This window comes from Maniola hyperantus, chromosome 7 (assembly GCF_902806685.2).
Source record: "Maniola hyperantus chromosome 7, iAphHyp1.2, whole genome shotgun sequence".
Lineage (NCBI taxonomy): Eukaryota > Metazoa > Arthropoda > Insecta > Lepidoptera > Nymphalidae > Maniola > Maniola hyperantus.
In genome coordinates, this window is record NC_048542.1 from 1,780,296 (window position 1) to 2,008,848 (window position 228,553).

Sequence of the window (228,553 nt, forward strand, 5' to 3'; positions counted from 1 at the left end):
ACTGACAGGAGTGCGGACACCGAACTTCGTTGGAACATCATCATAATCACCATCATCAACCAATAGACGCCCACTGCTGGACATAGGTCTCTTGTAGGGACTTCCACACGCCACGGTCTTGCGCCGCCTGGATCCAGCGGCTCCCTGCGACTCGTCTGATGTCGTCCATCCACCTAGTGGGGGGTCTTCCAACGCTGCGTCTTCCGGTGCGAGGTCGCCATTCCAGCACCTTGATAATCCTCATAAGAAAGCTCAGAGTCACTCAGCGGGCGATGGAGAGAGCTATGCTCTACGTAATCAAATCAGAAATGAGGAGATCCGTAGGAGAACTAGAGTAACCGACATAGCTCAACGGGTTGCGAAGCTGAAGTGGCAATGGGCAGGGCACATAGTTCGTACAACCGATAGACGTTGAGGTCCCAAGGTGCTGGAATGGCGCTGGAACATGTTGTTACTAAAACGCCGCGCATCTAGTGACACATTTATTTTATATCGCTGCTTTGTAACAAAATAGATCGTCTTACTTGCACTTTTGTGCGCTCGCTCCATTACTCGGCGGTATATAAAACTTCGGCCCGACCATTCGTCTCAATTAGACTATAGTATCTTTGTTAGGGAGTTTTGTAGAAGAGTAAACCATTGACTTATATATATTACTTCGTTTGGACAGGGCTATTGAACAAACAAAATGGCACCGACTCATTGGTGCTATAGCACCAATGCAACCTCAGTGACATCTGGATTTCAAACGGGTCGTTCATTAGTATCTAAGAGGTGGCGCTGCGATTTATTTGGTTCCTAAAAACCGTGAAAATTTTTGTTCGCTTGGGCATATCTTGTCATTTATATCGATGGAGCAAACGCGATTTCTTTGCGGTTTCATTCTTGTACTAGGTGATGTCCGCGACTTCGTCCGCGTGGATTTAGGTTATTAAAAATCCCGTGGGAACTCTTTGCTATTCAGGGATAAAAAGATGCCTATGTCAATATCGGGGACGTAAGTTACCTCTTACCTTACCTCTAAGAATCCCGTGGGAACTCTTTGATTTTCCGGGATAAAAAGTATCTATGGGCATAGGCTAGGTACTTTTATCCCGGATAGGGTTGAAATTATAGCACGCAGACAGCTTTTTGAAGGTTTGAAAATTTAGTCCACGTGGACCAATTTGCGGGCATAAGCTAGTCTAAATATATAAAAGGAATAGGTGACTGACTGACTGATCTATCAATGCACAGCTCAAACTACTGGACTGATCGGGCTGAAAGTTGGTATGCAGATAGCTATTATGACGTAGGTATCCGCTAAGAAAGGATCTTTGAAAATTCAACTGAATTTGAAATAGGGGTTTGAAATTTGTGTAGTCCACGCGGACGAAGTCGCGAGCGTAAGCTAGTTCCCAATAAAACGTAAACACACCATGAAAAAAAGATGTCCAATCTGAACCGACATGTTCTATTGAACGAAACATTTGGAATTCATTAGAGCTTTTAATTTAAAAAGCCGATGTCGCCGTCCCCTTGCGGCTTTCCTCTCGGGTTATACTGAAATTGAACTTTTTTCACGCTTGACCCTTTTCTTGGTGTTAGGTTCCGTGGTGGGCGGGGTGGGGAATGGGAAAAAAGGGAAAGGACAAGGAATTTATCACTGACGTTATCATTGAAAGGCATGAGGAGATCCGTAGGAGAACCAGAATAACCAACATAGCTCAACGGGTTACGAAGCTAAAATGGTGGACAGGGCGGGCGCATAGTTCGAAAAACCTATAGACGTTGGGATCCTAAGGTGCTAGAATGGCTACCTCGCAATGGAAAGCGCAACGTTGGAAGACCTTCCACTGGGTGGGCAGAGGACATCAAATGAGTCGCAGGGAGCCCCTGGATTCAGGCGAAGCTAGACCGTGGCATTTTGAATTCCCTGTCTTGCAGTGGACGTCTATCGGTTGATGATGATGATGATGATGATGATGTCGCTGGCCCCTTGCGGCTTTCCTCTCGGGTTATACTGAAATTGAACTTTTTTCACGCTTGACCCTTTTATTGGTGTTAGGTTCCGTGGTGGGCGGGGTGGGGAATGGGAAAAAAGGGAAAGGACAAGGAATTGATTCCTGACCATAGAGCAGAAACAAAGAGGAGTTGGCCTAAGCAACTGTGCACTGTGATTTTCAACTAGGTCCTGACGTCATCACTGTGGGCGGGGCCTTAGTTAGTATGCTGTCTGCGTTCGTCAGGTTCACATATATTGAGACTCGTATTATCGGTGTGTTTTCGCGTTTTTAAGAACAAAAGGATGAAGTGTTGTGTTTTATCGTGTCAAAGTTATTCAGACAGACGTTCTGATGCTATGAATGGTATCACATTTCATTTGTAAGTAATTTTATACGTAATTTCTACACTTATTGACATCTAGTGTGAGATAGCTGAACTATGTAGTGACATCAATATATCGATGTTAGGTCGCTAAGCGAGTAGTTTTGCTACTAACCCGCAGATGGAAAATTGAGAAGTGGGCGGCGTTCCACAACCCCTCACCCCGCAAAATGTCACTCGATATTTCATAGGGAAATCTTAATACAACATCTCCTCTTTGTTTCTGCTCTATGTTCCTGACGTTGTATTGTTGGTAGATAAGATACACAGTAAAGTTGATCATAATATTATTATGATTATAGCTATGGTGGGATGAGTTGCCTATTTGTGAGTGTTGTGAAATCGTTGTCACAGCTATAGTAGGTACGCGACAGGTCGAGATGGCAATCAAGGTATGAGAGGGGGGGGGGGGGGGTGCCCGCACACCCGCACGGCACCCGCACTCGCCCGTTAGCGCGGAGGCTGTGTGGGCGTGCGGGGCGTTACCGCCTGTGTTTGTTTCAGGTTGGTTTATTGGTTTGTCCTTCAATTACCTACGTCGCAACTCGCAACGGAGCCACCACCATGAGCCATGGGGTTATTCAAGGGGCGGACCAACAAATTCCTAAAAGGCCGGCAACGCATCGGCGGCTCCTCTGGTGCTGCAAATGTTCATGGGCGGCGGTAATCACTTAACATCAGGTGACCCGCCTGCTCGCTTGCTCGCTATATCTATTTAAAAAAAAAAAAAAAAAAACCACGGGTCGACGTAATTTTTTGCATGGGTGTAGTTAAAAACCTGGAGAGTGACATTTTAATCTACTTTTTAATCCCGGAAAATCCGAAAACAGTTTCCACGGAAATTGAAAACCTAAATCCACGCGGGTGAAATCGCGGGCGTCAGATAGTCTTTATATAAATTGATTCAATAAGTAGGTATTATGTACTAATCTTCAATCCAATAGCTATAATTGGACTCATAGAATACTTAATTGGAAAAGAGGATTAGGAAGGGACAGTTATAAAAGATCCAGGGCCCAAGTGTCCTTTTAAAGGGACGCGTCATAATATGAACATTGATATAGAGAGGAATTTTTCATTAATATGATTATCTAAGTACTTACAGATCTTATTAATTTTAAAATGCATTGGCGATTCTTTTGGTGTTGCAAATGTTCATGGGCGGCGGTAGTGACCACAGTGATTCACATATTTCACCAGAGACCCCTAAAAGTAGCCGTTCAAACAAATTGAAATTATGCAAACATGTAGCCTGTCTGGTTGGTGTAAAGCGTTGTTTTGCCGAATGTATAGAATTTCGCAATTTACGGCTGTTCCCCAATGATTTTGTCTTTGTTCAATTATTTTGGGACAAATCCAAAATTTATTTATTTCATTACCTTTTTTTCTAGAAATACCTACTCGTAGGTAGGTATACAACCGGGGTGCCAGCCAGGTAACCTCTCAGTGTGCCTGGATGCTGCTGGTCCCTTTTGGATACGTCCTAGGGGACGCGCAGTATGCGGGCCGGGCGGTGCACCCCGGTAACAGCAGTACCCTTATTATAAATGCGAAAGTGAGTTTGTTGGTTGGTTTTTGGTTTATTGATTTGTCCTTCAATCACGTCGCAACGGTGTAACGGATTGACGTGATTTTTTGCATGGATATAGACAGTGGCGTGCAGTTCATAGAGGCATAAAAGTACTGCTTACCCTAGTTGAAATGACCAGTGCCCATTTTTCTTTATGACCTGCCATTCAGTAGGTCTATATAAGGTGTATCTAAGGCCGATCTTACTAATGCTTACCCTGGTTTCAAACTCTGTGCACGCCACTGGATATAGATAAAGACCCGGAGAGTGACATAGGCTACTTTTTATCCCGGAAAATCAAAGAGTTCCCACGGGATTTTTTACAAACCTAATTCCACGCGGACTAAGCTAGCACGGGCATCAGCAAGTGGCTAATATTTTCTCTTCGGGGATATTGTTAGCCATGGCTAATAACCTGGCAGGGGGGGGGAGGTTTCTCCGCGTGTCCCTCTGACTAGCAGGACGTCTGGCGAAGGACCTCGTGAGTGGGTCCCCGGTGGAGGGTCCGCCTCTGTGGACGTCGCTGGCTGGGTCACGGTTGATTGCTTCGGTGTTCCCGTGACCCAGTCGCCAGGCGACGCGCAGCAGTGCCCATAGATAATATACTAATAGCGCTGCTGGGTTTTAGTGGGTATTCGCCTCTCGGCCGGTGAGTCCAACATACAGTGGCGTGCAATTCATAGAGGCATAAAAGTACTGCTTACCCTAGTTGAAACGACATTTTTCTTTATGACCTGCCATTCCATAGGTCTACATAAGGTGTATCTAAGGCCTATCTTACTAATGCTTACCCTTGCTTCGGACTCTGTGCACGCCACTGCCAACATACCAGGTAGGTACGAGTACTTATTAAAATTAGGATATTAGAGAAAAAATCAATTTTAAGTGTCATCGAGTAGATAAAAATAAAACTACTTAATAATATTATTTAAATTAATTTTTTATTCTATTAAAATTACAATCACAGAATTCAATGCATTTCATTTAAGGCACATTGCCCAATAAAATTTTATTTTAAGTGCATACCTATTACCTATACGCTTATTAAGATTACTTACTTAAAAAATGAACTAAAACTAATTACTGGCTCGATTTTCTCTCTAGGTGGCTCGAATACTAGATTTTAAAAAAATCCAGCTGTAGGGTGTAACCAGAACGCCAGCAAAACTTAGCGTTATTGTTATACTACCTAAACACAATCCAATACCAATAACCATTTGTCTCATTTTGTAGTTTTAGTGATTTAGTATTTTTCTAACCCGCAATGTATAGCTTGCAAAACTCGGGTCAATGCCCCGCCTACGACGCGGCATGTGGCATTGACTTCAAGTGGCTTACTAACGCAACTTTCGTTGACCTCTTGCGTCAGTCAGATATTTTACAGCCGCACTCAGAGTCGCTTAATCGTTACTTAAGGCATTACTATACTAATTAATGCCTAAGTAACGATTAAGCGACTCTGAGTGCGGCAGTTTTGTGCAATATATTATAAAATTGTACCTGCCTATGAGTACTACACTAAATTGTTACACTCCTTATAATTAACTAGGTAATGCCCGTGTTATATTACGATAAAATTGGATACATAATTATAATGCTAAAATTCATCTAATCATAAACTTGGGAGTCTGAAGTAAATGTTTGTTGTGATGTTTAAAAAAGAATCGTTATTCCGTTTCCGGATACAATGTCAATGTTCCTAGTTTCTTACTGTCATCATACAATACAATAGTGTAAAACTATTATTGTTTATTCTTGTTTAATTTGGTATCTAGGAATATGAAAATATGAAAAATAATATTATATAAATTATCAATACATGTCACTAATTATTCATTGTAAATTAAATATTGTCAATATACTAAGAGTGACATTATATTAAGCTATTGTCAACATACAGTTGGCAATAGTTATTATGTGAAATAATAATGTTGTGTAAACTGACAATTTAAGTCGCTTATTATTATTGTAAATTATTAATACGTAGACCATCAATGTCACTGATTTTATTATTGTAAATTGGGTGTGGCAACATACCTTTTGTCAACAAACCTAAAATAAATAATGATTAATATTAAGATCATGTGATAGTCGATATCCGCCTTGTTTGCGATGGCAGTGTTATAAAAGTACCCTACCTCGACAGAGAGGGGACAGTCTTGTATCGACAGCCCAGAGCAAACACAGCGGACCTTACTGAAGTTAAGTATTCTTATATTGTATTATAATGTAATGTAATCATTTGCCTTTTGTAGGTTACCTGTTGTAACTGTGTACCAAATATGTACCTACTACTTTACTCAACGTTCTAATGTTTTAAAAGATGTGTGTTATGGAGTTTCTTTGCCCTTTCTTCTCCATGACTAAACACCTTAGCGAAATGGGTGGTAGATTCATTTTAATATAAATAGATCAATGCTGAACAAATACAATTCAGTTATTATTCGACTTGGTTGGTTTTACTTCTGTATTTATCACCTACCCTCTTGTGCTATTTATTTTATACATTGAGATAAAAGTAAACACTAGGTTGTTAGCTTCTAATTATTATAGAAGCCTGTTTAGATGATTAGGATTCTTACTTTGAAATAATACAGCAGATGCTTTGCTTGATTTTTAATTACTTAGTATTTGGCCTTACCTGACAAATAATTGATAAATGATAACTTTCATTAGTAATCATTGGATTTAATTTATCATCACTATTAAAGCCCACTGTCTTAACTTCTCTTCTTTTACTAAATTTGACACCCGCGACTTCGTCCGCGTGGAATTAAGTTTTAAAAATCCCGTGGGAACTCTTTGATTTTCAGGGATAAAAAGTAGCCTATGTCACTCTCCAGGTCTTTATCTATATCATGCAATACGTAGGGTGCAGATGTGTGGGGAATGTGAAGGGTACTGATGAAACTTGAAACATATTTGTGACGAATTACTTACTTAAACGTAGGTACGTACGTAACATACAAATATTTTTTATTATTTACTAGGTGATGCCCGCGACTTAGTCCGCGTGGATTTAGGTTTAAAAAGATCCTGTGGGAACTCTTTGATTTTCCGGGATAAAAAATGGCCTATGTCCTTCCACGTGATGCAAGCTATCGCTGTACCAAATTTCGCCAAAATTGATTGAACGGATGGGCCGTGAAAGGCTAGCAGACGGAGACAGACAGACAGACACACTTTCGCATTTATAATATTAAGACATGGATAATAAGGGCAAATTTATCAATCGTTCGTTATATATACCTATACGTCCAGTAGTTTGAGCTGTGCGTTGATGGATCAGTCAGTCAGTTTTTCCTTTTATATATTTAGATTCTGTGGTTAGTATTAAGTATTCTATCTGGTATTACCAACTTCGGTGTTACATATTCATAATACATAAGTAACAATGCACATTTGTTTACCAACTTGGAATTAGAATGATATAGGTAGGTTTACACTAAAAGCTATTCTCTCACAAACTATGCTGAATAGTTGGAAGCTATTTGTGAAATTGTTGGACAGATTTGTATAGAATAGAATCGAATAGAATAGAATAGAATGTTTTTTATTCATGTAAACTTTTTACAAGTGTTTATGAATAGTCAGGTAGTTTCAATTTACCACTGGTTCGGATCACTTAAAACTTTATTAAGAGCAGTGTACTCGTAGTGAACTCCATATTAACGTGTTTTGATTTTCATTCTAATACTAGATTAGGTTTTTAAAAATCCCATGCGAACTCTTTGATTTTCCGATATAAAAACTGTGTAAATAGAAAAAAATAGAATATGTTCTTCACCGGGATGTAGGCTAACTCTGTACCAAATTTCATCAAAATCGGTTAAACTGTTGGGCCGTGAAAAGCTAGCAGACAGACAAACAGACAGACACACTTTCGCATTTATAATAAGTATTAGCTGTGCTTCCCGGTGCGAGGTCACCTTGGGACCCCAACGTCTATCGGTTTCTCGTACTATGTGCCCTGTCGATTACCACTTCGCAACCCGTTGTGCTATGTCGGTTACTCTAGTTCTCCTACGGATCTCCTCATTTCTGATTTGATCATCTAGAGATACTTAGGTAGGTTGATTTGATTACGTAGACCTTTCTTATGAGGCCTTCTATTTACATACAATAATTAATCTAGCGTAATTTTAAAACTACTTGGGTATATATTAGCCTAAGTAACTTTAAATCTAAATCCATACTTCCATACTAATATTATAAATGCGAAAGTGTGCCCGTCCCTCTGTCTGTCAGTCTACTAGCCTTTCACGGCTAATCCATTCAACCGATTTTGACAAAATTTGGTACAGCGATAGTTTGCATCTCGGGGAAGGACATAGGCTTATCGTATCTTTATCCCGGAAAATCAAAGAGTTCCCACGGGATTTTAAAAAACCTAAATCCACGCGGACGAAGTCACGGGCATTATCTAGTAGTATTATATAAACTATAAAAAAAGGAAAAGGTGACTGACTGACTGACTGACTGATCTATCAACGCACAGCTCAATCTACTGGACGGATCGGGCTGAAATTTGGCATACAGATAGCTACTATGACGTAGGCATCCGCTAAGAAAGGATTTTTGAAAATTCAATCCCTAAGGGGGTGAAATAGGGATTTGAAATTTGTGTAGTCCACGCGGACGAAGTCGCGAGCATTAGCTAGTAAACTATAAAGACTATACCTAAGTCACGCATATCAGCTAACTAGACGTCTACAATAATTATATTTTGCATCAATCGTGTTAATCTAACAACATTTAAAATTAAAGTGATTAATGACGGTAGGTACTATTAAAGTTAAATCAGTTTAAGGCTACTTCAATTGAACATTATCCATGACCGTCTACTTGAACGTATATACTACAATTAATATGTTAATATGGTAATCGTTGTCTAGGTTTTTTTTATTCACATACCTACAAGTGAGCCCTTGACTGCAATCTCAATAAGTGACGATGCAGTCTAACCTGGAAGGGGTATGGCAGATTTGGTTTCTACACGGCATTGTACCGGAACGCTAAATCACTTGGCGGCACGGTTTTGCCGGTAGGGTGGTAACTAGCCACGGCCGAGACCTCCCACCAGACCAGACCAGTAATTAAGAAATTATAAAATTCGAAATCCCTGCCAGGAATCGAACCCGGGACCTCCCACTAATAAGACCACAGCGCTTACCACTGCGCCAGGGAGGTCTTCAAAATATCGTATAGTCCGCGACAGGTTGAGATGGCAATCGGGGTACGTCACCTGCGCTCGCCCTCACCTGATAAGCGCGGGGGCTGTGCGGGTGTGCGGGGTGTTCCCTCCCGGATTGTCATTTCAACCTGTTGCGTACCATACATGCACGATTTCCTTCATTTTCTTGTCAATTCAAAATGGTGTTCTGCTCTAGTTTCTAAAATGCCAATAAAATTTCAAAGGTCAAAAATCGTTAATTATCATTTTTGATTATTTTCTATAACCTGACTAGGGAATATAAAAAACTTGCTCTGGGTAGCCACTAGTCAATAAGTAGGTATATGGTCTTGTATAAATTACATTAATTAATATTTTTAGGGTTCCGTACCTCAAAAGGAAAAACGGAACCCTTATAAGATCACTTTGTTGTCTGTCTGTCTGTCCGTCTGTCTGTCGAGAAACTTACAGGGTATTTCCCGTTGACCTAGAATCATGAAATTTGGCAGGTAGGTACTAGGTAGGTCTTATAGCTGGCATTAGGAGAAAAATCTGAAAACCGTGAAATTGTGGTTACATCACACAAAAAAATTAAATTGTGGTCATGAACTAATTATTAGTATTTTCAATTTTCGAAGTAAGATAACTATATCAAGTGGGTATCATAATATGAAAGGTCTTCACCTTTGCATTCTAAAATTGATTTTTATTTATTTTTATGCATCATAGTTTTTGAGTTATCATGCAAAATGTTGAAAAAATACGACTGAATTACAGAACCCTCGTTGCGCGAGCCTGACTCGCACTTGGCCGGTTTTTAATACAGTATCAAATCATATTTTATTTATTTATTCAGATACAAGTTAGCCCTTGACTGCAATCTCACCTGATGGTAAGTGATGATGCAGTCTACGATGATAGCGGGCTAACCTGGAAGGGGTATGGCAGTTTTTATTAAACCCATACCCCTTTGGTTTCTACACGGCATCGTACCGGAACGCTAAATCGCTTGGCGGCACGGCGTTGCCGGTAGGGTGGTAACTAGCCACGGCCGAAGCCTCCCACCAGACAAAAATTGCGTAAATTGCATAATTTGCGTAAATTTTATAATCAAAACTCAATCTATTGTATTTTATGTAATAAACTAGCTTCTGCTCGCGGCTTCGCCCGCGTGGTCTATAGGAAACAAATGGCGTTTCATCCCTGTGGGGCGGGGGGATTTTCTCATAGTAGATTGTTAGCTGACACCTAACCTCAAGAAAAAACCTACTTTACAAATTTCAAGTTACTAACTAACTTTCATCCCCTATTTTCCACCCTATATGGGCCAATTTTCTAAAAATCCTGAAACACGTATTTCTTTATTTGTGACCGAAAACCCAAATACCAATTTTCATGCAAATAACTCGAAAACAGACTTTCATACAAACTTCCATCCTCCATTTAACCCACTTAGGGGTGGAATTTCGAAAAATCCTTTCTTAGTGGACCTACTCTTTACAAAGAATAGACCCTCCAAATTTCATGTCTTTAGGACCAGCGGTTTAGGCTGTGCGTTGATATATATGTCAGTCAGTCAGGACTTTGAATTTTATATATATAGATTACAATAGCTCTGCATCCTGATTAAAAATCCCATTGATTTTAGAATTTATTACATCACGATAAAAAAAGAACGTAAAAAAATTTTTCTTATGTCGATACAAGGCTATTATAATTTATAATTTATTATAATAATACAATTTTATTGTCCTTGTCTCGATGGTAAAAACCTAGTTGAATTAATTCTTTTTGACTTTGACAATGGGACCTTAAAGCTATATGGATTTAATAATGTGCTTAGCATAATTATTTTATTATCTCTCAGTTATATACCTACCTAACTGACGAATATCACAATTAGGTAAGTACTTAACAATCATCAGAATTACAAGTTATAATATAAAGACTAGATTAATTCCTTCGTTATATTTACTAAAATTACAACGAGGACTATCTCCATTAATCGATTAAATTGTAAGCTCACAGTAGATATATTTATGTAATTATATATGTAATATCATAGAGACATACCTGCTACTTATGAATAAAATACTTATTTTATTACTATTGCCCCATTTTTCAGTTAAAAAAAAAAAACTAGTTTGTATTGTACTTAATTTTAATTTACTGTATTACTAGCAAATACGTAAGTATTTACTGATTTTTTTGGCCTCCTAATAATGTTAAAACTTCTACTTGGCCAAATCAAAATATATATAAGAAGAAATGGTATCTTTCTCAATTTTATATAATTAGAAAGGCGTGTGCTTTTATTACTTTCAAAAGCTTCTCTATATGCTTCTATAGATGCTATACCCACCTATTCATTATTTATTACTATTTTCTTCTACAGTTGGGCCGTTATGAACGTGCGAACGGAGTCATAAAATCATTACAATCATAGGGCTGTGAGAATCCCATAGATGTCGTTATCGATATATCGATCCTGTTCGGACGCAGGTATCTGGTAGCTAATTTTGAATTGTTTCCCCTCGCTCTTTTTATCGACTATCGACAAATCCTTTTTTTACTGCTACACAAAACACCAGAGCAACATTTTTCAGTTCCATAAGATCTGAAAGTGCGAGCGAGAAGTCTGATTTTATTTATGAGCCAGTTCGCACATTTGTAATGGCTCAACTATAAATTACATCATAACATGAATTTATAATGTTGTCAACCTCTATATTTTGACTCCCGGATTCATACAGAAGTCACACCAACTTTATTCAATTTTAACACATTTTTTTCTATTCCTACAAACTGTCTATACTTGAAAATTATCATCAGAATTAAGTTTCCTAATAAAAGATAAGTAAACCTCATTCTCTTCTTTCAAACCTTCCTTCCCTTTGAAATACGGAAATTCATTATGCGTCTGCAGATAATATATACCAGGCTTATTGAAATCAGCTGCTAACCCTACATAATTTAATTTAGTATTATTATAACACTTAGCAAGCCTAGCTTCTTGTATGGAATGGCACTGAACACCAATAAATTTCTTAGGATGTTCAATAGCTTGCCACCAATATAGGATCGCTCGAATATGACTGCACACAACTAGGCAAGGTATATATGGGATATCACTTGGTTGAAATTCCCCTCCGTTCACGTAAAAATCTATGTGTCCTAGCCTTTCTGCTATACCGAATCCGTCAATATTAGTATGGATTATATCTACTTTAGTTGCATCGGTAATGGCTAGTCTTTCTGTAGGTGGTAATGATCTATAGCAAGGACCAGCTGGATCTAGACCGGTTATTCTAGATGGTTTCTTTCCTGTGGCTGCGTAGAAATGTTTAGCTGCATGGCCAACTACGTGAGCACCAAGGCTGGCTCCTACTAGTTCTAACTCTTCAGCTTTGAGTCCGTACTCCGTCAGTTTGACTAGAAACTCACCGATTTTCTTGCCGATGTATCTTGTTAGACGTACTGATCTGGAATTAGACATTATATTCTGATTACTTCATCAGTACCCTTATTATAAATGCGAAAGTGTGTTTGTTTGTTGGTTTGTTGGTTTATCCTTCAATCACGTCGCAACGGTGCAACGGATTGACGTGATTTTTTGCATGGGTATAGATGAAGACCTGGAGAGTGACATAGGCTACTTTTTATCCCGGAAAATCAAAGAGTTCCCACGGGATTTTTAAAAAACCTAATTCCACGCGGACGAAGTCGCGGGCATCAGCTAGTATTATATAATTAAACTTTTTTACTCAGACTTTGTATGTGTGGTTGAATCTTTATAATTCATTCAAGCTTTGTAATGTTTGGTCGTTGAACATGGAACATAACACATCTAGATGTTTGCAATTTGATCATTTATGTGGTGATATATAAAAGGAAAAGCTGACTGATCTATCAACGCACAGCTCAAACTACTGGACGGATCGGGCTGAAATTTGGCATGCAGATAGCTATTATGATGTAGACATCCGCTAAGAAAGGATTTTCGAAAATTCTACCCCTAAGGTAGCCCCTTAGCTATTATTATTAGTATCTGTCCCTATGTTACCATGCCCCTTTTGGTTTCTATACGGCATCGTACCGGAACTCTAAATCGCTTGGCGGCACGGCTTTGCCAGTAGGATGGTAACTAACCACGGCCGAAGCATCCACTAGACCAGACCAGAAATTTAGAAATTATAAAATTCCAAACCCCTGCCTGGAATCGAACCCGGTCCCTCCCACTAATAATTAAGACCACAGTGGTTACCACTGCGCCACGGAGGTCGTCAAAATCGTAGTTTTAATCAGTCAGTGCATAAAATAATCACAGTACCTATATTCATTGCAAATGGAATGCATTGTATCATTGTTATAATGGAAATCTTTTGTAGTCGATGCATTTCAGATTAGATTACTTATTATAATTTAAATTACTGAATTGTAAGTAGATGAATCTATATAACAAAAAACCAGCCAAGTGCGAGTCAGGCTCGAGCAAAGAGGGTTCCGTACTACAGTCGTATTTTTTCGACATTTTGAACGATAATTCAAAAACTATAATGCATAAAAATCTGTTTTAGAATGCACAGATGAAGCTCTTTCATATGATAATTCTTTTGATATAGTTATCTTACTTCGAAAATTGAAAATACTAATTATTATTAATTCATGACCACAATTTAATTTTTTTTTGTATGATGTAACCACAAATTCCCGGTTTTCAGATTATTCCCCTAATGTCTGCTATAAGACCTACCTACCTGCCAAATTTCATGATTCTGGGTCAACGGGAAATACCCTGTAGGTTTCTTGACAGACCAACAGACAGACAGACAACAAAGTGATCCTATAAGGGTTCCGTTTTTCCTTTTGAGGTACGGAACCCTAAAAAAATTATTAATAACGTTATTTTTCTACTACCTATACAGATTTCAGTTAAATCTTGATATTATGTTTAATTTAATTGGTTTATTTACTAATTTTGCTTCGTCTCATAAAACACTAAGGTCAGACAGTATATGGAAATAATTTCGGTGATTTTTTTTCTTTACTTTGGCTCAGATCTCAGCTATTTTGGTTTCATAATCCGCACAAATGGTCCAGTATCTACATTACTAGTAAATATATTATACTAGCTGCCCCGGCGAACTTTGTACCGCCTAGCAGTCGATTCTTTTTTAGGATTTAAAAAAAAAACTCTCCGTAAGAACCATCCCTGTACTTCAAGAAATATTATGAAAAAGAATTAGCGAAATCGGTTCAGCAGTTCTCGAGATTTGCGATAAGCAACACATTCAGCGATTCATTTTTATATATAGTTAGATTTACCAACGAATAAAGAAGAAATTTATTGGTGCTGGGGTTCTTTTTTTTTTTTTTTTTTATTCAGATACAAAAGTTAGCCCTTGACTGCAATCTCACCTGGTGGTAAGTGCAAAGTGATGATGCAGTCTAAGATGATAGCGGGCTAACCTGGAAGCGGTATGGCAGTTTTTATTAAACCCATACCCCTTTGGTTTCTACACGGCATCGTACCGGAACGCTAAATCGCTTGGCGGCACGGCTTTGCCGGTAGGGTGGTAACTAGCCACGGCCGAAGCCTCCCACCAGACCGAGGTTCTGTAAAAATGTGCCAGCATGCATAAGAAGTATTGCACTGGATACCAGCGTCTACCAAGTAGGGGGTCTATTGCGCTTGCAGAGCCCCCAGATAGCAGACAGTAGATACCATCTGAAACCACCAAACGTAAAAAAAGTTTTAGCCAAACATAAAGAAATAAGAACTTACTTGGGATAAATATAGGTGAGAAAATCAAATGTTTCAGTGATGAGTACGTTGTACCCGCGCTTAGAATAGGCGGTGCCAATGGCCTGGCTTTGAGGAAACACTGAGCTATCCAAAAAGCCGACGGCGTAGAGCACCGTCTTCTTGTTTTTGAAATCTGAAAATACAAACACAACAGTCAATTTTTTTTATTTTTTTTTAAGAATATTAGCCATGTTAAATGACTAATATTCTCTTTACCTCTCCAACTAAGCGTCAAGCTTGTGGTAGGAGTAGGTACGGCAATAGTGCAACGGGCGGGGTTTGAACCGTCGACCTTTCGGTTTTCAGTCCACTCCTTTACCGGTTGAGCTATTGAGGCTCAAATTATGTGGTAGGATTTTGAGAATAAATCACTTTATTTACGCATTTAAATGATCTGTGAAGAAAAATGCCTGTGATTTTGTCTATCCGTCCATCATGGCTATTATTTTTATTTCAGTAACTACTAATCCCAAACTATTAGCAAGCTGAAGTGGCAGTGGGCAGCTCATGTCTGTCGTAGAGGCGATGGCCGTTGGAGCCGGAAAGTCCTTGAGTGGAGACCGCGTTTAAGCAAGCGTAGTGTGGGACGCCCTCCAGCACGATGGACCGACGATATAAAGAGGCTTGGAAGTGGCTTGATGAGGAAGGCTGAGGACCGGGTGTGGTGGCGCTCTTTAGGGAAGGCATATGCCCAACAGTGGACGTCCACAGGCTGATGATGATGATGAACTACTAATGCTATTGACTTGAAATTTGGTACCTTCAAAAGAAGAGTGAATCGGCACTTTCTGGGCAGGCCCGCTCCAACTTACGCTACATCATCTCCTGTTGGATGTAATTAGAAAAAGCATAATGATAGCTTTTTTTTTTCAGATACAAGTTAGCCCTTGACTGCAATCTCACCTGGTGGTAAGTGACGATGCAGTCTAAGATGGAAGCGGGCTAACCTGGAAGGGGTATGGCAGTTTTTAATAAACCCATGCCCCTCTGGTTTCTACACGGCATCGTACCGGAACGCTAAATTGCTTGGCGGCACGGCTTTGCTGGTAGGGTGGTAACTAGCCACGGCCGAAGCTTCCCACCAGACCAGACCAGAAATTTAGAAATAATAAAATTCCAAATCCCTGCTAGGAATCGAGCCCGGGACCTCCCACTAATAGGACCACAGCGCTTACCACTCCGCCAGAGAGCTTTTTTTTTTAAGAATATTAGCCATGTTAAATGACTAATATTCCTCTTTCCTCTTCAACTAAGCGTTAAACTTGTGCTAAGAGTAGGTACGACAATAGTGCAACGGGCGGGGTTTGAACCGTCAACCTTTCGGTTTTCAGTCCACTCCTTTACCCGTTGAGCTATTGAGGCTGTAAAGCTACGAATGAATGGATATCTTATATCTCACCTATGGTCTTCTCCTTAGCAATGGACCTGTGCGCGGTCAGGATCGGGAACGGTTTCCTCAACACCTGGCCCTTCTCCGACTTCCGGTGAACGATGATCTGCAGCATTTTCATCGTCACCGGGGTTATGCTCGCGTTCTTCGTTACTCCTGGACCTGGAATCACAAGAATTGTCCTCTTTAAAATCTAAATATATAAAAGGAAAAGGTGACTGACTAACTGACTGACTGATCTATCAACGCACAGATTGCACGCTCAAACTACTGGACGGATCGGGCTGAAATTTGGCATGCAGATAGCTATTATGACGTAGGCATCCGCTAAGAAAGGATTTTTGTAAATTCGACTCCTAAGGGGGTGAAATAGGGGTTTGAAATTTGTGTAGTCCACGCGGACGAAGTCGCGAGCATAAGCTAGTCTAAATATATAAAAGGAAAAGGTGACTGACTAACTGATGACTGATTTATCAACGCACAGCTCAATCTACTGGATGGATCGGGCTGAAATTTAGTATGCAGATAGCTATTATGACGTAGGCATCCGCTAAGAAAGGTTTTCTGAAAATTCAACCCCTAAGGGGGTGAAATAGGGGTTTGAAATCTATGAAGTCCACGCGGACGAAGTCGCGAGCATAAGCTAGTCAATCAATAAATCTATGACAGATCAGAGATGGTGTACCCATAGGTACGGTACTTCCGATAAGCAGTTATAAGTTATAACTATAATTTTATGTTGTTGGTAAAGGAGCTCTGTGGTAGCCTATTTCGGCATGTCTATCCTCAAAAGGGTTCTTGCCATCATATATTAATATATATGATGGCAAGAATTGAACTGCGCCCATTGAGCCGGCTGAGATTAGTCGGGATGGTGACAAGAGACCTGATGGCTGTATGCCTCTTTTGTCGAGAGTTTTATTTCGTTTGCCGAGGAGATCATGGAGTCTTAGTGGTAAAAAATTACGAGACATTTCACCGCGGTTCATCTGGTGTCCGAAGGGCTGGCTGATTTTTTCCGTAAAGGATCAGCCTGGCTGTCTAACGCGGAAATGCAGCCAGCATTCTTGGCACCATTCCACTTGGGCATGTATGCATAAATATTTTGTAATTAGATAAGGCTAGCTTTGAATTTCATTGTATTATTTTCAAATAGGTGAACGTGGCGTGTGGAAGTCCCTACCTAGACCTATGTCCAGCAGTGGACGTCTATCGGTTGATGATGATGATGATGGCTATAAATCGGTTATCGGTTGAGGTTTAATGTCCTGATTGTTTTTGTTGATGTTATTTGGAGGAGAAGGTAATCTCACATAAGTAGGCATACACTACATGACTAGGTCATGTAAATCAGGTCTTAAGGCTTGGGCAGGCATGACGCGTAATGGACTCCAAGAAGCTGCAAAATAAGGAACTGTTCAAAGCCGTTGACACTACTTTACACTGCATAGTGTATTATTATACCCACTAGGCGCAGTAAGCTTACTATGAGATTTTACATCTCACTAACCTTTGATGGAATTAACCTTAACAGACTTGTTTTAAAGTTCAAGTGTGTCCATATTATAGTCAGTGCTCCAAGTTTACTTTGCGAAATAAATATGTCACACTAGATGACGGCTGTGACTTCGTTCGCGTGGATTTAGGTTTTTAAAAATCCCACGGGAACTCTTTGATTTGCCGGGATAAAAAGTAGCCTTTGTCCTACCCCGGAATATAAGCTAACTCTGTACCAAATTTCGTCAAAATTGATTAAACTGTTGGGCTGTGAAAAGCTAGCAGGCAGACAGACAGACAGACACACTTTCGCATAATTATAATATTAGTTTGGATGGTATGGATATGGATTTTTAAATCTTTGCTTCCATTAATGCTCAATTACTTAATATTTGGCAGGTGTCCATTCAGGATCAAACCGAGAGCTCACTCATTCTAGATCACTCTGCAGCTACCGTGATTCTGTCGTCCCGCGTTCTGTTTTTCCAAGCTCAATTTTTTTTTTAACTAAACCAGTTCTACTAGTTACTTATTCCTTTAAGGTTTACAAAGGTCAGCGTAAAAATAAGTGGCTTACTGGTTTATCAAACAGTTTTTTAATTTTACTTATTTACTTAGTTTCACTTTCGTACATCTGTCCAAATCTTACGATGGATTTTCAATTTTTAGGGTTCCGTACCAAAATAGGAAAAAAGATACCCTTATAGGATCACTTCGTTGTCTGTCTGTCAGTCTGTCTGTCACGAAAACCTATAGGGTACTTCCCGTTGACATAGAATCATGAAATTTCGGCGGTATTCCCATTAGATTACGGCATGGGGTTATTCAAGGGGCGGACCAACAAATTCCTGAAAGGCCGGCAATGCATTGGTGGTTCCTCTGATACTGCAAAATATGTTCATGGGCGGCGGTAATCACTTAACATCAGGGGACTCGCCAGCTCGTTTGCTCGCCATTTTCATTAAAAAAAAATAGAAAATACATACATTCTGGTATTAGTCCGGCTGGATAACCAATCTCTGGGTGTGGCTCAAACCCACAGCTGGGCGACGGTCCCAGAAATAACAGGAATATTGAGATGAATAGAGCAGTCTCTACCGCGCCTTGCATCTTTCTGTAAAGAAGATAAAATAGACACTTCAATTTTTGCTTTGTAGGGTTCGGTACCTCAAAAGGAAAAAAACCGGTACTAGTCGTATTTTTTCGAAATTTTGCAGGATAATTCAAAAACTGTGACACATAAAAACAATTAAACATCTGTTTTAGAATGCACAGGTGACGACCTTTCATATTATGATACCCCACTTGATATTAGTTCATGACCACAATTTAAATTTTTTTGTGTGATGTAACCACAATGTCACGGTTTTCAGAATTTTCCCCGAATATCTGCTATAAGACCTACCTACCTGCTAAATTTCATGATTCTAGGTCAACGGGAAGTACCCTGTAGGTTTCTTGACAGACCGACAGACCGACAGACAGACAACATAGTGATCCTATAAGGGTTCCGTTTTTCACTTCGTTGTCTGTCTGTCCGTCTATCTGTCGTATCTGTCACGAAAACCTCTAGTGTACTTCCCATTGACCTAGAATCATGATAGCATTTGGCAGGTAGGTAGGTCTAATAGCACACGTAAGGGGAAAATCCGAAAACCGTGAATTTGTGGTAACATCACAAAAAAAAATTAAAATGTGTTCATGAACAAATCAATTTTCAAAGTAAGTAAGACAACTTTAGCAAGTGGTATCATATGAAAGGGCTTTACCTGTACAACAGATTTATGTGCATTCTAGTTTTTGATTGTTCGTGCAAAATGTCGAAAAAAATATAAAAATCTAAATATATAAAAGGAAAAGGTGACTGACTGACTGACTGATCTATCAACGCACAGCTCAAACTACTGGACGGATCGGGCTGAAATTTGGCATGCAGATAGCTATTATGACATATGCATCCGCTAAAAAAGGATTTTTGAAAATTCAACCCCTAAGAGGATGAAATAGGGGTTTGAAATTTGTGTAGTGCACGCGGACGAAGTCACGAGCATAAGCTAGTACCTAATAAAAAAAAACCCGAGGCTGAAATCAGACATGCTTGAACTACAATAGTTACTTACTTGTCACGCAAAGCTGCAAAGTTGTTATTTTGTCGCGAGAGTTTGTATTGAATTCCGAGAAAGCGAAAGACTCTAAGGTGAAAATAGAGTCCTGAGCGCAGCGAGGAATTCAAAGGCTCGAGCGCAAATGAATTTGCAGCCGTGCGAAACACACAACTTTTCATCTCATTACAGCGAGGAAAATGCAAATACCTAATCACTAACTCTAACTTCGTTCAAACTAAAATTATTTATCTCATAAAAATGTTTCATCAGGCAGAGATTAAAATCAGCCATTAAATAAATAATCATCATACATGTTCGAATTTAAAGAATCGTTTAGATTACATCTGAACTTGAACATTTATGTTATTATTGTGTTTAAAAGAATATTGTAACACAATTACATACTTGTATTACAATCCTTCCGCTGTAATAAAGTGGCTGCTTCCGGTTTTATAATACACTAGCTTATGCCCGCGAATTCGTCCGCGTGGACTACACAAATTTCAAACCCCTTTTTAACCCCCTTAGACTGGGGGCACACGATGCGTTGCGGCGCCGCAACGCAAAGATTTCACCGTTTCAGCGGGCACACGAGTGGTGCGGCAACGCATCGTGTGCTCCCAGTCTTAGGGGTTGAATTTTCAAAAATCCTTTCTTATGTAGCAAATGCCTACGTCATAATAGCTATCTGCATGCCAAATTTCAGCCTGATCCGTCCAGTAGTTTGAGCTGTGCGTTGATAGATCAGTCAGTCAGTCAGCTTTTCCTTTTATATAATACTAGCTTATGCTCGCGACTTCGTCCGCGTGGACTACGCAAATATCAAAGCCCTGTTTTACCCCGTTAGGGGTTGAATTTTTAATTCTTTCTTAGCGGATGTCTACGTCATAATAGCTATCTGCATGCCGAATTTCAGCCCAGTCGTTTCAGCTGTGCTTTCATAGATCAGTCAGTCAGTCAGTTACCTTTTCCTTTTTAGGGTTCCGTAGTAAACAAGGAACCCTTATAGTTTCGCCATGTCCGTCCGTCCTCGGTTAATCTCAGAGACTATTAGTGCTAGAAATCTGAAATTTGACATGGGTATAAATATTAATCACGCCGACAAAGTGGTGAAATAAAATTTTGATAAATATTTTTTTTTAGGGTAGCTCCCCTTCATGTATAGTGGGGACGATGTTATTTTCTCGTCTACCCCATAGCGTGGGGTATCGTTGAATAGGTCTTCTAAAAATACTGTGGGTGTGGAAACATCATTTTTCGATTTCTAGATGCGTTTGTAAAATATGATGTTTTAAAGTGCTAATTTTTATTAGAGTCAAGTGTCCCCCCCTTCATCAGCCAAATGGTAGGATATAGGAACGTGAAAAATTCACAGCAGTAGCATATATAATCAATTTTAAAGGAAAACTATCATGAGGAGTTGTATCTGTTTTTCGAGAATTGTGATTACGGAACGCTACACTGCGCTTGGCCCGCCACGCACTTGGCTGGTTTTTTTTATACATTTGATATAGATTACTAATCTGGAAATCGGTTACGGTAAAATTATTATTGCTGTCAAGAGCTCGTCTTGTCATTGAATTTAAAAAGTTCCGTTATAATTGCGGTTAAGTACCTACCTTAGCTTAATAATATTATGTGCGAGTCGGACTTGCCCACCACGGGATCCGTAGCTTGACAAGAAATAATACATGATACATTATAAAAGGAAAAGGTGACTGACTCACTGACTGATTTATTAACGCACAGCTCAAACTACTGGACTGGATCTGGCTAAAATTTGGCATGCAGATAGCTATTATGACGTAGGCATCCGCTAAGAAAGGATTTTTGAAAATTCAACCTCCAAGCGGGTGAAATGGGGGTTTGAAATTTGTGTAGTCCACGAGGACGAAGTCGCGAGCGTAAGCTAGTAATACATAATAAGGTACCTTATTATGTATGTAAGCTGTGATGGCCTATAAGTGGTTAGGACGTCCGCCTTCTAATCGAAGGTCGGAGGTTCGATCCCGGGCTCTAACTTTTCAACTTTTCGGAGTTATGTGCGTTTCGTGAGGAAACCTGCATGCCTGAGAGTTCTCCATAATGTTCTCAAAGGTGTGTGAAGTCTACCAATCCGCACATGGCCAGCGTGCTAGACTATGGCCAAAGACCTTCTCACTCTGAGAGGAGACCCGTGCTCTGTACCGTTCTGTAGTGAGCCGGTGATGGGATGATCATGACCCATTTATTAATTACCTACTTATTAATCCATACTTAATATTATACATGCGAAAGTGTGTCTGTCTGTCTCTGTCTGTCTGTCTGTCTGCTAGCTTTTCACGGTCCAATATTTCAACTGATTTTGATGAAATTTGGTACAGAGTTAGCTTACATCCTAGGAAAGGACATAGGCTACTTTTTATCCCCGAAAATTAAAGAGTTCAAACGGGATTTTTAAAAAACCTGAATCCACGCGGACGAAGTCGCGGGCATCATCTAGTCAAGTATATTTTGAAGGTTTATTGCTGATTTCTAAGAAACTGTGGTAGTAGTAAGAGACTTTTTTCAGTTAGGTAATCGTTGGCCTAACTTCTTACTATTTTTGCATTGTTAGTTACCTAAATAAATAGGCAGTGACGGACAGAAGGACTTACTCGCATCATAAGAGTTCAGTTTTTACCATTTTAGTACGGAACCCTAAAAAGGTATTTTCGTACTTAGTATTTTTGATTCGAGCTTGGGCGGGACCTGGGCCCCGGGTTAACGAACGATTCGGTAACATTGCGAGGTACGTGAGGTCATTGGTCTCTGTTTTAGAATACCTATTAGGGAGAGAGCCAGCGAGTGCCAGACCTTCGTTTAAATAATATATGAAAGGAAAATGTGACTGACAGACTGACTGACTGACTGACTGAATGACTGATCTATAAACGCACAGCTCAAACTACTGGACGGATCGGGTTGAAATTTGGCATGCAGATAACTATTATGACGTAGGCATCCGCTAAGAAAGGATTTTTGGAAATTCAACTCCTAAGGGGGTGAAATAGGGGTTTGAAATTGGTGTAGTCCACGCGGACGAAGTCGCGAGCATAAGCTAGTTATTTTATAAAAGCTGAAAGTTTCTCTGGGTATTGTCCCCAACACTGGGAAGAACGTTTTTGTTTAGATCATGGTGGCTTTGGGAGATAACTGTAAAAAAAATCTTACGTCAAAGTATGAAGTCTAATTTTTTTAATGTTTCTCCCGAAATCACGTCATGCATTGCCAGACACTTTGCATTGCATTGCTAGGCATTGCCAGACTTATTTTAAGGGTGTCTGGCAGAAAGTTGCCATGACACATGTCTGGCAATGCATGACGTGATTTCTAATAGGTACTATTCTGAAGAAAACATAAAAAAATTAGACTTCATACTTTGACGTAAGATATTTTGCATCTTTATTAGCTGTTATCTCCCATGATCCAAGCAATAAATCCAAACATACGTTCCTCCTAGTGTTGGGGACAATACGCAGAGAAACTTTCAGTTTTTATAAAATAACGAAGGTCTGGCACGTGCTGGCTCTTAGTAAATATGTAATATCCTAAAATAACTGCTAAAGATTTTATGTAAATAGCATTCTGAGCATTTTATAGTAAGTAGTAGGTACCTACTTAAATACCTAATTAAATTTACATTTTTCGGATTATAATTTAGTTTTTCGGATAAGTTTGAAAATAATTCGAAATTATCCTAAAATAATAATTTATTTTGTCGGTTGGTTGAACTTGCGAGTTTTGGAATGATTTAAGTATTTACAAGTAAGAACTTTTATTATTACTTAGGTGTTCATATAAGAGTTTGTGTTAGAGCCTCAATAGCTCAACCGGTATAGGAGTGGACTGAAAACCGAAAGGTCGACGGTTCAAATCCCGCCCGTTGCACTATTGTCGTACCTACTCCTAGCACAAGCCTGACGCTTAGTTGGAGAGGAAAGGGGAGTATTAGTCATTTAACATGGCTAATATGCTTATTAAAAACAAAAAAGAAAAAAAAAAGTATGGTCGTCTGTTTGTAAACAATGCATTCGCACATCCTTCACCCGACTAAGACCTAAGTTAAGTTTGAGCTTGGATGAATTTATGTAAGTAGTTATGTAGACCTTACCACCTGTTATGAGTATATACATAGTCTGTGTCAATAGTGTCAGCTTTAAGTTTTTATTGTAATATTTTCGTAGGTATATATGTTTCTTTTTTCTATTTCTATTGCATTCCGGCATTCTGAACCAGTGGTAAATTAAAACTACCTGACTATTCATAAGCACTTGTAAAAAGTTTACATGAATAAAAAAACATTCTATTCTATTCTATCCTATCCTATCCTATCCTATCCTATCCTATCCTATCCTATCCTATCCTATCCTATCCTATCCTATCCTATCCTATCCTATCCTATCCTATCCTATCCTATCCTATCCTATCCTATCCTATCCTTTCCTATCCTATCCTATCCTATCCTATCCTATCCTATCCTATCCTATCCTATCCTATCCTATCCTATCCTATCCTATCCTATCCTATCCTATCCTATCCTATCCTATCCTATCCTATCCTATTCTAAGTACCCATTGTTTTTATGTATATGTCGCAAGTATAATATTGTCAAATCAGTGATATTATAATTTCACTAGTGATGTTATAATTAAACGGTAGATCGTCAATCAACTTCATTTCTCACTATTTAACGGTCTCGTTTTAGTGTCATTGTAATGTCACCGGGACACTATAGTGATATGAAGGCAATGATATTTTGAACATTTCACTGCTCGTTAGATTATGAGGCCGTCTCTGATTGGTCCGTTTCCAAAATAGATGAAAGAAGTAAGCTTATCCTAAGCCTTACGTAAGTCTTACTTCTGTAATTTGTGGTTTCCAATGTCAATTTTGCAATCATAAAGTTATAATTAAAAAATCACAAACTATTGTAATAATATCACAGAAAGTAATAAGTCATAGTGTGACACTTTTCTGGAGGAGGACTTTTTTGACCAATCAGAACGCTCGACGTCTCCTACAGCCAACTTCACAGATAATATTCCCCTTCCAGGTTAGCCCGCTATCATCTTAGACTGCATCATCACTTACCACCAGGGTGAGATTGCAGTCAAGGGCTAACTTGTATCTGAATAAAAAAAAATAAAAAAAATATATACCTACACTTATTATAATGTCACTGTAATGAGTCCGTGACATTACAATATAACTAAAACCAGGACGTTAATTTGTAAGAAATAAAGTCGATTGACAATCTATCGTTTAATTATAATACTTATCACTAGTTGTTTATTCGAATAAGACAACTTGTACAAAAAAGTTACGTATATTCCAAAGCTTATTCTAGATTTATAAAAAGGTTTAGGTTTTTAGGTTTATAATATTTGACAAATCACACAAAAATAAAAGTGAGACCACAGGCCACAGACTCTCAAACATTTTTTTTTTTTTACTTGATGAAACCGTACAACCGAAGACTCTGAGTTCAAGCTTTTTAATTTAGCACAGACTTAAATATCATTCATCTAGATCATAGAAATTTAGATAACAATTGGTTTATTTATCAGTTAAACCACCGAAAGTTAGTAAAATAGTCTTCTAAAAGCTCACACCCGAACACTAGTGAAATTATAATATCACGGCTTTGCAAATATACCTGCGACATATATATACCTACTTACTGCACATAATAAAATAATTATACCTAGTACCTTTACGTTTTACCATAGAATAAAAAAAATATGTGGCATTATTTTAATAGGTCAGGCCGTAATTTTAAACTAGTTGTGTTAAATTAAAAATCCTGCTGCATAATATAATGTCGCTAGTACACTTTAAGCCTTAAATGCCTATTAAGAACTTTTAATGGCAATAATTGATAATTAGGGTAGCCATTAGGGTAAAGGCGGGATAGATGCCCCACTTTTTGAAAAAGCAATCTAATTTAAAAAATAATAGAATAATTTGAATGATTCCTGGGGCATCTATCACGACTTTACCCTATTATATCAGTAGCTTTTGCCTGCGACTTCGTCGTAGATTTTCAGGAGTCCCGAGAAAGCACTTTTGTGCCCTAAATTTTTTTTAAATAACTATAGTCTATTTTTTAATCGAACTCGGATATTTTTAATACGCACTAATCCGATCTCTGATCCGAATCCAAGCTATTCAGTGGACATCTTTGACATAATAATTATGAGCCTCAATAGCTCAACCGGTATAGGAGTGGACTGAAAACCGAAAGGTCGACGGTTCAAACCCCGCCCGTTGCACTATTGTCGTACCTACTCCTAGCACAAGCCTGATGCTTAATTGGTGAGGAAAGGGGAATATTAGTCATTTAACATGGCTTATATTCATTAAAAAAAAACTACGTCATACGTCCGATTTGAATCCGAGGCACATCCGAGATATTCTCACGGATGACGGAGAGAACTCGGATGACGGAAGTGCAGTGTATTGTTGAGACATAATAATCAGGATTTTCGTAGTACGTATCCATATTAAATAGTGTAACCAGAAAGCTAGCAAAAACTTAGCGTTATTGTTATACTACCTAAACACAATCAAATACCAATAACCATTTGCCTCATTTTGTAGTTTTAGTGATTTAGTATTTTTCAAACCCGCAATGTATAGCGTGCAATACTCGGGTCAATGCACCGCCTACGACGCGGCATTGACGCCAAATGGCCTACTTACGCAATGCTCGTTGCCCTCTAGCGTCAGTCAGATGTTTTATTTGCAATATATCACGAAATTTTACAAAATATAGGAATTTTTTTCGCGTTTTGTTTGCGGTATCATATCACTGATCATCAGTACTATCACCTGTCTACGTTTTTGCCAGCGTTCTGGTTACACTCTGTATTTTTTCAACATACGATAAATAAGGAAAAAATATTTGCTTAAGTATGTACCTACCTATAGTAAATAGGGTAACATTCACTTACCAGGGCTAAATCAGTACCCCTATTATAAATGCGAAAGTGTGTTTGTTTGTTGGTTTTTCCTTCAATCACGTCGCAACGGTGCAAAAGGTTGACGTGATTTTTTGCATGGGGATAGATAAAGACTTGGAGAGTTACCTACATAGGCTATGATAATTTATCCCAGAAAATCAAAGAGTTCCCACGGGACTTTTAAAGAACCCAATTCCACGCGGACGAAGTCGCGGGCATCAGCTAGTTAATCATAACTATGCAAATAAAAAAAAAACTGCATTTTTTTTATTTGCACGGTTTAACAATTTATTTTTTATTTTAACAAACTTTAAGTTTAGTGTAAGTACTAAGTACCTACCTATTTTTATTTTTTTATTCGGTAAAATAGTTTTCTAAAAATAATCCAAAATCAATGCGTATAGTTAGTAGATAATCAGATTATCACCATTATTTATTATTATTTAAAAATCGAACCCATGAGATTGAAACAAATGAAGAACTGACAAACCTTTTTGGTTCCACCCACTTTCTAAGCAACTGAGGAGAGTGCGCACATTTTTTTAAAAATTCACATTGCTCAAAAGGTTTTTAGTAATTTTTATTTACTTCGATATTATTATTCTGTATCGAAAATTTTAAAATTGGAACGCGTCGGTTGCGAAAGACGCAGCCACGCTCGCGGTGGACTTCTGACTACCCGATACAAGTTTAAGGGCAAGGATACGAAGTGCTCAGCCTACCGCGGAGGTCGCCGGCTACATTGTTATAAAAATATCATATTAAAAACACAAATAAAATTACTTACTTGTCTAGGTAGATAGACTAATAAAGCAAGATAAAGGAACGTTTGATTTCTCATTCACACTAAAAAGAGAGCACAGACAAAGTTACTAATGTGATAAACAGAGACGCTGCTAACCTATTTTTTGTCCCTAACCGATTTTTACAAGGAAGGAATACAACAGCTTTAGTTGCAAAACAAACTTTGAAAATTCGTGGCGTCGTTGTATTTCAGATTTCTCATTAGTTATTTACTTGTTTTCACATAAAAAACGTTGAATACAAATACTGTTGATCGGTTATAAGTAATACAAATATTGACTACTAAAGAATGGTAATTGTAAAACCACATTCTAGAACAGACTTTTATTTATTTTTATGCATAATAGTTTTTGTTTTATCGTGCAAAATGTCGAAAAAATACGACTGTAGTACGGAACGCTTAGTGCGCTAGTCTGTCTCGCACTTGGCTGTTTTTTTTAAAATCTAGGAATATTATACTTACCTTGTTAGAGTTGTTAAGCTAAACCCTAGCTATTGAGATACAGAATAGGGCTGCAGAGCAGTGTAATCTTCCCGATATGTAATTAGTATGTAGTATATAGGCCACTAGCATCATTATACACACGTAGATTATAATAAAAGTCAAGGAAAAATAGTACCCTAGGTTTCCAAGGTTGCCTACCACACATCCTGCATCTACCGCATTCCTTTGGATGCAGGTGTGCTCGTATATAATTAGCTCCAGTAAAGACCTACTTATTTAAACTGGAATCGGGTATTTGCCTACTTTTTTAATTTGATAAATATTATTACTTTATTATAAACTAGGATAAAAATAAAAATCCAACAAAGATTTACAAAGTTACAGGCATTTTAATTTTGGAGTGGGAGTCTTATCTATCCCTTTCTTGCAAAACGAAAATTTGTATGAAACCGCATGAAGCTAATATGGCATTAGTGAGGTGTGACTTCAAAATGCTATATCGCTATCTCTGTCTAATCAGAAATATTTAAAGGCTTATAACTTTTTTGTTATTCGATCGATTTATTAGTTTTTCAGTTTACGTCATTACTTTTGTCCTAGTCTAAATATATAAAAGGAAAAGGTGACTGACTGACTGACTGACTGATCTATTAACGCACAGCTCAAACTACTGGACGGATCGGACTGAAATTTAGCATGCAGATAGCTATTATGACGTAGGCATCCGCTATGAAAGGATTTTTGAATATTCAACACCTAAGGGGGTGAAATAGGGGTTTGAAATTTGTGTAGTCCACGCGGACGAAGTCGCGAGCATAAGCTAGTTTATAATAAAGTAATAAAAAAATTGTAGTCAAATACTCAATTTAATAGGCTAGTATAGTTCCCGACAATTCGAGATGGCAATCGAGGAGGAAAGCCCCGCACACCCCCACAGCTCCCGCGCTAACCCGGTGCGGGCGAGCGCAGGTGACGCGACGGTGTGCGGAGCGTCCCCCCACCTCTTACCCCGATTGCCATCTCGACCTGTCGCGGACTACAGGTAGTTACTCTGTTGGTGCTTTGTTATTCCTTCTCCATCATAATATTATTAGTTAGTTTCCATTGCCTTATATATTACTTCGTAAGGACAGGCCCATTGAACAGTCAAAATGGCACCGGTCCGTTGGTCCTGAAATGTTTATTTAGCACCAATGCGACCTCAGTGACGTCTGGATTTCAAACGGGTCGTACATTAGTATCTAAGAGGTGGCGCTGATTTATTTGGTTCCAAAACTGTGAAAAATTTTGTTCTCTTGGGCATATCTTGTCATTTATATCCATGGTAGTTTCATTATTTTTTTAATAAAAAAATCTGGGATAATATTTTATCATCAACTAGCTGATGCCCGGAACTTCGTACTCGTGGATTTAGGTTTTAAAAATCCCGGGGGACTCTTTGATTTTCCGGGATAAAAGTAGCCTATGTCACTCTCCAGGTCATCTATACTCATGCAAAAATCACGTCAATCCGTTGCACCGTTGCGACGTGATTTAAGGACAAACCAACAAACAAACACACTTTCACATTTATAATATGGGTAGGTACTGATATCGTCATTCGTCATTATAATTTCAGCCTATCGCCCCCATACTGCCACGTAAGTACGGGTCTCCTCTCAGTGAGACCATTGTTTTACTATAAAACCTTAAATCCTACTGTATATAAACCCATGACCCACATCGGCCGGTTAATTGAATGACTAAAACAATTTGAATAACAAAATACGGAGTTGCTAAACATTTCAATGTCGTATCGGAAAAATCTACTACTTTAGAAGATATAAACCTGCCTCATTGAGTTAAGACCATGGAGCAGCAGACTCAAATATAGAAGTACAGTACGCGGCCGAAAGTAATATACGTCGACCTTCAGAAGAAAGAAGAAAGAAAGAAAGATGAATTTATTTGTTGTTGGTGTCACAGATAAAAACAAAGTACAAATGTAACATTTTCATCTGTGACACCACCCCACATGGGTGTGTACAGCTCAGCATAATGTCTTGCATCATATGCGTTAACACACATAAGATGCAGGACGCTGATTTTCAGCTGTGACCCGGAGAAGAGAGAAGAGACAGCTTTATAAAGCACTGTCTCTGTCGTTGAGACCGATAAAACGTCATATAGGTATGAGACACAGCTCGCTCTACAAAGCCGAAATGACATTCTAAAGACCGATGTATATTACTTTCGGCCACGTACTGTACTTGTCTAATGCCCGCGACTTCGTCCGCTTGGACTTAAGTTTTAAAATCTCGTGGGAACTCTTTAATTTTCGGGAATCAAAAGTAGCCTATATTCTTTCCCAGGGTGCAAGCTATCTTTGCACCAAATTTTATCGAGATTGGTTAAATGGATGGGCTGTGAAATGCTAGCAGACAGACAGACAGACACATTATCACATAAGTACCCTTATTATAATCAGTACCCTTATTATAAATGCGAAAGTGTGTTTGTTTGTTGGTGTGTTGGTTTGTCCTTGAATCACGTCGCAACGGTGCAACGGATTGACGTGATTTTTTGCATGGGTATAGATAAAGACCTAGAGAGTGACATAGGCTTCTTTTTATCCCGGAAAATCAAAGAGTTCCCATGGGATTTTTAAAAAAACTATTTCCACGCGGACGAACTCGCGGGCATCAGCTAGTTTATAATATTAGTACGGATATGGATGTTACTCGTTACTCTATAGAGATTGATATGATAGATACTCTAGTAAAACACAACTCTCCGGTACTATTCCATTGACATTAAACTACTTTACTATGGCTTTATGGCCTAAGAGCAGCGCGAACCAGACCTTCCTTATTTTATAAAAGCTAAAAGTTTATCTGCGTTAATTTGTCCCCAAAACTGGGAAGAACGTTTGTTCGGATGTTTGTTTGAATCATGGTGACTTTGGGAGATAACAGGCAATAAAGTTGTGAAAAATCCTACGTCAAAGTATATAGTCTAATTTTTTTATATTTTCTTCAGAATAATATTAGAAATCACGTCATGCGTTGCCAGACACTTTGCATTGTATTGTGCCTGGCATAGGGTTGCCACGACACAAAGAGTCTGGCAATGCATCAAATGCATGACGTGATTTCTAATGCTAAGAATTCTGAAGAAAATATAAAAAAAAATAGACTTTATATACTTAGACGAAATTTTTTTTACACCTTTATTACCTGTTATCTCCCATAGCCACCAGGATCCAAACAAACATTCCTCACAGTGTTGGAGACAATACGCAGATAAACTTTCAGCTTTTATAAAGTAAGGATGATCTGGCACACGCTGGCCCTCTCTCTATTACCTAGAAGTCAACGATTAGAGTTAATTCCATAGTATCAGCGCACACGGTAGCATGGTTTTATGGGTAGCCCTATAATACGGTCTGCGCGATATGTAGAGCTACACCAAAAGGTGGGTATGTACTATGTAGCTCAAACTAAGTATTAAGGAGACTTGGCATTAAAATAATAATACCTTGTTAGAGCAAGCTAGGTGTATAGAAAAGCTCTGAAGAGTGATAGGGACATCAACACAGATTTTTGTCTTAGTCATAGTTTAGCTTTTTTTTGTTGGGCACGTTGTAGTTTGTGCCCAACAAACCTCTGTGATAGTAATTTATTGCGAATATTACTAGTTTTTGTTTAGTTTTCTCTTTTAAATTTAGTATTGAAAGTGTGTAGAAGATATTTATGGTGCTTTGATAGGTCAGTCAGTCACATTTTCCTTATATAAATGTTTAGATTATTGTAAGCCAGCTGATGCCTGCGATTTCGCCCGCGCGGATTTAGGTTTTTCAAAATCCCATAGGAACTCTTTGATTTTCCGGGATAAAAAGTAGCCTATGTGTTAATTCAGAGTATAATCTATCTCCATTTTACTAGGTACGTGTTTTTACAAGTTTTCTTTAAAAATAACAAAGAATAACAATAAAATTCTAAGCTCTAAAATATGCAAAGTTTTAAAATTTCAAAACACGTTTGACGCAATTAATGTCTAGGACTAGTCTATAAAATCTAGTTTAATAAACAAACATATTATTAATCCAGTTTTATACACGGAATAACATTTTTAATTATGCTGTTGCACGAGAATTTACCTACCTACTAAGTAAATAGAAAAAAATGCGGACAATTTTTTTTAAATACACTAAGATTTCTCAAAGAGTTTATTTCATAACTAGCTGATGGATTTTGGTTTTTTAAAATCCCGTGGGAATTCTTTGATTTTCTGAGATAAAAAGTAGCAAATGTCACTTTCCAGGTCTTTAACTATACCCATGCAAAAATCACGTCAATCTGTTGCTCCGTTGCGACGTGTTTTGAAGGACAAACCAACAAACCAATAAACCAACAAACAGACACACTTTCGCATTTATAATAAGGGGTACTGATTACTGGATTTATTTTTTAGCCAGTAAATAAACTCCACTAATTCGCAAATATTTTAAAAGGATAATAAATTCAAGCTGCAGAGGTGAAGGTTAGACGGAGCGTATATTGGCGTGCATTTTTAAGTATATTGTTTTATTTAGGGGGAGGGGAGGGGGAGGGGAGGGGGAGTTTAAGTGGACAGACGACATCCAACGAGCCGTAGGGAGACGCTGGATTCAGGCGGCGCAAGACCATGGCATGTGGAAGTCCCTACAACACAAGAGATTCATGCCCAGCCGTGGACGATACTGCTCCACATAGTAATTTATATAATACTCTATTGTGGGTTTAATAACTTGAATTCTACAAAAAAAAAGTTTATTTTATTTTCGTAATAGGCCTATATAAATTAAATTTATGCGTTTAAACACCGTATCTAATTAGTTTATAAAAGATTATGGCGAAAAAAGTTTATTAAAGGATAAGTTTTCTCGAAATGTTCTGCTACATACTACGTAAAGGTGGATTTATTTTAATTATCATAATTCAATTTCATTTCATTTCATTTAATAATACAGTATACCTACACCCTACCTACAGTGGCTGGCAACAAATATTGTCATCAACCTTTAGAATTTAGAATTTCGGCTTTGTAGAGGGTTGTCTCTGTCACTCATACCCGTGCTCATACCTATTACCTATGTGACGTTTAGTCGGTCTCAGCAACTGACAGAGACAACGCTCTACGAAACCGCTATCTCTTTCTGAAGGTCGATGTAATATATTTTCTGCCGGTTGCTGTACACAGGCCGCGCGCGGTGATTACGTATCTCGTGACAGGCTTGCGACAGGCGTAAATCTCGCGATCATTGCTGTCAAACGTTCGGCTAGAGAGAGACAGCAATAGCCACAAAGCAAAATAAGAAGAAGAAGAAGAGAGACTGCAAATAAACTGTCACATTGTTACTGCTTACATTGTTACAGCAATAGCCACAAAGCAAAATAAGAAGAAGAAGAAGAGAGACTGCAAATAAACTGTCACATTGTTACTGCTGTCGCGTTGCTATCGCTACTGCAACGTTTTACGTTATCACTCCGCCGGTCCGTTTCTCGTCCGGGTACAAGATAGTATAACTTTTTTTTTCTTTTTAGCACCTAATCTTCACAACCCAATAGGTCCCCACGACGCTCGAGTAAATCTCTATTTTGCCTCTTGGGCTCCGCTACTATTAGTACATAGCGCGTAATCCGAACTATAATAGAGTATCGAGTCTGCGTAAGGGCGTCTAAGAATTGGGTCTAGGTAAATAGGTTTAGGTAGACCTATGCCTACTGCAGATGGTGTTCTAGTGACACAGTTAACCTGTCTAAATATATAAAAAGAAAAGGTGACTGACTGATTGATTGATCTATCAACGCACAGCTCAAACTACTTGACTGATCGGGCTGCATATAGCTATTATGGCGTACATCTGCTAAGGATTTTTGAAAATTAAACTTCTAGGGGGTTAAATAGGGATTTGAAATTTGTGAAGTTCACGCAGACGAAGTCGCGAGCATAAGCTAGTAAAATATAACTGTTTAATTAACTTGTCGTATCGACACCTTTTAGGAAAAACATCGTAAGTATCTTATTTTTCATACTCATATTTTTTAAAGAGCAACCGCCGAGTTTCTTGCTGGTTCTTCTCGGTAGGAAAGGCATTCCGAACCAGTGGTAGATGCATCCGACTATTCGTAAGTGCTTGTAAAAGTTTATACGAATAAAAAAGATTTTATTTTATTTTTATTCTTTTATTTTCGTAACCTAGGTTTTATAAAATCCCGTGGGAACGCTTTGATTTTCCGGGATACTTCAACTATACGCATGCAAAATATCACGTCACTCGGTTGCTCCGTTGCGACGTGATTGAAGGACAAACTAGCAAACCAATAAACCAACAAACCAACAAACAAACACACTTTCAAATTTATAATAATATATACTAGCTGGATGCCCGCGACTTCGTACGCGTGGGTTTAGGTTTTTAAAATCATGTGAGAACTCCGGGTTGCAAGCTACCTCTGTACCAAATTTCGTCAAAATCGGTTGAACGGTTGAGCCTTGAAAAGCTAGCAGACAGACAGACAGACAGACACACTTTCGCATTTATAATATTATAGTATGAATGGGTACTGATATGGGTACTGATTTTTAAACAACTGGATGGATGCAATTTTTATCTTTTGTTTATATTTCGCAGTGATAAACTAAATACGAGAGTTAGCCATTTCAAGTTCAAAGTAAGTACCTACCGAGACTGAATAATAATATTTAAATTTGTAGGCAAGTGCAGTAATTGTAGAACGCGTTCACGTTCCGTTTTGTTACATATTTATTTGCACGAGATTTGCACACTCATCACGCACCATAACGCTTCGGAACCACTGCAAGAGTAATTCTACCACCAGCCAGCGGTTAGATTGCAGTGGAGGACTAACTTGTGATGGGATACATCTAGGGTTGCCAGATCTTAAAACCGAAAAGCCGAACAGACCAGCCAGTTTACCCGGACATTTGGGTAAAAAGGCCGGACAATCTTAATTTTTCACCCTTAGCATAACACAAAAAAAACAAGGCTTTTATATTTTTTACCTTCAAATCTCCTCAAATTCTAATAAAATAATAATAGAATAAATGAACCAATCTTTTTTTTAATAATCACTTGTTAATACTACTTATTTGAATAGATGCACAGAATATGGCAACTGTGCCCAACAAAAAAGTGGATTTATCATTTAGGTATTTTAAAACCCTGTGGGATCTCTTTGATTTTCCGGGACAAAAAGTTGCTATGTCAATTTCCGGGACGCACACTTCAAAAATTCCGTGGAAACTCTTGCATTTTCCGAGATAAAAAGTCTATGTCAGTCCCCGGGATGTAAGCTAACTCTCTACCAAATTTCATCAAAATCGATTAAACTGTTGGGCCGTGAAAAGCTAGCAGACAGACAGACAGACACACTTTCGAATTTATAATATTAGTAGGTACCTATGTAAAGTATGTATGTTTAGAGTAATTAATATAATAAATGTAATAATTAGGTACCTATATTTTTTTATAAAGATTTCTCGATCAGATACCTAAGCTGTGCTAATTTTCTAATTGGTTAATGTCTACTTTTAGCTTAAATAACAAAAAAATATACTTTGCTACCTTTAAAATATATTTAACTTTTAAGTATAATTAGTGATTATTTTACTTTTTGTGCTTTATTTTTATTTAATGTCCATAATATTTATTTTAATTTGAAGATATAAAGATGTCTGGATCAGATTACCTTAACTAGGTAATTTAAATAATAGTTTACATTTTAATAGGAGATGGACAAAAATTGTATGGACACGTGGACGCGGACATTTTAAATATACCTACAGAGATAATATATATGCAATTTAATAGTAAAAAAAATTCTATTTTAAGAAAAAAAAGGTCGCATGTTGTCCATCCATTTCGTTCCATCTCCATTCCATCTCGTTTCTGATTATAGTTTAAGTATGTACTTACCTACTTTACAAAAAATATAATAATAATAGGAGTAATTAGGTAGCTGTACCTATTAATTTCTTTTTGTGTATTATTTTACAAAAAATCCATTTAGTCGCTTGTTTTAAGTAATTTTTTCAAGAATATTACCTATATTGTAGGTACAATCGTTTTCCTTTAAATTAAGTAGGTAAATACCTACCTGGATTTATGAGTAGGTATGCAGTTTTAAACAGCATCGTACTGAAACTCTAGGACGTATAGACAAGACTTTTTCTGATAAACTAATGATATCGACACGTTAAAAATCTTCTGTTGCTTATCCGCCCTTTTGCATTAAAACTTGGTTCAAACTAGCGATTCTTCTTCCTGCGCCCGCCGTTCTCTCAATTTTGTGGATCGTGGCTCCTCTTAGATCCAATCTTTGCTACGATGTTTTTCCATTTCCCTCTGTTTCTTGCCGCGTGTGTGTGTGTCAACTGTCGACCGTCTCTTTTATTTGGTCTGACCAACGTCTCAGGCTACGTCCGCGGGGTCTCATTCCTTCGATCTTTCCAGTGACCATGAGTTTTTCAATATTGCTGGCGTCCTTTCTTGCGATGTGACCGAAGTACTCGAGGGTCCTCCGCAGACAGATGTTAGATAGCCTCATTTTTAGGGTTCCGTACCTCAAAAGGAAAAACGGAACCCTCATAGGGTCACTTTATTGTCTGTCTGTCTGTCAGTCTGTCAAAAAATCTACAGGGTACTTCCCGTTGACCTAGAATCATGAAATTTGGTAGGTAGGTGGGTTTTATAGCTGGTATTAGGGGAAAAATCTGAAAACCGTAAATTTGTGGTTACATCACACAAAAAAAAAAAAATTGTGGTCATAAACTAATAATTAGTATTTTCAATTTTCGTAGTAAGGTAACACAAGTGGGGTATCATATTAAATGACTTGACCTGTGCATTCTAAAACAGATTTTTATTTATTTTTTTGCATCATAGTTTTTGAATTATCGTGCAAAATGTCGAAAAAAGCGCGAGCCTGACTCGCACTTGGCCGGTTTTTATTTCTAGTGATTCTAGCGACTCTACAATCTACATCCATGAATGTATACAACAGCAAAAAATAAATAAAATATGCTTAGAAACTTACAAAGTAGAGAAAACTAATTAACAAATACATGGCGAGAGGAAAATAATTAGGTATAGGTACGTACGAGGTACCTACATTATTATTTAGATATCAATAAAACTAGCATAAAACATAAAATACCTTTAGTTTTTTATTATGACAGATATTAATAGTAAAGAAAGGACTTAGATAATAAAGAAGGTCTTATTTACATTTTACAACCTAGGCGCAGTACTACAAGTAAGGAGCTTACCAGTGGCGGATCAAGACCGTTGGAGGCCTTTTTTAGGGTTCCGTAGCCAAATGGCAAAAAATGGAACCCTTATAGATTCGTCATGTCTGTCTGTATGTCTGTCTGTCTGTCCGTCTGTCTGTCCATCCGTATGTCACAGCCACTTTTTTCCGAAACTATAAGAGCTATACTGTTGAAACTTGGTAAGTAGGTAGATGTATTCTGTGAACCGCATTAAGATTTTCACACGAAAATAGAAAAAAAAACAATAAACTTTTGGGTGTTCCCCATACTTAAAACTGAATCTCAAATTTTTCACGTATATATTATAATGTGTCCCAGCCAGCTACGTCCGCCGTACGACCCATCAAATGTCCCCTTTGTTCTTGTTTGAATACTCCAAGCCTTTATTCAATAGTCAAAAGTCTAAACATTTATTCAAAGTAGGTAAAAAAATTACGCTTTTTGATAGTCGGTTTGCATTTGTAAGATGACGATATAGTGGTGATAATTTTTATGCGAACTTAAAACTAAAGCTACGAGGGTTCCAAACGCGCCCAGGTCTGAGAAGAGCCCACACCGCGCGTCCGAGGCGCACCGACGAAGTGCGTCTCCCACGCGGGGACCCAACGGGCGACAACTGCACACTCCGCGCACGTCGCCCGCGTCCCATTCTCCGCCTCGTCCACTGTGCCCTCTGCTATGTCAATGACACGCGGAGAAATTTCCCCCTGCCAGGCCATTAGCCATGGCTAACAATATTCCCGAAGAGAGATTATTAGCCATGTTACCGGGGTGCACCGACTCGAATACTGCTCTTCCCCTCGGATGCCCGATGCATCCAAAAGGGACCAGCAGCACCCAGGCACACTGGGAGGTTACCTGGTTGGCACCCCACGATGACTTAGCCTAATACTTACCTATACCACATGAGTAGATATCCTATACCTACTTTATTACTTAGACTCAACTTCATTAGCACGTTTAATAATAAAGATGCTAAAGATGTTCGATTTTAGTTGTAGTTGAGTTATTAAGTATACAATTTTCATACCTAGCAACACTGTTGAGATAGGAAGGTAATAAATTCAAAGTGTTAATTGATTCCTGAGTCAAGGTTTTATGTATTCTGATTTTTGAGGTATAGCCACATGAGTGGATATAGCCATAGCCCTTATCATCTATGAGGACAACTTTTAAACAGGTTGTAGTAGGTAGGTAGGTACCATGTACGAACCTTGAACTCTGTTCACAATAATTAATAATCCTATATGACCTTTTTCTTATCTATTCCATTCATTACAAATTAGTCCTTGACTGCAATCACACCTTTTCTTCGCTGGTAAACACCCCGCCTGTGCGCTGGTACGCATCCCGCACAAGAACGGGTATGTGGGAGTTGGGACTCACTGGCAATTGTTACAGCCTTCAGCATACCCACTAAAAACCCAGCGGTATCTTCCGCGTCAAGTATGGGCGTCTCAGGATCCCGGATATCGGATGCGACTGAGACATCCTGACGTTGAACCGGCACAGGTTTACAGTTTAGGTACACCCAATACCTAAGGCGGGAGAAGGTGAGCATAACGTCTCCTTCTCTCCCTCTTCTGCGGAGCGGGTGGTACGGTAAGTGAAGGTACCTACGGTATGTGCTAAGTAGGTAGGTAAGTAGGTATTAAGTATGCCAAAAAATTAGGAACTTAAGTAGGTTATAAAAGAGCGTCGATTTGACCTGCAGCTCGTTCCAGCAACGCACAAGACTGCAAATACTATTTTATACATGGCATAATCTTGTACCTATATCAAATATTTGAAAAGAGCAACCGCCGAGTTTCTTGCTGGTTCTTCTCGGTAGGAAAGGTATTCCGAACCAGTGGTAGATGCATCCGACTATTCGTAAGTACTTGTAAAAGTTTATTCGAATAAAAAAGATTTTTATTTAGTTATTTATACTTACCTAAGTATTATATTTTTATATTCGTTAATGTAGTATACGCCGCGCAAATTGCTAATACGCGTGGCCGTCATTTAAGTGGCGTCAGCACTAGACTGAAATTTCGAGCTGGTGATACCTACCTATATTTTTATTTCAGCTGACATCAAAATGTCGTCATTTCAATGTTAATGAGACATGGTTCCAGCGCAATAGCAATGCGCGGGACTTATAAGTAGGTAGGTAGGTACATCAGTAAGCTAAATAAGTACCTAAATAAAACTAAAATAATATTACTTATCATTTTTTCTACAGCCGTTATCACAGCTACCTAATGAAACAAAAACAATCGAATCGAGTTATTCAATATTCACATCTCTCGCCTCACGCCTACTTTACTCATTGATTATTATTTGAACGTTGGTGGTGGAAGGTAGACTATCTATGAAGTCATAACGTAAGTCAAAACAAGCAAAATGGCGGAAAAAGTGGCAGTGGTCACCGGTGCGAATAAAGGCCTAGGATTCGCGATTGTGAAGGGATTGTGTCAAAAATACAAAGGAATCGTATACCTAACAGCGAGAGATGAATCAAGAGGCTTAGAAGCTGTGAAAAAGTTAAACGATCTCGGATTAAAACCGCAGTTTCATTTACTTGATGTGAGTGATAAGAATAGCATAAAACAATTCGCAGAATACCTCAAAATAAAACACGGTGGATTCGATGTGCTTGTAAATAATGCAGCTGTTTTAGATTGGGATCAAGTTTACCCAACCTACGAAGCAGCTAAAAGAAATATCGAAACAAATTACAAAACTTTACTAAATATTGAAGAACTTTTGTATCCTCTGCTAAGAGATGGCGCTAGGGTCGTGAATGTGTCAAGCGCGTGCGGTCACCTTTCCAATTTACGCAATAAAAAATGGCTAGATTTACTAACGAAACAAGATCTGAAAACCGAAGATATAAATTATTTCGTTGATCAATATTTGGAAAGCGTTCAAAATGGTACGTTTAAAAAAGAAGATTTTGCAGATGACGGAAAACATGCAGAACATAGAGTTTCTAAAATAGCTTTGACAGCACTAACCATGGTACAACAGAAGAAATATCCAAATATGATCATAAATGCTGTGCACCCTGGCTATTTGGATACAGACATGGCTAAAATTAAAGGAGGAGTCGATCCAGATGAAGCAGCAAAGACTATCCTGTATCTGATTCTAGAAGCGTCGGCTAAGTTGAAAGGAACTTTTATGTGGTATAATAGGAAATTAGTCGATTGGTATGACGTTGATGGTGACTATTATTATAAACATGGAGTGGAATAAAGCATTAAAAATCTAAAAGACTTCTTTTTTAACCCAGTCAACGGGAAATACTCTTATAGGTTTTCTTGACAGACACGATAGACGGACAGACAGACATACAGACAGACAGACAGACAGACATACAAACAGTCAGACAACGAAGTGATCTTATAAGGGTTCCTTTGTAGGGTTCCGTAGGTAGGTACCTCAAAAGGAAAAAAAAAGAAATAAATAAAAATATTTTTTAGGCAATTAAACTTTTACTAAGTACTTTTGAATCGTCAAATGCAACTGCCACTGGTTCGGACTGCCTTCAAAATGTTTAATGTCCACTGAGATTTTGTCTCTGTCATTTGTATGGGATTACGTAACAGAGAGAGCGCTATACTAATTTCTTTCCGTGGATAAAGTAGGTATAGCTTTAACGGTGAAGTAAATCATCGAGAGAACGTCTGCATGCCTGAGAGTTCTCTATATTATGGTCTCAAAGATGTGTTGAGCCTGTCAATCCGCACTGGGCCAGTGTGGCAGACTAAGGCATAAACTCTTCTCGTTCTGAGAGGTAATCTGTGCTCAATAGTGGCCCGGTGGTGACTGGTTGATCATGAAGATAATGATAAATAGTAGCTATACCTAGTCCAATAATTAGCTGTGTACCTATTACTTGTTTGTTTATCGTTGAAGTTAAATAATTGAAATTTTATCAGAGTGATTAAAAATAGATTTATAATAACAGTAAGGTTAGTATAAAATTGACTTTAAAGATAGTATTATTCAGTGTGTTTACTTCTGTCCAAGCACAATGAAACTGGTGACTTTTTAAATTCCTTCAAATTCTGTCGCAAACAACTCTATCAAGAATACGATTTTTATTGCTAGTTTTAAGTTAATCACATACTAACTGATATTTATAATTTTTATGATAATGTTTTTACCAAAACTTCAAGGAAAATATTTCTAAATAAATTAAAATACATGTCAAAAATTGCGGAACTGGCACAGTCACTTCAGTACTGAGTAAACATACATACTTATCACAAATTTCGTCACTGGCAGCAGGCAAAATATAGCTAAGCGGTCAGAGCGTCGGGTGCGATCTAAGGAGACGTAGGTTTGAATCCTGCTGGTTCCGCAATTTTTGATATGTATTTTAAATTATTTAGATACTAAACTGATGCTCGCGAAAGTGGATTTTATGCGCTTTAATGTCAGCGCTCAAAAAGATGCAGTGCCAGACTGCGGTATTTGTCATAATATTATTAACACAATATTATTGTTTGCAGTTGCTATTGGTTGCCCTGATCGCTTGCGCATACGCGTCGTTCGCGACGGCCCTGAAGCGCGACGCAATTAGTGTATGTACCAGAATATGATAACTACTACATGGTTCCGAGTGTATCACGCGATCTGTAGGTTCCAGTGAAATTGTACTCTGAGAGCGACATGGACAATCCCGGGGTTAAATATTTTGGCCATCGTTCCACGCAATATACGGGATCAGCACCACCCAGTACTGAGATCGTACTTAGACTAACTGGAACTATTAAGCGATTGTACGATGGGTCGACTTTCCGAAACACGTAAAATATTTTGAGATAATATGTATAAATTAAAAATACGAGCTCATCTCTTATCTCAGACTTAAATGACACAAATAATCAATGAGAATGATAAATGAGAATACCTCAAGTAAGGCTGAACATAGCCATCTGTGAGTATGATAAGGAACTAGGTAGGTACTCATTTGCGGCATGGGCGAAAAATGTTGCTAGTTGTATTATATTAGTAGTTTTCGGTATTTTTGGGGTAGGGCACTTACCCGAACTGACCTTAGTAAGTAGTTAATCAGTAGGTAAGCTAATATAAGTAAATAAAACCATAATTGTAATTTATTATTACTTTTCAATTTTGTCTGTAGCCGTTATCGTAATGAAACGAAAACAATCGAATCGTTTTAGTTAACCACTTCTCACGTCTACTTTAGTCATTGATTATTTGAACATTTAAGGTAGATGAAAGTGTCAAAACAAACAAAATGGCGGAAAAAGTGGCAGTGGTCACCGGTGCTAATAAAGGCCTAGGATTCGCGATTGTGAAGGGGTTGTGCCAAAAATACCAAGGAATCGTATACCTAACAGCGAGAGATGAATCAAGAGGCTTGGAAGCTGTGAAAAAGTTAAACGATCTCGGATTAAAATCGCAGTTTCATTTACTTGATGTGAGTGATAAGAATAGCATAAAACAATTCGCAGAATACCTCACAAAAAAACACGGTGGATTCGATGTGCTTGTAAATAATGCGGCTGTTTTAGATTGGGATCAAGTTTACCCAACCTACGATGCAGCTAAAAGAAATATCGAAACAAATTACAAAAGTTTACCAAATATTGAAGAACTTTTGTATCCTCTGCTAAGAGATGGCGCTAGGGTCGTGAATGTGTCAAGCGCGTGCGGTCACCTTTCCAATTTACGCAACAAAAAATTGCTAGATTTACTAACGAAACAAGATCTGAAAACCGAAGATATAAATTATTTCGTTGATCAATATTTGGAAAACGTTAAAAAAGGTACATTTAAAAAAGAAGATTTTGCAGATGACGGAAAACATGCAGAACATAGAGTTTCTAAAATAGCTTTGACAGCACTAACCATGTTACAACAGAAGAAATATCCAAATATGATCATAAATGCTGTGAACCCTGGTTATTTGGATACAGATATGGCTAAAATAAAAGGAGGAGTCGTTCCAGATGAAGCAGCAAAGACTATCCTGTATCTAATTCTAGAAGCGTCGGCTAAGTTGAAAGGCACTTTTATGTGGTATAATAGGAAATTAGTCGATTGGTATGATGTTGACGGTGATTATTATTATAAACATGGTGTGGACTAAAGCATTAAAATCATATTAAAATCTACAAGACTTTTTTTAACCCAGACGTACCTACCTAAAAAGAGAGATTATTATATCACAAAAACCTCTAACTGTTTAACTTATCATTTTTAAGTCCGCTTGTTCAAGTGACACTGCGCAGCGGCCAGACGGGAGAACTATGTCCAACGCAACGGACCAAATCCACTGATCAATTTTCACTCCGCAATATTATTCTGATCGAAAGGAGGAGTGAACCTAAGTATCAACAGTAATGGCGTGTTTGATAATATTATAGTTGGTTCTATTCTATCTAGATGAAAAGAGCATCAAACCAGACAATTATTATTACTTTGGACAGGATCTATTTTAAGATATTATTATCGATGTTAATCATGTTGATGTCGCAGGGAAATTGAATTTTAAATTTTCACGGTCCCAAATTAGTTAAACAGTCAAGCGCAAAAGACGCCATAAAAGAGAAAACTGTTGTCTTACACCAATGTTACCCGTTAATATTTTTCTGTTTTCTTTGAAAATATTTTGACTTTGAAAATAGGACATCGCACTAAACATAAAAAGGAACGTAAATTTTGACAACCGATCGAATTTGACAGTTAATTAACTGACAGACGACAGTTTAGTTTTAGAAATAGAAGATAGAAGAAATTCCGTTTGTGGGTGTTGCTGTTGCGTTGTGATTTAAAACTCTAAAGATCGAGAAATATTAAAATCAAGCCATTATCCGTAGATTCTGAATAGAAGGCATTTATTTATATTAAATCTCGACATTTAAATAAGATATCCACCAACCTGTTTGGTAAGTTATGATATAATTTCGTTTTTAAAAATATTTAGCGCAAAATCGTATTCGACGAAAGGAATACAATTATTATATTCTTCGTAGTATGTAAACAAAAGGGTTTATTACGTGAATTGTCAGAGGAAATGTATTAAATATAATGTGTAGTATCAAGACATTGAAAAACGTTGTACGAGTGCCAAAATAAATTATTATCGCAGTGCCTTGACCTTATACTTTATAGTCAGACATAAGCGTTAGTGATACGGCATTGCGCAGCCCTAGTTTGACAAATTTTGCCTCAAACATCGTCTAAACTACCCATATAATACAGTAGGTCTTTTCCTCGTCTCAAAGTTTACAAATAACTTGCAGAAACCTAAAAAAATCTATTAAAAGTTAGTGACCTTGAGTTCCGTAAATTCTAAATTTAATAGGCACTCTAGTTCAGCTATTTCGTGCTGTGTGAAAAATGTGAATGTGAAAATAACATTTGTGCTATGTAACTGGGTGTATGAACAATTTTTTTAAACTCCATTACCTATGTAATTCAATTAAATATATAGATATAAAACAAATGTCTAGGATAACTAAAATATCTACTAAGATAAATATCAAGATAAAATTTGATCTAGTCTAAATTTATACATATTTAATGCTTACTTGATATACAAAGTTGTATCAATAATTAATTTATAGATATAGAGAAACAACACTTAGAATGTGTAATAAATTATTTCCCTTCCTCAAGAGAGACATTTAATATAAATTACAATGTGGCAGACAGTGACAGGGGACATATTATTTCTGTGCATGGATTTTTATTCTTTAGCACATAAGAATATTAAATCAATCTCAACCTTATGAATATTAAAATAGAGTTTACCTTGTTAAAGATAAAATCAAAGTGTACAATGCAAAATGGTTTTAGTGAGAACAGTGCGTACGATGGCATCATTTGCAGCACAGGCTGCTCTCAGATCACGATGGAGCTCGTTAATAGAGTCAACGAGTGTTGATGTACCAGGGGAGGTCACGGACGGAGTCCGTTCCGTTGTCGGATGGCTGAAACAGGCATGGTCTATAGTCTAAACATATAATTGCACTGTGCAATCGCTATTGCACTGTTGATAAATGTTTTAGTATTAGAGTCATTGTTGTTTTACTTATTAGTTTGTAGATCTATTAGGTACTATTTTTCTTTTATCTATTTGTTAATACAAATACTTAATCCATACTAATATTATAAATTCGAAAGTGTGTCTGTCTGTCTGTCTGCTAGCTTTTCACGGCCCAACGGCTTAACCGATTTTGATGAAATTTGGTACAGAGGTAGCTTACATCCTGGGGAAGAACATAGGCTACTTTTTATCCTAATCAAAGAGTTTCCACGGGATTTTTAAAAAACCTAAATCCACGCGGACGAAGTCGCGGGCATCAGCTAGTATTAAGTAATTTGCACGTTTGGTGTCCTACATTTCTCTCTAAGGGTGAGATCTATTGCTTAGACTTAAGACGTAAAGTCAAGAAGAGAGAAATAAAACAAGAGAAATGTATATCTCTTACATAAATCCGTCTCCTTTTAACTTGATCTTAAGTCTGAGCAAAGTCAGAGTGCGCTCTATAGATCTCCGCCTAAGTACTTATAAGATTTAGTTTTAATTAAAAAGCACTAGGTATAGCATAATGTGGCTAATTCTGTTTGTATACAATCTCTAAATATCTCTGAACTAAATTGACAGGTCTAATCTCAATCTAGTAATTCTATCCTTTTTCACAAGGAGCATTATGAAAGGAATAGCTATATAGTTTTAGATATCTGTCATTTTGATTTAGTTTAGAAATTGTGTACAACATAAAGAACCACAGTACTTACCTTCTATTTATTGCACCATGAGGATAGCTAAAGCATATTAAAAATATTTAGTACTTACTGTGTACCATTTTTTTTCTTCTATTCAAAATTACTAGTTGTAAATAAAATCTGAAAGTAGTTTCAATAATTCTTTCACTATTAGAAAGCTACTTTACCCCGAAGTAGCATAGGCTAAATTATTATGTCCATATTAAATATCCAGGTGAAGCCGGTTAGATCAGCTAGTATTATTATAAACTAGTTGCCCTGGCGAACTCAGTACCGCCTAACAGTCGATTCCTTTTCAGGAATTTTTTAAAAATTTTCTCTGTAAGAACCATCCCCGTACTTCAAGGAATATTATGAAAAAAGAATTAGCGAAATCAGTTCAGCTGTTCTCGAGATTTGCGATCAGCAACACATTTAGCGATTCACGTTTATATTATAGAGACTAGCTAATGTCAGTATGTATCTATTAAGTTTAAATGTAAATCGTGCACCACCTATTCTACGTTAATCCATAATCCAGGTCTAACTAAGTACCTATATCTAAACGTCTTCTAGCCAAGCGTCCTCTATCTTAGGCTGCATTATCACTTGCCAGCCAGTCTGATTGAAGCGGCGTGATTGAAGGACAAACTAGCACACTTTCGCATTTATAATACCTATGAGTAGAGTGCTATAGACCTATTTGGCAGTGTTAAATTACTTTGACATTGTGCGAACACCTGTTACAAATTATTGTAATAGCCCCTAGCCTTGAGCTGTCCACTTTTGATCTGTGACCAATTTTTAGGGTTCCCTACCTCAAAAAGAAAAACGGACCTCTTATAGGATCAGTTTGTTGTCTGTCTGTCTGTCTGTCTATCGGTCTGTCACGAAACTTACAGGCGGCGCAAGACCGTGGCGTATGGAAGTCCCTATAAGAGACCTATGTCCTAGTGGACGTCTATCAGTTGATTATAATGATGGCATTGGCGTAGGATTACATTGTTAATTTTCACGGCACGACATCGTGTCGTGAGTGGTAATGCGACGTCGTGTCATGTGTATAATCTGCGACAGGTTGAGATGGCAATCGGGACATGAGGCGCGGAGACGTCTCGCACACCCCACCTCACCCGCGTTCGCCAGCACCGCGTTAGCGCGGGGGCTATGTGGGTGACAGGTCGTTCCCTCCTCTATTGCCATCTCGACCTGCCGCGACTATGTGTTTTGGCCCCACAAAAGTGCAGACTAAAATAATGCTAGGTACTCGTAAGTTGATATTTCATATTATTTTCATATTTAAGTACTAATACTATAACTAGGTTTGATGGCCTCTTTGTCACGCGAACACAATAGCTAACACCGCGTCCACACCAATAAAATTTGCCTTGTGCGTCGGTAGGTACAGAGTAACTAACTAGAATCATCAACTAAATAAAATAGGTAGAATCAAACAAAACAGGAGTGGTAGGTTCTAAACGGGCAGTCTGCACATCTACTTCGTCGTGAATTGATGACGCGTCACAATCTTGCGCGGCCTGAATTCAGCTTCGCAACCCGCTGAGCTAAATTCGATGCCGCTTTAGATAAATTCAATAGTCAAATAAGTATGACGCAGGATATTGATGTAAATGTATGTAAATGGACTCCATGGTAACTTCTACCCAATTACCTACGATTAAGGTGGTTTGATACATCCAGCCGCGAAAATTCAAATTTTAGTTAGTTTTTCGAAAATAGTAATCATACATCGAAGGCTATTAATGAGTTTTGCGGGCATAACATTTATGCATCTACATGTTTTTCCATAAAAACTTTCAAAAATACTCATTTACCTACTTCATATTTGTGCAAATCTGGGAAAATTCAGAAAATATTCTTTCAGGAACAAATATGAAGTTTTTATTACCATAAGCTTTCGATGTATGATTAGTCTACTATTAATTTTATAATTAATTTTCGCGGCCGGATCTACCAAACCACCTTAATGAATTTCTTGCTGGTTCTTCTCGCTAGGAAAGGCATTCCAAACCAGTGGTAGAATGCATTTAACCATTCAAAAATAGGTAGGTACTTGTAAAAGTGCATTTAAATAAAAATAATTCTATTCTACAGGCATCACTAGAGGTGAGGCAGGTGGGCAGGCGGGCAGTCAGTCAGTTGGCGGGGCGAGGGATGGCCGACGATGTACTCATAATACACTTCAATGATGTCTACAACATCGAACCAACTACGAGTGAGTACCTATTTATCAGACTATTAGTTGATGTCTACTATGAGATCTATAGAGCGCACTCTGACTTTGCTTAGACTTAAGGCAGAGTTAAAACGAGACAAAGCTATATCTCTTACATAAATCTGTCTCGTTTTAACTCAAACTTAAGTCTGAGCAAGGTCAAAGTGCGTTCTATTGATCTCAGTGTTAGTTTAACTTTGTCTCGACAGGTACGGAGCCACTGGGCGGTGCACTAAGGTTCAGCACGGCTGTGAAGGCGTTGCAGCATCTGAACCCCCTCGTGTTATTTAGTTTAACTTTGTCTCGACAGGCACGGAGCCAGTGGGCGGTGCACTAAGGTTCAGCACGGCTGTGAAGGCGTTGCAGCATCTGAACCCCCTCGTGTTATTTAGTTTAACTTTGTCTCGACAGGCACGGAGCCAGTGGGCGGTGCACTAAGGTTCAGCACGGCTGTGAAGGCGTTGCAGCATCTGAACCCCCTCGTGTTATTTAGTTTAACTTTGTCTCGACAGGCACGGAGCCAGTGGGCGGTGCACTAAGGATCAGCACGGCTGTGAAGGCGTTGCAGCATCTGAACCCCCTCGTGTTATTTAGTTTAACTTTGTCTCGACAGGCACGGAGCCAGTGGTCGGTGCACTAAGGTTCAGCACGGCTGTGAAGGCGTTGCAGCATCTGAACCCCCTCGTGTTATTTAGTTTAACTTTGTCTCGACAGGCACGGAGCCAGTGGGCGGTGCACTAAGGTTCAGCACGGCCGTGAAGGCGTTGCAGCATCTGAACCCCCTCGTGTTATTTAGTTTGACTTTGTCTCGACAGGCACGGAGCCAGTGGTCGGTGCACTAAGGTTCAGCACGGCTGTGAAGGCGTTGCAGCATCTGAACCCCCTCGTGTTATTTAGTTTAACTTTGTCTCGACAGGCACGGAGCCAGTGGGCGGTGCACTAAGGTTCAGCACGGCTGTGAAGGCGTTGCAGCATCTGAACCCCCTCGTGTTATTTAGTTTAACTTTGTCTCGACAGGCACGGAGCCAGTGGGCGGTGCACTAAGGTTCAGCACGGCAGTGAAGGCGTTGCAGCATCTGAACCCCCTCGTGTTATTCAGCGGCGATGCCTTCTCTCCTAGCATGTGTAAGTATTATACGTAGACTATTGACTACTTTTCGTTCTTCGAATCCGATGAAACTAGCAGAATTGTAATTATGAGCAGAAAAATATTAGAAGTTACTCCGTATTCGGACATTATTCTTCTTGGCCTAGAATATTTATACCAGTTTATAAAATCCAACTAATATTTGTGTGTGTTTTCTTTCAGTAAGCACATTCACAAAAGGCGAACAAATGGTACCAGTTTTGAATGAAATCGGCACGCATTGTGCTGTATTCGGGAACCATGATTTTGGTAAGAATTATTTTAATATATTTGGGTACCTGTGAACGCTGTTCTCATTTTTCAGCTCGTTAAAGGGCAGAAAACAGCTTGATGAAAAAATCGTTGATTTCCACGACAGACAAACTAGGAACCGTAATAAGCTTGCAACTCCTACGCTTCGCCTCGCGAACGTAGCAAAGTCATTTGTGGGAATGAGTGTAATCCATACTAATATAATATATACCATATAATATATTCAAGTAAAGATTTTTATATAAGCCTGTGAAGATGACACTTCTAAGGGCTCAATTTGGATGCCATAAGGCTACTTTGTCGTATTAGTTTACAAATTGCGAAAAACCAAATTAAATTTGAATTTCGCGGGCAGACCGTGTCCTTCCACCTTAAAGCCAAAATGCCTCAATCACAAGAAGCGCTGGAATAAACTGTCAAAAACTACCATTACAAATGTGGTATTATTTCAGACTCAGAACAAGGACTATTAGAAGTAGCCCTATTGTGACACTTGCTGTTAGAGCGAGATAGCTAAATGCATTTAAGCTCTTATTAGAACGTGACAAAATGATTATGTTTTGTGCTTATCACGTGGCCACTTTTTTGTTTGCCAAAATGTATTTGTACGTGAGATTTTGGCAAACAACGTGAAGTGAGGTTATGTTGACTGTTATGTTGTACAAGTATTGTAAATAAATAATTGATTCGCTTTGTTGTTTTTCGTTTTTGAAGTTATTGTGTAATGGTGGGTTGCAGTATACTAGGCTACAATAGCCGAAGCGAACGTAAAATAAACGGAATAACATTTCACAAGTACCTCTGCTTGAGCGAGAGGGACTGAGGGGGCCATGCTAGTTGCATATCTGGACATATCTGTGATTTCAGATTTCGGTCTGGACGTCCTATCAAACCTGGTCGCCCAGTGCAACTTCCCCTGGCTTATGTCAAATGTGATAGACAATGAGACTGGGCGACCACTCGGTGACGGCAAGATCACCCATGCGTTACTTTGCAACGGACATAAGATTGGACTCATTGGACTTGTGGAACAGGTATATCCTTTGTATACATATTTTCACGATATTTTAACGTCTATCGGTTAATGATGATGATGATGACTGTACCTATGTGCTAAATGACGCGTTGCTTCCGCATTCACTCCTACAATTTCTTCACATCTTTTTCTATGTTCGCAGGAATGGTTAGACACACTGGCAACAATAAACCCCGAAGAGGTGACGTTTATAGACTTCCTACAGGCAGGGAACAAGCTAGCTTCGCAGTTGAAACAAGAGGTAAGGTAGGGTTGTCCCTAATGCTCCTATGACGTTACTAACAGAACCAACGCTAACTAAACCCTATCTAAGTCCCTACCTAGATCGGTTCCTCCATCCCCATACCGATCCCAGACCAACCAATACAACATCAACTAGTCCAATCAACAGGAACCTCATTAGGCAACAACAACAATAGTAAAACCTACAGTACGCCACACACAATGTCTACTGGGAAGTGCCCCTGGCGAGAGCCAGACGAATAATCAATCGTGAAACACTGCGCGTCCGATTTTATATTCTCACAACGACGGTGGGGACAATGACGTGATGTTCAATGAACAATCTGTTTACAACTCGACAAATATTTTTTTGTTAATTCATATTATCTTTCAGGGTTGCGAATACGTCATAGCTCTGACGCATATGAGGACGCCTAATGACATCAAACTGGCTGAGGGCTGCAACGAGATTGATCTTATATTGGGAGGGCACGATCATGTGTATGAGGTTTTAGAGGTAAGACCAATAAATCAATCAATCTTTATACATATAATAATATATAAAACTAGATGATTCCCGCCACTTCGTTCATTCAGGTAGGTAGGTCTTATACTACAAGAGAAAAAATCCGTAAACCGTGAGTTTCTGATTCCATCACAAAATAAATGATTTGTGTTCCCAAAATATTTAGTTTACTAAATCACATCTAGATGGCGCAGTCGGTCATTACCTTGCAATGTAGACCTTTCGATATAAATATATTTGTAATTGTTTTATAGAAAATAATGTACATACAGGTAAACAACAAATACATAGTAAAGAGCGGCACCGACTTCCGGCAGTTCAGCAAAATCAACATCAACTTCGGGTCCGACATCGCCCGCGTCGAGATCACGGACGTGGATGTGAACAGCTCCTACGCTGAAGACCCTGTGCTCAAGGCCAAAGTTGACAAATATTCCGGTGAGTATAGTCCCCCATCGCCGGCTCACTACAGAGCACGGACAACATAGTAAAGAGCGGCACCGAATTATGGCAGTTCAGCAAAATCAACATCAACATCTAAATACCAATTTTCATCTATGTAACTTTAAAAATTACAGACTTTCATACGAACCATTTCAGACTTCCATACCCTATTTACCCCCCTTTTGGGAAGAATTTCGAAAAAGCCTTTTTTAGTGGATACCTACTCTTTACAAAGAACAGACCCTCCAAATTTCATGTCTCTAGGACCAGCGGTTTAGGCTGTGCGTTGATATTATAAGTCAGTCAGTCAGTCAGGATTTTGAATTTTATTATATACTTTATTTTTAGCCATGATTGACGGCAAAATGGACGAAGTGCTGGGCAAGTTCTGCGTGCCTCTAGAAGGAAGGTTCTCCGTGGTGAGACGCCAAGAGTGCAACCTGGGCAACTGGGTCTGTGACGTGCTGCTCGCTGCCACGGGCGCCGACCTTCTACTGCTCAACTCTGGGACCTTCCGATCTGATCAGGTTAGAAAGAACGTTCTAGAAGGAAGGTTTTCCATACTAAGCGCTAATAATATTCGCTGGATAACTAAGTGTGTGACATACTGCTAGCTATTAATGCTTAATTCTGGGACCTTCCGATCTGATCAGGTAAGAAAGAACGTTCTAGAAGGAAGGTTTTCCATACTAAGCGCTAATAATATTCGCTGGATAACTAAGTGTGTGACATACTGCTAGCTATTAATGCTTAATTCTGGGACCTTCCGATCTGATCAGGTAAGAAAGAAGGTTCTAGAATTCTAGAAGAGTGGTTCTCAATGTTAAGATGCTCTATTTAATAATCACTGAGAAATAATTTATTTTTGATGTAGTCAAATACCAAATACCAAAGCTGTGATAGCCTAGTGGTTAGGACGTCCGCCTTCTAATCGGAGGTTGGGGGTTCGATCCTGGGCACGCACCTCTAACTTTTCGGAGCTATGTGCGTTTTAATTAATTAAATATCACTTGCTTTAACAGTGAAGGAAAACATCGTGAGGAAACCTGCGTAACTGAGAGTTCTCCATAATGTTCTCAAAGGTGTGTGAAGTCTACCAATCCGCACGTGGCCAGCGTGGTAGACTATGGCCAAAACCCTTCTCACTCTGAGAGGAGACCCGTGCTTTGTATTGAGCCGGTGATGGGTTGATCATGATGATGAAATACCAAATTCTTATGACCCCAAGGTACACCCTGCGGGAGACTTCACCCTACGTGACCTGTCGACGATAATCCCCATGCGGGACCCCATCGTGGTGGTGGAAGCGAGTGGGGAAACCGTCATCAAGGTCCTGGAGAACGCAGTCTCCAAGTATCCCAGTTTGGAGGGCAGGTTTCCTCAGGTAAGCTTTTACAGGATATAGTCAAATCAGCGTCTTTTGATAAAACGTCAAAACCCTCGCTTAGTACCTACGGGAGCTTGTATGAAATACACAGATGTGACGTCATAAACGTTTGACGTAATGTGACGTACTTTTTTAGTTAAATCGATAATTTAAAATGGTTAGCAAACTCAAGACGTGGATTTTTACAAATTTTGGCAGGCCCTCTAGTTATCAATTCCTAAAAAATAAAATTGCTAACTTAGTGATTAACACTGATTGATAGACACCGAGCTCATTTGACATTTTGTTTTTAATCCATTGAAGGTTTTGTACGAAAAATTAATTTCATCAAACCTATTCGAAAAACTATGGAAGTCTGAGCTTTCTCTCTTCTGATTTTATATCTTCTATGGACTAAGATCTTTTATGAACTGTCAAAATGTAGCTCATATGTATAAATGTTAAATTTTTTCACGATTGTGTTTTATTTAAACTTTCAGTATAATGTCTACTAGCTTATTCCCGCGTCTTCGTCCGCGTGGACTACACAAATTTCAAATCCCTATTTCACCCCCTTAGGGGTTGAGTTTTCAAAAATCCTTAGCAGATGGATGCCTATGTCATAATAGCTGCATGCCAAATTTCAGCCCGATCCGTCCAGTAGCTTGAGCTGTGCGTTGATAGATCAGTCAGTCAGTTACCTTTTCCCAAAAAAAAGAAAAATAGTGTGAGTCATTAGGGGACAAAATATTTTTCTCGGGCGGCGTATATTGAATTCCTCGCTACGCTCAGGATTCTGCTTTAGGATCCCTTCGCTGCGCTGAAGATTCTACTTTGGAATCCTTCGCTTCGCTCTGAATTCAAAACAACGCCCTCGTTCAACAAAATACCACTTTGGACCCTTGTGACACCAATAACTACATATTTCTACGAAAAATCTTATTAGATTCTTTTCTCCAGGTAGCTGGCGTATCGTTCGCTTTCGACCCCAGCAAACCCCCAGGCGAGAGGGTTGCGCAGCAAGTCATCAAAATAGGGGACGAGTACTTGCTAAAGGACCAGAAGTACCGGCTGGCGATCAAGCAGTACCTACATTCTGGCAACGACGGGTTCACAATGCTACGCCAGTGTCCGGTGTTGGTGAGTGTCTTATTTTGTACTATAGTCTGATCTTTATACTCTTGTGGTGGTCACCACAATACAAGCAGATGGCGCTTCTCATTCGTACGAAGAAACCGATCAGCATTGGATACCGAACCGAAGCCTTGACTACTCGCGTCGCTCTCACTAGATGGCAGCACGGGTACCATCATCGGAAGTGAAAGTAGAACACGCAAATCTGAATCGCACTAACAGAGTTTTCTGCAATCTGCACTATATTATATAGAAGTTTCAAGACACAACCGTCGGCCCAGCCATAGCTAACACACTATATACCAGAGCTAGCGCTACTGAGCAAAGACAACCGCTCGGTTTGAGATCTCCTTTTGGTACGGTCGAGCCTACACACTAGGGGGCGAGTACTTGCAAAAGGACCGGCTGGCGATCAAGCAGTACCTACATTCTGGCAACGACGGGTTCACAATGCTACGCCAGTGTCCGGAGTTGGTGAGTCTCTTATTTTGTATAGTCCGCGCCAATCACATAGTCGTCCCTGAATTTAACCGTGAGACGCATCGCAATAGCATTTTAAAGACGCCTCCCGCGTTTGCCATCTGCATTAATGTGAGTGCACACATCCGTACACATTACCTACACGAGCGCCTGAAACAATACCTGCGCGAGCTCGCACTCGCATCGTAGGTATCTCTGTTACGTAATCCCATACAAATGATAGAGACAAAAATCACAGTGGGCGCTTACCATTTTCAGTTACCAGCTAATCACAAATGTAACTATGTTTTCTAATTGAATAACGGATGTTTTTGAAAATATTTTCGAATTGAATTTCGAATGTTTTTTGAAAACATGTTGTGTTTATAGCAACTTTAATAAGAATTATTAAAAAAAAACTTACTAAGAATGTTAAGTATTTAATTTATTTGCCACAAGTGCATTTGTTATAGATAATATTTTGTATCTAAAGATAAATATTATAATTATAATTGACGATATCTGCGCTTTCAGTTCAGTTCAGTTTTCATTTGGAGGTACGGAACTCTAAAAACATAGTCAAACACAAAATAACGACCTTCTAGTGGCGCTTTATCATAAAGCCGTTATCGCAAAAATAGTTTGACCCAGTCATGGACTTCGCTTTATCACTAGCGATAAACAGAACCAAATATGCAATTTCCTGAGCTTCCGCCACCTTACCGAGAGCTGTATCCGCTTTGAAGTCATCCCAGCTTCCAAAAAATCCGCTGTTTTCTAATAGATCAGTTACTGTATGCCCTGGACATATGGTATTCACTCTCACTCCATGAGGGGCCAGGTCTGCCGCGAGGCATGCGCTGAAGTGACTTAGTCCTGCCTTGGAAACGGAATACGTTATCGATTGTGGAGCTAATTGTGTGCTATGCCCACTGATACTGGACATATTAACAATGTTGCCTTTTGTTTTCATCAAATAAGGAATAGCCAAGCTTGTCATACGGAATACGGCACGAAGGTTTACGTTCATGGTGAAATCGTACGCTGCCATAATATTTTCGTCGAAAACGCTTGCATACTTCGCATTTCCCGCGTTGTTCACTAATACGTCTATTTTGCCAAATTTTTCGACCGTCTGGTGTATAATTCTGTGGGCGTCGTCGTCGTTGGTGACGTCGGCTTGTATGGCCAGCGCGTTGGTGCAGCGGGCGGCTGTGGTGGCCAACTTGGCCTGGTTTCGTCCAACAATGGCCACCGAGGCGCCTTCTGCGCTCAACGCAATCGCCACTGCGGCTCCGATCCCGGAGCTGGCGCCTGTCACTATAGCCACTTTATCTTGGAAGCTCATTTTGTCAGTTTATTATATTTTGTTTACAATCGAGCGTCTTGACTGGTTGCTGCTTGGGACTAATATAATGTCCGAGTTAATATGATATAATAGATAAGGTAATAACTTATAATGCATTTTTTGTTCGACTTAATGTTTTTATCATTGAATTTTATATACAAATAAATAGAAATGTAGTGCCTCTGTCTGTTTGTAATATCAAAATAACAGCTTTTTACTAAATGTATCTGAAAGTGTATAATAGGTATAAGTACCATACCTATTATTAATATAATTATAACAAAAAACAATTTCTAATATTTTGTCTGTCTGTTGGTTTCGGCTAATCTTTAAAATAGTTGGACTTATTTTGACGGAACTTTCACTAGCAGATAGCTGATGTTAGAAGGAGTAACTTAAGCTACTTTTACTATACGTATATAGTACATCAAATACCCTAGAAAAGCCGGGCGAATCAGCTAGTATTATTATAAATTATAAAGCAGGTTGCAGGCAAGGACATTTATTTAGTAGAAGACTTATTTATCACTATTTTTAATTTATATACCTACATAATTTTATAGGCAAGGACAATTACTTAAATACCATTCACACTGATTTTCCCAAGGCGTTTGACAAGGTCAACTAAGGATACCTACCTATAAAATTATTTGCAGCAAACGGTTTTTGTCGCAACCTTTTACGATGGGTATTGGCACCGATTCCTTTGTCTTACTCTAAACTAAATTTAGAGTATCTGCATCCTTTTCTTTTTACTAATGCTAAAAAAGGAACGGAACATGACTTTCACATTTAAAGACTCTAAATTTTAGTGCACAATACAAATTTAAACAGTAGGTTCGCGAGTGCGTGCTAAAATCACGGGTTTTACGATCTTAAAATTAAATTTAAAACTGTCAAACTGTGTCTGTCCTTTTCATATTACATTAGTAAGAAAAGCATGCGAATACTCTAAAATTAGGATGTGCTCAGAATTAGCCCCAATATCTTATTTGCTTAAAAATACACAACCAAATTAGTAAAGATAAAATGCATGTATCCCAACAGCATGCATTGTGAAACACGCTGGGTGTGACACAAGGTTCTTTTTGTTACCTTCTTATTTATTTTATTAATGTTGAAACTGAAATCCGATAACGCCTGTTAAAAACTTCACCAAAGATGGACAGTCTTTATGATATTATATGAGTCCATGCATATTGTAAAATGCGAAAAAGTGTCTGTCTGTCTATTTGTCGGTTACCTTTTCATGATCCATGTGTTCAAACAATTTTGACGGAGTTCGGTTTGTGAAGAGCTTGCATCCCAGAGACGGGCATACTAATTTATATCCCGGATATAAATTACGGATATAAAGATCACGGGTCTCAAATATTTGGTACAAATATAGCTTGTATTCCGGAATACCGGCAAGGACTGCTTTTATCTCGGAAAATCAAAGAGTTCCTACGAATTAAAAAAAAAAAAATTACCAGAAGTCGCGAGTCTTATCTATTGGGTACAGGGATAGCTTGCATCACTGAACGCACTTTATCTTGGAAAATCAAAGAGTTATCGCAGAACTTTTAAAAACCTAAATTCACGGGGACGAAGTTGCGAACATCATCTAGCAAATAATATATTTTCGAAAATAATACAATGATACCTTTTATTAATTGACACGATTCATCTGAAGCTTATATCATCATATCCGCCATATTGGATTTATCATGGCGTTATTTAAATTTTACTACACTTTAAAACACCGACCTCATTTTTTATTAATAATGAATAACCATTTAGGATTATTTATTTATTTATTTTTATTTTTCATGTACCAAAATTGTAGTTACAAAGTAATAATAAATTAAGTTACATTGGAAATGCTTATCTCTAAACAGAGATTTCTTCCAGCTTCCCATTCAAGGTTGTGAGTAAGGCGTATCAAGAAGTTTTATATTATTTTAGGATTTATTTATAAGGGAAGCAGTGAACAAATAAACACATGATTGATAAACTTGATACTTTTCTTTTAGTCCAGTATCTAATAAGGAATAAGTTGTACTTTATTTAATTAGTTAATAAATAAAAATGGACAACTATGAAATAAGAGGCGTCTTTAGGGCCCCTTTATCATACAACCGTTGTCGCAAAATATGTTTGAACCAGTGATGGACTTTCCCTGGTCGCTAGCGACGAACAGAACCAAATCTGCGATTTCCTGCGGTTCTGATACTTTACCGAGAGCAGTATTCGATTTGAACTCATCCCATTTTGCAGAAAAGCCGCTGTTCTGTAGTATATCAGTATTCACAGGCCCCGGAATTATCGTGTTCACTCTCACTCCATGCGGTGCCAAGTCTGACGCGAGGCATGCGCCGAAATGACTCAGTCCCGCCTTAGAAACAGAATAGGATATGAGCGATTGCGTAAACTGTGTGTTATGCCCACTAACACTGGATATATTTACAATGTTGCCTTTTGTTTTCATCAAATAAGGAATAGCCAAGCTTGTTATACGGAATACGGCACGAAGATTTACGTTCATGGTGAAATCATACGCTGCCATAATATTTTCATCGAAAACGCTTGCAAGCTTGGCACTTCCCGCGTTGTTCACTAAAACGTCTATTGTTCCAAATTTTTCGACCGTCTGGTGTATAATTCTTTGGGCGTCGTCATCTTTGGTGACGTCGGCTTGTATGGCCAGCGCGTTGGTGCAGCGGGCGGCTGTGGTGGCCAAATTGGCTTGGTTTCGTCCAACAATGGCCACCGAGGCGCCTTCTGCGCTTAACGCAATCGCCACTGCGGCTCCGATCCCGGAGCTGGCGCCTGTCACTATAGCCACTTTATCTTGGAAGCTCATTTTGGTGCGATGTATTATTTTGTAATTTATTATCTTCTGTTTCCAATCGAACGACTTTACTGGTTGCTGCTTAAAACTAATATACTGTTTAAACTAAAGATAATAAACCAGTATCTTAACGTTATAAATAGGTAGGTACAAGATAATGCAATTTTTTATCCGACAATGTTTTATCATTTAATGCATACAATCAGACATATGAAATTGTTTTACGTTATATAAGATTGATTGTATGCAATTACTTGATATTTGTGTAATATTTACCATCTTTTGTAATAATTTATTTACAACTAGCTGATGCCCGCGACTTCGTGCGTGTGGATTTAGGTTTTTAAAAATCCTGTGGGAACTTCTAAATTTTCCGGGATAAAAAGTAGCCTATGTCCTTCCCCGGGTTGCAAGCTACCTCCGTACCAAATTTCGTCAAAATCAGTTAAACGGTTGAGCCGTGAAAAGCTAGCAGACAGACAGACAGACACACTTTCGCATTTATAATATTAGTAAGGAAGTATGGATTTACATCATTTAACAGGTAGGACAATTTAATACCAATCACACAGATTTTCCCAAAGCGTTTGACAAGGTCAACTAAGAATACCTACCTATAAAATTCTTTGTAGCAAACGGTATTTGTAGCAACCTTTTAAGATAAAAAAATAAAATAAAATAAAAATCTTTTTTATTCGTATAAACTTTTACAAGTACTTACGAATAGTCGGATGCATCTACCACTGGTTCGGAATGCCTTGAAGATGGGTATTATCTTATTTGCTTGATTAAGAATGCATACCAAAATTAGTGACGATAAAAGGCGTGTATTCTGACAGCTTTTGTCATATACGCCGGGTGTCACACAAGGTTCTCTTTATTACTAAAGAGAACCTTGTGTGACACTCTTTTTATTTTATTCATTTTAAAAGTAAAACCCGATAACGCCTGTTAAAAACTTCACCGAAGACGGACAGTTTATATTTTGTTAAGATATATCCATGCTAATATTATAAAATGTGAAAGTGTGTTTGCATGGCACATCTTTTTAACCAATTTTAACGACATTTGGCTCATAAATAGCTTGCATCGCAGAGACGGACATAGGCATACTTTATATTCCGAAAATCAATCAGTTCCCACGGATTTAAAAAAAACTAAAATCCATGTGGATGAAGTCATTTTTATTCTGAAAAATATCACAGAATTTTTAAAACCTGAACCTACGCGGTCAAAGTTGCGGACATGCTAGTACCTACATATACATCATCTATATATTTTTGAAAACTTCACAATAAGGAATAAGATATCTTTCATTTGATACCAAACTCAATCCACTCATCTGTTTTTTTGTTTGTCTTATTTTATACCAGCCACACTGGATTTGTCATAAGTAATTATACTTTACAATACCCGGGATGCTAAGACAAAGCTAAGGACACCTAAAGCCTATCTCATTTATCAAAACTAGGTTTAGGTACCTACCAGTTTAGTAATTTGAAAAGGAATGAACTGAAATATACAATACATGATTGATCTACTTTTCTTTTAATAAGAAATAAGTAATAAGAAATAAATTATGCTTTAATTACTTAATTGACTAATAAGTAAAAATGGACAAGTATAAAATAATAGCCGTCTTAGGAATAGTTTATCATACAACCGTTGTCGCTAAATATGTTTGAACCAGTTATGGACTTTCCCTTGTCGCTAGCGATGAACAGAGCCAAATCTGCGATTTCCTGCGGTTCTGATACTTTACCGAGAACAGATTTAGATTTGAAGTCATCCCAGTTTGCAGACATGCCGAAGTTCTCTAGTTAATCAGTAGTCACAGGCCCCGGACTTATCGTGTTCACTCTCACTCCATGCGGTGCCAAGTCCACCGCGAGGCATGCGCCGAAATGACTCAGTGCCGCCTTGGAAACGGAATACGATATGAGCGATTGCGTAAACTGTGTGTTATGCCCACTAACACTGGATATATTAACAATGTTGCCTTTTGTTTTCATCAAATAAGGAATAGCCAAGCTTGTTATACGGAACACGGCACGAAGGTTTACGTTCATGGTGAAATCGTACGCTGCCATTATATTTTTATCGAAAACGTTTGCAAGCTTCGCACTTCCCGCGTTGTTCACTAAAACGTCGATTTTTCCAAATTTTTCGACCGTCTGGTGTATAATTTTCTGGGTGTCGTCATCGTTGGTGACGTCGGCTTGTATGGCCAGCGTGTTGGTGCAGCGGGCGGCTGTGGCAGCCAACTTGGCCTGGTTTCGTCCAACAATGGCCACCGAGGCGCCTTCTGCGCTCAACGCAATCGCCACTGCGGCTCCGATCCCGGAGCTGGCGCCTGTCACTATAGCCACTTTATCTTGGAAGCTCATTGTGATGCATCACATCTCAGCTGATAAGTATTATTATGTAATTTATTATATTTTGTTTTCAATCGAGCGTCTTGACTCGTTGCTGCTTGAAACGAGTATAATGTCCGAGTTAATATGATAATAATAGATAAGGTAATAATAGACCCACAATTGGGGCCGATTCTCTAGGCGTTTTTCTAATTTTAAAATGTCTAATATTAGACTTAGAGAGATGTGCTATTCTAAAAACACACTTAAATGACAGGTCTAACCTAAAATTGAATTTGACAGCACTAAACTATTCAATTTAGATTTTAAAGAGCAAAAGTTATTCTGTTGCACGCACTAAATGTCTAAATTAAGAAACGTCAACCCAAAATTCTCTAAAATTAGAAAGGCCTTCGCGAGGTGCCCACTAAATTTAAAGAGTCTGCTTATATGGCAAAATGGGCGTGTTTTGAAAGAAGTATTTTTATTTCAGTTTAGAATTGTTTTATTTAAGATAAAAAAAGTGTCATTTAAGTGTTTTAATTTAATTTTACTTTATAAAATGGAAGTATACGTGGTTTCTCTGGCTCGTCGTTGATTCGCAAAAAAAAAATAGGTTGGTGGCCTACTTCGTTGTCTGAGTATCAGACATCTAACTATCCTGGCGGAGTGCCCAATCACGTTTGATGCAAAAAGTAACATAGGTAGGTACCTAAATTTTGCTGTGAACAAAATCTTTGCCAATTAGGTATGCCAAGGCAAAACTTGATGCTTGGTTATCATTATCAACAACAGTCAATTTAGATGAGAGACTAATTCCTACTACCTACCTAATACTTATTGCTGAACATATCAAATATAAAGCAGAATAAGTGCGGTGGTAGAGTACTTATAATAAAGTTTAAGTTTTAAAATCTTAATGAGTTCATATAAAGGTTTATTTATATTAACATTTAAATAAGTAGGCTAAATTAACAGATTTTACATTTAGTTGTGTCTTATACTTACCTACATACCCCTACTATTGAACTAAGTACCTACTTGAGTAGTACTTCTTTATTTTCAACTCAGTAGATACCTGCTTGAAAGACTCCTATTACCTGCATAAGAAGGTACTTGCTTTTGTATAGGTAACTAACACCTAACTGACTTAGCTTGGGTTCACTCAGGTAAAATAATTTCAATAAATCTTTAATTACTCACCTGATAAGTTTTAGTTGAGAAGTACCTAGTAGATACATCTTGTAATTCCTAAACATATCATGATAGGATCTTGTTGAGTTTACCTATATGAGTATCACATTTCAGGTTAACTAGCTGACCCGCGCTGTTTACTAAAATGTCTATTGTTCCAAAATTTTCGACCGTCTGGTGTATAATTCTGTGGGCGTCGTCGTCGTTGGTGACGTCGGCTTGTATGGCCAGCGCGTTGGTGCAGCGGGCGGCTGTGGTGGCCAACTTGGCCTGGTTTCGTCCAACAATGGCCACCGAGGCGCCTTCTGCGCTCAACGCAATCGCCACTGCGGCTCCGATCCCGGAGCTGGCGCCTGTCACTATAGCCACTTTATCTTGGAAGCTCATTTTGGTGCGAAGTATTATTTTGTAATTTATTATCTTCTGTTTCCAATCGAACGACTTTACTGGTTGCTGCTTCAAACTATACTGCTTGAGATAAAGATAATAAACCAGTATCTTAACGTTATAAATAAGTACAAGATAATGCAATTTTTATTCGACATAATGTTGTTATCATTTAATGCATACAATCAGCCATATGAAATTGTTTTACGTTATGTAAGGTTAATTATATGCAATTACTTGATATTTATGTAATATTTACCATCTTTTGTAATAATTTACAACATTTATCATCTTATTCATCTTTTGTATTAATTTACAACATTCAACAGGTAAGGACAATTTAATACCAATCACACAGATTTTCCCAAAGCGTTTGACAATTGTCAACTACCTATAAAATTCTTTGTAGCAAACGGTATTTGTAGCAACATTTTAAGATGGGTATTATCTTATTTGCTTGATTAAGAATGCATACCAAAATTAATGACGATAAAAGGCGTATAATCCAACATATTTTGTCAAACACTCCGGGTGTCACACAAGGTTCTCTTTATTACCATTCTTTTTTATTTTATTCATTTTAAAAGTAAAACCTGATAACGCCTGTTAAAAACTTCACCGAAGACGGACAGTTTATATTTTGTTAAGATATATCCATGCTAATATTATTATAAAATGTGAAAGTGTGTTTGCATGGCACATCTTTTAACCAATTTTAACGACATTTGGCCATAATAGCTTGCATGCCAGAGACGGGCATAAGCTACTTTATATTCCAAAAATCAATTAGTTCCCACGGAATAAAAAAAAACTAAAATCCATGTGGACGAAGTCATTTTTATCCTGAAAAATATCACAGAATTTTTAAAACCTGAATCTACGCGGTCGAAGTTGTGGACTTGATCTAGTATATATACATCATCTATATATTTTTGAAAACTTCACAATAAGGAATAAGATATCTTTCATTTGATACCAAACTCAATCCACTCATCTGTTTTTTTGTTTGTCTTATTTTTTTTTATACCAGCCACACTGGATTTGTCATAAGTAATTATACTTTACAATACCCGGGATGCTAAGACAAAGCTAAGAACACCTAAAGCCTACCTCATTTATCAAAACTAGGTTTAGGTACCTACCAGTTTAGTAATTTGTAAATGAATGAACTGAAATATACAATACATGATTGATCTACTTTTCTTTTAATAAGAAATAAGTAATAAGAAATAAATTATGCTTTAATTACTTAATTGACTAATAAGTAAAAATGGACAATTTTAAAATAATAGCCGTCTTAGGAATAGTTTATCATACAACCGTTGTCGCTAAATATGTTTGAACCAGTTATTGACTTTCCCTTGTCGCTAGCGATGAACAGAGCCAAATCTGCGATTTCCTGCGGTTCTGATACTTTACCGAGAACAGATTTAGATTTGAATGCATCCCAGTTTGCAGACATGCCGAAGTTCTCTAGTAAATCAGTAGTCACAGGCCCCGGACTTATCGTGTTCACTCTCACTCCATGCGGTGCCAAGTCCGCCGCGAGGCATGCGCCGAAATGACTCAGTGCCGCCTTGGAAACGGAATACGATATGAGCGATTGCGTAAACTGTGTGTTATGCCCACTAACACTGGATATATTGACAATGTTGCCTTTTGTTTTCATCAAATAAGGAATAGCCAAGCTTGTCATACGGAATACGGCACGAAGGTTTACGTTCATGGTGAAATCGTACGCTGCCATTATATTTTTATCGAAAACGTTTGCAAGTTTCGCACTTCCCGCGTTGTTCACTAAAACGTCTATTTTTCCAAATTTTTTGACCGTCTGGTGTATGATTTTCTGGGCGTCGTCGTCGTTGGTGACGTCGGCTTGTATAGCCAGCGCGTTGGTGCAGCGGGCGGCTGTGGCGGCCAACTTGGCCTGGTTTCGTCCAACAATGACCACCGAGGCGCCTTCTGCGCTCAACGCAATCGCCACTGCGGCTCCAATCCCGGAGCTGGCGCCTGTCACTATAGCAACTTTATTTTGTAAGATCATTTTGATGCTATGAACGGTTTTGTATTTTATTGTTACCTTATGTTTGTAATTGAGTGACTTGACTGGTTGCTGCTTGAGACTTAATGCTCGTTTATATATCACTCCTTGTTTTGACGCGCGCAAAAGATAATATAAAATTAAAAAAGAAATAATTTTATTGCAGATCAGGGGTAATTACTATAATTATATTATAATATTATTATAAACACAAGATAATGCATTCTTATCCGGCTAATGTTTTATCACTTAATACATACACTCTGCCTTATACACATAAAATATAAAAATATTTTATATTACGCAAGGTTGATTGAATGCAAATGCTTGATATTTGTGTAATATTTACCATCACTTGTAATTATTTAATTACATCATTTAATGAGGCAAGGACAATCAAATATCAATCACACCGATTTTCTCAAGGCGTTTGACAAGGTCAACTATCTATAAAATTCTTTGTAGTAAACGGTATTTTTCGCAACCTTTAAGATGGGTAAAATCATATTTGCTTAAGAATGCACAGCAAAATTGTAACGATGAAATGCATCTCTCCCAACAGCTATCGTCAGTCACGGTGGGTGTCACCCAAGGTTCTCTTTAGTACCACTCTTCTTAGTGTTATTTATTTTATGTTTTAATAATCTTCTTCATGCAGACAAACACCACCTAATCAGTACCCTTATTATAAATGCGAAAGTGTGTTTGTTTGTTGGTTTATTGGTTTGTTGGTTTGTCCTTCAATCGCGTCGCAACGGAGGAACGGATTGACGTGATTTTGTGCATGGGTATAGTCAAAGACCTGGAGAGTGACATAGGCTACTTTTTATCCCGGAAAACCAAAGAGTTCCCGTGGGATTATTAAAAACCTAAATCCACGCGGACGAAGTCGCGGGCGACAGCTAGTGACTTCTAATTGTGTAGATCCTTTTTAAATCAAACAAAAGACTTAACTTTTAACAGTTTTTAAGGCGTTAAATAATTATTTGATGACTATCTTATGCCCGCGACTTCGTCCGCGTGGGCTACAATTTTTTTTTACCCCATTAGAGGTTGAATTTTTAAAAATCTACACAAATTTTAAACTTCTATATTACCCCCTTAGTCAGTCAGTCAGTCAGTCAGTCACCTTTTCCTTTTATATATTTAAATTTATTTTATACCGGGCCCTTAAATTAAAAATTGCATAATATTATTCCAATCATATTGTGAGCAAATCTTTACAATTGAATATAATAAAACAACAATCAGAACAAAAAACTGGGTACGTGCGTGTGGCACGCAGAAGTGGGTTTCCGTTGACAACAAACTGGTTTGTGTTTACGTAGTATAATAATAACGCTAAGTTATTAACTTACTAGCTTCAAACATCGGTCAAGTGCGAGCCTGGAGTCGCACACGAAGTGTTCCGTACCATTGTATAAGAAATGACACAATTTTTTGTGACGTTACCACAAATTCACGGTTTTCAGATTTTTCCCCTTACTTGTGCTATAAGACATCGACTACCTGGCAAATTTCATGCTTCACGGCAAGTACCGTATTTCATGCTTCTAGGTCAACAGAAAGATTTTGATTTTCTTGACGGATCTTGACAGATACGACAGACAGATATACAACGAATGAATCCTATAAAGGTTCCTTTTTTGTCTGCAGGTACGGAACCCTAAATCAATTTTGATAGATATAACTTTTTCAAGTTAAGTATATCTACCAAAATTGGTATTTGGGCTTTCGAGCAAAAATAAACAACATTTAAACTATCGTGAGTGATTTCCATTATACATATATCACACACCGGCTTTACTCACGTGTTTAGTCGACGTTAGCCCGACTAGTTTCGAACCCATCCGGCGTCCTTTTTCACAGGGACTCAGTTTGCGCACACGTCGCGGTTGAGACTGCCTGTTGAGAAAAAGAACCCCGGATGGGTTTGAAACTAGTCGGGCTAACGTCGACTAAACACGTGAGTAAAGCCAGTGTGTGATATATGTATAAAGAGACCGCGTGTTTCAAAAATTTTGTAAATTCTATTCACTGACAGATTTTCAAAAATACTCCTCGAGCAAAGGCGGGGCGGCTCAGCTAGTCCTTTTTAGAGCGGGTAGGCCTATGTACACGTGTGCCCTTTTTCTATAAGGTCATGATCAGGTTTGATAGCTGTGTTCCGTACCGTCTAAGTCTAGTGGTGTGATTACGAATAGTGGAATCGATTCTGATGTCTTTCTCTAAACTAAAAGAGTATCTATCTGCATCTTTTTAGGCTTCCCCGTACCTTAAAAGAAAAAAGGAACCCTTATAGGTTGTCTGTCCGTCTGTCGTGTCTGTCAAGAAAAGTACTTCCGTTCCCGTTGAGCTACAATCATGAAAGGCAGGTAGGTACTAGGTAGGTGCACTCATTCGTATTCGTGTTTTTTTATGTAAGCAAAAACACGAATTTGCTTACAAAAAAACATGAATACGAACCGAATGAGTGCACAAACGCCCTAAAGGAAAAAAACCGTAAACCGTGAATTTGTGGTTACATAATTTAAATGCATTTTTATTGAACTTATCGATCGAATAAAATTTTTGTGAATTTTCTGGTAGTTTATCATCACCTTAGGATCAAATTGGGTATTTGACTCCAATTTTTTTTGTTACTTTATTATAAACTAGAATAAAAATAATGACGTAAACTGAAAAAACTAATTAAATCGATCAAATAACAAAAAAAAACTGATTAGACAGAGAGAGCGATATAGAATTTTGACGTCACACCTCACTAATACCATAGTAGCTTCGTGCGGTTTCATACAAATTTTCGTTTTGCGAGAAAGGGATAGAAGACCCTCCCACCCCAATATTAAAATGCTAACTTTGTAAATCTTTGTTGGATTTTAATATTTTTTTCAGCGTACGTCATTATTTTTATCCTAGTTTATAATAAAGTAATAATATTTATCAAATTTAAAAGTAGGAAAATACCCAATTAAGACACTACAAAAAAGAGTCAAATACTGAAATGTAATATTTTCCCCCAGGTGTCGGACGACATGTGCCCAGAGATCGGCATGGCCATACAGAATCACTTCGCAGCGATCAACGTGCGAACGGGCAAGTCGCGGCCCTCCAAACACAGGCAGTCGCTGGTTACGCTCAGTCGAAGGTATTCTATCATATTATCATCATCATAACGTTGCAACCAGTGGCGTGCAGCTCATAGAGGCATAAACGCACTGCTTACCCTCATTGTAATAAGTCAATGCTTATTTTTCATTTTAACCTGCCGTAAAATAAGTTCATACCTAAATGAATACCCTGGCTTGAAGTCCTGTGCACGCCACTGGTTGCAACATAGCGGTCTGAGTCGGTCATAGACAGAGATTTATTTTAAAAAACGAGCAGGCGGGTCACCTGATGTTGAGTGATTACTGCCGCCCATGAACATTTGCAGCACCAGAGAAACCACATGCGTTTGCCGACCTCTCAGAAAATCACGTCAATCTGTTGCGACGTGATTGAAGGACCGACCAACAAACAAACACACTTTCGCATTCATAATAAGGGTACTGATTATTAATTAGTGTACAAACACGGTAAAGACGGTTTTTATTTTTTTTGTAAAAAAAAAAAATTATACTAGTAGGCATCATCCATAGTATTAAAATTGATACAATGTTCGTTACAGACATAGTCTGGTGAAGATGTTGGACAACAGCGAACTGGACGGTCCACCGCCTCTTCGAAGAGCGTCTTCGGTTTCCGTCGAGCCGCATATCACTCACCACAGGTAATCTAGTATCAAGTCAGTGGACGTCCACTGTTGGACATAGGCCTGCCCCAGTGGGCGCCACCACACCCTATCCTCAACCTTTCTATATAAATTCGGATTGCGTACTGCGTTGGCCCTACAGCGTCACCAGGGTGTGGGTTGACGAGCGAAAAGCTCCACCTGGGGGTGGGTTGACGAGCGCAAAGGTCCACCTGGGGGGTGGGTTGACGAGCGCGAAGCTCCTCCTGGGGGTGGGTTGACGAGCGCAAAGCTCCACCTGGGGGTGAGCCCTTGGTCTTTCCTTCTCTTTTATACCACGTCTTTATTAACTTGGTTTCTTGTCTGTTTGTTTATCTGTTCGGTTAAAACAGCATTAGATTTTAAACTAACTTCCCGATGAGCTAGAGACTTGATATTTTAAACTTAGCTCGGACCTGGATGACAATATTAGCTCGTGTTCTTATCTATTTGTTTGAATGATCGGTACAAATTTTGCATTTTTTTTTACCTTGTAGGTAATCATATTTTTATAACATTCTTCAATTGAAAGATTCTGTACAATTTATTATTTAAATCTAACCTATAACAATTAAATATTAAAATTACAAATCAAAAATATCATCTAAACCACCGTAACAGAACGCTGGCTGCGTTACCTCGTTGAATGGCCAGACTATAACATGCTGACTGAAGTAACGTATTTGGCAATCGATTGTAAACTAACTTCCCAATGAGCTAGAGATTTGAAATTTTAAACGTAGCTCAAATCCGGATAACAATGCAACACCTAGCTTTCTTGCTTAATTGTCTGTTCGTAAATATTTTGAAAATCTATTTTTTTTCAGGTTAACCCGCCGCGCGTCTCTAGACGACCTGGAGCAAAGCGCGTGTGAGCTGGCACCTAAGATAGAGAACAGAATTATCATTCTCGATAAGCCAGAGGTCAGTTCATATTTCTTACTAGCTATTGCTCGCGACTTCGTCCGCGTGGACTACACGAATTTCAAACCCCTATTTCACCCCCTTGGAGTCGAATTTTCAAAATCCTTTCTTAGCGGATGCCTACGTCATCATAGCTATCCGCATGCAAAATTTCAGCCTGATTCGTCCAGTATTTTGAGCTATGCGTTGATAGATCAGTCAGTCAGTCAGTCAGTCACCTTTTCCTTTTATATATTTAGATTGCTAGGCCGAGATGATCACTTGTCATTGATCATGTCGTCTATAAGACCTACATACCTGCCAAATTTCATGATTCTAGGTCAACGGGAAGTACAGACAGACAGACAGACAACGAAGTGATCCTATAAGGGTTCCGTTTTTTCCTTTTGAGGTACGGAACCCTAAAAAGTTCAACATTTACTGTATCTCCAACAGAAACTTCAAGAGCTTCTAGCCGAAAGGGCGAGGTGGGAGTCAGACTCCGTTATAAAAGAAGTGGATGACGAGAGCTCGCCATAAACACATTACCCTCTGTTAAGGTGCCTGTCCACTGAAGCGGAGCGGAGCGGAGATTTGTATAATTGACCAATCAAAGCTTTGTCAGATGCCGGAATAAAGTTATCACGTTATTTACCGACAATGTCTCTGTCAACTCAACACATCTCCACTCCGCTCCACTCCGCTCCGCTTCAGTGGACACTCACCCTTAAGCCGTCGCGTCGGGTAAAAACTACCACAGCGTATTATACCGTCGAGATTTTATTTATACATTGTATATTTTTAGCTTATTTATATAAGTATTAGGTATGAAGTATATAAGAAAATAATATACGTGGCTAGGGCGAATCTAATGGAAATTCGGGAAAATTCTGCGGTTCTGTGACATTGGTAAAGGGTTGCAGGTGCACTTAGTAAAAACTGTCGAAATTCTGCGTACTAGATCGAATACCTATAAAAGAAAGCAAGTTTTTTATTTTTCAATGATCGCAGTCTTCGTTCAACGAAGACAACGAGCATAATATAGAGGGAAAAGCGACACGCAGTTGGAGCGGAACTTCTAACGCGTTTCCCTATGAGTCCCCGTGAATAACGCAGCTTGACTCCACGGGGAAAAATGCCTCTTGAGTCACAGTGTCCACAGGAAAAATTTTATTTTCCCGATGAGTCATACTCACATGTATCGTGCGTTACAATTAACTGAACGTGACAAATATTAATCTTGCAACACTGTGACATAACGCCACTTTACTTTTAACAGACTTCCGAAATGGAGCTAGAGGCTAGGGAGAAAAAAGGCTCATAGGTAATATTTTTCACGTTCAGTCACAGTTACGCATGAAATATGTGAGTGTGACTCATCGGGAAAATAAAATTCCTCTTGTGTCACACTGGGACTCAAGAGAATTTTTCCCGTTGAGTAACAGTGTTACTCACGGGAGTGTGACTCAACGGGAACAACCCTTTGAGCGCACCCAAAACTAAAATAACTTTAAGGTTAGTGCATCCGTCTGTGGTTTTTTCTAGTCTTACTAGAAAAAATGGGCAATTTATTTTTAAGTATAAAATAATGTTAATAATTTATTTATTTAGCGCTAGAAAATTAAGACAGCAATAAAAGAGGCATAATGGTATTTTGAATCTTCATAGTTTGATATTAAAGGTGGTATTTGCTTGTTTAAGTTATCAAACTTTTAATACAGAAGTTTTTTCATTGAAAAGACATTATATTTTTATTATCAAATAGATCTACCTCAAATAGTATTCTTTTTAAATATGTATTTCTTATTTTAGGTTTCAATGCCAAAAGAGAGCTCCAAACCCTAATATCTCTATATATTACACACTATACCCTATCCGCGGAAAGAAGTTAGTATCTAAGCGCTCTCTCTGTTACGTAATCCTATACAAATGATAGGGACAAAAATCTCAGTGGGCGCTAACCATTTTGAGACGCCAACCAATCACAAACGGCACCGGCTCCAAAAAATATTACTGCAGAACTACAATAACTTTTGTATACATAATATATTGGGTAATAAATTAAATTATTTTTTACTTTTTAGTGTTTGTGGTTATTGAAGTCGGTTTTTTTTTTGAATTTTTTTTATCTTTACACGTGACGAAAAGGCAACTGGAGACATATTTTTACAAACACAAAACTACAAGCAACGGGGCATGCAAGCAAGTGTACGGGGCGTCCCGTCCCGTCCCCCTACAGGACTCACCTCATACCCCGATAGCCATCTCGACCTGTCGCGAACAATAGTTCAGAGAACAGAGTTATTTACAATAATCGACTTTGACACGCCTTTTTATTGCATATAATACAGTTTAATTTTAGTATTGCTTAATTATTGTTGGTCATATACTTTAAAATAGTGTAATTGTTATACTTAATTAGTCATAATATTATTTAGGTAGTCAGAAACTTTGTCTTCCTAGTCTGTATTTTGATTCTGGTTATAATTAATTGGCTGGCTGAATTTATTGCATTCCCACTGCAACTGTGTATTTTACTACCGAAATTAATAAACAAATAAACTGCAATATGCCGACAAGTAAGGAACGTTGTTAATTTGTCAAAAATTGTCATAATATTTGACAAAATATAACAACATATTGCTTACGGCCGAAATTACTAATCAATCTGATCTAAAACCTAATGAGAAACATTGGTTATGTTGGTCAAAAAATACCACGACATTTTTGATAAATAACAACGTTGCTAAGTAACTTATCGACAGAACGAATGAAGTTCACAATAACGTGTCCCTTGCCGTCATGTTGGCACCATTGCTTTGTCAGGATTTTATTGCTTATTTTTGACGATCTAAGGGTTATTATTGTGTGAAACGCAATGGTGCCAACATGACGGCAAGGGACAAAATAACGTAGTGTATTTTTTTAATGACAGTTGACAGATAGAGCAAATATGGCGAGTCCATTGTTACTTGGTATTATTGAATAATTTATTATTTTTGGTCGTTAGCCAGTAGTGAGAGTGTCAACCAGTAAGAGGTGATTGCGATCTGTATCAGGTCAAACTTCGGTGCGAGAGCGACAGAGTTATGTAGACCTATCACCGATGCAGAGAGAAATAGAATAGAGAGGAGAAAGATACCAGAACAAAAATACTATAATATAATAAATAATTAGATACAACATCAAACGAAGCAGCGCTAACGATTCCCTCTCACTCACACTACAGGTACATAGGTGTACTGTGTAAGTGGGATGGAATGATTATCGCTGATCTTTTGAATTTGATTCTTTGTTGGCACGCGCTATACGTATTTGAGTAGTTTACTACACACATTTTTGTTATTTATTAATTTGGAATTGTGTCATAATTATGAGATAGATCTTAATAATTAAATAAAATTATTTATCTTTCATTGTAAATATTGTTTTACGTAATAATTGTGTAGATATTAGGATTGTTCTGATTTTGATATTTCATTTTATTACATTAACATCGCTTAAAATAATAGCTAACGAATACTCTTATGATTAAATTTAAAGCCGTATTCAAACGATATTTTTCAAATTCACATACATTAGGTACTGCCAATTTTATAAGTCACAACGGCAAATTCGTCTGCGTAAGAAAAACGCAACCTAACACCGACTAAATCTGAATGTACACCAATGAATTATAGACCTTATTGCTTGACGTTAAGATTCTTAACACAAGAACAACAGAGACTCGCGCTATCTCGCTCTTGATTCGTGCGTCCAAAGCATGCCGCGTAGGCAACAACCAATAGCGGACGGACGCGCGCTGTGATTGGCTGAGATATTTTCGCGCCATTCAAAAATAAGATTTCTGCGCAGGTACATCGGCGTAAAAAAAGTGACTAGCTAATGCCCGCGACTTCGTACGCGTGGATGTAGGTTTTTAAAAATCCCGTGGGAACTCTTTGATTTTCCGGGATAAAAAGTAGCCTATGTCACTCTCCAGGTCTTTTAGTATACAACAAACAAACACACTTTCACATTTATAATAGGGGTAATGATAGTACTGCATCTACATTTATAAGGATCAAAATATGTAAGTATATCTAAGTGAGTAGCCAAAGTTTTCTTTATGCAAAAACACTGTCTTTTCTGCCTTACTAAACATATCCAAGTCTTCGCATGCTTTAAATGCACCGTACTAGCAACGAAATAAGATTGATTTTCTTTTATACCGTTATTTATTGTATACCTTGGAGAAAAAATTTTGATAATTTCTAAAAATATTTTAGGTTTTTTTTTACTGTCTAGCTAATGTATTATTTTACAAATCAAAATTTCACTTAATTTCACTATGTTAAGTAACCATTCTTCGTTCAAAATAATTTGTAAGAATCTTTTCGCCTAAAATGAAATAATATACTTAACATAATAATATATTAATAACTTAATGTTTAAGATAACATAGTAGGTAGGTATATGACTATATGAGTGTTGTGAAATAACTATAGAATTATAAAAGACATGCACCACATGAATAAAAGACGCTAGAGCACTGTAACATTGTGTCAAAAAATATTATGCGTAAAATATGACTTCTCACGTGCCATTTTAACTTTATGTTTCAAAAATGTGTGGTTGTGCCATTTTAAATGGCTAATATTCTTTTTAAAAGAATTATGTGAAACGTACGATATTGGTAGGTACCTAATTATTTTAAAGGTGGAACCGTACTTTTGACATGACAGTTGACTCGTAGAGCTAAAATGGCGCGTGAAAAGTCATTTTGTACGGACTATACGTATAAGTTATAACAATTAACAATAAATATTGTAGGTGAAAGTTGTGTAGAAGTGGGCATTACTTTGCGAAAGTCCATCATACAAAAGGAGCGACAAATGCGACAAGCTTATTTTATTTTACTTTAAGGTCCAAACGCACTTCTTACGCTGCCTTACTTGGACCTTAAAGTAAAATAAAATAGCTTGTTACCCCTTTTGCATCCAGCATCATGGACTTTCGCAAAGGTAATTCGCCAAGACAGAAGGCGTGATAGAGGTTGGGGGTTCGATCCCAGGCACCTCTAACTTTACTGAGTTATGTGCGTTTTAAGCAATTAAATATCACTTGTTTTAACTTGTTTGAAAGAAAACATCTTGAAGAAACCTGCATGCCTGAAAGTTCTCCACAATGTTCTCATGGAATTTACTAGGTATACAGTAAAGTGCAGCATTTAATGCATGCAATATAGGTACACCGCTAGGTCTCCCACTACTACACACGCAGGAAAAGGAAGCAAAATGTTCCACATATCACACTATCAAAATAGCTTAAGAGACCGTGGGAAATTCTGAGCATGTGCTTGAAAATAGAAAATTTTGTAATATGGTACCTCTACTTCTCTACAAGTTGATATTCAGCCAGTCGGTCCGTGGTATCGTCTTAGTACCTATTGATCTTCAGCTTTTATCAATCTAATCTAGCTAAATCTAATTTATTAAACTAAGACAATCTCTTCAGATATAATTGAATAACGACTATGCCCTATCCACGGAAATAAGTTAGTATAACGCTCTCTCTGTTATGTAATCCCATACAAATGATAGAGACAATACTACCTATATGTGTTGTAAACTTACCTTAGAATTACCTATAAAAATAGGCACCACATGAATAAAAGATGCTAGAGCACCGTAACATTATATCAGTACAATAAGTAAATATATTATAATATCATAACACCAATATTAATTAAGATTAATAAATTAATGGTAACATCAATAAATAGAATTTAAGCTGCAACTTAATATGTCCGCCAATCAGAGGTGATTGCCACCATCTCAATGTAGCTGTCAAAGTTTGGTGCTAAGCTCCGTTCCAAAATCCAAGCACATGTTCGAAATTCACCACGATCTCTCGGAGTAGAATTTCCATCTTTGAAAGTATGTAAGGCCTGCCCATGAACATGAGTAAAATATAAACGTTTTCAATTTTGGGGGTTGTGTAGCTTGATTGGAGTGTTGTTACAGTGTGACTCAAGGATTATATTTTTCATGTTCAGTCACACACACATCGGGAAAATAAAAATTTTTCCCCCGTTGTATCACAATCTCAATGGGAACAACCCTACATTATCTACATACGAGTACCTAACTCTAAAATCAAGGGTCCGCACCGCAGTCCCATTTTAACCACTATCACGGCAAAATGTTCGTGGGCAGGCGGTTAGGCATTAATAATATAAAAAGGTAGGTAGGTTCAGGTATCTAGAAAAATAAGGGCAGCATTGAAAACCATCTCCTTTTTGAAATCGGTTAAAAATAAAGTGGTGTTATGTCAGTGTGGCTCATGGATAATATTTGTCACGTTTAGTTATACCTACTTGTTACGCACGTAATATGTGGGTTTGACTCATCGGGAAAATAAAATTCCTCTTGTATCACACTGAGACTCAAGATGCATTTTTATTCCCATCGAGTCACAGCGTTAGTCACGGGAGTGTGACTCAACGGGAACAACCCAATTATGTGTATTATAGGTACCTACTACCTACCTACCCAGTAAGTAATACCAGTAATACCTACATACCTAAATAGTTTGTAAGTTAAAATATACCTACTGTAGCGGCACGCTGTAAAAGTGAAATGCAAGCAATAGCTTTACTTTAGAACTTCTAAGCTGTATTGTGAAATATTGTGATAACTTCCATGTATTTGAATTTTATAATTATGTTGCTGATACTTATTGTTGATTTGTTTTGAAATATATCTTTATAATCAAACACTGCGTTTTAATAAAGTACCTACCTACTGAAATAATTATCAACCGATAGATGTCCACTGCTGGACATAGGTCTCTTGTGGGGACTTACACACGCCACGTTCTGCCATAGCCAACAATATCCCCGTAGAGAAATTGTTAGCCATGTTACCGGGGTGCACCGGCCCGGGCACACACCCAGGCACACTGGGAGGTTACCTGGCTGGCACCCCATGATACGGAACCCTTTGTTGACCGGTTTTGACAAAATAATAGTGCTGTTAAGTAACTTATCGACAGACTAGCTTATTCCCGCGACTTCGTCCGCGTGGACTACACAAATTTCAAGCTTTTAAATTACTCCTTACGAGGTTGAATTTTTAAAAGTCCTTTCTTAGCGGATGCCTACGTCATAATAGCTATCTGCATGCCAAATTTCAGCTCGATCCGTCCAGTAGTTTGAGCTGTGCGTTGATTTATTTATTATTTATTATTATTTAATTAGAACGGCCATAAAGCCAATTACACTAATTAAAACGACACCCATGTCAATTTTTTGTAAAAAAATTCATGTCCGCCATCTTGGATTTCAGAATAAATGTCATCATCAAATTCAGCACCCTCTAAAACCCTAAAAACGACACCCATGTCAATTTTTTGTAAAAAAATTCATGTCCGCCATCTTGGATTTCAGAATAAATGTCATCATCAAATTCAGCACCCTCTAAAACCCTAAAAACGACACCCATGTCAATTTTTTGTAAAAAAATTCATGTCCGCCATGTTGTATTTATAAATAAATAACATCCCGGAAATGTGCACAATCAGTTAATACTCGATACACGCGCAATAATATGTATTTATGTAGGTGTGACACAAGGTGCCAACAAGTTCAAATTAATTCCCGTTGTGTAACAGTGTTACTCAACGGGAATGTTTTGAAATTTTAGGCACCTTGTGTCACAGTGTTACACACGGGGGTGTGACTCAACGGGAATAACCCGTTGAGCGCAGCCAAAGTGCGCGGTATGGGTGACCTGGAACGCGCTAGATAGATCAGTCAGTCACCTTTTCCTTTTATATATTTAGATTAGAATAGATTGTTAATTATTAATTACAAGTATGCATGTGAAAGGAAAAAAGTGGAGGACGACCAAAAAGGTGGATGGATTGCGTGAAAAAGGGGGGTGGATAATACGTTGACGGATGACAGGAGTGGAAGAAGAAGACATGTTGTGCCGACCCCACGTAGCGTGGGATGAGGTAAGGAAGAATAAGAGACAGCCATAAAAGCCGCTATACTTTCAGTATGTTACTACCTTGGGTTACAAAATATCCAGGAGGTTGGGAGGCTTAGGTACCTACTTTATTAGAATAAAATATAAAAACAAGAGCATATTAATTCAATGATTTTTATTTACAATCTTATCATTTTCATCGTATATAAACATTATTAATTATAATAATAATATTATAATTACTTAGGCAATTTATTTAACCGTGGTGGCGATTATGATTAAATTTAGAGTATCTGCATCTTTTCTTTTTAGTACCTATTGCTAACAAAAGACGGCAAATTCATTTCAAATTTAAAGACTAAAGGTATGATTCCGAATGTTCCGCTACATTGCTGCCGCGACATTGCTGCCTAGCTCGGAATAAACTCATATAAGCTTATAGAGATTGTATGGGGACCAGTAGTGCCGCGACAGCACTGTTGTGGCAGCACTGCTGCGTGCAGCGTGGTTCGGAATCATACCTTAAATTGTAGTGCGCTCTACAAACCATATTATGCTCTGGTTTGTAGAGTGCACTAAAAGTTAGAAAAAAAAGAAAATCACACCACTCGCACCTAAAATCACGAGGATTGACATATCTTAGTTTGTTGTCTGTTCTTTTTTCATTACATAGGTAAGTACGAATAAGATGCGAATATTTACTCTAAAATTTAGTGGCGCTCAGAATCAGTACAATTATAAAGTGAAATCTGACATTTTGACTAAAACTTTAGCCTGATTGTGTTCAGTGTGGCTTGTACAAAATGACGTCTCACGCGCCACTTTAACTCTATAGGTCAAATAAGGACTTTTTTTTCTTCTGGCTTTACACAGATTAGTCAATGTCAAGTTTGTTCGACTAAAATCGTACTTTTGACATGAAAGACTCAAAAAGTTAAAATGGTGCGTGAGAAGTCATTTTTTACGCATTATAAACACTGGTAGTGTTTACACTTTGTGTAGTGTAGTGGTGACATTTTCGGAATTCTAGCACTCCTGGGGTCCGAGTGGTACTAAGGTTTCGAGTTAAAAACGTGACATCCGAGTTATTTTGAATATCTTAGTTTGAGTAGCTTATTGCAATTTTCGTAGGGATCTCTATTTTTTTTATAAATGAAATATAGCCTATACCACTCAGGAATAATGTAGCTTTCTACTGGTGAAAGAATTTTTAAAATCGGTTTAGTAGTTACAGAGATTACCCACTACAAACAAACTTACAAACTTTACCTCTTTATAACATTAGTATGTATATTAGTATAAAAGTATAGATTACAGATTTACACTAACGCTCGTGTCACGTTAGTTATCTTAAAAGCCAAAAGCCTTAGTTTGTTATTAATCCACTTTCAGCCGCACTCAGAGTCGCTAATCGTTACTTAAGATTGAGTTAAAACGAGACAGATTTATGTAAGAGATATAGCTGTCTCGTTTTAACTAAACTTAAGTAACGGTAAAGCTACTCTGAGTGCGGCTGTAAGTATCTTAATTTATATAAGTAGGTAGGTACTTAACTTATGAAATAATTTGAATAAATTATGGAAAACTAGTATTAAGTAATTATTAAAACTGTTATAATTGATTACAATTATTATCAATTCCTTAATCACGCCCATTTTTTTAAATAAATTTAGGGACACAGCCAAGCATTTTTTTCACAAACCTGCAAATAAAAATCTTCAATTAAGTTTCAATATCTCAAAAACTTTGAGAGTTTTCACAAGTTTCAAAATACTTTAAAAAAGATTATATTGACCTTAAGGTCTTGTTTTAAAACCGTATATTCTGTAGGTAAATACTATAATTTTTTTTGACGTATCGACTATCGAGAAACTCAATATCGAATTTCGTTTTCGAAATGTATAAAAAATTCGAGAGGGATACGGGTATCGACAAAGGAACATCAGATCCGATATTGCAAATGACTAAAGCAAAAAGGGCATTTAATTTAATAGTCCATCGATTGCATTTAACGAATGGACTATAAAAACATTGATATAGAAGCAGAAAGATACTTAATTTAATAGAAAGTGATTGCCTCATTTTATAATGACCAGCTTTGTTACAGTTTCAGTAGGTTACTTTCATAACATCTTAATCTAATAGTCCAATCAATGCATCTAGGCATGATTCATCTTTCAAATGTAGTATGATCAATGATTTTAAGCTTATTTCATGGTTTAACGACATAATACCCGCACCCTTTATATACAATACAATATGTGATATGATTAGACTATTATGTTTAATATTAAAATGCAAAATAAAATTTAAATTCTTGAGGTTAAAATGTTCATTCACTGATAGTTTGTAATCTCAGTCCATTTGAATCGCACATTATTTATTCGTCGAATCATACGTTTTTAATTCTATAGCCAGCCCATTGTACAATAGTCCACGCACTATGCGCAAATAGTCCACCCGTTATGAGCGAATAGTCCATCCATAATGCGCGAATAGTCCAACCATTATATGAATATAACGGTTAACTTTCATAAGTCCACTTTAGCGCCGATGTTGCTCAGCGGTATGGCCTGCAGTTCAGTACGCAGACAGAGGAACTCGCCGGCGACGCACATGTTGCTATATAGCACGGGCTATGTTCGGCGCCCACCACGATAACGTGGTGGGGAAACTGTGGTTGACCCAGCAGAACAGTAATGTGAACTTTCATTTCCTAGGTTGCTCTTGGTTAGCCAGGATCTATTTATTGATAGTTGATACCCATAATATATATTACACAGGCTACTAGTTTAACACACCCGAATAGTCCACCCGTTATGAGTGAATAGTCCAACCGTTATGCGCGAATAGTCCATCCATTATGCGCGATTAGTCCAACCATTATGTGAATATAACTGTTAACTTTCATAAGTCCACTTTAGCGCCGATGTTGCTCAGCGGTATGGCCTGCAGTTCAGTACGCAGACAGAGGAACTCGCCGGCGACGCACATGATGCTCGCACAGGCTATGTTCAGCGCCCACCACGAGAATGTGGTGGGGAAACTGTGGTTGTACACCCAGCAGAACAGTAAGTGAATGCCATAGAAGGTGCAACTGAAATGGAAAAAAAGTTGATTAACTTTTATGACATGTGGCTTTCAAGGACAGTGAGAAAACATTTTAATATTGCTTACTAGACTAGATGTTGCCCGCGATTTCGTGCGCATGGATTTAGGTTTTCAAAATCCTGTGGGAACTCTTTGATTTTCCAGGATAAAAATTAGCCTATGTCCTTCCCCGGGATGCAAGCTATCCCTGTAGGTACCAAATTTTGTCAAAATCTGTTTGACGGATGGGCCGTGAAAGGCTAGCAGACAGACAGATAGACACGCAGGCACACTTTCGCATTTATATTATTAGTATGGAGGAAGTATAGAGAAGCTTATGCTGGTGACTTCGTCCGTGTGGACTACATAAATTTCAAACCCCTATTTCACCCCCTTAGAGGTTGAATTTTCAAAAATCCTTTCTTAGCTGACGCCTATATTGTCATAATAGCTATCTGCATGCCAAATTTCAGCACAATCCATGTAGTAGTTTGAACTGTGTGTTGATAGATCAGTCAGTCAGTCATCTTTTCTTTTCATATATTTAGAAGATGTTTAGATTAGATACATATATGTATACTGAGTAAGTAGTTAAGAAACAAATGTAATTTAAATGGATATTAAACTAATTTAACAGGTTGTGTACAACAGCATTAGCCACTATGATACTGACCTAAAATCTAAACACAGCTTAGTCCGTCCCACCAGTATCCACAGCACAAATGCCCCTATAACTGCGTTCAGGACAAACGCCACTATGACTGCTCTACCTTCATTGTCCTTCACTTGGATCTCCTGGAAAATGACATAAGAGTGGTGATATTTTATAATTTTTACGGTTCCATACCTCAAAAGGAAAAACGGAACAATTATAGGATCACTTTGTTGTCTGTCTGTCAGTCAAGAAACCTACAGGATACTTCCCGTTGACCTAGAATCATGAAATTTGGCAGGTAGGTAAGTCTTATAGCAAACTTTCGGGGAAAAATCTGAAAACTGTGAATTTAGGGTTAGATCACACAAAAAAATTAAATTGTGGTCATGAACTAATAATTAGTATTTTCAACTTTCGAAGTGAGATAACTATATCAAGTGGGGTATCATATGAAAGGGCTTTACCTGTGCATTCCAAAACAGATTTTTATTTATTTTATGCATTATAGTTTTTGAATTATCGTGCAAAATGTCGAAAAAATACCACTGTAGTATACGGAACCCTCAGTGCGCGAGCCTGACTTGCACTTGGCCGGTTTTTCATAGTGTTTTACCTACACTTCAAGGAAATTCCTAAACTAGAACTGCACTAAAGGAAATTTCTAGTACTGAGTGAACATACATATCACAAATTTCATCACTGCCAGTAAGCTGGCTGTAGCTTAGTGGTCCGAGCGTCGGGCGCGATCCCAGGAGATGCGGGTTCGATTCCTGCCAGTTTGCAATTTTTGACATATATTTAAAATTATTTAGAGTGGTGATAGCCTAGCAAAAATCCTCAGTGCTTGAAAACCAAAGTCTTTGAAAAGTGTGTGTTGCCAGTGATGACATATGGATCCGAGACATGGTCTGATAAGAAAGCTCAGTCACTCAGCGGGCGATGGAGAGAGATATGCTTGGAATTTATCTATGTGATCGAATCAGAAATGAGGAGATCCGTAGGAGAACAAGAATAACCGACATAGCTTAACGGGTTGCGAAGCTGAAGGGTATATAAGTCCATAAAACCGATAGACGTTGGGATCTCATGATGCTGGAATGGCAACCTCGCACCGGAAGACCGGAGAACTAATTATTATTATGTATGTTGAAATATGTAATAATAATGTAGGTACCTATTACATATTTCATATTAAGCGAACCTTATAGTCTGTGAAAAAGAAACCCAGGGCCGACGACGAAGACCTTTGTCTAATATTTACTCACATGATACTGAAACAGATGGTCCAAAGTCCTCGTGGAAGTGGTCAGGTCCTGCATCACAGCGATCAGCAGACTCAGCGTTAGATACAGCACGGACTGCATCGCCACTATCTGGGACACTATGAGGCACGGGTCCCACTGCGTATAGCGGAATGAGCCAGTCAGCTTCTTCATTTTAGACATCTCTAAAGTCTCAACACACGAGGATTCACTCCACAGACTCCAAACATCAATTCATAGGTTTGTTCACGCGCTTGTGCCACTTTCAGTTCTAGTATATATGCATTTTACGGTAGAATTATAATGGAAAATGGTAATTTTACGCTAAATGATGAATTTCAACCAACTTTTTCTGTAATTTACTAATTTAATTTGGCAATTCAATTATTGTCATTTTAATTTGTCCATGATTTGTCATCAATTCCCATGTCAATGTCAAATGTCATTGTCACGATGCTTCACTTGCTGTCAGTGTTTCCACGTACGATTTTAGTTTTACCTTAGTTTCTGTAAAAATTCGCCTTAAATTACCTTGATTTACGGCGCATAACAATATTATTATTATTTAAGATGCTTGTCAAAAATTTTAATGCGTAGGTAAGGCCAGACCAGAAAAATAAAAACTTCACCCTGTTGTGGATAACGGAACTAATTTTAAAGGATAGCTGTTGTGGCATATTAGACAAATTCAAACATGGCGCCCGGGCAAGTTTTTTATTTTTCTGGTCAAGCTATACCTACGTAGGTAGATGTACTTCTAAATTTCTTCGTTAGATAAAATTGGTCTGGTGGTTGTAAAACAGGCCCTCGAGTCTCTTATGAATATTAACACCTAATCTCTGTATCTTTAAAAATATGCTATTCTTGTGCTGTTTCTGCTCTTTTCTAGACTTTTTGAGCCTATCTTCTTTGATACGTTTAAAAATACAAAAAATATAGGTCTATAAGTTGGGCGTAGTACAAAATAGAATTACCACCTGAAATTCTCTCAATCCCTATCGACATAAAAAGAGTTGTTGCATCCTAAAATAGGGCGAAACCCCTAGAAGTGGAAACACTGCTAGATTTGTCATCAATTGGTATGTCAATGTCATTGTCAAATTGTCATTAATTGTCACTGTCACTGCCATTTTGTGTTGTTGTTTTTCAGCCTTTGAGGACACATAAGATTCATGACTATAGTCCACAGATATGTCCAGATTTGCAACTAGCGTGCCCCCTCAGTCCCTCTCGCTCAAAACTCAAACAGATTTTCTTACTTGTGAAATGTCATTCCTTCTACACTTCACGTTGTTTGTCAAATACTCACGTACAAATACATTTTGACAAACAAAAAAGTGGCCACGGTGATAAGGACAAAACATAATCATCTTGTCACGTTCTAACAAGAGCTTAAATGCATTTAGCTATCTCGCTCTAACAGTAAGTGTCACAATTTCTAATATTATAATATTATATTTCATAATATTATCTTCAATTAATAAAAATAACGCAAGCCATCCTTAACTTTTTCGTCATGGCCGGGCCAGGGGCAAGGGCGTCATATTAACCTTCACATGCTACCTACTCACCTACTTAATCCTAAAGTAATTATTTAGTTAATAATAGGCAGTTAAAGTGCATTCAATATTAACTGGCGTGTTTCCACTTGAGACCGTCATTAGCAATAACAACAGCTGCTCGATTGCGGTAGAATGACAGCTACAATGTCACGATCGCAATCACCTCTGATTGGTTGACGCTCGCTCACCATTGGCTACAATGCATTGTTGCAACAAGAATCGCACAAATTCAGCCAATCATAACAATTGAGATTGTAATAATGATTGATGCAGGTTTTACGAAATTGCCCTACAGGATAAGGTACATTCGACATGTCACGTAAATACTTAATGGGGGTAATAAACCAAACACTCAAAGCCCTTTCATTTTTAAAGGAGTCAATTCAACCTTATATAATATTTTGTTGCAAACCAACCAGTGTTGATACTTTTGAATTCACCCGCCACGACTTAATGCTATTGTTATTGTTAATGACGGTCTCAAGTGGAAACACGCCAGTTAATATTGAATGCACTATACTATGCTGCGTAAAAACAGATCAAGGAATGATTTTTTTCATTTATCTACTGTAATAATTTATCACTTATTATCAGGTCACATCACGGTCAAGTGGTCAACCGTCAAAGTATACGTTAGTACTATTATATTATATTCTGTGGTATCGTAGAGTCAACAAACACTTATCAAGATGCCCTATCCTTAACCGTAGATACACGAACGTCGTTCTTGGGTAGATACATACCTCGGTACGTACCTACATAATATTTTATTTACGTCTGTTTACTCTATATAGATTATTTTGCCCGCGACTTCAATCGCGTTGCGCGACATAAATCGTCCTTGACAGTCCCGACTCCCGTCCCATACCGTGTAACATCATCATCATCATTATCAGCCTGTGGAATGTGGATCCACTGATGGACATAGGCCTTCCCTAATGAGCGCCACCACACCCGATCATCAGCCTTTCTCATTCAGCCACTTCCCGCCAGCCTCTTTAAATATCGTCCGTCCATCTTGCTGGAGGGCGGCCCACACTAGCTTAGATATAGGTACAGTGCCACAAGGCTCTCTTAGCACTTGAATGACATTGACAGGGGGGCGCTCTTGGAGAACAAAGGCTTAGAGAATATTCAAACAAGAACAAAGGGGACACTTGACGGCAACGTTAGTTCCGATTTTCGCCACGCGCCAAGATAACCTTGTCGCACTGTACGCGGTCTCCACTCTTCTCGGTCATATGCAGTGGCGTGCAGATCATAGAGGCATAAAAGCACTGCTTACCCTTGTTGAAATGGCTTAGGGCTCATTTTTCATGATGACCTGTCAATAAATAGGTAGTTAGCTACCTAATGCTTACCCTAGGTTCAAATCCTGTGCACGCCACTGGTCATATGGTGCTGAAACTGAGAAACAGTCTCGACCATAAATTCAAAATGTACTCAGCGAGCTATGGAGATATGGCTATGGCTATGATAGGAATTTCAGAGAGGGATGAGGCCCGAAATGCGGAGAAAGTCACTGACATGCATGAAGCATTTTCACGTAGTAAAAGTGTAGCTAGGGTAGCGTAGGGTAGTCGCGTTATTTTACAATACTATAGTGCGTGACAAGTCGATAATATGGCAAGCGGGGTGGGTGGGGACGCCCCATGCACCCGCACAGCCCCCTCGCTGACCCGGTGCGGGATAGCACGAGTGACGTGCGGGTGTGGCCTATGCATAAAAATAAATAGAAATCTGTTTTAGAATGTACAAATAAAGCCCTTTCATATGATGTACCCCACTTGGTAAATAATGAATCTTACTTTGAAAGTTGAAAATAGGTACCTACTTACTAATTATTAGTTGATGATAGCTCTTTACAAGATTGTTTCAGCGCTTTAGTCATGAAAACAGTGGCGTGCAGCTCATAGAGGCATAAACACACTGCTTACCCTCATTGTAAGAAATCAATGCTTATTTTTTCATTATAACGTGCCGTAAAATAAGTTTATACCTAAATGCATACCCTGGCTTGAACTCCTGTGCACGCCACTGATGAAAAGATAGCAAACAGACAGACAGACACTGTTACAGACTTACACTTAAGTACCTAAGTGTGAAAACAATAGATTTTAGATAAGCCTATAGCTAATCCGAGCATTTATGACTCGTGTTTGTTGTTATACAAAATGTTATCAATTTTATCAGTATGGATTGTAAAATATACTTACATTAGCTTTTATCCGATTCTGTTATCAAAAAGATACAGAACCAAAGTCAAAGTCAAAACGTTTATTCAAAGTAGGTAAAAAAATTACGCTTTTTAGGCTTCCGTAGCCGAATGGCAAAAAACGGAACCCTTATTAGTATAGGTATTAAGTATCTAATAGTCTTTTGTTGAGCGAAGTATAATGCATTTTAAGTTTTCACGCACAATTTTAAAGTTTTTTGTCAACTGTCATGTCAAAAGTACGATTTTAGTTCTTATTATAAAGGTGAATCCACAGATATGTCAGATTTGCAACTAGCGTGGCCCCCCTCAGTCCCTCTCGCTCAAGCAGATTTTCTTACTTGTGAAATGTCATTCCTTCTACACTTCACGTTGTTTGCCAAATACTCACGTAAAAATACATTTTGGCAAACAAAAAAAAGTGGCCACGGTGATAAGGACAAAACATAATCATTTTGTCACGTTGTGCTTAAATGCATTTAGCTATCTCGCTCTAACAGTAAGTGTCACAATAGGGCTACTTCTAATAGTCCTTATTCTGAGACTACGTATTACTTTTGACATGACAGTTGACACATTATAGAGCTAAAATGGCGCGTGAGTTCTCATTTTGCACGGACTGTAGATACCTATGTATAGTCGCGTACTATAGTACTTGGGACTTGGTAGTTTGGACTGGCACAGGGTGCAGCTGATTGCACCTGGTTTTTTTTCTTTTTTTTAAAAAAAATGGCGAGCAAACGAGCAGGCGGGTCACCTGATGTTAAGTGATTACCGCAGTAGAAACCAAAGGGTTATGGGTTTAAAAAATACTGCCATACCTCTTCAGGTTAGCCCACATCCATCTTAGATTGCATCATCACTTACCACCTGAAGAGATTGCAGTCAAGGGCTAACTTGTATCTGAATTTTAAAAAAACCAGCAGATGCCCACGACTTTATCCGTGTGGATTTAGGTTTGAAAATCCCGTGGGAACTCTTTGATTTTCCGAGATAAAAAGCCGAGGCAGGTATGTCACTCTCTAGATCTTTAACTATACCCATGCAACTACGTAAATCCGTTCTCCGTTGCGACATGATTGAAGGACAAACTAACAAACCAATAAACCAACAATACACACACTTTCGCATTTATAATATGGGTGGTGATAGTAGGTATTTAAAGAGAGAGATAGAGTTTGCGAAAGAAAGAGAGGCGTTCATTAAATTTAAGCCGCAGCGCTGCGCGGTTTTATTATCAGTCTGGGATAGTTTGTTCAGTCTAGTAACCGCGCGGTGATATACCACAGTGCGAGCACACCCTTATGCACTACTATTTAAAAACAAACGATTCATTTATAAGTATAACCCGTTGAAATAGATTGAAATCCAGCATTTTCAAGATGACGCCTTGGACGGCGATCGCTTTGTGGTAAATACGTATTATATTTATTATTATTATAAGTATTGATTTAAACATATTTTATTGCTGAAGTTTTATGGTGAGTGATAACTGATAACAAAAACCTAAATTTGTGTTGCCCAAGTAAATAAAATAGCGCGTTAGCTTTGTGGAATCAAAGAGCCAAAATATTCAAACTTTAATTAGATGCCTGCACTGCGACTTCTAGGCAAATGCAGTCCAGCTTATGGTGTACTAGCTTATGCTCGCGACTTGCGTGGACTATACCAAACCCCTATTTCACCCTCTAAGGGGTTCTTTTTATTTTATTCAGATACAAGTTAGCCCTTGACTGCAATCTCACCTGGTGGTAAGTGATGATGCAGTCTAAGATGATAGCGGGCTAACCTGGAAGGGGTATGGCAGTTTTTTTTTTTTTTTATTAAACCCATACCCCTTTGGTTTCTACACGGCATCGTACCGGAACGCTAAGTCGCTTGGCGGCACGGCTTTGCCGGTAGGGTGGTAACTAGCCACGGCCGAAGCCTCCCACCAGACCAGACCAGAAATTTAGAAATTATAAAATTCCAAACCCCTGCCAGGAATCGAACCCGGGACCTCCCACTCTTAAGACCACAGCGCTCAAATGATGCGCGCAGCAGCGGGGTTGAATTTTTAAAAATCCTTTCTTAGCAGATGCCTACGTCATAACAGCTATCTGCATGTCTTTCAGCCCGATCCATCCAGTAGTTTGAGCTGTGCGTTGATAGATCTGTCAGTCTGTCAGTCAGTCAGTCACCTTTCCCTTTGATATATATATATTTAGAAGATAAAATTAATTCCGATTTCAGGCTTCTAACGGAAGGTGCTTATGGTGCCCATGACCTGAAGTTTCCCGCGGGGTTCAAGTTCGGAGCCGCAACAGCAGCTTACCAGGTCGAGGGAGCATGGAACGTCAGTGGTGAGTTACCTACTCATCTTCTCAACCCTCCGCCTCGCCGGCCTACTACTGAGAACGGCGCTATTTGCTTCCTCGTTTCTAATCCGAACCGCTAGGATATATGGAACGACCTTCCGGCATCAGTTTTACCTTTAAGTCAAGAGAGATTAGATATAATTTGCCAATAGTACCAGTGGTAGATGCAGTTGACGATTCAAAAATACTAGTAAAAGTTTAATTGAATAAAAATATTTTTATTTTATTTTATTTAAAACACTCGTTGTCATTAAAAACCTCGCCTAGGACTCGGGTTATTAAACTCACACTCGATTTTAATAACCTACTATGCGCCAGTTTTATAAACTCCTAGCTGCCCCGGCGAACTTCGTACCGCCTAACAGCCGATTTTTTTCAGGATTTTTTTAAATTTTTCTCTCTATAAGAACCATCCTCGTACTTCAAGGATTATTATGAAAAAAGAATTAGCGAAATCGGTTCAGGTGTTCTCGAGATTTGCGATCAGCAACACATTCAGCGATTCATTTTTATATAGATATAGAAAAGATGTACTTAACTACTAAGTAGGGTCAGGTGGTAAACAGTGGCCCAGTAGTACACAGTGCACCACCACTCATATCTCAAAAACGCGACGTTGCTAAACCGTACTGCAAACACGAAACAGTTCGCCTTCTACCACCTCCCGCACTCCCCAGTCGACGGCGCTCTCCCGCCCGTAACAGTGGCACAGTGTATGGTTTTGTCCTTGGAGCCAAAAAAAGTAAGTACACGTGTTTTCATTTAGTTTCTTTCTAGAATCGTTGTATATTTAGTAACATTATATTGCACTGTTTCCATGTGTAAAGTAATTGTTCCTTAATAACTTAGATATATAAATATCCTTTGAATTTGGTATGTTTAATAGTTATGTAACCTTAAAGGTTAGAAAGTGGTGTCTGCACACAGTGGCTCAAAATCGTAGGGTACACAGTGAACCATGGTTCACTGTGTACCAATCACTTTGTTCATTATGTCCGATACTATTTATGCATTAACTTTCAACTGTGATTGTTATGAACAAAAAAAGGCGTTAATAGAAGATCTAATACTTAATATAATAATAGTAATCTTTTTGTTTTAGAATGTGTCAAACTACAGTAAAAAATCGAAAAATTGGCGGACATGATGCAAAAGACATGAAAAAAGCTGTAGATCTTGTAAAGAACGGAATGAGTATACACACAGCAGCACAAGAATGTAATTTAAAATATTCAACTATGAGAAGATTTATGTGAAAATACTAATAAGTGGAAATATAAAAATCCAAGCTTTAATTTATATAGTCAGTATTCCTAATTAGATTTGTAAGTTAAATTAGTAGGTATCTACTAGTTTGTTTTTTGTACTGATTTTATGTGATTGTTGCTAAAGAATACAAATATATAAAGAAATGATTAAATATTACTTTACTGTAGTTTTGTTTAACGACATTTATATCAATAAATATTTTTAAATATGTGACAAATGTAGGTAATTAAAATGATGATTCACTGTGTACACATTGGTTCACTGTCGACTCAACCCCCGATTCACTGTGTACATATACTGGTACACAGTGAACCATTCGCCATCTTTTAAATAAAACAATATTACCTATAAACTATTACAATTAGTGCTGATATTGATATGCAAAACACAAGTTTAATAAATTACCTTTCATCTAATGCCAATAGTTCTTAACTACATTCACGTACGGTGGATCTACAAATGTTTGAAATTTTAGTGGTTCACTGTTTACCATGTCACCCTATTAAATTAAAACTATTGTTCTTCTTCTTTTCGTTCTTGGATACGGCTTTACCCAGTGCCAAATTAGTTTTTTTTTTTAATTTATTGATCACGTAATGTACAATTGCACTTCGTCAATCTCAAATAATTTGAAGGAGAAAGGAGATTGACCGATAAAATAAAATGTGTGGTAGGTAGGTACTTATAGATTATTATTTTAGAAAACAAGCTAGGTACCTACCTAATACAATTAAGGTACAACAATAAAGACCTATTATAAATAATATCTGTTCCGGCTGTACTTCCGGGGTCCTTTTTCAAGGGAGTCAGTTCGCGCACGCGCCGCGGTTTTGACTGCGGGCCGCGCGTGTCGCTGCCCGTAGAGCCCGTTGTGAGCACGGAACAAAAAAAACAGTGGAAGTGCTAAGTAGGCGTGGCACGCGTGCCACAATTAAGCGTAGTTACGTAAAACTGATCCCAGTCGCGTTCTAACATCGCGTGGAGTTGGTAGTCTCGCGACAAATTCATATTGCCCTAGCAATGTTACTGTTCCGTTTTGGAGTGTAAAAATGATAGTAGGAGAAAAAATCTTAAAAATGGAGGTGTTTCGTATCATCGGTAAGTACGATTTTCATTGTTTTCTATAAAATCTTAGTTTATTTCAATTTACTAATATTTAATAGAACGGTTAGTCAAAATCAACCTTAAACAATTAAGATAAAGTTTATTTTGGATTGATTCTATTCCGAAAGTACTTCGCTTCGTGTTCGCTACTCAAATAGTGATGTGGCCAAGTAGAATATTGAATTTATCGATTGATATCGATACAAGGATATAAATAAATAGTAACGCAATAATTATAATTTATTAATGAGTGAGACGTTGCATTGATCACTAAATAGACATCAGTAGTTCCTCTAACCTTCATTTAAAATATTTTTAGGTTTCCCAAAGATGCAAGCATCAAAGAGAAATGGATAGATGCAACGGGTAGAGTTAATTGGATGCCAACCAAATCAAGCATGATATGCTCTGAACATTTTTTTAGAAGTCGATTTTATAATATCAAATAAAGGATATAGATAATATACGAAACCTACTGCGCTTCCATCAATGAAAATCGTTAAGTCTTTTAATCAAATAACCTTGTTTTATTTTATTACTTTCAGTAAGTATTGAAAATACTTGATATTATAATACAAAACAACACACCTCTTAGTTATATTTTTGTATGAAGATTGACTGACTAAATATCAAATTTAATTCATAAACACACTAATTAATTTTTCTCCTATTCATTTTTATATAGGTACTAGATGATGCCCGCGACTTCGTCCGCGTGGATTTAGGTTTTTAAAAATCCTGTGGGAACTTTTCAACTTCCTATGTCCTTTCCCGGGATGCAAGCTATCTCTGTACCAAATTTCATCAAAAACGGTTGATCGGTTGAGCCGTGAAAAGCTAGCAGACAGACAGACAGACAGACACACTTTCGCATTTATAATATTAGTACGGATTTATTCTCAAAATTTAATTTTGGTTTCAGCCACAAAATGATAAATGTGGTCACTCCAGGTTCTTCAAAAAGACAAAGTGATTCGGAGATTCCTGCGTCTAATCACGTTACCGATTTGATGAAGGCAATAGTCGAAAAATATATACATAAATGTTCGCATACACCATTTATTAAAATTAAAAATAAGACTTTCGAAACGCCAGTTTCTTAACAAATATGTTTTATTTCAAGGGCAATAAATAAAATTTATCTATTTTCATACGTTGCAGTATTTATTGCGCATACTTGTAAAAGGCATGCATACATACCAGCACTTTTATTCAATTTTATAATTACCTTTTTTAATTTTATTTTTGCGAATGAACAAAATAACGAGTATCTATCGATATCGATAGGTAATTCATTGAGCTACGTGGTGCAGCCTTAACTGAGGAGGAAAAAAAATCGACCGATCACGCAAATGTCAACCATATGTTTAAAGTAATTAAGTTTATAATTGCTACTACTTAGAATACCGCCATCTATGGTCAAGTAGCGGAATTAATTGGACAATTGAATCTAGTGTGACGTGAGTGTGACTATAGCTCGTAAATACGTTCTTCCGCTAAAGCAAAATAAATCTTATTTCTAGAGCGTCAGGGTTTATTTCCAAATCTGTGACGTAGGCTAGTTTTGACTAAACTTAAACGACAAATCAAATGATTTGTTTCTTTGTAGTGCAATATATGACTATCGGTATATTTGTATGAGTTTGGCGACAGCGGTTCCTATAGTAATTTTGGTGAATTGCACTTCCACTGTTCTTTCTGTTCCGTGGTTGTGAGGGTGGCTGGGGGGGGGGGAGACAGCTGCCGATCGTCTCGCGACAGTTCTGATCTTCATCGCAAGAAAGGACCCCGGATGGGTTCGTAACTAGTCGGGCTAACGTCGACTAATCACGTGAGTACAGCCGGGACAGATATTATTTATAATGGAAATCACTCACGGTAGTTTAAGCGCTAAAATAAAGACCTAGTTTTAAAATCGTTTCAGTAGTTGCTAGAGTCTTAGATAGGTAAACTTTACAAAACATTTAAAATTGTTCAAACACCTGATAAGACAGCTCAAGTAGGTAATAAATACTCTCCAAAAATAGATGGTTACCTAGTACCTACCTACCTAACGAAGACGAAGAGAGGTACAGTTGAATTTTTCACAGAATGTGTAAAATGAAAAATGAAAATATGAAAATGTAAATATTTTTTATTCAACTAAACTTTCACAAGTAGTTTTGAATCGTCGGATGCATCTACCACTGGTTCGGAATGCCTTTTCTACCGAGAAGAACCAGCAAGAAACTCGGCGGTTGCTCTTTCCAAATATTTGATAATTATACAAAACTAGCTGATGCCCGCGACTTCGTACGCGTGGATTTAGGTTTTTAAAAATTCCGTGGGAACTCTTTGATTTTCCGGGATAAAAAGTAGCCTATGTCCTTCCCCGGGATGCAAGCTATCTCTGTACCAAATTTCGTCAAAATCGGTTGAACGGTTGAGCCGTGAAAAGCTAGCAGACAGACAGACAGACAGACACACTTTCGCATTTATAATATTACTATGGATTATGCCATGTATAAAAAGTATTTGCAGTCCTGTGCGTCGCTGGAACGAGCTGCATGTCAAATCCACGCTCTTTTATCATTTAGATAATCTTCAGTTGTGTAATATGCTTTTTTCAGGAGCATACTATACATGGGAGTGTATCAAGGGTCACGGGGTTGCCCCTGCCAAGACGACCCAAACTAAAAGTCGGGGCATTACCTACCTTTTCGGGAAGCGTTTCGTAGTATTTTCGAACCGTCATAGCTTCGGTCCGGATGATGGTAGAAAGCTGCCAGGCTAAGCATCCTCAGGAAATTTAAGCTCTAGCTTTAATGGTTTCTATTGATATCTGAAATAACTACGTCGATTTCGTCCTTTGCTGATGAGCATCAAAACCTCTAGGGTACTTCCTGAAGTCCCAGAAGACTGTAAAGTAGCACACCAACAAAAACGAGGCAACAATAGAGATGCAAGAAATAGAACCCAAAAAAATATAAATAAATTAGGGCGCCGGCCAAAAAGAAATAAAATCCCACCCTTGATCCCACCATAAAGATTTCATGTAAATTTGGTTGCCAAGAGAGACTCACAAGTTCACAATGGTTTCAATGTTAAAAAGTTATGAGATCTCTAGTAGAGCCAAGCCTCTAGCTGAGCTTCGATGTGTGCCGCCCATGGGGCCTTTCCCAAGTCCCTAGTATATAGCTCTGTACCCGTAGTACAAGATTTTACGTCTCACCAAACGAAACCAAATTCGAGAGTCGAAATATTTCCGCGTTACAGTAAAATGGACCTAAACAGCCTTGAATTGAAGTCAAATATTCAATGCCACTGATTTCAATTTCGCAATGTTTCCGCTTGGAGCGCTGGCTGTAGAAGTGTAGACAAACTTGAGCTTTAAAACAAGGCGTTTATGATCCAGTTTACTGTAACGCGGAAGTATTTCGTCTCTCGAATTTGGTTTGGTTTGGTGAGACGTAAAATCTTGTACTACGGGTACTGAAGTGCTCTTGACTGTACTACATTTATAAATACATAAATAACAAATAACTCTACATCTTGGTAAAAAAGTATGGCTTGGCCGTTTAATGTTCGTGAAACTATATTACTAACGTGACATAACAATATAATTTTAAGTACCTAAGTAATAACATATTTTAAGTGCGACAATCACGAAATTGTACTGTATGGGGATTTCGTGATTGTCGCATAAACTATTCTATATGGGCTTAGGTAATAAATGTTATTATCAGATAAAAATTCCACGAACACACAAGCTAGCCTTACCTCTAATTACTATACAAAATACAAATCATGCCCGCGTGGAATGGTGCCAAGAATACTGGCTGCATTTCCGCGCTGGATCCGTTACCTACGCAAAAAATGAGCCAGCTCTCCTATCACCATATTATGAAGCTATTAATCGCGATGAAATGTGTCGTAAAAATCTTTTAGCACTTAGATTTTGATTTATTTATTAATTTATTTAATTTATCTATACAACATTATTTAATTACAGTTAGATTTTACTCACTTTCTTACTTACCCCTACACATTTACACTCACTTACACACATACACACACAGACACCACAAACACAAACACACACAAAGACACACTACACAAACGCAAACACACCACTCACTGTGCACTATAGTTTTCCTTCACAACTATCTAGGTTCATAAATCATACGTTTATTTAAGTGCAAAAACGTTAAAGAACAGCAACCTTCTGTAATAACTGATTTGTGCTTGTGCACTCATGTTTTTATTTATTTTTAGTTAACCGAGGGAGAGGGCTGGCTATCCTTAACACAGATCTAAAAATCTAGCTAGGATAGCCAGTTCTTGATCTTGTACCATTTTTAATATTGTATATGCTTATGTCAACAAGCACGCAAATTTTGTTCAAGATCAAATCCATGTATGTGTGTAATTACTAGATGATTGAAAAATAAACGTTTTATTTATTTATTTATTAGATTCCAAGGCCCTAGGAGATCCTATCTCCACAGCAAACGGAAAAAATGTAACTCTCAATTTAAGAGAGGCATACCTACTTGCGCCGCTTGCCGTTTTCAGCGATTTCTGCTGCGGTTCTTCGGTCTTGATACTGTCTCCCCTGATATGACACGGGGCCAATGTGTCAACGCACTTTGCGTCCCACATTTTATTGTCTTTGTCCCAGGTAAGACGCCGAGCGCCTGGGACACACTCACCCACACTCGACCACACGTTATCGCCGACGGAAGCACGGGCGACGTCGCCTGCGACTCCTACCACCACTGGAAGGATGATATCCAGATTGCTGCGGATTTAGGACTGGATTTCTATAGGTATTTAATTTTTTTAGGGTTCCGTACCTCAAAAGGAAAAACGGAACCCTTATAGGATCACTTTGTTGTCTGTCTGCCTGTCGGTCTGTCAAGAAACATATAGGGTACTTCCCGTTGACCTAGAATCATGCAATTTTGCAGGTAGGTAGGTCTTATAGCAAACATTAGGGGAAAAATCTGAAAACAGTGAATTTTTGGTTACACCACACAAAAAAAATTGTGGCCATGAACTAATAGGTAATTAGTATTTTCAATTTTTGAAGTAAGTAAGATAACTGTATCAATCATATGAAAGTTTTTCACCTGTACATTCTAAGACAGATTTTTATTTATTTTTATGCATCATAGTTTTTGAGTTATCGTGCAGAATGTCGAAACAATACGATGAAACAATATACGGAACCCTCGTTGCGCGAGCCTGACTCGCACTTGGCCGGTTTTTTTATGACATCTATTGATTTTCCATTCCAGATTTTCGATATCGTGGACACGTGTTTTGCCCACGGGGTTCACAGACTACATAAACGAAGATGGCCGCCAGTACTACGACAACCTCATCAACGGTTTGTTGGAGAAGGGAATCGAACCTGTGGTCACTATGTACCATTGGGACATGCCGCAGCGCTTGCAAGATCTTGGTAGGTATAAGGAGCTCGTTAAGTAACTACTATGAAGCTAGCTAGTAGTTAGGACGTCCGCTTCCTAATCGGAGGTCGGCGGTTCGATCCCGGGCACGCAACTCTAACTTTTCGGAATTATGTGCGTTTTAAGTAGTAATTAAATATCACTTGCTTTAACGGTGAAGGAAAACATATCGTGAGGAAACCTGCATGCCTGAGAGTTCTCCATAATTTTCGATCCAGGGCACGCAACTCTAACTTTTCGGAGTTATGTGCGTTTTAAGTAGGAATTAAATATCACTTGCTTTAACGGTGAAGGAAAACATATCGTGAGGAAACCTGCTTGCCTGAGAGTTCTCCATAATGTTCTCAAAGGTGGATGAAGTCTGCCAAGATTTACTTTAAGTATATGTAAGTATATAGATTTTAAACTTAGCAGCAATGTTTTGTTGGTTTCAGGTGGCTGGTCCAATCCTCTCATATCGGACTGGTTTGCCGACTACGCGAGGGTTCTGTACCAACTCTTCGGAGACCGTGTGAAGACCTGGATCACTATCAATGAGCCTTTTACCTTTTGCACTGTAGGTAGGTGCTATATATTTATATTGTTCATTTAAATTTAATTTAAATTTGACGACCTCCCTGGCGCAGTGGTGAGCGCTGTGGTCTTAATAGTGGGAGGTCCCGGGTTCGATTCCTGGCAGGGGTTTGGAATTTTATAATTTCTAAATTTCTGGTCTGGTCTGGTGGGAGGCTTCGGCCGTGGCTAGTTACCACCCTTCAGGCAAAGCCGTGCCGCCAAGCGACTTGGCGTTCCGGTACGATGCCGTGTAGAAACCAAAGGGGTATTGGGTTTAATAAAAAAAAAAAAAAAACTGCCATACCCCTTCCAGGTTAGCCCGCTATCATCTTAGACTGCATCATCACTTACCACCAGGTGAGATTGCAGTCAAGAGCTAACTTGTATCTGAATAAAAAAAAATCTAAACAGCCTTGTTTTAAAGCTTATTGAGGTCAAAAACCACTAAAAAATATACATTAGGGTTGCGTGCCTCAAAAGGAAAAACGAAACCCTTATAGGATTACTTTGTTGTCTGTCTGTCTGGCAAGAAACCTACAGGGTACTTCCCGTTGACCTAGAATCATGAAATTTGGCAGGTAGATAGGTCTTTAGGTATTTAAACCGTGAATATGTATTTAACATCACACAAAAAAAAATTGTTGTCATGAACTAAAAATTAGTATTTTCAATTTTCGAAGTGAATAACTATATCAAGTGGGGTATTTTAGCGTTTAAAATACCGTGAGTGATTTACATTATAAATAATATCTGTCCCGGCTGTACTCACGTCGGGAAACTAGTCGGGCTAACGTCGACTAGACACGTGAGCGTGAGTACAGCCGGGATAGATATTATTTATAAGTGGGATATATGAAAGGTCTTCACTTGTACATTCTAAAACAGATATTTATTTATTTTTATGCATCATAGTTTTTGAATTATCGTGCAAAATGTCAAAAAAATACGACTTTAGTACGGAACCCTCGTTGCGCGAGCCTGACTTGGCCGGTTTTTTATTGATACTAAGCCTATCGTATTGTACAGGTTACGCTATAGAACCCTTCTCCACCGGCGTGACTGACTATGAAGTGGGCAGTTACCTCTGCATTAAGAACGTCGTGTTAGCCCACAGCATGGCCTGGAGGATATACGACCAAGAGTTCAGGAAGGAATTTAAAGGTATGCCATTAAATAACCAATTTAATATTAATTTAATAAATTCAACCCCTAAGGGGGTGAAATAGGGGTTTGAAATTTCAAGATGCCCGCGACTTCGTCCGCGTGGAATTTCGTTTTTTAAACATCCCATGGGAACACTTTGATTTTCAGGGATAAAAAGTAGCCTATGTCACTCTCCAGGTATTTATCTATACCCATGCAAAAAATCACGTCAATGCGTTGCACCGTTGCGTCGTGATTGAAGGACAAACCAACAAACAAACACACTTTCGCATTTATAATAAGGGTAAGTAGGTACTGATTAGTATGGATTGCATTGGTGAGTTTATTTAATTTATCTTCTTCACCAGGTCGCGTTGGTATAGCCCATCAATTGTTTTACTTGGAGCCAGCGACCGAGGAAGAAGAGGAAATAGCTTCACTGGGGCATGAATATTTCGTGAGTACCTTCACCATTAAAGTGACCAGTATAGTACGCGAAAGGTCGAGATAGCAATCGGGGTGCGGACGCCCCGCGCATCATCCGCAAATGCGGAACTTTCGCATTAATTCAGACATCCGCATTCGCATTAATTAATGCGGAGCTTTTACGAATGCGAATTCATATTTGCAACATGTAACCTGCTAAGAAAGTGGGCGGGGCCAGAGTGGCGCTAGCCTCGCGCGTGTTTGCTTCCTAGTTGATATCTTCGTTCGCTAATTGACCAATCAAAAAGTGTACAATGGTACCCAACAGGGTAGTTACGGATATTCGAATCCGCGTCCGCAAATGCGGAACATTCGCATTAATTCAGACATCCGCATCCGCGGATGTGAACTAATAATCCGTATATTGGCATCCGCAACAACCCTGGTGTAAACATAATTTGAATATTGTGTGAGACTGTGAGTATAATATGGAAGAAGAAGATTAATGACTATCTACTTGACGATTAATAAGCGCCGTCTCCCTACTAAAATTGCTGTAAAATATTTTAATAATATATATAATCTTTAATAATTTATCAATATTGGAATGCAAGAATAATAATAAATAAAAATAAATGGTGTGAACTAGGAAGCCATTTTCTTCTTTCCAGTATGGTCTCCATATACATCCGGTCTTCTCTAAAGATGGCGGCTGGCCTCCGGGCATAGAGAAAGTTATAGCAAAGAACAGCGAGATCCAGGGATACCCACGATCGAGACTTCCGGCTTTTACTGATGAAGAGAAGGAATTGGCGAAAGGTAAACTTCATCAGAATATTACGACTGTCCCAATATCCATACTTCTATACTTTCTAATATCCTAAGTTATCCTAAGTTATCTATAGATAACTAGGTGATCCCCGCGGATTAAGGTTTTTAAAATCCCGGTGGGAACTTTTTTATTTTCCGGGATAATGTCCTTCCCCGGGATGTAAGTATCTCTATACAATGTTTCGTCAAAATCAGTTGAACGGATACACCGTGAAAAGGTAGCAGACAGACAGACAGACACACTTTCGTATTTATAATATTAATATGGATAGCGAAAGTAAGTCTGTCTGTCTTCTTAGCCCATCAGTTTAAACGATTTTGACAAAATTTGGTACAGAGATAGGTTGCATCCTGGGAATGGACGAATTCTACTTTTTGTCCCGGAAAATCAAAGAGTTCCCACGGGATTTTTAGCAACTACCATTTTTTAAAAAATTCACGCGTGGATCTAGGTTTTTAAAAATCCCGTGGGAACGCTTTGATTTTCTGTCCCGTTTACACCCCTCGGGTACGGAACCCTAATAATTAATGTTTCTTCACAGGAGCGTATGACTTCTTGGGTTTCAACTTCTACACATCGCGAAAAATCCGGAGACTTAAGGAAGGCGAGAGTTTGGGTATATCTAACCCCTTAAGAAATATTGGAGAGTTGAACGTTACATTTGAAGTCGATCCGAGCTGGGAAAAGGGTGCTTGTGTTTGGTTTTACGTAAGTTCTTTTTACACTAGCTGGAAGACATCAAACGAGTTGCAGGCAGCCGTTGAATGGTGGCGCAAGACCGTGTTGTGTAGAAGTCCCTAAAAGAGACTAAAGTAGCTATAGTACGCGACAGATCGAAATGGCAATCGGGATAGGGACGCCCCGCACACCCACACAGCCTGTTTTTCCCGCGCTAACAGGTGCGGGCGAGCGCGGGTGACGTGCGGTCGGTTGAAAATCATAAAATCGTTTATTGTGAGTCAACCTTAAAAGATATATGTATGCTATTGCAGACTTTTTTATAGAACTTTTTAAAAGAAAAAATTTCACCATACATTGTTTTCGTGTAACTTTGACCATTTAGGCAGAGCACGCCTCGGAAATTCTCAAATGAAAGGATTTTTTTCCGACCTGATTCACATTATTTCAATTTTCCTAGGGATCTCTAATTTTTTGAGAATAAAATGTAGCTCATGCTACTTGCTAATAATGTAGTTTTCTATAAGTGAAAGAATTTTTAAAATCAGTTGAGTAGTTTTTGAATTTATCCTACTTTTTTCTTATAATATTTGTTAATTTTCAATGGAAGCTTGATTTCTTCCGACATTTCGTTCTAATATTGTCATATTTCAAATAAAGTGACACAAACCAACATTAAATTATGCCTATAAACCTTCCTCTTGAATCACTCTTATCTTATCCGTTGCGTAGTTTAAAAGATCTACGCGTTCAAACATACAGACAGCGGGAAGCGACTTTATTTTATACTATGTAAAGATAAAGATTTATATTGTTAGTATGGGTCGTTCAAATGATTTGTTGGTTTCCAGAGTTACCCTGAAGGCATGCGCAAGCAGCTGGCATGGGTGAAGGAACAGTACGGAGACGTTGAGGTCATCATCACGGAGAACGGCTACTCCTCCAAAGGGTATAACTTGCAGGATTATGACAGGATCAAGTATTACAGGGATCATTTAGAACAGGTGAGACTTAAGGCAATATGCGAGCGGTGTTGAGACACATTTCGGATGTTCAAAGAATCAAGTTTGGCCTCAAAAACTACAAATTTGTTTATACATTTTTTAACATTATAAAAAGTTAAAGATATTCTTTAGTGAATTAATAGAAAGATCGCGAAATACGCATTTTTTACACGACCATTAGGAGAAAAACCAGTTCTAATTTATTAATATAAAACAAATTTCAATAAAATTTCGTATTTACGTTCAACGTGTAATATACTAAGGGATTACGCTATTATTTTATGGTAATAGAGATAATTATGAGTATTTTTTAGTGAGAATACTAAGAGCGTGTTTTTGTGTGTAGTGTGTGTGTGTGTATGCGTGCGTGTGTAATCATGAATATGATCATAATTTCCAGGTGTTACTCTCAATCCATGAGGACAAGGTCAATATAACAGGGTACACCGCCTGGACCCTTATCGATAACTTCGAGTGGAATGATGGATACACGTACGTACAAAAATATTATTTCTATATTATATCTTTGTTAAAATTATTAACTTATCTCATATATTAGTATTATGAGTGCAGAGTGACCTATTTAATTTTTATATAGTTATAATAGATATTTATGCCACTGTTACATAAAACACGAAAACACACACAAACAATTAAAACACGAAAGTCGGTATATAGTAGATAATAGTATCACTTGAGTGTTTTAATACCTAATTATCAACAGTTGCATACAAGACTTTATCTACACCCATAATATGAATCCTCTATAAAAGATTCTGTAACAGTTTGTTCACTGCTAACCTAACATCATCCATTACTGAGTAGGTATATACAAATAAGTAAACTAAGTATTAATAAAACAATTATTTATTGTAGTAGTAATTTACATTTTGTATAGTGCAATTATTAAATAACTATTATCGCTAAATATAGTTGATCAGGCGCTTGACTTAAAAACCTATTTATTTCATCAGGTGAAAACGTTTTCGATTTCTTGCCGGTATAGCCTTCGCCTTTAGTTTTAACAAGGCAATTAATTTTGAATATTTTGAGATATCCACGTTGTGATTTACAGCGTACTTTTTTTGCGAGCGAGCATTGAGTAGAAAGTCCATAGGGATGAAGATTTAAATTTCTCTGATAGGTCTTGAAAATAAACTAAAAGTACTTCTTCAGAAAATGATTTACTGTCATTTGATATTTTCCAATTGATAAAATCTTGATACGTTTTTTCATAGTGCTTTCTTGATTTTTCCGGTAGTAATTTGTTAGAAATATCCTTTGCAGCGTTTAAAATATCTGGTGGTGTGCTTTTGAAGATTGAATCGCTCATTTTATTGTAAACAAAACAATAAAAATCACGTAAAAATATTGAAGCAAAATGGCGGGGATTCGAATATTTTACTTTTTATTTTAAACACACGGCCCGGCGTTCTGGTAGCGATAGACGCATTCAATGACGATGTTCTTTTTTCCCTTTGCGCAGAGATCGGAAAAAAAACCAAAGGAGTGTTATCATAGAGTAAAGTAATATAGACGTGTTATTATGAAATTCAGTACAACATAATAACACCCGTCTGATTAATATTATGGTTATTACGTCATTGGGTGTTTTAATGTTGCCAATAAACTAACTGTTTCAGGATCTTTTATAGAGGATTTAAAGCATGGGTGTAGATAAATAACCATTAAAGCATCCAAACGAGTGTTATAATGTACACACACACACAATGTGTATACACACTTACTTACACACACACCCACACACACACACACACACCCACAAACCCACACAATCATACACCCACACACATATGCATATATACACACGCCATGTGAATTTTTATTTTATTCTATTTTATTTTACTTATTTATCTTATTTTATTGTTTAATTTAGATTTTATTATTAAGTAATAGTTAGATACTCAATAATTTATTGTAAATTTAAAAAAGCTTATGTAACAGGGAAGGCACTGGCTCCCATGACACAGTTTATACTTCTTTGGGAGCCAGTGGTCAAAGTCTTATGTGTCAAACCTTTTTTGCAAATAAAGATATATTTATTTATTTATTTATTTATTTAATGTTGTACTGAATTTCATTATAACACTCCTGTGAAAAAGAGACAGCGCTATACTGCTGGCATAAATCTGTCTCGTTTTGCCAGCAGTATAGCGCTGTCTCTTACGCAAAAAACGCATTTATAATATTAGTATACAAAATGGATTAGCATGGATTCAATTAAGTTTCCTTTTTTCAGGACAAAATTCGGATTGTACGAAGTGAATTTCGACGACCCCAAGCGGCCGCGCACGCCGCGAGACTCTGCGCAGTATTACAAGGAAGTGATCAAAACACACAGTATTGTTGACATACCAAATAAATATACCAGGATCTCTGATGAACTATAATTTTTTTTTCTTTAATTATAATCATCGGAAATCCTCCGATTTGTGTCAGAGTTCTTTTTTGCGTATTACGATGCCCGCGACTTCGTCCGCGTGGAATTTGGTTTTTTAAAAATCCCATGAGAACTCTTCGATTTTCCGGGATAAAAAGTAGCCTATTGCATGGGGCATATCCACCCAACCCAAAAAATCACGTCAATCCGTTGCACCGTTGCGACCTGATTGAAGGACAAACCAACAAACCAATAAACCAAAAAACAAACACACTCGCATTTTATATTAAGGGTACTGATTCATAGATAAATTTTTGTACACATCGACAGTCGTATAGTACTTAGGCGACAGGTCGAGATGGCAATAGAGGAGGGATTAGGGAACGCCCCGCACACCGCACAGCGCGGGTGACGTGCCCATACCCCGAATCCCGATTGCCATCTCGACTTGTCGCAAACGTTACTTAATTAATAAATTTCAAGGGTGCCGTACTTGAACGGTGTCCGTTTGTCTGTCCGTCTGTCTCTCAGCGCACCGCACCCGGTGCGGGATAGCGCGAGGGTTGTGCAGGTGTGCGTGGCATTCCTCATACGATGATTGTCGCCATGTCGACCTGTCGTGAACAGCTGTAGTCATAGACAACTTTGCCAGACTGGTACCTATTGTTATTTGTTAGTAACTTAAGTTAGTTAATTAATAAAAATTGAAATAAGTTTATGTAATTAACTTGAAAATCTTTTTTGTAAGTTACATTGTATTAAATGTTTTAATTTGAATTGGTGCATTTTTACCTAACCAGTCGTTTTTAACTGTAACTCTCGACGGTTTGAACCAATTTTAAAAAAAACTTATTTTTTCCTAATTTCGACGAACCTAGAATCAGGTTAACAGGTTAAATAGCTCAACGGGTTCCGTTAAAATAGCGCCCTCGCACCAGAAAGCGCAGCGTTGCAAGAGCTCCCCCTTAATTTCAAAATTTTCCTGTGACAGCCTAGTGGTTAAGACGTCCGCCTCTTAATCGGAGGTCGGGTGTTCGATCCCGGACACGCACCTCTAACTTTTCGGAGTTATGTGCGTTTTAAGTAATTAAAATATCACTTGCTTTAACGGTGAATGAAAACATCGTGAGGAAACCTGCATGCTTGAGAGTTCTCCATAATGTTCTCAAAGGTGTGTGAAGTCTGCCAATCCGCACCTGGCCAGCGTGGTAGACTATGGCCAAACCCCTACTCATTCTGAGAGGAGATCCGTGCTCAGTAGTGCGCCGGCGATGGATTGATCATGATGATGAAGATACGCTATATAATTCCAGGGGGGAAATGAAGCGGGGGGACGCCCCGCACTCGCCCGCACCGGGTTGGCGCAGGAGCTGTGCGGGGCGGGTGTGTCTCCGATTGCCATCTCGACCTGTCGTTATAGATAGGTTTGGACTGTGTGGCACAGTTTATTCCTACGCTTCTTCTGTTTGAGGTCAAGCTGATAGGTCAAGTTGATAACCTAACCCGTGGGTAATGTGTGCCCACACAGCTTTCAAAAATAAAAGTTTTTTTTTCTTTCTTTCTTTCTTTCTTTCTTTCTTTCTGTCTTTAGGTACAGAAAGCGTAACACGCGGCCGGGGCCGGGGCGTCATGTTAACTTTACATTACCCGCTAATCCCAAAGTAATTAGTTACGATGCTACGTAAGACCAGATCAAGGAATCATTTTCATCTTAAACTGCGATAATTTATCACTTATCGTCAGGTGAAATCACGGTCAAAGTGTGGTAGGGTCAACGCAAAAGTAAGTATTAGATAATATCAAGATGACCTTTCGTTTTTTTGCCGTGAGGAAAATCCATCAACCACTGGAAACGGGAAGCATATGGACTAACTGGCAAGCTTGTTGTGGAATCAACTAAACAATGGAATGGAATTTTAGACTTGCCTTTACACAAGTTTAAAAAATCTATTAAAAGTATGCTCATAAAAAAAGCATATTATACAGCCGAAGACTATGTAAATGATAAGAAAGTGGGCTGCAATTGCTTGTACAGTATGGTATAATAATATTGAAAATTGAGCACTTGAAAAGAGCAACCGCCGAGTTTCTTGCTGGTTCTTCTCGGTAAGAACGGCATTCCGAACCAGTGGTAAATTAAACTAGTTAACGATTGATTCAAAAGCACTTGTAATAAGTCTACTTGAATAAAAATATATTCTATTCTATTCTATTCTACTTCTACCGACTCAAAACCTCACGAACCTCTCCATCTTACCGCTGACGACAGACCACATGGGATCGGCAACTCCTCGTGCTGCGATCCGCTGAAAAATCTGGTTTAGAATGTAAAGGTGAAGACCTTTCATATGATACCCCACTTGATATAGTCACTCACTTCGAAAGTTGAAAATACTAATTATTAGTTCATGACCACAATTTAATTTTTTTTGTGTGATCTAACCCTAAATTCACGGTTTTCAGATTTTCCCCCAAATGTCAGCTATAAGATCTACCTACCTACCAAATTTCATGATTCTAGCTCAACGGGAAGTACCCTGTAGGTTTCTTGACAGACAGCCAGACAACAAAGTGATCCTATAAGGGTTCCGTTTTTCCTTTTGAGGTACGGAACCCTAAAAATCACGTCGATCCCTTGCTCCGTTGCGACGTGATTGAAGGAAAAGGCAACAAACTAACAAATCGCCAAACCAACAAACAAACACACTTTCGCATTTATAATATGGGTAGTGAAGTGATAGGAAAATGCGTATAGGGAACGGAAATGGGCACATTCGCAAAGCCTGTATTTGCAGCGTGTGTGCTAAGTAGTTCGTATTTACCCCATGTTGTGCTAACGTCACATGAGTATAGACTAAAGTTCGGGCGTTCGACTTGTGGACGATCCCAAACTAACCGGCTCGCTAGAAAGCCTGGAGCACCGCAGAGACGTTAGCTCTCTATGCGTGTTCTATCGCCTTTATAATGGGGAGTGCTCTGAAGAGCTTTTTGACCTCATTCCACCCTCATTTTTCTACAACCGCACCGCGCGCCACCGTAAGGAATTTCACCCTCACCACCTGGGTGTCTGGTGCACTTCGACCGTTCGCCAGATCCTTCTTTCCACGCACATGCAAACTGTGGAAACAACTCCCATCGGCGGTGTTCCCACTAGATTACAACATGGGGTTATTCAAGGGGCGGACCAACAAATTCCTAAAAGGCCGGCAACGCATCGGCGGTGCTGCAAATGTTCATGGGCGGCAGTAATCACTTAACATCAGGTGACCCGCCCGCTCGTTTGCTTGCTATCTCTATTTAAAAAAAAACTTATCCGGTCGTGGATTCCCGCCACTGCTGTCTCGGGGGCGTACGAAATAATTAAGTCCAACTTCCCTCTCTCCAATTATTTCTTGAAGCCCTAAGCAGTGCTTCTGAAAACAAAAATTAATTTAAGCCGCAGCGCTGCAGTTTTTTTACCAGTCTGGTTTAGTTTGTTCAGTCTAGTAGCCATGCTGTGATATAACACACTGTATACCATAAGCACTAAGTACTTACTATAAAACTAATGATTAAATTATACAATCCGTTGAAATAAATTGAAATCAGACAGTTTCAAGATGACGCCTTGGACGGCGATCGCTTTGTGGTAAATACATATTTATTATCATTATATCTAAATATACTTATAAAAAGAAAAGCTGACTCGTTGACTGACTAACTGACAGACTGACTGAGCTATCAACGGATAGCATAAACTACTGGACGGATCGGGCTGTTTGGCATACAGATAGCTATTACGACGTAGACATCCGCTAAGAAAGGATTTTTAAAATTCAACCCCTAAGGGGGTAAAATAGGGGTTTAAAATTTATGTAGTCCATGCGGATGAAGTCGGGAGTAAGTTAGTGTTAACAATTAACATAAGTCAATATTTCTGCTGAAGTTTTAAAAATTTGTAAAGAACAAAGGCGAGCTTCAAACAAAATTTTACCTTGAATGCGTCTATGTAGGAAAAAATATTAATACCACAGGGGGTCCATTACTTAAACATAATCACAAAGATTTTTCATTTCAGGATTCATCCAAAAAAAGATATTAATATTTTTATATTTTGAGATTATGAAAGTAACGTAGTGGTTACATACTCTTTGGTTGGTAGTATATGCAAGATTGATGCATTAATATTATCAAGTAAAAACACTTATGAGTTGTGTGCCCAATTCGTGAGTCAGAGACTCTGACAAGTGACATTTGTTACTGCAAATGCACGAATCACGCGCATGCGCACAAAGAGTAGCAAACGAGCACAGCTAAGATACTTACCTACTAAACAATGGTCCTTTACATGCCATTGGCATTAGCATTGTCTATAAAAGATCTTTTTCAGTATTTAGCATGATGTACTAGTCTGTGATTATAGTTTAGTTGTTATGCACGTAAACAGTTCCGATTTGACAATGGAACCAAGATCCCTATTAATTACGGATAGTTGGTAACTACCTCTTTCTTCTAGAAAGGCAATATGCAACCAATCCGGAGCAAGGCTCTGATATTTTGATAGAGCCAAAACACACGAGATAATCAGAGAGGAAGCTTGTGATTAACTAACGATAAACTAGAAACTGGAAAAAAACTGCGAATACAACTGAAATACAAGTCTTGAAGTTGTTATTTAATTTGTAGGTATTTAAATTCCTTTTAACCCAATTTTTACCATGTTTTATCCTTTAAGGTTTTATCTTATTCAGATGCATATGCTATCTCTATGTTCAGATGGCATTCCAATAATCTATTAAAAATCAAAAGTTTTTATTCTTCTATTAAAAATCAGATATAAAACCTTTTTCATTTATTCTGCTTTTAATATAAACCCTCATTTAAAACAACAGCGATTATAAATACTTGTCAAGACTTTGTCAAGATGGCAATGGCAATAAGTGTTGCCATTAATTTTATTTTAATTACGACTTACAATATATAAGTTGTTTAATAGCTCTTGGATAATGCTCTATAAGTATAAAGAAAAAAAATATTCAACTTTTTAGACGTCCAGTAAACTCAACACCAATATACAGTACCTACGCGGCAGAAAATAATGTACATCGACCTTTAGAAAGAGGTAGCGGTTTTGTAGAGCATCGCCTCTGTCGTTAAGACTGACAAAACGTCACATAGGTATGAGTGACAGAAACAACGCTCTACAAAACCGAAATCTCATTCTAAAGGTTGATGTACATTATTTTCTGCAGCGTACCTACTGTAAATAAGCGCGGATGTAAGTGCGATGGTTTGGTATCTAACAAGTCTAGGTATGCACTATAGTTTTGTATCGGACATTGTGTAGAAATGTTCTGGTAAAATTAAGTTGATGCATTTACGGAATATACCTAACCAAAATATTATAAATGCGAAAAAGAACTACGGATTGATGTAATTTTTTGCATGATTATAGTTACACTAGAGCCTAGAGCCGTAAAGCAAGTTTAAGCGCAGACAAATAAACTGTTCCCATTAACCAACCATTACAAACCAACTATTACGTCAAAAATTGTTGTAACAAACCCTCAATAATTATTCTTTCCTTGAGCCACGTGGGGGCGAAGCTGCGGGTAATAGTTAGCACAATAATAAATATAGTTTGTAAGCATTGATTTATAAACAGTTTTATTTATTACTTAATAATAACGAAATACCTATTTTAAAGGTAACTTTTTCTAGAGTGGCAACTCTGGTAATGTTTTGTCATTTTAACCAACACCGGATATGAATTTAATCAAATAATAATTTATTAATTTAATAATTTAATCTACGATAAAGTCTTACAAAACTAATTTTGTATAAAAACTAACCAATTAAATTACTAAGTTTTGCATAGGTCACATTTCTAGACGCTTCCTAAAACATTCAGGTAATCCCACGCCGATGTTCTTTGTGAGGCTTAAATTATTATTTACATTACTTGGATACACTTTACATATTTTATTTTAAAGTCACGCAATTATTTACAAGATTTTTATTTTTTTTACTATTTACATAAAGAATGTTTAGCAAGTCAACAAAAAACCGGCCAAGTGCGAATCAGACTCGCGCACTGAGGGTTCCGTACTACAATCGTATTTTATCGACATTTTGCACGATAAATCAAAAACTACTTACTAGCTGATCTCGTTCAAACCAATTTTCGGTGGAAGTTACATCATGTATTTTTTTTAGTTTTATCATTCTCTTATTTTAGAAGTTACAGGGGGGGGGGGGGGGGGGGGACACACTTTTTACCACTTTGGAAGTGTCTCTCGCAAAAACTATTCAGCTTAGAAAAAAATGATATTAGAAACCTCAATATCATTTTTGAAGACGTATCCATAGATACACCTCAGCGTATGGGTTTGATGAAAAAAAATTATGTTTCAGTTCTAAGTATGGGGAACCCCCAAAATTTACTGGTTTTTTTTTCTACTATTGTGTGAAAATCTTAATGACGTTCACAGAATACATCTACTTACCAAGTTTCAACAGTATAAGCTCTTATAGTTTCGGAAAAAAGTGGCATGACATACGGACGGACAGACAGACAGACATGACGAATCTATAAGGGTTCCGGTTTTTGCCATTTGGCTACGGAACCCTAAAACCAGCAAGGTTTAAATGAAGCGTGTCATTCCGTCTACTTATCAATACACAATAGTGTTTCTATAAATAATTTATGTAGATTGTTTATGGAAGAAAAATATTATTACCTGTTTTTATTGTTTATAGATTATTGATTAAAAGCCATCTTCAATCTATTGTAGCAATGATGTCAACGTAGTAAGTATATCATCATCATCATCAACCGATAGACGCCTACTGCTGGACATAGGTCTTTTGTAGGGACTTACTTCCACACGCCACGGTCTTGCGCCGGCTACCTGCGACTCGTCTGATGTCGTCCGTCTACTTAGTGGGGGGGGGGTTGTCTTCCAACGCTGTGTCTTCCGGTGCGAGGTCGCCATTCCAGCACCTTGGGACCCAGGAAGAAACTCGGCGGTTGCTCCATAGCAGGCAGTATATTAGTAAAACTTGTGCAGGCTTCTAACGGAAGGTGCTTATGGTGCCCATGACCTGAAGTTTCCCGCGGAGTTCAAGTTCGGAGCCGCAACAGCAGCTTACCAGGTCGAGGGAGCATGGAACGTCAGTGGTGAGTTACCTACTCATCTTCTCAACCCTCCGCCGCGCCGACCCACTATTGAGAACGGCGCTATTTGCTTCCTTGTTTCTAATCCGTACCGCTAGGATAGGTACCTATGGAACGACCTTCCGGCATCAGTTTTCCCCTCCACTTTTAATATGCGTACCTTTAAGTTAAGAGAGATTAGGCATAACTTGCCAATAGTACCTAATTTAAGACACTCGTTGTCATTAAAAAGCTCGCCTACGACCATAATTTTTTAATAACCTCTACTATGCGCCAGTTTTATAAACCATGTACTTAACTACTATTAAAACTATTTTTCTTCTGCTTTTCTCAACTCATTACCTCAACGAATGAGATGGGTTTTGGCCATAGTCTACTACACTGGACAAGTGCAGATTGGCAGATGTCACACACCTTTAAACATTATGGAGAGCTTCCTTGCTTGCAGGTTTCCTCACGACGTTTTCCTTTACCGTTAAAAGAAGTGATATTTAAATGATTAAAACACATAACTTCGAAAAGTTAGAGGCATGTGCCTGGGATCAAACTTAGGTATCTGCCCCCAAGCAGGAGGCTGACGTCTTCACCTTAGGCCACGGTTCACTACAGTTAGGAAACTTATAACAAAACGTCGAGGCTTCGCATTTAACTTGCTACGTCAAATGTTACCTACGACCCTGGCGCAGTGGTAAGCACTGTGGTCTTGTTAGTGGGAGGTCCCGGGTTCGATTCCCGGCAGGGTTTTGGAATTTTACAATTTCTAAATTTCTGGTCTAGTCTGGTGGGAGGCTTCAGCCGTGACTGATGGTTACCACCTTACCGGCAAAGCCGTGCCGCCAAGCGATTTAGCGTTTCGGTACGATGCCGTGTAGAAACCAAAGGGGTATGGATTTAATAAAACTGCAATACCCCTTCCAGGTTAGCCCGCATGCATCATGACTTACCACCAGGTGAGATTGTAGTCAAGGGTTAACTTGTACCTGATTAAAAAAAACATTAATTGTTGCTAGATAGGTTATGAAACGACTATAGTACGCGGCAGTTCGAGATCGCAATCGGGGTTGGAACACCCCGCACACCCGCACAGCCCCACGCTAATCCGGTGCGGGCGAGTGCAGGCGCTGTGCGGGTGTTCGGGGCGTCTCCCCGCTTCATACCCCGATTGCCATCTCAACCTGTCGCGGACTAAAGGTATCTTTGATTTCATTTGCCTAAATATTTGACAGCTGATCAAATGAAAACCGAGCTTCCTCACTCTAATTTACTATTGCTGCCATATAAATTGACTGCCATACCCAAATTTCGGTCAGGAGTATACGCGTATTATTGTCTTTGTCCCAGGTAAGACGCCGAGCGCCTGGGACACACTCACCCACACTCGACCACACGTTATCGCCGACGGAAGCACGGGCGACGTCGCCTGCGACTCCTACCACCACTGGAAGGACGATATCCAGATTGCTGCGGATTTGGGACTGGATTTCTATAGGTATCTAGTAGGCACTATTAGAAAATGCTCTTTCATCTTCTATTTCCCGGCCAACCTTCAATCTTCAAAAGAAGAGTAAACAGGTTGGTCTAGAAGATTCTAGGCAGGCGCGCTTCCCCTTAAGCCAGCTGTTACTATTAGGTACACGGAACATTTTCTGTTCCGTGATTAGATATGGCTGCATTCAACCACAAATATCACCTAATCAAAAAACCGGCCAAGTGCGAGTCAGACTCGCACACCGAGGGTACCGTACTACAGTCGTATTTTTTCGACATTTTGGACGATAAATCAAATTTATTTATTCAGATACAAGTTGGCCATTGACTGCAATCTTACACCAGGTGAAAAAAAAAGTATAAATGGGCCATTGACTTATATATTACTTCGTAAGGACAGGGTCATTGAACAAGCAAAATGGCACAGACTCATCGGTCCTAAAATGTTTATTTAGCAACGCAACCTCAGTGACGTCTGGATTTCAAACGGGTCGTTCATTAGTATCTAAGATGTGGCGCTGATTTATTTGGTTCCAAAACCGTGAAAAGTTTTGTTCCCTTGGGCATATCTTGTCATTTATATCGATGAAATGGGCACTGGGCAGGGCATTTCGAAAACCCGATAGACGTTGGGGTCCTAACAGCTGGAATTACGACCTTGAAAGCGCACCCTTGAAATGATTTCATGAATGATGTCACGACTGAGTGGCATGTTTAGACGTTTAGTTTTTCTAATGATTTTCATTCATTTTCCATTCCAGATTTTCGATATCTTGGACACGTGTTTTGCCCACGGGGTTCCCAGACTACATAAACGAAGATGGCCGCCGCTACTACGACAACCTCATCAACGGTTTGTTGGAGAAGGGAATCGAACCTGTGGTCACTATGCACCATTTTGATATACCGCAGCGCTTACAAGATCTTGGTAAGGACTAGAGATTTAGAGAGTACATAGAGAGTTAGAGACTAAAACTAAACTCACACTTAGAGAGACTAAAGAGAAAGGGCTACGGAATAAAAAGCTCGAGGTGAAATGGGAATAAAGCTCTCGCGTTGCGGGCGACTGACGGGGGACCGTAGCGGACAGTAGTCGCCCGAGCGCGCACGCTTTTTATAAATATTAATATTTAAAATTCTATGCTGTTACTATTTATGTATTTGAACTTGGTTTTTAACCGTAACATAACAAAACCATACATTGTATTGAAATTGGTTTTAAGTATATCAATGGACACTGACAGTTGGCCGCGTCCACAAACTAAAAGTCGCTCAGCGCGCTATGGAGCGAGCTATGTTGGGTATCACTCTCAGGGATAAAATCCGGAACGAGGAAATTCGCAGAAGAACAAAAATGACCGACATAGCTCAAAGGATTAGCAAGCTGAAGTGGCAATGGGCAGGTCATGTCTGAAGCAGAACCGTGGCAGACGTGTGGTCGAGTGTGTCTGGAGTGGAAACCGCGTGTCGGCAAATGCAGTGTGGGACGACTTCCAACCCGCTGGACTGACGACCTTAAGAAGATAGCGGGAAGTGGGTGGATGAGGAAGGCGGAGGATCGTGTGTGGTGGCGGTGCCCTTGGGAAGGCCTATGTCCAGCAGTGGACACAAACAGGCTGATTGATTGATTGATTGAGGTATATCAATGGAATAAAACTGGGTTTTCTCCTAATGATATTCTCCTCCTTCTCAAATTTGTAGTTTTTGAGGCAGATAAAGGATCGCTTAGTAACTAAGGTATAAAAGCCCAATAAAAAGATAAAAAAAGTCGTGTAATTTTTTCCTTGGTTTCAGGGGGCTGGTCCAATCCTCTCATATCGGACTGGTTTGCCGACTACGCGAGGGTTCTGTACCAACTCTTCGGAGACCGTGTGAAGACCTGGATCACTATCAATGAGCCTTTCTCCATTTGCACTGTAGGTATGTGCCATGTGTTGTGAACGCTGATCTTATACCTGCGCAGTGGGTAATTGGTCTATTTGGTAGTAGGAAGTGAGGTGATGAGGGCTATAAGTCCAAATGTGCAACAACAAACAACAAATGGGTTACAACATTGGACATGTCTGCTGTCTTGTCTGTATGCTGTCTCTTGTAGGGACTTCCACACGCCACGGTCTTGCACCGCCTGAATCCAGCACCTCCCTGCGACTCGTCTGATGTCATCCGTCCACCTAGTCCTAGTGGGGGGTCTTCCAACGCTGCGTCTTTCGGTGCGAGGTCGCCATTCCAGCACCTTGGGACCCCAACCTAAACGGGTGAATAGATTTTATTCCGGGGTCGTTTGATTTCTTGAAATATATCAACGTTGCCAAACTTGTTACCTGTTAAGTACCAGTGTTATAAATATCCAATAAATAATACCTCACAAAAAAACTTCATGTAAATTTGATTTCAAGACTCACAAGTTCATAATGCCTTCGTTGTTAAAAAGTTATGAGATCTCTAGTAGAGCCAAGCCCCTAGCTGAGCTTCGATTTGTGCTGCCCATGGTCAAAGTATATAGCTCTTAAGTGCTCTTGACTGTATCACATTTATAACAATAAATAACAAACAACTCTACGTATAAGCCCTGATTCTACAAACCCTACATCTTGGTTTAAAAAAAATTCGCTTGGCCGTTGAAGCCGTTCCCAAAAACTCGTTGGAACCCATCCAAAATCGTGTGATGTAAAACCTACTAAGCCTATCGTATTGTACAGGTTACGCTTTAGGATCCTTCTCCGCCGGCGTGACAGACTATGAAGTGGGTAGTTACCTCTGCATTAAGAACGTCGTGTTAGCCCACAGCAAGGCCTGGAGGATATACGACCAAGAGTTCAGGAAGGAATTTAAAGGTATGAAACTGAGGATGCAGGGTACAAGCACTCCTAAACCTATAATGATTCAGGAACTGGGCATAGTGCAATATTATTTTACGTACCAAGCATCTAAGACTACATTATTAAACGTTGGATACCAACTCCTCAATCCTGATGCTGCAAGGTACTGAACTCCTAAGCCGTGGGGATTCGGTGATTTCTGATGGTGAATTGATATTTAAGATATCAAGCAACGGCTTTATGATTACGACTTATATAATACTAGATGATGCCCGCGACTTCGTCCGCGTGGATTCAGGTATTTAAAAATCCCGTGGGAACTCTTTGATTTTCCGGGATAAAAAGTAGCCTTTAAAAAAAAAAAAAAATGAGTATTAGCCATGTTAAATGACTAATATTCCCCTTTCCTCTCCAACTAAGCGTCAGGCTTGTGCTAGGAGTAGGTACGACAATAGTGCAACAGGCGGGGTTTGAACCGTCGACCTTTCGGTTTTCAGTCCACTCCTTAACCGGTTGAGCTATTGTAACGAACATAGCCTACATACAACATAGGGACCTTAAAAAAAAAAAAAAAAAAAAATTATGTATATAATTTTTTTTTATCAATGTAAGTCAGTCAGTCTAGTCGGTGCATGAGAAATTCGGTTTTTATTTAGGTTTTCATACGGCCGCCAGTCAATGTAGTCTATCGAGGAAAACTGTCTCTAGTCGGTTGGAGCCTGCGGACCAGACGGTCGCGGGAGTTAGAATCAAAATCAAACACTTGACATTAGTTTTCTCTACTGCGTTGGGCCACAGTTCGAACACTTATGTGAAAGAACAAATTCCCTTATCATTGCAAGGGGTGGTCCGCGAGGGCTGAGCAATTAACTGGTGGTCGACCATGTGGCTTCTTGTGTGTGAGTGTAATGGAAGTGCGAGCACTTAACGTTCGTAGACTCTAACACGCTGACGAGGACCATAGTGGTAGACACCTATAATGAGTAGAGGCGAGGCGGGACATGCGCGCACTAAGGTGCGTGCAGGAGCTTTCAACCATCATTCACTCCTAACCCCTTTTACACGAACTGGAGTGAATGGTGCCATTACACAGGGCTTCTTCTTCCTACAGTAGGAGGAAGAGCTTACATTTAGGTTTACACACGTTGAGTATGGGTACTAATATTATTACACTTCTTTTAATACGTCTCAATTGCTGAACCCACATCTTAAACCCCAATGGTTTAAATTCTATACCCGAACACGGTAGACATTTGGTATTCAATACGCGAACAACTGAATGATCGACCAGACAACTCCTATACACGAACGCACGTTCCAAAATAATGTGTTAGTTTCTATGCGTGAATACATACCTTCAAAGCCCGAACACCTACAGTCATTTGAGCATTCAATACGTGAATGCCCACTTCCTCTGCTCATACCCCGTAAGGTCCGTTAGGTCTGATGAACTCACTATTTCTGATACTCTAAACGTCCTTGGGTTATTGCGTTCACAACATGTTAAAAGGTTTCTACTGTTAGATGATACGCGTGCCACTAAAAGATATGAAATAGGAAGCGTATTCTTTAGGTAGATCAGTATATGAGGTAGGGTAGATTCATTAGGTAGGCCTCGGAATAGCTACAATTGGTGCCGTGACCAGGATTCGAAACTGGGTTATTACGGCTAAACAGATGGTATAAAGATTATATAGGTAGGATAAATTGGGCGAAAGCCTACAATTGTTGCTTGTGAAGTGGAGAGAGTCAGAAGAGATCTTGAGTTCATTATGGCCTGGATGACTTCTGATCTGGGGGTTGAGAAATTAGGTAAAGCACACAACCGAATAATTTTTTTTTGTTTACAGAATTAAACGTCACATTGAATAAGTTAACACGTAAGAGACTTCCTTGAGTTTAGTTAATAAAAGTAAAATAAAAATAAATTAGTAACAAGTGTACGAAAAAAAAAAAATGGAGCAAAGAACTAGGAGGGGTAGGAAAAGGAAAGCGCAATCACCAGTACAATCAGAGAATGTAGTAACAGAAAATGATATAAATGTTAACCAGCCAATGCCGGGAAGAAATGTTGCTGGTGATGTAGAAGTAGCGCCCAAACGCAGAAGACTAGTAAAAGCAAAGCCTTCTAGTGTAAGGAATAAAGAATTTTCAATGTTATACAAATTGATAAACAGAAATACACGAATGATCGAAGAGAAATTCAAAACATTAGAAAATCGTTTAGCACAGGAACAACAACTCACCGATAATGTAACTTCCGTACAATTAGAGCCTGTAGAAAATACAGCATCTAAGATAGAGGATTATGCAACATGTAATATAATGAATATAGCAACCGAGAAACCAAAATTTTATAAAGGTAAGAGTCACCCTGTTACATTTATAGAAGATTTGACTGCATATCTTCGGAAGGTTCCAAATAAAGGGAAAGAATTAGAATTGGCCTATGAATGCCTACAAGGCGAGGCAAAGGACTGGGTTAGATTGTATAAATCTAGATGGAAGAATTTGGATGATTTTAAATATGATTTTTTGCAAACTTATTGGGGAGAAACGGAACAGAATAAAATAAGGAGAGAAATAGTGTGTGCAAAGTGGAATAGATCTACACAACCAACTATGCTTGGACATTTTTTTAAATTAACTTCACAAGTTAAGATGTTGTCCTTTGAAATACCCGGAAATCAATTAGTGTCTGATATGATGAAGCAATATCCAAAATCAATACAACAAATGTGGATTATTACGAAGGGAGAAACCATTTTTGAAGCAACAGAATTTCTAAGAAAACAAGATGATATAAATAAACAAGAAGATACAGGGCCAATTGATAAACCACGAAATGGATATGCCTATAAGGAAGAGACCTTACAGAGAGATCAGAATAGGCAAGGTAACAGGAATTGGCGAAGGCCATTTAACGCAATAAATCGGCAGTATAACGGTCAAGATGAACAATGTAATGCTATACAAGTAGGTGACATAAATTATGGAGAAAACTTGGATGAAATTCAAGGTTGTAATACACATCAATCAAACTAAAGGTGGCTGTGGAAACGGTCCCCAACACAGCTACTAACACAGGGGACAAAGCTTTGAAAATTATGCTGAAATATGGATGGCGACCACGGCAGAGAATAGGCAAAGGAGGGGGGTTGTACACGCCAATAGAACACAAGGGTCAAACAGGCAAAACTGGTTTAGGATACCTAAATGAATTAAATTGTAAAGAAATAATTAAGTTACTACAATTTCGGACACACCACGCAGAAACTTACGTATTAGACGGTGAAATTTTAAATGTTTATGAAGAACAAGAAATTTTAGAGACATTATATCAGATAAAATCTGAGATACATATTGAGTTATTAGATTTTGAAGTTGACTGTTTACTTGATACCGGTAGCGATATTACTTGTATATCAGAATCAATGTATTTGCAATTAAAACAATGTGCTGTGAAATTACCTTTAATGCCTACACGTACTATACAATTGAAAGGGGCTATAGGGCAAAAAAGTATAAAAATCCAACAAATGGTTATAGTGCCAACCAAAATAGGTAGTTTAACTTTAGATATTGGTTATTTAATTGCGCCTGGATTGACTCATTCAGTGATATTAGGGTTTGATTGGATAAAGAATAATGAGATAGTTTTAAATCTGAGGAAGTTGCCTAAAATTGAAGAGTTGTATAATAACACGATTCACGATAGTATAGGATATACTCCATACGAGGTTTTGAATGGGGAAAGAACTAGATTAACAATTGATGCTTTAATCCATCAAGGACATGAGAGGCTAAATGTAGAGGATATACGCAAGAGGGTTAAAGAGAAGTTAAAAGAAACAAGTAAAATAAGGAACGGAAAATATGATAGACGTCATAATCTGATTGAATTTCAAATAGGTGATTTAGTCAAACTAAAGAAATGTAATCGATCTAGCGCTCAAAAGAAAGAAATAAGTAAATTTGACCTATTGTATGAGGGTCCGTATGTAGTTGCAGCAGTGCCATATAAAAATGTATATGTTTTGATGTATCCAAACACGGCAATTATTCGGGGAAAATTCAATGCTATACATTTATCAAAATATTATTCTTGAATCGATAAGAAGTAAAGTCTATGCATTTCAGCTGTAAAGACAACAAAGTTATGTGAAATTAGCTATTTAATAATTGAGATAAGTGAAGTTCTATTACTGAATTATTATTTTTATTATTGATTGTTAAATGTATTGTAGTTAAAGGGAAGCAATTCATGAATGTAAAAATTAAAACTAATTAATAATTTTTTTTTAATTATTTAATGTTAGTAGTGACTGAATTAGTATATTTAGTATATTTAGTTAGGAACACTATTGTTAAAATGTGTTGAAATTAAAGGAGAAGATATGATTAAAACTGATTAACAATTTTAATTTTCAAATTACTTTCTGTAAGTAGTAACTCAATAAGTAGGTTGTTAGAAACTTCGATGTTAAATGTATTGTAATCAAAGGGAAGGAATCCATGAATGCTATAATTCGAACTAAGTGATAATGTTAATTCCAATTTAAGAAGTCATTCAATGTGTAATAACTAATAATTAATGTTGTGTAATCAACTATGTGTGTATTGTATTATTGGGTGGGTGTAACAGTAGTTGATTTTCTAGACAGATATCTATGTATATTCATATTGTAAAATAAAATACGGTGGACGCCCAGTAAACCGACTTGACAATGTTCGCTAATGCAAGATTGGACGAGTTATAACTTTTACGCACCATCACTATAATTGTGCTCGACTCGTTGTAGTTTTGATTCTTATTGCTTAGGTTAAATTAAAGTTAAAGAAGATAGCGATGCGGTCTAGCGTGTGTTAAATTTGTACTGGTTACACAAAACACCGACAATTAAAGACAAAGATATTACATGGATATTTAAGACCGCCTTAATCGTAATTTGTCGGATTGCCGGGAGTCCACTGTAGCAATGAATTTTGTAGTTGTCATGTAAAGCCAATTGTTTAGTTAGTAATTTGTTTAGTTCTATCAAAACACGAACCGATTTTTTTTTTTTCCCGCTTAAAAATTGAGAAGAAAAGGTAAATTGTCATATGGTAAATTTTATTCAGCATGCCGCGAGGTGCAATGCTTCATAAAAATTTAGGGGGTTGGATGTAACGAACATAGCCTACATACAACATAGGGACCTTAAAAAAAAAAAAAAAAAAAAAAAAAAAAAAAATTATGTATATAATTTTTTTTTATCAATGTAAGTCAGTCAGTCTAGTCGGTGCATGAGAAATTCGGTTTTTATTTAGGTTTTCATACGGCCGCCAGTCAATGTAGTCTATCGAGGAAAACTGTCTCTAGTCGGTTGGAGCCTGCGGACCAGACGGTCGCGGGAGTTAGAATCAAAATCAAACACTTGACATTAGTTTTCTCTACTGCGTTGGGCCACAGTTCGAACACTTATGTGAAAGAACAAATTCCCTTATCATTGCAAGGGGTGGTCCGCGAGGGCTGAGCAATTAACTGGTGGTCGACCATGTGGCTTCTTGTGTGTGAGTGTAATGGAAGTGCGAGCACTTAACGTTCGTAGACTCTAACACGCTGACGAGGACCATAGTGGTAGACACCTATAATGAGTAGAGGCGAGGCGGGACATGCGCGCACTAAGGTGCGTGCAGCCTAGCGCTCGTGTGGTGGAAATATTTGTGGAAATGGGTGCTTGCATTAAGTGCTCTTATGGAGGAAGACATAGTCTTCAATTAAACAGGTCTGTGAAACTATAATGAGTAGAGGCGAGGCGGGACATGCGCGCACTAAGGTGCGTGCAGCCTAGCGCTCGTGTGGTGGAAATATTTGTGGAAATGGGTGCTTGCATTAAGTGTTCTTATAGAGGACATAGTCTTCATTTAAACAGGTCTGTGGAATTATAAAATAGTTGAATGATATGGAGGTGAGGTTGTCTAAGACGGTAGACGTGCTTGTCGGTGGCACTTTGCACTATGTCTATCGCTATTTTTTCCCTAAGGTGCAACTAGTTGAATGATATGGAGGTGAGGTTGTCTAAGACGGTAGACGTGCTTGTCGGTGACACCTTGCACTATGTCTATCGCTGTTTCACTAAAGGAGAATAATTGGAAGAAAGGAACGACCAAGCGGTCAATGTCCTAATGCCGAATCAGTGTTGCGCGTGTTGGGTCCGCTGCGCCATACATTGAATGCTACCACTAAGTGGAAAAAAGGGGTAAAATACAGGGATTTACTGGCATAGCCAGAGGTTATACACTTATGTAAATACAAAGTCTCAAAGCAGGGTGCTATAAAATGAACGCAAGAGCGGGCAGGCATGCACATGATCGTACGTGCTGTCTATTAGAACACCACTATGGTAGGTGGAAACATGGGAGCATGGCTCTATTGTAAACCAAGTTTGGAATATTATAACTTGAGAGCATAGCTCTTATTACTTACAAGCCAGTTTAAATAGATGGTGCAATTATAAATATTATCCAAATATCAATATTTCGTTGGAAAGCGCGTGCGGCATCGCTTCGACCCCATCGGTCGGAACGGTGTGTGTGCTCGCAAATGGTTACGTAATAACGTCCGGATTGTGGATTGAGTAATAACTCAACCGACGTTATAAAAATAGATAATATAATCTATCTAATTAAACTTATGTGCTGGACGACACATAAGATTTATACTCAAGTAAGAAAATTTGAGAATGGGACCACTTTAAGTACAAGGATACTTTTCTTATGTTATAGGGGCGATACTTCTAAAGTCTAAAAGCGATTCATGAGTGATCTGGTAATGTGGCTGCTTAGGCGAGGTGAACCGCGCGTCCTTTAGGATACTCGGTAAATCCTTGCTTGAGCTGGCAGACGGAGTTGTACTCTGTGTTTACTTTCGATCTATTTGCTGGTATACGTTGGAGTGCGTTGGAAGATGATTATGCGAAGGAGAACCCTAGTGCCATTAATGGCGCCACTTGGCGCTTTGTGAATCCTTTGCTGAGCTGATTCTAGCATACTTTAATAACTACCGATCACAGAGGGCAGGTAATACTGCTGTTCTGTTTGTACTCTGACATTCGTTGGAATACTTAACCGCCTTATGGTGGTTAGTGAATACACGCATAATACATAAAGCAACTTTAGCGTTCGAGAGCACTTTAGCGAGAGAGGAACATAGCACTCTGGTGTTTGTGCATCCTACCTAAAGGAGAGCCTAGCGCCCAGTGCTTGTGAATCTTTTACTATAGTGATTTTTAGCGTACACAAATAAGTGATGACTTATCACTTGAGACCGAGCACTCTGAGTGCTAAATTACAAGGGTATGTGTGTAAAGGGACACGTTCCTTACCTATTGGGCTACGCATGTGTCTGAACATTGAATTGAATTGACTAGAGACACCAGATAGGTCTGTTGATCTCTATGTTACCCTAATATTGCTTGGAGCGTTGCATTCTTCTGATGGCTATTTATAAATAATACATAAAGCAACTTTAGCGTTCGAGAGCACTTTAGCGAGAGAGGAACATAGCACTCTGGTGTTTGTGCATCCTACCTAAAGGAGAGCCTAGCGCCCAGTGCTTGTGAATCTTTACTATAGTGATTTCTAGCGTACACAAATAAGTGATGACTTATCACTTGAGACCGAGCACTCTGAGTGCTAAATTACAAGGGTATGTGTGTAAAGGGACACGTTCCTTACCTATTGGGCTACGCATGTGTCTAAACATTGAATTGAATTGACTAGAGACACCAGATAGGTCTGTTGATCTCTATGTTACCCTAATATTGCTTGGAGCGTTGCATTCTTCTGATGGATATTTATAAATAATACATAAGCAACTTTAGCGTTCGAGAGCACTTAAGCGAAAGAGGACCATAGCACTCTGGTGTTTGTGCATCCTGCCTAAAGGAGAGCCTAGCGCCCCAGTGCTTGTGAATCTTTTGCTAGAGAGTGATTTCTAGCGTGAGTACTTTATCACTTACAAGTAAAATACAAAAACCCAGCATTAGCGTTTGAAGACACCTATGCGAGAGACGACCATAGCGCTCTGGTGTTTGTGCATCCTGCCTAAAGGAGAGCCTAGCGCCCCAGTGCTTGTGAATCTTTTGCTAGAGTGATTTCTAGCATGGACTACTTTATCACTTACAAGTAAAAATAATAAAATGCAACATACCTTCACACAATGGATTGAGGTCAGGCCTGCGATTATAACTTGCTTCGGCGGTATCGTAGTGCAAGCCGCTCATCCTTGAGATCTCTAAGATCATTACACTCATTCACACACAAAGGATTGAGGTTAGGCCTGCGTTTATAGCTTGCTTCGGCGGTATCGTAGAGTAAGCCACTCATCCTTTAGATCTCTAAGAGATCGATATACCTACACCACACCACACTACACAAACCATTTACAGTGGAACACGCCACTATAAAGTATGCTTGCATGCGCCGTGCTATCTCATGAGAGGAACGCACCTCTCCTAACAGTATGCTTGCATACATTGCGCTATCCCTTGAATGATGACGCGTAGTAGGGGGGGAGCTCGTGTTCGTTGGTATTTTATGTTCTTAATGTGATAGGATACCAAGGGAAGGCAGAAGCTCACCGTTGAAGGCGCGGCGGAGCTTTCAACCATCATTCACTCCTAACCCCTTTTACACGAACTGGAGTGAATGGTGCCATTACACAGGGCTTCTTCTTCCTACAGTAGGAGGAAGAGCTTACATTTAGGTTTACACACGTTGAGTATGGGTACTAATATTATTACACTTCTTTTAATACGTCTCAATTGCTGAACCCACATCTTAAACCCCAATGGTTTAAATTCTATACCCGAACACGGTAGACATTTGGTATTCAATACGCGAACAACTGAATGATCGACCAGACAACTCCTATACACGAACGCACGTTCCAAAATAATGTGTTAGTTTCTATGCGTGAATACATACCTTCAAAGCCCGAACACCTACAGTCATTTGAGCATTCAATACGTGAATGCCCACTTCCTCTGCTCATACCCCGTAAGGTCCGTTAGGTCTGATGAACTCACTATTTCTGATACTCTAAACGTCCTTGGGTTATTGCGTTCACAACATGTTAAAAGGTTTCTACTGTTAGATGATACGCGTGCCACTAAAAGATATGAAATAGGAAGCGTATTCTTTAGGTAGATCAGTATATGAGGTAGGGTAGATTCATTAGGTAGGCCTCGGAATAGCTACACTATTGAGGCTCGAAAGCCTAGGTATCCATTTCCTTTCATTTTGCCTTTTTTACCAGGTCGCGTCGGTGTAGCCCATCAATTGATGTACCTGGAGCCAGCAACCAAGGCGGACGAGGAAATAGCTGCTTTGGCGCATGAATATTTCGTAAGTACCTTCATCATTAAAGTGCCGTATGGCCTGTACAAAAGCTGTGATAGCCTAGTGGTTAGGACGTCCGCCTTCTAATCGGAGGTCGGGGGGTTCGATCCCGGGCACGCACCTCTAACTTTTCCGAGTTATGTGCGTTTTAAGTAAGTAAATATATCACTTGCTTAACTCGCATAGGTATGTAGTTTCAGAGTTACATGAATTCTAAAAGGCGTTTGAATATTTTAGTATGGAGCCTGGTTTGCCTGCCTGCCTTCCCGTAGGTATTTCCTTCTTCAGGGTTCCGTACCTCAAAAGAAAAAACGGAACCCTTATAGGATCACTTTGTTGTCTGTCTGTATGTCTGTCTGTCTGTCAAGAAACCTACAGGGTACTTCCCGTTGACCTAGAATTATGAAATTTGGCAGGTAGGTAGATCTAATAGCTGACATTTGGGGAAAAATCTGAAAACTGTGAATTTAGGGTAAGATCACACAAAAAAAATTATATTGTGGTCATGAACTCATAATTAGTATTTTCAACTTTCGAAGTGAGTGACTATAGCAAATAGGGTATCATATGAAAGGTCTTCACCTGTACATTCTAAAACAGATTTTTATTTATTTTTATACATCATAGTTTTTGAATTATCGTGCACAATGTCGAAAAAATACGACTGTAGTACGGAACCCTCATTGCGCGAGCCTGACTCGCACTTGGCCGGGTTTTTCCAAAATAGAAGCCACGTATAAAACCTAAATAATCGGTAGCTGGCATCAATACAAACAATGATTGTATGAGACAAAATCTTCAGAAGAGGTAGGGGTTTTTTTTTTGTTTTTTTAAAAAAGAATATTAGCCATGTTAAATGACTAATATTCCCCTTTCCTCTCCAATTAAGCGTCAGGCTTGTTCTAGGAGTAGATACGACAATAGTGCAACGGGCGGGGTTTGAACAGTCGACCTTTCGGTTTTCGGTTTTCGGTACCTACATAGTAGGTACCCGTGCGAAGCCGGGGTGAGTCGCTAGTTTTTAAGATAAGATTTTATTATTTTGATGAAAAATATAAGTTTCTTGCACTGCGTCTTTCGGTGCGAGTTCGCCATTCCAGCACCTTGGGACCGGAACGTCTATCGGTTTTACGAACTATGTGCCCTGCCCATTGCCACTTCAGCTTCGCAACCCGTTGAGCTATGTCGGTTACTCTAGGTAGGTAGGTATACATACACTTTCGCATAATAAAAGATTGATTTTAATGGTCTTCTTTCCAGTACGGTCTGTACGCACATCCGGTCTTCTCTAAAGATGGCGGCTGGCCTCCGGGCATAGAGAAAGTTATAGCAAAGAACAGCGAGATCCAGGGATACCCACGATCGAGACTTCCGGCTTTTACTGATGAAGAGAAGGAATTGGCGAAAGGTAAACTTCATCAAATCACTACCCATATTATAAATGCGAAAGTGTGTTTGTTTGTTGATTTGTCGGTTTGTTGGTTTGTCCTTCAATCACGTCGCAACGTAGCAACGAATCGACGTGATTTTTTGCATGGATATAGTTAAAGACCTGGAGAGTGACATAGGCTACTTTTTATCCCGGAAAATCAAAGAGTTCCCACGGGATTTTGAAAACCTTAATCCACGCGTACGAAGTCGTGGGCATCAGCTAATAAATAATAAATAATTGATGTTTCTTTACAGGAGCGTACGGTTTCTTCGGTTTGAATTATTACACATCTCGAAAAGTCCGGAGACTTCGGGTCGGCGAGAGTTTGGGTACATCCTCCCCCCTGAGAAATATTGGAGAGTTAGACGCCATGTTTGAAGTCGATCCGAGTTGGGAACAGGGCGCTTGTACTTGGTTTTACGTAAGTTATCCAGTACCAACTCCTTGCATTTGATCGGATCCAAAGGCGGGCTGTTCGATTTGTGGACGATCCCAAACTAACCGGCTCGTTGGAAAGCCTGGAGCACCGAAGAGACGTAAGCTCTCTATGCGTGTTTAACGAAAGTTGCGTAAGTAATGCCGCGTCGTAGGCGGTGCATTGAACCGAGTTTTGCACGCTATACCTATAATGCAGGTTTGAAAAATTCTAAATCACTAAAACTACAAAATGGAGCAAAGTATGGTTATTGGTATTGGATTGTGTTTATGGGGCTAATTCTGAGCACAACCTAATTTTAGAGTATTCGCATGCTCTTCTTACTAATGTAATATGAAAAGGACAGACACAGTTTGACAGTTTTAAATTTAATTTTTAGACGGTAAAACCCGTGATTTTAGCACGCTTCTGTTTAAATTTGTATTGTGCACTAAAATTTAGAGTCGTTAATTAATGTGAAAGTCATGTTCCGTTCCTTTTTTAGCATTAGTAAAAAGAAAAGGATCCAGATACTCTAAATTTAGTTTAGAGAGAGACTAGAGAATCGGAGCCAATAACGCTAAGTTTTTCTTAACGCTAAGTTCAGGTTACACCCTGTATTATTAATTTGCATCTTTAAAACGATTTATTGGTTTTCAGAGTTACCCTGAAGGCATGCGCAAGCAGCTGGCATGGGTGAAGGAACAGTACGGAGACGTTGAGGTCATCATCACGGAGAACGGCTACTCCTCCAAAGGGTATAACTTGCAGGATTATGACAGGATCAAATACTACAGGGAGCATTTGGAACAGGTGATAACGGTTTGAACGATAAATAAAAAACTGAGGCATTAAAATAAATAAAAATTAGTTTTAGAATGTACCTACTTACAGGAAAAATCCCTTTCATAATATGATACCCTACCTACTCGGTATAGTCATCTTACTTTGAAAATTGAAAATCCATACTAATATTCTAAATGCGAAAGTGTGTCTGTATGTCTGTCTGCTTGCTTTTCACGGCCCAACCGTTCAACCGATTTTGATGAAATTTGGTACAGAGTTAGCTTATATCCCGGGGAAGGACATAGACTACTTTTTATCCCAGAAAATTAAAGAGTTCCCATGGGATTTTCAAAAAACTAAATCCACGCGGACGAAGTCGCGGGCATCATCTAGTACTAATTATTTGATCATGAACACTGTTTAATTTTTTATTGTGATCACAAATTCATAGTTTTCGGATTTTTATAGACCCACCTAACTGCCAAATTTCATGATTCAAGGTTAAGGGGAAATAGGTAGGTTATAGGTGCCCTATAGGTTTTCTTAACAGACACGACAGACTGACAGACAGACAAGATAGAGATCCTACAAGGTTTCTTTTTTTTTTTGAGGTACGGAACCCTAAAAAGAAACTAGCATGGCTACAGAACCCTATATTTTTTTCTGACGCACTTGACCAGCGATTCTAATGTTCCAGGTGTTGCTCTCAATCCATGAGGACAAGGTCAATATAATTGGATACATCGCGTGGAGTCTTATCGACAACTTCGAGTGGAACGATGGATACACGTATGTACAAAAGTACCTAGTTGCCCCACTGCTAGGCAAAGCTTGCTCTCTCACCTAGTAGAGTGTAGCCACACGAGTAGATATTATAGACCAGAGGGGAAGCTTCACACTAGCTCATGCACACCACGTGCCACGGACGCTCCGTGCGCCCAGTTTGGCGGCAAGCGGAGCGTCCGTGACACGTCGTGGTGTGCGTGAGCTGCGCTAGAGTGAGTGAACCTACAGCCAGCCGCTAGTATGAAGCTTCCCCTCTGGTCTATAATCTATATATCTACTCGTGTGATGTAGAGCTCATAGAATAAAGTGAATCCACTACACTGCGTAGTTGTAGTTTGGTGTTCATTACGCCGCGCTGGTAAATGTTATTTTGAAACTACCCTCATATTTTATACATTTTCACATTACTGCTTGTATACCTCATCTAAGAAACGGTTTGGAAAAATCCCCCCCCCCCCCCCCCCAGGGGTGTGAAAGGGGGGGTCTAAGGTTGTATAAAAGTCCTATGTTTTTGAAGTAAGAGACGTGAAAATCAACATTTAGGTTGTTAGCTTTAAATAATAAAAATCTGTAAAAGTCAATTTGGGAAATTCCCCCCTTAAGGGTGGTAAAATAGGGGGGAAATGTTTTTATAAAAAAGTTTTAACTATTGTTATTTTTACTTGAAATTTGAAACGTAGGTTCTTTCTAAGGGGTAGGTATCAGATTAGAAAGCCTCCCCCTAAGGGGGTGAAATGGGGGTTGAAAAGTAATATGAAAATCCTATGTTTTAGAAGTTAGAGATATGAAAATTGGCATTTAGGTATTCTGGGTTGTGTGCATTAAGTTGAGACTGAGTGAGTATGTAAGTGAGGCCTTTTGCAGCGGGAAAAGTTTCAGATCTCATGAGAAACCAGAAATTTTACGCGGACAAAGTCGCGGGCAACTGCTAGTCTCATCATAAAATAACATCTCAGTATTATAAGTATAAATAGTCATAGGTTATTCATCTATAAATAGTAATAATTACAGCTCGTGTATAACAGTATTAAGGTTGTTAGAGTAGACTTAGGATTTTTAAGAAGTTATTAATTAGTTAGTAAGGGTGTTAAGGGTAACATAGGGCTATTCAAGGGCCAACAAATTCCTAAAAGGCCGGCAACGCATCGGCGGTTCCTCTGGTGCTGCAAATGTTCATGGGCGGCGGTAATCACTTAACATCAGGTGACCCGCCTGCTCGTTTGCTCGCTGTATCTATTTAAAAAAAAAAGGGGTGATTAAATGTAGTGTAGTGAGAGTGGCTTTGTATTGCCAGCTGTAAATCTTTAAAAAAACCACTGGCTTGATCGAACAATTAAGTTGAGAACATTTTCATTTTTCAGGGCAAAATTCGGATTGTACGAAGTGAATTTCGACGACCCCAAGCGGCCGCGCACGCCGCGAGACTCTGCGCAGTACTACAAGGAAGTGATCCAAACACACAGCATTGTTGACATACCAAACAAATATACCAGGATCACTGATGAATTATAACTACTAGATGATGCCCGCGGCTTCAACCGCGTGGATTTAGGTTATTAAATAAATAAATAAATAAATAAATAAACTTTTATTTCAGGCATAAGTACCTACACCCATAATTGTGTGTTAGTACAGAAACAATTCCTTAACCTATGTTAGTACCTACTTATTACTAGCTTAAACTTAACTTAACAACTAATTCTACTAAAATTAAAACTAATCCTATTTATAATGCCCGAGGGGGTCTCTTTGCACCTATGTGCGCACCACTCCAGCACCTCCGGAGAGGGCTATCCAATTTCATGGACAATGCGCTGAGGAGAGTGTTGGTACTCCTCAACAGCCTGCTCATCAAGGACGCGGCACGTTTGCGCATGATCGCGTAGAAATCATCCACGCGAACCTTAAAAATCCCGTGCGAACTCTTTGATTTCCCGGGATAAAAAGTTGCATAATTCAATGGCAATCGGGGCGAAACCGGTGCGGGCTAGCGCAGGTGACGTGCGGATGTGTGGGGCGTCCCCCCACCTCATACCCTGATTGTCGTCTCGAACTTTCGCGGACTATACCTATAGAATAGAATAGAATAGAATAGAATAATGTTTATTCGAGGTATATAGGTGGTACATGGTGTAGGCAATATCGTCCTGTACAGCAGTGCAACACCTCGAACAGGTAGGCCACTCAGCTTGTGTTGAGACGTCGGGCCCCTCAGACACAAACCTCTAGAGCAAATATCTGAGGTACCAGTTGCCCCAACGCTGATTTTCAGTGACCGCCTTTTAAATATTACCTAAACGTCAGTGGCATAGAATACATAAAGTTGGCGAGTAAATGGATAAATAAAATGTAAAGTGTTTACAGTTTTTAAATTTAAAGTGATATAGGACATAAAAGAAGAAATAAGAAATAATACATTGTAATAGATGTTGTAAATTGTAAGAATAGGAAAATTGTACGATAGTTTTTTTTTTTTTTTTGTAAGTATAATAAAGAAAAAATAAAATAAAATAAAATAAAATAGACATCTGGTTTAGGTATTGTTATGTTACTAAGTTATTTTGTTAATAAAAATTATAGTTTATGTAATGGTGGGTAATTAACTAATTTAAGAAAACGTTTCACATATGTGAATAATTTTATATTATTTTGTATTAAATGTTTTTAGTTTTGATTAGTGGGTATGTACCTGCAGTGTTTTCTTCTTATTCCCTTTATCAGGCAAATTTAAAAAAACCAGGCTAGGACCAATTTTGAAAAATTAGGTTTACTTATATTAGGTACCTATACTTACTAGTTCGGACCAATATATCGTGAAATTTTACAAAACATAGAATCTGTTTTTTCTTTGGCATTTTTCTCGTTTTTAGGGTTCCGTACCTCAAAAGGAAAAACGGAACCCTTATAGGATCACTTTCTTGTATGTCTGTCGGTCTGTCAAGAAACCTACAGGGTACTTCCCGTTGACCTAGAATCATGAAATTTGGCAGGTAGGGGTCTTACAGCATACATTAGGGGAAAAATCTGAAAACCGTGAATTTGTGGTTACATCACACAAAAAAATTAAATTGTGGCCATGAAATAATAATTGGTATGTTAAATTTTCGAAGTAATATAACTATATCAAGTGGGGTATCATATGAAAGGTCTTCACCTGTGCATTCTAAAACAGATTTTCATTTATTTTTATACATCATAGTGTTTGAATTATGCAAAATGTCGAAAAAATACGACAATAGTACGGAACCCTCGTTGTGCGAGCCTGACTCGCACTTGGCCGGTTTCTTTTAATAAAGCTGTAAAGCTGAAGAGTTATAGAAACTTGTTACCTCTAAATTTGAAAAACCTAGATCCACGTGGGCAGACGAAGTCGCGGCAATAAGCTACGGTTGCAAATAATTTTAAATACTTGCAACCCAGTTTTAAGTACCTGCGTACCCAGAGAAGACGCAGGTTCGAATCCTGCCGGTTCCGTATTATGTCATAAATAGGTAATTTCAACCCCCAGCCCGCTGGACCGATGACCTGAAGAAGGGGAGCGGATGGATGAGGAAGGCAGAGGACCGGGTGGCGCGCTCTTGGAAAGGCCTATGTCCAGCAGTGGACGCAAACAGGCTGATGGATTGGATTGGATTGGATAGGTAATTTCCTTGAAGCGTAGGTCAAGCCACTATCATAAAAATATATAAATAAGCTACACTTATCATTATGTCTTAGTTCATTGATCTTGTACAAATAGGTACCTACCTACCTATAGTACGTGACAAGTCAAGATGGCAATCGAGGTATGAGGTGGGGGACGCCCTGTACAGTGTACACCAACGCACTATCCTGTGCGGGTGTGCGGGGCGTCCCCACCCCGATTGACATCTCGACGACCTGTCGTGTACTATACAGGGTGTAACCAGAACACTAGCAAAAACGAAAATAGGTGATACTGACATGATACCACAAAAAAGAACACGATAAAATATATGAAAAATTCCAGCATTTTATGAAAATTCACGATATATTGCAAATAAAACTGATGCTAGAGGTCAATGTCGCGTCGTAGGCGGGGCATTGACCCGAGTTTTGCACGCTATACATTCATCATCATCATCATCAGCCTGCGGACGTCCACTGTTGGACATAGGCCTTCCCTAAAGAGCGCCACCACACCCGGTCCTCAGCCTTCCTCATTCAGCCACTTCCCGCCAGCCTCTTTATATCGTCTCTCTACATTAATTAATTAATTAAATTATTTATTTAATAAGGCAACAGAGACCCATATTTTGTTAGTACAGATAATGCTTAAAAAACTATGTTAGTATATTTTGTTAGTATAATGCTTAAAAACTATATTAGTATTATCCTTTTATTATTATTTTATTTTTACAGCAGCTATCATAATAGGGCGCAAACAATAAGATCTTGGGATCACTTTCAAGCCCTCGTCCGGTCAACACTCTGCGTATTTACCGGACGAGAACTTGAATGAAATGCTGGAGAATTGGCGTATCCAGCTTTCCCGCCATCATATTCAGGATACTGTTGGAGCTCGAACATTGCGGGTCTGAAAAAAACTAAATCAGTAAAACTACAAAATGATGAATACATAGTTATTGGTATTGGATTGTGTTTAGGTAGTATAACAATACTTAACGCGAAGTATTTGCTAGCGTTCTGGTTACACCCTGTATAGTAGTTATGAATTGAATTGAATTATGATCGTCATACTGTGACAGTACCAGTGCAGTAGACGGTATGTGGTTGCCAAAGATACTCGTGTTCAGGTTAGTGAATTTTTATTTCACATTTTTCTCGAAATCTTCTTTTTAGGGTTTCGTACCCCAAAAGGAAACACGGAACCCTTATAGGATCACTTTGTCGTCTGTCTGTCTGTCAAGAAACCTACAGGGTACTTCCCGTTGACCTAGAATTATGAAATTTTGTAGGTAGGTAGATCTTATAGTTGACATTTGGGGAAAAATCTAAAAATCGTGAATTTAGGGTTAGATCACACAAAAAAAAAATATGGTCATGAACTAATCTATATATATAAAAGGAAAAGGTGACTGACTGACTGACTGACTGACTGAATGACTGACTGACTGACTCACTGATCTATCAACGCACAGCTCAAACTACTGGACGGATCGGGCTGAAATTTGGCATGCAGATAGCTATTATGACGTAGGCATCCGCTAAGAAAGGATTTTTAAAATTCAACTCCTAAGGGGGTGAAATAGGGTTTTGAAATTTTGTAGTCCACGCGGACGAAGTCGCGAGCATAAGCTAGTAATTAATATTTTCAACTTTCGAAGTGAGTGACTATATCAAGTGGGGTATCATATGAAAGGTCTTCACCTGTACATTCAAAAACAGATTTTTATTTATTTTTATGCATCATAGTTTTTGAATTATCGTGCAAAATGTCGAAAAAATACGACTGTGGTACGGAACCCTCATTGCGCGAGCCTGACTCGCACTTGGCCAGTTTTCTATATATAAAAATGAATTGCTGAATGTGTTGCTGATCGCAAATCTCGAGAACGGCTGAACCGATTTCGCTAATTCTTTTTTCATAATATTCCTTGAAGTACGGGGATGGTTCTTACGGAGAGAAAAAAAAATCCTGAAATCGCCGGGGCAGCTAGTAATAAAATAAAAATGTTAATGTTGGTTCGTTGTTTACAGCGTTCAGATCAATTATTATCCGAATGAGTTGAAACTTTGTACCTACTGTTTGTACCGTCGAGGCAGCAAAACGTAAATGTAACTATAAGATTGTCCGTAATGAGATAAGCCATAGAAATAATCTAGATATATAAAAGGAAAAAAGGTGACTGACTGACTGACTGATCTATCAACGCACAGCTCAAACTACTGGATAGATCAGGCTGAAATTTGGCATGCAGATAGCTATTATGACGTAGGCATCCGCTAAGAAAGGATTTTTGAAAATTCAACCCCTAAGGGGGTGAAATAGGGGTTTGAAATTTATGTAGTCTACGCGGACGAAGTCGCGACCATAAGCTAGTTAGTAAATAAGTACCTAGTATTTTGATCCAGTTTTCAGTGTTTGAAATATTATGTAGACCGAGAGACAGATGGACAGACAGACACACTTTCGCAATAATAATATTAAGCAGGTATGGGTCATTATTTTGTTGGTTTCGTATTCTTGCTCGCTCAAGTTCGGGCACCCTTTTTATCTATACTTACTTAATATTATAAATGCGAAAGTGTGTTTGTTGGTTTGTCCTTCCTTCACGACCTAACTAAGCAACCAATCGATTTGATTTTTGGCATAGAGATAGTTGAAAGGATTTAATGTAAAAAAAGTCAAAAAAAAGTCAAATGATTTATTCAAAATAGGTAATTAATAACTCTTTTTGATGGTCAGATGTTGGATTTCTAAGATTAGTGGTGATAATTATTACGCAAACTTAAAACTAAAGCTACGAGGGTTCCAAACGCGCCTAGGTCTGAGAAGAGCCCACAACAAACTCAGCCGGGTATTCTTTTTATTATCACCACTTTACAAAATTATTGAAACTTATTAGAACTATCACAATCCGTTAAGCAACTCAGCTTGCTTATCATTTAAATAATCCTTTACATTGTAATAGGATTTTTCGATTAGTTTACGTTTTATGAAAACTTTGAACTTGTTGAGAGACATCTCCAATATCTCTTCTGGAAGCTTATTATAAAATCTTATAGATTTTCCAATAAATGAATTGCTTACTTTACTTAGCCTGGAGGTGGGCATTACAAGCTTATTTTTATTTCTAGTATTTACATTATGACAGTCACTTTTTTTCTTGAACTTATTTATGTTTTTATGGACGTACAATAAATTTTCAAAAATATATTGATTATGCACTGTCACTTAGGTTTATCCCGGAAATTCAAAGATACTTCACCCAGAAAACATAAATCCACGCGGACGAAGTCGCGGGCATCAGACTTAAATCGTCCAAGGACTTACTAGTCTATAATAATGATAGGGGTTATATTATTGATTTGTATAATTAGTTAGATATTTTGTTTTTTCAGTGCTTTAGTGGGTGTAGCATGTTGCAAGCAGAACTTTCCACCTGGCTTCAAGTTTGGAGCCGCTACAGCTGCCTACCAGGTCGAAGGAGCTTGGAATGTCAGTGGTAAGAATGTCCACTGTCCACTGCTGGACATAGGTCTCTTCAATGGGTTTCTGTACTCCATGCTCTTGTGCCATTTGTATCTTTACGACTCGTATGATATTGACTGTCCATCTAGTGAACTAAGGGTCTACTATCGATCTACAACTCGTATTATGTCGGTTTGTCCACTAAGGGTTTATATAAGTACTGTGATTTCCGGTACGAATGAATTTGTCATTCTAGCACCTTGAGATTCCAGGGCATCCAGGGCAGACCCTACCTGCCAAATTTCATGATTCTAGGTCAACGGGAAGTACCCTGTAGGTTTCTTGACAGACCGACAGACACACAGACAGACAGACAGCATTTTTTCCTGAAAGCACTGTGGTGGTTGGTTAGACGATTTTATCTTGTTTGACAAGATAAGGTATTTACTTACCTATTTCTATTTAAATAAGTACAAATACACTTAGGTCACATCTATTGAAATACAAACTGTATTTTGGTTATACCTAATAGTTACATGTGATAAGTGACAAGATTCTATTGTCTGCGTAACCACATTAAAAGATAATATAATTATCATAGACCAATACTATAATTATATGCATAGTAGCTCTTTGCTTCTTCATGTCTAAATATAAACCTAGATAAGTAAGTAGGAACCTAATAACCTACATTTGTGGCGATTCAATGAAGAAAATAAATGACTAATAAACTATTAATAAACTTAAATCTAAAAAAAAAAAAACATTAAATTAAAACTAAAATAAATTAAATTAAATCTGAAACCTCATCGAGACCACCGCAGCGAGGCATTGTACCCAAGATGCTGGCAGCATTACCCCTTTGGATGGCCAAACTAATTCTTTGACCAAGGTAGCTGCCAGCTCTCGGGTCCCCGGTTGACTCGATAACAGCTCTTTTCGCAATTATGTATGGACAAAATGTCAAAAATAACACAAAATAGGTAAGTAGGTAGTACTCTAACTTTCCGGAGAGTTGCATAGAGTAAAGAGTTGTGCGTGTAAAACAATTTAATAAATACTTCTTTAACGGTTCTCTATAATGTTCTTAACTCAAAGATGTGTGAGGTTTGCCAATCCGCACTTGGCCAGCGTGGTAAACTATGGCCAAACCCTTCTCATTCTGAGAGGAGACCCGTGCTTAGTAGTGAGCTGGCGACGGGTTGATCATGATGATGATGAGCACAAAACACGTTTAGTATTTGATTGTTTTGTCTATTCCACAGATAAATCGGAGAGCATCTGGGACGTGTTCACCCACGACCACCCCGAGGCCATCATCGACCGCTCCACCGGCGACGTGGCCTGCGACAGCTACCACCAGTGGCAGAGGGATGTTGAAATCGCCTCCGAACTTGGACTCCACTTTTACAGGTAATATTCACCTTTTTGTCACCACACTGCAAGACATTGGGCGAGTTTTCATCCTTATGTCGTCACCTGCCAAACATGATTCTAGGTCAACGGGAAGTACCCTATAGGTTTCTTGACAGGCACAACAGACAGACAGACAGAACAACGAAGCGATACTAGAATTCATTTTTTTGAGGTACGGAACCCTAAAAAGAGTCAATACACATGTTCTACGTAAACGCGTCCCATCTTAGGCCACAGCATCATTTTCCATCCGGTGTGATTGTGGTCAGGGATTTAAAAAAATTAAAGTTTAAAATTATACTGAGGTTTGACACGAATTTCTTCTCGCTCCCCGCGCCGCGTCGCTGCCGCGCGGTATTTATAAAATATGGCGAGTGAGCTCTATGTCCTAGGCAACAGGATTTACATTGCTCGTAATGCTAATGTCGTGCACAAGCGCGTAAAGGTACCTATTATTGATAGTTCAATAGCTCAACTGGTAAAGGAGTGGGCTGAAAACCGAAAGGTCGACGGTTCAAACCCCGCCCGTTGCACTATTGTCATACCTACTCCTAGCACAAGCTTCACGCTTAGTTGGAGAGGGAAGGGGAATGTTAGTAATTTTAACATTCTTAAAAAAAAAAAACCACGAAGACACACCCCACTATTTTTGCCACGTGTGCCCACATCGCTGATCGGTCCATTACGACTTACAATAGAGTTCACACTCTTAACAGTACATAGCACATTTGCATTGTAACCGATTGGAACAATGAGTGGGATGCGTCAATCGTCATCATGGATTTAACCTATCTATAACGTTTCTGACAATATATAATCCCGAACACACCCCTGTAGATTGTTGACAAAGATTCTTGAACGTATCGTAGGACATCATTACCTAATGTGGGTCATCAGATCAGGTACAAAAATATTGTAAGGTAATACCTACACCTTATTATACTTACTTGAATGTATGGAATTTAAATTGCAATTTATTTTTTAAATTAACTTTTACAAGAATTTTTGAATCATCAAATGCATCTACTTACCACTGGTTCGGAATGCGTTTCCTACCCAGAAAAACCAGCAAACCAGGCACACCATTTTTAATTACCGGAGACAAAACTAAAATAATCGCGATAGCAAAAATTGATTAAAAAAATATTTTGTTTCTCATTTCAGATTTTCCATAGCCTGGACGAGGTTATTGCCGAATGGCTTTTCAAACTACGTCAGTGAAGATGGCAAGGAGTACTACAGTAATCTCATTGATGCACTCTTGGAGAAGGGAATCGAACCTGTGGTCACTCTGTACCACTTCGATCTGCCGCAATCCTTGCAAAATTTAGGCAGGTAGATTATAACATTTCTCAGATAAAAAAAAAAAAAAAAAAAAAAACCGATATCAATAACTTTTCGCTCTCCCTTATGACTTAGGTTTATATAATTATTTTGTGCTTATGTCTATGTTATAGAAAAAACCTACATGCAAATATCAAGTTTCTAAACCCAGTGGTTTGAAGAAGGTACACTGTTAGTCAGTTTCATTTGGCAAGTGTGGGCGACGAAGGATGAATAACTCAAAGAAACATATTAAGTCTATGCAAAGAAAGAAAGAAAAATGTTTATATCTTAAATTGTGCCACACGTCACATCTTATAACTAAGAAACAATGTACCTACCCATTTTCAGGGGGCTGGACAAATCCTCTAATAGCAAACTGGTTCGGGGAGTACGCACGGGTCGCATTTTCCCTTTACGGTGACCGAGTCAAGACCTGGTTGACCATAAACGAACCCATAGTCTATTGCCAAGTTAGCTATAGCACTGGTATACACGCTCCTGGGATTGTTAGCCCAGACTTTGGAAGCTTAATGTGCAGTAAGAATGCTGTTCTGGCACATGCCAAAGCGTGGAGAATTTATGATGAAGAATTCAGACAAAAATATCAAGGTATGATCAATTTAAGTGTGTTTTGGAGTTACTCATCACTTTCTTTCATAGTTAGAAAAACATTGAGAGAGGGAAAGACCTGCACCCCCGAAAGGTTCTCCACTGTTTTCTCAACCGTGTATGAAGTCTGCTAATCCGCAGTTGGCCAGCGTGGTGGCCAATTCCTCATTTTGATACTACCTTCAATAGAAGACTGAATAGGCATCTTTTGGCTGGTGTGCTCTTTCTTTAATCTTAAATCTTCTTCTTCTTCGTCGTGGCACTCTTGGCAGAGCAGTCGTAGTCATCACGAAGCAACGTCTTTGAGGGCAGGTGTTAAACGCCTCACGAGCATTCGCCACTTCTCTCTGCTGGCTGACAGCCTGGTACACTCGTGCCCTTAGCAGACTTAATCTTAGATGGCATCATCAAATTTTTACTACTAGGTTAGAAACTATGAGTAATAGTATTTTGTTTTCAGGTAAAGTTTCTCTAGCAAATTTGTTATTCTGGTTCGAACCAGAGGACGAAAATGAGCAGGAGGCGACAGATCTCGTCCAGCAACTTTGGGTATGTAAATTTCATAATGAAAAAAATGATTTTTCAGAGCTCCGTATCTCTCCGTGGTAGGTTAAGCCCAGTTGGTTGGTCCTAGTGATATCTGATAGAAATCGTCCTCTTAGTTGATCTGGGAGCCCAACGTATGATTAGGTATCACAATTGTTATTGGGTCACGATCCTTCGCAGCAGCAATGAGATATATGACCTAAAAAGAGGAAGTGAGAGAGAACAAAATGAGTGTAACACCTAGATGTTGGTTAATATCTGGAGTGATGTATTCTAGTTACAATAATTCAGGCTAACTCAAGTGCCAAAACTCAGAAGTTAGTTTTTCTTCTGATGAAAAATCTGAATTTCAGAGTGGAGTATACACTCATCCCATATTCTCAAAGGATGGTGGATGGCCTCCTGAATTGGAGAAGAAGTTAGCAGAGAAGAGCAGGCAGCAAGGATATACGGGGTCGAAGTTACCCCCGTTCACTCAGGAAGAGAAGGAACTAGTTGGAGGTCAGATTGATACGAATATATGATGTTCTACTTAGTACTTTAGTGAAGCTAGCAGAGAAGGCTCAGCAATAAGGAACAATATACCTACTCTTTTTTCTTCTAAGTTTAAATTTCAGATTAAAGCTACCCTCCCATCCACGTTGGTAACTACCTATTCATCTTTCATCTACATATATAAAAGGAAAAGGTGACTGACTGACTGACCGACTGACTGACTGACTGATCTATCAACGCACAGCTTAAACTACTGGACGGATCGAGCTGAAATTCGGCATGCAGATAGGTATTATGACGTAGGCATCGCAAGTCGCGGGAATAAGCTAGTTGTTATTTAAACTTCTATCGTGGACGGCAGATGTGACTAGTTACATAGAAATTCATTCATACAATTTTAATAACCAATAGAAACGCAGCCAACTGGCACGCGCTTTGTTTGTCTAACTCCACAATGCACTTGCGGAGTCTATCCATCAAACTCAAACTCAAATTATTTACTCAGAATTGGTAAAATTTTACGCTTCCTGATTGTCATAAATTTTTATTTGTAAGATGATATAATATAGTGGTGATAATTAATACGTACTTAAAACCAAAGCTACGAGGGTTCCAAACACGCCCAGGTTTGAGAAGAGCCCACAACAAACTCAGCCGGGTATTATTTTTATCATCACCACTTTACAAAATTATTATTTACAAACTTATTAGAACTATCACATAGCCGTTAAGCAACTCATTCCCAAGCTTGCTTATCATTTAAATAATCCTTTACATTGTAATAGGATTTTTCAATTAGTTTACGTTTTATGAAAAATTTGAGCTTGTTGAGAGACATCTCCAATATGTCTTCTGGAAGCTTATTATAAATATCTTATCTACAAGCTTTTGGTCCCTTGCCTTGGTAAAGTTGTATGTTTTTACTCTTTTCAGGAACGTACGATTTCTTCGGTCTCAACTTCTACACGGCTCGCACTGCTCGCAAGGCGCAGGCCGGCGAGAAAGTCGGGCCCTGGCCTTTTATTGGTGCTCCGGACCTTGACGTTGTTATGTCAGTCCGTCCCGATTGGAAGCCTCAGGCCAGTCAGTTGTTTTTTGTACGTACCTATTAAATAAATTAATTAAGCCTTTATATTGTGGCTAATTCCGTTGTACACAATCTCTAAACTAAACTAAAATGGCACGTCTAAATCTATTGCAATCCCTTTCATAAAGTTGCTTGCAGAAAAGGATAGCACTAGATTTAAACCTGTTAATTTAGTTTAGTTTAGAGATTGTGTACAAGGGAATCGGCCCCGCGTTCGTTTAAAAATTATTATTTTACCAACAAGCAACATCAGTCGGTAGCCGTTGTGAATCCCCTGTGTCTTTTGACATAGGCCTTCTGCATTCCCTTCCAAAGTGTTCTATTAGACATAACACCGTAGAAGAAGGCAAAGTAGATAGGCCGAGCCACGGCCGTAGCCAGGAATAGGCATGATGACTATACTTACTAATCAAATCAACGACTTTTTATTAAACGTCAAAACGCTTGTTAAGTAAGGGAGCTTGCATATAAAATACATAAATCTGACGCCATAAACGTTTGACGTTCTTTTAGGGTTCCGTACCTCAAAAGGAAAAACGGAACCCTTATAGGATCACTTTGTTGTCTGTCTGTCTGTCTGTCCGTCTGTCTGTCAAGAAACCTACAGGGTACTTCCCGTTGACCTAGAATCATAAAATTTGGCAGGTAGGTAGATCTTATAGCTGACATTTGGGGAAAAATCTAAAAACCGTAAAATTAGGCTTAGATCACACAAAAAGAATTAAATTGTGGTCATGAACTAATAATTAGTATTTTCAACTTTCGAAGTGAGTGACTATATAAAATGGGGTATCATATGAAAGGTCTTCACCTGTACATTCTAAAACAGATTTTTATTTATTTTTATGTATCATAGTTTTTTAATTATCGTGCAAAATGTCGAAAAAATACGACTGTAGTACGGAACCCTCATTGCGCGAGCCTGACTCGCACTTGGCCGGTTTTTTTTTTTGTTAAATCGTTAATTTAAAAAGGTTAGCAAAATTATAGCGGACTAATTCAAACTAACAGCGGACGTGAATTATACGAATTTCGGAAGACCCTCTATTTAATAGTTCCTATGAAATTTAAATTTATTTTTGACATAGTCATCATCCCAATTGATCACGTGTGGAGGCCCTTCAAATAGTCTTCTAACCTTATATTTCAGTCATACCCCAGAGCGTTGCGTCTCCAGCTTTCCTGGGTAAAGCAGCAGTACGGAGACATAGACATCTTCATTCTGGAGAATGGTTTCGTTGGATATGACGCAGATCTGAACGACCAGGATCGCGTCAACTTTTATAGAGACCATTTAGAACAGGTATGTCTTTATAGAGGTTAACGTCTTCAAACAGATCTTCGGATGTGTGTGTTGCCATAGTGATGACATACGGCCCGTGCATACGGCTCTGAGACATTTTTGCTAACTATGGACCTCTTATGAAAACTCAGAGTCACTGGGGTGACCGATGCTTGGAGTTTCCCTACTTAAAATCAAAAATCCATCGACAGGTGCAGCATAATGGGCGGAGCACATAGTTTAACCAAAAACTAATGAATTTCAAAGTAGATTTGTTATGGATTTCCTTTTCTATCAAAAAAAATGTTTCCAATATGTATATTATTGAAATAGACACATTGGAATCATTTTTCTAAATAAGTAAATTTCCGATTTAGTTTGTGTACTTACTTTATTTTGTTTCAGGTATTGTTGTCAATAAAGGAGGATGGTGTGAAAGTTGTAGGATATACAGCGTGGAGCATGATCGATAATTACGAATGGAGCGACGGCTATAGGTAAATAAACTTATAAAAATTATCTTCGTTCGTTACCCTTGCGTTCGCGTATAGTTCATCAACAAAACTTTGTACAGTATTATTAACATTTGCAATGGGGTCTTCTCATCATAAGAGCTTCGTGCGAGACAGTTAGTCGTCGGTGAATAGAGACAACAGTACGTCTTCCTCTACCTCGCGTAGGTGTCCGGCGAGTGTAGGGACATCGTCTGTGAATACCACGTATGTACTCCGGCACATATTGGGCGCAGCTGGATGTCCGCGCCCTCCACAGAAACGTAGAAGAGAGCTGCCTTGCTGACGCACCCGCTACACAATATTGAGAAGGTTTCTAATGTAGTATATAAAATATGGTTTGCCAATCGCATTGAAATTCATGTCGGCATTAGTTTGTAAATAAGATTTATTGAGGTGCTCCTAAAGCGGTAATAGCCTGGTGGGGAAATCGAGGAATTTAGGGACTCAAAGATTCAATTTGTATGCGTTTTAGGTAATTAAATATCACTTTATATAACGTTGAAGGAAACTTATATGCCTGAAATTTCTCCATCATTTTCTCGGTGGCATTTGACCCTTCTCATTTTGAGAGGAGACCTTCTCAAACTCAGTGGGCGATGGATTGTGTACTAAGATATTATGATTAAGTACTAAGTAAGGTTTTTTTTTGTTTTTCCGTAGATCTAAATTCGGTCTGTACGCCGTGGACTTCGCGGACCCGCAGCGCGCGCGGCGGCCCCGCGCCTCGGCGCAGTACTACGCGCGCGTCATCAAACAACATTCGCTCGATGTACATGACACCAATAAACTTACTGATGAATTGTATTAAACCTTTGTACTAATTATTTTACCCTATTTTTACAAGACTGCCCAAAAAGTGAAATGTTTTCAGGGTTCACACATGTGAGTTTCTTTATTCAACCATAAGTACTAAATACCAGAACAGATTTGGAGGTGTGGGGTATCGTTAGAATCCCACATCATCCCGAGTGACACTGGCAAAAAATTCAACTTGGCAGGGAAGTCGTGTTTTTATTTATTTTAATTATAATAACACTTCCAATCCAATCCATCAGCATGTTTGCGTCCACTGCAGGACACAGGCCTATCCAAGAGCGCGCCACCAAACACGGTCCCCCACCTTCCTCATCCATCCGCTCCCCACCACCTTCTTCACCTCATCAGTTCAGCGGGGTGGGTCGTCCCACACTGCACTTGCCGTTACGCGGTCTCGGCCTTCGGTTCTGCGACAGACATGACCTGACCATTGCCACTGCAGCTTGCTAATCCTTTGAGCTATGTCGGTCGCTTTTGTTCTTCTGCGAATTTCCTCGTTCCGGTTTTCATCCCTGAGAGTGATACCCAACATAGCGCGCTGAGGGAATTTTAGTTAGTTGACGAAGCCATCTGTCAGTGCCCACGTTTCCGCTCGATACGTCATCACAGGTTTAGGTAATCTTAAAGCTTTGCGGTATCGACGATTCGAAGACCCGTCGTAGCTTTGAAAATGCTGCCCAGGTACCCAGCTGAATTCTTCTGTCAGCTTCCTTATCGAAGTTGTTTCTATTGAGTTGTATAATCTGTCCGAGGTAGTTATATTCTTGAACAACATCGATGCTGACATTTCCGACCGTGACGGGTCTTGAGATAACGTGTCCGTTAAACATAACTTTCGTTTTGTCTACGTTTATCTCAAGACCTACGCGTCTGGAAGAACAGCTAAGCTTGATCATAACAAGACTTTTTAGAACTAATAAAGATGTAAAGCTGAAGAATTATAGAAACTTGTTACCGGTATCATGGGTGTGTAGCATCTATTGGTGATAGTGGTTTGATCACACACCTCTAACTTTTCAGAGCTATGACGTGTGTTAAACAATCATAATTATATTACCCTACAGGCTGAATAAGAGAGTAATTATAGTAATTTATAATCATTGTAGATAATTATGTTGTGATTGTCATACCGACTCGTTGACAGTATCAGTGTAGTAGACGGTATGTGGTTGCCAAAGTCACTCGTGTTCAGGTTAGTGAATTTTCATTTTAGAATTTTTCTCGAAATAATAAAATCTTAATACTAAGTAATTATTATAAAAAACTGGTTAAGTGCGAGTCAGCCACCACACGAAGGGTTCCCTACCATCGGACAAAAAATAACGCTTTTAATTTTTTTTTGTGATGTAACTATAAATTCACGGTTGTTTTCGGATTTTTGCCTATAAAATGTTCTTGACATTGCTACCTGCCAATATTTCTTAATTCTATAGTAAGTACGCGACAGTACGAGATGGAAATCAGGGGTTGAGGCGGGGGGGACGTCCCGCACACCCGCACGTCATCGGCGCTCTCTCGCACCGGGTTATCGCGGGGGCTGTGCGGTGTATGAAGTGGGACGAGCTACACGCTTTGATTTCTAGTTTATTTTATGCTCGCCCGACTTCATACATACATACCTACTACGTGTAGAAACTAGAAACAGAAGTTATTTTTACTTTGTAGTGGTTTTGGAAATCGGGTTTTTTAATAGTTTTTTTATCAATTTTCAAAGTAATATAACTATACCAAGTGAGGTATCATATAAAAGGGCTTAACCTGTACAATCTAATCATCATCATCATCATCATCATCAACCAATAGACGTCCACTGCTGGACATAGGTCTCTTGTAGGGACTTCCACACGCCACGGTCTTGCGCTCTTGACGCGCTTGACGCTTGATGCTTGGAGTTTCTCTACGTGATCAAATCAGAAATGAGGAGATCCGTAGGAGAACTAGAGTAACCGACATAGCTCAACGGGTTGCGAAGCTGAAGTGGCAATGGGCAGGGCACATAGTTCGTACAACCGATAGACGTTGGGGTCCCAAGGTGCTAGAATGGCGACCTCGCACCGGAAGACGCAGCGGTGGAAGACTCCCCACTAGGTGGACGGACGACATCAGACGAGTCGCAGGGAGCCGCTGGACATTCTAATAGTAATTCTTAATTTATCGTGGAAAATGTCGAAATAAATATCAAAGTAGGTATACGTAACCCTCGGTGCGCGAGTCTGACTCGCACTTGGCCGAATTTTTTATGTTATCTTATCAGTAAAAAATCATCAATACCTACTATCAACAGTCTTAGTTTTTGCTAACGTTCTAATAAGCATACCTACTGTAGAATTAAATTTTGAAGCTAAATATTTTGATTTTTCAGTGCTTTAGTGGTTGTAGCATGCTGCAACCGGAATTTTCCACCAGGCTTCAAGTTTGGAGCCGCAACGGCTGCCTACCAGGTCGAAGGAGCTTGGAATGTCAGTGGTAAGAATGTCCACTGTCCACTGCTGGACATAAAAAGTAGCCCATGTCACTCTCCAGGTCTTTATAATATTATATACCTACCCATACAAAAAATCACGTCAATCCGTTGCACCGTTGCCACGTGCTTGAAGGACAAACCAACAAACCAACATTTGTATTTACAGGTCTGTTAAAGAGGTTTTTTTAAATGAAAATTGCGAGCAAACTTGCAGACGGGTCACCTGATGTTAAGTGATTACCGCTGCCCATGAACATTTACAGAACCGATGGCCGCTGGGGCAGACGTGTTCTGAAGTGAAGACCGGCAAACGCAGTGTGGGACGACCTCCAACCCGCTGGACTGACGACCTTAAGAAGGTAGCGGGAAGTGGGTGGATGAGGAAGGCAGAGGATCGCGTGTGGTGGCGCGCTCTTGGGAAGGCGCGTCCAGCAATGGACGCAAACAGACTGATTGATTGATTGATGAACATTTGCAGTATGTACCAGAGGAACCATCTATGCCAACAAGTTCAGATTAGAAATAAGAAGGCAATCATATACCGAAATGTTACCCTAAAAACATCGCTTCCTCCTGAAAATGTTATTTGGTTGAGGATCTAAGAATTATATCAGTTATTAATTTTATCTTGTTTGTCAAGATCTTTCGCGTTGTTAAATGTATTAAACACACCTGGCAATTTCATATCTTAGCATAGATAACTGTATTTTTAGGGTTCCGTACCTCAAAAGGAAAAACGGAACCCTTATAGGACCACTTTGTTGTTTGTCTGTCTGTCAAGAAACCTACAGGGTACTTCCCGTTGACCTAGAATCATGAAATTTGGCAGGTAGGTAGGACTTATAGGAGACATTCGGGGAAAAATCTGAAAACCGTGAATTTGTGGTTATATCTTGGTTATATCACACAAAAATAATTAAATTGTGGTCATGTTAAAATGTGTCAATTAGTATTTTCAGTTTTTGAAGTAAGATAACTAAGTATATTAAGTGGGGCATCATATGAAAGGGCTGTAGTACGGAACCCTCGGTGCTCGAGCCTGACTCGCACTTGGCCGGTTTTTGTTACACACACCCTGTTGGATATAGTATTGATAAGATTTTATTGAAAAGCGGTGATAGCCTAGTGGTTAAGACGTCCGCCTCCCAGTTGGAAGTCGGGGTTCGATCCCGGGCACGCAGCTCCAACTATTCGGAGCTATGTGCGTTTTAAGCAATTAAATATTATATTTTGCTTTAATGGTGAATGAAAACATCGTGAGGAAACCTGCATGACTGAGAGTTCCCCATAATGTTCTCAAAGGTCGTGTGAAGTCTACAAATCCGCACTTGGCCATCGTGGTAGACTATGGCCAAAACCCGTCTCATTCTAAAAGGCTCTGTAGTGAGCCGGTCATGGGTTGATCATGATGAACATTTGATTGTCTACGTAATCACATACCTACCTTCTTACTTACTAGGTTCAAGTGCATCTTGTACTGTTATAAAATTTATAGTTTTTGTGCGTTTTTAGGGTTCTGTACCTTAAAAGGAAAAACGGAACCCATACTATGGGGTAGACGAGAAAAAAAAAATTCATCCCCGCTTTACATGTAGGGGAGCTACCCTAAAAAATATTTATCACAATTTTATTTCACCACTTTGTATTATATCCATGCCAAATTACAGATTTCTAGCACTAATAGTCTGTGAGATTAACCGAGGACGGACGGACGGACAGACAGACGGACGAGCATGGCGAAACTATAAGGGTTCCTTGTTTACTACGGAACCCTAAAAATGGTTATACTGCACTTGATTGCACGCAGTGCACGGCTGTGCACCGACTAAGTGCGAGCTGTTTTGTCTGTGCCACAGATAAATCGGAGAGCATCTGGGACGTGTTCACCCACGACCACCCCGAGGCCATCATCGACCGCTCCACCGGCGACGTGGCCTGCGACAGCTACCACCAGTGGCAGAGGGACGTTGAAATCGCCTCTGAACTTGGACTCCACTTTTACAGGTAAAATTCACCTTTCACTTTCACTTTCACCTCTTTTTAGAGTTCTGTACCTCAAAAGGAAAAAAGGAACCCTCATAGTATCACTTCGTTGTCTGTCTGTTTGTCTGTCTGTCTGTCTGTCCGTCGTGTCTGTCAAGAAAACCTACAGGGTACTTCTCGTTGACCGAGAATCATGGATAATATGATAACATGATTGCGGTGATAGTTTATTGATTAAGACGTCCGCCTCCTAGTCGGAGGTCGGGGGTTCGATCCAGGGCACGCACCTCTAACTTTTCGGAGTTATGTGCGTTTTAAGTAATTAAATATCACTTGCTCTAACGGTGAAGGAAAACATCGTGAGGAAACCTGCATGCCTGAGAGTTCTCCATAATGTTCTCAAAGGTGTGTGAAGTCTACCAATCCGCACATGGCCAGCGTCGTAGACTATGGCCAAACCTTTTTCACTCTGACAGGAGACCCGTGCTCTGGTAGAGAGCCGGCGATGGGTTGATCATGATGATGATGATGTACAGGTTTATATTGCTATTAAATTAATCGTTTTCCTATTTCAGATTTTCCATAGCCTGGACGAGGTTATTGCCGAATGGTTTCTCAAACTACGTCAGTGAAGATGGCAAGGAGTATTACAGTAACCTCATTGATGCACTCTTGAAGAAGGGAATCGAACCTGTGGTCACTTTGTACCACTGGGATCTGCCGCAATCCTTACAAAATTTAGGCAAGTTGATATTATTATACTTTTCAGATAAAAATACTAACTAAGCCCAAACTAAAAATCTTTGCGGTAATTTTCGTTGCCATAATATCTAATTTTTAGGATAGATAAACATAAATCTATGCAAAGAGAGATAATATAGAGCGATAGATAATAATAAATATAGATCACAGAACTCTAAATTCTGGTTTGTGTGATACAGACATATAGAATTAGGTATATATCGCTGGATTGAATACAGATATAGATAGATGTAGAGGGATGGATATAGATAAAAGTAACATAAATGTTGTAGAGAAAGTTTCTAGATCATATAGGTACTATGTCAGTTTCCTTTGGGTGACGAAAGATGAATAATTGTAAGAAATTGTATTTTCAGGAGATTCATTGTAGAAGCTGTGGTAGCCTAGTGGTTAGGACGTCCGCCTTCCAATTGGAGGTCGGGGGTTCGATCCCGGGCACGCACCTCTAACTTTTCGGAGTTATGTGCGTTTTTAAGTAATTAAAATATCACTTGCTTTAACGGTGAAGGAAAACATCGTGAGGAAACCTGCATGCCTGAGAGTTCTCCATAATGTTCTTAAAGGTGTGTGAAGTCTGCCAATCCGCATTTGGCCAGCGTGGTAGACGATGGCCAAAACCCTTCTCACTCTGAGAGGAGACCTGTGCTCTGTAGTGAGATGATGATGATGATGATGATGATGATGATGATGATGATGTTTTTTTTTAGGTGGCTGGACCAACCCACTAATAGCAGACTGGTTCGCGGAGTACGCACGGGTCGCATTTACCCTTTACGGTGACCGAGTCAAGACCTGGTTAACCATAAACGAACCCATAGTCTTTTGCCAAGTTAGCTATGGCTCTGGTATGCATGCTCCTGGGATTGTTAGCCCAGACTTTGGAAGCTTAATGTGCAGTAAGAATGCTGTCCTGGCACATGCCAAAGCGTGGAGAATTTATGATGAAGAATTCAGGCAAAAATATCAAGGTATAATCAATTTATGTTTCGGAGTTATGCGCGTTTTAAGCAATTAATTTTATTAATGGGCACTGGCACGTCTGATAATTTTCATAATGTACTCAAAGGTGTGTGAAGTCTGCTAAATTGCAGTTGGCCAGCGTGGTGGACAATAGTCAAACCCATCGGTAGTCGGTACTCAACTTTAGACGGATTCAGTTGATAAGGTATCGATTTACTACTTAAAATTGAACTAACCTTATCAAACAGGACCTACAATTTACAAAGCAAGCAAGCAATTTAATGTACGACTTGTTTTTTATTGCTCGCTGTAACTGTCCGTGAATTGAGTTACACGAGACCTATAAAACTCAAAAACTTTTTATGTAATTTTAAGTGTATAATTCTGTGGGTGGTTCTTTGACAAATAAAATAAAAATAAAATAAATAAAGCAATTTGTTTCCTCGTTTCTTAATACGCACTGCTAGAATATGGAAATTCCCTACAGATTAATTTTAAATACATACACAACACAAATAAAATTATAAAAATATAGTTCCCTACAGATTCTGTTTTGCCCACCACTTACAATATTGGTATCTTCATAAGATGAGTATCGAATATTATGGTAAAAGAGCGTGGATTTGAGCTGCAGCTCGTTCCAGCAACGCGCGGGACTGCAAATACTTTTTTAAACATGGCATAATATTGTATATCAAATCTTCGCAAAAAGCGCAACCGCCGAGTTTTTTGCTGGTTCTTCTCGGTAGGAAAGGCATTTCGAACCAGTGGTAGATGCATCTGACGATTCCACTTGTACTTCCATTTCCACTCAGACTTGTAAAAGTTTAATTGAGTAAAATTATTTTATGCATCACCTTTTATGAGTTTTAATTAATGTGTAAGTAATGTTTTTGTTTCAGGTAAAGTTTCTCTAACCAATCAGTTAATGTGGTTCGAACCAGACGACGAAAATGAGCAGGAATCAGCAGATCTCGCTCAACAACTTTGGGTATGTAAATTCCTCGCATTTCACAAAAAAAAAAGGAATAACCTAGTACTTTACAGTGCGACAAGGCTCTCTTGGCACTTCAATTACATTGACAGGGGGCGTTGTTGGAGTTTGTTCTCCTTAGTTATTCCTTCTTCTGATTAAAAAACTTGAATTTTAGGGTGGAGTACACACTCATCCCATATTCTCAAAGGATGGTGGATGGCCTCCTGCATTGGAGAGGAAGATAGCAGAGAAGAGCAGGCAGCAAGGATATACGGTGTCGAAGTTACCCCCGTTCACTCAGGAAGAGAAAGAACTAGTTAGAGGTTAGATTGATACGAATTTATGATGTTCTACAGTACTTCAGCGAAGATGCTAGCAGAGAACATACGGCAATAAGCAGCAGGGGGACACACATTTTAGAAGTGTCTCTCGCGCAAACTATTCAGTTTAAAAAAAATTATATTAGAAATCTCAATATCATTTTTGAAGACCTATTCATGGATATCCCATACGTATGGGTTTGATGAAAAAAAAAATTTTTGAGTTTCAGTTCTAATTATGGGGAACCCCAAAATTTATGGTTTTTTTTCTATTTTTGTGTAAAAATCTTAATGCGGTTCACAGAATACATCTACTCACCAAGTTTCAACAGTATAGCTCTTATAGTTTCGGAAAAAAGTGGCTGTGACATACGGACGGAGAGATGGACAGACGGACAGACAGACATGACGAATCTATAAGGGTTCCGTTTTTGCCATTCGGCTACGGAACCCTAAAAAAGGAAAATATTCTTAAGGTCAATATATTTGTATAGAGATTAGAGACCTTTAATAAAGTTTGTGTTTTAAATCTTTTCAGGAACGTACGACTTCTTCGGTTTCAACTTCTATACGGCTCGCACTGCTCGCAGGGCGAAGGCAGGCGAGGAAGTCGGACCCTGGCCTTTGACTGGTGCTCCGGATCTCGACGTCATACTGTCAGTCCGTCCCGATTGGAAGCCTGGGGCAACTCAGTGGTTTTTCGTACGTATTACAATTTTTTTAACGTCACAAGTCTGTTCAAACCCAACGAAACAACTACGAAGCAGGAACGTCAGCCGCGTGACGTTAGTCTCCCACGATATTTAATGGTGCCATGTACCAGGTACCTACAACATGTAGTGTACCTACGCGTCATGTATGCTCCCGCATCCTGCGATCATGACGCGCAGATGTGGCCGTAGCTTAAGGCCTGTAAGGCTTCGCTCGGGTGAAATTTAAAAAATCGGCATGGGGGTGGAATTTCCAAAAATCTTGAAACACGTATTTCTTTATTTGTGACGGAAAACCCAAATGCCAATTATTTTCATGGAAATAACTTGAAAAATGACGGATTTTAATACAAACTTACATCGACCTATTTACACAGGACATGACAGACAGACAGACAGACAGACAGCGAAGTGACCTGGAAGAGTTCCTTTTTTTGGAGGTACCAAACCCTAATAAATTAATTTTATAATGACGAATTGATACCTACTGCTGCTTACTCAAAAGAACTTTCTGAGGGTACCTAATAATGATCTTCTTTTCCAGTCATACCCCAGAGCCTTGCGTCTCCAACTGTCCTGGGTGAAACAGCAGTATGGTGACATAGATATCTTCATTCTGGAGAACGGTGTCGCTGGATACGGCACAGATCTGAACGACCAGGATCGCGTCAACTTTTATAGAGATCATTTAGAACAGGTATGTCTTTATAGAACCAAAAATAATTTTAACAATCATCAACTCATAAGTGTGAGAAACAATAGTAATTCACTGGGCATAACGTGAATAGTAGGTAGGTACCAAACCGTGCTGCCAATAAAGTTAAAAAGTTTAGAGGAAAATAAACTCTCGTGTGTAGTGATACGGCATATAAACTAACCTGGACGCACGCAGTATTACTAAAGGTTCGAGGTTTCATTCGAGTTTTGTTTTTCTCGATTGTAAATTTGCCATTTTTGACTCTAATATTTTTTAGTATATACAAATCGATTGTAATACCATGATAAAATCGTTTCGCCTCGGGAAAACAACCATTACAATTTCAGCGTGTATATATGTATAGGATGTTTATTTATTTATCTATGGACCTCATAAGGTTGCTCAGTCACTTAGCGGGCGATGAATGCTCGGAGTTTCTCTTCGTGATAAAATCGGGAATGAGGAGATCCGTAGAAGAACTAGAGTAACCGTCATAGCTCAAAGAGTTCGAAGCTGTTACCAAGGAATATAATATCTAGTCCGAAAATCAAGTTTCATGGAGTAGTTTTTTGATTTACAGTTAGCACTTTATTTCAGGTACTTTGGTCAATTAAAGAAGATGGAGTGAAAATTGTAGGATATACAGCGTGGACTATGATCGACAATTACGAATGGAGCGACGGATATCGGTAATTATTATAAAAATATAGTTATTTTTAGGTACCACTTATAGTCTATATCAATCACTTAACATAGCTGTGATAGTCTAGTAGTTAGGACGTCCACCTTCTAATCGGAGGTCGAAGGTCAGGGTCAAAATGCAGATTTTTCCTTTATCTCTGCCAAGGTTCCGTATTTCCAGAGAAAAAAGGAACGTTTATAGGAAAATTTCGTTGTCAGTCTATCTGTCTGTCTGTAATAACTGTCAAGATCCGTCAAGAGATTCAAACTAGGCTAATAGGGTACTTCCCATTGACCTAGAATCATGAAAGGAGATCGCCCGTGAAGGCCCTCTTTTGTGGCGTTGTATTATAACTTAAATTTTTATTTAAATGTTTTAGTTTTTTACGATTATATGTTTTATTACTAGGTACTTTTCTTTCACCCTCTCATTGAAAATATATACAATTATAGTAAGAATCGTAAACATCCATTTATTTTGAAGAAGTAATAAATTAATTAAATATAACCTCAATATCAGCAACATTAAAAAAAAGATTTCTCTATAACCAGGGTGAATCTTTATACCCAGGGTAGAAATCTTTTGCAGAATGTAAAAGGTAATTATTTGTCTACAAAATCAAATTAAACCATGGTGACATAACCATTATTTTGGGGGGCCCAAAGCTCCTAAGAAAATGGGCAATCTCTTTTGTATGAGTCCGACCCGCACTTGACTAAGCTTTTTTAATTGTTATTTCTAAAATACTGTTTATGAAAAATGTTTATGTTTTTTCTGTAGATCTAAATTCGGTCTGTACGCCGTGGACTTCGCGGACCCGCAGCGCGCGCGGCGGCCCCGCGCCTCGGCGCAGTACTACGCGCGCGTCATCAAACAACATTCGCTCGATGTACATGACACCAATAAACTTACTGATGAACTGTATACATTTGTACTTATTTTTCCTACTTTTAGGATCCTATACCCGAAGGGTGCCAACGGGACCCTTGTTGAGGAAATCTCAGGCATGATCTTCCCTTTTCTTAATAATATCATAAAGCAGGTAAAGAATTAATAAATTGATTGATTAATAATAATAATTTGTCTATCATCATCACCTAATCGTGTCACACCGTGACTCGTTGGGAAGTGGGAACTCAACGTTTTTTCTCCCATCGAGTCACATTGTTACTAGTTGCAACTTTTTTATCAATAAGAATAGGCTACTTGACTCATATCTAATTTCGTCCAATAAATGATTATTTATTATAGTATTTTGCTTAAGACAAAGAAATATAACAATAACAATTATTAAAAACGCAGGATGGATATATAAATCCAATTTAAAAAAATACAGTTTTTATTTTTATTTGAAACTCAGAAAACGCTGTCAGCCATGATGTGACGTCATTAAATATGTAAACAAAGAAATGTCATCCCTATTGACTAACGTAGTATCCATATATATAAAATTTCAAGTCCTGACTGACTTACATCAACGCACAGCCTAAACATCTAAACAGCTGGTCCTAGATACATGAAATTTGGTGGGTGTGTTCTTTGTAGGTAAAGAGAAGGTATCCACGAGGAAAGGATTTTTTGAAATTCCACCCCTGAGTGGGTTAAATGTGGGTTTGAAATTTATGAAGTCCACGCGGGGGAAGTCACGAGCATAAGCTAGTTTTTATATATTTCTAAAAACTCATAGTAAACGTAAAAAATTATCGTTTTCTCTTTATAAATTGAATAAGTTATTAAGTAAGACTTACAACAAAGTGATCTTTGCAAAAATAAATTTGGGTTGCAGTCGTTAGTGATATAGGATCCTTTTAAGCAAGTCTTCGCGTGTTACGTATATTTATTTCACTGGGCACTCTAATCCACTACTTTCCTGTGGTCTTTATCGATGCGTTTTTACATTCTCGGATGATACAATAACGATAATTACTATATTTTTCATGTAAACTAGCATAGAAGTCATGTTTTTTAAACTTTGGGAGGTTATGCTGTTGTTTACAAATGCATGACGTCAGAGCACAGACAATCTATCGGCCAAACATGGCCGACAGTGTTTTCACCTGTCTAAGAAAAATATATTTTTAAATTAAAGTTTTACGGTTTTTAGGGCGCAAAAAAATATAGTGTTAATTTTTTTGATCTAATAGGACAAATATTAACCATTTAAGACCTACTTAAAAAAAGTGTCAACTAGCCTATTCCCAACGAGTCACACTTTACTGTGGGTGTGACTAGATGGGAAAAAAATCCATAGATTCCCAACGAGTCACACTGTTACACGATTGGGTGTGACTTGTTGGGAACCCGTCTGCTTTCCTCACATTTTCCTTCACCATTAAAGCAAAGCGGTCCAAGAGACGACATTTTGTTTGTCAATAGGGTGTAGGTGCTATATCTATAAAACAATTTCAAAATTGTGGCAAAAAGTTTTTCCAGAAAAAATAAGCAGACGCTCTCACTCTTTCTCTCTCGCAGGGAAAAAATAACAATTGTATTTCTATTTCATACTTGGTTATTATATTTAATAGGAAGCCAACGGTATACAAATAAACATTTTTTATATCTGAATTAAAAGTTAAAAATAACAACATTAAATTAAAACTAAAATAAATTAAATTAAATCTAAAACCTCATCGAGACCACCGCAGCGACGTATTGTACCCAAGACGCTGGCAGCATTACCCCTTTGGATGGCCAAACTAATTCTTTGACCAAGATAGCTGCCAGCTCTCGGGTCCCTGGTTGACTCAATTTTCGAAATTTCCTCAAAAGAGCTCGAGCCCCGGGCCCCACGGCCGCAAAATAAAAATTTAATATTTAAGAGGCTTTGGGCCGTCGATTTATTATCGATTAGTCAACAAACGAATAAATAGATAACAGTAAGGGATGATTTATGTTAGACCGTGCCGGGCCCGAGACACACAGATCGGAAAATGTATGAAGTTACATCAGACCGTGCCATCTCTGAGTCTTCCGGGCCTAGTCCGTGTTACGTTCCTTCATACAAAATTGCAATCTGTGGATCCTCTGCGCGTCGGACGTTACATATGGCTCGGGCCCGGCACGGTCTAGCATAAATCATCCCTAAAAAGACGTTCCCTAATTGACGCCTGATATAGCTCTAATTCGCTTGGAAGTCTCGCTTGGTGTGGACCTGTCTAATTAATTAACATTGAATAATATAATATAGATAATATTTGCTGCGAAAGTAAAAGCGCGCTCTTTTAATCAAAGTTATAAATACGACAGTAAATTGTAAAAGTACTTACTTAATGTAGTTGTAGGTACTCAATTCCTTAATTGTTACTAGGTTTTTATCGTGCGATCCTTAAGGAAATATTGGTTCAATGCCTGCAATGTTGTGCGTCACTTTACTTAGGTAAGTAGGTACAATGTTTTGTTATTCAAAACGAGCCGTTTTTAGTTATTTAGTTAAGGTTCGATAAGATAAGATTGCGTTTTAAGAAATTATAAATAATATCATTTGTTTTATTTTATTTTATTTTATTGTAAAGTCACACAAAACAGTTTGAAACTATACAATAGTCTAAATACAAAAACAGATTAGGATCCAAGCAACAACACCTAACATATCGTGTACACAATTACCTACTTAAATAATTTATATGCATTAAACGTAGAATTTGTAAAATAAAGGCATAAAGAAATTTGACGGAATTTTAACGGTGGAGAAAAACATCGTGAGGAAGCTTGCCTTATGCCTGAGAGTTCCCTAAAATTCTCATAGGTGTGATGTCTACCAATCTGCATTCAACAAGTGTGATTGACTATGTCCTATACCTATAATAAGAATTTTAATAGGTATATCAATGTCGAAAAATTATAGAATTTTTATGTTAGCGCCCAATTCGTTATGTACAGTCCGCGACAGGTCGAAATAGCAATAACGCGCAAGAGGCGGGGGGACGTCCCGCACACCCGCACGTCACCCGCACTCGCCCGCAGCGGTAAAAAAGTGTTCATGAACACCATAGGGGGTGCCATACGAAAGGGCTTTACCTGTACATTCGGAAACAGATTTTATTAATTTTTATGCATTAGTAATAGTTTTTGATTTATCGTGCAAAATGTCAAAAAATACAACAGTACGGGACCCTCGGTGCGTTAATCTGATTCGCACTTGGCCGGTTTTCTTAATTTAATGGCAGCAATTTTGAAATTTTTACTATCCATACTATTTTCGCATTTATAATAAAATGCGAAAGTGTGTCTGTCTGTCTGTCTGTCTGCTAGCTTTTCACGGCCCAACCGTTCAACCGATTTTGATGAAATTTGTTACAAAGTTGGCTTATATCCCGGGGAAGGACATAGGCTACTTTTTATCCCGGAAAATTAAAGAGTTCCCACGAGATTTGTAAAAAACCTATTTCCACGCGTACGAAGTCGCGGGCAACAGCTAGTTTGTTATAAAATGATTTAGCCGTTTTAACTTTTATCATTCAAAATAATTAGAGTTTTCACTTATTTTCAGTATATTCGGTCTACTATTGAGAGCGAGCTGGTGTCTAGACCTAAAATTCCCTCCAGGGTTTCAATTTGGGGCAGCCACATCAGCTTACCAAGTAGAAGGTGCTTGGAACGTCAGTGGTAAGATAATAATTCCAACAAAAAACCGCCCAAGTGCGAGTCAGGCTCGCGCAATGAGGGTTCCGTATACTGCAGTCTTATTTTTTCGACATTTTGCATGATAATTCAAAAACTATGATGCATAAAAGTAAATAGAAATACGTTTTAGAATGCACAGGTGAAGACCTTTCATATGATACCCCACTTGATATAGTTATCTTACTAAGAAAATTGAAAATACTAATTATTAGTTTATGACCACAATTAAATTTTTTTTGTGTGATGTAATACCAGCTATAAGACCCACCTACCTACCAAATTTATGATTCTAGGTCAACGGGAAGTACCCTGTAGGTTTCTTGACAGACAGACGGACAGACAGACAGACAACAAAGTGATCCTATAAGTATGATCAGTCAGTCAGTCAGTCACCTTTTCCTTTTATATATTTAGATGAGAAAGTTTGCTATCTATTACTTCTGTTTACCCACTTTGATGAAAGGTACAGAGATAGTTTCCATTCCCGGGAAGTGGGCATAGGCTACCTTTTATCCCGGAAAATCAAAGAGACCCATATCGGATTTTAAAAAAACGAAATTTACGCGGTCTATCATTTATTAGTCAATACTTCTACTTAGGTACCTATCCATATTTTTGTCGCCACTTATCTACTTGTCGTTTATTGGTGATTGACATTTGACACGTATTAAATAGATACATATGTAATTAACTAAGTAAACTTTAACTTAATTTTAAGTGACTTTATCACAAAATTCAATAATAGACAATCTTTACGATGGACGTAAATAGGACTTTGGGCGATCTATCTACTGTAAAAATTAAACTCTCAAAATATTTTTTTTTCTCGTGAGGAAAATCCATCATGGAGAGGTACCACTGGTCACCAGGGTGCACAGTGGTTATGTCGGACTCCTACCGACTAAAAACCTCACGAAGTTCCACCCCATCGCCTCGTTACTCCACCAGCGGATGTCCGCCACAGCAGACCCTCCACTGGGGCACTACGTGTCCCCAAACACCGTCATAAGCATGCCGGAACCACAGCACGCCAACCAACTCGAGGACCACACTGTGAGCGACGGACCGCCCCGTGTCCATCATCCAGAGATCCTCGCGAGGGCTAGGGCTCGCGGGGAGGGCCATTCCCTCTCCACGTTCCCCATCCTCACCATCTCCCTCGCCCGTCCAAACTGGACAGGCGAGAGACCGGTGGGGCAGCCAGTGTTTGGATGGGTGATGAAACACTCATCACCAACCACCCACCACAGCCGCACCCTCCGCTCCTGGGGCTATGCCATGCCCATGGGTGCGTCTACTGCGCCCTCTGCTAACTCAGAGGGACGCGCGGACAACACCCCCTCCCCGCCAGGTCAATTAGCCATGGCTAACAATATCCCATGAAGAGAAATTGTTAACCATGTTACCAGGGTACACCGGCCCAAGCGCTGCTCTTCCCCCGAAAGGGACTCGCAACACTCAGGCGCACGGGGAGGTTACCTGGCTGGTACCCCAAACTCTCAAATTACTAAATCAACTCGTATTTTGAATCAATTGTTGCTTGGTTGGAGTCTAAGCAGAAAGTGAAGCTACTTGTTCCACGGGGCCCAACGGCGCGTCATCGCCCAGCCGCCATCCTTTCATGTGATTTCGTGCCACTGGAGGGGCGCTGACGTCACCAACCGGAAGTGAAAACGTGGTGTTGCCAACACAGACACTACTCCACGGAACAGACAATTCTGTTCCGTGCACTACTCAGTAAACTTTTTTATGTCTTCGCTATAGTAAACTGGATCTTAACTCCCTTGTTTTAAAGCTCAAGTTTGTCTACATATCTACAGCCAGCGCTCCAAGCGGAAACGTTGCGAAATTAAAATCAGTGGCATTGAATTTTTTACTTCAATACAAGGCTCTTTAGGCCCATTTTACTTTGACGTTATTGTGTTTCGACTCTCGAATTCTAGCAACGTTTGGTGAGACGTAAAATCTTATAGGTACCTACCTACTAAGCGTACAGATTCGTTTTTAATTTTTTCCTAGATAAAGGTGCAAGCATATGGGATGCTATGCTACATAACGACCCGAGTCTAATCGTCGATGGTACCAACGGCGACGTGGCCTGCGACTCCTACCACCAGTGGAGGACGGATGTTCATATGGCCCACGATTTGGGGTTGGATTTCTACCGGTAAGTTGCTCAAAAGTTCGCGATTTCCTCTGAGTACAGCAAATAAAGCCGTTTTTTTTTGGTCAACCTCGCACTAAATTTCCGATCCAATTTCTTTTATTTTTAACCGACTTCAAAAAAAGGAAGAGGTTCTCAATTCGTCGGAATCTTTTTTTTTTTTTTTTTTTTATTTTTTTTTTTTATGTATGTTCCCCGATTACTCGAAGACGCCTGGACCGATTTTGAAAATTCTTTTTTTGTTTGAAAGGGTATACTTCAAAGTTGGTCCCATTTAAATTTGGTGAAGATCTGATGAACATCTTCGAAGATAGATACTGGAACTCCTCAACGGATAAGAGTAAATTGCTCGCGATCAGTGTAATAGCTTAGTAAACAGTAGATTTTTAACCAGTCATAGCATAATTCCACGGGGCCACTAAAAATTGTGAAATAAAAAAAATAAAAACCGACTTCGATACAGAAGTCTAGACGATTCGCGCAGCTAAAGCTAATTGGCACCGGCACCAAAAAGTATTATTATGGAACTATATTAACTCTTGTATACATAATATATTCGGTAATAAATTAAATTATTTTTCAATTTTTAGTGTTTCTGTATCGAAGTCGGTTTTTATTTTTTTTGTAAATTTTTTTTTTAGGTTAAGCTACTATACTATACTTACTGACCATAAAATCATAAAATGCTGACAGATCCAGGTGGAGCTTCGATCGCAAATCTTTTGATTCCTGTAAACTTTTTTGTAAAACTTACCGTTTACGATTTAATGAACCGGGTTTTCCAATATTTTTAAAGTTGTCGGCCGAAATAGAAAAAGCGGTTCATTCAATCGGCCATAAATCGTAAACGGTAAGTTTTACAAAAAAGCTTACAGTACCCGTAGTACAAGATTTTACGTCTCACCAAACGAAACCAAATTCGAGAGTCGAAATACTTCCGCGTTACAGTAAAATGGACCTAAACACCCTTGAATTGAAGTCAAATATTCAATGCCACTGATTTTAATTTCGCAATGTTTCCGCTTGGAGCGCTGGCTGTAGAAGTGTAGACAAACTTGAGCTTTAAAACAAGTCATTTAAGATCCAGTTTACTGTAACGCGGAAGTATTTCGACTCTCGAATTTGGTTTGGTTTGGTGAGACGTAAAATCTTGTATAATACTACGGGTACAGGAAACAAAAGATGCGAAATTTTATTTTCTACAATAATGTTTTTTTATAATTTTTGCCCTAAAGTGGATAGTTTTCGAGATATCAGCCAAAAACTTTCCTTCAAGATTGCGATCGAAGCTCCACCTGGATCTGTCAGCAATTTGTCATTTTATGGTCAGTAAGTGACCCTTAACCTAAAAAAAAAAGAAATTAGATCGGAAATTTAATGCGAGGATAATTAATGATCTATTTACTGGACTATCTTATCTACCAGCTGATTCCAAGTGGCAACGAAAGCGTCCGCATAAATTTAAGTTTTGAAAAACCTTTCAAGTGCGAGTCGGATTCGCACACGAAGGGTGCCATTATACAAGAAATAACAATTTTTAATTATGGCGGCCATTTTGACATATTACTATTTGGTGTTATTAATTGGATACATAATTTAATACCTAGCTAAGGCTAGCTTTAAGTATTAGTTTAACATCTTTATATTTATAAAATTGAAAGTCCTGACTGACTTATAATATATCAACACACAGCCTAAACCGCTGGTCCTAGACACATAAAATTTTGAGGGTGTGTTCTTTGTAAAGAGTATGTATCGACTAAGAAAGGATTTTTCGAAATTCCACCGTACTTATGTCCGTCATTTTACAAGTTATTTGCAAAAAATTTGTATTTGGGTTTTCGGTCACAAATGAAGAAATACGTGTTTCAAGATTTTTGGAAATTCAATCCCCACCCGAGCGAAGCCGGGGCGGGTCAGCTAGTTTTAAATAAAAACAAAAGAAACCTTAATTCCCAGATTTTCCGTATCCTGGAGCAGGATACTGCCATCAGGGTTTCCAAATAGAATAAGCAAAGACGGTGTAAAGTATTACAACCAGTTAATCGATGGCCTACTGAAGAAAGGGGTGCAGCCTGTTATAACACTATACCACTTTGATCTTCCGCAGAGCATACAGAACCTTGGTAAGTTATCTATTTTTTTATGTTAATAAGGTTGTTTGTCTGTCTGTCCATCTGTCGTGTCTGCCAAGAAAACCTATAGGGTACTTCCCGTTGACCTAGAATCTTGTTTGGCAGATAGGTAGGTCTTATAGCACACATAAGGGGAAAAATCCGAAAACCGTGAATTTGTGGTTCCATCATAAAAAATTAAAATGTGTTCATGAACAAATACTTAATATTTTCAATTTTCAAAGTAAGATAACTGTCTATCTATGAAGTGGGGTATCATACGAAAGGGCTTTACCTGTTCATTCTAAAACAGATTTTTATTTATTTTTCCGCCTAATGGTTTTCGATTTATTGTGCAAAATGTCGAAAAAATACCCGAGTACGGAACGCTTGGTGCGCGAGTCTGACTCGCACTTGGCCGGTTTTATATCATTCTGCTATTCTCAAGTGGAAGAAGCACCGGAATAACCAGCTCTTAGTTATAAGACCCGGTCTCCACCTATGCAGAGAGGAGATGTGCTCAGTCAACCAATCAGGTTCATAATAAATGACGTGAAAAAATTATCACGTGATTATTTTTTAATCTGATTGGCCGACCGCACACATCTTCTCTCCGCTCCACTAAGGTGGAGACCAGGCCTAAGATGTGATGTGTGGCACAGTTTGTAAAATAAACGTATTTTCTTCTTTCTTTCTATGTTTCAGCACCTATCTTTTAAATTTCAGGTGGCTGGGCAAATCCTTTCATAGTAGACTGGTTCGCAGACTACGCTCGCATAGTATTCTCTCTTTACGCTGACCGGGTCAAGACCTGGATAACTATCAATGAGCCGCTAATAGTCTGTGACCTCATATACAACATGGGTACCATTGTCCCTATGGTCCTGGAACAAGAACTTGGACCTTTCCTTTGTAATAAAAACGTATTGCTGGCACATGCTAAAGCGTGGAGAATTTATGATGAGGCGTTCAAGCCAAAATATCATGGTAATTGGGTATTTGCCTACTTTTGAATGTGATAAATATTATAACTTTATTATAAACTAGGATAAAAATAATGACGTACCCTGAAAAAAATATTAAAATCCAACAAAGATTTACAAAGTTACAGGCATTTTAATTTTGGACGGTCTTCAATCCCTTTCTCGCAAAACTCGCTATGGCATTAGTAGGTGTGACGTCAAACTGCTGTATCGCTATCTCTGTCTAATCAGAAATATTAAATGCTTATAACTTTTTTGTTATTTGATCGATTTAATTAGTTTTTTTCATTTTACGTCATTATTTTTATTCTAGTTTTAAATAATAAAGTAATAAAAAAATTGGAGTCAAATACCCAATTATCTATATTATATTAATATATAATTATAATAAAAACTTGTGCATTCGGTTCATTTTTGGCTTAAGGAAATACGACCATATCTCTGAATATCGTAAAAAACTGAACTGGCTCCCTATTAGGCATCGACGTAATCTACATGTTCTTTCCATCCTATTTGCCACACTTTTCCATCCCTGGTCACCACCCTACCTTAAAGATCAGTTTAAATTCTTTAGCTCCTTCGAACGTAATCGCGGCCTGCGTTCCTGTTACGACTTTAAGCTTAAAGCGACCAAAATAATGTAATACGCATAGCTACGCGGAATCATTCACTGTAAAAGCAGCTTCGCTGTGGAATGCACTTCCGGTCGAAATAAGACGCTCCAAATCGCTGGCGATCTTTAAAAACCGTGTTAAGAAACACTATCTGTCACTGTAGATTTTCTGCGATAAGAATATGTACAGTTAGCTATGTATTATTGTTTAATTACATTACATTGATTTTATATATTATTTATATATATGTATATATTATATTATATTATACTATATAACATTATATTGTATAGTATGTACCTATTAGAGTGTATGTTTATGTATGCCTATATATCTATTTATATATATATATATATATAATAACTACATTGCGACTCCCCGTCTTACAGTTCTATAAGTTCTTAAGTATGGGTTGCCTGGAAGAGATCACTTTAGTGATAAGGTCGCCCTTTGTTTTTTAAGTGTATCCTGTATTCTTACTCTCTGTAATTTTAGTAACAATAAAGTTGTTTTAAATTAAAATTAAATTAAATAACAATTCTTGTAAATGCGAAAGTGTGTTTGTCTGTTGGTTTATTGGTTTGTCCTTCAATCACGCCGCAAATGAGCAACGGAACGACATGAGTTTTTGCATGAGTTCCGCTAAAGACATGAAGAGTAACATAGGCTACTTTTTATCCCGGAAAATCAAACTGGATTTTTGAAAAACTAAATCCAAATCTAGGCGCGCGGGCAGCAGCTAGTATTTAAATATTATATTGTATTTGATATCTATACAAGTGAAAAATGAAAAAACAAATATTTCAGGTAAAATATCAATAGCCAACAATCCCATATGGCTGGAACCAGCTTCAGAGAAAGACGAGGATCTAGCTGAACTGGCGCGAGAATTCGGAGTAAGACTCAGTTTCACAATAAATCTAACACAATCTAAACAATTTATTAATAGTTTTTATATTTTAATTTACAAAAAAAAAAAAAATCTAAACAATAGCGTCTTGGACTGTAGTAATAAAATGATGTGATTTTTGTATAGCGGTAGTTTATGGGGCTAAAATTCATCCATATCTAATAGATCATTAATAAGCATAATTTCTGCTCCCTCAATCAAATCATCACTCTAGATTGTATGTACGGAGCCCTCAGTGCGCGAGTCTGATTCGCACTTGGCCGGTTTTGTTTTTAATTTATAGACTTATAGCGCTTAGCTGCAATCAGACCTGCTAATGATGATGCAGCTTTAACTATTGAGCTGTACCTTAATTCTTCCTTCCTTAATTTAAGGCTGGACGTTACTCAGATCCAATTTACTCCACGGAAGGTGGTTGGCCGCCTGCTGTAGAGAAGTTAATGGCGGAATACAGTAAAAAGGAAGGCTATCCTTATTCAAGGTTGCCACCGTTCACTGAAGAAGAGAGAAAACTAATACAAGGTATATAATTAAGACTAAAATATATAATTGAGACGCGAGATCTTCCTTTATTTAAGATAAAATTGAAAAAACTATTGTTAGAAAAGACATATTACTCGATATAACCTTGTAGAGATATTTTAGTTTTATTTTAATTTTTGACATTTATAACATTATCATTTAAATTTGTATTTTTTTGTGACTAAGTATTTAATTTGACTAATTTTATCAAAACTATGTACACGTTGTTCGGTATATCATAACTCATAAGTCATAACATATTGCATGCTAATAGGCAGAATTTGGCTGTACCTTTTTGTTTTGTAATATCTGCACTGTTTACCCATATTCGCAATAAAGAAATTTGAATAGAATTGAAAGTAACTACTATTAAGGCGAAATGCGTCCCAAAAGCGGTGTTGACTGTTGAGGCACATTTTGGATGTTTGCAGAATCAAGTTTTGGCCTCAAAAACAAAAAAGTTGTATAAATACGTATCTATGTATTTAATTTTTAATGTTATAAAAATTAAACATTAAGTATTTAGTGAATTACTAGAGCCCAAACACGATTAGCACAATTTGGTTCCATATACTCGCGAAGTTTCCCCAAAATACGCATTTTTTACACGACTATTAGGAAAAAAACCAGTATTATTCGATTGATATAAAACCAATTTCAATAAAATTTCGGATTTACGTTTAACGTTTAATACACTAAGGGATTACGGTATTGTTTTATGGTAACAGCACATACTTAGGTATAATTTTAAATCTCGGGCGGCCCAGATTACCGCTTCCGGGCGCCCGCTACGCGTCTTAGGCCGATATCTATAGACCGCACTTTGACTTGAGTTAAAACGAGACAGATTTATGTGAGAGATATAGCTCTGTCTCGTTTTAACTCTGTCTTAAGTCGAAGCTAAGTCAGAGTGCGCTATATAGATCTCACCCTGAGAGCACCCGTGTGCAACTTCAATCCCATATCGCCTTAAGCATGAAGCCATATCTTGCAAAAAACTCTTGCAGGTACATACGATTTCTACAGCCTGAACCACTACACCACTCGTCTCGTCAGAGCTGCTCGTGAGGACGAGGTGCCAGGATCCTGGTACCTGTTCGGATCGAAGGAGCTCAATGCTGTATTCGAGGTCGATCCCAAGTGGTCGCATAGCGATTGGAAGTTCGTAACGGTAAGAAATATCAACTTATTTTATTACAAGTTATCTCTTGACTGCGATCACACCAGCAGACAGACATACAGATTACAGATAGACAGCAAAGGGCTCCGTTTTTAGGGACAAGTGTGAATAGCTTCATATAAAATTTTCTTCCACTTGAACATCTGATTTAAATCTGGGCCCGACAAACGACAGGTGGGCACGGGGGTTAGGATGTTGTGCAAAGTTTTTTTTTTAAATAAAATGGCGAGCAATCGTGCAGGCCGGTCACCTGATGTTAAGTGATTACCGCCACCCATGAACACTTACAGTAAGTAGGTACCAATGCGTTGCCGGCCTTTCAGGAATTTGTTGGTCCGCTCTTTGAATAACCCCATGTTGTGATCTAATGGCGGAACACCGCCGAAGGGAGTTGATTCCACAGTTTGCATGTGCGTGGAAAAAAGATCTGGCACAACGGGTGGTCAAAGTACACTAGACACGTAGACCTACGACACGAAGTGGAGGCAAACATTAACTAAGTATTGATTTCAGGTATCACCCAAAGGCATTCGCCATCAACTGAATTGGCTAAAGGAGCGTTACAATAACGTACCCATTCTCATCACTGAGAATGGGTACGCGACCAGCAAGCCAGACTTGTATGATACAGGGCGTATTGCCTTCATACGAGATTATTTGAAAGAGGTATTTTATTTATTTATTACAGGTTAGACCCTTCACTGCCATATAAGTGATGATGCAGTCTAAATTTGAAGCGGGTTAACCTGGAAGGGCTATGTCAGTTTTACTAAACCCGGTGTGGGCATTGACTTGTAATATTACTTCGACTACTAATATGGACAGGGCTATTGAACAAACAAAATGGCACCGACTTTTATTTAGATACCTATAAGTAGTCAGGGTCATCTCCGTTTGGTCAGAACGACCAGACGGGGGTACGGGCCTCGAGGCTTTGCCTCCTTCAAGCCTTCTCGGCTAGGGCCTGCCATCTTGGCTTGGGCCCTGGTGGTTGGATGTATCAGTTTTATAAAATGCATGCAATAATGCACACACACATTACAGGATATTTTTAATAATGCACACACACATTACAGGAATTTTTTAACGGTTTGGATATGGACATTTTTTTATACCTGCCCGGAATTTATCAATAGTTCTTTACTTATTTCAATTCCAGATATTGTTGGCTATAAATGAAGATGGTGCTAATGTGATCGGTTACGCAGTTTGGTCTCTCATGGACAACTTCGAATGGATGTTTGGTTATACGTAAGTCTGTGCGGGACCCAATTTAGTTGCGCTCAGAATGTGGCTAATTCCATTGTATACAATCTCTAACCTAAACTAAAATGACACGCCTAACTCTATTGCTATCCCTTTCATAATCCTGCTCGCGGAAAAGGATGGCATTAGATTTAGATCTGTTAATTTAGTTTAGTTTAGAGATTGTGTTCAAGAGAATGTGTCTCAAAAAATCCTTTCGCTACTCCCCGATGTAACACAGTCTATAACAAATCTTTCACCGTACTCTAGCTACCCAACTTTGGTACTGACTTCATGAAAAAATATCACAGAAAACTGTCACTTAGTATACAGTGTATACAAGGTGTATACTGGGTGACAGTTTTCTCTATACTACACTCATTCAAATACAGAGTGCAGCAGTCATAGCGAGACCATATTATAATAATTAATGGCAGCAGTATTACCTATCATTATAATAATATAGAGTATTTTATATATTACTAGCTGCCCTGGCGAAATTCGTTCCGCCTAACAGTCGATTCAAAGTTTTTAAATTTTTCTCTCCGTAAGAACCATCCTCGTACTTCAAGGAATATTATAAAAAAAGAATTATCGAAATCGGTTCATTATAGGTTCTCGAGATTTGCGATGAGCACACATTTAGTGATTCATTTTTATATTATACATTTTTTTATATATTTTACATATTATATTATGCTTATACCTAATTATTTATTATATTATTATTGTATATAGGTATTTTATTTAGGTATTTCTTATAAGATATTTATATAGTTCATTAGATACCATAGACATAATATCCATCTTTTTGTATATACATATATTAACTAAGGATCCTTGTATTAATTTTATAATGATTCTAGTACTTAGCTACCGTATGACCTATTCCACTTCTTAATGCGCCTTACGGCTTACAACCTTGAATGGGAAGCTGGAAGAAATCTCTATTTAGTGATAAGCATTTCCAATGTGACTTAATTTATTACTACAATGTAACTGAAATTTTGGTACATGAAAAATAAAAATAAAATAAATAAATATAAAATATTTTTTATTTCAGCATGAAATACGGCCTCTACTCTGTGGATTTCTCGGACCCTATGCGCAAACGCAGCCCGCGCGCCTCTGCGCACTACTACGCGAACGTCATCAAACATCACTCACTCGACAACCCTCACTCTTCCCACCAGAAAAGAGGGGAAACACCCAACAGTACTGTTATGAATAAGTGTCGATTTATACTACTGATTACTATTTTTAGTTTAGGATATCTTTTGTGAAACCCAAACCAGGCCTGTCATTTTAGTTTAGAGCACAGCAGAATAATTAGCCACTACTATCTATTAGAGTTGTAAATTGTGAATTTGTTTTACTCTGCTAATCCTTATTTCTCAATATTAAATTTTTTTTTAACAAAAAAAAATAAAAACCGTCTTCGATACACAAACACTAAAAATTGAAAAATAATTTAATTTATTACCGAATATATTATGTATACAAGAGTTAATATAGTTCCATCATAATATTTTTTGGGGTCGGTGCCAATGAGGTGCCATTGTGGAGTCTCATAAAAATATGAAGTCTAGACGATTCGCGCAGCTAAAGCTAATTGGCACCGGCATGTTTGTGTATCGAAGTCGGTTTTTATTTTTTTTGTAAAAAAAAATTATTTCACAATTTTTAGTGGCCCCATGGAATTATGCTATGACTGGTTAAAAATCTACTGTTTACTAAGCTATTACACTGATCGCGAGCAATTTACTCTTAACCGTTGAGGAGTTCCAGTATCTATCTTCGAAGATGTTCATCAAATCTTCACCGAATTTAAATGGGACCAACTTAAAAGTATACCCTTTCAAACAAATAAAGAATTTTCAAAATCGGTCCAGGCGTCATCGAGTAATCGGGGAACATACATAAAAAAAAAAAAAAGATTCCGACGAATTGAGAACCTCCTCCTTTTTTTGAAGTCGGTTAAAAATTACATATTAAACTAGCTGATGCCCGCGGCTTCGCCCTCGTGAATTTAGAATTATTAATATCGCAAAATCACAGCGTTCCCACGGAACCTAAATCGACGAACGAAGTCGCGGGCCTAAGCTAGTTTATAATATTAATAGGTAGGCATACGTTAAAGTTAATTTGTTTGATAAAAAGTAACTAAATGGTAATTAATAACTACATTAACACTCGTTAGATAGCTACCTAACTAACCATTTTAAGTGTGGATTATATTTTCTAAACATAATATAAGCTGTTAAGTATTTGAGCAAGTTAGTGATAGGTAAAAATATAACCATGATAACCTAGTGGTTAAGACGTCCGCCTCCTATTCGGGAGGTTGGGGGTTCGATCCCGGGCACGCACCTCTAACTTGTGAGCTATGTGCGTTTTAAGCTATCAAAATATCACTTGCTTTAACGGTGAAGGAAAACATTGCGAGGAAACCTGCATGCCTGAGAGTTCCCCATAATGTTCTCAAAGGTGTGTGAAGTCTACCAATCCGAACTTGGCCAGAGCGTGGTAGACTATGGTCAAAAACCCTTCTCACTCTGAGAGGAGACCCGTGATCTGTAGTGAACCGGCGTTGGGTGTATCACGAACGTTTATTGATATCAACATATTAACACGTTTTAGGATTCCGTATCCAAAGGGTAAAACGGAACCATATGCCGTCTGTCTGTCTGTCCGCGTGTCACGGGTCTCTAGCTCGTAGACGAAATGTGTTAAACCTAAAAGGTATTTGGTAGAACGTTGAACCAAAACCGAATATTGCATTAGAAATTCAATTAAGTAAATTATTTTTCAGTGGGGCTCCCATACATGAAAAAGAGCGGCCAATTTTGATATCCTAATCCTAATCCTAATATCCTAACATAGTAATATTATAAAATGTGAAAGTGTGGATGTTTGGATGTGTGGATGTTTGGATATTCGGATGTTTGTTACTCAATCCCGCAAAAACTACTCGACGGATTTGGCTGAAATTTGGAATGGAGATAAATTATGCCCTGGATTAACACATAGGCTACTTTCTATCCCGGAAAATCAAAGAGTTCCCACGGGATTATTAAAACCAAATTCCACGCGGACGAAAGTCGCGGGCATCAGCTAGTTAACAATAAATAAAGTTAGTTTTGCGATCGTTAATATATTGTATCGATTCGTTATCAAAAGTGATTCTTAACCCTTTTACTTCTTCTGTAGTATGGAACCCTCGGTGCGCGAGTCCGACTCGAACTTGGCCAGTTTTTTCAATCGAATCAACTCTCGACTGTTTAAACATCTCGGAATTGCGCATCGTTAATTTTAGATCCAAGTTGTTGTTGGAGTTTCTCTACGTGATCAAATCAGAAATGAGGAGATCCGTAGGAGAACTAGAGTAACCGACATAGCTAAACGGGTTGCGAAGCTGAAGTGGCAATGGGCAGGGCACATACTTCGTAAAACCAACGTTGGAGTCCCAAGGTGCTAGAATGGCGACCTCGCACCGGAAGACGCAGCGTTGAAAGACCCCCCACTAGGTGGACGGATGACATCAGACGAGTCGCAGGGAGCCGCTGGATTCAGGCGGCGCAAGACCGTGGCGTGTGGAAGTCTACAAGAGACCTATGTCCAGCAGTGGACGTCTATCGGTTGATGATGATGATGAACTTTAGATCTTTCTTAGGAGAAAATTATAAATAAAATGAAGAGAACGTGTGTGTCCTGTGGTTAAATCTCGTCTATGTGAAACTGGTTATAGGAAAACAAAGTTGATTTTAATCGCATCAACTCATTTGAATATAATATTAAAAAAACAACAACCATACTTCAGTCTCGACCATGGTGTCAACCCAAGCAGTTGTTCTATGGTAAGTCTCGACATATTATCGTAAGCGCAAGTTTTTTTTTAATTTGATAACAACTTTAGTTCACTCTTGACTAGGATCTCACATTATCAAACTCAGTGTCTAACACTGAATGATTTCATTTGACATTTGTTGATTATACATTGCTGCTTCATTGAGTACCTAATATTAAAAAACCGGCCAAGTGCAAGTCAGGCTCGCGCAATGAGGGTTCCGTACTACAGTCGTATTTTTTCGACATTTTGCACGATAATTCAAAAACTATGATGCATAAAAATAAATAAAAATCTGTTTTAGAATGTACAGGTGAAGACCTTTCATATGATACCCTACTTGATATAATCACTCACTTCGAAAGTTGAAAATACTAATCATTAGTTCATGACCACAATTTAATTTATTTTGTGTGATGTAACCACAAATTCACGGTTTTCAGATTTTTCACCTTACCTATGTCTGCTATAAGACCTACCTACCTGCCAAATTTCATGATTCTAGTTCAACGGGAAGTACCCTGTAGGTTTCTTGACAGACAGACATACAGACAGACAGACAGACAGACAGACAAGAAAGAAAGAAAAACCTTTATTTTTTTAAAGTTTTTTACTTAATAATCTAAAATTAAACGTTTATTACTTAAAACCTAAATTATTATGTTTGCAGTGCTGTACTACAATGGGGCAAGTGGTCATGGGGTATAGAGCTGAGTTTTCCGCCCAACTTCAAGTTCGGAGCTACTACCGCTGCGTACCAAGTCGAAGGTGGATGGAATGTTGATGGTAAATCTCCAAAAAAAACCTTTTATGAAAAACTTCGATCATTCTCAACAAATAATAATCAATTCAACCCATTGCCAGCGCACTATTGAGCATGAGTCTCTCTCAGAATGAGAAGGGTTTAGGGCATAGTCCGCAACGCTGACCAAGTGCGGATTGGCAGACGTCTCAAACTTTTGAGAGCATTATGTAGAGTCGCGATGTTCTCCTTCACAGTACCTACTTACCGTTTGCTTTTGCATGACAAAAAGTACCTACTTGGCATTATATCACCGGAATGAAAGCAATGTCTGTACCAGATTTTGTCAAAATCTATCAAACAGATGTGAAGGTAGCAGACAAACAGATTCACTTTCACATATTTCATGATATTATTTAGTACGGATTAATAAGCCATGATAGCTTAGTGATTATGACGTCGGCCACAGAGCCGGGAGGTTTAGGGTTCGGTAATGGGCACGCACCTCTAAATTTTCAGAGTTATGAGCTTTTAAGCAATTAAATATAACCTGATTTAACGCTGAAAAAAAACATCGTGAAGAAACGTGGCATGCCTGAGAGTTCATCAGTCATAATGTTCTCAAAGGTGTGTGAAGTCTACCCTTTCTTAGTAGTGGCGAACGCTTGATCATGATGATGATGATGATGGTGGATTAATATGGATAGGATGCATAATCTATATTAAAAGGAAAAGCTGACTGATTGATCTATCGACGTACAGCTCAAACTACTAGACGGATCAGGCTGAAATTTGGCATGCAGATAGGTAGCTATTATGACATAGACATCGACTAAGAAAGGATGTTTGAAAATTCAACTCCAAGGGGTACAATAGGGGTTTGAAATTTGTTTGTCTAGTTCACGCGGACGAAGTCGCAAGCCTAAGCTAGTTTTTGATAAATCTGATATGCAGGCAAAGGCGTTAACATATGGGATAGATACGTCCATGAGCACCCTGAAGATATCAAGGATCGTGATACCGGGGACGTGGCAGCTGACTCCTACCACCTGTGGCGGGAGGACGTGCGAGCTGCGGCTAAAACCAAACTACAGTTTTATAGGTAAGCTCCTTCTCTTTCTTCCTTGAAAAAGAAAGAAAGAAGAAAGAAAAACGTTGATTTCTTAAATGGTGCCATTACATTTTATAACTAAGAGATAAACGAGCTTTTTTCAAAATGGCGGTTTTGTAGGTATGCCAACTAGGTTCAAAGCCCTTTTTAGGGTTTCGTACCTCAAATGTATAAACGGAACCCTTATAGGATCACTTTGTTGTCTGTATGTCTAGAAACCTACAGGGTACTTCCCGTTGACCTAGAATCATGGCAGATAGGTAGGTCTTATAGCAGACATATGGGGAAAAACTCTGAAAACCGTGAATTTGTGTTTTCATCACACAAAAAAAATTAAAATGTGGTCATGAACTAATAATTAGTGTTTTCTATTTTCAAAGTAACATAATTATATCAAGTGGGGTATCATAATATTATGAAAGGGCTTCACTTGAGCATCCTAAAACAGATTTTTGTTTATTTATATGCACCATAGTTTTTGGTTTATCGTGCAATATGTCGAAAAAATACGACTGTAGTATCTACGGAATCCTCGTTGCGCGAGCCTGACTCGCACTTGGCCGGTTTTTTTTTAAAATGGCGGACTTGTAGGTATGCCAACTAGGTTCAAAGCCCTTTAGTTATGAAGAGAATCAGTACACTGCTGAAGTGCTGACTTCTGTAGAGTCTATCGTTTATCTTTTTCCAGATTTTCAATTAGCTGGTCTCGCATATTGCCCTCGGGTTTCACCAACGAGATCAACAAAGCTGGTGTCAAATACTACAGCGACCTCATCGACGCCCTCCTTGCTGAAGGCATTGAACCGGTCGTCACTATGTACCATTTTGATTTGCCTGTGAAGATTCAAGACTTGGGTAAGCGTAATGTTTGAAGTTAGGTACACCAAGAAAGCGTGATATTTCCCCCAGATGATTTTTTTATTTTATTTTATTTTTGAAAATTCAATCCCTAAAGGGGTTTGAAATTTGTGTAGTGCATGCGGATGAAGTCACGAGCATAAGCTAGTTAGGATCTAAAACACTCGTGTGATACTCTTAAAAGTCTCGCCTATGGCTTGGTTTTTTGAACTCACATTCATGATTTAATATCCCGTATTTTGCAACTGTTTCATAAACTACTGCTTATTTTATATTTACTTATTACCATATTATCATCTATCTTTCTAATTGTTGTATAGAAGCAGGCGTTACTTTGCGGAAGTCCTTGATATACAATGAACCAAAAGCTTAATTTGCTGTAATCCGCTGAAACAGGTTGAATCTGTATGGTGCAACATGCAGCATGCGAAATGCACCGCCAGCCCTCCCACTGCTAAACATGCAGGAAGAAGAAGCCACCAGGCAATCAATGCGCATCACCACCACGCAGCACCACACAAATCCCAAACACACTCGACGCACGTTTCGCCCCGACACCGGAGCATCCTCAGGAGATGTAGACCTTACAATGCACAATTGCAAAGTGACAATCGTGATTGCTTGCCTGGTGACTGCTTTTTCCTGCATGTTTAGCAGTGGGAGGGCGGGTGGTGCATTTCGCATGCTGCATGTTGCACCATACAGATTCAACCTGTTTTAGCGGACTATAGCAAATTAAGCTTTTGGTTCATTGTATATCTATCTTTCTTGCAAACTCAAAAAAAATCTTCAATTTTCAGGAGGCTGGACGAATCCCCTCATCGTAAATTGGTTCGGGGCCTACGCCAGAGTTCTGTACACTCTATACGCCGACCGTGTCAAGACATGGCTCACCATCAACGAGCCCGTCGCCATTTGTGACTATATGTACAACTCTGGGCTTTATGCCCCAGGGATCAGAGAGCCGGTCTTTGGTCCGTATCTGTGCAACAAGTATGTGATGCTGGCACACGCTAAAGCCTACAGGATCTTCGATGAAGACTTTAGACCGAAATATACAGGTCAGTAGTTAAATGTTCTCGAAGGTGTGTGAAGTCTGCCAATCAGCACTTGGCCAGCGCTGTGGACTATGGCTCAAACCTTCTCATTCTGAGAGAAGACTCGAGCGACCAGAAATATACAAGTCTGTTAGCTTCTTTGGTAGGTACGGGGATAGCTAAGTGAAAACGTCAGGAGTCGTAAAAATACGCGATTTTAAGCCAGTTTTTAGGGTTCCGTACCTCAAAAGGAAAAACGGAACCCTTATAGGATCACTTTGTTATCTGTCTGTAGTACGGAACCCTCATTGCGCGAGCCTGACTCGCACTTGGCCAGTTTTTTTTTAAAACCATGATTATTTTCTATTTAAATTACAGGTAAAATATCGCTGGTAAACAACGTATTGTGGATAGAACCTCTCACCGCTAACGACACTGGGCTAGCAGAACTAGGCAGACAGCATCAGGTATGATATTGCTTCTAATATCCTCGATAGCTCAACGGTTAAATGAGCGGACTGAAAACCTAAAGGTCGCCGAACCCCACCCGTTGCACTATTGTCGTACCTGCTCCTAACACAAGCTTTACGCTTAATTTTTTTTTTTTTTAAAGAATATTAGCCATATTAAATGACTAATATTCCCCTTTCCTCTCCAATTAAGCGTCAGGCTTGTGCTAGGAGTAGGTACGACAATAGTGCAACGGGCGGGGTTTGAACCGTCGTCGACCTTTCGGTTTTCAGTCCACTCCTATACCGGTTGAGCTATTGAGGCTCAAATTGGAGGGAAACTGGGAATATTAGTCAGCATGATAAACTTGGCTTATATTCTTTAAAAAAAATTGTTATAGCTGATGCCCGTGACTTCGTCCGCATGGATTTAAGTAGGTTTTAAAAATCCCGTGGGAAATCTTTGATTTTCCGGGATAAAAAGTAGCCTACGTTGGGTATTTTTTTCAACATTTTCCACGAAAACTATTATGCATAAAAATAAATAAAAATCTGTTTAAAAATATACAAGTACCTAAAGCACTTTCATAATATTATGATACCGCACTTGTTATTGTTATCTTACTTTGAAAATTGAAAATAATTATATTTGTTCATTAACACTTCTTTTTTTGGTGTGGTACTGTAATCCAGTTTTTAAACTCACACTCCTGTTTTAATGACAACTATTATGCAACCGTTTCAAAACTACTATTATTCCATTAACGAGTACAATACCAAAATAAACAAAAGTGTTTTTTTTTTAATTCATTATAGGCAAACGCTTGACCACAATCACACCTAATGTAAAGTGATGATGGGACGCGTTTACCTAGATCTGGAAGATGCCTATTCACCCGGGTTGTAATTGGTAGGAAACACAGATCATGGAAGAGTATTCCAAACCTTAGCCATGCGTATGAGGAATGATGACGCAAAACGTTTCGTGCGTGTAGATGGGATGTCTGATATACCTTCCAGTTCGGCAGATATTCTCACCAAATCTTCTCAAAGGAGGGAGGCTGGCCGCCTTCTCTTGAAAAGCTGATGTTGGAGTACAGTCTCAAACATGGGTTTAAGGAGTCCAGGCTACCTCCGTACACAAATGAGGAGATTGAGTTTATGAAAGGTGAGTGAGTGTAGCGAATAGGCTATTTTACTCATTTTTGAAGTTATTCTTTACTAAGTAGGTATACGTAATAAGCACAGTACATTAAGTAATATTTTTTGGGAGATCTACGGGCTGATTTTTCAAGCATCAAAATAACTTTTATCTGAGGGATTTTGAGGTTTTGGAAATCTGTTAGTGGCAATACATCAAACCTATTCGTCAGCCCCAAGAATTAAAATCAATGATAAAGTTCAAGTTTTGAAGACCGCTCAAAACGAAATTTCTGTAATGGTGCTGGGGCACTATGGCGTTTCTGGCGAGCTGGTTAAAAAAAATTAACGAGGTTTCCGAGCCCCCGACGTAAGAAGAAACTATATTTTTCAGGCACAGCGGATTTCTACGCAATGAACTATTACACGACCAATTTGATCAGACCAGCCAGACCCGGCGAGGACTATGGTGTCTGGTTCTTTGACGGATCACCGGAACTCGACGCCATATTGGAATTCCCTCTCAATTCGTCTTTCGGACAATCTCCGCTACTTCCGGTAACTTTTAGCTCTTTTAATGTTCAGGGTTCCGTACCTGAAGGATGCAAACTATTTTACTAAGCCTCCGCTGTCCGTCCGTCCATCTATCCGTCTGTCTGTCAACAGGCTGTCTCGTGAACCTTAATAAGTACGTAGAGTTGAAATTTTCACAGAATGTATATTTCTATTACCAGTTTTGAATTACTAGAATGTATACTTAGTATAATAACAACAAATAATAAAAAAATCAAAATGGCTGCCATGAAAATATCTGTCAATCTTGCTCATTTAGTCGCGCATTCAAAACATGGCGGGAAGACAACAACCAATAGCGGACGGACGAACGCTGTGATTGGCGGAGATATTTTCGCGCCAATCAAAAAGAAGATTTCTGCGCAGGTACATCAGCGAAACTTACAAAAGTGGTAGTATAGTAGTGGTAGTCATCAATGATCAACCCATGGCCAGCTCACTACAGAGCACGGGTCTCCTCTCAGAATGAGAAGGGTTTGGCCATAGTCTACCACGCTGGCCAAGTGCGGATTGGTAGACTTCACACACCTTTGAGAACATTATGGAGAACTTTCAGCCATGCAGGTTTCCTCACGATGTTTTCCTTCACCGTTAAAGCGAGCGATATCATATCTTAATTTCTTAAAAAACACTTATTTCCGAAAAAGTTAGAAGTGCGTGCCCGGGATCGAACCCCCGACCACCCCAATAGAAGGCGAGCGTCGTAACCTCTAGGCTATCACGGCTTGGTAGTGGTAGTAATGTCATTGAAATTATTTTTATTTGTTGAAAGATCGTGGCAAAAGGCATCCGCAAGCTAATGGCGTGGTTGAAGGAGCAGTACGGCGACATCGACATCCTCATCACTGAGAACGGCTTGGCCACGCGTGGGAACAAGCTGGACGATTATAACAGACTTCAGTATATGAGGGATCACCTCGAACAGGTACTTGAAAATACTTCAATATTATTTCTTGAGTCTAGGCTCACACATTAGCACTCCATTTAGGAAGAAGTTCACAACAAACTCCGTCGGGTATCCCTACTTTTTAGGGTTCCGTACCTCAAAAGAAAAAACGGAACCTTTATAGGATCACTTTGTTGTCTGTCTGTCTGTCTGTCGGTCTGTCAAGAAACCTACAGGGTACTTCCCGTTGACCTAGAATCATGAAATTTGGCAGGTAGGTACGTCTGCTCATTTGCTCGCCATTTTTTAAAAGGTTGGACGAAAAAAATAATTAGATTTCAAGTAAGTTACTTACTACTAATTCAACTTGTGGCGGTTGCCACAGTACAAACTAGATGGCGCTGTTCAATCGATGACGTAGTCCCCGAACAAATGTACCGCCGACAGAATTCGCACTAACGGAGTTTTCTGCAATCTGGACTATATATAGAAGTTTCAAGATACAACCGTCGGCCCAGCTGACGCTTCCGAGCACATCCAACTGCTCGGTAAGAGATCTCCCTTTGGTACGGTCGAGCCTGCACACCGCTCCCGTACAAACTATTTTCAATCTCTTTTCAAATCTGAATAATAACTTACTTCCCAGGTGCTCCTTTCCATCAAAGTGGACAATGTGAGCGTGATTGGTTTTGCGGCGTGGTCTCTCATTGACAACTTTGAATGGCTCGCTGGATACTCGTAAGTAAAAAAAACTGGACAAGTGCAAGTCGGACTCGCACACAAAGGGTTCCGTACCATCGAACAAGAAATAACACTTTTTGGTCCCACACCTGGCCCACCGTGCACTCATGACCTCGCGCAAGTTATTAACCGGACAGCACCATCTATGATGTGGTTTAGTAAATTATTTGTTCAAGAACACATTTTTATTTTACGGCTGGTAGCATCGTTCCTAGAGGGCAGGTCCTTCCGAGTGTCCGTGGAAGGCGTGGACTCCCAGCCGCGCCCGATACGGGCAGGAGTACCACAGGGCAGCTGCCTGTCCCCGTGTCTCCATGCGGTGTACACGGACGACATCCCTACCCTCGCCGAACATCTGCGCGAGGGGGAGGAAGACGTGCTGTTGTCACTCTACGCCGACGACAGCGCGTATTTCACGTCGTCATACCACCAGATCGTCGCAATCAACCGGCTGCAACGTTTGTTGGACCTGCTACCGGAGTGGCTGGACAAATGGAGGATGGCCGTCAACGTGGGGAAGACAGCCGCCATCCTGTTCGGCGCCCGACAGCCTTACCGTCAACTTCGTCTACGAGGGCAGGACATAGAGTGGCAGACTTCGGTGCGCTACTTGGGGTGTCATATCGACGTAAGCCTGCACATGGTTCCCATGGTGAACCACGCCGTCAACCAGGCACGTGCAGCCACGTCGATGTTGCGCCAGGTCCTCGCCTCAAGCCTTTCACCGAAGACCAAGCTCCGAATTTACGGAGCCTATGTCCGCTCACGGTTGACGTATGCGGCCCCAGCCTGGTACTCATTCTGCTCAGAGTACCAGAGACGCCGCCTACAGGTCCAACAAAACAAGTGCCTGCGCCTAATCGTGGAAGCTCCGAGGTACGTGAGGAACGACGTCATCCACCGCGACCTCAAGACGCCCACCGTGGAGGAGTACGTCCGCACACTCGCGCGGCGCATGTTTGCGCGCGCGGACAACGGACCGTACGAGCACCTCCACGGCATCGCTCCACTTATCCCTAGACCGCCGACCGGGCGTCAACTACCTCGTGAGCTCCTGCGATCGCCATCATTGTCGCAGAACGCAAATGATCCAAGCGACGACGATTACGACGACGCGAGACCCACCGGACTTGACCTCGTCTCCGCGCTCGACGGCGAACTTAACGCCGTCGCGCGGAGACCGACCTCGGATTGACGACCCTGGACCGAAAACATCTCCGCGCGCGACAGTGCGAACGCCGCCGCCCGCGCGCGGAGAACAAACAAACAGAACAAGTCCCCTAGGGCCATAAGCCAAGATTGGCAGGCCCAAGTCGGTGTAATTCCGACTTAAAAACAGTCACCAGGGCACAAAGTTGCCCTGCGCCCCACCCGGGTAAGGAGGCCATGCCTCGAGGCCCGTACCCCCGCTTGGCCGTTCCGGCCAAACGGAGAAGACCCGCTCATCATTTTTATTTTTTTGTGAAGTACCCACTAAATCACGGTTTCTGGATTTTTCCTTTACCTACCTTAATAAGGGCAGGTCCTTTCATGATTCTAGGTCATACCCTCCACCTTATAAGTTTCTTGGCAGACAACAAAGATATTTCAAAATGGCTACCTATTTTTTTCTTTTGAGGTACCTAGGGAATCCTACAAACCCGGTCAAGTGCGAGTCAGACTCTCACACGAAGGGTCCCGTCACGTCGTACAAAAAATAACACATTTTAATTTTTATTGCGATGTACCTAAAAGCAAATTCACGGTTTTCGGGTTATTCCCTTAACTTGTGCTATCAGACATTGCTACATGGCAAATTTCATGGTTCTAGGTCAACGGAAAGCACCCTATATATTTTGACTAGCTTATGCTCGCGACTTCGTCCGTATGGACTACACAAATTTCAAACCCCTATTTCACCCACTTAGGGGTTGAATTTTTAAAAATCCTTTCTTAGCGGATGCCTACGTCATAGTAGCTATCTGCATGCCAAATTTCAGCCCGATCCGTCCAGTAGTTTGAGCTAGGCGTTGATAGATCAGTCAGTCAGTCAGTCACCATTTCCTTTTATATATTTAGATTCCCTTACCAGACAGATAGTGATCCTATAGGTGTTCCTTTTTTCTTTGTAGATACGGCAGCCAGATTCAAGTCCTTTCATTTCCAGATTTAAATACGGCCTCTATGAAGTCGACTTCGAGCATCCAAATCGCACCAGAACAGCGCGAGCTTCATCGCACTACTACAGATGTGTCATCGAAAAACGTTCTTTAGACGTTCCGGATTCTTGCTTCAAAAATAACCATCCCGTTAACAGACCAAAACGGATAGACTCGCCAAAGCAATCGGAAAAGAGCGGGTGCCTTTCAACAAATTATGGATTCTGTTTAAATATTTACGCGTTAGCTATGAGTTTTATCGTAAGTAAATTATGAAAGTTTTAGCGCAATACTAAAGATTATGTCATTGAAAAGCGTTCTTTAGACGTTCCGGATCCTTGCTACAAAAAGAACTATTCCGTTCACAGGCCAAAACGAACGGATTCACCAATAAAAACCGAAAAACGGCTGTATTTCAATACATTTTTGACTCTATGTATTTAAATATTTACGCGTTAGCTATAAGTTTCATACTAAGTAAATTATGAAAGCTTTAGCAGTAGTCAAGATGGGGGCTTCTTTAGAGGACCATGCAGACGACAAATATGTGATTTTCAACCTTAATGCATTGCATAAAGGTTTAACTTTGATATGATATTTTGGCGCCAGGCAGGTAATACAATTAATATTGTATTGCTATAAATGTGTTGCTTGATACTTAGGCGCCATCTCCACGGTATAATATAAAAATGAATCAGCAAATGTGTTGGTCATCGCAAATCTCGAGAACAGCTGAACCGATTTCGCTAATTCTTTTTTTATATTATTCCTTGAAGTACGAGGATGGTTCTTACGGATAGAAAAATTTAAAAATTTTGAATCGACTGTTAAGCGGAACGAAGTTCTCCACGGCAGCTAGTGATTTATATAATAGGTAATTAAAATAATTCTTACTTATTATAATTATTATGATTATGAAAGCTACAATTTTTAATTTATTGACAATACTTGTAAGTATTATTAATTCAATAAAGAACTTATTTTAAAACAGCTGTATATTTTTTATACTACTTACCTATTACTTTTACTAACTAATGTCTGGCATTTGATGCTATGAAATTCACGCGCCTCCTATTGTACGTTGATGGTACTATGTCCGAAACCTTTCCGCAAGTCCCAACAACAACTATAACTTCAAAGTTTTGACTTGATCGGATGAATTTCTCCGTTGCGGCATGATTGAAGAACATACCTACGAACACCTAAAAAAAAACTTTACATAGTTAACTACATCTAAATATATAAAAGGAAAAGGTGACTGACTGACTGACTGACTGACTGATCTATCAACGTACAGCTCAAACTACTAGACGGATCGGGCTGAAATTTGACATGCAGATAGCTATTATGACGTAGGCATCCGCTAAGAAAGGATTTTTGAAAATTCAACTCCTAAGGGGGTGAAATAGGGGTTTGAAATTTTGTAGTCCACGCGGACGAAGTCGCGAGCATAAGCTAGTTATTACTAACAGAGGATGATCAGTACGCTCAGTACCTACCCATATAATAAATGCGAAAGTGAGTTTTTTTGTTGGTTTGTTCTTCAATCACGTTGCAACGGAGCAACGGATCGTCTTTTGCATGGATATAGTTAAAGACCAGGAGAGTGAGGCTACTTTTTATCCCGGGAAACCAAAGAGTTCCCACGGGATTTTTAAAAACCGAAAATCCACGCGTAAAAAGTCGCGGGCATCAGCTAGTACTTACTTAAATAGTACCTACTTTAACGTACATTTTATTAACTTTCCCTATAAGGGTTCTTTTTTTTTCTTATTGAGTTAGGGAACCCTAAAAAGATAAAAAATTAACAGCATTTTAATCCTAAGTCAAGTACATACCTTAGGTACTAATTTTAAGCGGGTGTAATAGGTACCTAGATCCTAGATTGCTGCTTGATAATAATCTTAAGAGTACCTGTATAAGCCTCAATAGCTCAACGGTTAAAGGAGCGGACTGAAATCCGGAAGGACGGCGGTTCAAACCCCACTCATTGCACTATTGTCGTCCCCACTCCTAGCACAAGCTTCACGCTTAATTGGAGAAAGGGGAATTTTAGTCATAATTAATATTATGGCTAAAAAAATATGTTAAGAGTACGCTACTCGGTAGCATAAGCAAGACGTTGTGTTGTGCTTAAGAGCATTTATTATGGCTTAATGTGTAACTTATCACCAGATATTGAAAAAAATTACGTCAAATAATTTTTTTTTAATCTAATTTATTAATTTATTTATTTGTTTACTCACAAAGTGAGCATTTCCCCCCTGTAGAGTACAAACTGCGTACAAAATTGTATTTTTTGGAGAAATAAGAGAAAACCCCTGTTAATATCAGTTCACGAATCTCTTAAACTTATTCCTATATAATAAAATAACGATTAAGAAATGTTTAAGTTAATTTAAACGTCAAATAAATACTTTGTACCACCAAAAATAGTAAATGGTCACAAAAATTAAATCACTAATTTAATAATACTTAATTTTTTATTAATTAAAGGTATTATTATGAAGAATTATTATTAAATTGGTGTTTTAATTTTGGTGGTCACTTTTTTACTATTTTTGGTAGTGAAATTACAAGCAAAAATGTATATTTTATAAAGATGACGCCGATAAATCCGAAAACGTTAACCGTGACGTCACGTTTCGAACCTTAAAAATGGGGTTTCCTAAAATTATCATTTAAATGCATTGCGTAAGCATAATAATATTATTATTTTTCCCCCTTTCACGTGACACCAGTTTGGTTCTGGTTAATTGACACTCGTAAAAAACCCCCCTTCCATACTGAACTGGGACATGTCCTCTTTGCGAGCATAATAATTATTGCAACGGATCGATAGTGCCCTCCTTTCTCTCCTAAAGCCACTTACTTTTTTTAATTTTGCAATTTTGTTGTTTTTATAATAATATAACTAGTTTCTTTACGCATGAAGTTGCAATTCGTCGAACACCACTAAACACAAACCAAACACCAAATCCAAACAAACACCAAAGGGTTATGGGTTTAATAAAAAAAACGGTCAAGTGCATGTCAGACTCGCGCATTGAGAGTTCCGTACTACAGTCGTCTATATTTTTGACAAAAACTATTATCCATAAAAATAAATAAAAATCCGTTTTAGAATGTACAAGTAAAGCCCTTTCGTAATATAATACCCCACTTGGTATTATAGTTATCTTACTATAAAAGTTGAAAATACTGATTATATTTTGTTTCTTTTTTTATATAAAAGTGATAAGTGATTACCCCCGCCCATGAACATTTGCAGTACCTACCAGAGGAACCACCAGCCTTGCCGGTCTTTCAAGAAGTTGTTGGTCCGCCCCTTGAATAACCCCATGATGTTATCTAATGGGAACACCGCCGAAGGGAGTTGATTCCACACTTTGCATGTGCGTGGAAAAAAGATCTAGCACAACGGGGTTGTGAAACACATTTTAATTTTATTTTATTGTGTTGTAATCATAAATTCGCGGTTTTCGGATTTCTCCCTTTACGTGTTCTATAAGACCTACTTACCTACTTACCAAATTGCATGACCATACTCGTAGGTCGCTATAGGTTTCTTGACAGACACGACAGCCAGACAACGAAGTGATTGTGAGGGTTTCTTTTTTCCTTTTGAGGTACGGAACCCTAAAAACATCACAACTCATTGCTAACCGCGAATCGCACGCATGCAGAGCAAGCTTTATTATACGCAGAATATAATATTAAAAGCCTTCACCTTTCTTGTAGGTGCCTGCTTATTTACGTAATGACCCTTTACAATCTAAGTATATAAAAACTACATTACAGTTACACACTTATTAATATTTCAGTGTTGACCATGTTGCCTCTCCAAGCACTTGCTTTATGGTAAGTGTATATATTGCATTTTAAACAATTCAATTTCAATTTCTTTATTTTGCAATTAAACACATTAATTTACATAAAGTCTTACTGAGTTAAACAGTTAGATATGTTTCGCCTAGCAGAAAGCATTAGCACAATTCCTAAACTACATAATATAAGTACGAATATACCTACTACCAAAGATAATATATACTTGTTTAATATATTATCTTTGCTACTACCAAAGAATATTAAAGAACATTACAATAATAATTAATATAACCAGCTGTGCTAGCCTAGTGGTTAGGACGTCCGCCTTCTAATCGTAGGTCGGGGGTTTGAGCCCGGGCACGCACCTCTAACTTTTCGGAGTTATGTGCGTTTTAAGTACCTACTTAATTAAATATCACTTGTTTGTACGATGAAGGAAAATATCGTGAAGGAACCTGCATGCCTGAGAGTTCTCCATAAGATTCTAAAATATGTATGAAGTCTATGGTGTTGAAGTCAGTGCGTGTTGCCAATGATGACATAAGGCTCCGAGACATGGTCGCTAACTATAGGCCTCATAAGAAAGCTCTGAGTCACTCAGCGACCCCGAACTCCGAGAAATATGGAGCGAGTGATGGAGAGACTCTCTCAGTGTCGTTTTTCAGTGTCTTACTACAAACATCATGGGCTATCGACCTCAGCTTTCCATCAGACTTCAAATTCGGTGCTGCCACAGCTGCATACCAAATCGAGGGTGGCTGGAATGCTGATGGTAAGTCACTTTGAACACAGGGAATCTATCGCAAGGATGATGTATGCTAGACCGTGCCACGTCCGAGGCACGTCCGACGTGCGGACGATCCACGGATTGCAATTTTGTATGAAGAAACGTAATACGGATGAGGCTTGAATGACTCGAACACGGCACGGTCTTATGTGACTTTATACAAATTCCCAATCTGGTGCCTCAGGTGCGACACCAGCATCCCAACTGTGTAAGAACAACGTTTTCATCGTTATCGTAATCGTCAACAAATCCTGCCCTTTGATTGGCTGTGAAAAAATGTAAACAGCCAATCAACGAATCAAAAGGCAGTATTTTTTGACGGTTATGAAAACGATGAACGATTACGCTGAGCTAGAACCTTTTTCCGGTTTGGGCCGGAACACATGACATAGTTTATTCCGGAGCTTCTTCTGCTTTAGGCGTTTTAGGTTTAACACTCAAGTGGAGGAAGCGCAGGGATAACCAATTATTCGTAGTTATAAGATGTGATGCGTGGCACAATTTAAGAAATAAACGTTTTTCTTTCTTTCTTTCTATCTGTCGCTCTTTCTCATTGAAGAAGTCAAAAGCACCACCACAGCGCTCATCACTGAGCAGTGATGACATCGAATAGTTTTTGCGTGAAAGACTCTTTCAGGCAAAAAATAACATACATATTACATACACAAACATACAAACTTTCGCCTTTATAATATTATTGTGATGTTATACAGGCAAAGGGCCAAGCATTTGGGACAGATACGTCCACGAACACCCTGAAGATGTCAAAGGCAGTGCGACGGGAGATGTGGCTGGTGACTCGTACCACCAGTGGCGGGAGGACGTCAGAGCTGCGGCAGAGATGAAGCTTCAGTTTTATAGGTAAGACCCTGAAGATGTCAAGGGCAATGCGACGGGAGATGTGGCTGTCGACTCGTACCACCAGTGGCGGGAGGACGTCAGAGCTGCGGCAGAGATGAAGCTTCAGTTTTATAGGTAGGTAAGACCCTGAAGAAGTCAAAGGTAATGCGACGGGAGATGTGGCGGGCGGCTCGTACCACCAGAGGCGGGAGGGCGTCAGAGCTGCACCTGAGATGAAGCTTCAGTTTTATAGGAACCCTGTTGCCGACCTCCCTTGTGGTAAGCGCTGCCTTCCCGGCACGGGCAATTTGGAAATTTATAATTTCTAAATTGTGTCTGGTCTGGTCTGGTGGAAGGCGTGGCTAGTTACCACCCTACCGACAAAGGTATGCCACCAAGCGATTTAGCATTCCGGTACAATGCCCTGTAGAAACCGATTAAGGGTATGGGTGTAATAAAACTGCCACATTCTTCCAAGTTAGCAGCCCGCTACCATCTTAGACTGCATCTTCACTTACCATCAGGTAAGATCGGTCGGAGAACATTATTATACATGGCAGGCACCTCCTCACTAATGTCATTCAGAGGCATTTTTACGTGACGACAGCTTTACTTTTTCAGATTTTCAATAAGCTGGCTTCGTATATTACCGTCGGGTTTCACCAACGAGATCAACGAAGCTGGTGTCAAATACTACAGCGACCTCATCGATGGCCTCCTCGCTGAAGGCATTGAACCAATCGTCACTATGTACCATTGGGGGCTACCTGTGAAGATTCAAGACCTTGGTTAGTTGTGGAATGTCTAAAAATATAATTTTAGAGTGAAGTAGCATAGGAACCTAACTCACAAAGAGTGAAAGGATTTGACGCGGCGATGAAACGTATTAGTCGCGCAAAACGATTAAGCTTCACTTCTTCTGTCTAAGTCTTCTGAGTCACCCGACTCCAGTTACTATGTCGTAACACCGGCATTCCGTCGCCTCGTTCTGTAGATCAATGGACAAGTTAGTGAATCCTACCGACTGCGCCAGTTACAATATTATGGTGGTGGTCAAAATACTTAATATATAATTTAATATATACTTAATATATAATTTAATATATATTATATACTTAATATAATAATACTAACCAAATTATAAGACGTAATACATACTTAATTTGTTTCACGATTTAGTCACCATTATTTATTTTTATTTATTTTATTATTTATTATTTAACGATGCTTTGCTTCACCGCTAAAGTAAATGCTTAGTGATAGGCTATGTTCAAACATTTTTTATTCTGAGATAAGACCCGGTCTCAGTAGTGAGCCGGCGATGTGTTGATGATGATGATGAATATTACATTTTGTTTAATTTTTTAGGAGGCTGGACGAACCCCCTAATCGTTGATTGGTTCGGGGACTATGCCAGAGTGCTCTACACGCTCTACGCCGATCGTGTTAAAACCTGGCTGACTGTCAACGAACCAAACGTCGTGTGCGATTGCAATTACAATTCTGGGTTATTTGCGCCAAGGGTCAAGGAACCAGTGCTTGCACCTTTCCTCTGTAACAGACACGTGATGTTGGCACATGCTACCGCCTACAGGATATTTGATAAGGAGTTTAGGCCTAAATACAAAGGTTAGATATAAAAATAATTAATTAATATGCTTGCCTAATTTAGATAGTTTTATCACATTCGGTTGAAGTTACGTTACGATTACATTTGTAGGTAAAATCTCGCTCGCCCCTCATGCACTTTGGATAGAACCTAATACCCCTGAAGATGAGGCGCTGGCTGAACTTGGAAGGCAGCATCAGGTACTTAATAATTTAATTATATTGTTACTATTAAAACTAGTTTGCCATATTGTAGTAACTTGCAGTAGACTTCTATGACGATTCTCAGACTATTATTTCCCGCCGTGAATGTAACTTTTACGGTTATCGTTTGCATAACAAAATCTGCTCTGCCCTGCACTGCTCTGGCTCTGAACTACGTCGCCTCAGCATACCTACGCTTACTTTTGTTTTTTTTATTTTTTAAAGAATATTAGCCATGCTAAATCAGGACTAATGTTCGCCTTTCCCCTCCAACTAAGCATAAAGCTTGTGCAAGGAGTAGGTACGACAATAATGCAACGGAGGGGGTTTGAACCGCCGACTTTTCGGAATTCAGTCCGCTCTCCAACCGTTAGCTATTGAGGCTCTAAAAGTTACTCACTTACTTTTCAGTTGGGCAGATACTCTCACCCAATATTCTCAAAAGAGGGCGGCTGGCCACCTTCTGTTGAAAAGTTAATGTTGAAAGTTAGCCTTCAACAAGGATACGAGAAATCCAGACTGCCAGCATTCACTGAAGAGGAGAAAGAGTTTATTAAAGGTATTGTTTCAAATAGCCTGAAAAAGAAGGATTATTTCAAAGAAAAATTATTGTGTAGCCACAAAAGTTAGTACGATTCCGATTCTGAGCACAACTAAATTTAAGAGTACTAATGTATCTAGTATCTTTCTCTAAATTTAGTTTAGAGAAAGACAACAGAATCGGCGCCAATGGACATGAAGTTGCAAGCAAAAACGAGTCCAAAGTTCTTCTTTCTTCATTTGACTGTCAAACTGTTTTCAGGAACTGCAGACTATTATGGAATGAACCAGTATACCTCTTACGTGATCAGGCCATCAAGGCCGGGAGACGAGCCTGGTGTATGGTTCTTCACCGGCTCACCCGAGCTGCAGGCGACGTTGGTGCATCCACCAAATGCTACCTACGGCAAGGCTGACCTCTTACCGGTAATATTTCTACTAAAGCATTACTTTTTTTTATTCCGATACAAGTTGGCCATTGACTGTGACGTCACCTGGTGATAAGTGATGATGCAGTCTAAGATGGAAGCGGGCTAACTTGGAAGGAGTATGGCAGTTTCATTAAACCCATACCTTAGGTTAGTATCTTCCCTTCCAAGTTATACCCTTCCAAGTTAGTACTTACCCCTGATCGGATTTTGCGTGGCATCGCACCAGCTAAATCGCTTGGCGGCACGGCTTTGCCGGTAGGGTCTATATACAACTAGACGATGACCACGACGCGGAAATCCACGCGGACGAAGTCGCGAGCATCAGCTAGTAAAGAGAATAATTTAAAAAAAAAACATGATTTTTTATTTGTTTTTAACATGAACGTCACGTCACGCTGTATGGAAGGTGAATAATGACGTCACAATCCGTAAACGACAACATAAAAATTAATTTCTGTGGGAAAACGTTTTTTATGTTAAAAAATTGAAAAATATTTGTCGTTTACGCCTTGTGACATCATTAATCGCTTTCCTTACAGCGTGACGTTAATAATTAATTAATTCAAAACTGAACATAAATCATAATTTGTTTTAATTTATTATTCTTTAATGATAATTCTACGGCTATCATAAACTACAGCTATACCTACAAAAGATAACGTTATTTTATTACTACAGTCCAAGACCCTATTGTGACACACACTGGACCAATTTTTTTTTTAATAAAAAAGGCGAGCAAACGAGTAGGCCGGCGAGTAGGCCGGTCACCTGATGTTAAGTGATTACCGCCGCCCGTTAACATTTGCAGCACCAGAGGAACCACTAATGCGTTGCCAGCCTTGCAGGAATTTCTTGGTCCGCCCCTTGAATAACCCCATGCCGTAATGTAATTATTTTATTCTTATTATAGATCTACCCAAAAGGGATTCGCAAAATGATGGCGTGGGTGAAAAAGCAATATGGCGACGTCAAAATTCTCATCACAGAGAACGGATACTCCACTACAGGATACCAGCTCGAAGACCACAATAGAGTCAACTTTATCAAGGAATATCTGAAACAAGTAAGCGGCCTACGGAACCATAATCGTCAATCTGTTAAGCTGTCCTGTCTGTTAGCGGACTGTAATCTCGTACACCGTTATAGATCATCACTGTCATCATCATCATTATCATTATCATAATCATCATCATCGTCATCATCATCATTTTCATTTTCATCATCATTATCATCATCATCATTGCTTTTTATTAGACACTACATGATGCCTTCGTCCGCGTGGGCTTAGGTTTTTAAAATCCCATGGGAACTATTTGATTTTCCGGGATAAAAAGTAGCCTATGTCCTTCCTTCCCAGGGATGCAAGCTATCTCTGTGGCTGTACCAAATTTCGTCAAAATCGGTTGAACGGACGACAGACAGACAGACAGACACACTTTCGCATTTATAATATTAGTATGGATGATCTACATCAAGCGCAAACCTAACTTGCCATAAATGATTGCTTTTAGGTGCTGCTCGCCATCAAAGTGGACAAAGTAAGCGTCATGGGGTACACGGCATGGTCCCTCATCGACAGCTTCGAGTGGCTGGACGGATACATGTGAGTGCCTTTCTCATTATCAGCAACCGATAGACGTCCACTGCTGGACATAGGTCTCTTGTAGGGACTTCCACACGCCACGGTCTTGCGCCCCCTGAATCCAGCGGCTTTCTGCGACTCGTCTGATGCGCCGGAAGACGCAGTGTTGGAAGACCCCCCACTAGGTGGACAGTGGGGGGTCTTCCAACACTGCGTCTTCCGGCGCGAGGTCGCCATTCCAGCACCTTGGGACCCCAACGTCTATCGGTTTTACGAACTATGTGTCTTTCGAGTGCCTTTCTACGTAAATAAAGACTAGACTTCTTTTCTAAGTAAATAACCGCCTCCCCCCCCCCCCACCCCGACGGGACGAGCGCTTGAATATATAAACTTTACTATGTACCTATATATAAAACTTATAACTTTAGAACATCATATTTTACAAACGGATCTAGAAATCCAAAAATGATTTTCGGCACACCCACAGTATTTTTAAAAGACCTATTGCAATAATAGTATCTGAGATTAACCGAGGACGGACAGACGGAAGGACATGGCGAAACTATAAGGGTTCCTTGTTTACTACGGAACCCTAAAATCGCTTAATTCTTATGCCCAGAACGCTATCTATGAGCTACGACTATAAGAAGTTTATATTCAAACAAAAGGAAACAAGGAGGCTGACTGTATGGTTGTATGACAAATTTCTTTCTAATTAGTTTTAAAATAAAAATTTTGGTTTCAGGACGAAATTCGGCCTTTACGAAATCGACTACGATAGTCCGAATCGCACAAGAACTCCTCGCACTTCAGCGCACTACTACGCGTGCGTCATCGCAGAGCGATCGCTGGACGTTCCTGAATCGTGCAGCAAACACTACTCGCAATTTGGTGCAGCCAAGCGGCACGATCTCGGTACCGAGGATGGTACCACCAGTGGCAGTATAGCACAAAAAGATGAACTATAAAACATGTTTTAATATACCAAGTTTTTTGATATGCCCAAATGTAGTCAAAGTCAAATAATTTATTCAACGTAGGTACAGTTCTTGCAATTCACGAAGGCGAGTGGCTCATGCTTGTGTTTAAGTCGTATCGGTATAAGTAACACTGAATGTGTGCGTTTGCGAGCGCTTGCTCGTGACTGATTGGTCCGACATGCACGCACACTAACACAAGTAAAGTCCACTCGCCTTCGTGAATTGCAAGAACTGTACTATTGTATAGTTTTTAACTATCAGTTGTTGGATTTGTAAATAAAAAAAAATAAAATAAATAAAAAAAGCTGCGAGGGTCCCAAACGCGCCCAGGTCTGAGAAGAGCCTCAATTACGCCGGTTTAACCCCACTATCACCGCTCTCCCCACAATAATATAACAAATATCAATTATACATACATTATAATTCATAAACAAAAAAATCGCAGTCAGTGGGGACTGCCGACATAAGCGAGCTCGAAACTTCAGTTTAGTGCTGACATCACTAAAATGGCAGCCACGCGCATTAGAAATTTGCGGGACTATAAGTCCCGCAAACCCGAATTTGTGTGTGCGAAAATTGTGTTGATCTGTGTAGGTGGCGTAATTTTGATGCTGTGATTACTTGATCTCATAAGACTTGTAGTTATATTTTTTTTACAATTAAAAGATAGGTACAGTAACGGAAAATTTCAAAGAAAGTTTTCTAAGAAAATAGATACTTAGACACTTTTCAATAATAAAAAAATCTTCAATATAGTATTTTATTTACTCATCTTGCCGAATCCTCAATAATTTCCTAAATAATTCGAATAATCATGTTTTAACTCTTAAGTTGGTACTTATTAAGTATAATTTAAGCAAGTAATTATAAATGAATAACAATTAACATGTAAAAAATAAAAACTTTAATCAAAATATTAATATGTAATGAGTATAGTGCGTCAGCAATACATTCTAAGTAGGTACGTAATTAAAAAGTAACAAAAAGTTTAAAATAGCAGATGCGAAAAAAATAATTTCGATGTAGAAATAAAAACACGTAGGGTAGGGCGGGGCTATAAGTCCCGCAAATTGCTATTGCGCTGGAACCATGTCTCATTAACATCGAAATGACATCATTTTGACGTCATTTGACGTACCTACCTATATTTAAGTAAAAATATACCATCAGCTCGAAACTTCAGTCTAGTGCTGACGTCACTAAAATGGCGGCCACGCGCATTAGCAATTTGCGGGAATGTTACGAGCGGAGATAATGGGGCGCGGTAAAAACGTCAAAATTTATCAGATAAAGATTATCTGGAGGTTGTGAAACAGGCCCTAGGGGGTAAAATAGGGGGCTTGAAATTTGAGTAATTTACGCGAACGAAGTTGCGGGCATAAGCTATACGTAGTACTATTATATTATATTCTGTGCTATTATATAATTAATATATGATTATATAATTAATATCCCAAGTAAAAAATCGGTCAAGTGCGATTGTTGCCTATAATTTATTCAGAAGAAAAATGAGCGAGCTTTGATCATCTATTATAATGGACGGTCAGTGTTTGATACATCGGCCATCAGCCGCAGCCCGCATACCACGAGCTTCAATAAAAAATACTAAAACGATTACTAGATGTAGCTGCGAAAACAATGACTGGACAGTGATAATAATGACTGGTCAATGAAAATAAAAGTATTGATCAGTGGATCATCCACAAGCGCTAATTTTATGTATCATGTAATAGGTATGAACGTAATTACAAAATATGTCGGCATTTTAAAGTAAATTCATTGCATTGTCATGATTTTCAAATAATTATTTATCGTTTGAGTCAAATCACATACTTTTTACAACTGCATTAAGATTTAGGAATAATCTCATTGGATGAAATTTCAAAGAGGCTATCATTGGTGGGTTGTTTTCGATTCAGACCAATGGCATACACTTTGCATTTTTCTGTGGAATGAATGAAAAAAAGAAACGTGACGTTTGGTCGGCATAATTGGCGTTTTTCTAAGATTAATTCGTTTGGAGTTTTAGAGCTGGGAGGTAATCTCAAAAAGTGTGAAGAATTGTTGTAAGTGGTGATAAAGATGTAAAAGAAGTGTTTCATGTGTTGCAATGAGCATAAATGTGTTAAAGAAGTATTACATGGTGTTTCAATGAGTTATCTCATAAGTATTTACGAGTGTATTGAATTAAACATCTGATATCGACGTTGAAGAAGGCATATTCATCTAAATATATAAAAGGAAAAGGTGACTGACTGACTGACTGACTGACTGACTGACTGACTGACTGATCTATCAACGCACAGCTCAAACTACTGGACGGATCGGGCTGAAATTTGGCATGCAGATAGCTATTATGACGTAGGCATCCGCTAAGAAAGGATTTTTGAAAATTCAACCCCTAAGGGGGGGAAATAGGGGTTTGAAATTTGTGTAGTCCACGCGGACGAAGTCGCGAGCATAAGCTAGTTATAGCATAAAAACTCAAGAAACGGGCACAGTAGACATATTATTTGATTACATAATTACCCTATTATAAAATGGTTTATTTGAATAGCTAACTAATCCAAAAATAGCCGTAAAGGTACTATTATAATATATTCTGTGATAGTAGTATCATAAGCAACATAAAAATGAAATTGTTCAGGCGATGAAACCAGTCAAGTGCGAGTCTGCTCGCGCACAAAGGGTTTCGCATCACCACACAATATACATACATCTACTTATTATATAAAATCCTGACTGACTAACTGATCTATTAACGCACAGCTCAAACGACTGGACGGATCGCGCTAAAAGGTATGCAGATAGCTATTATGACTTAGGCATCCGTTAAGAAAGGATTTTTGAAAATTCACCCCCCCAGGGGGATGAAATTTGTGTAGTCCACGCGGACGAAGTCACGAGCATAAGCTAGTTCTTAAATATTTTTTGAACAATATAATCTTCTCTATAATATAAAAATGAATCACTAAATGTGGTCATCGCAAATCTCGGGAACAGCTGAACCGATTTCGCTAATTCTTTTTTTACATTATTCCTTACGAGTACGAGGATGGTTCTTACGGAGAGAATAATTTTAAAAATTTGAATCGACTGTTAAGCGAAACGAAGTTCGCCAGGGCAGCTAGTACTGAATAATAATTAACAATATAATAATAGCAACATCAAGGCGGTAAAAAACAAGGTGGTAAAATGTTAATTCGGCACCCTCGTACGAAATCCTAATTTTTATTAAGTTTTTTTTTTTTTTTTTATAAAGAATATTAGCCATATTAAATGACTAATATTCCCCTTTCCTCTCCAATTAAGCGTCAGGCTTGTACTTGGAGTAGGTACGACAATAGTGCAACGGGCGGGATTTGAACCGTCGACCTATTGAGTCGAGCTATTGAGGCTCAGTAAGTAATTTGTTGTTTTACTACGAAGAATTTGCTAGGTACAATCTAAGGACGAGATAAGATCAAGGGACGTGTGGCCTGGTTGTGATGACGCATATCAATTGATTGCGATTGTTAAGCAACGTTGACCCAAGTCGGTAACTGGATGGACCGACTTTGGAGGTCTGAATTTGGCCTTTTCGTTTCCTCCGTGCCTTATCATCTGATAATAAATGTATAACCTAAGAAACGAAATCTCGTTCTCTTAGTGAGTTGTATGCGGAAGGGTCTGGGAACCCACCGCATTATTATCCCAAGAGAACTCCTGCCATTATGTGATTAATGGGATGGAGTCCCGAATCACGACCAGAGGCGGATTAAATGTCGAAAGCGCCTTGGGCAAGCACCTCACAGGCGCCCCTCTGACAGCCATATTAAATTTTTTATTAACTAACTTCTAAAGAACAAGGAATCGTCTCATTGCATAGCTGGTAGTTGGTGATTATACTATTTATGTGAACTAGTGAAGAACATCACGTCATGACGCTTTGAAATATTAAAGAAGAGACAGTTTCGGTCACTGCAAGATAATATTAGTAGGGATAATTAGGTAGACCAGGTAATTGAACATGATCGCGCGCGCCCCTTCGTAACCTCGCGCCCCTAGGCACGTGCCTAGTTTGTATCACGGATAATCCGCCTCTGGTCACGAACCTCAGCAACGAGGACGACAAACGATTAAAGAAAAAGTTACAATCTAAGCAAAAAAACTTGTATGTAACGTTTTTAAAAAGGAGCTGCAACAAAAAACGTTCAAAAGAGGTTTTTGAGATTTTTAGTAAGAGGATCTCCATTGATCAAAATTTTTATTATATTTGCCAAAATTGTTATAAATATTTTGGGATTTCATTTTTGTTTTAATAATGGCTATGTTGTCACTACAAGCAGTTGTTTTGAGGTAAGTAATTTTTTTAGGTAGGTAGGTATATTAGGTATACTTCTTTTTTTTTTTTCTCTTTTTTTATTTAATACTAGATGATGCTCGCGACTTCGTCCGCGTGGATTTACGTTTTTTAAAATCCCGTGGGAACTCTTTAATTTTCCGGGATAAAAAGTAGCCTACGTCCTTCCCCGGGATATAAGCTAACCCAATATTTATATTGGGTTAGATCGTGCAGTGACTATTTTCATTAAATCACTCTTTTCAGAGCATATTGCACCTCCTTCTACACGAGCAGCCTGTGAATAGATTACACGCAAAAGCAGTACAATGCCCTGCGTGTACAATATAATAATGCATTCAGGATGCTGATGGGGCTGCCCAGATTCTGCAGCGCGTCAGGGATGTTCGCCGAGGCGCATGTAGACTGTTTTTATACTACTATGCGGGCGCGGTGCACATCCCTGTTGCGTAGAGTCCGGTCCAGCCCCAACGGCCTCCTGAAGGTATTTTCTGACAGGATCGACTGCCAGTACTTGAATCACTGTTGTATGATTCACGTGCTGGCAAATCGATCCTGTCATAATTTAAATAGTTATAGATTTTTTACTAACAAATAGGTTTAAGTTTCGTGTAATTACTAACACCAATATGATCCTTGTTGGCCGAAATAAAAACATTTTATTATTATTATTTATTAAAAATAATATAGTTAGGTAAGCAAAATTATATAAGTAAAATTTTAGAAGCTAATTTCAATAAGTAAGTATATGAAAAATGTAGTTGAGTATTCAACTACATTTTTTTGAAGAACATAATATTATCTGGTGAACTTTTAAAATAAAAAAAATTCAAAAAAAAACCGACTTCAATAACCACCAACACTAAAAAGTAAAAATAATTTAATTTATTACCCAATATACAATATGATACAAGAGTTATTGTAGTTCTATAGTAATATTTTTTGGAGCCGGTGCCAACCGCACGTACCGTCTATCTACTCTTCATAGTGGTTTGCGACTCCACATTGGCACAGACTCCAAAAAATATTACTATAGAACTACAATAATTCTCGTATCATAATAATATATTGGGTAATGAATTAAATTATTTTTTTACTTTTTAGTGTTAGTGGTTATTGAAGTCAGTTTTTATTTTATTTTTTTGAATTTTTTTTATTTTACAATTTTTAGTGGCCTCATATCGTACTAAAATATGATATGCCCGGTTAAAAACCTACTCTTATCTATTGAGGAGTTCTGTTCTCCATCTCCGAAGATATTCATCAGATCTTCACCAGAGTAAAAAAGACCAACTCTCAAGAACGACCTACCAAACAAAAAAGAATCACTAAAATCGGTTCATATTTGGCGAAGAAATCGCGTAACAAACATACAAAAAGACATACATTCAAATTGAGAACCTCCTCCTTTTTTCAAGTCGGTTAAAAATATGCTATGCCTGGTTAAAACCGTAGTTTACAAAGCTATTACACTGATCGCGAGCAATTTACTCTTATTAATTGAGGAGTTCCATTCTCCATCTCCGAAGATATTCATCAGATCTTTACCAAATTAAAATGGGACCACCTCTGAAGTATGTCTTACAGAACAAAAAAAGAATTATCAAAATCGGTTCATAATTGACGGAGTGATCGCGTAACAAACATACAAAAAAAAAAACATACAGTCGAATTGAGAACCTCCTCCTTTTTTTGAAGTCGATTAACAAATGCGGGTGAGTTGTAAAATCCGTGTCTGAGTTAGTAACAATACACATACAAGACAGAAATTAATAGGATTTTTTTAAATCCTCTCTCCTGTAAAGTTATCTACCTACGAAAAATGAGATACGATGTTTTTCCTAGCAGGTGTTGATAATATCATTTTGTCTGGTGGGAGGCTTCGGCCGTGGCTAGTTACCACCCTACCGGCAAAGCCGTGCCGCCAAGCAATTTAGCGTTCCGGTACGATGCCGTGTAGAAACCAAAGGGGTATGGGTTTAATAAAAACTGCCATACCCCTTCCAGGTTAGCCCGCTATCATCTTAGACTGCATCATCACTTACTATCAGGTGAGATTGCAGTCAAGGGCTAACTTGTATCTGAATTAAAAAAAAAAAAAAAAATTAATAGGTAGTACCATGTTAATATAAGCGGCCTGCACTCCAAATGCAACTGAGTCCTGACCAAACCGATCCACGAGGTTTGCCGCAAAGACAATAATAGAGCTCACATTATTATCTTGATTCCTAAACGCGCATGTTGATTTTTCCATTCCAGCGCCTTACTGCAAAATGCGTGGAGCATCAATAGTAGGTTTCCCCCCAACTTCAAGTTTGGCGCAGGTTCGTCAGCGTATCAAATAGAAGGTGGCTGGAATGCTGATGGTAAGTGGCTGAAAAACCGACCGACGTAACTCAGTTTTGGTGACAGAAGGGCTGGCTCATTTTTTGCGCAACGGATCAGCCTGGCTGTCCAGCGCGGAAATGCAGCCAGTATTCTTGGCACCATTCCACGCGGTCATGATTTATATAGTAATTAGATAAGGCTAGCTTTAAGTTTTATTGTAATAGATTGATATCAATATATAAATAAATATGTATATAGATTATAGATAGAATAAAAAATAAATAAAAAATAAATAAAAAAATAAAAATAAAAAAAGTTTTGGCATCGATTTAAGAAATAATTATGTTTCGATTTTCAGAATTGGATACATTTAAATAATAATAATCCACCAATCTAGTCTAAAGCTGTGGTAGCCCAGTGGTTAGGACGTTCGCCTTCCAATCGGAGGTCGGGGGTTTGATCCCGGGCCTATAACTTTTCGGAGTTATGTGCGTTTTTAAGTAATTAAAATATCACTTGCTTTAACGGTGATGGAAAACATCGTGAGGAAACCTGCATGCCTGAGAGTTCTCCATAATGTTCTCAAAGGTGTGTGAAGTCTGCCAATCCGCACTTGGCCAGCGTGGTAGACTATAGCCAAAACCCTTCTCACTCTGAGAGGAGACCCGTTCTCTGTAGTGAGCCGGCGATGGGTTGATCATGATGATGATGATGAATCTAGTCTACCAATACGCACATGGCCAGCATGGTAGACTATGGCCAAACCCTTCTCTCTTAGAGGAGACCCGTGCTCTGTAGTGAGCCATCGATAGGTTGATCATGATGATGATGAAATAATAATAATAATATACATGTATGGCAACACGGCTTTACTCACGTATTACGTCGACTGCGCAGTCTCAACCGCGACGCGTGCGCGGCGCGAACTGAGTCGCTGTGAAAAAGGACCCCGGATGGGTTCGAAACTAGTCGGGCTAACCTCAACGTAATACGTGAGTAAAGCCGGGCTGTCAATTGTCATAAATGTAGGTATAATGGAAATCTCTAAATAATTTTAAATATACATATCAAAAATTGCGGAACCGGCAAAATTCAAACCAGCGTCTTCTGGGTTTCGCGCCTGACGCCTTGACCTCTAAACCACGGTTTCGCTTACCGTTAGGCCCAAAAGACGCAAGTTCGAATCCTGCCAGTTTCGCAATTTTTGATATGTATTTAAAATTATTTAGAAATTTCTTTGAAGTGTAGGTAAAAACACTGCCATAAAAATTATAAAAATATAATGGAAATGACTTACGATAGTCTAAACTAATAATATTATGTTTGCTTTTGCTTTTGACGCAGGTACCTATTTGCTATTATGATATAGTGCATACTTAATAAAGAACATACATTTTGAGAAAGCACTCGCCATTTATTTTTTGCTTTTTTTTCAACAGATATAAAATAATTTATTTGTTAATTATATTTCTGAATCTTTTGCCCTCTCTTCTCTTCTCCAGGAAAAGGACTAAACATATGGGATAGATTTGTCCAAGAAATTCCCAGTCCCATTATGAATAACGATACTGGAAACGTGGCTGCCGATTCGTACCGACTGTGGCGAGAAGATGTCAAAGCTGCGGCACAAATGAAGCTGCAGTTTTACAGGTCAGCTTGGCAATCTCAATCACTGTTTACAGCCTCAATATGCAACCGGTAAATAAAAGGAGCGGACTGAAAACCGAAAGGTCGACGGTTCAAACACCGCCCGTTGCACTATTGTCGAACCTACTCCTAGCACAAGCCTGACGCTTAGTTGGAGAGGAAAGGGGAATATTAGTCATTTAACATGGCTAATATTCTTTAAAAAAAAAAACAAATTGAAGGAAAAACTAAAAAAAAAAAATACAAGACTATTTTTCAAATAAAAATAGCGCGCAAACGTGCAGGCCTCCTGATGTTAAAATATAATAATTACTGCCACCCATGAACATTTTACAGTACCAGAGAAACCGCTAATGCGTATCCGACCTTTCAGGAATTTGTTGATCTGCCCCTTGAATAACGCCATGAAGAGAGTCGGTTCCACAGTTTGCATGTGTGTGAAAAAAAAGATCTGGCACAACGGGCGGTTGAAGTGCACCAGACTTCCAGGGTGCCTGGTGCATCGACCGCCATTGACAACATTGATAACGACTAAAGTTTATTCCGTCATTAGAGTTAGTTCAATAACAATAAGCATTTCATATTGTTCAATTTGAGTCCCATCGTCTTTGTCAACTTCTGGGCCACACCATGATTGTTCACGCTCCGGCCGACTGTCTAGCCTTTTGAGTACATGAGCCTTAAGGGTCATTTTATCATTTGCTTTAACGGTGAAGTACGGCAAAAGCTGAGAGTTCACCATAAAATATTCTCAGGGTGGCTGATGTCCGCCATTCGCACTAGGTCACGGACTTTATCCTAAGTCATTCTCATTCTGAGAGGAGACTCATTAGTGCCAGTAATGGGTTAATGATGATGATGATGATGATCAATTTGGGACAGTTGAAATCGTCACAATAGGTAATTATTTGTCTAAATTTTCAGATTTTCTTTGAGTTGGACTCGAATATTACCTTCCGGTTTCACCAACGAGATCAACAAAGCTGGTGTCAAGTACTACAGCGACCTCATCGACGCCCTCCTCGCTGAGGGCATCGAACCAGTTGTCACTATTTACCATTGGGATCTACCTGTGAAGATTTCAGATCTTGGTAAGAATTAAGATGAGTCCATACTAATATTTAAAAAATAAAAATGCGAAAGTGTATCTTTCTGTCCGTCTGCTAGCTATTCACGGCACATCCGTTGAACCGAATGTGAAGAAATTAACAGACATGTAAAAATAAAAGATAAATTAATTATTCTCAAAATCCTGAAAAATTTAAGAGTTCCCTTTTTGATTTAGATTTTTAAGAAATTAAAAGATAAAGTGCGAGCGTCATCTAGTACTAGAAATAAAGCAGTAATTTACAATTTAAAAAAAATCAGAACCCATATTATAAATGCGAAAGCGTGTTTGTTTGTTGGTTTGTCCTTTAATCATGTTGCAACGGAGCAACCGATTGACGTGAGTTTTTGCATGGGTATATTAAAGACCTGGAGAGTAACATCAGAGAGGAAAATCGAAGAGTTCCGAAGGGACGGACGGACGAAGTTGCGGGAATCAGCTAGTCATAGTAATATAATAATTTTAAACTAATTACATTCTTTAGGAGGCTGGACAAACCCCCTCATCGTAAATTGGTTCGGGGACTATGCCAGAGTTGTCTACTCTCTTTACGCCGACCGTGTAAAAACCTGGCTGACTATCAACGAGCCAAACGTGATGTGCGACCTTTTTTACAATACTGGTGCTTACGCCCCGGGAATCAAGGAACAAGTGTATGGACCTTTTTTGTGCAATAAGTATGTGTTACTGGCACACGCTAAAGCATACAGGATATTTGCAGAGGAATTCAGACCAAAGTATATAGGTTAGTTTTTAGATTGATCATTAAAATTTTAGTTTTTTAGATTAACTATTTACTGAAATTATGTAAATCATGTTTTTTTTCTTTTAGTTAAAAATTGTTGTATTAAATGAATAAGTACCACTAGTGGTTCACCCCGAACTAAAACCTTACGATATCCAATAATTGCCATAAAATAATTTAAGTCAGTTAACTTTTAACATTATACACCCGTTTCAGTTTCCAATATGTAGCATCGAATCCAATCTCCGTTTACATTTTTATGATTAAATTGGAAGTAATTATTTTCAGTAATTCAGAATTTTTAAGGCTCTGACAGACCGACGGACGGACAAGAGCTGAGTTTGTTGTGGGCTCTTCTCAGACCTGGGCGCATTTGGAACCCTCGTAGCTTTAGTTTTAAGTTCGCGTAAAAATTATCACCACTATATCATCATCTTACAAATGCAAACCGGCCAAGTGCGAGTCAGGCTCGCGCAATGAGGGTTCCGTACTACAGTCGTATTTTTTCGATATTTTGCACGATAATTCAAAAACTATGATGCATAAAAATAAATAAAAATTTGTTTTAGAATGTGCAGGTGGAGATCTTTCATATGATACCCCACTTGATATAGTCACTCACTTCGAAAGTTGAAAATACTAATTATTAGTTCATGACCACAATTTTTTTTTGTGTGATCTAACCCTAAATTCACGGTTTTCAGATTTTTCCCCAAATGTCAGCTATAAGATCTACCTACCTGCCAAATTTCATGATTCTAGGTCAACGGGAAGTACCCCGTAGGTTTCTTGACAGACAGACAGACAACAAAGTGATCCTATAAGGGTTCCGTTTTTCCTTTTGAGGTACGGAACCCTAAAAAGCATATATTTTTAACTTCTTTGAATTAACGTTTTGACTTTTGACTTTTTGAGAGCAATTTGATTAAAGTAGACTCTCGAGGCCTCGCGTCGCTCAGTCAAATATCTTGATTCACAGGTCGATTCTCGCTCGCATACCACGCCTTATGGATAGAACCTGCAACTCGTAGAGATGCAGCACTGGCTGAACTTGGAAGACAGCATCAGGTAAAAAACATTAATTTTACCATCATAAATTAATAGCGATGGACTAAATGTGTGAATAAATCTTCACCCGCAAGGAAAAACATCGTATCTCATTTTTCGTAACTTTACAGGAGAGCGCGTCAAAGATTATTATCAAAGCAATCAAAGTTCCTTGTACATTATTGTAGAAATGATATAAAATACCTATAGAACTCGGCACCTATCTAGATAATATCAATGCTTAATATCGGCGAAGCTTACAAACTTTCAATTCAATGATTAGTGCTTTTGCATCGTTAACTAGTTTAATTTACCACTTATTGGCTACAATGCTAATAAATTGTTCAAGATCAAATCCATGACGTGTGTAACTAGATGATTGAAAAATAAACGTTTTATATTATTTTAATGCATTGTTGCAACAAGAATCGCACAAATTCAACCAATCACAACAATTGAGATTGTAATAATGATTGATTCAGGTTTTAGGCAATCGCCCTACTGGTTTAATATTAGATACTTACATATATTTTTTAATAAGATTTTTAATAAGAAAATATTAAAATTGTTAAAATAGTCATATTCTCTGTTTCAGTTGGGCAGGTATTCTTACCCAATATTCTCAAAGAGGGGTGGCTGGCCGCCTTCTATTGAAAAGCTTATGTTGAAAGTTAGTCTCGCTGAAGGATACAGCGAATCGAGGCTACCTTCGTTTACTGAGGATGAGATAGAGTTTATAAAAGGTAAGATTTTTGTTATAGCTATTTAAAGACGTGTTTGCAATGCTTTTTTTAAGAGTAGGTATTAGCCATGTTAAATGACTAATATTCCCCTTTCCTCTCCAACTAAGCGTTAGGCTTGTGCTAGGAGTAGGTACGACAGTAGTGCAACGGGCGGGGTTTGAACCGTTGACCTTTCGGTTTTCAGTCCACTCCTTTACCGGTTGAGCTATTGCGGGACTTATAGCTAAAATATACTAAATCAAATGGAACTACAGATCGCCAAACATAGATTCTAAAGGTACTAATAACACCTCTAGAACTAAGTTTAAGTCACAATGATTCTAGACTATATGGAATTTACCTATAATATTGTGAAACCAATAAAAACATCCGCAAGTTTAAAATAACAATTTTTTAAAGTGGTTATTTAATACTAGGATAATTATCATTAATTTATATTGTGTGTAAATTGTTGGGTCAGGATCTGTCATTCTCCTTTCCAGGCACTGCAGATTTCTACGGAATGAACCATTACACGAGTTACTTGATAAGGCCATCTACCCCTGAAGATGAACCTGGCATCTGGTTTTTAACTGGATCACCAGAGTTGAGAGCTACGTTGTTTTATCCACCGGGTAGTAGCTACGGTGCTGCTTCTATTTTTCCGGTAATATATTAATATTTTCAATTTTAGGGTTCCGTACCTATTCCACTTTTTAATACGCTTTACTCACAACCTTGAATGGGAAGCTGCAAGAAATCACTATTTAGAGATAAACATTTCCAATGTATTTTAGCGTTTAAACTACCGTGAGTGATTTCCATTATAAATACTATTTGAAAAAGGACCCCGGATGGGTCCCTTGAAAAAGGACCCCGGATGGGTCCCTTGAAAAAGGACCCCGGATGGGTCCCTTAAAAAGGACCCCGGATGGGTCCCTTGAAAAGGACCCCGGATGGGTTCGAAACTAGTCGGGCTAACGTCGACTAGAGACGTGAGTGCAGCCGGGATAGATAGTATTTATAATTTCCAATGTAACTTAATTTATTAGGTACCTAGGGATTTATGGGAGACCGCGAGGTCTTAGTTAGGGGAACCACTAGTAATATAATCAGTCTAGAAAACGCAAACATCTGGATGCCAAAAAGCAGTTTTAAAAGATTAATAATAGGTATTATTTATATTTTTTATCAATCTATTCACATCTATTCTTCTTTTAAGGTCTATCCAGTAGGCATTCGCAGAATGATGGCCTGGGTGAAACGACAATATGGTGACATAGATATCCTCATCACGGAGAACGGGTTCTCCACCAGCGGATACCAACTGGCTGATTTCGGAAGAGTCAACTATATAAGGGAGTATTTAGAACAAGTAATTTGATACAGTATCTACTTCATTTGTATTACTTGTTATAGTTAGGTACATAGAGCTTAATTTTTACAAATAATCTAAACTATGATTGAGTAAAGGAAAAAAGGAACCCTTATAGGGTCGTTTTGTTGTCTGTCAGTCCGTCTGTCAGTCGTGTCTGTCAAGAAAGCCTATAGGGTATTTCCTGTTGACCTAGAATCATGAAATTTGGTAGATAGGTAGGTCTTGTAGCACAAGTACAGTAATAAAACCGAAATTCGTGAATTTGTGGTTACATCATCGAAAAAAATTAAAATGTTTTCATGAACAAAAAATTTATAATAATATCAAATTTATATTTTCAAATTTCAAAGTAAGATTAATAGGTATACCAGTGAGGTATCATAATAAATGAAAGGGTTTTACCTGTAGTGTGTATTGTGTTTTTTATCGTGCAAAATGTCAAAAAAATACGACTGTAGTACGGAACCCTCGGTGCGTGAGTCTGACTCGCACTTGGCCGGTTTTTAGGGTTCCGTACCTCAAAGGAAAAAAGGAACCCTTATAGGATTACTGTCTGTCTGTGTTTAATACCAAAGATTTAGGTCCCCTTAAGGATTGTCTCGCTATAAGAGTTATCCAAAAGTTATAACCACACGAATTAAATTTCGAGTCTAAAGCGGGGTTTAGACTAGCAAGAACTTCCTGCAAGTTATTCCGCAAGTACTTGCAGAATTGTTTACACTACGAGCAATATTGTACATGTGCATACATTTGTGACTTGCGGCAAGTCCAGCAAATTAGGAAGTGATTGTTTACACGGTAGAAATAGCTTGCGGAAGTTAACTTCTGCAAGTTGTTTTGCTTAAGGGGACTCAGTTCAGTGCTTTCTTCATACAAGCGTAGGAGGGAAATTACAACAATATTCGATATTGTGCGCACAAAACTAAGATTTATATCGATTTATTTCGTGATTATCTAGGTTTATTGATATATAAAACATTGAAAAAAATATTGATTTAAAAGTTACGAGGCTCAAAAGATTCCTATTTTAACACTAAATTAATGACAACTTTGGATGTAAATAAATAAGATTAGGGATATGAAAATTCTAAATCAATTTATCATTAGACGTAGTTTATTTATTCACTACTTGAAATAACTTTACTTTGCAAACATAAATTCAGCAGTTTTTTCTCAAAAATACTTTTCCTAGACCCTTTTCGCGCGCTTGATTTCAGTGAAAATCATCGTGCCTCTCAATTTTCTCATACAATGTCAAGTGAAAAGCAAACATGTTACCCACGTGCGCTGCTAATTTCGGTCGAGCGTCCTGCGTCACCTTAAGACTTTCAATGAATTGAGAAATTCTTTTCAGGTGCAGCTTTCAATCGAAGTGGACAACGTGAGCGTGATAGGATACGCGGCGTGGTCTCTCATTGACAGCTTCGAGTGGACGGACGGATACACGTAAGTACGCGCACCGGCAAAAAATAATGTACATCGGCCTTTAGAATGACGTTTCGGCTTAGTAGAGCGATGTCTCTGTCACTCATACCTATAATTACAGTCATTTTATATATTTAGAAGATTGACAAAGTTAAATCTTATATATATATAAAAGGAAAAGGTGACTGACTGACTGACTGACTGATCTATCAACGCACAGCTCAAACTACTGGACGGATCGGGCTGAAATTTGGCGTGCAGCAGGGTTAGCATGGGCGGGGATATAATTTTCTCCCCGGGGAAAGGATAAAATCTTTATCCCCTCCGACAGCTTTATCCACTCTCCGAGCATGGGCTCACGGGTGGATATAATTATCCACAGTGAATAAAACGGGGGACTTTTCGGTTTTTGGATCTTTTCCTTTACCTTTATTGGGTTAATGGTAATTGGTATTTGGGACCTATGTTGGGTTTATGTTGGGGTTCCCAACCATATTCCAAACATAACCCAAACACAACCCAAACATAACCTAAACCCAACAGGTACCGCGAGACATGTTTTGATTTTTTAAGTTCCATGAGAATAAACTTAAACCCACGTCTAATGTCGAGGATAAAATTGTCCCCGAATTAGGGATAAACTTCTCCTCTCTCCTGTTGCCGTGCTTTGAGGGGTGGACAAGTAAATTTTATCCCTCGTCAGTGGATATAATTGGGGGATAAAATTTTTGTCTCCTGCCCATGCTAGGGGGGCAGATAGCTATTATGATGTAGGCATCCGCTAAGAAACGATTTTTGAAAATTCAACTCCTAAGAGGGTGAAATAGGAGTTTGAAATTTTGTAGTCCACGCGGACGAAGTCGCGAGCATAAGCTAGTCTAAATATATAAAAGAAAAAGGTGACTGACTGACTGACTGACTGACTGACTGACTGACTGATCTATCAACGCACAACTCAAACTACTGGACAGATCGGGCTGAAATTTGGCATGCAGGTAGCTATTTTGACGTAGGCATCCGCTAAGAAAGGATGTTTGAAAATTCAACGCCTAAGGTGGTGAAATAGGGGTTTGAAATTTGTGTAGTCAACGCGGACGATGTCGCGAGCATAAGCTAGTCGTACATAAAAATTAGTAATTCAATGTTTTTTTTTTCAGGACCAAATTCGGCTTGTACGAAATAGACTTTAATGATCCAAATCGCACAAGGACCCCTCGTTTATCTGCGAACTACTATGCCTGTGTTATCGCAGCGCGATCGCTTGACGTCAAGGATTCTTGCTGGTGCGAGGACTAGGCCGACCATTGCTACAACCAGTAATAAGATTTTTAAAAACCCGGCCAAATGCGAGTCAGACTCGCGCATCGAGGGCTCCGCACTCGGGATATTTTTTTCGTCATTTTTAGGGTTCCGTACCTCAAAAGGAAAAACGGAACCCTTATAGGATCACTTTGTTGCCTGTCTGTCAAGAAACCTAAAGGGTAGGTACTTCCGCTTGACCTAGAATCATGAAATTTTGCAGGTAGGTAAGTTATCAGATTTTTCCCCTAATGTCTGCTAAAAGACCTACCTACCTGCCAAATTTCATGATTTTAGACCAACGAAAAGTACCCTGTAGGTTTCTTGACACACAGACAGACAGCAAAGTGATCCTATAAGGCTTTTTTTTCCTTTTGAGTTACGGAACACTAAAAACAAAAATTGGAAAAAAAAACTTTATGAAAAAATTACAAAAATTTTATTATTATATAAGGTAAAAAAAATTTTCATCAATGCAATAAAATTGTTTATTTGAATAGCCACTTTTTATTTGCTCATAATTTCAATCTGTGTCAGCCATCTTGGCTATATCCTAATAATAATAAAATAAATAAATAAATAATAATAATATTATTATTAATTATTAATGTGAAAGTGTGTGTGGATGTTTGGATGTTTGTTACTCAATCACGCAAAAACGGCTGAACGGATTTGAATGAAATTTCCAATGAAGATAGATTATACCCTGGATTGACACATGTGCTACTTTTTATCCCGGAAAATCAAAGAGTTTCCGCGGGATTTTGAAAAACGTAAATCTACGCGGACGAAGTCGCGGTCATCAGCTAGTTAATATAAGTCCCGCAAATTGCTATTACGCTGGAACCATTGAAATCACGTCATTTTGACGTAATGTTTGGATAGAACGAGTGCCGCAGAAACCGCCTATATAGTAATAGGTAGGTAGACCTATATATAGATAAGAAAAGATTAAAAATATTATCAAATCTCATTTATTACCTAACTCATCTTAACTATATGTACCTCTAATGTAAAAAGAAGTAATAGATAATGGGTATAGACTAAGAGCCAGCGCGTACCAGTCTTTCGTTATTTTATAAAAGCTGAAAGTTTCTCTGCGTACGTAGTACTATATTATATATTCTGTGGTATTGTCCCCAACACTGGGAGGAAAGATCAGTGACTGTGAAGTTTGGTTCATGGTGGCTTTGACAGATAACAGGTAACAAAGGTGTACAAAACCTTATGCTGAAGCCTAATCACTACCCATCACTACTCATGTTATAAATGCGAAAGTGTGTTTGTTTGTTGGTTTGTCCTTCAATCACGTCGCAACGGAGCAACGGATCGACGTGATTCTTTGCATGGGTACAGTTAAAGATCTGGAAAGTGACATAGGCTGTGGTTTAGGCTGTGCGTTGATAGATCTATCAGTCAGTCAGTCAGTCAGTCAGCCAGTCAGTCAGTCAGTCAGCTGTTCCTTTTATCAGGATTCAGTACTTCAAAAGGAAAAAAGGAACCCTTATAGGATCACTTTTTTGTCTGTCTGTCTATCCGTCTGTCCGTTGTGTCTGTCAAGAAAACCTAGAGGGTACCTACTTTCCGTTGATGTAGATTGTAGAATCATGAAATTTGGTAGGTAGGTAGGTCTTATACCTAGCACAAGTAAAGGAGGAAATCCGAAAACATCACAAAAAACTCACACTTGGCCGGTTTTTATATATAACTAGCTTATGCTCGCAACTCCGTCCGCATAGACTACACAAATTTTAAACCCCTATTTCAGCCTCATAGGGGTTGAATTTTCAAAAATCCTTTCTTAGCGGATGCCTACGTCATATTAGCTATCTGCATGCGAAATTTCAGCCCGATCTGTCCAGTAGTTTGAGCTGTACGTTGATAGATTAGTCAGTCAGTCAGTCACCTTTTCCTTTTATATATTTAGAAGACTGAAGGTCTGGCACGCGTTGGCTCTCTCTCTAGTATGTAGGTATAATAGTACTAACTCAATCAATCAATCAGCCTGTTTGCGTCCACTGCTGGACATAGGCCTTCCCAAGAGCACGCCACCACACACGATCCTCCGCCTTCCTCATCCACCCACTTCCCGCTATCTTCTTAAGGTCGTCAGTCCAGCAGGTTGGAGGTCGTCCCACACTGCGCTTGCTGATACGCGGTCTCCACTCCAGAACACGTCTGCCCCATCGGCCATCGGTTCTGCGGCAGACGTGGCCTGCCCACTGCCACTTCAGCTGGCTAATTCGTTGGGCTATGTCGGTCACTCTGGTTCTCCTACGAATTTCCTCGTTACGGATTATGTCGGAATAGTACTACCTAATAGATAATTAATAGGTAGTCGTGTCTAAAGCTGTCTTGGGCAGCTTGGGTCACATTTTGCAAGCTCCTCGACTCTCGTGCGATTTGTATCTTTGGCCTCTAATCCTAGGGCCTGTCAAACAATTCGGCACCCTCTTACGAAATCCATTTTTAACCCCCGACCCAAAAAGAGGGGTGTTATAAGTTTGACGTGTGTATCTGTGTATCTGTGTGTTTGTATATCTGTCTGTGGTATCGTAGCTCCTAAACAAATGAACCGATTTTGATTTAGTATACTTGTCTGAAAGGTAGCTGAATCGAGAGTGTTCTTAGCTATAATCCAAGAAATTCTGTTCAGCCGTTTGTAGATTATTAGCACTAAATAATTTTAAATACATATCAAAAATTGCGTAACCGGCAGGAATCAAACCTGCATCTTCTGGGTTCGCACCCGATGCCTTGACCACTCGGCCACGGTTTGTGATATGTAGGTATGTTCACTCAGTACTTTTTGATATGTATTTAAAATAATTTAGTAATTTCCTTGGAGTGTAGGTAAAAACACTATCATAAAAATTATAAAAATACTAGCTGTTGATTCAATTTCAGGATTTTTTAAATTTTTCTCTCCGTAAGAACCATCCCCGTAGATAGGTACTTCAAGGAATATTATGAAAAAGAATTAGCGAAATTGGTTCAGCTGTTCTCGAGATTTGCGATCAGCAACACTTTCAGTGATTCATTTTTAATAGAGATTATCAGCTCTTTTCTAATTTTCTTATTAGACCGCTTCTTACTGCCCGACCAATCAAATTCTAATAAGGCAACGCATTGGCATGGTGTTTATTATAATAATATGTTACGCGAATATTACACGAACAATTTCAAGTTATTTCTGAACCCCTGATAACGCATATTTGCATATCAGCTAATAAAACGTTTTTGAATAGGTACTAAGAATATGACGTAACTTCATGAAATTAGTTTCGGTAAACCGCTGTTCAACCCAAGTGTCTACCTACTACATAGTTATACATACCTACTCGTAGGTACAAAAATAAAATAGAATAAAATATGCAGTTTAAAAAGCATAAAATAAAAATTAAATTAAAAATTTCAAAAACTCCCAACACAAAAACTTTAAAAAAAGGAAAAAATAATATGTACCTATTGGCCCTTTAAGTTTAATATAATATTAATAGTAAAATTGATATATCCAAGCGCTAGTCGCGTCGGGGGACCGTTAAGTAAACAAATTAAAACTAGAATACCTAAAAATGATTAAGTTGGCGGGGGACAGGGGAGAATGCTTTGTTGTGATTGGTGGACTCAAAAGTAATCAAGACAATGTTTGGAATGAGGGCTGTCTAAGCTTGGCGATCGCGGGTGTTTAGGCGTCTATAGGTAGTGGTCTGTGAGTATGTATAAGGTCCACAAAATGTTTTACTTTTATGAGATTTTTGCATGGTGATCTCCCTTGGGTTTAAATTTTTACCGTGATAGAGGTCATAGTCAGTATTAGGCGGACAGCGATGGTATTTTTTATTTTTTTTAAAAGAATATTAGCCATGTTAAGTGACTAATATTCCCCTTTCCTCTCCAACTAAGCGTCAAGCTTGTGCTAGGAGTAGGTACGACAATAGTGCAACGGGCGGGGTTTGAACCGTCGACCTTTCGGTTTTCAGTCCACTAATTTACCTATTGAGGCTTAGTACCTAATAGCGTCCAGTTTGACACCATTTGGATTGGTTTGCGGAATGAGTACAGAAGAGGGAACCCTAAAAAGGAAATAACTTTTATACTTTTTTATTGGACTGATCTAATAAAAATAATTTATTTTATTTGTACAATTTTCGCAGAGTGCAGAAGTTATTTGCTAAAACTGTTCCTATATATATTTTAATATTTGATTTTTGTTTTGACAATGGCTATGTTGCCTCTACAAGCAGTTGTTTTGAGGTAAGCAATTTTTTTTAATCTGTATCTAAATATTATATCCCACCAAAAACATTTCATGTTAAAGGTTGCCAAGACTCACAAGTTCATAACGCCTTCTTTGTAAAAAAGTTATGAGATTTCTAGTAGAGCCAAGCCCCTAGCTGATCTTCGATTTGTGCTGCCCATGGGACTTGTCATAAGTCATAATATATACTCGTAGCTCTTAAGTGCTCTTGACTGTGTCACATTTATAACAATAAATAAAAAATAACTGTACTTATTAGCACTGATTCTACAAACCCTACATCTAGGTAAAAAGTATGGCTTGGCCGTTTAATGTTCATTTAATTTTTATATGATATAACATTTTAAGCCCATAAGGAATAGTTTGTGCGGCAATCACGAAATGGCCCCACAATACAATTTCGTGAGTGTCGCACAAATAATTATTCCTTATGAACTTAAAATATGTTATGTCACGTAAACATTAAACGGCCATGCCATACTTCTTTTACCAAGATGTAGTGTTGTAGAACCTACAGAACCTACAGTGATGGCTAAAGAAGGTGGAATTCCTATCTGAACCTGCAACGTAGTAATTTGCGCAGGTAATATATTTTTTTTCATTTATTAGGTTTTTTTTTTTTAAAGAATATTAGCCATGTTAAATGACTAATATTCCCCTTTCCTCTCCAACTAAGCGTCAGGCTTGTGCTAGGAGTAGGTACGACAATAGTGCAACGGGCGGGGTTTGAACCGTCAACCTTTCGGTTTTCAGTCCACACCTTAACCCGTTGAGCTATTGAGGCTTTATCAACAGCTTTATCATTTACATTAAATACAATATTAAAAATACGTAGATCTTAGACAAAATGAAAAGCTAATTACAGTTAAACGAATTACGAATAAACAGTGTCAAGTAATTTTACAACTAAAATAAATAATTTAAAAAAATCAATAATTAGATACATACCTAAATTCTAAACTAATAAACAAAATATAAGTAAATGGTACAGTACTTACAAATACAATATATAAATAAATAACTAATCGATAAGTCTATGAACGCAAATTAATTGGTTTGAAGTAAAATCAGAGACGTTATAACAAAAAATAAAGTTGTTTAAGTCCAATACAAGTAAATCTATGACAATATTATGTTCTGATTTTGTAATATGTACGAATTGACAGTTTAAACGTAGCATGTTCATATTAGCTGTAACATAAAAATGCAACTCCTCAATATATCGAAGTAGGTTGCCTGCACATCGGATTGAAAGAGAGGTGATGCAAAATTATGTAGGTTAGGTAGTTAAGCAATAAGATTTAAACAATAGTATGTAAGATTTATTTATTGTTATTGTTAGTCCATAAGCGGGAGTAGATCATAAGCCGGCTCTCAATAAACATCTTTCACCGTTGCCGCATTTAATTATTAACATACGGCCACAACATATCTCATGGCGACCCTTGCCAGTCGGTGCATGCCTAATCTAAGTGCGTGCACCGGCTGGGCACCGATCAAGAAGAAGACTACACAATTTTCAAAAGAATATTATCAAGATTCAAGACTCAATTAGAACAAAAAGAAGAAAATAATTCCACGTCCTATATTAAAAATCAAGAAACACTAACATCAAGAAATAAGCCAAAAAAAATGAATCGCTTATGAACAGAAGACATCTCAAGCTTCATTGATCGGCCCAGCATCATCGTGCGTCCAGGGTTATCCCGGCCAAAACTAGGAGGTGTCCAGGGTATTCCCGGCCCAGTTCGAGGAGTCCAGGGTTTTCCCGGCCCATTAAGATGCAGTAAAGAAGAGGCGCAGACTCCAGACCTCCGGACCTGATGACCAAAACGAGTCCTGATGACGACGGCGACTACACGGCGGTCACGAAATTGACTTGAAATGCGTCGCTAACAGTTAAAGTAAGTGCAATTTATCTCTCGTAATGGGCAAACAGGTAGAATGTGTAGCTATTGTAATTTTTTATCTTGGGTACCTAGTTAATTTAATTTTGTACGTAGGTTAGGTAAATATTGGTTTTTTATAATAAATGATACTTCCTCCACTATCTACTAATAAGTTCCGTTCGTGCTTTATTTGTAAGATTTTATATAGTGTGTAGGATAGTTTAAACTAATAATAGATAATAATTAATAAATGAATAAGTAGGTAGGTACTTACTTCTTTCGTAAATATTAATAATTCAGAGAATTATAACGGTGTCATCGCGTGGTCAACGACACACGCGTACCCGAACATTTTGTATTGTTATACGAGACAATGGTTTTGCTCGAGATGCAATTTGCAAATACAACGAAATGAATATGAAATAAAGAGAATTTTTTCCCCTACAGACGTTTTTCGTCTAGTTTCGTGCAAGTTTTGACGATATAAGACTATACCCGGCTTTGACAAGTTAGGACTCTGCAAACCAAAGGCTTGATCACCCTTCGGCTGTAGAAGTGCTATGGTATAAAATATACAATTTTTTTTTTAGATTGAGACATACTGACGTAGGAAGATGATTGTTATTTATTTGTTTAAACGCGATGTTTTGCGCATATTTAGTACCTCCTCATTCAACTATATATTTGTCTAGACTCTTGATCATTATCTATCGCGCTGGTGTTAGTGAAAGACCTAGAATTTTTATGAAAAGTTGAATGTTAGTGAAATACTTATTGAAAGAAATAAGTTTGATGAAGATTATAAGTGTTATGAAAAATGCTCGCAAGCATGTTATGTTAAATATTAATTAGGAGAGTACGCGCCGCGTTTATTGATTTGTATATTTATTTGTATTATGTGAAGAAGTAACTTGAAAGGAAGATGAAGACTAGGAGAGATTTATTTTGACTGTCCAGGAAATATGAATACCTGAGATGTTTACTTAATAATAGGTATTATTATGGGTTATAGAATAGAAACCTTATATTTACCGTCTTACGACGATGCTATACGACAGCTGTATACTTATGATGACGACGATTTGATAGGTCAAAGAATCTTTTGAAGTCGATTTGTGAAATCGATACCTCAATATCTAATACCTATGATGCTATTTTGAGATTATTTTATTATGATGAGATTTTTCGAAACTTTTGTAAAAGTTAAATCCTTGACTGTGCACTTAATAGATTACGATTTTTATATTTATATAAGTAAGGTTAAAAGTATGCCCATACGAAGTAAGAGATAAGATAAATTGCACTTTAAGCACAGGAAGTAACTAAAAAAAATGTTTCCTTACATAATTTAATTTTATTTAGCATTAGATTTTATTTTTGTGATTGTCATCATCTTTTCTTCTGATTCGATGTAGCGTCTAACATTTTTTTTCTTTTAAGGGGAGGGGTAACCGCATACATTTTCAGGGGAGTTGTAATATGTACGAATTGACAGTTTAAACGTAGCATGTTCATATTAGCTGTAACATAAAAATGCAACTCCTCAATATATCGAAGTAGGTTGCCTGCACATCGGATTGAAAGAGAGGTGATGCAAAATTATGTAGGTTAGGTAGTTAAGCAATAAGATTTAAACAATAGTATGTAAGATTTATTTATTGTTATTGTTAGTCCATAAGCGGGAGTAGATCATAAGCCGGCTCTCAATAAACATCTTTCACCGTTGCCGCATTTAATTATTAACATACGGCCACAACATATCTCAATTTCAGGAAATTGGTACTATGATATTTTTTTTTTTTTTTTTTTATTTGGAATATATTACAATAAAACTTAAAGCTAGCCTTATCTAATTACTAAGTATATAAATCATGCCCGCGTGGAATGGTGCCAAGAATACTGGCTGCATTTCCGCGCTGGACAGCCAGGCTGATCCGTTGCGCAAAAAATGAGCCAGCCCTTCTGTCACCAGATGAGGCTATTAATCGCGGTGAAATGTCTCGTAAATTTTTTTTAGCACTAAGATAATAATTTAATTATAATTTACTTAATGCCATATGAATTGATTTCCGGAATTTAACCAGCAAATCGCCATGTATGTCTAGTAGGAACATTGAGTTTGTTATAAAGTTGAATAATTTTCCTCGGGATTGGCGATTAAGCAGCACCCATAACTGTTGAGCGTCGGGGAAAAGATAAAAAAGAATTTAAAGGCTTTCTAGGATACTTCAAAGGAACCCTTAATTTAAAGCTATTTGAAAGAGAAGGATAATCTATTTTTAACCGACTTCAAAAAAGGAGGAGGTTCTCAATTCGTCGGAATCTTTTCTTTATTTTTTTATTTTTTATGTATGTTCCCCGATTACTCGAAGACGCCTGGACCGATTTTGAATATTCTTTTTTTTTTTTCGAAAGGGTATACTTCAAAGTTGGTCCCATATAAATTTGGTGAACATCTGATGAACATCTTCAAAGATAGATAATGGAACTCCTCAACGGATAAGAGTAAATTGCTCGCGATCAGTGTAATAGCTTAGTAAACAGTAGATTTTTAACAAGGCATAGCATATTTTAATACCCTGGGGCCACAAAAAATTGTGAAACAAATTTTTTTTACAAAAAAATAAAAACCAACTTCAATACCTACCTAACCACAAACACTAAAAATTAAAAAATAATTTAATTTATTACCGAATCTAATATTATGTATACAAGAGTTAATACAGTTCCATAATAATTAATATTTTTGGGGACTAAGGATTAAATACACAAGCCCGGCTGAGACAGCCGTTTCTGTACGATATAATATATGTTAATTTTTCCATTTCAGCACCCTACTGCAAAATGCCTGGACCATCAATAGTAGGTTTCCCCCCAACTTCAAGTTTGGCGCAGCTTCATCAGCGTATCAAATAGAAGGTGGCTGGAATGCGGATGGTAAGTGACTGAAAAACTGATTATTTCGTTGCCACATTAGTGGCATCGATTAAAAAAATCATGTTTCAACTGCAAGGTTATTTTTAAAATTGATTTGAATTGTCAGAAATGACATGAAATTATTAATTTATCTAAAGAATTTATTTGCTGGGAGCGTATCTGGACTAAATTTGAGTAAATACGGATGTTTGAAGATTTTTATTTTAGTCTCCTGAGATTCGCAATGATTATAGCACTTTTTAGGGTTCCGTAGCCAAATGGCAAAAAACGGAACCCTTATAGACTCGTCTTGTCTGTCTGTCCGTCTGTATGTCACAGCCACTTTTCCGAAACTAGAAGAGCTATACTGTTGAAACTTGGTAAGTAGATTTATGTATTCTGTGAACCGCATTAAGATTTTTACACAAAAATAGAAAAAAAAAATTTTGGGGTTCCATGGGGAGCCCCATACTTATTTGAATATTTCAGATGATCAACTATTTTATGAAAGTAAGACTTTGTTTCAGATCACTTTTGAAAATCATAAAATCGATTATTGTGAGCCAACCTTAAAAGATACATATAATAATATATGCTATCGCGGACTTTTTTTTAGGACTTTTTAAGAGAAACTATTTTACCATACATTGTTTTCGTGTAACTTTTTTCTGACCTAATTCACATTATTTCAATTTTCCTAGGGATCTCTGATTTTTTGAGGATTAAACTATACCTATAAACCTTCCCCTTGAATTACTCTATCTATTGGTGAAACCAATAAAACCGGTATAAACCGCATTAAAATCCGTTGCGTAGTTTAAGATCTACGCGTTCATACATACATACATACATACAGACAGCGGGAAACGACTTTATTTTATACTATGTAGGGAAGAGATTATCTAGGCAATCAAAAGTGAATAGTAGGTAGGCACCTTTGTATACCGAAATTATTATTGTACCTTCAATGCAAAAGTTTGGCATTGAAGACAAATAACATGCGTGGATGTCTACCCAGATGTTATTGAGGATGATGATGAGGATGGCATTGAAGATGCGTAGGTTATTTATCTTCAATGCCAAACTCTTGCATTGAAGCTCTTGTATTTATATATATATTTAAGCTTCATAGTTTTTGAATTATCGTGTAAAATGTCGAAAAAATAGGACTGTAGTACGGAACCCTTGTTGCGCGAGCCTGACTCGCACTTGGCCGGTTTTTTTTGGTGTTCAGATAAACTGACCTGGTGAATTATTTATTTTGCCAGAAGTTTTTTTAGATTAAACTCTCGGATAACCTGTACCTACACTAAAAGTTTTAGAAACGACTTAAAAATTGGCTGTTTTTCCCTCTCATCTCTTCAGGAAAAGGACCAAACGTATGGGATAGATTTGTCCAAGAATATCCCAGTCCCATTAAGAATAACGATACTGGAAACGTGGCTGCCGACTCGTACCGACTGTGGCGAGAAGATGTCAAAGCTGCGGCACAAATGAAGCTGCAGTTTTACAGGTCAGCTTGACAATCAAATTGAAAGAGAAAGAGAAAAAGAATTTAAGTAAAGTTTGACTATTCCACACGGACGAAGTCGCGGGAATAAGCTCGTTTTAGTATAAGCAGAACCTGAAAGTAGTTTGTTCAGAATCGGTAACAAAATTGATTGCAATCATTTTTATATTTTGATAAAAAATACTTCAAAATCCTGCAAGTTTGGACACCTACTTAGTTGAATGACCGCATACACTGAGCTGAATCGAGCCACGCGAGCAGCAGCGCGCACGATTGACGCCAGCCGTCCCGTTTGCTCACAGTCACTCGCTCGGGGTGACCATGTTTTTGCGAGGACAACGACTCAACACTTATAACTTCGTGAATTTTCATTATATTTTTTTTAATTTTGTAAATATATTCTTTATGTAAAAACATTCCACACATGATTCGGTTTTGGCTAATACTAAAACTAACGTTGTATAAAGGGCTTTTATCAGCACTTAGAAAACCATCTATTTGAAGTAGTTAAAATCGTCATAATAAGTAAGTACCTAGTTTATTTTCCAAATTTTCAGATTTTCTTTGAGTTGGACTCGAATATTACCTTCCGGTTTCACCAACGAGATCAACAAAGCTGGTGTCAAGTACTACAGCGACCTCATCGACGCCCTCCTCGCTGAGGGCATCGAACCAGTTGTCACTATTTACCATTGGGATCTACCTGTGAAGATTTCAGATCTAGGTAAAAATTGTTAGGTTATGTTTAAAAATTGATTTGAATATTGTCAGAAATGATATAAAATTATTAATTTATTTATTGAAGATAATTTAATAAAATCGATATATATTTCACTCATTCGATGTCATACTCAGAACAAAATATGTCATACGGTCTGTTACAAAGAGGGCAACTCGAGTGAATTTGTATAAATAAACTAGCTTATACCCGCGACTTCGTCTGCACAAACGCGTGGACTGCACAAATTTCTAACCCCTATTTCACCCCTTAGGGGTTGAATTTCTAAAAATCCTTTCTTAGCGGATGACTACGTCATAATAGCTATCTGCATGCCTCGGCCCAATCCGTCCAGTAGTTTCAGCTGTGCGTTGATAGATCAGTCAGTCAGTCAGTCACCTTTTCCTTTTATATCGTTTTTTTTATATAAAATCACTCGTTGTGATTTATATCCCTCACGTAGGTTTTGGGAGATCATTGCAATCATTTGTTAAAATTATTCAAATAATACCTACTTGCTTTTCTGAGCGAGCAGTGAACTAAATTAAATTCTAATAAAACTCAAATAGGTACCCACAATTTTCAGGAGGCTGGACAAACCCCCTCATCGTAAATTGGTTTGGGGACTATGCCAGAGTTGTCTACTCTCTTTACGCCAACCGTGTTAAAACCTGGCTTACTATCAACGAACCTATTTCGATGTGCGACCTTTTTTACTCTACTGGTTCTTACGCCCCGGGAATCAAAGAAGAAGTGTTTGGACCTTATTTGTGCACTAAGTATTTATTACTTGCACACGCTAAGGCCTACAGGATATTTGATAAAGAATTCAGACCAAAGTATACAGGTTAGTTTACAGATTGATCATAAAAATTCACGTTTTCTTGGAATAATTTAATTTAATATATTGACATTATAATTTACAGTGTAAATTATATATGTGTAATTATACAGTGTAATTATAATTTACAGTGTAAATCATAAAAATTCACGTTTTATTGCAATAATTTAATTTAATATATTGACATTATAATTTACAGTGTAAATTATAAGCTTTGAGATATTATGATTTTTGTAAAATATGAGCATGCCAACTTATTTTTCTACTAAAGCTGTGATAGCCTAGTGGTTAGAACATCCATCTTCTAATCGGAGTTCGGGGGTTCGATCCCGGGCACGTACCTCTAACTTTTCGGAGCTATGTGCGTTTTAAGTAATTAAACTTGCTTTAACGGTGAAGGAAAACATCGTGAGGAAACCTGCATGCCTGAGAGTTCTCCATAATGTTCTCAAAGGTGTGTGAATTCTGCCAATCCGCCCATGGCCAGCGTGGTAGACTATGGCCAAACCCTTCTCACTCTGAGAGGAGACCCGTGCTCTGCAGTGAGCCGGCGATGAGTTGATCATGAACTTATTGTTCAGGTCGAATCTCGCTCGCAAACCAGGCCGTATGGATAGAACCTGCAACTACTAATGACACTGCACTCGCTGAACTTAGAAGGCAGAACTGGGTAAACCGATTCCGTTGTCTTTCTCTAAACTAAATTTAGAGTATCTGCTTCTTTTTCTTTTTAACAATGCTAAAAAGGGACAGAGCATGAACTTATTTTAGTGCATGCTACAAGTTTAAAAAGTAGGCCAAAATTAAATTTAAAACTGTCAAACTGCGTCTGTCCTTTTCATATTACATTAGTAACAAGAGGATGCGAATACTCTAAAATTAGGTTGTACTCAGAATCAGTAACTAACTTACTACACAACCACCGACAGAACGCAGTTATCTCGGCTCCCACTTCCCCGCAACGCACACCCTCAAGTACCATTAGCATGTCATTATTTATTTTGGACTAGCTGATGCCTGCGACTTCGTACGCGTGGATCTAGGTTTTTGAAAACCCCGGAGGAACTCTTTGATTTTCCGGGATAAAGTGGCCTATGTCACTCTTCAGGTCTTAAACTATAGCCATGCAAAAAATCACGTCGATCCGATGCCGAAGTGATTGAAGGACAAACCAACAAACTAATAAACCAACAAACAAATACACTTTCGCATTTATAATAGGGGTAGTGATATAATAGAGGTAGTGATAGGGGTAGTGATCGGCCAAGACGAGCCAAACTAAAGGACGGGGCACTACGTACCTACCTACCTTTTCTCGAAGCGTTTCGTCGTATTTTCGAGCACTTATAGCTTCGGTCTGGATGAGGCTAGAAAGCTGAAATTTTCAGAACTAGAGATCTCATAACTTTTTAACAGTGAAAGCATTATGAAATTGTGAGTCTTGGCAACCAAATTTACATGAAATGTTTTTGGGGGAATCATCTTTTTCAGCTGGGCAGATATTCACATCCAATATATTCAAAGACGGGCGGCTGGCCGCCGTCTATTGAAAAATCTATGTTGGAAGATAGTCTTGCTGAAGGATACAAGGAATCCAGGTTACCGTCGTTTACTAAGGATGAGGTAGCATTTGTGAAAGGTAAGAATTATTCATCATCATCATCGACAATCGATAGACGTCCACTGCTGGACATAGACTCTTGTAGGGACTTCCACACGCCAGGGTCCCTGCGACTCGTCTGATGTCGTCCGTCCTCCTAATGGGGGTCTTCCAACGCTGCGCCTTCTGGTGTGAGGTCGCCATTCCAGTACCTTGGGACCCCAACGTCTATCGGTTTTAAAACCTATGTGCCCTGCCCATTGCCACTTCAGCTTCGCAACTCGTTGAGCTATGTCGGATACTCTAGTTCTCCTACGGATCTTCTCATTTCTGATTTGATCGCGTAGAGAAACTTCAAGCATAGCTCTCTCCTTCGCCCGCTGAGTGACTCTGAGCTTCCTTATGAGGCCCATAGTTAGCGACCATATCTCGGATCCATATGTCACACTGGGAACCCGCACTGTTCGAAGATTTTGGTCTTCTCTTTGATTTTGCGGGATAAAAAGTAGCCTATGTGTTAATGCAGGGTATAATCTATCTAGCCGTAAACGCCAAGGGCAAAGGAGGCGCCGATATGCTCACTACCTCGGGCCGTAAACCCGAGGAGGAAGGCGGGGGGGGGGGGGCATCCTGTAGGGAAGCCCTGTGAGGTAGCTGTACCGCTGAGACGGCATAGTAGTATGCAAACTACGTTCCTGTGCCGCCTCATCATGGCGTTGACGGGTCCGCTGGGTTTTAGTGGGTATTCTGGGTTTACAGTGAGTCCCACATACCTCCCCGGAAGAAACGTGGTCAGCTACGTTTCTTCCGGGGAGCATGCGTAAAAGCATTTCCCAGCGAAAAAAAAAAAGGGTATAATCTATCTCCATTCCAGATCCGGTTAGCCAAGTGTTCAATCAAAAACGAAATGTATTTTTGCAGGCACTGCAGATTTCTATGGAATGAACCATTATACGACCTTCTTCGTAAGGGCATCCAAGCCTGAAGATGGTCCTGGTTTCATTGGATCATCAGCGCAAGTGACAGTTCTTCCTCCACCAGGGGCTACTTTTGGTGCTTTACTCCTATATCCGGTAAGTTTCTTGAGCTTAAAAGACTATGATAAAACCTGGAAGAGATAAGTACTAATCTAAGTTTCCTTTCCATCGTGCTTCTTCCAATATCTTAGGCGCCAGGAGAGTGTTTATCAACACATGCATGACAGTGCATATCAACCCATATAATATACTCTAGAATCTAGATACTTTTGATCAATCGATTTGCATATAAGCTTTCTGTTTTTTTAAGGTCTATCCAGTAGGCATTCGCAGAACGATGGCGTGGCTGAAACAACAATATGGCGACATAGATATCCTCATCACGGAGAACGGGTTCTCCACCAGCGGATACCAACTGGCTGATTACGGCAGAGTCAACTATATCAGGGAGTATTTAGAACAAGTAAATTATTTTCTTTTGTAAAAAAACATAATACAATTTCTTTATTTATTTCATTCGTAATTTACAGTAGTGGGCTGGTGATGTGTTGATGATGATGAGGCAACCACTAATGGTTTTTAGAGTTCCGTACCTCTAATGGAAAAACGGAACCCTTATAGGATCACTTTGTTGCCTGTCTGTCAAGAAACCTAAAGGGTAGGTACTTCCGCTTGACCTAGAATCATGAAATTTTGCAGGTAGGTAAGTCTTATAGCAGACATTAGAGAAAAATCTGAAAACCGTGAATTTGTGGTTAATTCATAAAAAATAAATAAAATTGTGGTCATGAACTAATAATTAGTATTTTCAATTTTCGGAGTAAGATAACTATATCAAGTGGGGTATCATATGAAAGAGCTGCACCTGTGCATTCTAAAAAAAATGTTTATTTGCTTTCCAGGTCCAGCTCTCCATCAAAAAGGACAATGTGAGTGTGATCGGATACACAGCGTGGTCGCTAACTGACAACTTCGAGTGGGCGGATGGATACTCGTAAGTTTAATGTATCACATCCTATCTCTACATAGTATAAAATAAAGTCACTTCCCGATGTCTGTCTGTACGTATGAACGCATAGATCTTTTAAACTACGCAACGGATTTTAATGCGGTTTTCACCTATAGATGGAGTGGTTCAAGAGGAAGGTTTATAGGTATAGTTTAATTCTCAACAAATTAGAAATCCCTAGGGAAATTGAAATAATGTATATTAGGTCGGAAAAAATCCTCTCATTTGAGAGTTTCCGAGGCGTGCGCTGCATAAATGGTCAGAGTTACACGAAAACAATGTATGTCGAAATTGTTACTCTTAAAAATTTCTACAAAAAAATCCGCAATAGCATACATGTATCTTTTAAGGTTGACTCACAATAATCGATTTTATGATGTTTAAATGTGACAAAGCTGTACTTTCGAAGGTGTTTTTACTGACATAAGTACTATTAATTCTTATGGGCTGTGAAAAGCTAGCAGACAGACAAACAGACACTGACACAATTATAATATTAGTATGGAAGTATGAATTATTAATCACTCCTTACTGACACCACATTATTATCTACATTGCACCCATGCGAAGCCGGGGCGGGTCGCTAGTTTATTATAAAGGCAAAAGTGTGTGTGTGTGTTAGTGTGTGTGTGTTTGTGTTTGTTACTCTTTCACACAAAAACTAGGTACTGGACGGATTTGGCTGATATTTGGAATGGAGATCGATTACACTTGGATTAACCCATAGGCGACTTTCTATCCCGTAACAAGCCATGGTTCCCGCTGTAACCATGGGTTTTTATGGTACCTAACATAATACCTGTCCACGCGGGCGAAGTCAATGGTTACCAATTTCAGTCATTTTTGCTGAATCCCACGGTCTTTTAAATAATGATGTTAGAAAAAGTAAAAAAAAAATACTAGTACCTTTTGACGACCTCCCTAGCGCAGTGGTGAGCGCTGTGGTCTTAATAGTGGGAGATCCCGGGTTCGATTCCTGGCAGGGGTTTGGAATTTTATAATTTCTAAATTTCTGGTCTGGTCTGGTGGGAGGCTTCGGCCGTGGCTAGTTACCACCCTACCGGCAAAGCCGTGCCGCCAAGCGATTTAGCGTTCCGGTACGATGCCGTGTAGAAACCAAAGGGGTATGGGTTTAATAAAAACTGCCATACCACTTCCAGGTTAGCCCGCTATCATCTTAGACTGCGTCATCACTTACCACCAGGTGAGATTGCAGTCATGGGCTAACTTGTATCTGTATTTAAAAAAAAAAACCTATCAGTATTTTTTTTTTCAGGACAAAGTTCGGTCTGTACGAAATAGACTATGATCATCCAAATCGCACAAGGACCCCCCGTGTTTCAGCGTACTACTACGCTTGTGTTATCGCGGGGCGATCGCTTGACGTTAAAGATTCTTGCTGGTGCAAGAACTAAGTCCTCCACGCACACTCAACGTACCTTTCACTCCGACACAGAGCATCCTCAGGAGATGTAGACTTCATTGTGGAATCAAAGGTTTTGCATTAGGGCAAACAGATTCCCATATTTTGTCTGCAACGTCTTTGTTTTACTTTGTTATGTTTCTAAATCAATATTAAAAAAATTATATTAACTTCATCTTTTATTTTTCCCAACGTATGAGTGATCTGGCTTCGTCACTCTATGTGACTAATCATTATACTTTAACTTACCTTCGAATGAAGCGGTTCATACAATATTGTGATGGAACTTCACTTAGGCTTAATCTTCAATATTTTTATACTGCCTAGCTGATGCCTGTGACTTCAATTTAGTTTTTTAAAATTCAGTGGGAAGTGATACTTGAGAGAAGTTGTGCCTCTCAGAGAGCGAATGAAATAGGCAAAGTGTACACGAAATTATGACTCTTCTGCTTACTTGCGTACTTTTGCGTCTTGGTAGTACAAGTAGTACCTTTTTTTTGCGCACCCCCCCCCCCACCCCCTCCCCCTCGTGAAAGCCAGCCTGCTAACCAGCCAGCCAACCAACCTGAGGGAAGGTATATATCGCCGGCCGTGAGGCGATCGGAATACCCACTAAAACCTGCGCTTGACTGGGTCACGGGAACACCGAAGCAACCCACTGCGACCCAGCCAGCGACATCCGCCGAGGCGGACCCTCCACCGCCTCGTCCGCCGAGAAACCTCCCCCCTACCAGGCCATTAGCCATGTCTAACAATATCCCCGAAGAGAGATTATTAGCCATGTTACCGGGGTGCACCGGCCCGACTGCTCTTCCCCTCGGATGCCCGAGGCATCCAAAAGGGACCAGCAGCACCCAGGCACACTGGGAGGTTACCTGGCTGGCGCCCCAGTACAAGAAGTACCTGAACCAATGTCAATAGACGGTAACAAAATAAAAATTCCTCAAAATCAGCGGACTATGTAATTCTCTAAGTAGGTAACATATTCTGAATTCAAGATCAAAGATGAAATCAATATTGTAAGATGTGAGCATAGATAAAATTATTATATAAGTGTTATTTACCAAGGGCATTATAAAGTAGGTAGGTACACTTGTGCGTATCTTATCTACATCAATACTTACATACTATTCATCAGTACCCTTATTGTAAATGCGAAAGTGTGTTTGTTTGTTGGTTTGTCATTCAATCACGTCGCAACGGTGCAACGGATTGACGTGATTTTGTATAGGCATGTGTATAGATAAAGACCTGGAGAGTGACATAGGCTACTTTTTATCCCGGAAAATCAAAGAGTTCCCATGGGATTTTTAAAAAACCTAATTCCACGCCAACGAAGTCGCGGGCATCAGCTAGTAGTCTATACTAATTATTATCAGTACCTACCCATATTATACCGCGTACCGGTAAGCGCAGTATGGGACGTCCTCCAGCGCGCTGGACCGATGACCTGAAGAAGGTGGTGGGGAGCGAATGGATGATCTTGTTTGGTGGCGTGCTCTTGGAAAGGCCTATGTCCAGCAGTGGACGCAAACAGGCTGATGGATTGGATATTATAAATGCGAAAGTGTGTTTGTTTATTGGTTTCTCCTTCAATCACGTCGCAACAGAGCAACGCACCAACGTGATTTTTTGCATGGGTATAGTTAAATATCTGGAGAGTGACATAGGATACTTTTTATCCCGGAAAATCAAACAGTTCCAACGGGATTTTCAAAACCTAAATCCACGCGAACGAAGTATCTTAGATATCTATGAGGAACGTGCAACATCCGCATAAACTCAAGAGAGTTTCAGGATGTTAAGTTGAAAAATGTACTTACAGTCTACACTCATTTAAAAAAGTCACGAGGCATCAGCTAGTCCTAATCCTAATCCTAATATCCTAATCCTAATCCTAATAATATTATAAATGTGAAAGTGTGGATGTTTGGATGTTTGTTACTCAATCACGCAAAAACTACGGGACGGATTTGGCTAAAATTTGGAATGGATATAGTCAAAGACCATACTTTTTATACCGGAAAATCAAAGAGTTACCGCGGGATTTTGAAAAACGTCAATCCACGCGGACGAAGTCGCGGGCATCAGCTAGGCTTCTATACTATTATATAAAGAGGTTGTTCGCGCCATAGACTTTAAACGTTGACAATTAGTTTCGATCGACATTTGACATTGACAACCAACAAGTGACATTGAAGTTTGTGTGAATGAAAATTCGTTATTTCATGAGTCATTGTAAGACATTCGTATCAGTAAAATCATCGTGAAAAACAGACAAATTTCGTGCAAATTAAGTAGTGTGTGATTCAAACCAGTGTTTCAAAAAACGAACATTTAAACCTAAATTCAGCACGGGTAATTATAGTGTGAACACGGTCCTTCGATTCCCGATATTACAAAATTATGGATGACATCAACCAGTTGTTGGCGGTTCAAGAGGATAGGGCGTCAAAAATTAATAAAGCATGCTCGAATTTTAGGAAAACTCCGAAACAAAGATTGACTTTAGCATATTTAAACACTCGTTTAGAGTCGTTAGAAAAGACGTGGGAATTATTTACAGCCAATCACGATCGCATAGTTGCAATTGCGAGCAACGAGTTTAAGTCAGTTTCAAATTACTTTACAAAAGATATATATGAGGACAGTTTAACTCGCAAAAAAAGGACTTCCTAGATATGAAAGAACAAATAACAAACGCAATAAGTGATTATATTGATAAGAAATTCTTAGTCATCTTGGAGAAATATAACGAACTAGAAGAAAAAATAAATAAGCAGCAGCAACATATAAATTATTTGGAAAAATATATTAGACGAAAAAACTTAATCTTCTTTGGCATCGAGGAAAAAGAAAATACCTACCAAGATTTAGAAGAAAATATAATAAATATAATTAACAGCAAAATGAATTTAAATTTTGATAAAAACTGCATAGAATACATAGGAAGAATGGGTAAAAATAAAAATAAGTTAAGACCAGTCATAGTGGTTTTGTCTTCGGTGGGGAAAAAAATAGAATTATTGAAAAAGAAAAAGTGTCTTAAAGAAACAAATTATTACATAATGGAGGATTTGCCCAAAGAAGTCTTGGAAAAAAGGAAAGAATTAAGGAAAAAACTTGAAGAAGAAAGAAAACAAGGAAGAAACGCGATTTTGAAATATGACAAAATAGTTTATTTAGAAAACCAAAAAGAATTGCTTCCTAAAAGTTCTGCGTATAAAATAAATATATCCGCCCCTTTGGAGACAAACCATCATAACGTTGTAAAATTCAACAAAAATAACAAAATGTTACGAAAACAGCATAAAATTCAAAAGCAAAAATAACTTTAAACTTAAGATTGCCCCTCTCTGCCTCCCAAGCCGGCTGGTCACCGTGGGAGTGCTAGACTACAACCCTTCTGATGGTGAAAATGGAAAGTCTAGAAGACAAAGAGTAATAAAATATAATATTAAGAAAAATATAACCAACAGGAGGAGGCCTTCGCCTAAAAGGCGAACTGAAAATAGCAGAACATAGTACTTACCATAGTTAAAAATATTTACTTAAATAGGATTACTAAAACTTAATAAATTATTTATACTGGTATTGCCGTTATTTTAAGTTACATTGTAAGTACTTGTACTCTTTAATACATGGAATTAAAAAATATACTTGTCATAATTAGGTCATCTTAAATATAATAAAATAGTTATCTATTTACTTGTATGTGGAACGTTATGCCCATTATAAATTCTATAACCTATATACCTACTTACTTATTATGAAGATAGGAAAGAGAATTGCTTGTGATTAATTTTTATTGTCAGTTATAGACAGTATAGAATAGTAATATTTC

At 38.6% G+C, this 228,553-nt stretch overlaps 16 protein-coding genes, 1 long non-coding RNA gene and 1 pseudogene across 23 annotated transcripts; 12 read left to right on the forward strand and 6 right to left on the reverse strand.

The window, feature by feature from the left end:
* Positions 1 to 11,240: 11,240 nt before the first annotated feature.
* On the reverse strand, positions 11,241 to 27,574 carry LOC117983825 (phospholipase A1-like). Its single transcript, XM_034970455.2, has 5 exons — positions 27,382 to 27,574; positions 18,790 to 18,917; positions 16,316 to 16,468; positions 14,896 to 15,049; positions 11,241 to 12,592 (listed from the first exon to the last, which is right to left on the reverse strand). Exons 2-5 carry the CDS (start codon positions 18,911 to 18,913, stop codon positions 11,920 to 11,922), a joined length of 1,104 nt encoding a protein of 367 aa, XP_034826346.1. The 5' UTR covers positions 18,914 to 18,917; positions 27,382 to 27,574; the 3' UTR covers positions 11,241 to 11,919.
* An 11,394-nt stretch (positions 27,575 to 38,968) lies between these two features.
* Positions 38,969 to 43,567, forward strand: LOC117983921 (carbonyl reductase [NADPH] 1-like). Of its 3 annotated transcripts, none has more exons than XM_069499491.1 (3): positions 38,969 to 39,008; positions 41,958 to 42,033; positions 42,683 to 43,567. In XM_069499491.1, the coding sequence occupies exon 3, from the start codon at positions 42,710 to 42,712 to the stop codon at positions 43,562 to 43,564; it is 855 nt and encodes a 284-aa protein (XP_069355592.1). In that variant the 5' UTR covers positions 38,969 to 39,008; positions 41,958 to 42,033; positions 42,683 to 42,709; the 3' UTR covers positions 43,565 to 43,567. The 3 variants fall into 3 exon arrangements, with proteins under 3 accessions (XP_069355592.1, XP_069355593.1, XP_034826456.2); XM_069499492.1 differs by having other exon boundaries at positions 38,984 to 39,008; positions 41,958 to 42,029; XM_034970565.2 differs by lacking the exon at positions 38,969 to 39,008 and having other exon boundaries at positions 41,860 to 42,029.
* On the forward strand, positions 39,793 to 40,713 carry LOC117983828 (carbonyl reductase [NADPH] 3-like). The gene has a single exon (XM_034970458.2). It carries the CDS (start codon positions 39,841 to 39,843, stop codon positions 40,693 to 40,695), a length of 855 nt encoding a protein of 284 aa, XP_034826349.1. The 5' UTR covers positions 39,793 to 39,840; the 3' UTR covers positions 40,696 to 40,713.
* A 640-nt stretch (positions 43,568 to 44,207) lies between the features above and the next one.
* On the forward strand, positions 44,208 to 73,832 carry LOC117983815 (snake venom 5'-nucleotidase). Of its 5 annotated transcripts, none has more exons than XM_069499758.1 (16): positions 44,208 to 44,363; positions 45,242 to 45,426; positions 48,311 to 48,424; positions 49,442 to 49,549; positions 49,734 to 49,820; positions 50,691 to 50,857; positions 51,002 to 51,100; positions 51,476 to 51,598; positions 51,880 to 52,045; positions 52,400 to 52,578; positions 53,280 to 53,435; positions 54,378 to 54,557; positions 68,191 to 68,315; positions 68,838 to 68,939; positions 69,767 to 69,863; positions 70,299 to 73,832. In XM_069499758.1, exons 2-16 carry the CDS (start codon positions 45,267 to 45,269, stop codon positions 70,380 to 70,382), a joined length of 1,947 nt encoding a protein of 648 aa, XP_069355859.1. In that variant the 5' UTR covers positions 44,208 to 44,363; positions 45,242 to 45,266; the 3' UTR covers positions 70,383 to 73,832. The 5 variants fall into 5 exon arrangements, with proteins under 5 accessions (XP_069355859.1, XP_069355860.1, XP_069355863.1 ...); XM_069499759.1 differs by having other exon boundaries at positions 45,277 to 45,426; XM_069499762.1 differs by lacking the exon at positions 45,242 to 45,426 and having other exon boundaries at positions 48,304 to 48,424.
* LOC117983831 (uncharacterized oxidoreductase MexAM1_META1p0182-like) lies at positions 55,561 to 56,552 on the reverse strand. Its single transcript, XM_034970461.2, has one exon. The coding sequence runs from the start codon at positions 56,356 to 56,358 to the stop codon at positions 55,612 to 55,614; it is 747 nt and encodes a 248-aa protein (XP_034826352.1). The 5' UTR covers positions 56,359 to 56,552; the 3' UTR covers positions 55,561 to 55,611.
* On the reverse strand, positions 58,254 to 60,224 carry LOC138402528 (uncharacterized oxidoreductase SERP2049-like). Its single transcript, XM_069499498.1, has one exon. The coding sequence runs from the start codon at positions 59,201 to 59,203 to the stop codon at positions 58,457 to 58,459; it is 747 nt and encodes a 248-aa protein (XP_069355599.1). The 5' UTR covers positions 59,204 to 60,224; the 3' UTR covers positions 58,254 to 58,456.
* On the reverse strand, positions 60,359 to 61,578 carry LOC117983832 (uncharacterized oxidoreductase SERP2049-like; annotated as a pseudogene).
* Positions 64,311 to 65,258, reverse strand: LOC138402530 (uncharacterized oxidoreductase SERP2049-like). The gene has a single exon (XM_069499499.1). The coding sequence runs from the start codon at positions 65,168 to 65,170 to the stop codon at positions 64,424 to 64,426; it is 747 nt and encodes a 248-aa protein (XP_069355600.1). The 5' UTR covers positions 65,171 to 65,258; the 3' UTR covers positions 64,311 to 64,423.
* A 4,133-nt stretch (positions 73,833 to 77,965) lies between the features above and the next one.
* On the reverse strand, positions 77,966 to 83,222 carry Sys1 (Sys1 golgi trafficking protein). Its single transcript, XM_034970466.2, has 3 exons — positions 82,826 to 83,222; positions 81,579 to 81,700; positions 77,966 to 80,912 (listed from the first exon to the last, which is right to left on the reverse strand). Exons 1-3 carry the CDS (start codon positions 83,003 to 83,005, stop codon positions 80,723 to 80,725), a joined length of 492 nt encoding a protein of 163 aa, XP_034826357.1. The 5' UTR covers positions 83,006 to 83,222; the 3' UTR covers positions 77,966 to 80,722.
* Positions 83,223 to 87,864: 4,642 nt separating this feature from the next.
* Positions 87,865 to 129,605, forward strand: LOC117983923 (lactase/phlorizin hydrolase-like). Its single transcript, XM_034970567.2, has 24 exons — positions 87,865 to 88,010; positions 88,832 to 88,941; positions 95,990 to 96,137; positions 96,609 to 96,775; positions 97,217 to 97,342; positions 98,364 to 98,498; positions 98,849 to 98,937; positions 99,578 to 99,725; positions 100,280 to 100,446; positions 101,268 to 101,420; positions 101,821 to 101,912; positions 103,681 to 103,830; positions 107,414 to 107,449; positions 110,871 to 110,980; positions 112,319 to 112,466; positions 113,227 to 113,393; positions 114,260 to 114,385; positions 115,165 to 115,299; positions 124,586 to 124,674; positions 125,929 to 126,076; positions 126,355 to 126,521; positions 127,176 to 127,328; positions 127,999 to 128,090; positions 129,449 to 129,605. The coding sequence occupies exons 1-24, from the start codon at positions 87,982 to 87,984 to the stop codon at positions 129,597 to 129,599; spliced, it is 3,036 nt and encodes a 1,011-aa protein (XP_034826458.2). The 5' UTR covers positions 87,865 to 87,981; the 3' UTR covers positions 129,600 to 129,605.
* LOC138402593 (uncharacterized) lies at positions 91,117 to 92,482 on the forward strand. The gene is made up of 2 exons (XR_011236951.1): positions 91,117 to 91,323; positions 91,649 to 92,482. It is a non-coding gene; the product is annotated as an uncharacterized lncRNA (long non-coding RNA).
* A 3,226-nt stretch (positions 129,606 to 132,831) lies between the features above and the next one.
* On the forward strand, positions 132,832 to 143,285 carry LOC138402572 (myrosinase 1-like). Its single transcript, XM_069499702.1, has 11 exons — positions 132,832 to 132,862; positions 135,132 to 135,235; positions 136,467 to 136,614; positions 137,782 to 137,948; positions 138,292 to 138,552; positions 139,013 to 139,101; positions 139,452 to 139,599; positions 140,527 to 140,690; positions 141,831 to 141,983; positions 142,368 to 142,459; positions 143,138 to 143,285. The coding sequence occupies exons 1-11, from the start codon at positions 132,834 to 132,836 to the stop codon at positions 143,283 to 143,285; spliced, it is 1,503 nt and encodes a 500-aa protein (XP_069355803.1). The 5' UTR covers positions 132,832 to 132,833.
* A 1,111-nt stretch (positions 143,286 to 144,396) lies between these two features.
* On the forward strand, positions 144,397 to 155,003 carry LOC117983924 (myrosinase 1-like). Its single transcript, XM_069499703.1, has 12 exons — positions 144,397 to 144,485; positions 145,656 to 145,759; positions 147,614 to 147,761; positions 148,316 to 148,482; positions 149,210 to 149,470; positions 150,365 to 150,453; positions 150,614 to 150,761; positions 151,297 to 151,460; positions 152,013 to 152,165; positions 152,763 to 152,854; positions 153,628 to 153,778; positions 154,992 to 155,003. Exons 1-12 carry the CDS (start codon positions 144,457 to 144,459, stop codon positions 155,001 to 155,003), a joined length of 1,518 nt encoding a protein of 505 aa, XP_069355804.1. The 5' UTR covers positions 144,397 to 144,456.
* Positions 155,004 to 156,016: 1,013 nt separating this feature from the next.
* Positions 156,017 to 168,810, forward strand: LOC117983925 (myrosinase 1-like). Its single transcript, XM_034970569.2, has 11 exons — positions 156,017 to 156,223; positions 157,337 to 157,452; positions 159,490 to 159,637; positions 161,594 to 161,760; positions 162,475 to 162,735; positions 164,153 to 164,241; positions 164,630 to 164,777; positions 165,785 to 165,948; positions 166,471 to 166,623; positions 167,117 to 167,208; positions 168,266 to 168,810. Exons 1-11 carry the CDS (start codon positions 156,192 to 156,194, stop codon positions 168,483 to 168,485), a joined length of 1,590 nt encoding a protein of 529 aa, XP_034826460.1. The 5' UTR covers positions 156,017 to 156,191; the 3' UTR covers positions 168,486 to 168,810.
* A 2,220-nt stretch (positions 168,811 to 171,030) lies between these two features.
* LOC117983926 (myrosinase 1-like) lies at positions 171,031 to 181,638 on the forward strand. Its single transcript, XM_034970570.2, has 11 exons — positions 171,031 to 171,059; positions 171,720 to 171,835; positions 172,746 to 172,893; positions 173,591 to 173,757; positions 174,561 to 174,821; positions 175,176 to 175,264; positions 176,267 to 176,414; positions 176,781 to 176,944; positions 177,732 to 177,884; positions 178,492 to 178,583; positions 180,733 to 181,638. The coding sequence occupies exons 1-11, from the start codon at positions 171,031 to 171,033 to the stop codon at positions 180,998 to 181,000; spliced, it is 1,635 nt and encodes a 544-aa protein (XP_034826461.2). The 3' UTR covers positions 181,001 to 181,638.
* Positions 181,639 to 185,107: 3,469 nt separating this feature from the next.
* LOC117983928 (myrosinase 1-like) lies at positions 185,108 to 191,512 on the forward strand. The gene is made up of 10 exons (XM_069499705.1): positions 185,108 to 185,324; positions 186,053 to 186,200; positions 186,801 to 186,967; positions 187,548 to 187,808; positions 187,900 to 187,988; positions 188,403 to 188,550; positions 188,794 to 188,957; positions 189,873 to 190,025; positions 190,474 to 190,565; positions 191,290 to 191,512. Exons 1-10 carry the CDS (start codon positions 185,108 to 185,110, stop codon positions 191,510 to 191,512), a joined length of 1,662 nt encoding a protein of 553 aa, XP_069355806.1.
* Positions 191,513 to 195,821: 4,309 nt separating this feature from the next.
* Positions 195,822 to 207,944, forward strand: LOC117983929 (myrosinase 1-like). The gene is made up of 11 exons (XM_069499773.1): positions 195,822 to 195,862; positions 198,126 to 198,232; positions 199,697 to 199,844; positions 200,766 to 200,932; positions 201,434 to 201,694; positions 202,674 to 202,762; positions 203,337 to 203,484; positions 203,967 to 204,130; positions 204,686 to 204,838; positions 206,196 to 206,287; positions 207,424 to 207,944. Exons 1-11 carry the CDS (start codon positions 195,828 to 195,830, stop codon positions 207,560 to 207,562), a joined length of 1,503 nt encoding a protein of 500 aa, XP_069355874.1. The 5' UTR covers positions 195,822 to 195,827; the 3' UTR covers positions 207,563 to 207,944.
* Positions 207,945 to 211,801: 3,857 nt separating this feature from the next.
* Positions 211,802 to 225,630, forward strand: LOC138402575 (myrosinase 1-like). The gene is made up of 12 exons (XM_069499706.1): positions 211,802 to 211,822; positions 216,546 to 216,652; positions 217,997 to 218,144; positions 218,699 to 218,865; positions 219,446 to 219,706; positions 220,282 to 220,370; positions 221,192 to 221,339; positions 222,222 to 222,373; positions 222,588 to 222,740; positions 223,180 to 223,271; positions 224,563 to 224,690; positions 225,188 to 225,630. Exons 3-12 carry the CDS (start codon positions 218,125 to 218,127, stop codon positions 225,628 to 225,630), a joined length of 1,653 nt encoding a protein of 550 aa, XP_069355807.1. The 5' UTR covers positions 211,802 to 211,822; positions 216,546 to 216,652; positions 217,997 to 218,124.
* The last annotated feature ends 2,923 nt before the right edge of the window (positions 225,631 to 228,553 follow it).

Coding starts and splice junctions, on each gene's coding strand:
- LOC138402575 (XM_069499706.1), top strand. CDS start 218,125: ATGAAGCTGCAGTTTTACAG. Junction 218,866..219,445: donor TGTGAAGATTTCAGATCTAG/GTAAAAATTGTT, acceptor CACAATTTTCAG/GAGGCTGGACAAACCCCCTC. Junction 224,691..225,187: donor CGTTAAAGATTCTTGCTGGT/GCAAGAACTAAG, acceptor GCGTCTTGGTAG/TACAAGTAGTACCTTTTTTT.
- Sys1 (XM_034970466.2), bottom strand. CDS start 83,005: ATGTCTAAAATGAAGAAGCTGACTGGCTCATTCCGCTATACGCAGTGG. Junction 81,701..82,825: donor ACCATCTGTTTCAGTATCAT/GTGAGTAAATAT, acceptor GTCATTTTCCAG/GAGATCCAAGTGAAGGACAA. Junction 80,913..81,578: donor AAGCTGTGTTTAGATTTTAG/GTCAGTATCATA, acceptor TTTCCATTTCAG/TTGCACCTTCTATGGCATTC.
- LOC117983929 (XM_069499773.1), top strand. CDS start 195,828: ATGGCTATGTTGTCACTACAAGCAGTTGTTTTGAG. Junction 204,839..206,195: donor TAAGGGAGTATTTAGAACAA/GTAATTTGATAC, acceptor AATTCTTTTCAG/GTGCAGCTTTCAATCGAAGT. Junction 206,288..207,423: donor GAGTGGACGGACGGATACAC/GTAAGTACGCGC, acceptor TTTTTTTTTCAG/GACCAAATTCGGCTTGTACG.
- LOC117983926 (XM_034970570.2), top strand. CDS start 171,031: ATGGTGTCAACCCAAGCAGTTGTTCTATG. Junction 172,894..173,590: donor ACCAAACTACAGTTTTATAG/GTAAGCTCCTTC, acceptor ATCTTTTTCCAG/ATTTTCAATTAGCTGGTCTC. Junction 176,945..177,731: donor GACAATCTCCGCTACTTCCG/GTAACTTTTAGC, acceptor ATTTGTTGAAAG/ATCGTGGCAAAAGGCATCCG.
- LOC117983825 (XM_034970455.2), bottom strand. CDS start 18,913: ATGCAAGGCGCGGTAGAGACTGCTCTATTCATCTCAATATTCCTGTTA. Junction 16,469..18,789: donor AGCCGGACTAATACCAGAAT/GTATGTATTTTC, acceptor TTGTGATTCCAG/GTCCAGGAGTAACGAAGAAC. Junction 15,050..16,315: donor TGCTAAGGAGAAGACCATAG/GTGAGATATAAG, acceptor TTGTATTTTCAG/ATTTCAAAAACAAGAAGACG.
- LOC117983815 (XM_069499758.1), top strand. CDS start 45,267: ATGGTTTTAGTGAGAACAGTGCGTACGATGGCATCATTTGCAGCACAG. Junction 50,858..51,001: donor TCATTGGACTTGTGGAACAG/GTATATCCTTTG, acceptor CTATGTTCGCAG/GAATGGTTAGACACACTGGC. Junction 51,599..51,879: donor ATGTGTATGAGGTTTTAGAG/GTAAGACCAATA, acceptor ATGTACATACAG/GTAAACAACAAATACATAGT.
- LOC138402572 (XM_069499702.1), top strand. CDS start 132,834: ATGTGGTTGCCAAAGATACTCGTGTTCAG. Junction 139,600..140,526: donor AGAGAAGGAACTAGTTGGAG/GTCAGATTGATA, acceptor TACTCTTTTCAG/GAACGTACGATTTCTTCGGT. Junction 141,984..142,367: donor ATAGAGACCATTTAGAACAG/GTATGTCTTTAT, acceptor ATTTTGTTTCAG/GTATTGTTGTCAATAAAGGA.
- LOC117983831 (XM_034970461.2), bottom strand. CDS start 56,358: ATGAGCTTCCAAGATAAAGTGGCTATAGTGACAGGCGCCAGCTCCGGG.
- LOC138402530 (XM_069499499.1), bottom strand. CDS start 65,170: ATGATCTTACAAAATAAAGTTGCTATAGTGACAGGCGCCAGCTCCGGG.
- LOC138402528 (XM_069499498.1), bottom strand. CDS start 59,203: ATGAGCTTCCAAGATAAAGTGGCTATAGTGACAGGCGCCAGCTCCGGG.
- LOC117983925 (XM_034970569.2), top strand. CDS start 156,192: ATGCCTGCAATGTTGTGCGTCACTTTACTTAG. Junction 156,224..157,336: donor TTGTGCGTCACTTTACTTAG/GTAAGTAGGTAC, acceptor ACTTATTTTCAG/TATATTCGGTCTACTATTGA. Junction 157,453..159,489: donor AGGTGCTTGGAACGTCAGTG/GTAAGATAATAA, acceptor ATTTTTTCCTAG/ATAAAGGTGCAAGCATATGG.
- LOC117983923 (XM_034970567.2), top strand. CDS start 87,982: ATGACGCCTTGGACGGCGATCGCTTTGTG. Junction 96,138..96,608: donor TTAGGACTGGATTTCTATAG/GTATTTAATTTT, acceptor TTTCCATTCCAG/ATTTTCGATATCGTGGACAC. Junction 101,421..101,820: donor ACAGGGATCATTTAGAACAG/GTGAGACTTAAG, acceptor CATAATTTCCAG/GTGTTACTCTCAATCCATGA.
- LOC117983928 (XM_069499705.1), top strand. CDS start 185,108: ATGGTCGCTAACTATAGGCCTCATAAGAAAGCTCTGAGTCACTCAGCG. Junction 187,989..188,402: donor AACTTGGAAGGCAGCATCAG/GTACTTAATAAT, acceptor CTTACTTTTCAG/TTGGGCAGATACTCTCACCC. Junction 188,551..188,793: donor GGAGAAAGAGTTTATTAAAG/GTATTGTTTCAA, acceptor AACTGTTTTCAG/GAACTGCAGACTATTATGGA.
- LOC117983924 (XM_069499703.1), top strand. CDS start 144,457: ATGTGGTTGCCAAAGTCACTCGTGTTCAG. Junction 150,762..151,296: donor AGAGAAAGAACTAGTTAGAG/GTTAGATTGATA, acceptor AAATCTTTTCAG/GAACGTACGACTTCTTCGGT. Junction 151,461..152,012: donor GGGCAACTCAGTGGTTTTTC/GTACGTATTACA, acceptor CTTCTTTTCCAG/TCATACCCCAGAGCCTTGCG.
- LOC117983921 (XM_034970565.2), top strand. CDS start 41,880: ATGTCAGCGCTCAAAAAGATGCAGTGCCAGACTGCGGTATTTGTCATA. Junction 42,030..42,682: donor TGAAGCGCGACGCAATTAGT/GTATGTACCAGA, acceptor TGAACATTTAAG/GTAGATGAAAGTGTCAAAAC.
- LOC117983828 (XM_034970458.2), top strand. CDS start 39,841: ATGGCGGAAAAAGTGGCAGTGGTCACCGGTGCGAATAAAGGCCTAGGA.